The sequence below is a fragment of the Haliotis cracherodii genome, unplaced genomic scaffold (genome assembly GCF_022045235.1).
Source record: "Haliotis cracherodii isolate W230 unplaced genomic scaffold, xgHalCrac1.p SCAF_4, whole genome shotgun sequence".
In the NCBI taxonomy this organism is placed as follows: Eukaryota; Metazoa; Mollusca; class Gastropoda; order Lepetellida; family Haliotidae; genus Haliotis; species Haliotis cracherodii.
In genome coordinates, this window is record NW_027266297.1 from 28,562,861 (window position 1) to 28,851,218 (window position 288,358).

Sequence of the window (288,358 nt, forward strand, 5' to 3'; positions counted from 1 at the left end):
CCACCCGATCCCGTTAGTCGCCTTTTACGACAAGCATGGTCGCCTTTTACGGCAAGTATGGGTTGCTGAAGACCTGTTCTACCCCGGAATCTTCACGGGTCTCCAGTTCCAAGAGTAAACTACAGCGACATTGAATGATCATATAAAGGACCGTATCTTTGAGTCGTTAATGTAACTTTTAAATAGGTAACAATAAGTTCAATGATTTTACAAACGCAAGTACATCACCTTCACGAGTGATGAACACAGACCCCTTCAAGAAAGTTATGGACTGTTTACATAGAAATCATCACATTCTGAAGAAAAGTCAAAGTGTATTTACCGTCACGGTTTCTATAATACAACCACTCTTCCTTCTTATATCCGCCTTGAACCCAAGTATCATTATGCAAACCACACTGTCTTCGTCTATATCTAAACATTGAGCATGCCAATATGGAGCAGATGGAGGCACATTCCGTAGACGATTTCACACTCAAAACAACAAAAGCTCCCACTTTAACACTAGAGATATTCACATACACGTTTGTATAAGAGATTTGATTAAAGGCGCTGACTGATATGCCAGATGCTCCATGTATAATTACTTGAAAAAAAAACAAATGTAAGAACACCTTCATCCTGCTTATTTCTTATCATTTCTTTAATGTCCAATTGTTGAAATGTTATATGCTCTCTAAGGTATTAAATATGTATGTCATGAGTGGATATTGATATCGCAGCTTAGATTTCTGTCTGGCAAATTTAAAAAATGTGTGTGGATATATGAGAGCATGAGCTCAGTTGGTGGAACAAAAGGGAAGCTGTGGCAATACCAATCCATCCATCCTTCGTCTTTAATGAATGGTCAGAATGATTTGTGGGAATATATGTCTAAAATAGCGTGGTTCAGTATCAGGTTTAGTAAGTTATATTTCCGCATCGAAAGCATTATGAACATTTATTACACGTTAATCGCAACCAAAACCCATAACATGAACCACACGTGGAAGCGTCGCCATTAAAACCGCGATAGATTGACATTATTGGAAGGATTTCTAAGTATTGTGGAATTCGCTCTAGAATCTTAGAGAATTTGTCAGTATACCATTGCTTTGGCAGTCCAAATAGATCTCATATGATCAGTTCGGTCTGAATACACAGAATATGTATCCACATTGTGTATGGGACACACATAAGGTCGTCGGAGGACATCCGTTTTCCAGCATGAAATGTCAGGATGAATACATTGTTTCCACATGGGGAATTGGGGGCACGGGTGGCGCCGTCTAAGGCGCCGCGATTCGCTGTGCAGAGTTGCGTCCCTTTGGCACGCCAGAAACCTACGATTGTGGGTTCGAATCCCGATTCGCCCCGATTATGTTTCTAGGTTTGTCAGCACCATACCCGTGCTCGTGGGTTTCATTGAAGTGGTAAACGTCTGAGACCAGGATCACTTCGGGCTTACCTCCCACATTAAGCTGACACGCCGCGATATAACTGGATTACTGTTAAAAGCGGCGTTAAACCCAACTCACTCACTCACTCACTAAGTTGAAAGGCATGTTTAGAAGTAGACGGATGACAAAGTAGACAAAGGTTTATAGTTAAACCTATGTCTTCTTTGTCGTCGGTCAACTTCCACAAAATATCTATCACACAAATAATTAGTGCTTAGGGAATAGACGTTTTATGGACGTCCCTGGTTAATAAGAACATTGCATAAGTTGAAAAGCTCATAAAAAAAACAATTCTTTATTGAACCTTATGTCCTTTAGCTCGCCTACACATAGAAGATGCCTTACCTGTTAAACGCTTTTACGTTTACAGGTTGTTTTCAAGATAAGGAATAACGGCACCCGGGACAAATTGTCATATGGTAATTCATTTGATAAATTAGTATGTATACCCAATCGTATTTTTGTCAAACTTACTTAGACTGACATAGAAAGTCACATCGCTGAAAACAGCCCGTTCCCTTCCATTGGCAATCAAGCAGTGCCCTTTCATTCTAACGATCCCTGGTTAGCTAGGTGCCCAATTGGTGAAATGTATTTTGGTTCTCCACTATGATCCCAAATCCACTCATGTTTTAAATGTCGGTAAAACCCTCCAAGCCATATGCAATTGTCAGCTACACAAGAAGACGGTGTATTACATGTTCATGTATAACATTTGGTTAAAATAGCTAAATACCTTGTGTAAGCAACTTGTTTCAATGAAAATGTTGAACATAAATGTGTTCCTGTTTGTGCTATATTTTAGGGTTACATCGAATTTTAACACAATTAAAACAATACAATTGAAAGGTTTGTTCGTAACTAAAGGAACAGCAACACATTTATAATGATGATGTTTGGCAGTTGAACATTGGTTAATGTTAAGTTTGTGCAGTTGTATAGTAACTTACTTCACTACTATTTAATTTATCATCGGAAAGGGAGGTACATACGAGAGGTAATGAAATCCCCTTTAAAATCGCGCTGTGATTACACATCTTAATTTCATGCAGTCGATTTGTTTACCTTTTCCATATAGAAACGTCGCAAGAAAGGATTGAGTCTTGTTATTCTTTATTTCTCCAAGAAATCCATTTCTTTTTCGGCATCTCCTCTGAAATGAAATTTATACATTTGAAATTGTGAAGCTTTCAATAAATGTACTTGTTCATATTTTTGTTTCTTGTTCAGACGTTGACTCGTTAAGTAATCTTCAATACTAACAGGTCTCACCGAAAAACAATCGTTTTTGAAGAAAATATGTTTATGCATGTTTATTTACTGGCCGTGCAATTTAGGCACTTGCAAGGGTCCATTGTTTAAGAATGATGTCCGGTGTTCCGAACAGTTGACATGCCTTTGCATGTGTTTGTAATGTGTGTCACATATTGGACAGGATACGCTCATCACTATATATATATATATATATATATATACGTGTGTGCGTGTGTGTGTGTGTGTGTGTGTGTGTGTGTGTGTGTGTGTGTGTGTGTGTGTGTGTGTGTGTGTGTGTGTGTGTGTGTGAACACCTTGCATTATCTATGTTTATATGGTAAGCAACTAAAAGACCGAATCACTGTACACAGACAAGAAATTCGAGATCCAAATGTACGTTGTATAAATGTAGCTCAAATATAGGTTAAAGTGTATTTGTGCACTGGCACCATAATGTATTTATACCTCCCACTATTATTACTAACTATGACGCCAAAGGCTTTATGACGTCAAAAACATAACGTTGGCTGTCGCGTGGGACTACTATTTACTTCTCTTTTAGTTTTACTTACTATTGTCACTGTTATATCATAGGCATTATGACGCCACAAATACTACTGTTGTGCGTCACCTAGGACTACAATGTAAGTTAACCCCCTGGATGCCAGAGGGGCATGACCCTCACTTTGAAGTAGAATAAAATTCAACATACATCACGCACACAAATATACTTCACAGTTTTGAATTCTATGAGAAATTCCCCGTCCACAACCATTTTAGGCAAAACAACATTACTGAAAATGACCTCTGAAAGTTAGCTACATCGTAAATGTCGCTATTTTCTACACATTACAAAATCACCATTCACGGCGTTATTTACAACTCAGCTGCGATACATACATCCTTGTATTCCTCATACATTTTAGAATCAAATGACAAATGGTCTTTGAATAGATACATTGCAATGATTTCATATTTTCAACAGAAATTGTCATCCACCCTGTGCGACACCATGACTGACGCAAAAATCACGCACAACGATAACGGAATTTATCGAATTTCTGACTATTTCCGTTGGTTTCAATGAAAAATATGACAACAAATAACAGTATACAGATTTTCAGAATGTTTCTGATGACGTACATGTCACATTTTTGTACATACGATCCCTGAATCAACGAAAGTCCTCTCGTATAGTCCCGCGTACTGTTGACAGTGAACACGCGATTTTGTAAAAGTCGTTCACCGATAGTGATGTCATTCGTCAACATTGTTGTACATATTTGGTAATTTCTTTGAGGTGAAGTTCTTGAATGCAAGTGCATACGATCATGTTGTATCCTGCATTTTACAGTTTCAATTATGATGTAGTTTTTGTATATATTTTACACATTTTTTTCACACAATTAATTTCACTGCGGATATTTATCAATGTTCAATATGGTATAAGTAGAAATAGGTCACAAATATATGAACCTTTGATAATCTACTGTTTGAACATTGTTTACATAGGAATTGATAAGGTTATGATATAAATAGTGTCATATTTGAAATCTGTTTCCTTCAGACAGTTGTTAGAAGATTAAATGTAACTGCAACATGAATTACTTTAACACAATGGATACTATTTTTTGTTAAATATATGCATACATCTTTAGAAGAATTGTCTTGGTGTAGGAATGCTTTTTTATGTCGTTTGATAGACAGAATGGTGATGTTTAACGATTCGCCGGGCACGTGTTGGTCGCAAACGATTTACGATCTATTCATGTCGTTTTGTGTTACATAATCAATGGGTTCACCCAATTTAAATATTCAGATCACAGGATTTTAAACTGTTGACATCATTTCTCCAAGAATTGTGAAAAGTGTAAAATATTATAAACCGTGACATTTACTCCCTTGGTCGGACCTGATACGATTGTCCTGATAATTCAATACCTAAGTAGCTTTAGTTGTATAAAATATTTATTTATTTTATTCTGAGACGAGATAAGAGAAATAACCACATAATAATAATAAAGACATGTCCACTATTGAATACAATTTTGTATGTTTTGAAATATTCTTTTTGGCAAACGGGAGGCCGGGGGTAAATAGCACTGATAGGCGAAAGAATGGACATAGCAACGGGCAAATGGAAACCCGTTTGCCCATTGTCCATTGCCTATTACTTATCTGTGATAACTTAAGTACTGGCTTCCATACTATCAGCACTAATTACTGTAAAGTGTTGGCTTCCACTGCCTATTGCTAATCACCTATCAGCCCCAATAATCTGTTGGCTTCCTTTGTAAGTTTCAACTCTATGTTATTTTCCACCTTTTGTTATCTTATTAATTTTGATGTCCTTACATGGACATATATATGCTCTCTGCCTCATGGCATTCATTCACCTGATGAAGGAGTAAGCATATGTTCCTCATAATAAAGAAGTTGACATCCATAAATTCTCTTCCTTGTGTGTATCACTTCTAGATGCCATTCAAAGACATAGTTATTTACATGGTAAAAGCAGTGTCATGTTATGTTGTTTCGAAAGACTTTCTTTCATGTGTGTGTGTGTGCTCTTATCTAAATATATATGTAAATATCACAGTTGCAACAGGACATGTTGATGGTTTACCTTTGCATAAATATGCCACGATTGCTTATTGTGCAACTTGAAACAGAAGCCGTCTGAATAGCCCTCTCTCTCCGGGCAGAGTGCTGAAAAGTATCGATACTTATATAAGTGTACATAGTCCCAACAGGAAATACCTCAACAGATGAAACAGTGTACCATGGACTTTGTACTTATGGGTGGGGTTGGTGAATTCTAAAAACATAATCAAGCACCATCTCACCTAACTCCACCCCACAGAAAAACCCACCCACACAAGAATGGTTGCTCTCTGTTAACTTAGTCTACGTTAACGGCTTGGGTAACGCTGGGCAATTCTTCGAAATCACAGAGACCAGGCACAGGATATACTCCGAAGACATGGTCACGACTGAGGCAGTTTATTCACATATTTTACTTTACACACCTGCTGTTAATTGTTGTGAACATACGATAAATGATTTCCCTGTATACATAGTGAGATAATATCTGAAGTTTGGGACCGACCATTTAATATTCAGTAGGCGGGTCATGTGAACCTTTTATGTTACTTGTTTAGTAACACCTGAGGAGAATTTAGTTTTCCAGCGTTTTCGGAAAAAGAGTTTGATTTTTTAAACTTCCAAAATCTAAAAAAATCAAAACTCCAAATCACTCACGTTTTGGTGAAGTGGAAGGTAAGGGACTTGTAAGGTTGGCGACACTTCCTGTCGCGGCAAGATTAGTTTCCCCTTTCAATGGTACCCGTTTGTTCACAGGCGATGGTTTCAAGGCAGCAGACGTTGTCGTTACGGGTACTGTAAAAGATGATATTGGCGTTTCCGTTTAATGGTATTACGTGTGTCTCGCCAGACTTGTAGTCATCATCATAGCGTTAGCTGTCAAGACAGGATATCATGCATTGCTCGGATTCAAACTAACTTTGAGTTACTTAAAGATATCAAATAGTCTCACTATTGTGTATAATGGGGGCACGGGGGCATGTTGGGCCCAGTCGTTTTAAGCGCTGCAATTCGTTATGCAGAGTAGCGTCCCATGGGCAGGAAAGAAACCTATGATTGTTGGTTGAAATTCACCCCAATAACAATGTATGTTTCTTGTCTTGTCAACGCCATAGACTGTATTATGCGAGACGTTGTGGTGTTGGGTGGGGTGGGGGTATGAGGGAGGAGAGGTTGAGGGCGAATACAGGATGGTGGAGGATACATTTGATATTGTCCTTGTCTGATCCATATTTGACGACAAAATTCATGCTCCTTGTCTTAAAGTCTGAAATACGACATTTACAATACGAAAAGAGACCACGGTAACAATCCCTTATCATTTGATGTAATGCTTTGAATAATTAAACATAATAATAATAAAAAATAAATTATTTATATTCACAACAGTAAATGTAGAAACCGCGCCGGACAAAAATGCCTGAGTGAAATACCCAAATATATGGTGTCAAAACCTATGGATTTTGCAAGTAAACATCGCGTCAATGTATGGAGTTTACAAAAAGAACTTCTGCTAGGTGACCTAATTTGCATATTCTGTCTTCGATACAACTATCAATTATATGATAAAATTAGTATTCTTAGTTAGAGGATGCCTTGTATGTCTCCATCTGCAAAAAAAATAGTTTCACTGAATAGAAATAATGATGCTCTATCTATACGTCCCATACGAATAGTGCGGTAACATTATCAAAATTCTGCGTGTAAAATTAAAAAAGTCTTCTCTGAATTCTGAGGTAAAAACATAATCATTACCCCCTCAAAAAGTAACTCTCATTTTTCCAAATCTGAAACGAAATAATTCCATAAAATTTCATTATAAACTGGTATCCTTCTCAGCTGAAGAAGTGACGCTTATTTCTTGATGTTTAGATGTAAACATGGTTTATGTAGACTTAATACCACCATAAAATTTCAAAGTGAGAAATATACTTTTTAAGTTTGAATTCGTTTTATTTAAGGATGTGTGTATCACATGTTAAATATTGAGGCATCATTCGAGTGTAAAATTCGATAGAAAAGCTTGAACATAATGAACATTAGTGTATTGATTGATTAAATATTATTGAAATATATTACCTTCGATGAGACCTTTCGCATACATATTCCACGGACTTGGCACCATTGCTTCAGGCAGTTCATGACAGTTGGTTCCAGTGATGCAGCATGATAAGTGCCCATTGTACTTAAAGAAGGAACAGGTTGTCTGTAAGGAGCATAGCACTGCACATCCTCTTTTGGAAATTAGACTTACAATTTGACATTGATCATGGGCGACATTGTCGTTATCACATTGACTGCGTGTAGGTAGACACATTTTAAAGCTGTGTTTTGCTACTTGGTATGCTAAAGTTAGATGAACCAAAAGAATCAAATAGCTAGAAGAAATCATTGTAACGAACGATGAAAGAGTTTTCAACAACACAAGAGCCTGCCGCCTGTTTTTAAGGATTTCGGGCGACGGAATGGTGGATGAATAATTCAAATAATCATCCATTATTGGAATTTCATTTGTCTTCACATCATTAGAACTGTATTAATGTCAAACGATTCCTGTCTTTTATTGGATAATTTTGTCTCGATGGTGATTATATAACACTGATAATAACGACTAAGTGAATATCTTAAGATCCTAACAGCATGTTGCCTTTTCCCTCACCACTATTCTTGCCAATGGAATCTGTTTCGGAAGATCGAGACTAATAACTACTTGGTGTTGACGTTTTATATTTGCAAGTTCTACAATATCACTGACTGGAATTACATCGTTAAATTTCTTTTATTATAAAACCCGAATCAGCAAAATTTTGGCTTACTTTGTTTGGGGTATTTCATCGCGACTGAACAGCCTAAAACCCTGTTGATATCAACCACATGGGATGTGCTGCCTCCATTTAGTATAACCTGTGAGTGGATGCAACTGACGACTCACAGAGGACAGTTTTGCAAAACATGTTGAAGGTAAGGTAAGGTAAGGTAAGGTAAGGTAAGGTAAGGTAAGGTAAGGTAAGGTAAGGTAAGGTAAGGTAAGGTAAGGTAAGGTAAGGTAAGGTAAGGTAAGGTAAGGTAAGGTAAGGTAAGGTAAGGTAAGGTAAGGTAAGGTAAGGTAATCCATTTCTGTGCAAAACATTAAGCTCCTGTAGTTGTTTTATATGACCCAAAACATAAAAAAGACAAACTGATAAAGAGAGATGTACATTGGACCTTTATTCCATAACAGGAAGAGTGCGATCATCAGTTGGCGTTGACGCTGTTAGTTGTTGTTGGAGGAAGACCTGAAGTCACGCAGGTCGTAGGCGTTTACAACTTTGTTGAACAATCGTTTAGTTTTATCACGGAGTATCAGTTTAAGGTTGATGGTGATGAGGTGAAATGAGGTGTAACGTCGCGTTCAAGATGATTGCTCTTATATAACGACGTGCATGCACGTGTGTTTGTGGCTGCTTAAAATAGTAAAACTGACCCCGAGCCGGCAAGTTCTTGTTTTAGCCCCTTAATGCCGAGCGCTAGACAGGGTAACAACAAGTACCATCTTTTAACGTATTTTCGTATGACGCGGCTCCAGGCGGACGCTCTACCACTAGATCAATTACTAGATCTTGACTAGCCTATGAAATGCACTAACTTAAGCGTTCGGTTCAAAATTTAAAAAAGAGGTATCTACTCTACAGTGGGACTACATTAATATTTAAACACAGTTGGTTTATTTCCTAGCTGAACGTCATTTGGTTCACATATGGTTAAAATGTGTGGACAGGGAACCATTGGCTTGAAACGCTTTGTGGGTCATTAAGGTTGGTTGGTTTGTTGTTTAACGCCGCACTCAGCAATATTGCAGCTATATGACGGCGGTCTCTAAATAATCGAGTCTGAACCAGACAATCCAGTGATTAATACCATGAGCATCGATCCACGCAATTGGGATCGATGACATGTATTAACCAAGTCAGCGAGCCTGACCACCCGATCCCGTTAGGCGCTTCCTACGACAAGCATAGTCGCCTTTAATGGCAAGGATGGGTTGCTGAAGACCTATTCTACCCTGGACCGTATTATAAAGGACAGCGGGTAGACCACAGTGAATAAGTATATGTCTGCCATTTCTTATCCAGACATTTTGTTGATCATAACACAAAAATTGCAAAGGAGCAAACCTATAAGGTTGCGATATTTTCGGCGCAAAGTTTTTTCATCCTGATGACAAATTACCTATCTTGTTTTATCATGTGTCATGCATAATTAAAACAGTATCTTAAGAATGCGTCCAAATTAATATCATATTTCCGCCATAGGTTTCCAAAAGGTTGATGTATGTCCGTTGTGTATGCCCTGGAGCGACAGGGTTCATTTAGCTCACCGTATGAGTTCCTTGACATATTTAACTCACCTTATTAAGAATATCTCCATACTCTCTTTACTATAACATTTATTCAAGGCATTTTAGCCTTTCTGTTCAAGATAAATATGAAATACATACAATTTTAAATACAGCAAGCATGCTCTCAAGTACCGAAATTCAACACATCAGCGAAATTTATTAGCAGCAAATTGTCAAGAAGGCGCGTAAGATATTAAATGACAGTAGTCATATTCTTCATTCCGAATATCAGTTTCTACTTTCTGACCATTATAAAAACAAGCAGGGCCTGGAAATCATTCGTACCAATGAAAAGCATATTTTGCTTGTTTGTTTGTTAACGCCGCACTCATCAATATGAGCTAGTTGACGGCCGTCTCTACATAATCGAGTGAATACAAGACAATCCAGTGATTGACAATGAGTATCGATCAACGAAATTGGTATATGATGACATGCATCGGCCAATTCAGTGATTGATATCATGAGCATCGATCCACGTAATTGGGAATACGATGACATGCATTAAGCAAGTCAGTGAGCCTGACCACCCTATTCCGTTAGTCGCCCCTTACGACAAGCATAGTCGCCTCTTACGACAAGTTTGGGTTGCTAAAGACAAAGTCTAACCCGGATCTTCACTGGTGAAAAACATGTGGTTCATTTCTCTACATATTTTGTATGTTGCTACTTGCAGATGATGCCAAAGAACCAGCTAATCTTTCAAATAAAACTACTCGAAAGATAGGAATGTTAACTGCAAAATATTATATATTTTATCCAATTTACAAAAGGGGGTAGAATACCCGTTCAAAACAATGGTTTTATAATGGTAACCCGATTACGATTTGTAAATCAGTTATTTATATCACACAATGAATCGTGTTATAACGGTCGCTGACATAACAATGAAGACAAGGATGGCCCTTGTACAGATATGTTCCTTTATCTATAAAATTTAAAGTAGATCCCCACATCTGTACTGTAAACTGTTTGAACCGCAGAATTCAATTCTCTTACCAATGCTTGCCGTAAAAGGTGACTATGCTTGTCGTAAGAGGCGACTAACGGGATCGGGTGGTCAGGCTCGCTGACTTGCTTAATGCATGTCATCGTATCCCAATTACGTGGATCGATGCTCATGATATCAATCACTGGATTGTCTGGTCCAGACTCGATTATTAACAGACGGCCGTCATATAGCTGGACTATTGCTAAGTGCGGCATTAAACAACAAACAAACGAATAGTAAAACACTACCCTGATTAGATTTGACGAGTCAGTACCAACAAATTTAAGATTACGTCCCTCCGGTATTTGTCATATTGAAGATGAATTTCCATTCGACATGTGTGCGAATCCTGAAATAATTGAAAGAACTTATGTCAGCATAACATCTTCATTGGACGATTCCATTGAACAGTCTGTTGAAGTAACTATTGTGTTATCATGTGTTTTTATTTCACAAAAACTAGACACAAGCGGTCACTTGACGGCCAATTTTCAGAAAAGACTTTCATTTTGCGTGAAGTCATACTCTTCGCGGGCTTTTGTACTTCACCATTTTCCAGTGCTGCGAAGTTCCTTCAAATAACTTAGGAAAATATTAGCCTTGATGAGATTAATACCTCTTCCGTAGTGTTCTCCGTCGAAACTAGACATGCCATCGGTAAGATTAAACGTCCTGAAGATAGGGACTTCTAATTTTGTCAAACAAGGTTCCATTTGGAAATTAAACTTTTCTACAGACGAAGCACTTTGTTTATAATAAAAAGGAGATTTGAACAACCCAGGAGCATGTGCGTCCATCCAGATCACCCGTGGCCACACTGCCCGCATCTTCTTTAATTGCATAACAAGCGGCGACACGTAGTTCCGACAGATCAGATTCACGTTGAAGTCATCGTGCACACCAATACCGAAAAAGACGATCGACTTTCGGCCGGCCAGGGATAGAGATTCTTGTTCTATCTTGATCCCATCGGCAGCGTGTGTGTAGTATTTCATTTCCAAATTCGCTGTTCCGTTACATGCCTTAGTTTTGTATCGGAGATGAAGACGGCAGGTTTTCTCAGAAAACATATGCAGTCCTTTGCAGCTTTGCTTAATGTCTGAAACAAATGTAATTTTATGATACAGCAGTCCTACATATAAGCTGCCATCAGATTAATACCAGTGAAATTGATGTTTATAACACATTGGTCTTTTTCACACGGGTGGTGGGTCAGAATTGGTTGGTTGGTTTGTTGTTTAACGCCGCACTCAGCAATATTCCAGCTATATGACGGCGGTCTACAAAATAATCGAGTCTGGACCAGACATTTCAGTGATTGATATCATGAGCATCAATCCACGCATTTGGGATCGATGACATGCATCAACCAAGTCAGCGAGCCTGACCACCCGATCCCGTTAGTCGCCTTTTACGACAAGCATAGTCACTTTGTACGGCAAGCATGGGTTGCTGAAGACCTATTCTACCTCTGACCTGGTCAGAGGTTTCCATGTATTAATGTAGTGAAAATAATTACCCTCTCCTAATGTTTGTCACATTTGTCACCATGCCCTTGTACAATCTGGACATGAACTTCCCTCCAAATGCAAAAATGACTACATTGTATTATGAAATGACTATTTTAAAATGACCCTCCCCACATATGTGTATTATTTTGTGTGACCCTCCCCTACCTACTGTCATATGTTTTGGCGACAATACCCTGATTTCCCCAGATGACCGTGAAGATCCGGGGTTGAATAGGTCTTCAGCAACCCATGCTTGCCATATAGAGCGACTATGCCTGTCGTAAAAAGGCGACTAACGGGATCGGGTGGTCAGGCTCGCCGACTTGATTGATGTATGTCATCGATCCCAATTGCGTGGATCGATGCTCATGATATTAATCACCGGATTGTCCGGTCCAGACACGATTATTTACAGACCGCCGTCACATGGCTAGAATATTGCAGAGTGCGGCGTTAAAGAACAAACCAGCCAACCTCAGATGACCGCCCCTGATTATCAAAATGGTTATGTTAATTTCGTCGCAACCTGTTGCATAAATATATCACACTGGTGTCACTGCTGGGAAATTCACATGACATCTCCTATTGTGGGAATGACAGGCTGTAGAAATAGTGACACATCATGCTGAACTGATTTTTTTCTGAACAAACAGTTTTTAACGAGATTTTAGATATTTTGAAGTTGAACTTATGTACCAGTTGGTTACAAATTACTCCCCAACAGTCATACGTAATCAGAATGACTATCTCTTCACTCCGTACTTCGACCTGATTGAACTTGACTTACTTCCGTTACTCGTCACTACCCATGGCTGCCAACGTTTGTTTGTTGTTTAACGCCACACTAAGCAATATTCCAGCTATATGTCCACGGTCTGTAACTAATCGAGTCTGGACCAGACAATCCAGTTATTGACATAGCGATCATCTTTCCACTCAATTGAGATACGATGACATGCATCAACCAAGTCAGCGAGTCGGACCACTCGATCCCGTTAGTCGCCTCTTACGACAAGCATAGTCGCCTTTTTACGGCAAGCATGGGTTGCTGAAGACATATTCTACCCTGGATCTTCACGGGTAGGCTGCCAAAGATAGTTGTTCAATGAAAAATGTGTATTCAGCACTCTCTATCAGCTTCCATCAGACAAAAAAGATCATTCAATGAACTTCATAACTTCACAACAACAAGGACGCAAACAATCCTATAGCCGTTCTGACGTGACCCGCAATGGGATGTCCTCAGATCTTTGTTTAGCGGCAGCAAGAACAAAGATCTGATTTGAATGAGATTGACAAAAGCATGGCTTTGTCTCACCTTCTGAGACGCTGTCATTTATCGCACCATAGTCCATATCACCAGCGATGACCAGAAGCAGAGCTGTATAAACATGACGGACGAGGGAGTCTCCAACAAAGTGGTGCGTGCTACCCGTGAGTAGGTCACATGCTTCCTGGGAACTGAAGACTCGGTAGGGGCAAGCTGGGTGGGAGGGGACCCACGTGGAATACTCGGCGTGGGCGTCCTGGCGAATATCGTAACATTCCTCACAGACACACTCGGAAACATTTTTGTTCATACATCTGTTGTAGAAGCAACAGGGCGTATGTCCTTTGGGGTCGCAGAGGGCTCGAAACTTTCTTGCAGATGGGTATACAACGTTACCACAACGGCCATCTTGCCTTTGGTAATTCGCTGGAAAACGAAACCTTGTATTTGAATCTCTTAAAAAATGCATAATCTCAGAGTCCTCTTCCGGTGTCAAAGGTCGAGTTCGCCATGTACCCTGTGTGGTGTGACGTAACACATCCGGGCACTGGTTCGTATGGATCAGTGAAGTGGTACTCGCAGAAGACTTCGGGGACTCAACTGATTTTTCTGTGGCAATAAAGTAGCTGAAAATCAACAGCAATGAAACCAAAAATACCACGCAAAAGCGACACAACGTCAGTGTTAGCGCCTTCATAGCGTTTACCAGAATTCCAAAATTGAGGAAGGGAGGACCAAGATGAATTTCACAAGCAAACGCAAGAGTCAGCAATGGAAGCAGTCGACAGTATGAGAAGAATACCATACCACTCTGTTCACGCAGGAGTCGATCGCTATTGCTCTTAAAGCTGTTCCAAGGTCCGAGTGTGTCATCCGAGGTGTTTGATCAACATCTGAATAAATGATAATGTTTACTACCAGGGATGTAATTTTGTATCAACTGAAAGATATCGACCTGCCAGTATCATTATTTATTCAGTGTAGTAACTATCAGTATTTGGATTAATAGCTTTATACATTGTAGGTATGGTATTTTATACTTGATACCATTAATAATAATAATAATAATAATAAAAATAATAATAATTATTATAAATATAAATATAATAATAATATATAGCTGCAAAGCAGCAATGGCGGGCTCCAAGTAACACTGCACACAAACGTCCACGTTCGAATCCTCAAAGGGTTTCCTTGTGCCAAATCCGTCAAATGTAGGTACCACTTGCAGGGTATCGCCACTACGAAATTGGCGTGTGCCGGTGTGTCCAAGTCTCTTCTAAACCCATTTCCGTTCTCGAACATGTTAGATTCCTCAAAGGGTTTGCTTGTACCAACTCCGTCAAAAAGCCGCTACGAAATTGGCGGGTTCCAGGGGTGTCCCAAATATTTATCAAATATTACCACCAAGCGGTGTTACTTTTAGCATGCAACCAAGGACAAAACATGAGATGCATATGGTACACTAACTTCATGTAAACTTGCAATGGTTTCTGTCAACAACCTTACAAGATATGATCTTTAAAGTAAATATTCGGGAGGGGGGTGGGGGATGGGGGGGAGGATGGCTAAACAAGATATAAAAAACGAGTTTGTTGTGTTATGTGTGGAGACAATTCTCAGAAAGATTGGGACCGCCTCCGTGGTCTAGCGGTAGAGCGTCTAGTGGTAGAGCGGAAGGTCCGGGGTTCGATCCCCGGCCGCATCATACGAAAAGACGTTAAAAGATGGTACTTGTTGTTACCCTGTCTGGCGCTTGGCATTAAGGGACTAAAACAAGGACTGGTCGGCTCGGAGTCAGTATACTGTGTCTGAGTGGGGTATTCATGTTAAACTGCGGCATGATATCTCAGTGAGCTAGCACTATAAATCGGCATTAGTCCGGACTAGCGCACGCAGCCACACAAACACACACATGTAAATACACGTCGCTATATAAGTGCAATGGTTCAAAATGAGTTAGGTTTTCCCCTCTGAACTTTGGTGTCTGATGGTCAGATCATCGGTCAGGTCGGGACTGACCATCATCGGGGACAAGTAGCTTCCTGATGTTTTCAATTTTGCTTGAGAAATACAGGTTGAAATTTTCAGGTGTAGTATATCAATAATTTATTTCACGATACAATCAAATACTTACACCATCAATTTATTAAATGGTATTAGTAAAGAATTAATGCTGTAAATAAAACATCAATGGTATCACCATGAAAAAAATTAATGATAATGAAACATAATCAATAACAAGCTGGTAAGAAATGTGAAAATTGCTTGGCATACAAACGGCATTGCGTCAATATCGGGGTCAATAACGATACAATGGGACTCATGTGCGTCACTGGCCACACGGGTTCCAGGTGAAAATGCCGTTCAATTAACGCTATTGATCTATGTAGCTAAATACACATAAGGTGCAGGGGCAGGTGGTGAGATACTAAATCTGTGCAAAACTCATGTAAAAACTGATCCTGCTATTGTTATTGTGTTAGCAACATGAATTATAGTAAGGTGCTGAACCTTTGATATTATTTTTATTTTTATTTTTATTTTATTTTTGTGGGGGGTGGGAGAGAGATGGGGTTGTATTGATTACAATTTCATTAGGGCATTTATGGGGCAATTCTTTTTATAAAAAAAATGAATTGCGTCACTGCTAAGTTGGCAACTATTTGGTCATTGTTCTTGAAAAGGGGACTTAATGTGGTCGCCAAAGAAGCTCGTGTTAACTGTACCAATCCACACATTGCCATTTTGTTAACCACAACTAGTTAAGTCGGGGTACAGTCCTGATACGCCCGCAAATAACGGTTGCTTAACCACGCCTCTGGTCTGACAAGCATGGGGATCGTGTCAAGGTCTGTCATGCGATGGTACCGATGTGATATTTCAATATAGTTATATTTCAAATTAAGAATTTACCAAGGGTAGACATTATTTATTTTTTAAGTTTAATCACAATCAAACTACACAACTTACATAATAACATGGAAAGAACCCAGTCTAATTTATACAATTGTGTACAGAATATTGGCACTGTATATGTATATTTGTTGTCGTTTTGAATAACATGTACGTTTACATTCCAACATTATTTGACACAGTGCCACATTGCTGGATGGCTGTTTGGTCACTCTGGAGATGGCTTTGGGCGGTCTGCAGGGCGTTATCAAGCGCCCTATAATACTTCTGTTTGGGCAGCAGGCAACCTCTGACATTCCGCCGCATGATCTGAATTTCTGTTGCAGTTTGCTCATCTTTAATCATGTCTATAAATTAGTCATGGTCATCAAAGGCACTGACCTTTGTGTTGTCTGCATCGGCTTCTTTCAAAGCGCAAACCCAAAGGTCCCTGCCATCACAGAGGGAGGACACAGATGCAAAACTATCTGACACATTTTCTTTATTAAATCTTTTAATTTACTATGATGAAATTACTTACTTCCAATTTCTTCTCTTAAAGTCTGTGACACCGGTGTGGAATTATCTCTGATCATCTGCTTCATGGTGGACAGTATATTTTCAACTAAGATCTTGGAATCATCAGTATGGTGATTGTGGACGGAACCAGGTCATCTTTGGTGTTGATGGTTGCGGTACGACCTGAGGTTGAGTGGGCCCTATGATACTGTCTGTGTGCCTGTTCTTGATACGATACCTGAATTCCCCAAAGACTAAGTTACGACCATCGCGTCCGTTCTAAATAAACTGTACGTTCACCACTGCATTATAGTCATAATGACATGACGACGAATTCTACACCCCCAGCTTATATTCCGCAATTGAATGAATATTATTTACGAATTTGAGCGAATATTGACACTTGTCTGAGGGGTACACACTTTTGTGGAAGCCTCGGTTGCTGAGTGGCTTAGATCGCTGACTTTGTGCGCTGGCGATTAGGTGCCGCACTCTGGCAGTGTGGGTTCGAATCCCGGGTGGGACTCAACCCAAAATAGTACGAGAAACTGTACTTTACAAAGAAAGTGTTATCACACTTGACCTTTGACCACTTTCAAAATGGCATTGCGTTTCATAGTTCACTTGTCAGTTAAAACCTAGTTGATATCGAATTTAGTTCACTTGCCTTTGCTCTCTGCATGTTCTATAATGGAGAAACAATGAGTTTGTTAATTCTGCTTTCTGAATCAACAGCTTCAATTGATTTCTCCGACTTAAACAACGTTATGGTTGATATAGAATGTCTCTATAATTTTTCATATTGACATATACAGTAGTTGCGTCATTTTAAATTGCACAAAATGCACGTTCACAATGGCCTGGCTCAGAATCAGAAACAACAACAGCGTAACAATTACAATGGATTACTGGTTTAAGAAGCCACCATGGAGAAGACTGTGGTTGGGAGGCTGGTGCCACAAGGTTCACATTAAGAACACCATGATGTTTTACAGGTCTTTCAACATCCAATCCATTAGTCACAAAATTTCATAACATACTCAATACAATCGTTCAATATATCAAGTCTAGAGCAGATTGGTAACCAATTGCAGTTTTGAGCTTGAAAATAATATCTCATCAAAATTGTCAATGCAAGAGAATTGCCGACCTAGATGTTCTGCCGAAACAGATTCCTCTTGACGTAAAGGGCAAAAAGCTGTGGAAATTATATGAATGGACCACTGAAAGTCAGTGATGACACAAGGCGGAGATAACAGATTATACCAGATAACATGTGACGGCGGAGACATAGGGGGGTCATGGAACATTCAACTTGCAGAGATATATTCAAAATAACAGATCATTACCGAAATGCAAAGAAATATACAGTGATAGTAATGGATGGGTAGAAATGTTGGCGGTGTGTTGTAAGGATGTGTAATAAAAAACGATATGTTTGAGATGACTTGATCAACAGTAGGCCATGTCCCCACGATTTGCCAAACATTCGTCCATACGGTGTGGCATGGTCTGCATCAACCTCCCAATGACAATTTGAGGGAGTCTGACCACTCCTCTTGCAGCGCCTGGCCCAGTGTCGGCTAACGTAGCGGATGCCTTCGACGTCGGCGAACACGTCTCCCGATCATGTCCCAGACATGATCCATGGGGCTAAGGTCAGGACTCATGGTTGGCCATTGGTATGTAAACTTTCAGTTTTTCGTAGGGATGAACCTCTGATAAATACTATATTAACATCATTGATGATTTCTTGTGTATTGTGTGTACCGTGTGTCTGCAAGGTTGCCTAGCCTATATTCCCTGCCTATGATACACTGAAACAATATTTTGATAAAACAAAAACTCATGTCATCCTGTGAGAGTACAAATACCTTCAAAGTTCATCATTGATGATTTCTTGTGTATTGTGTGCACCATGTGTCTGCAAGGTTGCCTGGCCTATATTCACTGACTATGATACACTGAAACAATATTTTGATAAAACAAAAACTCCTGTCATCCTGTGAGAGTACAAATACCTTAAATAATCCGTGTTTACATTTACATCGATATTGCAACAGGTACACCATCATCAACCAGAATATAATCTTACTATTGTTTGTATCAACTGACGAATCATGTGATGTGACTGAACAAAGTGATACTGGTATATAACATATAAAAACTGACATGCAAGAATTAAGTCTCACAGATGATAGGCCACAGCTATTCACTGAGGATTTGTGAAATCACATGATGAAAATATAGCATCTTCATCAAAAGCAGAAGCACAATTAACTTCATCATCACGGCCGCGACATACCAAAGGACGATAAGATTGTGTGTTTGTTGTTGAATGCCGCACGCAGCAATATTCCAGCTATACGACGGCGGTCTGTAAATAATCGAGTCTGAACCAGACAATCCAGTGATTGACATCATGAGCATCCATCTACGCAATTGGGACTCGATGACATGCATCAACCAAGTCAGCGAGCCTGACCACCCGATCCTGTTAGTCGCCTTTTACGACAAGCAAAGTCGCCTTTTACGGCAAGTACGGCTTGCTGAAGATCTATTCTACCCCGGATCTTCATGGGTCAAGATCACATCTTCACTGGCGCTTGTCATTAAGGGGCTGAACCAAGGACTGCTTGGCTCGGAATCAGTATACTGTGTCTGAGTGAATTATTCATGTTAAACTGCGACACGCATGTCATCGCATCCCAAAAGATCGATGCTCTTGATTTCTAACGCCACACTCAGCAATATTCCAGCTATACTAGCGGGGAAAAAGAAACTGTGCTTCACACAAAGTTGTGTAAAAGTTTCGTTATTGAAAATAACACAATATTTAGTCATTGTGATCAAACAATCCAATCTTTGGTAAATAAAAATATATGACGACGTATGTACGATACGCCCAAAAATATCGTTAGGACTGTTGCGGATATGACCTTCAATGGTGTTATGTTTGGAATGACTATAGTTCTGTTTGGAATACAGATTGAAAATAGTGACGTAATATCGGAATCTGTTTGATCAAAGTTGGGATAACAGAATACCATGCCACAAGATACACAAAACACCTAGGTCAGACAAAGACAAATATTAACTACTTTCCGATTATGACATGCAGTCTGTGTTCAATTACATATAGGTGTCGTTCTGGTGGAAATTGGTATAAATACACTGGGTGAATATTTGCATTGCTTCGATCCACCAATGTTCATAGTACCCATTCTATGCCTCTCCCATATGGACCAATGAGATTCCACCTCTCGTATCACATGCATTTGCTTCAAACAAAATGGTGGCGCCCAGTCAAGTGGATCTGATCGACCATCAAGATCTATTTTGTGGTGAAACGGATCTTACTTCGCGAAGTACATCAAATCACGCGAGCACCTTGATTAATAACATGGAAAAGATTGGAAAATATCTGTTGACAACGATTTGGCGATGCACATGTTTTGCCAATCCTGCAAATCTTCATGACAGTTTACGAACCTGATTGCGATTTCGGTGCGCGATTTCGATTGCACTATGCATAGTCTCGTCAGTCCAGCCAAAATATAACTCCATAATCCCAGCCTAGTTCGGCAAGGGTGGGAACTGGACTTTTACAGTCAGTTAACTCTCTTGCCTCGGGAAGATGGGAGCTTGGAGACTGGTCTATATAGACTCCCTGGTGGGAACTAGCATGTTAAGTTTCCAGCTTCATTGGTCCAGTGCTTTCTGAGGAAATGAAGTTTACATACTTTCCCCTTTCACAGACACCTGGTGTCATCACTGACTTTCAATGATCCGTCCATATAATTTTCAGAGCTACTTTGCTTTTTACAGCCAATGGAATCTGTTTCGGCCGAAAATCCAGACTGATTATTCTCCTAGGTTGACTATATTTACAGAGCCAAAACGTATTTTGAAAGAATTTAACAGAACGGTCAACATGGCCAAGTCAAAAAGGGCTAAAAAACACATACATAATGCAAAAAACAGAATATATTGTGGAGTCACACAAGGTTTATGTGAGGTATATCAGGTATGAAGTACCAAGCAACTGTAATGAGCAACTGAGTGGGAGTTAGGATGGCAGCTGTCCATTTTGAGCAAACACATTACAGGGCTTGTCATCATGCCTTGTTTCCAAATAGCAAATTTACCTTCATGACACTGTTTGCAGATGTGTTTTGTGAGTGTAAGGTGTTGTACAAGAATGAATCAGGTATATTTCAGACGACGCACATGCTGTTAAATAACTTATCCTGGTAATCAGATATTTCTTTTACTCTGTGCTCTCCATATGCTAGACAACACAAACACAAACATAATTGCTTAGAATGAAAAAACGTATTTAATGCCATTTTTCAACAGATATTTTACCCACTTTAAGTTAGGAATGTTATTATTCAAAGCACAATGATTCACACAGTTTCAAGCCCGGAAATCTACCCATCATAAAGTAAACACACCTTGTTATACACCATGTCTGCACACAAAATGTCTTTTTATTCAATTCTTACACATGGGTTCAAAACCTTTTTTCAATCTGCTTGGTTGATGGATGTTCTCAACTTTAGACAAGGAAAACCCTTATACATGAAGACTGATCCTCTATCAGTGTACTGAAGGCAAGAATACCCATATTTTTCATGCAAAATTTAACACACCCCTCCCATACAAAGATGTTATATAGATAAGATATATCTAAAGATAAAAAAATAATTCCTGATCCTCAAACAAAACAATCTATATTAAAATGCTCTAATTTCTAATCATGTTATTTTTTCAACTCTAACCCCCTGATATAATGTTTCACACCACAGTACATTTAAACAAGACCAGAAATAAGTAAAATGTCTAATAAAAACAAATTAACTGATTGTCACTATCAAAATAAAAAAAACTTTTTAATAACTGAATGAAAATGTGTTGAATTTACCTTAAAAACTATCAAACACAAATAATAAACAAAAAAAAATATAAATCAGATTTTTTACATTTGTATTCTTATAACTACCAGCCTGAATCTTTTCGCCAAAAACTGTTAACAAAAAAAGGTCAGTCTTGCTTAACCCCTAACCCCCCATCTGGGATCACCCCTCTCCTCAGGTAATATATTCATATCCTGCTGCATCAGTGCATCTTGCCTATCTAATGTACATTATATATACAAACACCATGCACAATATATTATTCCCCGATGAAGATCAATATTAACTTAACAAGCAATGACCAGTGATATACTTATGCGTTCACACTAAACCTAACATGTTAAGGCAAAATCCATAATACATTACCGGTATACATGCAATATTTGTTTCCATCCTTTACCCTGGTGTTACAGCATTGAAGAAAAAACAACAGACAGCAAAAACATTAATGAAAACTGAATGCCTAGATTTGAAGAAATCTCTGAGGAAATTTCATAATATTAATCACTGATTAAGCTGATGTATTTACATTGTGTTGTTGTTGTTTCAAGAGTGAGTGAGTGAGTGAGATGGGTTTAACGTAACTTAGAACAGTATTCCAGTTATATCACAAAGAGCTGGCTTGATCAAAGTCAGAGCATGAACAAAGCGAAAAGAACTTAGCAAGGCTAATGGAGGCAACACACAAATGTGCCATCAGTCCCCTAGTATTTAAATAAGATTTGTTGGTTGTTTAATGCCACAATCAGCAATATTCCAGCTATATGACTGTGGTCTGTACATAATCAAATATGGAAAAGACAATCCAGTGAATGACATCATGAGCATCGATCTACGCTATTGGGATACGATGACATGTATCAACCAAGTTATCGAGTCTGACCACCCAATCCCATTAGTCGTCTCATACAACAAGGATGAAGACCAATTCTAACTCTTAACTCTAATGAGAAAGCTCATTTTTGCTCATCATGACAAATAATACTTACTGCATGCAGACATAATACTTTACAATGCTTTACAGCAGATATTATTTTCAAATTATCAACACAAACAAATCAAACAGATGACGCATGAAAAGAAATGTAATATACAAGGCTTTACATACATACACATATTTATGTATTTTACATTCATGTCATAATCATGTAAACAAGTTCCCTTCAAATAACTATTCAACCCACAAATGTTGCCACGTTGCACATATTTACAAGATTCCAAAGGAATGTCAACTTGGCACTTATGCTCCCAAAATCACAATCTGTGCAGGTATTGATCTGCAAATTGAGAAGAATTATTATGTTGTGCAAACTTGAGATTTTTTCAAAAAATTGCCTTCAACATGTTGACACAATAATGCCTTTTCCTCTTCATTGGTCCTGTGAATGAAATAGAAGTTCTCTTCTAAAGCCATAATCATGACAATATTAGTTATAACTATATTATGAATTCAGAAATTATATATCCCTATTTGGGAATCATTACTGACATTTTGCAGTCTTGGAACTGAATATCAGCCTCTGAATGGGTCTAGATCAATCTCTGCTGTGAAAAAGCTTGCTTAAAATTCTTACATATTTAGAACATATTCCATCATATGCAGAAAATAATACAGATCACAATTGACACAACTATTATCAGCTGATCCAAAGACGAATATAGATCTATATACGTCTTTGGCTGCTCAAAATCTGCAACCAAACATTCAGATGTGCCAAACATGTGAAAAACCTTCTGTCTGTCATGGGTCGTTCAATACTATAGTCTGGAAGGTAATTTAAGGTACCGACGTTTACTACGATATCTGTAAAACTATCGGACCTACTCCAGTCAAAGTTGGTATGAGATTATACGTCACAGGGCCATATGACACAGTTGAACCAATCAACTCAACTTGAAAGGGTGCACGGGAATCACTCACGTTGAGATGCCCAACGCTAACACCGTATTCGTGCGTGCGTGATTCCCGTGCAACCTTACGAGTTGAGTTGATTGGTTCAACTGTGTCATATGGCCCTGTAACAGATGGCTGTTTCAATGAATACTTGTTCCACCCGTGACGAACAGGTCTGGTTGTTGATGAAATATAGTGATAGCTAAAAAGATTTTTTATTTATCCACCGATTGTCTTTAAATATAATATCCAGTTATGTATGACTGTGTAATAATCTCATACGAACTTTGACTGGAGTAGGTCCGATAGTTTTTCAGATATTGTAGTAAACGTCGGTACCATAAAATACCTTCCAGACTATAAGGGTGTGAGCTATTACCGGTATATCGGTAAATTGAGGTTCATTCTTTCCACGATACATATCACAATATCATTTTTTCATGCTCGATATATCAGGTGATTTCCAACTTGGATTTTTATCATGTGTTTGATGTCATATACTTGCAAAATGCCTTCGCTGCCAAGGAGCGAGGATCTGAGGCCCCAAGATGGCTGCGTATTCATTGAATGAGTAAATATTTTGTTGTATCAGCATCTTGTTTTGTTCCATTTATGAACTTCAATTCATACCTCAATGTATCAGATTGCTCCTGAATTAATAATTTAGAATTATACGCTATATCGTGATGTACTTTAAACTTCCAACACCCATCCCTATTGAATACTATGAACACAGTAAGCCACAGTTCTTAGATATGTGGGACATGGTTGTCAAGGGTGCCAGTTACACTGACAAGTGACTGTCTGAAATAGGGACACTTGTTCGCAGGACTGACTGTCAATGGATTGCAGATTTCTAAAACCCACACATGCGCTTCAAACACGACCAAGAAAGCATCCGTCACATATACAAGAGACTGTTAAGCCATCTCACATACATGTTAAGTCTGAGAATAAATAAGCAAATATATACTTTGGCAAGTCAAGAATGATGAAATGAATCCTGTTTAATGCTGCTGTCAGTAATATTCCAGCCTTTTTACAGTGGCCTATCAATATGCAAGCCTTAGTCAGAGCAACCAGTGGTTGACATCATGAGCATGTGCCAGAAGGTATGACAACACACACTCAGCCCAAGCACACATCATAACCAACAAAATTCACAAATGATAGAACAGTTTATCAATGATAACATTAATGCGAAACCTCCATGAGTTCATTCTGCGCCCACAATAAATAGAATACATTCCCAAGAAGCAGCCTGCAGCCACATCCGCAAGTCATCCTGTGATCAGCCAGATTGCACCAGATGTTTTCTTCTCTTCATTCGACTGTCCGGTCCAGGGACATGTTTGCTAGTGTTCTCACTTCCTTTCTCACTCTTATCCACATCTTTGTTTGTTGATCTCTCTTTCTCAAATTGTTTGTCTCTTGTTTTTTGTTGTTGTGGGGCTGGTAAGTTTAATGAAGTCCTCCGTGTACCTGTGCCAGCACCAGCACCAGCACCAGCGTGTGGGGGAACTAGTCCAGGACTAGGCTGCGGTGCTTTACTCGCGTTCAACAGTTTTGTTCCATGTTGTGCTTCTTGTGCCTCCTTAGAATTCATTGGAGTTCTTGAGATATTGGTATTGTTGGCAGCAGGATTGAGGGTAGAGGGAGTGGTTGCGTTGGCAGGAACGTGAAAAAAGTACAACTGAAATGCATAGATTTATCATTTACCTTATAAATTGGCACTTAGATGTCAACAAAGAGAACTTATTAAATTATCACTAAACCAATTCACCTCTACATACATACTGAATTCTTTATCGCCATTGATCAAGATTTGTAGACTGATGTCATTATTAAAATGTTATGAATAAGCAATATTTCATCAGTAATGATGCCTTCAAACCTACGATGACAATCGGGAAGAATTGTGGAGTCTTACTAACAGGAGATCCTGGCTCCACTAATGAACACAGAAATGCAGTGCCTTATACAGGCACTTCAAATAAACAAAGAAGAATTACTTGGACCTGCAGTTAATGAAAACTTTATCAGAACAAAACAGACCCACAATTTGTTAACTGGTCTCGAAGTGACTAGTGTATATGGTGTGACATACCGTTTGTCTGAGCCTATGTACCTATGTATAGACTAAGCCAGCATCACAACATATACCCTGGGGGACCGGTTGACAATTAATTTCTTTTTACTGGCATAAGTATGATAAGTTTCACCTGTTTATCTATATGCCTTTATCAGTATGGTTAATGAAATGTTTCATCAAGCAGACTACGTAAACATCCAGTGTTATTGGCCTTGCCTTAGTGAGTGAGTGAGTGAGTTGGGTTTAACGCTGTTTTTAACAGTATTCCAATTATATCACAGTGTGTCAGCTTAATGAGGGAGGAAAGCCCGAAGTGATGCAGGTCTCGGAAGTTTACCACTTCGGTGAAACCCACGAGCACGGGTATGGTGCTGACAAACCTAGAAACATAATCGGGGCGAACCGGGATTCCAACCCACAATCACAGGTTTCTGGCGTGCCCATGGGACGCAACTCTGCACAGCGATTCGTGGCGCCTTAGACGACTGGGCCACCTGTGCCCCCGGCCCTTGCATTGCATGGATAAGCAAGGTTAGTTTTGCTAAACTGCATTTGCTGGGTGTTCAGTTATGAGATAATATAATCACAGCCTTGTATTCACATTAGTAAGAAGGTTGTCACTGTCCAGAGGGGTATGTGAAATTTGTACCTATCTGACAGCTAGGTACATGGGAAAATGAGTATCTGAATTCAAGGCAAAATCCCAGTTCTATACACTTCAGGAAAGTCCAATCTACCCATGTACATTTCCCGAAGTCAATCTAAGTGAATGAATGATTAATAAGGTGTGCTACTTACGACAAACCCAGCTGCTAGGGCAGCATGAAATATGAGGATCACAGCCATAACTGCAAAGGCAATCTGAAATAGACGAGCAGTTCGAAAATAAAGTTCTGAGAAGTTTGAAAAAGAAGCTTTCAGCAGTTTTCAGATACAAAAAGGTCCATAAAAAAACAAGAACATTGGGAACAGGAAGAGAGAGAGTTACCAGAGCCTGATACATTCCAGTACTTACTCAAGTCAATGATGTAGGCGATCAATCTGACAAACCAATAACCATGGTTACTGAGATGATGGGTTTGATGTTACAGAAATACTCCTGCTGTGTGAGGTGAAATGGGGTTTAAACAAGATCATTGCACTTTTATAGTGTGTGTGTGTGTGTGTGTGTGTGTGTGTGTGTGTGTGTGTGTGTGTGTGTGTGTGTGTGTGTGTGTGTCTGTGTGTCTGTGTGTCTTGGTTGTTTAAAATTGCACTCAGCTATAATCCAGCTTTATATTCCACCTGTAAATAATCAAGTTTGGGTAGACAATCCAGTGATTGATATTCTGAGCAACGATCCACACCATCAACCACCGAACCTGACCACCTAATTCACTAAATAGGCTCTAACAATCAGCGTAGCTGGCTAGAGACCGATTCTAAACTGGAATCACCACCCGTTCCCAAGTAGATCGTCTTTCGCGACCAGCAATGGAGTACTGGGCACACATTCTACATTCCCCTTGAGAGACCACAGAAGTAAATAAGGACGCTATCTTACTCTCTTGTTGTCTTCTCGAACAGCTGGCCAGAATGTGAATACCAGAACACTTCCAGACAGGGCAGCCCCAAGGATGACCAGCGTCCACTGTACCCAGTTGACCTGGATTGTCCATAGAATCTGAAGGAGCAATACGCAATGTCACTGCGAGTATCTTCAATTCTTTGTCATATCTGAAGCTGCTATGACATGCGATACAGCCCCGTTCTATCTTTTGTTTGTTTGTTTGTTCTTAAATGACGCACTTAGCAATATTCCAGCTATATGACGGCGGTCTGTAAATAATCGAGTCTGGACCAGACAATCCAGTGATTGACATCATGAGCATCGATCAATGCAATTGGGATCGATGACATGCATCAACCAAGTCAGCAAACCTGACCGGCCGATCCCGTTAGTTTCCTCTTATGACAAGCATAATTGCCTTTTACGGCAAGCATGGGTTGCGGAAGCTGCTATGACTGGTAATACACTTCCATTCTATCTGAAGCAGCTATAACATGTAAAATAGCTCTGTTCAATCTGAAGTCGCTATGACATGTAATACACTTCCATTCTATCTGAAGCAGCTATAACATGTAAAATAGCTCTGTTCTATCTGAAGCTGCAATGACATGTAATACAGTTCCGTTCTATCTGAAGTAGCTATAACATGTAGAATAGCTCTGTTCTATCTGAAGTAGCTATAACATGTAGAATAGCTCTGTTCTATCTGAAGTAGCTATGACATGTAGAATAGCTCTGTTCTATCTGAAGTAGCTATAACATGTAGAATAGCTCTGTTCTATCTGAAGTAGCTATGACATGTAAAATAGCTCTGTTCTATCTGAAGCCGTTATGACATGTAATACAGTTCCGTTCTATCTGAAGTAGATATGACATGTAAAATAGCTCTGTTCAATCTGAAGTCGCTATGACATGTAATACACTTCCATTCTATCTGAAGCAGCTATAACATGTAAAATAGCTCTGTTCTATCTGAAGCAGCTATAACATGTAAAATAGCTCTGTTCTATCTGAAGCTGCAATGACATGTAATACAGTTCCGTTCTATCTGAAGTAGCTATGACATGTAGAATAGCTCTGTTCTATCTGAAGCTGTTATGACATGTAGAATAGCTCTGTTCTATCTGAAGCAGCTATAACATGTAGAATAGCTCTGTTCTATCTGAAGTAGCTATAACATGTAGAATAGCTCTGTTCTATCTGAAGTAGCTATGACATGTAGAATAGCTCTGTTCTATCTGAAGTAGCTATGACATGTAGAATAGCTCTGTTCTATCTGAAGCAGCTATAACATGTAGAATAGCTCTGTTCTATCTGAAGTAGCTATAACATGTAGAATAGCTCTGTTCTATCTGAAGCTGCAATGACATGTAGAATAGCTCTGTTCTATCTGAAGTAGCTATGACATGTAGAATAGCTCTGTTCTATCTGAAGTAGCTATGACATGTAGAATAGCTCTGTTCAATCTGAAGTCGCTATGACATGTAATACACTTCCATTCTATCTGAAGCAGCTATAACATGTAAAATAGCTCTGTTCTATCTGAAGCAGCTATAACATGTAAAATAGCTCTGTTCTATCTGAAGTAGCTATGACATGTAATACAGTTCCGTTCTATCTGAAGTAGCTATGACATGTAGAATAGCTCTGTTCTATATGAAGTAGCTATGACATGTAGAATAGCTCTGTTCTATCTGAAGTAGCTATGACATGTAATACAGTTCCGTTCTATCTGAAGTAGCTATGACATGTAGGATAGCTCTGTTCTATCTGAAGTAGCTATGACATGTAGAATAGCTCTGTTCTATCTGAAGTAGCTATGACATGTAGAATAGCTCTGTTCTATCTGAAGTAGCTATGACATGTAGAATAGCTCTGTTCTATCTGAAGTAGCTATGACATGTAGAATAGCTCTGTTCTATCTGAAGTAGCTATGACATGTAGAATAGCTCTGTTCTATCTGAAGTAGCTATGACATGTAGAATAGCTCTGTTCTATCTGAAGCCGTTCTGACATGTAAAAGAGCTCTGTTCTATCTGAAGCCGTTATGACATGTAGAATAGCTCTGTTCTATCTGAAGTAGCTATGACATGTAAAATAGCTCTGTTCTATCTGAAGTAGCTATGACATGTAGAATAGCTCTGTTCTATCTGAAGCCGTTATGACATGTAAAATAGCTCTGTTCTATCTGAAGTAGCAATGACATGTAATACAGTTCCGTTCTATCTGAAGTAGCTATGACATGTAGAATAGCTCTGTTCTATCTGAAGTAGCTATGACATGTAGAATAGCTCTGTTCTATCTGAAGTAGCTATGACATGTAGAATAGCTCTGTTCTATCTGAAGCTGCAATGACATGTAATACAGTTCCGTTCTATCTGAAGCCGTTCTGACATGTAAAATAGCTCTGTTCTATCTGAAGCCGTTATGACATGTAAAATAGCTCTGTTCTATCTGAAGTAGCAATGACATGTAATACAGTTCCGTTCTATCTGAAGTAGCTATGACATGTAGAATAGCTCTGTTCTATCTGAAGTAGCTATGACATGTAAAATAGCTCTGTTCTATCTGAAGCTGTTATGACATGTAAAATAGCTCTGTTCTATCTGAAGTAGCAATGACATGTAATACAGTTCCGTTCTATTTGAAGTAGCTATGACATGTAAAATAGCTCTGTTCTATCTGAAGCCGTTCTGACATGTAAAATAGCTCTGTTCTATCTGAAGTAGCTATGACATGTAAAATAGCTCTGTTCTATCTGAAATAGCTATGACATGTAAAATAGCTCTGTTCTATCTGAAGCCGTTCTGACATGTAAAATAGCTCTGTTCTATCTGAAGCCGTTATGACATGTAAAATAGCTCTGTTCTATCTGAAGCTGCAATAACAGGTAATACACTTCCGTTCTATCTGAAGCTACAATGACATGTAGAATAGCTCTGTTCTATCTGAAGCCGTTATGACATGTAAAATAGTTACATTCTCAATATAAAAGGGACATACTGTTTTAAGATCAGGCAACCTAATCCCTTTAACAACTATTTATCAAGTTTATACAATTATAAACTAACAAAATAAATTCAAGGCTATATTGTCTTTTCTAAAACAATTCTTCTGATTTAAAAGCATGCTAGAGATGACGTCTTCAGAAGACAGAACATGCAACAAGAACTGACTGCTAACTGGAGGTTTCTTACATGTGTGTATTACTCAATGTTACACTGGTACCTTGAGTTTAAATTACGAGCATGTGTGTCATACTGATTTTACGAAACGAGTGTCTGAATTCTTGTATTAACCAAGCGATAGCAAAGGTGATACATGAACCGTTAAACTCGTTTTGTAAAACCAGTATGACACACATGTGAGTGTAATTATTTCTTAGTAATTAGTGTCATTCCCATCTTACGTCACAATAAGATTTGAATGAGGCCAACAATGCCTTCCAGTTGATGTTACCAATACACTGGTGTGTATGACATGATATTTGCACTAGTGCTATTTCTAACTCAATGGTTTAAAAAACAAATATATGCAGCAGTTTGTAATTGATATGCTTGAAAAAAATCAGAAGGCAAAGTGCAAGGTCTTTTCAAGGCATATAATGAGGCATCTATGTTGAATAGCTTTTCCAGGCTGTGAACATGTGTAATGAACGTAGCCAGAGAGTAGATATAATCCAACATTCTCAAGAAGGTACATTTAACTGTATTCTCCCTGAGATAAACCCACAAAACATTTATCTTGTTGCCATGTTTATCATTTAGCTCAATTTGAAAACAAACTGTGACTGAACTGTGAAAAGTTTGTAGTAGCCATTTTGCCAGGTGAGCTCCAGTCAAAATCTTTTTGTATAGTCTCTGTGCATCTCACACAATTTAGGTGACAATAAATACATCTTACATGTCACTGTTTCACTGTAAGGAGCAGGTATTCCAGATATTACAGAATTAGGCAAAATGTCTGTTGCCACGACGATGGGTATCTCTTTTTCAGTTGGAAATTTGTCAAAACATCTCTTACCAATAACATTCTGCAATGGTCAGAAAACTGACCTCTATCGCCGCCATGTCAGTCATGAAACACACTCACCGATATAGGAATGTAGATTGCTAGGGAGTAGCCATAGACACTGATGAGTTCCAGGAATGTGTAGCGAGATTGACTACCGCGCCACCACAAGAGGCCGAACAGGCATGCTGGGATCAGCCACCAGTAGCTAAAGATAGCTGTTGCTGCGAAGGTTACTGCAACACAAAGACTTATCTGAAGCTGCTTGTCGAAATAATTTCAAATGACCACAGCATTGTTATGACATATTATTGTTACTATGTTTCAAAAATAATAACAATAACAATATATAAATTATTGTGGGTACTGACACTCTCACCCTCACATGAAGAATCATGTCAGACAATAGATCCCACCACCCTCGCTCTTCCCTCAATTGCTTGTATTTACCAATCATTATTGGAGGGCGTGGTTTGATTAACGTGGAGGCTCTTCATGAAAGAATTGTATTGTGCACTTTTGCACACATTCATTTGTCTGATGATCCTCTTGTGAAGCATGTCAAGACTCATGATGAAAACAAGGCATTCCACAGTTCTCTTAAACGAGCCAGGTATGTGGGGCATAATCTCAATGTCAGTGATGATTTTAATGATGGTTCTGTACTGCTTTACACTGCTGGGTGGGTTTGACTAGGCAGCACTTCCTGGGAGAAGTCCCATTCGCTGTCTAGGCTGTGTGTGAGCTGATGATGAGCCTAACCAGCCTGACTGTGCCAGGATCACCCAAACCCTCTTTACAACAACAACAACAACAACAACAATAATAATAATAATAATTTGTATAACATATACATTGCCCTTGTCCCTATTCAATATTACGCAGATTTCAGTTTTGTTTCCTAAACCACTGAATCATTGTTGCCAGTTGAGTTGCTCACAATGACTCATGCAGAGTTCCTTGAACATGGGGAGTTACTTCCCTTCCCACATTAATCTAAACATTACCTTTTAGTATTGAAATTTGTTAACACACTCAGCAAAAGTTCTGAAAAGTTAAATCTGATTCCATGTTTGTTGAGGTTCCGGCTTGGCAGATCAGTTAACTAATAAAAGATGAAGACTACAGCATTCGCCATAACAAGCAAACTGACAAAGAGGGGTGTTTATAAAAACATACACAACCAGTTACATTTCTTGTCAGAGATCTAGCAAGCGTGGGGGAACAGGTGGCCCAGTTGTCTAATGCTCCGTAATTCAATGTGCAGAGTTGTGTCCCTTAAGAACGCCAGAAACTTACAATCGTAGGTTCGAATCAGAAGTTTGTCAGCACCATACCCGTGCTCATGGGTGTCACAAAAGTGGTAAACGTCTGAGACCTGCATCACTTCCTTAGTTCCTCCCATGTTAATGTGATACAGCTGGAATACTGTTCAATACTGTATAAAGTGGCATTAACCCAACTCACTCACTCACTCACTCACTCACTCACTCAAGCAGTAGTGGAAAAAATTAGTTCAAACGTCAATAAAAACCAAAACTTTTTTATATTAGTTCCAAAACATTTACATTCCCCTTCTACACTGCTGTTTTCTGTAATATACACACAAAAATATAGACTATCAAGTAATTACTCAATCTTATACGGGGACACATAAGAAGACTGGTCCAGAAGTTGGTAAGGGAGCACTTATTGGAACAGGATGCTTAAACTGGCAAGTACATAATTTAACCATGACATCTTCAACAAGGTTGAATATGGAGGAAGTCACCAAAGGCAGATGGCTCAACTAAAACTGTCCATTTCTACATGTTCTAGATATTACTTGATACATAATAAGGGTAACCCACCTTTATGAAAGTCATACTTCCATGTATAGCCTTTGCCAGCAGCTTGAAAGTAGTTGGCCAGGTTGCCTGCGATGGCTGTGGTGAAAACCAGTGTGGTGCAGATCCAGAATGGGCCTGGAATCATTGGGAGGAAAACATGGTCATCATCATCATCATCATCATCATTATCATCATCATCATCATCATCATCATCATCAGTTGAAATCATATTAAACACTCCCACGATTCTTAAAGTTTTGCCATAAATTGAACTATTCACTATCACTAACCTTTGTTTGACTGGTTACATATAGTATGCTCAAACATGTTTCATAAATTGTTTTTAAATATTACTTTGCATAAATTACTCGATTGTGAACAAATTAACTTGGGCTAGTTGCTATATGACCGAAATAATGCCGATGCGACGTTAATTTTAACTCACTCACTCACACATTGTTTAACTGGTTTGACTAATGTGTCAATCAAAATATCTGTCACCATGGTCACATGTTAAGCCACACCACCTGTAAACTTTCCTTCTGTGATAATGTGCATGAACAAAGTTTCCAGCTTCTAAAAGCAAACATATGGGTCACATACTGTAATCCTGTGCATGGCAACTTACATGACGTGATCACATGACTACCCCTGCCACATCATTCTCTGTCTTAGAGCTAACAGGGTCTCCAGTCAATCAATTCTTCGGGATTGGGTGTTGGCTATGATATTGTTGAACTCCAAAATATGCCTTGCTCAGATGTGAATCTTCAGGGAGTTGATCAGCTGGAAGAAGTCAATTGACAGCGACAGAAAGCCCATCTTGGCCATATACTGATAGATTGTCTGACTGGATCATGAGGTCTGATGCACAAAGGAGCTCTTCCTAGTGGGACAACGCCAGAATGCCTAGAAACTGAGGTTGTTGTTGAGGTCACTTTTCTTCTTTGACAGACCAGCACCCTGCCATCTGCGATTCCTGGTGCTCACCCACCAACAGTCAATACGTCAGTAAATAGGTGTTGGGTCGGAATGAACGTCCGCAAAGAGGCTCTGGTGCAAACTTTCACCAGCCACCACTGAAGATGCGGATTCAGAGAGATCGGTACGGAGATCGGGACCTGGCAATTGTCACTCTGGAAGTAGGGCTTCAGGAAGCACTAGATGGGTCGAAGTTAAAGCTGACCTCTCTGGAGTAGCTACTCAATGAGTAGCTGTTGTTGTAGAGTGGCGGTCATCTCGGACTTGTCAATGTTGATGAGCCACCCTCGCTGATGAAGAAGGAGTTGTGTAAACTTAAGATGGCGTACAAGGATGTCTGGATATGTATATCTATGTACTTCTCCTATCTCACGCTGTATTCCCTCCTGACCAACGTCACAGCTCCACTAGCCTGTTATCTCTAAGACAGAGAATGATGTGGCAGGGGTAGTCATGTGATCACGTCCTGTAGCTCGCTATGCATGGAGACTACAGTGTGTGACCCATTTGTTTGGGTGGTGACCATGGTGATGCTGGGATGAATTTGGATGAAATGTTTTAAGCAAGTTGGAAACTTTGTTCAAGCACATTTCGGAAGAAGGATCAAAAGAAGGAAGAAATGCATAGAGTAAGATAGAATAAGTTAAAAAATTTGGCTGTGGTTAATTGTGGTTTCTCTGACCTGTGACAAATCTGAAATGTTACAGATGCTGTTATCATGGTTTTATGTAATTCAAGCATTCCAATTGTCAACTCTGGAGGTCTACAAAGAGGAAAATATGATACAGTGCTTAGACCAATCTCCCCAGACCCATTCCCCCCTCCTATAATAGATGACCAGTCCCTCACAATAACTTCTTGTGACTTTCATACCATTTATTCTCACATATCTCCAAATGGAGAAAGAATATTTAACCCCTGGTTGCAGAACATGAATAAAGCAGGATGGTTTAACTGTGATCAACAGCAGTGCACTCACCATATAGATCCGGCTTTGGACGAATCTGCGTTGTGAGGAAGTTGCGGCCCGGCCGCGGCGTCATTGACCCCAGCACTCTGTACAAGACTTGATGTGTGTCTACATCAAAGAACTGCTGGTAATAGTCAAATGTCCAGAATGATGGTGGCTTCTTCTCATCTTTCAACAGCTGAGGATCAACAAAACAGAAGTCAAGTCATAATATTTACAACAAAGTTTGATGACATGAAGATCAAACATGATAGAGAGTGAGTGTGTGAGTTGGGTTTAACGCTGCTTTGACATTATTCCAGTTACATCACGGCGTGTCAGCTTAATGTGGGAGGAAAGCTCGAAGTGATGCAGATCTCGGACGTTTACCACTTCGGTGAAACCCACATGCATGGGTATGGTGCTGACAAACCTAGAAACATAATCGGGGCGAACCAGGATTTGAACCCACAATCATAGGTTTCTGGCGTGTCCAAGGGACGCAACTCTGCACAGCGAATTGCGGCGCCTTAGTCGACTGGGCCACCTGTGCCCCCAGTTGTTGATAGAATGAGCAATCATCAAACCACATTCACCATTATCACTGGGGCAGTACACAAGACACTGAATTCAAACACAGAATAAAGGATGCAATAATTCCTTACATCATGTCCAAAGATGTAAAAGAAATATTTTCAAAAATCTCTTTTTTTTCTTCTGGAATATTCTCCTTTACAGCAACAAAAAATGGACAAACTCTTAAAACCAACAAGCAAATACAAAAGCCGTTTACATAAATTTCAAACTTAATTCTTTTGAACTTATAGTAATATGTACCATACACTTTGTACTGTACCATGCTATCTATGGAAGGACAGACAGACCATCACCATTCAGGGATGTGAGCAGGTTTTCACGAAAAAAGGGGAAAAGTCTAGGGGGTTCTTCGGGCAAGGCCCCCCAGAATTTTTTTAAACATTTGATCATATTTTTACGCGGAAGATGATTTTTACCGAGGACTACTGTTTTAAAAAACGTGATTTTCCGCGTTTCCGCGGAGATTTCACATCCCTGACCATTGTCATGATTGCCATCAACAGCTGGACAATTTTATGTCCAGGGAACAGAAGCAATGGAGCATTAGATGCAGGATGAATATAGGCATGAACTGCTGGTACTCACAACAGTTCCCATGGTAAAGTTTAGAACAATGCTTCAGCCTACCTCTGATTTATCCCCAGCATCATCATCGGAGTCGGCTGTGTGGGGAAAATTGGTGAAGGTGTGAGTCTGTATCTTCCCTTTGTCTTCCGTGTGGGGAATATCTGCAACAAGACGATTCAATACACTCATACAAATAGAGGGTTAAGTTAGTGAAACGAACATTACCACAATGTAGAAACAGACGATCAGCAGATTCTAGTAGCTAAGTGATACAACACAACTTCATAACGGCATCTGTGATCCCCTCAATCAATAAATGAATAATAAAACAAATGCCACAAGCCCAGAAACCCTTGCCTCAAGTTTCTCTCACTGCTTCTGAAACAATGGAAATTACAGGGTTTTCACCAAAAAAGAGAAAAACACTTGGAGGGTTTGGGGGCATGATTTTGTGCAGTTTGGACAACATTTACACCAAGAAATGTAATTAGTCAACGGCAAAAGTCAATAAGTCAAATAAACAAAGATGGCGGATGCAGTAAAATTTCGAAGTTAAATCAGTACTTTTAAAAAATCGGGCAAAGCTTCCGCGCACCAGGCTACCGGGTCTGTGAGCAGTATTGCCATAAACTTCACCCCCCCTCACCCCATCCCCAAGACACAAGGACAACTGTCACAGGAGTGCAAATGTCTGACCCCTAATTTAATTAACCTGGTGTTGGCATTCCAAATTTGCTGGAGACAATTGGCTGTAGAATATCGAAATGTCTCCGGTCCAAACTCTATCTGCCGTGAAACATTCTTTGTAACAAATCAATCAGGTTTGTAGGCTCCGTTTTTTGTGGCCGTGGCTTTGCTGATCATCTATCCTTGGGGTTAGCATGGTTAGTGAATTGTGGTAATGTAGGTTACCCCGACCTCTATCCTTAGCCCTTGGATCCCCTTTACAATCAATCGCCCCTTTACGAACATTAGGGTAAGGTACCCTTTTAACTGTTTAGTGGCTATTTGATTCTATAGGATGATACTATAAGCTACATTATCATTACAGTGTTCCCTCCCACATTTTCCTGTTACAAAAATTACACAATGAATTAATAAATACCATGTCATTCATCGAAATCCCTTAAAGTGTGAATGTGTGTGAGATATTATTTACCTTGAAACTGTAACCCATCACTCGACTTGTTCTGATCCTGAAAATGTGAAATAACAGTTTTTGGTGAATAATTGTATGATCGAAAACCGAACAATAACAAAGGAAACTTCGAACATGAAGCTCTTATTCATAATGCAGTTAAAGACAATAACAAAAAACTTAGTCGAAGACAGTGTGAAATTGTTTATCAAATCAATGGATAACAAGGAGATCAATCGTAACTAGTAGGCATGCTTTACATTGAATGTGTCGTCTTCCACGTCGATCGCAAAGGACGCCATTTTGTGGAATGATAGTACAGAAGCAAATAGATAATTACTTTTTTGCGCGAAAAGAAATAAAAATATATTTTCATCTATAGTTCCATAATTTCATCTTTAGTTGAAAAATCAGAATTGGAATATCGTTTGAAATCGCTAGCTTTTTATTATCGTGAGTGATGAGCTCCTTGCGGTGTTGTCGCTGAAGTCAGACTGGGCTTCGTCTCTTCGTATTAAACGTTGACATTGCAGAATCAGAACCATTTTATTCAAGTGATGCATGAGAGCTCGAAAGGTTTTTGCTGCGGTATGACATGTTAAACTGACATGGCGTCTGCTTTCAAGAACCATGCTGCTCGCATGGCAGGCGGGGTCAAACACCTCAAACCTTCATTTCCCGAAAAATTGAAAGGCGGAAGAATAGAAAAGATTGGTAAAACATGTTAATAGTCCAGAAATAGATTGAAAAATGAACCGTATTGTTATTTTACTTCATAATGTTACATCATTTAGCACTTTGGAACCAACTGCTAGTCATTCCAATGTATGTCTACATGTCTTGTTTGACCGGGGTATAATAGGTCTCCAGCAACCCATGCTTGCCGTAAAAGACGACTATGTTTGTCGTAAGAGGCGACTAACGTGATCGGGTGGTCAGACTCGCTGACTTGGTTGATGCATGTGTAGCAGGGCGTGGAGTCGTCCCACAGATGACATCCTTACCTTGTCAGCTTGCCGACGGGGTTAACCTCTTTGGTGATGTGGACCAAGGCGTCCGACGTCTGATCAGAATGTCCGTGGTTCGAATCCCATCACGGGACTCGGAAATTTTATGGTCGCTACATTGGCGCCCAACGTGGGGCTCAGCCACGTTCATATTACATTTGAGCAAAATAAGCCTCAGTACCCTACTATGCGGCACGGAACGTCCCTTCGGTTGACTTAGGTTGACGGGGGAGTATGTAGCAGGGCGTGGAGTCGTCCCACAGATTACATCCTTACCTTGTTGACGGGGTTAAACTCTTTGGTCATGTGGACAAGGCGTCCCACCTCTGATCAGAAGGCCTGTGGTTCGAATCCCATCACGAGACGCGGAAATTTTATGGCCGCTACAAGTCTTCGTATACCAATTGCGTGGATAGATGCTCATGATATCAACCACTGGATTCTCTGGTCCAGATTCTATTATTTACAGACCGCCGCATGTAGCTGGAATATTGTTGAGTGTGACGTTAAGCAACATACACAACAAACAAAACATGTCTTAATTAATGATGCATCTTCAGTGAACACAATCTCATAATCAGGTGATTCTACAGAAAATGGCAAAATGTTGTCACTGACTAAAATATGTTATTCTCTTGTTTCTTTATGAAAACAATTTTCACAATTCACATTTGTGTGTCAACTCTATCAATAGGATATTTTCAGAAGTGAAACTGATACTTTCAGTTTAGTCAGTGTTCCTGTTGGCTTTTGAAACTGCCAGTCCACAAGGACTGGCAACTCTAAAAATGACCAGTCCCCCCTAATTTTTACCAGTCCCAACTTTCAAGAAATAAAAATATGTATTGAAAATTATTTGGTTTTAATTCTTTCAACATCATGTTCAGTGCAAAGATGTCATCTCTGAAGGAACTTAGTTAGATCTAGACAAGGGGAAACCTTGATGGTAACAGACAAGCTGACTTTGTTCGAAAAAGGGACTCATATGAATTTCACAAAGATTTATAAGGTACTTTATTTGCTGGTCCACAGGGACTGGTAGTCACATGAATTACCAGTTCATGTCTAATTTTACTGGTAAAAAAACTGGTAATAACCGGCAAAAGGAAACACAGAGTTTAGTTACGTCATTTTTAATCATGTTTTGTCTGCTTTCTCAGACAGATAAAAAGGCTGTTTACTTTGCAAAGGGCCATATCATGTCCAGTCAAATAGAACGCATACCTGCACTCATTGTTTTATTGAATGAACCATCTATTTCAAGAGATTTTTTATATTTCTTCAGTGGTATATAGTCTTTTGTAGTGTCCGTAGCCCATGGGATGTTTATGATGAGTTTCAGACAAAACCGGGTGAAATTATGAAAAACCCTTTTCAGGCATTAAAGTGCTAATATAGACCTTTAATTTGATTGTGACCAGGCTGTAAATATAGTCTGCGGCTGCTCCTTTTATAGCAAGCGCCAGTTTATGAAAGCATTTATTATTTATTTATTTATTATAAACTGGTTTAATCAGGGCCAGAGGGACTGGCAGTGTACATGCTGTACATGTCTCCTCTTTTTATTCATGGCAAACTGAGAGGCCATAGGCTCATATTTCTATGTATTTACAAGGTATGCATGTTTCTTCTAACTAACATAACAATGCATGTTGTATGTACAATGCAATATTTTGTTGTAATTTAATACTGAGTTTGACATGAGTATGCAAAACAAATTGATATTTGGATAAGATGTAAACTTCTTTGGAATATACTTGTTTCTTAATTGAAGATAGTTTGAACACAAGCATGAAATGATACTCATTTTCTACAACATAAGGTTACAAGATGTACAGGTATTGTTAGACTTTTGAAATATACCTTTATAGATCTTTAAATCATAATAACCTGCTCTGAATTGGACTAGCAAGTTTTTTATTGTAACAGATATTAGATATTCTTCAAGTATAAATTGTTGTTTGAAGAGGGAATAGGTATATGTACATTTCCTATTTCTTAGTTTTTCTATCAACATTTGCTGAAAACAATCTTAAGCTCTTTGGAGTAATAATGACATAAACATCTTGACCTTTCCAACACCCTGATCCATCCATGTCTCCTCTGTTACTGTCATTACTTGCTGCCGAAATCCAGAGATATGGTCAACATGGAAGTGTTACCGTATTTGTCGTGATAAGGGCCTTGGACGCTCTCAAAATTAGAATTAGGTGGCTCTTATTAGAATACTATTTTGGTGAAAAGAATTTGAAAGATCGTAAAATTTTGTGGTTTATGCTGACAGCCTGAAATGTTTGTATATGACAGATATGTTTTTCCAGAATTTTATTGCCCATAATTAAGGGTGCATATAACACACGAGTGTGTATTATACACGAATAAATAAGTCTTGTGTACATTGATCAATCGGAAGGAGAGCTAATTGGGTTTGTTCACTAGCCAATATATTAGCAAATATCGTCGTGGGCGCTTATAAAGCGGGGCGCTTATTACGTCGAATACAGTATTACAAGTACAAGTAGCTTTGTAATATTATTTTCACTTTTAAGTAAACTGACTGTTTCTGTTGCAGGTGACTACTTCAACATGATCTTTCAAGATTACAAAACAGTAGTCGTTGAGACTATCCAGGACATTAAGAAGCAGCCAGTGAAATCCTCATTTTACATTTCAACACTCGCTGGACTAGGATGGTTGTACAAGACTAACCCCTCAGAAACAAGTTTCAGAACACAGCTCATTCACAGCTCTCAAGATCTACTTCTTATTGGTGAACCTATTCGAAACCCAACCTCTGATAACCATATCCAGGATCTCAGTCTAACATTGAAGGATGGTAAACTGAGGTTTCTCAGTTTAGGAATTCTAACACTGGTCTGGAGGACACAGCACAGCCACTGGACTGGACTGTATGACGCCCAGTGTAAACAGTTGAAGCCACAGTGGTCGGAGTTTCATAAACACATAGTTGATGTGGGCGTGCTGGGCAGGTGGATATATCTAGACAAAGCTATGATTGACTATGACATTAACACTGAAGAGTGGGATGAGGATGGGAAGAGTAAGCTTGTGTGAATATTGTGACTGAGTGTGTGCATTGATTGTTGCAACCATAAGATTGATATGTTTTGTGGAAATATTTCATAAAAATTCACAGTGTTTGATGTATGATTTGTGGAGGTATGATAGTAATGATTTCATTATTCTAATTATTGGCATTAGCAACTCAAAACATTTTTAGCAGTACTTGTAATCTTTTGTGAAGATTCATTCCCATGAACAAAATGCAATCAGGCTGGCGGCCACTAGCTAATCTGAAGCACATGTCTGGTAAGATTTCTGTTGGTCTGGTAAAGACAGCTGATACTAGTCCATAATCTTCACATAATGGAGTCCAGGATTTTATTTTACCAGACGTGGAGGTACTGCACATGGAATCTATTATTATGAATATGCTTTTGTAGTAAATTGATATTTTTTTGTATGTATTATTTATGGTATTAAACAAGAAAGAAAATCTATTTATCTCTTCTTTTTATTACACTGATCTCTGAAAATAAAAATAAAATCACTGTGGTGGTTAGTGAGTGAGTTGCGGTTTAATGACGCCTTGAACAGTATTCCAGTTATATCACGGTGTGTCAGCTTCATGTGGGAGGAGAGCCTGAGGGGATGCAGGTCTCAGATGTTTACCACTTTGGTGAAACCCACATGTACCGGTGTTGTGCTGACAAACCTATAAACATTCTCGGCTCGAACCCACGATCTGGCATGCCCAAGGGACACAACTCAGTTCAGGGAATTGTGACGCCTTACACGACTGGGGCACCCATGACCCCACTCTGGTAGCAATTAAGCAGTCCCTTGTAAATGGAGATGCGTTAACGTTTTGCTGAATTTGACAGCCATCACTGTCATACTTTGTTTTAAAAAAATGTTACTTGGACATCCAAGGAATATCATCATATCGTGATGTATATCATGTTATATCTCCTTTATAGCCATCTGAAGCTATTTGACACAATGATACGTCCTGCCAAAGTCCTATCCTAAAAAATAGTTCGTTTCCTAATTTTACTGTCGGACTCCAGAAGGAAAGGTTGTGGGTGACCACGAGGTCTTATGCTAAAAAAATGTCCACATTAACTCGCGAAGCATTCACTGTAGTAAGATGAACTTTGGTTTGTCATCCTAAGGGTGGAACATTTAAGTGGGAAGGTTTTTATCTTTTAGGAAGGTCAAGGTCACTGGAATGGTCATTCTTACTGTGGTTATAAATTGTGTATAAATTGTGTACTGAACCACGGACTTTTTATATAGGTCCGTGACTGAACCAAGTGGGCGTATATGGGACATGTACCCATGTTTGGCTGGAATGAGGGTCAAGGTGATTGATATGGAAGTGTGTATGATGTGTTAACCCTGTTAGGGGCAGCTAGCTTTCTGTTTCAAAGTCACACTGCATTGGACATGTATTTACCCCTACATGAAGGGATATTATTCCACCAGAAGTATGTATTACTTTCTTATTATGTAGATGGAGGCATGTGGCTTTTGGTTTTAAAGTTGTCTTGCATCAGACATGTGTTCAATAATATCGTATGGATCACAACCTTAATAGCCATGTGTTAAAAGTGTGTTAATTGGAGTACTGTTGGTAGTAGTCCAGAAGAATGTAAAGAATACAGGGAAAGAGGCACATACTGGGTCTACAGTATTTAGTTATTCCAGTTTCATCCTTCATTGGTTAATTGTGATGAGGATTTAACTTTTGAGGATTATGCAACTTTAAAATGCAGAAATAACTAAGTGCTGAGATACTACAGTATACTATTACTGCAGATTTCTGGAATATGGTAGATTTCCAAACAATGTTTCTGTTAATTGTTTATACCTCAAATGTGTCAACACTATTTAATAGCGCAGGTATCTGCTAATCATGACTATATTACTAGTGACTTTATGACTCCATTTATTCCCACATCCCGATTTATCTTTCATATCACTTATTTTGTATCGATATATTGCGTGTCGTGGGTCGTTTTCACCCAAGGAATCGTGCGTTGCAAACGACTAACAGCACCCGAATACGCTAAGAAGTGTGCGAAGCGAACGTAATATGATGTCTGAAAGCGTCACCGGACCAACACATGTATTCAAGCTATTTTGTTGGCCTCTGGCCGTTTACGCTGAATGCGGAAAATGAGGATGTCACAAATTTACCGTTTAAGTATTATTACCCAAGGAAAAATTACCACATTTATACATGAACACACAATGGTCAACTGTAACAAATGTTAAATTTGGGATAACTCTCTTGGTAAAGTACAGTATTTTTGTCAAAAGGGGCGATTAACGGGATCGGGTGGTCAGACTCGCTCACTTGGATGATGCATGTCATCTTATCCCAATTGCATATATCGTTGCTCATGATGTCAATAATTGGATTGCCTGGTCCAGACTCGATTATTTACTCATACAACTAGAATATTGCTGAGTGCGGCCTAAACAACAAACACACAATCTTGTTAAAACCAACTAACAGGATCCGATGAATAGGTTTTGAGGTATGACTGTGCGTCATAATACATGTGCGTCTCGATTACGCCGTGATAAAGCTTCAACTATGATTACTGGTGCGTTAACATTCTCTGGCTAACATGGTAGCCTCATGTAGTTGTCTTTGATAAGAGGTGAATTGTACTGCTCTAAATGGTGAATTTAATTCTAGAAACAGAACTTACTAACACTTCTTTTCTCTCAATAAGGATTCAAGTGAAATCGCGTGGAGTAACGAAACTCAGAAAGTAGTCCAGTCCTTTTAATTATATGTAAATGTTTCCAAAAGAAATCGTCCGTTAGCGTCAGGGGGATATATCGAACTACTCAAAACAAGTTACAGAACACCCACATGGTTAGCTGTGTGTTGCAATACCCACCAGTCATGTCAGATTAACTATAGTCATATTTTTTAAAAATGGGTGTTCTTCAACTTCTTTTGAGTAGTTCGATATATCCCCCTGACGCTAACGGACGATTTCTTTTGGAAACATTTACATATAATTAAAAGGACATAAACATAAACACTTTTATACAGTTTGTTTGTTGTTTAACGCCGCACCCAGCAATATTCCAGCTATATGACGGCGGGCTGTAAATAATCGAGTCTGGACCAGGCAATCCAGTGATTAATATCATGAGCATCGATCCGCCCAATTGGGACCGATGACATGCATCAATCAAGTCAGCGAGCCTGACCACCAAATCCCGTTAGTCGCCTTTTACGACAAGCACAGTCGCCTTTTACCATGGGTTGCCGAAGACCTATTCCTCCCCGGATCTTCACGGGTCTTTTATACAGTACTGACATTGGTTGTTACCATATATATCGTAGATGCTGATTATTGCCTTACAGACACTGTGATCATGAAAATATTTAACCGAAGTTGTATTTCTTTGTTTGTTTGTTTGCTGTTTAACGCCGCACTCGGCAATATTCCAGCAATGTGACGGCGGTCTGTAAATAATCAAGACTGGATCAGACAATCCAGTGATGGAAATCATGAGCATCGATTTACGCAATTGGGATACGATGTCATGCATCAACCATGTCAGCATGTATGTATCTGCAGATTACTTAAGAACGATCAGCTGTTATTTAAAATCCCCGCGTATATATTATTTCCATAAAACTGATTTTGTAAAAGGAATCTTCTCCTTGGTGTTGATGGTAACAGGAATACTGTGACTGCTCAAAGGTGATATCACATGCTGAGTGATTTGGTTGGGTTAACAACAATTTTGTTTTATCATGGAGGAAATACCTGTGGTACCCAGGTCGGAGACATTAAGCACCTGTTTGGTGCTAACGAACTTAGGTTTATATTCGGGGCGAATCTGAGATTCGAACCCACGACAAGCGGATCCTGACAAGGAACACAACACTGTATGGTGAATTGCGGCGCCTTAGCCAGTGCATGTTGCTAGATATCACATTGACACATGACATCAATGATTATACATACTGGTCCGACCGCCTCCGTGGTCTAGTGGTAGAGCGTCCGCCCGAAGAGCGGAAGTTCCGAGGTTCGATCCCCGGCCGCGTCATACCAAAAGACGTTAAAAGATGGTACTTGTTCCCCTGTCTGGCGCTCGGCTTTTAGGGTCTAAAACAAGGACTGGTCGGCTCGGAGTCAGTATACTGTGTCTGAGTGGGGTACTCATGAAACTCTGCGGCATGGTATCTCAGTGAGCTAGCACTATAAATTGGCATCACACACACACACACACACACATCGCTATATAAGTGCAACTGGATGCGGCGTTAAACCCAATTTCACCTCACCTCACCTCACCTCACCTCACCTCACCATGCTGGTCACGCAATGATATAAGAAACGACTAACATGTGGATCCGTTGGCCTTAATGGAAGGTCCGTGTGGATAGAACTGTGCCCTGAAATCTATCATCTATGGGCGTACCAAAGAAAACTAGCAGAGAGCTCACAAACTATGGAATATGTACACACTTTGAATAAAAATAGCTACACAAATTACAAACGAAGACACAATCCCCATAAAGTTTGCATCGAAATTATAAGAACTCTGCATAATTTGCGTGACTTACTGTGGTTGGTTCCATTAAAAGTGTGTCGTGTTCATAACACATCTTAACAAACTTGATAAGGAGTGTGTCTTTGTAATTTGTGGAGCTGTTTCTATTTAAAGTGTACATATTATTCCAATAGCTCCAAGCACGGATACGTCTTTTTTGTAAAAGACGGATTTTGTGGTCACAAGGTAACAAAAGTCATGTAGTAAGGCAAGCAACCCTCGAAGCAATTTGCCTTATATGACATCGTGTGTCAGTGTAGTGTTGCAAAACGTTCACACACCCGATACCCTATCACGAAAGGAAATTATATCAAATGTTTAGTATTTTTAATCTTCTAAGAGAACGTTTGGGGGTGGGGAGGGGGATGGGGGTGCACATCTACAAGCACCCCAATCTGGATCCGCTTATTCTCAATGACGCATCGTTTACTCCGACGACATTGATTAATGCTTACTCCATCAACCACTCGTTTACTTTCCCAGTGTGATGGATTTGCCGACAGCGTGATACAGCTGTAAAACTGCTGACTGGGATATGAAACACCCCAAGACACTTTCCCGAAATAAGCAGGTCCTTATCAGAGGCAGGAATGTTGTTTCATTAAAAGATGAGAAACTTTATTCCCGCCTGCTGATTTCAATACCAAGATGCACAGAGCGATCTCCGAAGCAAGACGTCGTAACCACGACTTTGTTTGATGAACAGGATCAGCGCCAAGTTCGGGAACAGACCCATGGCGGAGATAAACATGTTTCCGAGTGCAATACCTCGCGCGAGGATTCATGAAGACAGGTGTGTTTGTAAATTGCCTTTAGCCTTGAGCATAACGGTTACATAACGACATAGAATCGTGTGTGTTCTGACAAACACGCTGCCGAGTGGCGGATAATGTCAAACACCGTAATGTTTATACACACGTAGTTAAAATGGTATACGTATAGGGTTGCCTCGAAAGGGCATGTGAACGCCAGATTCCATTGGTCCGGGACTATTTTATCCCCTTAATAAACTGCAAGATTGCTGATGCGGGTTAGGTAATATTCACTCACTCGTTCAACATCTTCCATATATAATATTCCGATACACATTGATTACACTTGCTACTTGAAATTAAAAAAAAAGTCTTTTACTTCACAGCGGCAAATAGTTATACGTTGTTTCAGCATTCTTTTTACCTGTATAGACCCGTAAAGATCCGGATTAGAATATGTCTTCAGCAACCCATGCTTGTCTAAGAAGCAACTGTGTTTGGTGTAAGAGGCGACTACCGGGATCGGGTGGTCAGGCTCGCTGACTTGTTTGACAGGATTTACAAATGCTACTGCTTTTGGTTTAAACCGTCCTTCTAACTTTTCTCTGAAGCTTCGAGATCGCACAGGAAGAATTTTGACATTTTGAATTAGCTATTGATTGACGGGCGTGCTATGTGTCTGCACGTGCAGAGATACACATCTCCACCTGTCACCAGCGCGTGCTGGTCTTGTCAATTGCAAGATGTTACATAATTACTTTACTTAGATGTGTACCACCAACGGGTAACAGTTTTTGTCTTGTATTTCACATATTTCCAGCACCTGAGGGCAGAAACGGTAACTGTCTGCGATTAGAAGGGGGAGTTAAGGGCATTAACTGAGTTAGTGAGTATGTATTTATGCCGCTTACGGCAATATTCCAGCAATATCATGGATGGATTTCACACATTGCACACATGGGATACCGAACCTACGCCTGTGAAGAAATCATTTACCACGAGGATATTCCAACGCCCTTACGGCTTTAAAGAAATGGAGTGTGGGTAGGCAAGAAGACGACATGGAGATTCCGAAGAGAAAAGATACCCAGTACTCCATGTCTGTCTTAAACAATGAGAATCAAATGTGTACAGTGTGTCGCTTTGCTGGTTACTCACTTTCTTGACCCAACTGCTTATTCAGACTGCTGATCACACAACATTCTCCCAGACATCTATACAACTCAAAACAAGTTAAGGACCATCCGATTCTTTCGTATGACTATAGTCAATCTGTTATGTCATGCCAGACTAGCTACAGTAACATAAAAAGAATCAGGTGGTCCTTAACTGGTTTTGAGAAGTATATATCTGGTATAGGGGTCGGGTGGGGTTGGGATGGTGACTCTGTAGAGTTGCGTCCATAGACGTGCGAAATCCCCTGATCATGGGTTCAAATCCCAGATTGGCCCTGATTATGACTTTGGTTGGTCCGCCCATTATGTTATCCGTCCACCATGGTAAACATCGAAGACCCATCATGAAACTGATACCTCATGATAAAATCGAAACACTGTCCAAAGTGGCACCAAACCCAATTCGCACGCATAAAACAAAATATTTAGTTGTGTGAGACCACACCCATCCGTGTTAAAGGGATTTTGCTTCCACTGAAAATAAACATCTTTGAGTGAGTGAGTATGGTTTTACGCCGCTTTTAGCAATATCACGGCGGGGGACACCAGAAATTGGCTTCACACATTGTACCCAATCGGCAATCGAACCCGGGTCTTCGGCGTGACGAGCGAACGCTTTAACCACTAGGCTATCCGACCGCCCCCTAAACTTATTTGAAAACAATACGTATTAGTAGTAGTAAAATGAATTCGATACATTATATATGACATATAAAGCAAGTGCCCTTCATTATATTCGCAGCTATAATTATAGTATATAGTATATAGCATATAGTATGTTGAATGGTCCTGCTGAGATGTGCTTTAAAGCAGAATCCCAAATAGCTTTGAACTTTGTAACTTCCTGCAATTTAATCGCAAGACATAATAAGACGTATGTTACTGTCATTAGAGAACTTTGAAACACGTTAGTTGTTAGTTCTTCAAACCAGAAATAGAAGCGTGTTTATGTCAATGTAGAGAACTGAAGCGTATGGAAGCAAAGTAGCGCTGTTTTCAAGCCCACTTGGATCGTGTGAATCATCATACAAAGAAACGTAGAAATAAACGAGCGTTCTCCTCAGATCCGAAGATTGAGTACTGCCTAGATACATACTGATACCCATACCACTTCACAACTCCTGGATGGACCCGTGAAGATCCGGGTTAGAGTAGGTCTTCAGCAACCAATGCTTGCTGTAACAGGCGACTATGCTTCGCGTAAGAGGCGGCCAACGGGATCGGATGGTCAGGCTCGCTGACTTGCTTGATGCATGTCATCGTATCCCAATTATGTAGTCAATGCTCATGATATCAATCACTGGATTCTTTGGTCCAGACTCAGTTATTTACAGACCGCCGTTATATAGCTGGAATATTATTGAGTTCGGTGTAAAACAACAAACAGACAATTTTATTTTGAAACATTTACACGTTTACGCATACAAGCAAAGTGTATTTTACACAATTGCTTTGTTAGTTTGTGGTTTCACGCCGCACTAAGTACTGTTCCAGGTATATGACGTTGGTCTGTAAATAATCGAGTCTGGACTAGTGGTTGACATTATGAGCAATTTCTCACGCCGTCGGGGTATGATGACACAATCAATCACGAGGTCGTACAAACAAATGAGTGAGTGACTATGGTTGTACGTCACTTTTAGCAATACTTCAGCAATATCACGGCGAGGGACACCAGAAAGAGCGACAAACAATGTACTCATGTGCGGAATCGAACCCGGATCTTCGGCATGACGAGCGAACGCTTTTACTCACTAGACTACCCACCCGCCCCTGTACAAACAAACCAATGACTACAAATTCTGTTCTAACCCTGATCTTCAACTGGATGAATATTTGTCAATAACATGTAAACTAGTAAGCATAACAACCATTACTTCTTTCTTTAATAGGCCTTCAGCATCCCATGCTTGCGTAAAAGGCGACTTAAGGGATCGGGTGGTCGGTGACTTGGTTGATTGTGTGTCAAGCTCTGATTGTGTGGACATGCTCATAATATCAATCACTGGTTTGTCAGGTGATGACCTCAACTCCTAGGTTGATTGTAACTCCTATACTTTAACATAGACTTAATGTCATAAACTGTAATAAACTGTCATTGTGGAACATACCCGTGAAGATCCGGAGTAGAATAGGTCTTCAACCAACGCTTGCCGTAAAAGGCGACTATGCTTGTCGTATGAGGCGACTAACGGGATCGGGTGGTCTTGGTTGATGCATGTCATCGATCCCAATTGCGTGGATCGATGCTCAATATATCAATCACTGGATTTTCTGGTCCAGACTCGATTATCTACAGGCCGCCGTCATATAGCTGGAATAGTGCGGCGTATAACAACAAACCAACTAACCAATCTTTCTTTTTCTTATCTCTCTGAACAAAAATGTTCATGAAGAAGCCAGGGTGTTCATGAACCACTTCCTCGCTGAGTCAACTTCAATATTCTCAACTACTGAATCACAAAGTTCGTAACCTATACAGAGTCAATACATTTAAAAGATAATGACAAGTCCCCGATGTAACGCTGAACAGCACGTTAATCTAGTACCCGCACACACACAATTGACAGGTGACGCGTCTTCCAGATGGGGCCGGCTGCTGTGAAATGGACATTGTGCACGAGCAACCTGGAGAAGCCAATGATCGCCCGTGCTTGGAAATACACACACGTCAGCAGTTATACACACGCTAATAAATTCAAATACAAACTCTTGCTGTGTCTGCAGAAATCATGTGCTGAGACGCTCGTTTGTAAACAAACAACGCGATCATTTTGTTGCATGCCCTCGTACTGGTAGGGAGGGTTCAATTGCGTGCCAAATTGAACACGGTTCAGTATATCTTAGGATGTAAGTGCCAATTTTAGTTAGCATTAGACCTTATTTTTTAGTACATTTTTTTACGTAGTCAAGCGAAAATATATCCATTAAAACTCAATTTATGTACCAATAGTTGACTAAAATGTTGATTGGCTGGTTACAATGTGTTAACGTCCTAATAGTATGTTCATGCTGTCAATAACTAGTTTGCCTGTTGTCCCTGCCGCGATACCGCTGGTATATTGCTAAGAGTGGTGCAAAACTCACTCACTCACTCACTCATGATGCAGTCCTTGATGCAGCTAACAAATTGCGGACTGGGCAGAAAATAATATTCGATCGTTCGCTTTCTCTCGTGTTTTGTGGGATCACCGTTTTACAAATTCTACAACGTGTTGTTCCCGTGTTACGTAACCAGGATCATATTGATCTCTTGGGGATTCTTAGTTAGATTAGTGAGTGAAACCTACGAGCACGGGTATGGTGCTGACAAACCTAGAAACATAATTGGGGCTAACCGGGATTGGAACCCACAATCATAGGTTTCTGGCGTACCCTAGGGACGCAACTCTGCACAGCGAATCGCGGCGCCGTAGACGATTGGGTCTAACACGTAATATTTATATTATAAAGTTTCAAATAAACTGCCAGGTAAAAGAAAGTATAAACCCATGTTTGATGGAGGCTATAAATGAAACAAACAAGAAAACTGGTTATTCGATTGTGAGGTATTTGATACGGGTATTATAGTTGTGTTTTGGACCTTAAGTTTGCAGTGTTTCGGCGACTGTTTTCAGCCTAGTAACGTTTTGATAGTTTGGTCAACTCCAACTTTCGTGTGTATACTTCATTTATGTATTTCACGTATTAAGGGCAATTATGTAATCAAAATATAGTGTCACATGTGACGCCACTATCTCAACCTGATGACTTCGCACAGATGTTCCCTCGCTCATAAACCGCCTCCGTGGTCTTGCGGTAGAGCGTCCGCCCGGAGAGCGGAAGGTCCAGGGTTCGATCCCGGGCCGCGTCATACAAAAAGACGTTAAAAGATTGTACTTGTTGTTACCCTGTCTGGCGCTCGGCATTAAGGGGCTAAAACAAGGACTGGTCGGCTCGGAGTCAGAATACTGTGTCTGAGTGGGGTATTCGTGTTAAACTGCGGCATGGTATCTCAGTGAGCTAGCACTATAAATCGGCATCAGTCCGGACTTGTACAAGCAGCCACACACACACATACACGTGCATGCACGTCGCTATATAAGTGCAATAATCTTGGACGCGACGTTAAACCCAATTTCACCTCACCTCACCTCTCGCTCATAACTGTAATTTGATTGGACGGCTATTTTTAGCGTTGCGTATTTCGAATTAGCCTCCCCCAAAAATAGAAATTAGACATAGTACACTTGATTATGCTAACTCAGTTTGACATATATTTCAGTACAGCTGAGGACAGAGCGTCTGCCCGGTAAGCGAAAAGTCGGCGGTTCGATCCCCGACTGCGTCATACCAAAAGATGGTACTTGTTGTTACCCTGTCTGGCCCTCGGCATTAAGGGATACAACAAGGACCGTTCGGCTCTGAGTCAGTATACTGTATCTGAGTGGGGCATTCATGTATAAACTGTGGCATGGTATCTCAGTGGGATGGCACGAACATTATCCCGGACTAGTACAAGCAGCCATACATACACGCTGCTCTCCTCACCGTTAAAACCCGTAGGGATCCCGGTTGAGAACTGGTCCCTATCAACCTATAATGTCTGTTTAGAGGCCACTTTATGGAGTAGATGGTCAGGCTTGGAGATTTTGTTTTCGGCGACCTCGTGGATCGTTGCTCATTATTTAAATCACTATATTGTCTGGTCCAGATTTACAGACCGCTGTCACCTACCTGGATTATTGCTGAGTGCGGCGTTAAACAACCATCACACAAACACACATACGACGTCAGAACCTGGACTGAAAACAGACCTCGGAGTATTGTCTCCCTTTAAGTATGTCTGTCAGTGGTCCGACGTGGATAACACACTGTACAAGTGGTCACCGTGTTCTGGGAAACATGCTGATACCAATCTCTCACAGTCGTGATGGATGGCAACACTCCAGGATCATATGTGCTCTGTTGTATGTTCTTTAATCACAAACAGCCCGCTCTTGTGTTCCCACAACTCGACCAAGTGTACGGTACTTTATGAGATTTGCTATTACAGAAAGTCAAAGCTCATTTATACTAGCGATTACTGTTGAAGGTGTGTTCCGCGTATTTGCTCCGGAAACGCCGCGTTGTTCACTCAATAGTCTGCTTCCATGACATTTGAGAGTCTTGTTTGCAGAATGTGATCAGTTAGAAATCACATAATAAATCCAACATTTGGCTTTTCTTGTCAAATAGTACACTTTCCTATCTGGTGATATGCGTTACTCTTTAACATAGATCAAATATCTATCTATCAGAAACATATAATTACATATGTGCTTGTCACACATACATTTCCATAGCGCATTGCTGTTGAAAACGCACCATTTGTGAATATCAGAAGATGGTCTGGATTATTTTATCAGCTTTTGAATCTCTATAATCATGTACACATGTTGTCTGTAACTGTTAGATGAGTGAGTGAGTGGATTTAATGCCGCTTTGGGCAATATTCTAGTTTCGTGTCAGCTTGATGTGGGAGAAGAGGTCGGAACGATCAGAAAAGTTTGCATAGGGATCATACATATATACTGTTACTCATAACACGTTTACAAGTTAAAATAGTTAAAGGGTCAAGATGCAGCGAATAATTGATACATACTGATGGTCAAAATCAGAAATAAACCACAGAGATATGTTTCAGTCAATTTATAATGTGAAACAGTGAAATGTATGTCCGTATAACACGTATCCATTTATGTAATCTAGCAAGATATTGACATGATGTGATATAAATGTTCCAATACGTATCTATATCTGTATCAGCAAAGTGAAGCAGGCATTGTCGTGAACAGTTGGTGCACATATTCCAGACTTTCATCCTAGTAACGTGGGGATAACGTTTGTAATTTTTTAGTCAAATCCAATTTTCAAGTGTATACTTTCTTTTGAACGGGAGTATATATTGTACTATGGGACTTGGGTGTCCTACCAACTCAGTTCATCTTTTGAAACTGCTTTGAAATACGTTTTAACCACATAATAACAAGATTGTCGGTTCGGAAATCTGATCTTGATGCCATTTCTGAATTGTAATTCAAAATCAACGAAGGAATAGGCATGACTAGAATGGCTCACTGCTAAACAAGAATGCCCCGTGAGGATTCGGGGTAGAATAAATATAAGCCTTCAATCCGTGCTTGCTGTAAGAGGCGACTAACGGGATCGGATGGTCAGGCTCGCAGAGTTGGTTGATGCAATTGCGTGGATCGATGCTCATGGCATCAGTCACTGGATATTTGGTCCAGACTCGATTATTTACAGACTGCCGTCATATAGCTGGAGTGCGGCGGTAAGCAACAAACAAACACAAGCTTACCAAGTCTATCGCTCTGTACAAGAAACATGTTCACGTGTTCTATGTTATACTTAATGTATCATGCATCCTTTTATTCAATGATGGAAATATCAATGTTGCATCACTTCTGACCGTCAGTATATGACCACATGCAACTTATATATCCTAACTCGAACGATTATCTTTACCAGTGAAAATTATTTTATGGATCTTTGTTAATAAACAATATCCTATGTATACATAAGTCCCTATACATATTATAATTGTCCGTTTGGAATGCGGGGTTAGTGGACTAACAAGATTTCACTTTTGCAAAAATGCCGTGAGGTAACGTCAATTCGACAAAACCTGATTTTAGATTGATTAATCAGATTGGATATTAATCACATATTCCCATTACGTATGCTTACACTCATGTGAATATGTGAAAAAGAACATCTGAAACTGTATGACTGTACGCATTTGAAGAAAAAACAAATTTGATTCTGATAGGGAGCTACCAAGCTACACCGGCGCCATTCCAAATGCTAAGCTATCACATCAAAGAGGGATCGGAACTGCCGTACAACACAATGTGTGTTATGTTCTCACAAGATTCAACATCTCGTGATATTTGACGAGAAACCCGACCCCCCTCACTGCTGTGCGCCGACCGAGCTCCACTGCGGGTTTGCTCTTTGTCGTGGCCTTCGGTGACCTTCACGTTGCCCCCTTCTGGAATCTGTTATAGGAGTTATCTCCCCTGTCGTCTGTGGCATCAGTTTATATATCATACAAATCATAAACAGGGCCATTTATTATGGGTGAATATTTCACGTTGTATCACGGTGGGTAGCCTATAGGGTAAGCGGCCGCTCGTTACGGCGAAGATCGTGGTTCGATAGCCCACATGTGTGCCATCGGGGATCATGATATGGCAAGTTTCCTGCTTAAGTCGTAGTAGGTTTGGTAGACTAACATACAATCCCTCAAATAAGGTAATGTGATAAGGTTAAATCATATATATTTGTACAATGGACCCATCCACTATTACAGAACCCTCAGGTCTCTTGTTTTCAAAGCTAGAGCTAAGAGAGGGCTGAATACATGCTGATAGAGAAGAAGGTGCGGAGTGGAGTCGAATTCAGGGACTGCGTCATTAAATATGTGCTCTTGGGTCTGTAAGAAAGACTACAGGCTGGATTACACAGAGAAAAAACATAATCCACAGCGTAAGAGCATCCATTGTTTTGCTACAGCGGTGTCAAACCTCTTGAGTGAGGGGGCGGTCGGGTAGCCTAGTGGTTAAAGCGTTCGCTCGTCACGCCGAAAACCCGGGTTCGATTCTCGACATGGGTACAATGTGTGAAGCCCATTTCTGGTGTCCCCAGCCATGATATTGCTGGAATATTGCTAAAAGCGGCGTAAAACCATACTCACTCACTCACTCTTGAGTGAGACACAATTTGACCACGCCCCTACGTGGAACCAAAGATATACGTCTTTGGTAGAACAAATGATGAGCGGCTTGGAAGTAAGTGTGAATGGATGCTGATACCGCTCCTGTATCCATTAACCACATCACCGATGCCAGTGTTAGTCATTACCTAAATTCCATGCAAACACATTTCCAACTTCTTTTCTAGTTCACCAATGTCAAATTTGTAAGTAAAGTATGATGATAAATTCCTCACATTTCGGCTCTGTTCGGCGAGTTTCGGAAGGAAACTGAACAGAGGGATGTAATAACGATCATCAAAGTCACCATGGTCAGTTCGGATTGTTTAAACTTATAACACCCGCATGTTGTGTCCAGATGTATGGAACTTGCTTCAGATTCAATACATGTCTGTATCAGCAATACACTTCCTTGGTTTTTCCGTTTGTGGAGGATTAAAGAGAGACAAACTGGTGCCTTTTAAATCCATCATTAGCGGTATAAGGTTTCCAGATCATCTTTGATAATCAATCTTAAACTACTCATTAGCAGCCCAATGTGGAGATCATTTTGTCCATCTATTTCTAAATATCCCGTTACAAGGGCTCCTACAAAATTATCAAAGTATATAACGGTAATTTAATGACTTAAAACATCCTTTGTTGCCGTGTTGACTTTACGGTTATTTGAGAAGTTCATGCTATTACCAAGAAGTAATGTTCTGGGTTATCGTGTTGAATTAAAATCTAATTTAGAAATTAATTGGAATACTGATATAACATGTGCAGTTATAACTGATATAAATAAATCACACCTGGCACCTGGCGATCACACCTTGTCAACACCTCTGTGTAAATATCTACCAATATACCCACTAAAACCAGTGCTCACAGCACGAACATCTACGCCTGTCTATCGTGGGGAAACACAAATAAACAAAGAAATGGATCCAATGGCGAAATCGACACGCCTTAAAGCAGTTACTTCCCCTTCATGTGCAATTACTCGAGTTCCGAGCGTTTTCCTTGTCCCGGTAAACGGGGAGTCGAGTTGTGTATTGCATTGAGAGGTGTATACACGGCCTGTGGAATCCTGCGTGCAGTAGGCCTGAGCTAGATGCACCATGTGTAGGTTGTCGATTTCCAGGTGGGCCGGCATTGTTCAGCATTGCCATTGAGAATATACCTGGATATACTGAAATGTACATGGATTGTCAGTGTCAATTGCAGGTACGTTTCAATGTAGCGCGGTAGGTTGCTGTGAGTTTATACGTTATGCATGTTACGTTTAACAATCAATGAGGTGTCATTTGTGTGAGCCACCAGTAATGTGTCATATGAATGGTTAATGTATGTGATTTCATAAATATTTATTATCACAACAAGAATGGTCAATTTTAGTAAAGTTATTAACGTTTTATCATAAAGTAAGATAGACCAGGTCCTTAAAAATATATTCAACAATTACATCAAGAATAATAGTGGCATTTGTAAGAGCCTTGTTATGAAGGAGGGCGTAGGGATGATATCGACTTAGTGTTGAAGACACTGTATGACGTATATAACAGAACATTGAAAATTAGTGTTCCATAATTAAACGCTGTTTTTTACATAGACTATTCTCATATTCTTTATTTACACACTGACGCTCCAAAAGACAAGCGATCAATCATGATTTATGTGATTAATAACGTTTTGTTAGTTTGCTTTCTACAATAACAAATTTGTTCTAGATTCACATCATACCTCGATCTGGATTCGCTTAATTCATATTTCACATAGATTCGGCTGGGGCCAACTAGATTGAAACTACTTTTCGCTTCAGCACTTAAATAGCATCTCTAACTCATCTTCAGACTCTCTGACACACCTAAAGATCCTTTCATCGCTTGTAGTTTCTCCATCTGAAACGTAATTGGCGCTCTGGCAAGAATAAGTACAGCAAGTGGTTTATATACTAATAAAAAAGGACCGTTCTATTCTTTCGTATTCTATAGTTAATCTGAAAGTAATATGTAACTTTTTAGTAGTACATAATAATTACGCCTACTGTTTACGCCTACACTGATTCTGAGTGACTGGCTAAAGCTTGATGCTCCTTCAGTATTATTTAAGCCGCTCGGTACCATTGCAACGTTGCCTGTAGCACCCGACGTAGTCTACCGCACGATGCTTGTCATAGAGAAGTCATTGTGATACCCTTGTGGTACCCGTGGTGGTACAGTACCATGGTGGTCGCGAGAAACATATTCATACCAGTGGTATTATAGTTCACCAGTCGTCACGATATGGCTGAAATATTGCCGATGTGACGTAAAGCATACACTCACTCACTATAGTACACCAGGCCTGCCGTCAGACACAAACGCCGTGGTATCCCTGATGGCCAAGACTAACATCTAGCCTCTTATATCAGAAAATAAAAAAAAACAGTTGTTTAATTATCTTAATAAAAATATAATAAAAAGGAGCCCACAGACTTCTCGTCACCTAGACTTGCCAAACATTATAGACTTGCATGGGCTAAATTGGATATATTTGTATCCGGGTCTGTATGACAGACTAATTACGGCCGTGCGAGACGATCACCGTGGGTGTCCGTGTGACACCTGAGGCAGCTTAGTACACCAAGCATGTCCGATGGTATAACTAATTTGACAAGGAACCACACGTTACTATGTCCCCCAGACAATATAGAGAATATATTAGAAAACGAATCCAACTCAAGTCTAGAATGATTTCGCAAGTCTAGATTGCCCCAGCTCTACATTAAGCCTTGTTCTTTTCTCCAGTAAGGTTATCTTCAGTTTGTAGATATATTTTTTTTAATAAAATAACTTTATGTCTGGGACTAAAAGCTTGTTAACAGTCATGCCCCGTGGTTGTTCTAGTGTACAGTTCTATGTCCATGGGCCAGGCATATCTGATCCAGGCGTGTTGGCCTGTCCGTTTTGATATGGCTGGGATATTGATGTCTTATACCGACATAAATCCTATTTCCTATTAGTTTTTGTTCACCTCAAACACTTGCAGCATGTACACTGAATTATACATAGAAAACCGCTGTTGAAATATTCTGACGCAAGAGAATTAGTGCACATGTGTTTTCAATAAACAAGAGATTTATCCAAATGCGTTTACTATATTAGCTACATATGGGAAATTATGTGAATGGTTACTTACATAGAAACATGCCTTCATTCGTGAATTGAAAAATATGCAAAGCATGATTACTACGTCCTTTTTTAAATCCTACGCAGATATGACTTCGTTTTAATGGCCATTTACTCATATTCTCCAAATTTCGGATGTAGTTTGTGGCAGCTAATGTTTTGTCATACCGGTACACTAATGTGAATGCTTTTATGAAAACATGTTCCATTAAAAAAGGAGTGTTATGTTTTCCCCCCGAAATGGGATTTTAAAGGTTGAAAAATAACATTCGCTTTCATTGAACATGTGTCAGGTTACGAAAATGGAATAACTTTAGACAGCCGTTTTGGTATATGGACGATAACTGAAATTGGCATTATGAAACAGAAAAAGCAAGATTTTGTAATAACAAGATCTTTGAGACGTAGTGTTATTGGATCTCGTTCTGTAATCTAACATTGATCACACATGTGCTTAGTGTCTTGAATTTATCGCACCATTTAGAAACTATAGATTTGTATGGGTCTCTGTTCCAATCAGACTATCTCAGAATAATGCGCCATATTTCACCCAGTGTATACCCATGGCTCCACATTATTCTTAAAACGTTCTCATTCTCATCTCCTCATCCTGTGGAGGATACAACCCGCGCACCCACACTGCCTGTGAGGCGCTAGATGATTAACAGTCATCCATCTTATCCTACCCGGCACCCATTCACTGCTGGGTGAACGGAAGCATGTTTCGAACAAACACGTGCCTCAGGAGACACCTCACGTGCTACGTCTGCGTAATATCTGCGTCTCTGCTCCATTCAGAAACCCTTTATAGATATCAAGATGAACCTGCTTCAATCGGAAACCGTTTATAGATATCTAGACGTATCTGCTCCAATCAAAAATCGTTTATAAATATCTAGACGTCTCTGCGTCAATCAAAAGCCGTTTACGGATACCTAGACGTCTCTGCGTCAATCAAAAGCCGTTTATGGACATCTAGGCGTCTCTGCGTCAATCAAAAACCGTTTATAAATATCTAGATGCCTCTGTTCCAATCAAAAGCCGTTTATGGACATCTATACGTCTCTGCTCCTATCAAAAACCGTTTATTAATATCTAGATGTCTCTGCTCTTATATGTAACATTTTCTTAGTTGATTTGTATGTTAACATGTGAGGTATTGATAAAATCAAGATTTGTCTAAACAAGAAACTGCATTAACTCAATATTCTGTTTGAGAAGATGCAACGTTATGGTTCCAGAAGCATCCTTCAGTGATCTCCCTTTTTATGCGAACTGTGTGAGTGGCAAGTGCTACTCTTGGGTCAGGGGGGCGGTCGGGTAGCCTAGTGGTTAAAGCGTTCGCTCGTCACGCCGAAGACCCGGGTTCGATTCCCGACATGGGTACAATGTGTGAAACCCATTTCTGGTGTCCCCCGCCGTGATATTGCTGGAATATTGCTAAAAGCGGCGTAAAACCAAACTCACTCACTCACTCACTTGGGTCAGGACATGCTTACCCTTCTCGAGAACACCTGGTTTGATCACTTATTTTCAGTGATCAATTCAGGTAGTTTTCACCTCTGTTTTGCTTTTTGCGCCCAGTGGAATCTGTCTGGGCAGGCAATCGAGTCTGATTATTCTCTATCGTTGACGTTTTATGTTTACGAGGTTTCACTAAAAGTGTATTACCCCATTAAAAGAAATTGGATTATTTTGTGCGTAGCGTATATTCTGTAAATCTAATTTATGAGATGCACGGTTCCCGAAATAATTGCGCCAAACATCCTCGATGACGGGCAGAGGAGGGTTGATATGCTCGTGGCAATACAGTTGTCAGACTAAGTTTAAGCGTAACAGTCGGGTAATGAATTGTCATTTTGTTATCTATAAAATAGCTCTTTATCTGTCTGTCTCGGACTTCTAATCTGTACGTTTAGCTGTAAAATGATCAATTCCTCGCCAAGACTTTGGGGACGAAGGACGGTTGAAGGTTCATTGAGCTGTGAGTAATACATATTTGAAGTGGAACTGCCTTTGTCTTTAGAGAAGTCTACCTGGGCAGTGATAACGTATATGAGCAGGTATGTTTAGTCCACCGGTACGTCGTTATGAGGTGAGGTGAAATGGGGCTTAACGCACTGTGTGCATGAACGTGTGTGTGTGGCTGCTTGCACTAGTCCGGATTGATGCCGATACCATGCCGCAGTTTAACATGACTACCCCAATCCGAGCCAACCAGTCCTTGTTTTTAAATGCCGAGCGCCAGACATGTTAACAACAAGAACCATATTTTAACGTCTTTTGGCATAACGCGGCCGGGGATCGAACCCCGAACCTTCCGCTCTCCAGGCGGACACTCGACCACTAGGCCACGTAGGCGGTCTTCATTCATGCAACGACAAATATATTAAGAAAATTTATAACGATTAGAATGTATCTCTACCTGAAAGCGCTTGAAATATTGGTAAAAGCGGGGTAAAACCAAACTCACTCACACACCTTATTGCACAGACTGATAATATGTATGTTCCGTAAGTTAGGTTATGTCATAGAGAGACAGGTTCATTGAGGATTGTTTTAAATCGAGGACTCAAGTCAACATGTTATGTTCATATGAAGGATTAGATATTGATTGTGTTCGTATACTAAAGGATCAAGATTCTGATTACAAGCGCAAAAACTCACCTGATGACAGTTGTTACGTCATGGCCGCCTTTTCTGAAACAGTACGGCCGACGAAAGTCGATCTTTGTATTAATGATCTAAGTTTTTATCTTTCCGTCTTTCTGACTACCATGACAACCACGCTACAATAATTGAATCTGAATAATTATCAATTAGATTTGCAGATAATGTGATGAATTGGCTGTCGTTTGAAGTTGTGAGATATGGTACAAATCCACCGTCTTTAAAACATTGAACGTAAGTGACCTGAGCTACAGAACTCGCTAGTTGTTTAAAGTGCCTTCATGGGATTTATAGAAAAGTCCTGGGATCAAATACGTTGTACTTTAAATTTCATAAATATCACATGAAAGCCGACAGAAGAGTATGTTGATTAATAGTGTGTGATATCAATGCTAAAATGAAATGGGGCGTAGGAAAGTTTATACTTCTCACACGCACTGGTCAATTACTATTCACATAAAGTAAGATGATACCCCTATTTGACTGTATTTATAACTCTGCCCCATGCACCTGACTGACCCAACATTAAGCTCGCTCCACTTACAGTCACCCTAGACGATTGTCGGTAGTGTACGACTTCTTCAACGAGGGACAAATGGTTACCACTGTGTTCCTGGAACTCTTATGGCAGCCGTTATCAGCAAGCGTCGATTTAGGAACCCCCGCTCCCAGTTCGGATAGTGAGTGTGTCGGACTATCGCAACCAATCTTCATTAAGTTAGAGAGAGTTGCTAATTTGTCTTGCTCAATGTCATACCTGGGCGATCAAATTTAACCTCCCTGCTGATGCAGTGGAAGCAAAGAACGCGTTACTGTGTAGTAGCGTCTTACAGGGATATGTTCTCTGCCCTGTCTTATTGATGGTAATTGTTACAGGACGCAATTGTTGGCTTCTATTTGTGCACGCATGTTTTTGAGGTATCTGTGTGGTCTATTGGCTTGATTGACTTAATGATAACACTTTCGTTACGGGAATTATGCGTATGGTTTTAAGGATGTTTGTTGAAGGTAACCATATATCTTATGAGTGAACAGATAGGCGGATGGAATGTGAACTATGAGTGTTTGTTGTAGCATTCATTTCAGTTGGAGGTTTATGTATATCTTCCTTTGAGCTTGCATTGCGAGCTCTTTACAAGGACAGGTCTATTGTGCGGGAAGGCAGTACGTTCTTTTTAATACACTTGAGCATTATAATGTGTCGCATGATAGAGGATAAGACAGACAACAGGCCTATATGTTTATGCATTTAATCGAAGAAATTGTCAACAGAAGTTTGTACAAAATTATTTATTTTCTTATTACTGAGTGGACACAGGAATGAATGAATGTGCTTATTAGCGTAGGTACTTGTAACATACTTAATTAAACGGCCATCGACAATATTGGAGCATAAGAGCAATACAACATCAGTTTGAAACTTTAACCTTAAATAGACAAACTTGGGGCCACGGGTGGCCCAGTCGCCACATGCACCGCAAATTAAACGTTGTACAGAGATGCTTAAACCAGGCGTGCTAGAAACCTCTTATCATGGGTTCGAATTCGAAATTCACTTCCGTCATCACTTCGGGTTTTCGTCCCACATCAAGCTGACACGCCGTGATGTAACCGAAATACTGTTCAAACCGGCGTAAAGCCAAATGTACTCACTCACTCACATACAAACATATTCATTATTCACAGATTTACAGTGTTATTTCATGTTATTTATGGAATAGGATAAGAAAAGTTTTATTCACACTAAAAGGCCACAGGCCCATAGTACACATCTATTTTCGGGAGTGCATGGTTGCACAAGTTTAACAGTTCATATTCTAATTATTTACTGTGCATGATAAATAGATGAACATTGATAGTTTTCTCTGAGTAGAATTATCCGTTGTTGACATGGTCGATATATATGACTGTGTTGAGTGGGATGTACATAAAGCGGCAGATGTATATATTTACTTCTTATATAGTCGTTATTAGACAAACAAACAGAAAATGAAACTCATCAAATGTTATTTATGCTATAGATCATATTACTAAATCTTCACATATTCTGTGTGAACAGGCCCCGTATTTTGGCTACAAATGTACTTTCCAAATAACATGTGATATACCGATACACATACATATCCCCGTGTCCTGTCTTGATAACGTGTTTTTAGATTTTAATCTGGTTTGCTGGCATAGCTATTATCATATATTTCCGCTGAGTAGTCTGAAAAGAATTATTCGAGCGCTCACTAAACATGCTGGTGGGTAATTTCTGGTGTCTGGTTTAACGTTACCAATGTTCATTACGATCACCTGCCTACAGTTAGGGGCCACATGAGCAATTCCACCTGACGACCAGCTTCTGTTTCACTCGACTGGGTGTTTTACGCAAACATACATACGCGGAATTTTATTGCAACACTTCGTTTATGAACAAGGGCGAGGCAGGCCCTGCTAGGAATCCCTTCACTAGAGAACTACACGGCATTGGCAAGACAGTGGGCTTCATTATCAGCTTAATTGGATTATATCGCAACATACACTCGCGTTCAAACTGTTCATAAAACAAATCATCGTATAGGATACATTTGAGTTAATACCATTGCTAGAATAAATATTAAGTGGAATGCTGCTTCCAAGCGTCAGCAACGTGCGTTCTGGTGACGTGTCATTTTTATGCTGAAATACACAAAGGCTTTTCTCAACGCACGTGCAAGTATCTGCGTTGCACATGGAAAGTTGTTTTAATTAGCCTAATGAGTAAACGGTATTTATCTTGTCCATCGAGGAAGTCGTGTAAACGCGGAGAGTATCTGTTAAAACACACCGCGCAAGAAGATAAGGGCAGAACTGGGTGAGGCGATCTCATGTAGTGCGGCGTCTTTTGATATAACGTCATCTAATTGGCGTCCTCAGACGGTGCACGAAGGGTTGAGGCTGTTGCAATAACGTTGATTAGGCGCGAACGAGTGAAGTTTGTCTTCAGATGTACCGATTTTCGCAGGGTACAGATAAAACAGCAGCACCTGTGTGATATTGCTGATTCGTCACTTTTTGTCATCTTTGTTCTTCAATCACGGTAAGTGATTTCTATGACTCATACTTGTTACTGAAAGACTTGTAGAGAATCTGTGTTATCTAATTGTTAATCACAAAGAATTAGGAGATAAACCTACTGTGTTTTAATATTTGAGGTAGTCTCACTGCATTATAGATGCCTCATATCTTAATTTGGAACGAGCGCTTTAGATCGATGTTTTCGTACGCAAGATTTATGTGCGAAAATGTATGTTGATTTTAATGTATCAAATGGGATTATATACCTGATGTTGACCAATCAGAATCATTGCTGGTGTCATGTAGAATTCTTGTCAACTTTCGAACCAACATCAGATCGCCCGTTGCACGAGCTTCACGTTGGTTTCAGGTACTCATTGTGATAAGATGCTGAGCGACAGCTTCAAACATTTGATGGAGAGGACATCAAGTATTAAACATCAATATGTCGACAGTAATTATAGGGTTGCTTTATAGGGTTGATTTTCTTTTAACTCCTTGCACGGAGAGATTCTTCATTTGGAATTCTAGCATCAGTAATTTTTCAAAGTAGCTATATATCTAATATTTTCTGATCATATGAAAAGACACTTTTCGTCAGGCCTGTCAAAATAGTTGCTGATATTTGTGTTGAATTTAGCAATGAATAAATGAAGGGTTATCGAATTAAATAATAATATGTTCATTAGCGAAATATCAATCAAAAATGGCAATTTTTCACCATTATGTCATTGAACAAGAGAATGATGTCATTGAACAAATGGGTGTTGTTTCACGATGCCACGCGGTTAGCGGAGTGAGCAAGGTTTAGGATAACAAAATTAATAAAGAGGTACGAAATCGCTTTTTTAATGTTTCAGAACAAAGTTTTTAGATTACATTATGCCAGCATGCAATTATATTATTTCGCATTTTTCCCGAACCATAAAGAAAATGTTAAACATCATAACAAAAGAGAATATTATTCATTACATAATTGCCCGCTGAAATATACACCAAAGATGTGTGAGAACAATGTCTATTTCAGCAGTGTTATCTTCAACAAGTCATTTGCGAAAGCCTCGTTAGAAAGTAATATTTCACTTGCAGAACATCAACGTAAACAAACTTTGTTGTAATCATTTTTCCGGTGTAGTATCTTCCCAGATCATAGGTCGCCTTGAAATGTACACCTATTAGTGCCATAAGTCATCTATCATGTCAGTGTCAAAACGAACACGTTCTGCACGTGCTGAAAGTGACAAGGGGTCGCTGTAATTACGGCACTGATGACAGAACTGTGAGGCGGAATGCCTGAGCCGGAAGAGGGAGGGTTTGATCATTTTTACAGAGATTGTATCAAAATTGAGATCTGTCATCATTTGAGGGGGGAACGTGTAAAAAAATGACAGGGTTCAAATTAAAGCTGTGCAAGGATCGGAGAAAGATCGGTCTCGTGAAGTCGGCCCGTGATGACACACGATGCCCTCTTGAACGGTGTAACTGGGATCTCGGCTGGAATGCGCAGCCGTGGACTCGGATTTGAACCAGAGATACATGTAGACAGAACATCGACGAGTGTTGTTGAATGATGTTAGCGAAGTTGGCTCGGGAACAGTTTTAGGTGTTTCTCAAGACCAGTTTTGAATTAGACGGTTATTATGTAATTAAACAGATGAAGACTTCCTGTTTGCTTAGCGTGAAGATCGTGACGCACAAGAACATCGTGTTTTGTTTCCCTCTCCATTGCATCCCATGTGATCGACATGTTTTTCAGACATTTGATTAACCTGCAAACCGTATTTTTATTGTGTTGGAATGTCACTACGACCAGAGTCTATAACCAAACTTTACTTCTTGGTGACTATTAAAACTTTTCAAAATACAAACAGCCCCGATCGTCCTCCAAACACTATTTCGAAAGTCATATTATGATTACCTTACTTCACATTAACTTATAACCTATATGGCTGAAAAGGAGCAGTGGGGTAGTCTAGCGGTTACAGCGTTCGCTCATCTCACTGAAAGCCCGGGTTCGATTCCCCACATGGGTACAATGTGTGAGGCCCATTTCTGGTGTCCCCCGCCGTGATATTGCTAGAATATTGCGTAAAGCTTCGTAATACCATACTCACTCACTCACTCACTCAGTAATACTGTAATGTGCTAAATGTATGAAGCCCATTTCTGGTGTCCCCCGACGTGATATTGCTGGAATATTGCGTAAAGCGGCGTAATACCATACTCACTCACTCACTAACTGTAATGTGCTAAAAGTGGCGTAAAACTATACTCACTTACCATGTATGTATATGTGAACCATATTAGCAACCTACCAAAATAGAACTACCTAGTTCTTTGACATAAAACAGGGTGATACCACGGGGCATGGTTACCCTGTATATCAAATAATAATACATTGGGGAGGAATGATACCGATTTCTTCAGGAGGGAAGTAACACAAAACACAAGAGCATTCTGAGATTCCACGCGGACAAACACAACAGACCGTTCGTGTAACCTTTTCCAGGTGATACCTAACCATAGTGTTGTGCCTCGCTTCATTTCACATTCCTCATATGCTAACATTCTACTCCAGTTGAGATTCCCTTCCCCAAGCCCATCACCTCCCCTGATCCGCTTCTTCATCCAATCCTCTACTTCGGGGCTCTGTGTGGACCATATGGTCAATACTGATGTATCATGTTTTTTATATCAATATTGACATGTCATTTTGCGCTACTGACCAACCCTTTTATGGTCTTACTGATAAAATCATGTCCGTCAAAATGTAAAAATAAATTTGGTATGAAATGAATGATTGTTTGATTGTTGTTTAACGCCGCACTCAGCAATATTCCAGCTATATGACGGTAATCGTGTCTAAACCAGACATTCCAGTGATTGACATCATGTACGCGATATATCTTGGATTCTGTATCATTCATATATTAAAACGCTAACAAACAGAGCCGGTATCTTCAGTCACTTAAACTGTGTGTATCTTCAAGGTGTGCGTCATGACCATGGCTATAGATAAACACAACAGATAAATTATACCCAGTTATCTCTTCAAACAATATTTCAGTTAAAATCACAAATACAGTAGGACGCATACACGGTGGGATACATCTTTTTCGAAGTCCTTCAAATCAACGAAATCAATACCCTTGCCAACATTTTTGGAATAGAGAACCAAGATTTCCTCGAAGGAACCGGCCATTATCGGGTAGGGTTAGAAGGGATGTGGGCTAGGTCCAAACAGTCCTTTAGGACCCGTGACACATTATTTTATTGAACACCCTTGTTCAGGGGACGAGATACTGCAAAACAGGACAATACATTATTTTGTCCATCATTTTCGGGAAAAGAATATTATCAACCAACCCCACCACCCACCGACGAATGTCGAATAGTCAACCCAAAAAATCGTGTGTGATTTCATACAACCATTGCACTCTCTGACATGGCTTGAACTATCAAACAGAAGTAGAACTATCTATCTGGGCGCACGTGTGATTGGCATTGATAAACTAACATGCCTCTTATTTGTTGTTTTAGACGAAATTGACTTCTGCATGTCGGTTTCACTTGACCTACACGTTTTCGTCATTAACATCCACTCGGGCAAATGTTTTGACATATTTCCCACCGAGAGACAGAAGTAAGTAGATTTAGAGAGGTATAGTGTGGATGTATTTTGGTTGTTGAAATAAATATCACAGACTGTGATACCTTAATATTGTTTATACACCTGGGCGAGCAGATCATACTAATTATACCTTTCTGTTTTGTGCGTCGGTTTTAATTTTCCGGAAACAGGAAAATATGTAGTGTGGGTTTTTTTAATGTAAAATTTGGTAAAATTAAATCGCACATTGCTCGAGAAAGTAGATAATCGTGTAATAAAGAACTTGAGTCAAGCGGGACGCTGATATTCGACATGGAATATATATTCCAAAACTGCCATAATTTAAACTGCTGGGAAGTATTGAAGATTGGATTTGACCAAAACACTATCGAAAGGCTGCCGGGCTGAAAACCGGAAGCCGAAACCCTGCAAATGTAAGGTTAAAAAAACAAGTACGATACCCGTATAAAACACATCACCATCGAATAAGCGTGCATTTCTTGTATGTTTCACCTTTTGAGACCATCAAAGATGAGTGTATATATACATTCTTTTGTCCAGCACTGTAGGGGGTAGAAGTATAATGTGTGAATAATGTATTTAAGCAAACACCTCACAAAATTACATTTTAAAAATAACATCAACAAAATATTACTAACGAGCGTTAACATACAAATAGGTACCTTTTTGGCATCACGGTTGACTTAGGGACTTCAACTACTTTATTCTTGCTGTGCTCAATGAAAGGCATTGAGGTGACTTGCTTCGCCTAGGAGGTGATAAATAACTCTATCAATGAATAAGATTATGCTTAATGTGTTCCTTATTTTACATAATGGTAAATGAAGTGCCCTTCGTTCTGATACAAAAATCCCTTATTAAATACCAAAAAATGAACCTGGTCTCAAAATGCCAAGCACTCAGTAAAGTATTTTTGGTTTGTTTTTCGTTTACACTGTGAGTAAAATCGACACTGTGACGCAGTTTGGCTTCAGAAGAAAACATGTTTGCTTTCTTAAGGTGCATCTAAACTGCATCAAGGACGAACACATGCACTCACTGAACAAAGCTATGCATTTCCTTGGCATTATATGCTTTGAAAACAAGGCTGGCTAATTTCAGCTTCTTTTATTCTTGCAATGAGACCTTTCAGTAAAAGTACTCGTACCGTTATGAAGCAAGCGGTATTTTGATGACGTCCGTCAGGTGTTTCTGTAACTGTAAAACGTATAAAAGTATAACGTCACTTTACGGCATCTTACCTTATATAATAATTTTACTGTTAAGCCTTTTTCATGCTATTTAATTCAATGCATTTTCAGTTCATGAATCGTGACACATGCATCATAGATTGGCCATTCTCGCATGAAAGCAATTTAATATATTTAGCAAAATATAGTATCTTTGTTTAACAAATGTGGCTTTGTTCGAGTTATTATTCAATCCTATGGTCGGCCTATAAATAAATGAAGAGCATGACAGGAAACAGGACTACAGTTACATATACAACATGTTGGCTGGCATGCTGTAGACATGTTTCTCCGCATACAGTGTTTATTTCATTTGGTTGTCATATCAACATACTGCCTTCGTTTCTACACTGCTTAATGCACACGCGGTTAACACATTCGCCTTCGAGTTTGCCATCAATACAAAAACGTTTTTTAGACACCTTTTTATATCACAGAGACTTTCTGGTATCGCCACACATGTATGCCGCCGGGAAGAAGACAGTATACACTTGAAAACTGTATTTGCCCACAAAATTACAAACATTAACAAAACGTTACTTGACTGAAGGGAGTTTGGGTAGCCTAGTGGTTAAAGCGTTCGCTCGTCACGCTGAAGACCCGGGTTCGATTCCCGACATGGGTACAATGTGTGAAGCCCATTTCTGGTGTGCCCCGCTGTGATATTGCTGGAATATTGCTAAAAGCGGCGTAAAACCATACTCACACACTCACTCACTTGACTGAAACCAGTCGCCGAGACACTGCAAACTTAATAAGGTCCAAAAACACAACTATGATACCCGTATCAAATACGTCACGATCGAATAACCTTTTCTTGTTGGTTTCATTTTAGCCACCATTAAACATGGGTGTTTCATTTCTTTTGCCCGGCATTTATGTTGAAATATTTTCAATGTACACTGAACCGCCTCCGTGGTCTAGTGGTAGAGCGTCCGCCCGGAGAGCGGAAGGTCCGGGGTTCGATCCCAGGCCGCGTCATATCAAAATACGTTAAAAGATGGTACTTGTTGTTACCCTGTCTGGCGCTCGGCATTAAGGGTTCAAACAAGGACTGGTCGGCTCGGAGTCAGTATACTGAGTCTGAGTGGGGTATTCATGTTAAACTGCGGCATGGTATCGCTAGCACTATAAATCGGCATCAGTCCGGACTGGTACAAGCAGCCACACAAACACATACACGTACATGCACGGCGCTATATAAGTGCAATAAACTTGGACGCGACGTAAAACCCAATTTCACCTCACCTCAGTGTACACTGATCGAAAAGACGGATTGATATCCAGGAGATAACAGTCAGCACGCCAAGTATGTGTGTTCATCATGTGAGGTGAATGCGTCCCCACAGCGAGCTGATGAAGATGGGTGAATAAAAGCGATAACTTCCCTCCATTATCATAACACTCGGACTATATGATAATCATCTGTTTATAATGATGATATCAGATTGTTCGATAAAAGTATCCGGCCATGTGGGTGGCATCCGTCACAAACACATGCAACGGCAAGCCACTTGTTCACCTGAAAAAAACGGGAACATAAGTCAAAATAGGGAATTGCACCAGTCATCATTTTTGTAATACCCCAGCCTCGAACAGTGTCCTCCGTGTGTAGGGTAACTGTAATATACCCGATGACCAGCCTGCAGATGGGTACCAGGTAGTGTCTAATAACAACCCGGGGACGTCTCCTCGGGTTCTCTTCAGAGTTGACCTGAAGTTTGATGGCGATGACGTTTGCTGCACAGACTGCTTACTCCAGGGTATGGTGCCTGTGTTCTGTTCTGCGCGTAAATAACCAAACCACTGGTGGTAAAAATACAAAATTCCGATCTAAATTCTGAGGGAAAAACATATTATTAACCATCTCCACCTCAAATATTTAAACTCATTATTCGAAAACTGGAATCCAAATCCGAAACGAAATAATTCCACAAGCTGTCATTATAAAGACCGATAATTATGGAAATGAATATGCATTTATAAATTCAGTATGTATTTCTACGTCTGTAGATCCTGAGTAAGATATTTGCCTTTGGGGTGGAACGATGGCCGGTGCTTCAGAAGGTTGGCTCGAAAATACTAGTATCCGTACCTCACATATACATGAATGTATATGCATCTCTAAAAAACCGATTTCACAATGGTTGTAAATAAAAGCGACAAAACCCTTTCCATATTCATAAGAAATCTCTGCAAAAGGCAGAGTCGATTGTACGATTCTGACGATAGCATAAGCATGTGTGTATGAATCATTATCAAATAGTAATAACACCCCAGGTGTTCGCGAAAAAGTGAGCTTATCTGCCCCACCGGTGGCACCCGTCACAAACACACGCAAGGGCAAGTCAATACGAGTATGTTTCATGATTGAGATGTGTATGAGTGCTTGTAACATATAACCATTGCACTCAATTGTGATGGAGAGTAAAGCAGTGAATGTATATCGTTCAGTGGATTTAGTTAAAGTTTTTATATGACTAAACATTTGTCACGAAATGCATCAAATATGTGGCTCAATTTGAGTAAGTGAGTGAATGGATAGACATGTGCTCACGACGTTACAGATTTCCGCCATATTTATTGGCAATGATGCGGTCACGTGTCGACAGTAAAGCATATTGACTCAAAGTCAGGTTTAATAATTTACGCCAGTTGCTAAAAATAGAATAGGGATTTTCTGGAAGTGGTATTCCCCAGTTGTTCGAATGTTTTCGGAATTAACGTTATTGTAGCCAATCTTTTGCCATGTAGAATCTGCTTTTGTCTCTTTATTACTTCATAAAAAAAAGACTATAATAGATTTTTTATATGAGGTCAATATGGACCATAAAGTGCACGATGGACCTCGGACTATCAGTCAATATAGCATTTTTCGGGTCCATTAAAACAGATGGGGACCTCATGTGAAGTATATCACTGTATACTATCACGACTAGTACTAAATTGAATATGAACCATTCCCGTGGTCCGGGGTAGAATAGGTCTTCATGTAGCAACACATGCTGGTCGTAAGAGGCGACTAACGGGATCGTGTGGTCAGGCTCGCTGACTTGGTGGATGCATGTCATCGTTTCCCAATTCCGTAGATAGATGCTCATGACATCAATCACTGGATTGTCTGGTAGTGGTTTCGATTATTTACAATCCGCCGTCATATAGCTTAAATATTGCTGAGTGCGGCGTTACAAAAACACACACAAAGTCTATGAACCAGACATTGTGTTCCTACGACATAATGACACAATCAGTCATTAGCCACTCGATCCCGAAAGCAGGGGGGCACGGGTGGCCCAGTCGTCTAAGGCGCCGCGATTTGCTGTGCAGAATTGCGTCCCTTTGGCACGCTAGAAACCTATGATTGTGGGTTCGAATCCCAGTTCGCCCTGATTATGTTTCTAGGTTTGTCAGCACCATACCCGTGCTCGTGGGTTTCACCGAAGTGGTAAACGTCTGAGACCTGCATCACTTCGGGCTTTCCTCCCACATTAAGCTGACACGCCGCGATATTTCTGGAGTACTGTTAAAAGCAGCGTTAAACCCAACTCACTCACCCGAAAGCAGATGACTCACACGAACACCAAGAGTCCTAAGGAACTGCCCCGGAATTCCCACGCTGTTATAGAGCTTGGGTATACGCGCCAAAGTCACGTAACACATACCACAGGAAATACGGTACACGTCTTCCCGATACCTCTGTCCCGACAGTCGGGAATACAGTCGACGAAAGGTGTAAGCAGAGCGGAGAATTAAATTACATGAAGTGAAATTATCTGGAAAACATGCTTCTGTCTCTCGTTCAAGACCAGACCTGGGCTCTTCGCGTGTCAAAACCCGCGCAAGAGAATGTTCCAGATACCATTCCACAATAGCCTAGTCAAGTCGTCATAACAAAAACCTCCCCAAGACAAGGCATGTTTCTTTTATTATTCAAGCATTATTATTTTTTCCGGATTTTTGCCATTTGTGAGGAGTCGAGCTGGCATATTTACCGCGTGCCTAACCCAACCCCCAACACTGTTTTGGAATTCTCGCTTCTGGAATGAAGGAAAAGCGTTAATTAACTCATTGATGTCGATCTGATAATGAAGGTTTTCGGAATTAGGACCAAGTCGTTTTATGTGCAGTTTGACTTAACAATGCCGTAATGTTGTTTACAAAAACGGGGAACATGTGTGAGGTGCATGTGTAATAGCCCACGGAAAGTTCATAGGTTACTAACGGGTTATTAATATACCCGAAAGACTTGGGGACCGACCATGTAATATCCTGCGGTGGTAGGGTGAGAGGCAAGGAGTTTTCTTTTCGACATGCAAGTATTTTTAAAGGGATAACCCATCAATTTTCTTCAGCAAAAACAAATTATTGTTCAGACCATCCAATAATCGGTGTACTATTTTCTTTGCTAAGGACAAATAATTGTTTTCCAGCAGATTACTTTTGCGAAAACATGCAGAGATGGCTTCTTGTTCATGTATGCTTGAATTTACTAGGGACTGGCTAATTGACTCTGGCAGTAGATAATTAAGGAAATTGAGCAAAGCACTTGAATAAGTATCTACTAAGCATCAGTAGATGATAGAGGTAATTCATCATAATAATCTCATCATTAATATTCCGCTTGGATAATAATGATAATCACTGTCATTTGTAATCGCTTTGTGAAAAGCATGTGATGGTTTATAGGCAAGTGAACGAGTAATAATGCTTTCAGTTCGTTTCAACAGCGGCCATATACCGATAATTGGTCTCTGGTCGCAAATAGGTATTGATATCTTTTGGTTGCATTTGAAATATATTAAATGGATCAACAACATGAAGTTTATTTTCAAGACGTCATGAATTCCGGCGTTTATTTTAAACATTTCGCTCCGATAATGCGAGGGATACAATTATAATGATTGCCCTGCGATACCACGCCCGCTATAGCCACATGGCACAGCACATGGGAGCACTTGACAGGTTTTCGCTCGGCGTTTTTAAACACTATTTCTCCATTTGGAATACAAATATTCCATTATCAACATGCAACATTGATTTTGGCACATAGTTGATACCCAGCATCAATATTTCTTTTATCCTTAGATTTTGCCGTTTTCATCATCCGGTTCATCATTATTTTCCTTTTCGCGGGCACCATCAGCAATCTGATCATGAGGAGAAATTCTACATTACAGCTGCTCTCTGGGAATGTTTTTTTAAAAACTATTTTCATTCTAGTCATAATTTATTTTTTACGTTAAAATTGAAATTTATTGGTTGCTTCTCCAAACCGCCTACTGTTTCCATATCCAGTGATATGATAACCACTCCCCGGTCGATGTACATTTCAACTAATGGATATATCTCATATCGCGCATGGGGCCGGGCATGGTCCATCAGGTGACGTCAAGAAGACATTACGTGTGCTTGACAGATAACACAATATTTAATTGCCGAAATACGACCGAGGGGGTAGTTCTCCGGTGGGGATGATTACAGTGTATTAGACATCCTAGACATCGGGCACTGTCGATATACTGCACAGAGTAAGGCTGAATGTTGTTTTGAGATAAACAAGAGATAATTGATATATCATTTATGCTTGTAGACAAACAGGCTAAAGAATTAAAGGTTAAATTTAGAAAAGTGCAAATTGTTTAAATTTGCAAGCTTCAGCAATAAGTCGCCCACACTGTTGTACATTTACAAAGAAGCCTCTTTAGTCTGGACCCTCTTTACTCTGAACCTAAGTTTCCGGTACGTCCATTATATATCCAAAGGAACATCATTCTATTATAATATCATTAATACGTTAATCCTGGAACCCTAGCTTCCAGGCGATCTTGTTTGGAACGTCCGTTATATATATAAAGGAACATTATGCTATATCCTCAATACGTTACTCCGGATGATTTTAATTTGTACCGTGCAGTCCGGATTAACGAGGTTTGATTGTACAATGAAACCTCGTTAAGTCGAACTTCATTTATCCGATGCATAGAGTTTGTGATCCCTGAAGAGTATCCATACTTTTATCTGATATCGATGCTACGTTTGTCTCAAATACGGATTATATTCGCTGGTTCATTTCACAGTGCACGAGACAAAGATGACATCAAGTCCCTACTTTTCAGCTGACGCCTTTGAAGTTGTAAACAGCTGTTCTCATGTACATTTCATAATGCACGTGACAAGACAGCACACAATTGCTTAAAAGGCGTTGCAGTTATTAATGTAACCAACTATTGTCATATACATTACATTTTACAGTAACAATTCGTTCATTCTTGATGCACCGTCACAAACGATGTAACCAGTTTTTGTCGAATGACAGGTATCACACTAAGTAATTGACATGTGTGTATTTCAGATGGCCCGGTGACCGCCAGTGACCCGCCCATCCAGTCAGGATGCACATGTCCGGTTTGTTCGCGTCCTCACTTGTCATGCTGCTAATTGCAGCAGTCGCCTACTTCGTCTCCCTGGCAACGACGTCATGGTCAACGTCGGGCAAGGATCTGGCGTTCGGTATCTGGAACTTCTGCTTCTTTAGTTTGATGGAAGGGGAAAAACGCTTGAAATGTCTGCCGAATAAAGCGGGTAAGAGCGTATACAGTGATGTCTCGTCATGTTTGTTTGATATTTAACGCCGCACTCAGCAATATTCCAGCCATTTGACGGCGGTCTGTAAATAATCGAATCTGGTCGAAACAGTCCAGTGGTTGACATTATGAGCATCGATCTACGTTATGGAGATACAATTACCTGAATCGACTAAGTCAGCGAGACGGCCCGACCGATCCCGTTAGTCGCCTCTTACGACAAGCATCTTCAGGGATTTCTCGTTATGTCGAACTCTTTGATTACGACGTCAGCGGTTAAGACGATGGCACAGGATCGTTATCGTCACAATGCTATACTCACGTCACTCCACTATCGGATGTCTCGAACAGTTCGATGGCCCCAGTGACTTTGATTCCCACCAGTAAAACAAACTAAAACAAAATATAGTGAAATGGCGTTGTACTTCAAGGGATATTTCTTTTTGAGAATCGGGAGGGAACGAGTATGCCAGTCGACAAAGGCGCCGCAATCAGCTGGTCGTGTGTTCGAATCCCAGTTTAGCTCTAGTAGTGTTCCTTTTTTGGTTCCGCACCATCTTCGTGCTCTCGTTGGTTTCACTAAAGGTAACACTATCTACAACCCGTTTCTCAATATACATGTAGCTGCAATACTGTTCATAGCGTTCAAACCCCAAATCACTCACTCTTAGCAATCAGAACCTACCGTACAGACAATACAGAAGGCAGACAATATAATACGTCAATGCCAGTCTCAAGTATCTGCCGAAACAGGCACCAATGGACTAAAAGAGGAAACAGTTGTGAAAATTGTATAATAGGATCACTAAAAGTCAGTTATGACACCAGGTGTTTGCGAAAATTGTACGCATGTCAAGGGCGAATATAATTTAAAATTCATCGCTACTCCTTAAAGAAACACCCTTATAACACTTGTATGTTGTGTGCTGGTGTGACATAACACATTGTCCTCGGTCAATATTTAACAGTTGAGTACGCCTTCCCTTACCCTGCACTCAAACTTTAGAAACGATAACGGAATTATCAAACACGCCATTTATCGGCAAAAAATGATATTTTGACTCTCAACGGCATTTGTCTGTAAGAAATAATCTCATCGTTTAATTTCACGGTCAATAATGTATCACAAACCGTATGATTGAAGATGACATTAAGATATACGATTGTAGCAACCGTATTTAACCCTCAAACAGTCACTATATATACAACGTAGGGGACATGTAGCGTTCAGTGATATATAAGTAGGAGAACTTAGGGTTAATGACCCAGAGTTGTTCTTTAGGGCTACAAAGTTTGTCGTCACTTGAAAACCAATTCCGTAAACAATTTGGATGAAAAACTTAGCATTTACTTTATTTGAACCCCATTAATTTTCCGGAGGCAAAATAAAACCTACTTCGTGAAGGAACTGTTTCTCAAGGAGTGCATATCAGTAACTGTATATTAAGTGCTTTATCGGCCATTTATTGCTTTTCCGTGGGCTAAACATTCATTGATAGTTTAAAAGTCTGACAAGACGCCTACTTGACTGCATGTTTATGACTTTTCAATTTCTCGTATGTGCATAAACCTGGTTGCCCCTTCCTAACATTGTGTCAATTTCGTTTATTTTATGGTGTTTCCATTGCCAATTCCCCGAAGTGGTACATCTCCGCGGGATCTCATCAGTCCGTGTCACGCTTGTGGCAACAGAAGATACGGTTGGGCGAAATGGCGACATCAGAACTCAATTAAAGATGGCGGCATGTGTAACGACGCAGAGGGGCGAACGAAATAATGATTAATAACGGAGGTTAATAGAAAGGCCAATTACTTTAACAGCTAAGGTACAACGTTTGCACAGATAACACTTGTCGGCGAAAACGCGAATTGTGAGGTCCGAATCTATTCAGACGAGAAATCTAATATGACCGTATGGTTTGCAAGTTTCTTTAAACGCATTTTTTCTGGAATGAAAAAAAGGAACGTTTTAAGATAAATGTGTTAATTTTGCAAGCGCAGCTGTTTTGGTAATTAGTGTTGTTAGCACGAATTTAAGACACGACCCCGCTTACTGTGCTGAGAACATGTATAGTTCCATTTGGTTCAGTTAAAGAACTGTTGTTCTCGAATTGGTTAAAGGATAAAAATATATTTTTAATTAACTGTATTTCCCTTTGAACTAGTATTGTATTTCAAAGGTTTTATCATGTCTTTTTAAAGAAACAATGGTCGCCAATGTCATGTAAGCTTAATTCCATTAATATTTATATCAATATTAAGGTGAGGTGGGGTGAAATGCGGTTTAAGCGTCGCGTGACTGACTGCTTGTACTAGTCCGGACTGATGGCGATTTATAGTGTTAGCCCACTGAGATACCATGCCGCAGTTTAACATGAATACCCCACTCAGACGCAGTATACTGACTCCGAGCCGACCGTCCTTGTTTTAGCCCCTTAATGCCGAGCGCCAGTCAGGGTAACAACAAGTACCATCTTTTAATGTCTTTTGGTATGACGGGGCCGGGTGATCGGACCTTCCGCTCTCCGGGCGGACTAGACCACGGAGGCGGTCTACCTTTATTAAGACTACTGCTGCTACTACTACTACTACTACTACTGCTACTTTGTTTTGTAGTAGTAGGGGATCGAATGGCACATCAGGCTCCCTGACTTGCTTGATCATCATCATCATCATCATCATCATCATCATCATCATCATTTTCATTATTATTATTGTTGTTGCTGTTGTTGTTGTTGTTGTTGTTGTTGTTGTTGTTGTTGTTGTTGTTTTTGTTATTATTTTCAGACTTTAGTATGGCGGCTCAGGCCTTCTCTATTCTGGCTGTGATGTGTTACGCCGTCGCATTCCTCCTCTACCTCGCATACATCGTCTTTCCGTCGTTGTCGAAGTCCCGGCCAATCACGATGGGGCTCTGCTTGCTCTCCTTCTGCGTTGGTAGGTGCAGTATATTCCAAAATAAACTTATTACAAATAAAAGTGAAAGTTGAAACAGCACTGACTGACGTTTAATCAAGATGCAGAAACGTTAAGATATATTTAGTCATCAGGTTTATCGTATTTGAGGCTTTTGGGTATTTTTTCAAGGTCATACTCTAACGTTGTATTGTGGTGATGACTGGTTTAGACAGTCACACATATCCATATAAACATATATTTGGTTTATTTTCAACAATTAATAGGGGCGGTCGGGTAGCCTAGTGATTAAAGCGTTCGCTCGTCACGCCAAAGACCCGGGTTCGAATCCCGGGTACAATGTGTGAAGCCCATTTCTGGTGTCCCACGCCGTCATATTGCTGGAATATTGCTAAAAAGCGGCGTAAAACCAAACTCACGCAGTCACTCAACAATTAATATAAGGTTAGAGAAATAGGTTATACTGATGTAAAGGTGAAGGGCGCAACGCGATAGAAATAACACACAATATCATGGATGGCTTGAGGTTAGTTTCATAAAACAACCTCTTGAAATAGAAACAAAAATCCATTTTCACTTTTTTCCTACTTTTGCAGAATTTATTACACCAACTCAACATAAAAATATATTCGTCTTGCTTAAGATGAATGATAGCAAGTTTGAAGGAACCGCTTTGCAACTGCCAGCACGTGTGAATGTTAGCTTCACACCTGCACTATCCTTGGCCCACTTGCACCAAGCGATCTTAGCGCTACAACTACCTTAAGCCTATGTTAAAGCATGGGAGTTACGATAATCTTTGCGCTAAGATCGCTCTGTGCAAGTGCGCCCTGGTATGGAACGTATATACTGTTATAATTAGATCAATTAATGTTATTAAGGGAAAATGAATAACAGCATATATAATTGACAACAGCAGATATGAAATGTACACGCTCCTTTGTTATAAAAACATGTTTCTACATGTGTGAAATGTACATCTGAAATAGACATGTAGCGCTGAAGAAGCTGTATGTCACACCCGTACATTGTTTGAGGGATTACAATCAGTGAGCAAATGCATTAATGCTCTGTTGATCGTATCTGCAGCGAAGAAACGTATGAGAAATTACATGAATGACGTCATATGTAAACTGTTATACCGATGTGTCTTCATCTGTGTGTTTCAAACACACGCATCTCATCAACGTCACCAATTACTTGGGAAAGGGATACAAACATTTTACTATCTACTCCCTTCGTAAACATTACGCTGGTTGTAACTCCCAAGTAATAAGAAAATACTTCAAATTATCATGTCTCATAAGAATTCATTTAACGATGTTGCACGTGCAAATGCAGTGATAAACGAGCTCCCTATAGCGCGGAATGATAACGATTTCTTCTAACCGCCGGACCAATGCCAGCCATGTCACTGCCTCTGTTTAGGCGATCAGTTAACATTCGCTCCTATCAAAAGAATATCTTCAGAAAAGGGGACGTGAATTTCCCAAACCTCTTGAACTTCATACAACAGCAAAGATGATACAAATTAACACAGCAGCTCCGCACACGCCGCGCGAAAAGTGATCCACGATGAGCCAAGGGGAGAAATTACACACACGGGTCGGGGGCCAGACGCGGAGTCTGCAACTCTCAAGCCATTTGCGAGTTTTAACGAGCGCGTTTTTCACCTGATGGTTTTCATTACGGAATGTTTGTTTACTTGCATTCGGAAACCGCTTTGCCAATCAAGTGCTTACAAATTAGTATCCTTTCTGGAAATATATTTTCCACCGATAACGTATTTTTTCTCTTTGAACCCTACTCCTCTGAGTATTCCTGTTCTTGTGGCTGAAGACATACAGTCCAGATAAACAGTTCGTTGTGTAGCTTGAACGCTATATAGTATGAACACTGTAGAGGTACTGATATGATGAAACTGTATGATATAACACTTTAAACATATCTGTGACGTCGTGTGACGATCCATTGTTATTAACAAATGGACAGTTGGTTGTCAATTATTCAATTCATTCCAACATTATCTTAATTTATGCTCACTTGACTGAGCTTTTTGTTGTTCTGAAACTTTGGACTAGGTACATGTATAACCCATTGTAAAATTTTATGTTTTCATACAAAAGAAAATAATGGTAAGCAAATTTATCATACCGGTTCAAATATTTGACAACGTGTCCTTTTTCTTTCTTACTCTTGCAAGTTTTGGACTTTTAACATGATCAAACACACAAGGATGAGAGTGAGTTTAAAAAGCAGGTGTTTCGAACTGTGTCGAGAAAATCTAAGGATAAGCAAGTCTTTGACACAAGTATCTTGTACTGTCAGTTTGTACTGATTTAATCAACATCTTGCAACGAACCCAGCTTGAGTCAAAGATTTGCTCATATTCCACTTTTTCTGAAAACCTAAACCAGGCGCTTGACACACTTTATAATTCAGGTGTAAATATCATTTTATTAATTATGTAGTATTTTGTTAACAATTATGAAATTATAAAAGGACCCTGTGGTGTTAATGGTTTCTTATACATGTATTCTCATTTGATAAATATCTGACAGAATACAATTGGGTCGAAGATTTGTTAGGAGTCAGATTTTCGATTACATCTCTAAAAGGGGGGCTGCCCAGTCGGGCAACAGTTAGCACAGTTGATTCAAGGCGTTGGTTGATTCAAGGTGACTATGCTTGTCGTAAGAGGCGACTAACGGGATCGAGTGGTGCCGCTATTGGTTTACATGGTTACGTACGTCCCTCATGCGTGCCAGAAGCCTATGAGACCCGTGAAGATCCGGGTAGAGAATAGGTCTTCAGAAACCCATGCTTGCCGTAAAAGGCGACTATGCTTGTCGTAAGAGGCGACTAACGGATCGGGTGGTCAGGCTCGCTGATTTTGTTTATGCATGTCATCGTATCCCAATTATGTAGTCAATGCTCATAATATCAATCACTGGATTGTCTGGTCCAGACTCGATTATTTACAGACCGCCATCACATAGCTTGAATATTGCTGAGTGCGGCGTTAAACAACAAACGAACAAACAAATCATACACCACAGAACTTATATTCAGCAAATCATGCTAACGGAATCGGATGGCCATGTGACTTGGTTGAGGCATGTCATCGTATCCCATTTGCCTATATCGATGCTCATATGTGGGGGGGGGGGGGGGGGGGGCAGGATGGTGGCTGGCTAGGATTTTGTATGGTGATTAGATATTTTCAGCTTCAGCAACAAAACCAGATATTTGTTTTGCCTGATTTCTTTTTAGGAAAAACACATTGCAATAACGTACTTTTTGTGGCAGTCAATTTCTTTCTTTTTTCAACAGTCTAAGGCATAATTTTATATTTCAAGCAAGAATTTTCGGGGACAATCTGTGTTTTTCGATAAAATCCATGACAGATCAGTGGTCAATAGTGTGAACATCCGTCCAGAGTCCACGGTCAGGCTCGCTGACTTGGTTGATGCAGGTCATCGATCCCAGTTGCGTGGATCGATGCTCATGATATCAATCACTTGATTGTCTGGTCGAGACTCGATTATTTACAGACAGCCGTCATATAGCTGAAATATTGCTGAGTGCGGCGTAAAACAACCAACCAACCAACCACGGTAATGGCTTAGAGATGGCCTTCCGTGATTGTTGCCATCCATTAACTGTCGATACATATCAGTCATTGTGGCAATCCAGTCTCTGTTTCCACCGCAGGCTAACCACTATAGAACAATGACTGCATGTTCCCACCACAAAGACCTATCACATTTGAATTGCCCAATGAATAGAGAACTCTTACATGCAAGCAATACTCATGTTTGTTCCTGCGAGTCAGTCCACAACAGTATATGTGACTGAAAATTTTTTATTATGATTTTTGAATTTCTATGGTCATGTTTTCGTCTCTTGCAGTGTGCCTTCAGATTATGACAATGATCGTCTACGGGGTCAAGGTCGGAGAGTACTTCCGGAAAGTGGAGCTCCGCCATTTTAACCACCATCTTGATTCACTGTCCATTTCGTGGTCATTTGCCTTCGCCATAGTGTCCACTCTTGTTGGCACGGCAGCGGGAGTGTGCACGTTTATAGAGCTGAGGAACATCACAATCGAGGATCTACTTTAAAACAGAACATCTCAGTTTAAAAAAAACCATTTGTTTCACATCACAAAATAATCCGGGGAGACGGAAAATTAGAGAAACAAACTTTACGTCTGTTGTCGGCGTTCATAGAGATTTCGACTTGGATTTGAAATGTGGCAACAAGGGACGCTTGACATTGAAAGACAAACATCAAATGAGGATATTAAAATGATTGGAAACACCATGAATCCCTCCATACCTCGTTAGTCCATAGAAACATCACCGTGAATAATGACCAGATGACGTAACTTGTTACCATGACGATGTCATCCCGACTCTTTACATGTGCAAAACATTATATATCTAATACATAGCTGTCCGTGATGATTGCATAGAGGATATGGCAAGTCGTGTTGAAGAATGGTGGGAAGGAGAAAGTGCTAACTCCACTTTCCGGACCACCAAAAGCATTCGCAAACTTCGGAGCACAGAATCCTAAACATAATTCCCATTGAGCTGGAAACGTTTCGGACAATTTGTTACACGGGTTGCCATGTACTTCCGTTCTCTCCAAGTGGAAACTAAGCTATTTCTGAGAGCCCTTTGCATCATCAGAGAAGCCTTTGATTGCAAGCTGCCAAACAAATGGCGTGTAACAACAACGTTAAAATGAGTTGACCAACCCGAATGTGTTCAAAGATCCCGATAATGACAGGTTTTCAAAGGAAGTGTCCCACATATTCATAACATGTTATGAATACGATATGCCAGTTTCAAGGATGGATGCCATCTTCTGTGTTGGGAGGGGCCGTGCGTGTTTAAACATTACTCATCCTTGCTCGTTCCATGATGAATCGTAGTTCTAGCGACGCCATAACGCTTATATGCTAAAACGCACAGGCATCATCTGGCATAGCAGCTCGTCTCGAGCAATACCGTTTGAGACTAGATAGCGATTGCCCAACCTTGTACACATGCTTTATTCACACTGACTGACATCCTCGATTGCCGAGGGTATTAATTATATTTCCATTGTATTCTGATACATACACTGGGTCCATTCGCTACCACAGCTTCGGTTTGAGCCCATTTCGAAATATGACAATAAATCAAATCACTACATGTTATTATTAACATTTGAGTGAACTGAGTCAGCCGAGATTAGTTGGCAGCCTGTGTTGACTAGAAAATCTGAATTAAAAGGCGACTTTGGTTGTCGTAAGAGGCGACTAACGGGATCGGGTGGCCAGGCTCGCTGACTTGGTTGATGCATGTCATCGATCCCATATTGCGTTGATCGATGTTCACGATATTAATCACTGGATTGTCTGGTCCAGACTCGATTTTTTACAGACCGCCGTCATATATATAGCTGGAATATTGCTGAGAGCGGCGTTAAACAACAAACCAAAACCAAACGCACTGAGTTAAACACCAGTGTTAATCAAGGATAACTTAGGGCAGTACCCGAAATAGAAGTCACCGCATAAGATGCAGTCTTAGATAGAATACAAAATGGCTGCCAGAAGAGTGTGTTTTTTAAATCGACCGCGAGCACTTTCCTGCGCGAGAGAAATTCTGTGTTAAGTTAAGGATAGAAGCGGTGTAGGTGGTGACGAATCGGTCCAGAGTAACTGTCATTATAAAATATGCTATAATACACCGGATAACCAAGGATGACTGACTTTTGGCTTCGGTACCACGTAGTCCGGAATGCGAGATGATTGTTACATGTTTTCACACATCAACAACCATGTGTCGGGACCATAGTTTACGCCGATGTGTCAATACATAGCGTGCTTGCTATGTGGGCTATGTCTCTACTTATTCATGTATTTATTTCAACAGTGTTATGCACTTTAAACGAGTGATATAGATTAGTAAAATAAGCGCCTTTGATTTGTTTTCTGTGATTTTGTATAAGGTTTGTTTGCTTTCGTTTCATTTTTAACACAGAATTTAGCAGTATTCCAGCTAAATGACGGCATCTTCCCGAGTAGCAAGGGAGTAAACTGACTGTAAAAGCCCAGTTACCACTAAAATTTGACAGTCAGTTACTCCCTTGCTTCGGAAAGATGTAATGACGGCGGCTTGTATGGAACGGAGTCTGGACCAGACAGACCAGGAACGAGTACATTATGAGCCACGATACCGCCGTACAGCCGGGGTACGATCTGACGCAATCGACCAAGTCGCCGATCCTGACCCCCGGATCCATTGAGTCGCTCGTGCGACCAACATGAGTAGCTGGGAACCAATTAAACCCCCGAATCAACACAGGGTCCGGAATAAGGTACTAGAGCTGAACAGGTTGAATGTGGCTTTCAGTTTTAGTTTAAACCCATATATTTCCCGTGATGATTCCCCATGAGTGATGCCGTTTCACGCCCAAATCAGCCATGGAACCGTTACCTTAACAGTCGCTCATATATTGAGCATAAACACGAGCCATCGGGGTAGAAAACATCTGGTCATATCATAGCTGAACGTGGTAATTTGGTAATACTGTGAATATGGCAACTTTTTCAGTCAAATATTTTCTTTGAAAGGATGAGCCAAACGTTTTATCCACAACACAAATTTTTTCACAACATCCAGCTCATTTAGATAACAATTTCTTTTGTGTCTTAAACCTGAGGACAACTTATCTTTTCCGTGCATATTCGGGATCAGATTATCTTTTTTCAATCACGCCATTACGACAAAGACTGCTTATTATATAACAGTTGTTATATTATCTAGCTCAATACTGCACTTATCACCTAACACGTTATATCATCTAGCTCAATCCTGCACTTAGCACCTGACACATATCATATAACCATACAATCTAGCTCAATACTGCACTTATCGCCAAACACTTGTTATATTAACTAGCTCAGTAGACACTTATCTCCTACCGCGTGTCTTACAATCTAGGCCAGTATTATACGTATCCCCCAACGTCCGTTATATTATCTAGCTCAATATTGCAATACACGATTAAACAAATCACACAGAGTTGCCCTGTAGATATTCCAGGCCAGACTTGGTGCCCAGTGAACCACGTTGTCCTTCAAGTAAACTGAAATGGAATGGGGTAGTTAGTCACCGGACTGCATTCGTACACCAACGGCATGGGTCGCTGGTAGAGAACCAGGTATATCTGACCAAGGCTCTGGGATTTATAGACAACCGCGACATAGCTGGGACGTTGCTGACGAAAGTAACACTCATCCTCTCGTTACATCGATACATGTCATCTCAATTCCACACGATGCACTAATTAGAATGACTGAACAAAACATGCAGAAATGCAACGAGAGAGCGAGTTTAATTTAACACTGCTGCTTGGAATAGTACTTCATTAATATCACTGCATGTCTTATGCATTTGCCACTCTGTAAAAGACACGGGTGTGGTGTGGAAAAACCTAGAAACAATCGGGCGAATCTGAGATTCCTGTTAGGATTATACATCTTCCCGAGGCAATAGAGTTAACTGACTATAAAAGTCCAGTTTCCACCCTTGCTGAACTGGTAATTACCACAAGTGGCTATTACCAGTGATGTCTCTTCTAAGCCTCTCCTATGGACCAATCAGATTTCACCTCTCGTATCACTTGCGTTTGCTTCACACAAAATGGTGGCGCCCGGTCAAGACGATCTGATCGATAATCAAGATCTATATTGTGATAAAACGGGTTTTACATCGCGAAATGCATCAACTCACGCGAGCACCTAGATTAAAAACATGAAAAGATTTGGAAAATATCTGCTGACATCGAGTTGGCGTTGCACATGCTCTGCAAATCCTGCAATCGACCGAAATCTGCACGAAAGTTTACGAACCGGATTTCGATTTCGGTGTGCGATTTTGATTGGACTATGCATAGACTCGTTAGTCCAGCCAAAATGTAACTCCATAATACCAGCCTAGTTCGGCAAGTGTGGAAACTGGACTTTTATAGTCAGTTAACTCCCTTGCCTCGGGAAGATGGGATTATAGGGATCAGGAAAGCCTAACGGGAGCAACTGGGCCCAACCAGTGGCAGGTCAGATGAATAGGTTCTGCAATAGTTAAAATCCTCGCATTTCATATATTAGTCAGCATTAATTTGTAAATCATCAGAACTTATATCAACCATTCTGCCGACATGAACATTTTCTCATTGATGTTTAATGGAAGTAAGTTGGACTAACACTACTTTGAACAGTATTCAAGTTAAAACTGGGCATATCAGTGCTGCAGGTATTAGATGTTGACCACTAGGGTGATATTCACGATGTGGTGCTGAGAAGCCAAATAACATTTGAATGAGCGAGATGGTCTAAAACCGTTTTGAATAGTATTTCAGTCATCATGGCCTGTCAGATTGATGCCGGAGGGAAATTATGCAGATCTCAGAGTGAGTGAGATATTGAGTCAGACGAAATGCTGTGTCATATCACGGTGTCAATTTCTTGAAACCCATAATGCATAAGTGCAGTGCAGAGAGGCTAAGCATCATAGTCATGGGGAACCTTGGACGCGAACCAACACACACTTAGTACTGCTGAGCGACGCAATCATGTTATGACCATCTCTCTCACATCATTGAACAAGCACTCTCAGAGAAATGTCAGCAATCAACACCATGCTCAACAACAGAACACTGTACAGTATTGTACAATTTTATTTATTAGACAACCAATGGATGGCAAAATGGCTTCCAACAATAACATGTTCAGGAGGAAACGTAACACAAACATACACTACCACCGAGCCCCTTCTGCTAAAGATGAACCATCTGCTTTTCAAACTTATATGACTTTAGTCGTGTTGAAATCAAGCAACAGAAATGCCCTTTGTATGGCTTTCTAGGAATAGAGCTAGAGATGCAAGAGTTCTTCCCCTTGTTAGGACCACAACATTTGGAAGTTATTCAACATAAGTTGGCATGGCTTATCAGCCTAGCTGTATTCTTATATGAAAAACGTTCTTTTCACGAAAACATGAGATAGGTTTTTACTGCAAAGTAGATCAAGACTGAGATGGAAGATCAGCTAAGAATAAATATATTACAATTATGAACATGCACAATTATGGTTTTACGATTAAGAGAAAAATAATAGATGTCGAGTACAAAAGTAGACAGACATTGAATAGCACTATGAACTATGTAACATAACACACATTAACTGACATATGTACAGAGAAACATGTCATCGGAAACAGTTGCTGCTACTCTGGCAGTGGTACACATGCTTCTGACTTGAAGACACACATCTAAAATACAGTCTTAAACTATCTTAATAAGAAAGTTGTATCCACTCCTGGTTTAATGACCATGACCCTCTATTGCAGCCAAACATATTATTTATTATAGTCGAAAAACATGGTTTCAGTACACAAGTGAGTGAGTATGGTTTTACGCCGCTTTTAGCAATATTCCAGCAATGGGCTTCACACATTGTACCCATGTCGGGAATCGACATCGGGTCTTCATCGTGACGAGCGAAAGCTTTAACCACTAGGCTACCCGACCACCCCTTTCAGTACAAAAAGCTACAGATGTTTCACAGACATACAGCAAATCTTTCTTGAGTTAGGAGGTAAAAGGTGTTTTTCAGACTATGACCTTGACCAGACATGACATCAACAGAATTGGCAATAATGTGATATGCATGGTGTGATATCCCTAAGATGCACCACATAGCTTTCAAAACAAAGTGCAGCTGTGTCGGTCGAATTCATGCAAAACTTTAAAGCATCCCTATTTACATAGATGCTGAATAAATAACAATGGAACTATGTGCATTTTTGAAATCCTTGAAACCCCAACAACAGAGATATGTAGTCTTCTCAACTACCACTTGTTCATTACTGTCATCAATTGACAGTGATAACTCATCAGCTGGTTAAGGTAACAAACAATAATCTTCACGTTAAATTCATGGTCTTACATAGGTTGGGTTGTTGATTTTACACAATGCTTATAAATCATTTAAGATTTTGATTCTGACTTTCCACGGTACATCAAAACAATATATATACAGAATAATGAAACAAGTATGTACAAAATAACCATAAACAGACGATAATATAAACAGAAAATATATTAAAGAAAGAGCCTGATGACAGCTACAGTCAAGACATTTGTTCCTATAATCAACAATGAATAAGAAGCACTATCCTCCATTGGTCATAGATAAATAAGGAAAGAAGGTTATCTTCAGTATACAGCTAACTTGTTCTAAGACACTGGCTTATTTGGTTTAACAATTTGGTTTGTAAGCCTGGTTAAAACAATTCAGGAAAAATACTACTCAACATTTGAGAGTGATACAAGGCTACCGTATTCTACGTAATAAGCACCCGACTCTAATAAGCGCCCATGGCGATATTTGCTAATATATTGGCAAGTGAACAATCCCAATTAGCACCCCTTCCGATTGATCAATGTACACAAGACGTATTTATCCCTGTATCATACGCACTCGTGTGTTATATGAACCCTTAATTTTGGGCAATTACATTCTGGAAAATTATATCTGCCGTACATAAACAGTCAGGCCGTTTGCATAAACCACGAAATTTAACCATCAACTCTGTTTTTTTCCACCAAAATAATATTCAAATAAGAGCCCCCTATTTTTAATTTTGAGAGCGCCCTGGGCTCTTATAACGTCGAATACAGTATTTCATACTGTTACGTACCTAGGGGACAGCACCTGGTGTACTCAAATTGTGTACTTACTTTTATGAACTTTAAATGTTGAACATGCTCGAGTTGCATGGTAATATGGGATACCATTCATATGACACATCTCCATACAACCAATCACACACAACACTCAGAATAACCCAATCAGATGCATAGAAGTGTACGTTTGGTTGGTTTTAAATTATTACGCTGATGTTTGTTTCTTAAACATATCCAGGATAACCCATCTTATCACTTGGATGAACCATTGGGTTGGACTAGCAGTTAACGACAGTTGCTCAAAGTTGACAAATTAATTGTCAATTTCTGAACAAGGACTCAAGAGAACAAAAACAGACATGATTATACTGAGCAATGTGTGGCTGTATCAAGGACCGTTGACATAGTCAGCTTAGACAAAAACACTTCTGATTTCTTTCTAACTGTTGCCAAATTTGCATTAGGAAGATTGTGATCCAACTAAGGAAATATTTGGTGCAAGATATTTTTGTTCAGCGAAGGGAGCGAGTCTAGTCTTACATTACTTTTATCAAAATTCCATCCTTTTCATGGCCAGGGGACACCATGAGGCTGCACACATCATACCAAAGTGGAGAACTGATCCAGTCTTAGACAAGACTGGCAACTGCTTGAACCACTAGGCAACAACAGTTCACCCTTAACAAGGGAAGTTATGAATGTCAAGGTGGTGAAATGATCTTTTGTACAGATATCTGCTGAAAATGCGCAACTTACACCCCAACATAAACATTTTACCGAATGAAAAAAAAAAACACGTTCAAAAAGTACCCAAACCAACCCTACTTCAAACAAACCAATACCAACCTATAAGGTAAATAAGGTATTAACAACAGAGGTAAAACGGCAACAAAAAGATATAAACCATGTCAAGTTGCAGACCATGCTGAACCAGAAGCTTGAGATTTGCTAGCGTGGCCCTGGTGCAGTGTATGTCTGCAGGTTTAAGCTGTGTGATGTTTCTGTAAGTACTGACTGAGTAGTGGGGATGGAGGAAGGAATGTGTTGTGCTTGTTTTCAACCTGTGTTCTTCTTTCACCATTTTCATCATAACCTGCAAATGTACCAAGATTCAATGTTAGGGAAAAAAAATAAATAATTTTTATCATTATCATTTTTATCATTTTATTGCATTTGAGAGACATTCCAAAAGAAGTTGGAATAGAAGATTTCTGTTTGTACTTACTTTGAGATCGCAAGTCAAGAAACTGACATAGAGCATGGATCAGCATTCTTTCGTAACTGGAGGCTAGCCTGGCCACAAACACAGAGCTTGGCCACTCTTTGAAAAATGAGACAATTTCTTCCTCCAGATTCTCAAGCATTCCCTGCACAAAAAACAAGTACTATTTCATTATCATTTAGAGCATGTTTCAACCATCCCTCTCAATATTTGCTAAAGACAATGTGACCACATGAGTGAGTAAGGCTTTATGCTGCTTTTAGCAATATTCTTGCAATCTCATGGCGGAGGACACTAGAAATGGGCTGCACACATTGTTCCCATTAATGAAATCAAATATATTGCCTAACATTTTTTATACCAACACAAACCCCTCCTCATTATTGTAAAAACCATACAATCCAAGAACTTTAGCATCAAGCCCCACCATACTAATCTCAATTCTTCATATAGCCATAATATCCCGCTCCAACACTCTTCATCTGGATAAATACAATAAATACATCATCTGGCTAAATACACACATCAGCAGAGATGCCGACTTATATCAATGATGTTAGGAAGAAAGCATGTTTATAGGTGGAAAATTTCTGTCATCCTAAAAATGGCCAAAAGTCATAAAAGCATGCTGAAATGTGACATTCAAAATGTGACGTTCAACAAACAAATCTGAAAATATATCTTTATAGTTTAGAGTTATTTGGGGCAAAAATCTCGGAATTGGACAGGCAACTCAATAATGGTGGTTAGAAGGAGTACCATAGGCAGTTGCCTCCTCTTGAGCAAGTCCTTCAGCTTCCTGTCCACCTTCCTGTAACACTCCTCTGCTGTGAAGGCTGGGTGAGCTGAAAGGGAAAACACCATCACAGCTTGGATACACTGGGGTATGACTAGCGTGGGCAATTCTTGCAATCAGTACATCCATCTTACACACAATCTCATCAAAATCAGATCTTAGTGCTTGCAACCGCTACCCTAGTGTGGCAGTAGCAGCCACTAAGACTGGTCTTAAAGAGACTGCTCTTACACACAGCATTGTCTGACAGTCAAAAGTCTCTCTTGTCACAGTTTGGAATACAAACAGTAAATAGCGATCACATTCGTGAGATTCATACAAGGGTTCAGCCCAGGGATCCGGAAATATTTTTTTGCCATTGGACATTTGCATTTGGCTACGCCCACCTCATATCTGTTGGATGTTCATGCATGAATAAAAGAATAAACTTAAGTGCCATATATAACATATATACATGATATACATACAATTTATTAACAATGCAATGACACAGATCTAATATATACAATTTCAACCTATCGTGATGTTGGTTTGACTAATTTGGCTATGAAACGGTTTCGTCTAGCCTTCCAACGCCACATCGTCGGTGTTGGGTCGAAATCCGTCAATTTTGATCCAGTGTCTCCGTCGTCAGTCTACATCTCAGTCGCGTCTTAATGAGGTTTTATTTGGAAAACCCTCTCTCACATTCTACGCTGGACACGGGCAGAACAAGATCGATCTGTACTTCAGCCTATCAAGTTATCACTGACATGATGTGCTTTTCACACCTGTTCAAGACTCAGATTAATGTCAAAATGCTTATTCACACTGGTGCAATAGAAGTTATATTTCTGTTCAAATGAAATTAAATGCCATGACAGCAAACATATTTTGCTTCTATTAGCATGATGACAGTGATTAGACCATTAACTTTTTATTTTGATGAAGGAGATACATAATAATTCTCAGTTAATTTCCTCACCTGTAAACACCACAAACACACCCCACACGTCAAGATTTCTTTGTATTTTTCAAACTTTCAACACCACCAAAATGACACTCTATTTGAAAATCACATTTCTCAAACTGAGCAGTTGTAGATGTTGATGCAGATTACGTGCATATCAAATCTAGAGTTCTGTCCCTTGTCCTTGATGCACAGACTTTGTCAAAATTATCCCCCTTACTCTACTGAGAAAAGCTGACATTTCACACACTAATAGAGCCAGAAATCAAAGGTTCCTAGGTTAGGGCTGATGTCATAATGTTTTCTTCATCCAAACTTTAACTTGGGCAACACAGAATCTGTGATCCAACAAAAACATAAACAATGACTTACTTCAATTCATAACCAATGATACTGCTTTATCTGCTACATTCACATCTTCAATAGAGTTCAATGACATTCATATTCTTTTCCACTTACAAACAGTTAATTCTTTTAAAGCAGAGATGCCTACCCTAACTGAAGCTTTGGATAAATCAGTTTGGTAAAAAAAGAGTAATTTGATGTGAAAACAAGTAATGTTAAGAGTACCATGCCATGATGCTGTTTTTTGCTTCAACATTTTCGCCTAGACGCACGTGAAGCATGGGTACACATGCAATGATGCTAGTCATGTTGCTGCACATGCAAGCAACACAATTTTAAAAACAGGGCGACAAATATCCAAATAAGCAGAGAAATTGTCGGTGTACACGCAATTAGCTCCCTGTAGAATGCACCACGTGATTAGTGCATTAACAATTTGCTCTCCATGATATTTTATACATGTAAATAATTCATGAAAAAAATGCCAAAAATCGTAATTTAGGGAGGATAGCATAACAGCATTATTTTAGTCTCAAAAGGTTGGCATCTATGTTAAATGTCAGATAAAACCAAATATGTTTCCCGGTCTTTGTGAACCTGCCCCTTCTTCCTCAACACACAACGACTTGATATGATCAAGTAGCCTTTTCAGTATGTTTCAGATTGAATATTTCTTTTCAGTTCTTTATCATGTTTATTTACTGATCAAATGCAGGTATCACATATTCATGGACTCACTAGTAAAAAATAATGGACAAAAGCGCTTTGACACGCTTTTTCATGTGACGAGAAAACGCTTTAACCACTAGGCTACCCGGCCGCCCCGTTTCAACAATGGACACCATACAACATTAAAGCCATGAAATTAAGACACATGCACACAGAACATACTCCTTGAAGAGTCTAGCAGGAAATACCTGTACATGTGAGTGGCCTTGCACATACCTAGAAGAGTACTGTGCAGTGGTCATCCACCGTCAAGCCCAGTATTTGTGTCATCATGGACACACTAGGCAAGCAGGAGGATTTCACCCAGAGCCACAGTACAGAGACAGCAAACATGGGACACAAAACGCTTGTTTTTATCAAAAGATTTATACATTGTCACATATCCTTTTTCTGTAATACATTCAAAATTGTTGCCACAATGCAACTGATGTCTGGAAAGATAATCAGAACTGCCTGAGTTAAAGATTCCTATATTTCCGTAGTAAACATGTCAAGTTTTGGTAATTCAACTTTTTTAAGAAAAACAAATTTCTCTAACTTATCATGTGCTTATTACAAAACGAAAAACTGTTTTAATTTGGAACTGAGCAAACAAGAAATGAAGGATTTCTACTGTTTAACACTTGTTCACTCAGTGTGAGCATGGCACAATATTCAAAATTCCAGCAGAAGTAGTTGCAAATACATAAACGAACAGAAAATATCAGCACCTAAGTTGAATTATTAACAGTCTGATTGTCAGCAGTTTACTAACAATGTAGCCAATCTGTTTATCCATTCCACTTTATCAGATACAGAGAAAGGATATATGCTTAAGTTGCTTCCTGAGCTGTTCCAGGACACTTCATCCATTAGGATCACGCCTAATTTTAATTTGTTTTCACATGTACCAATCAAGATACATGATACATTGAACTGTCTGCACCCATGCTACTGTCTCTGGCCTACTGTGGTGGTACCACGTACCAGCCCTCTTATCTGGAATCTCCTCCCACGAGTCGTCCAGCTTCTCAACGGTCGATGTAGTTATCCCTGTCTGGCTCCCCACTGGATGCAGGATAGTCTCCTGTTCCTCCTCACTGCGGTTCACAAAGTCGTTCCAGATCTAAAGGGAATACGATGCACTCTCAAATACATGGATGCCAACATTTATTAGAGTGAGTGAATGAGTGGGTATAGTTTTACACCGCTTTTAGCAATAGTCCACCTATATCACGTCAGGGGACACCAGAAATGGGCTTCACAACAATGTACCCATGTTGGGAATTGAACCTGGGTCTTCGGCGTGATGAGCGAACGCTTTAACCACTAGGCTACCTTCCATTTAATAGAAGGAGAACTTAAATTAGTACAGTAAAAAGAATTCTGGAAGGAGATATAATCATAAACTTCTTCATCGATATATTTGATAACATTTTAACATATTGAAATATTGAATATTCAAACTTGGTAGTTAATAAAATATTTGGACATAAGTATTTCAAGTATTTGTGTAATGTAATTTTGGTTTTGTTTCCAAGTGATTCCAATTTTGGTATTGCGATTACCAGAAGAACATCTTATAGTTTCATGCTGTTACTACAGTTCAAAAATCTTGGATAAATTTGTCCGAAAATGACTTAAATCAATAAACAAAACTAGCTTAAGAAATTGTCTGGCTGTGCAACCTAGCTGGGGACTGCATAATACAATGTTCCGGCAACATCTCCACAGTTGGCAATGACAACAGCGCCTTTCGTGGACAAGGTTGCCAAAGTTGTTGATACACACCTTCATCTTCTCTCTCTCCGAGAAGAGTTTTTCAAAGGCAGAGGTGCTGGGCTCGAACATGTTGTCTAGCTGCAGCTCCCCTAATTCATCCTTCTCGGCCAGAGTCAGCAACTGACGAACTGCAAGTCACAGAACATCAATGGTATCAGTTCAGTATCTATCAAAATCACTATTCATCAAAAGGCACCAGTTTACCACCAACATATAGAGATATATTCAACAGTTTTGGAGTTCTGCTCTGGAAATGAGCACCAACCTCTTTTGCAGTATAAGTACAATTTGTCATCATGAAATAAATAATAAAGAAACATATATCCCAAATCATTAAAAGGCACCAGTTCACCACAAGACTGATATGTATACCGGTAGTAAGTTTCATCTAGAAATATTCAACAGTTTTAGAGTTCTTCTCAGGAAACGAGCACTACCCTCATTTTCAGTATAAGTCCAACTTGTCTTGAAAAGAAACAAGGGCCATCATCAGGAGATGACATATACCCCTGATCTGGTGCAATTAGGAAATGGAGTTTGGCTACTTATGGATCACAAGACTTGCATGTGCTAAGCCATCCATAAACAGGATGGTAAAATACCTGGCACACTGATAATTTACAGTTGGGGTGTGAAGTATGGCATAACAAATGAAAATATTAATGTTTTCACTATTAACTTGCACCACTGATTAGTGTTTAATGGAACAGTTATTAAAGCAAATATTTAAGGCCAGAATCAATATTTTTTACTTAGTGTGTGACTGTGACTGTGACTGTGATCGATACTTGTATCGAGAAGTAAAAAATCGCGACCCACCGATGCATCGGTGTATCGTCCCACCACTACTTGTTTGTTTGTTGTTTAACTACCCACTCAGCAATAGTCAAGCTATATATAACGGCTGTCTGTGAATAATCGAATCTGGACCAGAAAATCCAGTGATTGACATCATGAGCATCGACCCATGCAAATGGGATACGATAACATGCATCAACAAAGTTATCGAGTGTGACAACCCGATTCTGTTAGTGGCTCCTTACGGCAAACAGAGTCGACTTTTATGTCAAGCATAGTTGCCTTTTACAGCAAGCATGGGTTGCTGAAGACCTCTTCTACCCCAGATCTTCACGGGTACCCACCACTACTAAATGGGGGGAGGGGGGGGGAGGAGACAACACAAGGTATTTAGGCGCATAGCTTTATTCTAAAACACATATCTGTTTTTGCAGATGTAGACGAAAAATAGCTAGCCTGTAGCCCCCAGGCCCTGCTCACCACACTATGAAATTGCCAATCTCTGAGTAGTTTCAATTTCAAAAACTTAAATTTGATACTACAGTAGGTGTATCTCATTTCTACAATGACAAACAGACAAAGTGAACAAAAAACTCTTTTGTAATACATGTAGCTTGAATGGTCAAATTCAGGTATCAATGACAATCAGTTATATTCACCATAGGTAGAGAAAGATGTGAAAAGGGACAAAAGATTAACCAAACATGCCAAATAATGGGGGAGCAAGGAACCCTGAAGTGTTGGGTAAAACAATATAGACTTTCCCTGCATCATACAACTACATGTCAAAGATGGCCAGCTTTACTGATGGTGGTAATGCTGTTGATCAGACATTGTCAGAATAGACACCCAGAAATATAGATAAGTTTTTGGTTATTTAGGTATTTAACCCAGGCCTGAGGGGTTTAATTTTGATTGTGTATCCATAAATAATAGAGGGTATTAAATTATTTTACCCATCTGTTTCTTGACACATGGGAATTTAACTCGAAACCTGTTTTGTAACAATCCCTGTAAATCATTTAGAACTATGTGAATAGAAGAAAACCTGTCTGCATCTGCTTGTGGCTTCCGCTCTGGGAAGCCATATTTGTTTACAAAACCTAGTATTGTAAGAAAGGCGCTGTTGTTTTAATTAACAATCAGCGACTAATTAAGATACAACATGTACATTGACTAGACAAGATGTGCTTCTCAATTGGCATCTATCAAAATGCCGCATAAGCTTTTCCGAATGTAACTAACGGTAAGTGAATTTGGCGATCAGATAATACACAATCATTTATCTAACAGTTTAAATATACAGTTTTAATTTCAATAGCGTATTTATAGTTTTTGTTGTGTATTTGATACAGTAGGATTTGATTTGTCTGCATATTTCAGTTTATCAACTCATGAATACCGCGAGCTCTGGACACCCATTTTCTCATGTGTGTCATCATGGTGATTGTGGTCATCAAAACAGCTTAAATCTTATACTTTAAGTGTATCCTTTGCCTGGTCCCGATTTGACTATTTACATGCTGTTGTGATATCGGTGGAACATTGCAGCCTAAGCGCTATACAACAATCACTCTCACTTATTGTCAATCAATTCAAATCACTGAATTATCACAAAAATTACACAGAAACAATAATTTCACACACTAATTCCTAATTAAACCTTGATTAAAATAGGGCACGGAGTGCCTTGTCGCAAATTTAACCTGACGCAGCAATTCGACCAATACTTTACAATTTTCTGTTCTTCTGGCCTGTTTGGCCCCCGTCTTCCTCCTGTTCAATCCCTGATTATCGAGAATCTGTCCTGATTTGCCTCTTGTGCGGTTTCGGTTGGCATTCCTCCTGCCTAGCCTCGGTTCATCTACAGATGAATTATCCTCATCTTGTTGTTCCAGTAACCTAAAACAAAGGTCACCGATTGACAATATGTTACCACTACTACTGCAACATAGCATCGATAGATGGTAAATTTGTAAATCTTGGAGGATCAACCTAAATTAGAAATGACGAGAAAAAGGGATACCAACTAACGTAAGGTGGATCATATATTTGTAATTACTTTTTTAACTATAGAACAACATTTTGCACAAGCCATATGATACAATACACTTGCTATTTAATAAATAAGAAAAGACATCTAGCCTTTGTGGTTAAAACATGGCTTCTTTGTTTTGGCCTGTGGTCTAACTAAAGCTTATAAGTTATATTCTTAGTTAGACCTGGACAGAACATTTTTTGCTATCATTGATGATAGAACAATTTGATGAAAAAACATGTGATGCCAGGAGGATTCGAACCCGCACTGTCTGCATTGATGGCTGACAAATGTAGACTCCTGCAGCGACATGGCAGAAATTGTATGAAATTAACAACTAAATACAACTTACAGCAGGACTAATATGGTGAAATATGTGTTTATGCTGTAACTTTTATTTTATTCCATGTATTGTACAAGTTTACATGGTATTTGGTAGCTGTGTGTTCAAATTAAGGAAACAGATAGAAATGAAAATACTCTTTGTTTTGATCAGGGCTATACTTAGGAGATAAACATACTGTGTTTTCAATGTTAAACTAGATAACCTGTATATTTAACCATGCTAAATTGAATTTGGAACCAAATGCGCAGCTTGAAGTTTCAAATGTTAAACTTAGCACAGATAAATCTACAAGTAAGCCAGATCTACATTGAAAACACAGTATGTTTATCTCCATTCTACAATGACTAAATAAACCGCTAACTCTTTGGTGTTTGCAAATATATTGAGTGAAGCGGCATGGGTTCAATCCAGTATTTTGAGTCGGTTGAGACCCGTGAAGATCTGGAGTAGAATAGGTCTTCAGCAACCCATGCTTGCTGTAAAAGGCAACTATGCTTGTCGTAACAGGCGACTAACAGGATCGGGTGGTCAGACTCGCTGACTTGGTTTATTCATGTCATCGATCCCAATTGCTTGGATCGATGCGCATGATATTAATCACTGGAATGTCTGGTCCAGATTCGATTATTTAGAGACTGCCGTCATGTAGCTGGAATATTGCTGACTGCCGCATTAAACAACCAACCAAACCAACCAATTTGAGTAGGATGTCGACCTGAATTACAGAATCATCGACAACAGCCTTTAAACAAAATGTCGCGCTGTATATCATGGTATATTCAAATCAATGTTTCAATTGGGGGGGGGGGGGGGGGGGGGTGTTCAACCACTTCTGAAGTTATATTAAAGTGATTGATCAATGCGTGTGTGTTGGTCCAATATGGATTGTATTCACACATGCAAGGGACATGCATGTCATAGCCTGATTTGGAAAACAGCAAGGTGCACGCGTGAAAGGCTCAGGGAACATATCCCGTGCATCACACATGGCCCACTCACAAAGTGTTCTCACAGTCAACGTGGTCAAGGATAAGAGTTCATGAATGTAAAATATGGTTATCAAAACAATGTTGTTTAAACATTTTATGCGCTATGATTCTTTGAATTTTGGCCATGCCCTTAATCGGTGTGATCTAACCAATACTTAGATCACCTGACCCACTTAATCATCTTATGTGACAAGCATAAAATTCGGGTTCTATTTCACCACAGGATTTCAGCTAAGAGGTTTCAAAAGTGAACAGGTCCGGACGCAAAACCAGATTTAAAAGCACGCGTAAATTTCGGTGCCACAGGGAGTTTGTCATATCGACCACTACTCTCTTGTTTCATTACAATTTGCCATAGGCTTGGAACATAATCCATCATGTAACCCCTTGTATATCTACAAAATACCGCAAAGCTTTGTTTTCAGCAAATTAAGCTTAAAATTCATTGTGATATGACATCAGAGGATCAAGATAAACCAATCAAATCATTATCTTACAAGTGAATCAGGTCACTGGCTGTCGGATTCAAACTTTGAGGTACGATCCATTTTTGAATTAGAGAAGTTTTAAAAGACATTAGATATGAATGTAGAACACTTTTCTGTTTTCATTTCTGCACTTTTTAAGTTTATTGCATTTAACAGAGAAAATGTGTCTGAAAGTTTCCTAGCGGTTGAAATATTGCTGCCATTTTGAAAACATACAATACCTCCCTTGCCTCGTGATTACACAAGCTCCTCACAGCGATATCCCGTAGAGCTCATTATACTATCGCTGCCACCAGTGAAAGCTCACCACAGTGATAGGTGGCTAAAACCAACTGACTGTTATGTTTACAAACAAGTGATGCCTGCCATGACACCTAATACTCTTATGCCTGCTAAATTATTTTCTTTGTTTGTCCATTTGAATTTCTGTTTTATTACAACTATCATAAAATTTGGAATTGTAAGAATGTAAGGGGGAATTTGGTTGATTTTTCCTTTTGTCTGCAATCTCAAACCAATCTGATCGAACAAACAAAAAGGTAAATTTGTCTGGGAAATATGGTCAGTCATAAACCTTTTCAAAATTAACTGTGATGGCATTCCCAAAGACATAAACAATAGTATAAACGTTACTAAATTTAGGGTTAGTGGACAAATTTCAAGATACTTGTAATGGCCATGCCCACCCTGGTGGCAGCGATGTTACCAAGAGTGTAACTCACGGGAAAGAGCTTGGCGATTACAAGGGGGATACAGTGATTTAGGTGTGATAATAACAGAACTTGCAATTTGGCAGGTAGATGCAAAGTCAAGGCAAAGGTACCAATAAAGAATTATGTCCCTTTGAGGAAGATTGACGTTCTTTTCCCGCATGTCAAATAAACCTCTAAACACTCAATAATATAATGTAGAATTGAAATTTTGCACTCGCCTTGAAATCTGGTGTTACATCTGTACCTAGTAAAAGTTTGTTTTTTAATAAATCTACAGGTATGGAAACCTAACCTTGGTTTCCATATTGTCATTATATAATCAGTAGTATAGGTAATGGGGGTTCTGGACCACTTCCACTGGAGCCGGATTTATTACCTATACTGCTACTACAGGTGACATTTTTTATGCCAAAATGATTATGCGATTCCACGATAGTCATGAGTTGTATTAAACGAAACATCAATAATAATTAATAATAAATAAAATTTACTATAGCCCACGAGGATATTGGAAAGGTATAGGAGCAATAAAAAAATTAGCCACCGCGGCTAAGGTATCTAAAGATGTGGCCAAGGACTGGTTAAAGAAACAAGCGTTGTGGCAAATATATTTACCAGCACCGCGTTATATACCTAGGAAGAAGTTTGATATTTTTACAACGAATGAAGTTCATCAGGCTGACCTCTTGTTTCTTCCCCACGATAAGGTAAAACGCAAAACGTATAAATACGCTTTAACAGTAGTGGATGTGGCTAGTCGATACAAAGAGGCAGAGCCATTAACCTCGAAAGATTCAACAGAAGTAGCTAATGCACTGAGCCGCATATATAAACGCGGACCGCTAAAATGGCCTAAGCTATTTCAAGTAGATCCCGGTCGCGAGTTTATGGGATCGATAACTAAACTGTTAACAAAGCACAATGTCAAAATCGTCTGTGGTGAAAAAGAGGCCCACCGCAGTCAAGCTATCGTCGAAAGATTTAACAGGACATTAGCGGAACGTTTGTTTGGCTATCAGTATGGGATCGAAATGAAATCTGAGCGACTGAGATCAACCGAATGGGTGACACGATTATCAGCCGTTGTATCAGCGCTGAATAATGAAGTAACGAGATTAAGAGGGAAGAAACCATCCGATGCGATTAAAATGAAATCCGTGACTTCCGAATTTTTAGCACCGAGGAGAGGCAAAGAACGAAAACTTCCGGATAGAGTAAGGGTAAGATATTTATACCAGCCCAGTGAACTCGAGGGAGGCCTACGTCGCGCAACCGATCCCATATGGTCCCTTAAGACGTATAACATTAGTCGATTGGTTAGGAAAGAAGGAGAGCCTATTCTTTATTATCTTCAAGATGGACCGGGTAGGACATTTGTAAGAGAAGAGTTGTTCATAGTTCCCGACGGTACGGTATTACCACCATAACCATAAGCATAGGTAGTTACACCATCATTATCAATCCATCTCTTTGTATCTAAGGGGGATAATGATGTCTTGTTCATTCTTAATCCATATATCCTATGATCGTAACTTCTTAAAGAGTTCATCTCGTGTTTGAACGTTCTACCGTTGAATAATGATTCTTTATACTGTTTGTGTTTGATATGCTTTTTTACAACATACTTCTTAACACCCTTGGCTTTTCTTATCTCTCCATTATCGGACTTCTTTATAGAATACATCTTAGGTCTTAATCCTACATACTCCGCTATAGGGGTCCCAGCACATTCATCCTTCATCATACCTAACACCTTTTTATTTACTACGCTGTGCAGTGGATTATCTTGTCGGTAATCGCTCGTGTCGTACATATCTATTTTTTCTGCCATATCTTTATACACATTCTCGGTTTGTTTTTCCATCAACAAAGAATCTGTGTCGGTATATAACACCTCGCATCTATCACCGTATTGCTTCTTAAGTTCGTTGTAATAAAAGTCATACATTAAGTGTTTTGACAAGTCGAGAATACTCATACCGACGTACACCAGTCTGTTGAATGTTATATTACTCTTCTGCATATGCAACGCTGCTAAGTCGTCATCGAATATCTTGCTTCTGTTAAAAGCCGGACTGGCTATGAGTTTCCTGAGTCTTTCTTCCTCATTAGATCTGACTAATTTAACATCAACACGCTTCCTTAGATTCTCCATAGTTTTACCAAATACTGAGTTATTCATGAGCTTATATAGATTCTTTTCGAAATTGCTGGTAGCTATCTTTCTTAAATCTGTGTTCAGTCTTATATAGGGCTCCATCCAAGGGCTTTGATCAAACTTTAGAACTCTGTGTATTTTCTTTAGTTTCATACCTAACGATAGATACAACTGGAGATTTCTGTAGTGAACTATATATTTTGTCTTATCCATCAAATTTGGTACAAGTTTTTCTACGTTAGCTAACCTACTATTACCCATCAAGGAGCGTTGATATTCCAACATCCAATCTTTATTAACCATTAATCTTTCAGGAGCTAGTGGATAACTGTTATGATCTTTGTGTAACGAACTTGGATACTCCAAGTCAACTTCTAGTATGTACCCTTTATTCGCATCATTATTATGGATATCATTCTCATCGACCCACTCAAAACCACCCGTGGGTAAAGGTTGACTCATAACCCATACGTACAAATTGTTAGCGTCGAGATATAATATGTGCGTGTCGGGTTTACTCGGATCGTATCCTTCCACTAATTTATTATTAGCCTTAGAATACCTCGATATACCCCCTCTTAATCCTTTCTCAATAAACAAATGCATATCGTAATCTGTGAGTAGTTTTAGTTCTACGTCGGTATTCTTCAACAATGCATCCCACGATAGTCCGGGACTGGAATAGTACCATGCCGGGTCCAAGCCGTATTGTTTTAAACACGTCTTTCTAAATATCTCGAATAAATCGGCGAGTAACAGTACATCGGTTTATAAGTACAGATCGTGATAATCGCCTAAATTCTTACAACCTAATTTATCCCAGACCGTCAGAGCGTGTTCATAATCGGCATCTGTTATTTTAGATTCTGTTAAGTTACTATAGAATGATTAGAGGGGTGGTAATTCAGTTTCTTCGAATCTAGACCAATCATCCATATATTTCGTAAGGATATACACCTTTTCTCAGCAACAAATGACGAGTTATCTTATCTGTATATTGATTTGTTATCGCGAAGTCATCGGGATTGTTCGCATTAGCTAAATTGTCCAGGGAAGATAACAGAAACTGTACGGAGTCTATGAATCTAAGCCCATTACTTTGCTTTATTCTAGAGTTCCCATCCTTGTCCCTATAATGTATAGGTTAAGTCAACGAGAACGATATGTATTTTTCCATATTATTAGGAATGCACGTTAAACCGCCGTTGGTCTTTGAGATAGCTTGCATGATGAGATGTGAATCGTATCCCCTAAGGTTATGAAACACAACGGGGATGGGTATTGTTTGAGAATTCATTTTTAGTTTCAAGTTACACTCGTTATGCGCGGCTCCCCGATAATTACCCGTGACGTGGCAATGATCTCTTACAGAATCCCCATCCAGGGGTTTATTACAAACGTGATAACTCGTTGACTTCTTATGGACCCTCTAATCATCCCTCGTCATACGCATGGGTTTCTTACACGATAATTTTTCCCTGATTATTTTCTCTTCATTTTGTAGATATTCTAGGAACTTTTCCGCTGCATCGGGACCTCTGTAAATCACGGGAGTGTTTGTTTTCCCATCATACCTTACAACTATATATCCAAACCCACAAGGAATATGTTCTTGAGTTTTGTACGTAAAACTACTATCTTGATTATTTTCTATGGGCTTGATAAGCGCTTCGAAGTCGGCGTAAATTACGTTCGGTACTGGCATTTGATTACAATAATGTTCAAATTTTAATATATTTTTTCCCTCTTTAGGCATATCGATCCTGATAGCGGTCTGTCCAACACCTCTGCAGTCTTCTTTATGCTCTTCTAATAGATCTTGTCTGCTGTACCCATGTAGGCATCTTTCGCAGAAATATTTCTTTTCCTTATGTTTTGTTTGATCATATGGCACCCTGTTTAAACTCTTTATCCACGTATAATGATATTTACCATCTTTTTCGATCAAAAATGAATTGATTCTGGGGATATGTTCTGGAGCGGAGCTTATCCTATGTACAACAATTCCTTTAGAATGTCCGAAAACATTTATAGCTAAATTATTTTGCTTTTCCACCTTATCAATTTGTGATATTGGTGTAGGTTCGTCTATACCATTTAAGTTGAGTCCATCGTTTTGGGGATAGCTAGAAGGTCTATCCGGATGCTTGTCTACGGGGAACAATGCAGATCTTATCATCATTCTTAAACAGTCATCTGATTTATTTTTTACGTTAATTATGGCTTTTTTCTTCTTATAATACGGGGGTAAATCTATATAAGAACCACCTTTGAAGGGCATATAATTTGCTATATATCTAAATATAAACTATCGATTCTATCCACACCCCAACCCAAACCTCTATTAGTCCAACGTTCTAAAGTTTCCTGTATCCTCTGAATTGATGTATCTAATGATGCGTTTATAGTATCGGATTCGGTTATAACTTCTTGATTGCTACGGAAATATGGTTTGGTATATACTACGCTATCGTCTGTGTTACTTTTACTCAATAACATTTTAATCGTCAGCTGATATTTTAAACTATGTAAATCATCTAACTCCTCGTTAATTTTGCTGGATATGATGGGCTTAATATCGTTAACATCCATGTTGGAATTAATATCCATCTTCCAACCTCTTAGATATTTACCATCGCCGGCGGATGTGGGTACAAATATTAATTCTTGTTGTTGTTGATTATTATCATTATGTTGAATATCAACAACATCATCTAGTAAAGCGATCAATTCAGCTCTTCTCATTCGAGAATAACCTCTCAGCCAAATGTTCTCGAGCTTTGAGTTCTCTAACAGTCTGGGGTTTGTTGTATTCCAAACCGAGTAAGGTAATCAATTCAGCTTTTCTCATACGAGAATATCCACGTAGACCACGTTGCTGTGCCATAGCTTTTAACTCTCTGACAAAAACCATTGTGGTTGAATGGTATATGCAAAATGAGACAAAGGTCTAATTGGTTGTTTTCATATATCTAAATACGTATTCTCCCCAACCTATTCCTCTCATTGATGTAATCTCTCTTCCTAGCATAAATAATCTGATTCCTGACCCTATCAGCACCGTGTTTCTTACATAAACAATAACGACCTTTGACCCCTATCCCGCATTCAGAACACGTATAGTTTATGTGTCCGCGCCTGATGTAATAATTGTGTATACCGCAGTAAATATCAACACAGCGTCGATTACATAGAGCCGTCTTCCCCATGAGTGTAAATTTGCAATTATTCATGGTTATACATGGTCACCACCGCTGAATGGTAAGTTGCGTTTACCAACATTTTACCGTCTGTAACTGGAGTAGTCATGCTTCTTATAGCATTATATGAGGACTAACCTCTAATTGAACTTCTTGTTGCATCGGGGGTGACGTTTTCTCTTCTCCGGTCTTATAAAAGAACCATACAGCCGCTATACCAGCAACTCCTACTAGTGCCCATGTTTTAATCCGATAAATATTTGAATTATTTATTAATTTCGCTTTCCTCGCCAGTCCTCCCTTTCTTCCTGTGGCTATTTTTGGGGGGTTCTTAGTAACTCTGGGTTGTTTTAGTGTTTGTGGTGCATTCACATGTTGTGGTTCCTCATTCACTAGTTGTTCCGCAATCTGCTGTGGTTCCTCTTTCACAATCTGTTGTGGTGTCACCTGTTGTGATTGTGTTTCCGCAATCTGTTAAGTCTCCATTTATATTATTAAGTGGGCACGTATGTTTAAATTGACAATACCAAGCCGTTATTAAAGCTGTGGTGAGTGGAGCTAAAAACATTCCGAATCTATGATAAAACTCACAGATCACTGCGCTTATAGCGTGTTCGATGAATGGGTCTTTCTCGAGAGATTCGCATAAATACAGGCGATGTTCTGCCGGGATAGGGAGAAACGTACTAGCTACGACTGTGTATAGTTGTAATATAGACGACCCTATAGTTTTAGTCATGGTAGCTCCCAGTCTAGACTCATAACGCGCGTACAGTTTTTTAATCTCTTCGTCGGTCATGTTATCAATTTTTTCGATGGTATAATTTTCTCCCAAATATTGGGAACATTTTCCACCAGCTACCAAAGCCACGAGTCTTTCGCTATGTTTATCTAAAGATTTATCTACATCAGGCTCAGATTCTTTGAGCATTTGTTCGATGAGTTCGTCGCATTCCATAATGTAATACCTAAAGAGATATTTAAGTCTAACATAATGGAATATGACATATCCAATAAAACCCGTAATAATGAACTGTTGCGAAACAATGATGATTTCGAACCACATTTTATGTCATATCAACCGCTAATGTTCAATTTTGTCACATTTTGCTATCTTTTTGCTATATTTGCAACATTTTGCTAAGCAATTGCATAAGCAGCTGGTTGATCGGTTTTTAATACGAGTTTACAGTGCTTCGTTGCCGATAACAGTTATCTGACTTTATCTCGTTCACCCTTGGTATAAATGACGTCATTTTCCTGTAAACATTCCTCGAATGAATCTCGATCTTTGCAATGAAACAGTGCTACCCATTTGGTCTGCTCTCTGAGATCTTTCAGGACAGAGTTGTATTTTTGAGTAAGTACCCAAACACTATGTTTAGTATGCCGTCCGGAGAATGCTAAATACGAAAGCATATCTTTCTTTTTTGTTAATTCTTTACTCGCGCTGCAGTGGTGTATTACGAAAAGGGTTGATTCTCCTTTGTATTTTTCGTGACATACTCGGAGACAGTCTTGTAAACGATCGCCCGGATCGACTCTGTGTACCCCGTCGTCATTCATTACCAAATCTCTCAATAAGTATGTTTTATTAACGCTTATAGTCGGACACAGATTAATAATATGATCGAAAACGTCCCGATAATGACTTTGTAAAATATCTGGAATAAAGGCTATTTTTCCACAGCCCGTTTGCCCGCATATGATAGCGCAGTGCGGATCTTTAGGTAAAAGATTATTAATAGATTGCTTGCACGAATCTCCCATTCTGTATATTAAGTTGCGCATCCATAATCACGTACAAATATATGTTTAATTTACCAGCCGATTCCTGGAGCTTCGTTATCTGTATGGTGGCACCCTCGCTAGCATTTTCTATTCTCCTCCCACTGCCGTGTAGTTGGTCATCGTCCGTTGTTCGCATGTCGAGCCATAGCGCGTATTTCGTGGTGAGGTATTCACCCATCGACACACTCCCAAGAGACAGATCTTTCACGACCGCGTTAACTTCCGAGGATCGTTTTATAGAAGGAAGTTTTTTAATCTCGTCCCACTGGTGATACGCTAGCATTCCTTGGCTATATAGTTGATTAGGAACACCCTCGATAGTCAATTCTACTTTTGTAATCTTGGGATTGTAGAACTTCTCAGTATTTCTTTTCAACGCATCGGAGGGGTCCTCGAACAACATTAAAATACCCTTCAACGACCTCGTGGGGACGTTTAGATTGATATTTCACATCGTATCTTTTCTGTCCCTCGTGATCTTTCGGTGTTGCAGCACGCGATCGTACAAAATGGCTAAACTTCCTTAATAATGGTTACGAATTTGTCTGGCTAATTCGGGATCCGTTATCATATCGTACTCATCATCAGCAGCTCTGATTACTCTGCCGTAGTCATTAAAAGTGAGTTCATATTCTAACCTATCGCCTAGGGATGCTTGATAAAAGGGCATGTTGGAATCTAGTAATTCAAAGTCTAGCGGAACACAGAATCGGTTATCTAATGCGTCGGCAACGGCCTTATCTTTTTCGTTGGTATCAACACCATTTTCAGCGCCCACGCGCAGTCTCAATGTGTTCTTATTACAAATACCTTGGTAGTGTAAGTTTTCCCGCTCTTTATCCGTTCTCCAGAGATCCATGTAACAATAGTATACATCGCTATCGTCGATACTCAAAACCTTTTTTAATTTTAATCGCGATTTTCTTAACGATAGCACGACCTATGTTCTGAACCGTCTCCCTGTTAACGTCGGTAGAAGTCAAACTAATCGTAAATGCTAGTCGGACAGTTCCCGGAACTAACACATCGTGTGCGCCGATAAAATTAAAACATTGTTCAGAGAACAGGGAATAACAATTGCCAGTATTTTAACCGCGTTGGGATTTATTATATCGACTTTGACTCTCTCGTTAACAGGTGGCAGTACAGGTGGTAGTACACCGCCCACACTGCCTAACGATAAAAACGGCATAAAAGAGTGGATAAAAAAACATTTAAAAGCATTAGGTTCAGCACTGGGAAAGCTCGCTGAGAAAGCTCGCTGAGAAAGCCGCGGCTGCACTTCCCGGTATAATAGGGAGTATTGTTTCCTGGCTATTGAATTTATTAGCTAAGACCACCACTTGGCTTAGTCAAAACTTGTGGGGGTTGATCGTAGCAATTGCAGGGCTGTTGTACGTATTCGCTAAGAACTATTTAACCAAATCAGTTCGCTAAGAACTATTTAACCAAATCATGAGTAAACCAACCGTGACTCCACCAACTACAAGCGCTGTTTTTTCATCGATATGTTGTTGATTTTTAGCCACAATATGCGGTGGTACTTGTGCGTCAGTAGATGTTTGTGAAACATGTGGTGTTTGTGGCTTGACTATTCCCTTTTCGCCCGTGATCGTTTGCGTTATTAATTCGACATTCATATCTGAATTTTAACAATTTTATAATTATAACCTATCACTTGACCGATCTTAAGTTCCATATTACTCGGAGACATGTATAGTCCCGGTGCATAAACAAAGTCCACTTTAGATTGAGCGTACTGTAATGCATCTTGAAAACGCTTTATAGACGATGGTATGTCAACTGGTGAATTAATAGCGTCCTCCACGTTTGAGACAAACTGTTTTTGCGCATCGAGCGCCGTCCCAGAACCGATAATGGATGTTCGTGTTTGCGATTGCGCTCCGAGAATTGCCCATACATAAGTTCCGTTCGATTCATTAACTCTTACAAATCCTGGGTAAGTAAAATTATTTTCCGTTTTATCATTAAGAAATTCATTCCAAGCGTTTTCGGTATCGTTCATTTGTATAAATTTTGTAACAATATAAATTAAACCACTCTTAAAACTCATAATATCCCCTCTCCAATCGTTACTATAAAGTTCCCAGCCTTTTTACCAATCACCAGTTTTATGCCAATGATCATATATTCTTGCGTAAAGTTTGCTGGTACTATACAACTTACCAAAATTAACTGGAAGTTTATTAAGTTCTTTATATACATAATCGCTTTCTTCTTTGACGGATATTTTTTCCTCTGTGTAAGGAACACCTAGACCATGGTTTGCTCCTTTAATACGCCAATCTTTACTCGTAGAAACATTAAATTCCTGACAAATACGCTAATACGCGGACCTATCATAATTATTATTTGTGGAATTCCGAGCTCGATCCTGCGGTAATGGAGCACTAATTTCTTTAAGTATACGTCTAATCTGATAGTACACATGAAATGTTATAACAGACTTATTCAGTTCAAATCCTGGGGCAAAAAGAGATACGCCACATCCCGTTGTGGCACACCATACGGCAAAGTTTAACTGATTCTGCCAAAATTGCATCGGATTGTGAAACCAATCGTGCACCATTTTATCGCTAGTTGCCGTGACCCTGTAATTTTCAAAGATATCGGGGAATTTAACGAAAAATTCAGCACCAGAGGCAGTTACTATAATCGATTGATTAGTAATGTAAGTCGATTTCATATTTAAGTTATGATATAGTATCATTGTATATTTAATATGTATGTTACACTCCCGGGAATAACAAATGGTCAGTCTATTGAACTGCTTCATACTATCGATAACTCGGATGGACAACTCGAAGTAGCTATCTGTGATGTAACATATTACCCACGGTTGACCAATATAAGTGCTGCAAAAAGAAATAATAAGATGATTATACCAGGTGAAAACAGGGGTATGGAAAAATACATTATTATACCTGATGGGTATTACAGCGTATGCTCACTCAATGATGAAATTTTTAAGCCTAATGGAATTAGTATCACACAAAATGAGTCGAATGGGACAGTGAAAATATACACTGGCGAAACAAGTATAATTATTGATGAGAACTTAGCAATTACACTTGGATTCGGACAGTCAGTAGTATTACCAGCCAACAAAACAGTAACTGTATATGCATTACCCGATTTAGTTCCCTATAAAGAGTTGTGCATCCATCTTGATCAGATCAGTACGACAGATAATATTCAACAAGAAAGTCCTTCAACTCTACTCAGATGTGTTCCAGTTAAAGATGAAAAATACAATAGTGGTAGAACGGAATCTTTCTCAACATTACAATATAAAAAATTAAAGCGGGGTATTATTTCAGACCTCAAAATTTCTATATTAGATGTAAAACACCAACCTGTACATATAGGATACTTAAGTGTAACACTCCATATTATATATAATGGATGATTCCATATTTAAGTTATGATATAGTATCATTGTATATTTGATATGTATGTTACACTCCTGGGAATAACAAATAGTCAGTCTATTCAACTGCTTCGTACTATCGATAACTCGGATGGACAACTCGAAGTCGCTCTATGTGATGTAACGTATTACGCGAGGTGGATCAATATAAATGCTGCAAAAGATAATAATAGGATAATGATATTATCCGCACGTGGTACTAGAAAATCCATTTCTATACCTGATGGGTATTACAGCGTAAGCTCACTCAATGATGAAATTTTTAAGCCCAATGGATTTAGTCTCACACAAAATGAGGCGACTGGGACAGTGAAATTCGACCATGAAGACCCAAATATAATTTTATTGGACCCATCAGCTACACTTGGATTTACACGCTTAGTTGGCACAATACACAAGTTACCAGATCAGGAGGTTAAATTACCTGATTTAGTTCCCTATTAAGAGTTGATCACCCATCTTGATCAAATAAGCACGACGGATAATATTCAACTAGAAAGTCCTTCAACTCTGCTCAGAAGTGTTCCAGTGAAAAATGAAAAATACAATAGTGGCAGAACGGAATCTTTCTCATTATTACAATATAAAAAAATTAAAGCGGGGTATTATTTCAGACCTCAAAATTTCTGTATTAGATGTAAAACATCAACCTGTACATATAGGATACTTAAGTGTAACACTCCATATTATAAATAATGGTTGATGCATCAGGCCCTGGAACGCTCAGACAATGTAATACAATTGCGCTTTCCGATCTCGGAGACACGGAAGGATTCGGTAAACCCGGTAACAATGGTAAGTTATACGCTTTACACTTACACGATAATGTATACAAGCGTAAAGAAGTTATATTCCCGGAAAATCTAGAAGATTTAAGCGATGTCGACGTTAGTAGACTCCTTAAAACCACTCTGTACAATATTATTCGCAACGCCGAGAATGAATGGACTATGGTCGAAGCAAACATCAAGTGGCTACTGAATATCGTCATTACCCCACCTTATGCGATGATGGGTAAGGGACATAATTTAACTAAGATAATAAATAGTGGTATCGTACTCGCGGCTTATATCCCGTCAAAACTAAAAAGTGTGTTAGTCTATTATGTTATATAGTCGTCCGGCAATCCAAAATGTTAGTTTAAATTTGGTTGCTGAATTCGATAATATTAAAGATAACTTGAGTGCAATACCTAATATTTCTACGCTTATTATTGAAGTCTTGTTCGGAGATGCACCGGAAGATGCCTTCGAAATATTACCAGGTCTATCGATTAAATGGCTCAAGAAACACGAGCGTCAACGTTGCAGTATTATTCATGTCGGAGCATCACCCGTTGCAACCCTCGAGGGGGTTCAAATTATTAAAAGTGGTAGTATTTCTCTTTCTAAGATATTCTTGCCGTATAATATACATTTGATAAGGTTGATGTATACTCTCAAAACATTTAAGCAAGACCAATTAAAGACTATTATATATTCGTAATATACACTATGAGTTTATATCCAGCGCTCGATGAAGCAATTGAAAAGATGGAAACTGTTGATGGATTTCGATTACATCAAATAAGCTACATAAAACATCGAATAGAAAAGGATAGGGAGTTGAGACTTGCATTGTATAAAAAGTATCGCAGAGCCGTGAATGCTCTGGACGGAGTTGACACCGCTCTGGTAGCAGCTGGCATGGGACTCGGTGAAGCCGGTGTCGGTTTACTATCAACTATAATTGCCGCGCCTATCGTACTCGGCATGGAAATAGGCGCTGGAATCTCGGGACTGGCAGGAATAGCGATAAAATTCATTTCTCGTAGGTTGCAAAAGAAAGCATTAAAACATGATAGTATTCGGATACTCGCCGAAGCAAAGTTGAACAGCATTGAGGATCATATTTCGACAGCAATGGCCGATTGTAAGATATCCGAGGATGAGTTTCGTTTAGTGCTGTCGGAACTCACCAAATACAACGAAATGAAGCAGGAGATTCGATCAAAATCTCATAAGACCAATGGTATTAGCGAGGAGGAGAAAAAAAAGTTCATAGAACAGGGAGGCAACAAGCGCGTCAATTATTCCGTGCCAAAACAAAAAAACTGGTTGGAGATTAAAAATAGATTGCTTACTATCGTTTGATCACATTTAGACAAATGCTTACATAAATATATTTAATAATGGAAAAAACTATTAAATGGAGAGTATTACCACAAGGTTTTTATTATATCAGTGATGTCAAACCAACCAAATACGGTTATCAATTGTTTCTTATCAATTTACAAGAAGAGTGTAGTTATATAGTCTGGTCTCCTAGTAAAATGAACGAAGAACTTAATAAAAATGTTGAATGTCGCTTTATCGATAAAAATAATGAAGAATATTTTTATTACCATTTAGGCTCAACTAAAGCAATGATTGGCCCCAGGTATTGGTGAGCTAGAGCCAATTTAACTTAATCTCATGACTATCGTGGAATCGCATAATCATTTTGGCATAAAAAATGTGACCTGTAGTAGCAGTATACGTAATAAATCCGGGGCCAGTGGAAGTGGTCCAGAACTCATATGACAAAATTATCCCAACAGCAATCAATGTTCGGTAACCATTCAATAAATGTGTGCAACCTTTGTGATAAAAATATTGAATAACATTCATTGTATCAGTTGAAATGTGTGTCTGACTTTCTTTACAGAATGCAGAACAAACTTAATTAGATCAATTATTCGACAGTTACAATATTGGTGTTGAAACATCAAATTAATTGTTTGCTATTGAGTTGCTTTTTCATTTGTGTTCCACACCTTTGAGAAACAAAATAATGATATCACGCACATGAAATTAACTATGACCCGGCATCAACATGCATATGGTCCTAGCTTGACACGCACAGCTGTCAAACGTGAGCGACCAGCATCTGCCTTCATTCGTGACCAAGTTCTGATCCAAAACAATCAACTCCTGCAAGGCTATGTTTAGTAACAAACAGAAACCGCCTTGAACCTTGTTGTGCAAGACTTACAACAAACTACCACAGTTGTCATTTACAACGTTATACTCTTTTTGCCCTCTTTTCAAATAAAAAAAACCCTGAAAATTTCACTTTCATTCGTGGATATTTCACATTAACAAATCGGGCGCACTAAAGACATTTGGTCCGAAATTTGACAGTTGGGGTGGCAATATTATTTTTGCTCTGTGCGTTATTGTTACATACACGAGGTCATCTTCAACGAATTCATAGATGAACAGATCTCTGTTTTCTCTTGTAACACCCATGATAGTTCCTGAATATCCTCACGAGCGCCGAATCTCCCTTCTCTTCGACCTTCCTGATGTTGACAGACGTCTTCTTGCCAGCCAATGACGAAATGTACAGCGGTACAAAAGATGGATTATTCAACTAAAACGAAACGAAATATTGTTAACTCCATGGAAATATATATATATAATTGAGAATTAACGCTGAGACATATGTTCTGGTGTGAAGGTGGAAGATGTACATGATATTAATTAACTCAGTCACATGAACAGAATCTAACTTTCTAACGTTTATACGAGGGGGTACGAATATATATTAACCGTCTGCCGAACTGCTTAACCACAACGCTACGCTTAACAATAATACTTGGGACGGGTAACTCGGGTACACGGGTTGGGGGGGAGGAGGAGAGGGACGGAGGGAGGGTACCCCACAGGATATATAGTCACGTGATATATTGTTTAATGACAAAAAATATCTAAAACTCTATGATTACAGTATAAGTCACTAATGTTCCCTTTTCTTTTTGACAATGTACACATTCCTTCTGACTTTTACGTTTGAAAAAAAGATAAAACTTCATGCAGTAAACTTCAGTGTATGCATGACCAGATCGTTTTACACGTGTTTCTAAATACATTTTGCCAGGGCTAAGGTCAAACTTTTCCAAATCGGACAGTTTGTACCCGTCTCTAAATATCTACAGCAGGTACCCGGGGGCGGTCGGGGAATAAGGTGGAGGGTATCCGGGTAGTAAATTTGGACTCGTCCCAGCCGTAGCAGAAATGTATATATATGCATACAAGTTGTGTTTATTCTCTAATAAGTTATTTCAGAGATAACACACAAATGATCCATGTGCAGTATAAAATGGTCTTCCGTGCCGAGCTGAGCGCAACCAAAAGTGATTAGTGCATAACATGTGAAAACGTGTGACATCAACAAAATAAACATTAAGGTAGATGTAATATATTATTGAGATGCTACATGTCCGTTTTGACCACCGCCTGATAGGGAATAATGATACAATATTGACCCACGTACAGCAACACACACGGACTCAGTGGTCATGTGGATGGAGCGTCTGCCTGCAAATCGGTGGTTCGATCTCCTGGCCGCGTCATAATACCAAAATATGTTAAAACCCGTTGTGACCCTGCCCGGCTCCCGGCATTTTAAAGAGGATGAAACAAGATCTGGCCGGTTGAAAGTCACTGAGTCTGAGAGTGAATGGTGCCTCGATCAGTGGGTTAGCACTATAAAACCGATATATGTCCGGATTATAACAGACAGACAGACAGACACACACGTACGCGCAAACACACACACACACACACACACACACACACACACACACACACACACACACACACACACACCATGTAAATTAAACCCCAGTTTACCTCACACGTGAATTGTACAATTGTCGAAGAAAACGACAATCTGTGTCTAGTGTATAGTCTTTGTGTCATAAGCGTTGAAGAAGTCTTCAAGAAAATAATGTATTGTAATTTGCTTACATTTATTTATTATGAGAAAGGAATGTGTAGGATTTGTTAATCTACATTCATCAGAACCTTGAAAAGATAAAACAATCAAACGACATTTGAAACATAATTTTTCGGCTATAATAAAATTGTAAGCGAGCAAACAGATTCGAGTGACGACATCTCCAAAACACTATTGATTAATTATTTGATTGAGTTTTGTAAAGGGAAATGGTTGCCTTCAGTTGAGTGTTATGTTTTATATTCAATTATATAATATAAGCATTTATATGATAATTTTTCACACAATACTTCATATGTTCGCTGCCCTATCGAACTATTTCGCATTCTTATGTCCCTACATTTATGCTGAAGAATAAACATGTACATTAATAAAATGTATTTTTTGTGATCATATTGACCAAAAAAATAATATGTTACTTGTATATATCGATTTTCATTAAATTATTGAAATAACTTCGTTTCGTGTATGGTTCCCACTTTTGTATTTAATCAAATCATTATCCTACCTAAAACGCTTTTCTTTCGCAGTTTTATGTATTTAAAATATATTTTTCGTAGTAATAACTTACAATATGAAACCAAGCGGTGATATACAGGCAGTACAAATGATGAGCAATGAATAATCTCGTACATTTCCATTCGTGACCAACTCGTGTTATTCCGGGGCAAGCCGAATAGCAGGTTACGGAAAGGGGCGAGTGTTGACGAATGCAGCGTACAGGGAACGTAAGCTGGGCCCCGTCTCCAATATCACAATATAGGAGCCGGTACAGGCCAATGATACAATGGCTGTGAGCGCCTTCGAAATATTAAACATACACTATGTTATGTAATTTTTCATTGGTCGCTATTTTTAGACGAAGCGCTACCCTTCTACAAAAGCCTCCACTGACAAACGTCACAAACTACTTTAGTCATTTTGCTAGATGTGCCACCATCTGGTGCAGGAAAGACCTTCAAACTGTAAATTGTAATTAATTGTAGGAAATTAAATTTCCAAAATTATTTTCTTCATATATTGTGCGTACATGATATCAATATGTAAGAGAAATAATAGTGAATATTGTCTAGCGTATTCATTGCATGAACATTTCGCAGGTTTTCGAATACACCCCGAAATTGTGCTATGCGAGAAAAATATTTTTAATACACTTGTCAGAAAACTTTGAGCGAATAAAATATTCTCAGGTATTTGAACGAGATACGCATGTTGGAAATTTATATATGTCGACATATGTAGAGCCACGCATACAATATAAATGTCGCATTGAAAATATTCCTAACTTTGCCTTTCCATTCCATGACGTCAAAAATGTTTATGTTTACGTGGGTTGTTGTTCAATTTAAGGAATAAGGAATAACTCGTAACATATATATGATGTGACTCTTCCGACAAAATAGAAATGTGTTGTACGACTCGTGTGTGGTTGCAATATATTTATTGGATGATTACGTTAAAATGATGAAACTTCTGTTGAAAACATTGAAATTGGAATAGAATAGCAAAAACCATGAAATAAAGGTGTGAAAAGATGTATAAAAGATATGCAAAATCTACATAATAATTACAACTGTAAACAGCATGATACAATGATCGTGTTCACTCTCATTCGACATGTTCAAGGACCTTCACCTCAAGGAAATTACCAAATATGTACAACAATGTTGGCGTATGACATCACTACCTGTGACCGACTTTTTGAAAAATGGCGTGTTCACTGTCAACAGTACGCGGGATTTTAAAATGGGACTTTCGTTGAATCAGGGATCGTATATACATAAATGTGACATGTAAGTAATCAGAAACATTCTGACATTCAGTCTGCTGTTATTTAACCAACAGAAATAGTCAGAAATTCCGATAAATACCGTTGTCGTTGTGCGTGATTTTGCGTCAGTCATGGCGTCACACGTACAGGACGGAAACTTTGACAATATCTGTTGAAAATACCAACCATTGCCAGGTATCTATTTTTAGTTCCCTAATTCTTCATACGATTCTCTTCCCTTGCATATTCTGAAATTATTGAGCCAATTATTCAATGAATAGACGAATGGTTAGTTCAAAAAGGAGAAAATGCTACACTGCGTAAAATCTGAATTTTGCTTTGTTTACATTTCAAACAACTGTAGTTTTTCGAGCACATGTTGACACCTGATTTATTTTGTTTGATTTCATCATTTGATTCTACTCTGTATGAGGAATTCAAGGATGTATGAATGGCACCTGAGTATGAAATTAACGTGATGTTACAGGCATCTCATAACCGGTATATGTGAAACGTGATTTTGTAAACACTATCCAATATTGTTCGGAAAGTTCACTTCGTCGTTTGTGTATTTTCCAAGACATTCTAAACGATTCTAGGGCTATTTATAGGACCTAATTTTCAGAGGTCATCTTCCGTAGTTTTGCTTGGCCCAAAATGCCAGTGGATGATATGACCAAACAGGGAATTTCCCACAGTATTCAAAACTGTGAAGTGTATCTATGTGCGTGGTGCAGTTTGAATATTGTATTCGACTTCAAAGTGAGGGTTGAAGAGGAGGGACATATATGACTGTCTGGCAGGTTCTCTACTTCATAACATTTTTAGGAATTGTGTAAGCCTTCTTTATGGACAAGGTGTAAATGGACCTCGTTGCCGAAAATCTATAAAATCTTCAAAGATCAACCATCAATAATGAATCAAACGATTGCAGTATACTATTTATATAATATTTACGTTAACTGTTCTTAGGAATTAAGTTGCCCTTTACATTCCAAGCAAATACAAAATTAAACATATGGGTACCAATAGTTTGGCAACTATCATGAAACGTGATAGCTTTATATATTATGTCAATGGAACATAGATTATTTCAGAGTTGACTTCGATAATTTAGTTTATAGAGGTATTTGCAAACGAAAAAGTTGGGGAGTGCACACTTTGTGTAAATCCGCAAAAAAATATAGACGTGAATTCTTGTAAATAAATATGTCAACAATAATAACATTGCAGCTCTTTTAACCATTTATAGGGCATGATCTAATTGTTTTAGGTTTATGGGAATATAGAAACGCAAACAAAATTATCGAATATCAGAAATGCATTTTTTTATATATTTTCTGTCTTCACTTTAAATTCAACCCATGAACCAATTTTTGTCCGCCGTAGCGCTCCAAAAGATTGGCGATACTGTCAGTTGATTTTGTTTGTCCAGTTTCCACCCTATAAAATTGCCCGCCATCAGATTTTGGCTAACTACAGCAAACGCAAGATGACACGCTTCTCACAGGTGTGTCCCTCCCTTGTATATGGCATTAGTGTAGCCATTTTTGAAAATCACCGGATGTGACGTCAAATAAACACGCTGAGTGTTTTTTATTTTGGCCTGTACCGGCTCCTAGCTTGGCGCAAGTTGACGACGCGCATAGGGAGCCGGGAACCAGCTTAACAGGGAACGCTGCATTTCGAGAGCCAAAGCGTCATTCTCCTACCCAGAGTTCCTTGCGGTCGGCAGTCAGCATATATACACTGCACCGGAGTCCCCGAACGCGCTGCGTGGAGCTTGCGCAGGAGTGAAAATGGCTGCCCTCACGTGTGTAATTGGATTGTTGGTGCTCGTGCTCATGATCTTTCTCTTAAAATATAAACTATTTTCAAATGAAAAGTTTGAGATCACGTTTGAGAACAAACCATCGTTCCAAAGGATACTGCTCAGGAGTTTTTTTATGATTGTCACTAGAAAACAAGGACGTTTATACATCAAGACGAACCGGGCAAGGGAGTCGTCTGCTCGAGACCCGCCCACTCAACTCGAAACAGGTGGAAAAGTGTCTGTGTTGAACGAAAGTAATATCATACCAGGTGATCCATGGCTTAAATTGTCAATTACTAATTTCAGGTATGTATCTTATGGTGCAATTTCTCTTGTTATATATATTTATTCAGACTTATGGACAATGAAATCGGGAGAGCTACTGCCAGAGCTCGGAAGTTGTAATCGTTCCCACTCCCAGAACTCTTAATCCCAATCATCAATGGCATGTGTCGTGCTACATTTTGACCTTTTGTGTGCACATTTATTGTTAGGAATAAGATAGAAAAAACTAGTGCTTTATTCTTGTTTCTGGATATTTATGTTTTGGGTATAAGAGTTTCCCAGGCCTGGACTATGGAAAATTGAAAATATTATAAAGTCATGGAAATATCATCGAAAAATAATATTTTTGAAGCATTATTTATTTTCTTTTGTCGTATATCAGTGACCTTCGCCCTTTACTGTAATATATTGCTAACTTTGGCATAAGAACACTTGTTGATTAACATAATCATCAATCTTTCTTGTAGACTAGATGCAGAGTCCTTAGAAGCATACAAGAAGCTATCTTGTGTAAAGACAAATGATGCTGTTCCGATCTGCTATCCTGAAACTATATTTATGCGAATGTCTGCATTTCTTGCAAGCTCTCCAAGAAGTTACATAAGTCCCCTAGGTGAGAATTTGTTTTTCAACTTACTTATGACAAACTAATAGCCTATTTAGCCGCAGTAGAAATTCGCACTATTCTGTAGTCCTTGCCAAGCTGCCTCATAGTTATGGTATCACAAGGACGAGTAGAAACTTGCCATTTTTAAGGATTTTGATATATTTTATCATCATAAGGACTATTTGACTAAAAACATTTGTTTCTATCGCTGATTAGTAGTCTACCAGGAACTTTTGTCTGTTAATATGATGTTCTGAACTAAATTTTCAACGTTAAGTCAAAGGTCAAGATTCTGTGATTCTGTCGATGATATGTTACTTCATATGTACCAGTAATGTGTTTTTCAATGTTGTGATCAAAGTGAAAAGGTATCTGTGTTCAGTGTTCATTTCAAAGTTGAATTATAAAATTAAAATAAAAAACACCATTTGATGTATTTTCTGTTCATCTTGCATTGAGATATCAGTAATGAAGTAATGAAACCTTCAGGAAATAATGTGAAGAAATACTAGTAGGTATAGTTATATGAAAATTTCATATAACTATACTTATTAGTATTTCAATCGGACTAGCAGAGAGCCCTCTAAAGTGAGTGTTTCACAAAATATACATACTTCATGAAGTAAGCAAACAACGCTCTCAAATTATTTTCATAATGATGAAAGGTTGGCTCGTGTTAACTATGACAAAATAAATAGCCATCACATCATGCACATACCACGAATGAACATGTAAAAACACAAAAAGTAATATAATTGATTTGTTTTAATGTTCAAATTTCATTTGTAATCACAGATGTTTCTTGAATGAAAGTCGAAAATGTGTAGATATATTACTAATAAAAAATTATGATAAATAAATTTCCAATATTTGTTTCAAATAAAATCTTATATAAACTGTCCTAAATGCAGGAAATAACGTTTAAGAGCTAATTAAAAAACATTTCTGTCGGGCGCTTCACGCACTCATAACATTGCTTTGCTAATGCTTAAAATCAGCCTAGTTGCGCCCCTGACAGAAGAATATTGACTCCTGCTGTAGTCAGCGGGCAACAAAAGTATACCAACATTAGCATGGTGTTTAACTTACACACAACATAATATGGATGACCAAATGCATCAATCCTTTTTCTCATCAATACAAGTAGATGAGTAGATGAAGTTCTTTATTATTGTTGCACATACAAATGTACATGAATGTGTAAGAGAGTTACAATTTATGAAAATGATAATTGCTGCCAACTTTATCAGATTTCCATGTTTGTCCTTAGAGCTAAAGTGTCGAAAGAATGTAACCATTGTAATAGACATTGCTATGACTATGATTGCCATATTATTTTGCATTGTGAAATGTTTATGCCTGACAGAAATAATTTCTTCTCATGCCTGATTGATAAACTTGATGTAGATGTACACGTGAAAATAGATATGCTTGACGATGATGATATGCTTTCATTCTTTCTCGGTGAAGATGTCCATGACTTGACTAACGAACTTGATTACGATACTTGGCAAAGCATCATAATGTCTTTCTGCCACTTCATATGGAATTTAAAGAAACACCTTATGTATATCTACTAGATACCTTACTGCTCTCAAAATGTACATTGTAAATTATTTATTCATAGCAGTGAATAACATGATTTCATTGTATATAGTCAAGTAATTTCATTGATGTATTGTAAATAATGTATTTGCCCATGTAAAATCTTCGGATTCAACTCCGGAGGAAATAAAGAAATTCATTCATTCATTCATTCATTCACATCCGATCGCATTCCTGCTTGTTGCCATCTTCCCGAGGCAAGTGAGTTAACTGACTATAAAAGTCCAGTTTCCACCCTTGCGGAACTAGGCTGGTAATATGGAGTTACATTTTGGCTGGACTAACGAGTCTATGCATAGTCCAATCAAAATCGCGCACCGAAATCGAAATCCGGTTCGAAAACTGTCGTACAGATTTTGGTCGATTGCAGGATTTGCAAAGCATGTGCACCGCCAACTCGATGTCAGCAGATATTTTCCAAATCTTTTCATGTTTTAGATCAAGGTGCTCACGTGATTTGATGCATTTCGTGATGTAAGACCCGTTTTATCACAATATAGATCTTGATTATCGATCAGATCGCCCTGACTGGGTGCCACCATTTTGGGTGAAGCAAACGCAAGTGATACAAGGGTGGAGTCTCATTGGTCCATAGGAGAGGCTTAGAGGGGACGTAACTGGTAATAGCCACTGGTGGCGCTACGATCGAGCCCAGTAATTCCAGCCAAGTTCGGCAAGGGTGGAAACTGGACTTTTAAAGTCAGTTAACTCTCTTGCTTCAGGAAGATGGCTTGTTGCCCAGCAGCATATTGTGCTTTGTTTTGGGCCTTCAAGTTTATGCTTAATTTGTGGTTTGCATTCTGCTACCATGTAAAATTTCATCTTTGGCAGATGGGTAAAGTATGCCTTATCATATTGTGTTTGCTTTTTGAGTAATAATATGTATGTAGTCCACATGAAAAGTCTTTGTCTTTTCCTCCTATGTGGCTCCTTGTTTTCCCGCCATTTTGGTATTACGTCACATGTTTGTCTCCTAAAATGTAAATCTTGAAATTAACACTAGCGTGAATTAAATGGGAAAAATGAAAGTGGTCCTTGTTCACATTAATGAAACTTGTAACAAGTATATAACAATGTCATTCAAAGAAAAGGAATTACACAATAGGCATCTGATGAGTTATCACTGCTGTGGTCAAGAGTTCTACCCACTTGTGTCAAACTAGCCATCACTGACCACTCCAGTGACACTTTGTCAGAGGCTGACACGACCCAATGTGCACCGATAGGCTTCATCATACTCCTCAGATCTACAGCCTTTGTCTTGTTATCTGCCTTCAAGTTTGTTGAGGAGTGGTCGGGTAGCCTAGTGGTTAAAGCGTTAGCTCGTCACGCCGAAGACCCGGGTTCAATTCCCGACATGGGTACAATGTGTGAAGGCCATTTCTGGTGTCCCCCGCCATGATATTGCTTGAATATTGCTAAAAGTGGCGTAAAACCATACTCACTCACTCACTCAAGTTTGTTGACACCTTCTCAGCATACCAATCAGAGAACTGTTGTTGGTTCAGTTATTTTATTGCCTTTGAAGTTCGTTATGCCAGTCAACAGAATAAACATATAAACTGTGGTGTTTTTTGGAAAACACTGTTTATTGTTTTTGCGGAAGTGCTCTACTGGGGAGTTGCATTGATATTGAGTCGCATTGATATTGAGTCGCATTTTTGGCTAGGGGTCAGCAGTCTTATTAATTTGGAGACACATTAATTTCAAGATTTACAGTATTTGAAGTTTAAATACCTTTAGCCTTTTCTGGCATTATCTATAGTTTCGCGTTTGTATTTTGATACATTTTAAACTCGTAAATTTGCAGATTTAAACTCTGGTTTTATTATTGGTGTGTACAAGTATACTTCCACTACAACTTCAAGTTTAGCATAACTTATGCACTAATTGTCTGGATTGCACTCAGGTATGCACTCCAATTTAAGGTGTGATTTATTTTTTGTTTACCTCTCTCCCCATCAAGTTTCTCAATTTATAGACAGGTCACACACAAACATATTCTACAGCAGTCACATTGTTTTGCGGGGTAGCAGGCTATCAGACACCCTTCCCCATTATCACCTCTTAACCTTTGTCGCCAGGTGGTGTGCTATCCATGGTTTCGGTTTCTTGGACTTTCACTTGCCTCCGCGTTCTGCTGCGCCAGACTCTTTTGTGAGTATAGCACCTATCTATAATTTTCAGGTGTCCCTGGCCTCCATGTCAGACAGCGCCTCTAACGGGCTGATGCCAGTGCACGCCTCAATCCTCTATACTCCTGTGAGCGTTTCATCACAAGGACTTGCGCCGAGCGCAGCGCCAATCTATGCCCTCCCGAGCTCATCAACTATGACTGCATCTTCAGAGCTTCCAGCCACTCCTGTGATGTCATCGACGCTGGGTCAGCCTAAAGCTGTACCGCCTGCTTAACTGGTAGGGAACCCCATGTACGCGCAGCCTTCAGCGCCATACTTTGATACTTCCTGGATGCAGAACTTCATGCAGTCCATGTGGCAGCAGTCCATTGCTCAAATGTACAAGGTGCCTGCACCTGTGTTCCAGCCTCTATCGTCAGCTGCAATTCCAACAGCTCAGACAACCCAAGCGCTTGCGCTTGCGTCAACGCCTGCTTACACCAGACACCAGCAACTCTTGATGAGCTCTCTACATCGACCAGTACACCAACCTTCCAGCGTCAACCCGCTGCCCATACGTCGGTCTGATTGCATTGCTCGACATCACTGCGCACTCTAAACACTCTTTGAGAGTGAGATGTACACAACGCAGCAGAAGCCGCCCACGTTTGAGGAGAGATCGTCTCCACGATTCCGATTCGTTGGAAGCTTCAGCAGAAAAAGATTGGGATTCTTCCACAGAATGGAACATAACACCACAGCCTGGCGCAGATGCCATGGTGGATGGCAGACGCCTCACTACAGTAGCGCCTACCCCCAGAGCCGGGGTCAACAAGAAAGATACCATCTTCTCTCAACTTACGTCTATACAACTGGATCCGATGCTTTAGGATGTGATCGAGGCGCTGAATGAAGACTTCTCCAAGCTGACTCAGAAAAGATTACTTCCATATCCATGCATTTGCAGTAGTGGACCAGGCTCATATCTTGGATGAAGATCTGCATCTGGATGAAGATGACTGGCTCATCTAAGTCAACCACATTGAAGATCCTGGACGTCAGATTTGCTTTTATTGAGACAGAGATCAGGGTATTGCTCAAACCATTGTCAGCACTGGTGTCTTTGACCCGTGCTATGGAGCAGGACTGTCAGAACTGAATCGGACTGGCGGACGCTTGTAAAAGTATTTAACATACTGCGCTACGCTTACTGTCTGAACATAGCGTTGGAACCACTGTTGTCCACAGCTCCTCCTCCTTAGGCTTACCCAAGGAAACCAACTCCTTCTACTGAAGTCCAACAGAGACATCTTGCTGGAGGAAAGAGCTGTAGAGATTGTATATGACCCAGCGCTAACACCGGGCTTCTACTCTCTGATCTTTCTAGTACCCAAAAAGGACTGATGATCCACAATCACACTGTTTTGAACCAGCACAACCTGGACCATCCACCTTATTTCCACCTCACAACCTTGAGACTGCTCAGGACAAGCATCAAGTTTTCAACTCTATGGTCAGTCTCAATTTGCATGTTGCATCCCTGCATGTACCTATTCATCCCTCCGACAGGAGGTTTCTCAGGTTCCTATTCAATGGGGTCCACTACAAATGGGCATTCCTGCCCTTTGGCATGTTGGTCGTTTCGTGGCTATTTACACAAATAACCAAGCCAGTTGCTGCCTTTCTACATCTGAGGAACATCCTGTTAGAGTCGCACATAGACAACTTATTTCCTGGGTCATCGGGACACAACTACCCTGGTGCGCCATCAGGACTTCACCAAGCGTCTACTATATCAACTGGGTTGGACGGTCATCGAGGCAAAGTCAGAGTTAACTCCCTCTTACCAACTCCAGTTCATAGGAGGCCTGTTCCACACATACCAGGACCCTCTATCAAATCAGAGGGACAGGTGGCTCAAGATCTTACACCACCTGTCACCTGCCCTGCGACAATCTCACACACTTTAACAATGGCAAGTGTTGTTGCTGTTACTCACTTCAGCCCAGGATCTGACAAACAGAGGCTGACTACATCATCAGGCGTCAAGACCCATGTGCAGCCATCACTCTATCATCCCACCTAACGACACATCTCAGCTGGCGGATGGTAGTGTCGAACATCTTGGAGGCGTATCCTTATTCGGGCTAACCCCAAAACTTCACCTGTTCGTAGATGCCTCCCTTTAAGGGTGGGGTGCACAGGACCAGACAGCTGCAGGGCGGTGGTCTGGCACACGATGTACTTTGCACATCAACGACCTCAAGTTGGAGGTGCTAATTCTGGCCATCTCACATTTGCAGGAGCAGCTACGGTTCACCCAATTTGCAATCTCCACAAACAACAGCACAGTGGTTTGGTGCCTGCGCATTCAGGGCACGACACACTATCACTCCCTACTTCAGCAGACGTTCCAGTTCTTTCATCTAGTGGATCATATAGGACAATTCCTAGTCCAGCACATCCCTTGATGTCGGAACATTCTGGCAGATCCCAACCAGACAAGTTGGCTCTCACGGAGTGGAAACTCCACCCAGATACTATGTCCTCCAGTGGTCAGAATGTGCTCAGATCTGAACAGAGATTTTGGAGTTTCAAGTTACAAAATGACATTCCATTAACAGGCTCAGTGCTGGTCCATATGCAGAGGGGCCTTGGGATGGTGGATCTTCAAGACAGATAACAGCGATCATATTGCCAACCAAAACCACTGTGTAACAAAGTACCAGAGGCGTTTCAACCGGTGATTCAGCGCTTTGGTCATGTCAACATCAACCTGTTCGAAACACATCAGAAGCACCAACTTGGGTGGAAGATGCATTCAGCATCCCCTGGGAAGGGCTAAAAGCGTACGCTTTTCCACTTCCTGTACTGCTTCCCAGGCTGATACACAAAATCAAAGCTACCAAGAGTCTCACTCTGACTTGGTGGTTCGTCGACCCCAGAAGTCGATCAAAAGACGATCCACTAACCCTCAAAGAGTGTCCGAACTTACTCATCCACCCTCACAGCAAACTACCTCACCCAACGCCAGGCAGATATCATCTGCACACTTGGTTTGTCTTAAAGGGGCACTAAGCGCCAAAAGACTATTTGGCAAGGGCAGCTAAGGCGATTGCCTTGGCAGATCGCCCTTCTACCAATGGGTATAGGATGACAAGTGGCCATTGTTTGAAACCTTTTGAAAGGCCAAGAATCAAGATCCCACTACAGTGTCACCTCAATTCTTTCCTGAGTACCTCCAACACTTGCATACCAAATGACACTCAATCTCATTAAAATCAGATCTTAGTTCTCGCTACCGCCAAACAAAGATCTGAGGACATCCCATTAGGGGTCACGTCAGAACGACCTTTCATCCGACCAATCAGAGCGTCGCTTACCAGATCATGAAAGTGACATTCAGAATGTGAATTCTGATAATGCAACCTCGAAAGCTTTAACACGAGAAATTCCGAACGATAGTAAAGGGTTTAACGACTGAATCCATACAATGTGTAGACCATCTATTAGCCATTCCAAAATGTTCTTTTGTTCAGGTTTCAAATTTGTAATCGAGAATTTGTCAAAATATGCTTCGAAGCGTAGTCGCCAATTTGAAATTAGTGCCGTAAAGCATGAGAAAGCTGCCTCCTGATTGGCTAATGTCGACTTCTTGTCAGGCCTTATATTGGTCGGTCCAAGTTCGCGCAAGGTCGGTGTGATGTGACCCCTAATGGGATGTCCTCAGATCTTTGTTTAGCGGTAGCGAGAACTAAGATCTGATTTTAATGAGATTGAATGACACTTGAAAGGTAGCACCATTACGATATATTTGGTTGCACTTAATTGAGTGTTGATTGTTCCGGAAAATCGCAAAATGACCAAAGTTCCGGTACTACAGGATCATCCTTTTTCAACCTCACCAAGAAGACAATTTTTCACTTGGCTCTAGCCACTGCGGCATGCGTTAGCGAGTTACATGTACTCGAAATCACTCGTGTCCACTTTGAGCATGGTACACAGGGAGCAGTTCATCTAGGACTGTGCTGGGATTTCATAGCAAAGAATCAGCTACAAGGCCAACCTGACCCATCCTTCACCATTCAACCAATCACTACGATTGTGGGGGTCAAAGATGAAGGTGAACTCTTCTTGTCAGGCCTGCTGACTTGTTTGATGCATGTCATCAATCCCAATTGCGTGGATCGATGCTCATGATATTATTCACTGGATTGTGTGGTTCAGACTCGATTATTTACAGACCGCCATCATATAGCTGGAATATTGCTGAGTGCGGCGTTAATCAATCAACCAATCAACCAATTGTGAGACAAGCAGTATTGTGATCAGATGTGACGTCACCAAGGACGGTCACATGACAACGGTGATGGAACCTTGAAAAAGTAGACTGAAGACAGAAACAATCTTTTTTCTTCACCTAGGATGATCGCTGAGCGCTGTTTTTTTTGTCGTAAGGTTAGCACTAGATGCTTTAAGGAGTAATGCAGGATAAGTATACAAATGTAAAAGATATTCAGATTTTACTAAGATTATAACTCATAAACCTTTTATGAGTGCAATTTGAAAAAGGTTTATACTTTGTTACAAGTTATTACCCTCCCCCCCAACCCCCAACCCCCACCCCCCTGTTGCTTATGCTTCGGTCCAGGTTCCCTGTTCTGTGTTAATCTGCACAGGACCCCGTTCCCCAGTGCGATCTAAGCGGTTAGGTGATCATAACTCCCCTACTTTAACACAGGCTTAAGGTAGTAAGGTAAGATTGCTTTGTGGAACAGGGCCCAGTACACTTACACTGTATTTTTGAAACATTGTTCCAGGCCTGATTCACATTAGGCAGACAATAACACAGCACCGCCCCTTAGATGATCTACTGGATGGTGGGTTCGACATTCATGCAAGAGCATTACACTGTGTGAAAGTAGAGAGAGGGATTGAAGTAAATGCTGAGTACAAGGTTACAGACCGTCACAACTTGTGTGTGTGGGAAGGCATAATCACAGTGTTATCCAGAAGTCCGAAACAACAGAAAAGTGGAACATCAAGGAATGCTAAGAAAACAGATGCAAGCAAAACTGTTGGTATGTGTTCTGAAGTTTGGGTCTTTAAATTTTCGATAAAATGGTTGGAAATCCATTTCCTGTGCATCAATCTCCATGCTCCATAAGTTTTGACATCTTCCCAGAATGTGACTGAAAACATGATTGTTGAACACCAAAATATGAGTCAGATTTAAGCTTGGCACATACCGTTGTCAATACTTCTCGGATTTGTACACAAAATGTTTTTCCATAATTTTAATCAAGACTTGATTATTTACAGATTTCAATAATTTCCATCTGAACCTGAATGTACCTGAATGAATGATGATGAATGAGCATCTTAATTTTATAGTGATGAGAAATATTTACCTAAAGTACCATGTGGGAAGATTTGTTGTTTGTTTTCTGTTTCACACAGATACTAACCTGCTCGGTGAGTGCCTGCTTCATGTCCGCCAAGACACAGGTGTGCGATATGCCAAGGCTACAGGGGACTGGAACCCTCACCACCTATTTCCCTGGACAGCCAAACTGATGGGTTTCAGGGCACCAATAGCCCATGGGATGTGGACACTAGCTAGAACACTGGATGAAGTTTTTGGGAATGGTAATAAATCACAATGCCTTCATGCTTAGAAATTATCTGTTAGTCCTGTACAAAATGTCTTCTGTTCAATGTGGTACTTTTTTATTATTCTAGGGTTGGATAAGTTCTTTTTCTTATTTCAAGCATAAATCTGCCTTTAAGTTTACATAGTAAAATATGAATAAATCAAAATGTTCTTCATTTGAAATATTCTTATTTGTGCATCTTTATGTATATTTCAATCAAGATGTCTTTTCAAGAAATTTACATCAAATGAACCTGCCATCATAACATATTGGCCAAGGATATCTGTTAGACAAATTCTGGACAACCAGTCCAAATGAAAAAGATACTTTTAAAAAGTTTTTATCAGCTGGATTCAGTCATACAGGAAACCCAGGGATGTAAATTTACATTGCAGGTTATTACATATGTTCCCAGAAAACTGCCAGTATATTACTGATGAAGTGTCTCTAAATAGGCTGTCATCAAATATTATATTATATTATATTTACCAACCACTCCTATCCTTCTGTGGTATTCTTCGAGATTTTTACTGGTCTGATATTAACTCTTCAATCACAACATTTTACCTTGATGTCATATTTATTACACTTTGTAAGATAATAGTTCATACCTTCCTAAGTGACTTCCCAGGTTGTGGATGGATCCATATGCAGTTGGTCTTGCCCAGTTCTGTTTGGACTATTATCCTACAACTGTAGGGTTTCAGAACGGTTCAGTTTCTTGGACACTGACTGAATGTAATACAAAATCTCCTTTAGATGGTTTTCAAATTTGGTAGAGATTTAGGAGAATATCTTTTCAAAAGTTGGTAAAACTATGAAAATGTCCCAATATAATTTGTCTCCAGAAAATGTCTGCTTCTTTGGCCCCCAGTCCCCTTATCTATCTACCTCAAAGAATCCTACTGTATGCTTCCCTCCCCGAAATCTGACCATGCAGACTTATGGAATATGTTCCCTTTGTCAGGCAAAGGCAAGGAAGGAGATTTTATTACGCTTCATTTGGTTAGAATACAGTGCAAAATTATTAGTAGGGGCTATCTCCCATGAATGAAAGACTAATATGGAATTATTATTTGTTTGGCAAACAGATTTGCCCATGTCTAATGTGCAAGATATAGGTCTGGATTTTTAGGATTGGTTTGATATACCTTAAACTGAGCCTCTCTCTTATCTTCTAGACAAAGTGAAGAGAACCTATCCTATTCATGTTGAATCCACCTTTAAACGCCCTCTTTTCATGCCTGGAGAAGCTAGGATACAGTATGGTAAAGACAGCAGGGATATGTCACAAATGTGGTTCAAGTGCTGTGAGGAATCTACAGGAGCACCCCATGTTACAGGAACTGTCAAGATGGGGAAGTAGCCATGTTTGTATGGCTGCAACATTCACCAATGTATGCATCATAATGCTTTGTGTCATGATGCCAGATTTTAATAGTGAGGTCATGTATCACATGTATACAGATTTAGGAGTATTGTATGGTTAAATATGAATTGTAAGTAATATTACTTGAAACATTAGGGAGCCAGTGTCAGCCAGGGAGTTTAACTGGCTTTAAAGGATTGCTAAATATATTAAGGTTGCATTTCTAGTCATTCCTTTGATGATGTATTTATTTAAATCTTGAAGTTTATATGTGTTGTATATCATTATTTATAAGTATTGCCATCATACCTTTTTATCAAGATACTTGCTGACCAAATTGTCTTCTGTGTTTTACAGCCCATCTTTGTTTGATGTGCAAAAGTATACTAAAGTGATACCTGTAAGAAGCTTGAAATCACAAAGAGTTGAATGTGTTAATGAATATTGTAGCTAAAATGGATAGAATTATCATTAAACCGCTCGTATGTTATCAGAAATGAGCCGTCAACTGTAACTTGATAATGCCCTCATATTGCTTGATGACGGGCCATTATCATGCCCGTTGTTAGTTGACGTCATTGGGATGGGGATGGGGATGGGGAACGTCACGTTCAATAGTGACGTCATCTGGTTTGTTCTATGACGTTTCCATTTTTGTAAAAGTGGGTCAGTGAAATCCGTGTTGATTGCTGTTTCAAAACCGACATTGTCATTTGTTTGTTTTTTATAACAAATTCCATCCATTTTAGCTATATATTATATGTCGGGCAGTTAATGGAAGACCTAGGGCTTCTGCAAATGGTAATGCCCTGAAAATTAGCGTTACCCTTATAATAGATATGTTTTTATGTGTTACATTGTGTCATGGGCTGTCGGTCAATCATAATCTTTTTCCCTTTTCAACATCTCTGAAATCTCAAGGCATGTGATGTTGAATTTTTCTGTACATTATCTGAAAAATGGTGTCTTTAAAATTATTCACAGAAATCTGATACTGTTTTAAACATGGTTGCTGTGGGAGCCATATTGAAAATGTTATTTTGCCAACTTAACCATTTCTGCTGTGTGTCATTATGCAGAATTATTTATAACGCATGTTTTGGCATTTGTATATTTTGAACCCTTCTACGGCCAATCATTATGAAATATTATATGCAGGTTTGTTGTTTTGAAATGTTTGTTAATTTGAATATTCTTGTTTGCCCTTTTATTGTGACTTTTAAACTATTGCAAATATACCACACTATTTCAGGTACACTACATTGACTTGTTCCTCAGTTTTTATAGTTTTTGGCATGGTTTATATGTTGTTCATTGCATATACAGATATTACCAGTAGATGTGCTCATGTATTTGGTGTTATATAATTTATTATAATATGGGTCCTTTATTGAATTTCACTTTTGGATTAAGTCAAGATTGAGGACAAAAGATATATTATACACATATTTTTAACACCAGTATATACATATATAAACATGCTGGTTTGTTATTTTGAAATGTTTGTTAATTTGAATATTCATGTTTGCCCTTTTAAACTATTGCAAATATTCCACAATAATTCAGCTATACTCAGATTTTATGATTGTTAGATGTTTTCGGCAGGGTCTATATGTTGTGTATTAATACAGTGTATTGCATTTACAGATGTTACATGTTATTAAATACTAGTATGTCATAAAATGTTTCCTCAACCGCCCTTCACTTTTGGATTTAGTCAAGATTGAGCGCAAATCAATATCATAAACATTTTTGTAACACCAGTATATATATTAAACTTTTGGAATTAGAATTAAGTGGTGACCTAGGGCCTTGAGATTAACAGCTGTCTTTTGACAAGACCTCCTTGCTTTTCATGTTTAGTTTCCAGCACTGGAATCAAAAGGTGCCACAAAAATTGGCACTAGTCCTGTAGTCCTTGCCAAAGTGCCCAGTAGTTAAGGTGTCATAAGGACTCATAGAAATTTGCCATATTTAAGGGTTTTGCTATATGTTATCATTATAAGGACTAGTGGACTAAAATTGTTAGTTTCTACCACTGTGCCTTAGTGGGAACATTGTTTTTGAGTTTGGTACATAGATGATTTTTATTATACATTTTCTGTCGTTCAAAATGTTTATGAATATACTCATTTTCATCAGATCTCATGAACCTGTTTTGATTCTATATCTCTTGATTCTATATCTCCTGTTTCTGATTGTGTGAAATATGAGGAGTGTTACTAAGGTTGCAATTTTGCGACTTCGTACCCAGACTACAACTACCAGCAGTCTCCCATCATCGGACGGGAATGGAATATTGAACAAGACAGAAAGCAGTGAGATTTAGATGTTTATTTGAGCAACCGCAGCTCACGTTTTAACTCTCACAACACGAATGCCATGCATGGTGAACTGTAAAGACCCCGACCCCAAGAACAACATTGATTTGGTAGCGAAAAAGACGTAACAAGTTTACATTCCGGGGCTGATTGTCATCATTATCTGACACTAAACGTCAGTGGCGGATGCAGAGATGTGTTTGTGTGAGTGCGTGCGTGCGTGCGTGCGTGTTCTGACATGAGAAGTGGAATCTGATTGGTCAGTACTAGGGCCATATAAGGGACATAACTAGTAATAGGCACTGGTGGCGCTTCGATCGAGCCCAGAAATTCCATCCTAATTCGGCAAGGGTGAAGACTGGACTTTTACAGACAGTTAACTCCTATGCCTCGGGAAGATGTTAGATCATGTGCGATTTCAGTGGTCGCGTTGGACTCATCCGGAACATCCTTACATATTTAAACATGTTTTGTACAGTGTTGTGTATATATATATACATAATTCCCATTGCCACCGTTATAATGATGGCTAAATAAGCACCCAGGGTTCGAAATATGGCTTCTCTGACATCTTTCCATTTTGAAGTTCACCATCTCGAAATACGCCTTCTCAATCTCTCCATCATAACTAGAAGTCGTGGCTGGCCCAGTCTTCAAAACACCGTGGCCCCGACATAAACCTATGACCGTGAGGTTTGAATCTCGGTTCACCTTGGTTATGTTGCCACCAAAGTGGCTTGCACCAACACCTGAGACCTACATCACTTCGGGCTATCCCTCCACATCAAACTGATACGCCGTGATATATAACTGTTTGTTTGTTTGTTTGTTTGTTTGTTGTTTAACGCCGCACTAAGCAATGTTCCAACTATATGACGGCGAAATGTACGTAATCGAGTCTGTACCAGACAATCCAGTGATTGATGCCATGAGCATCGATCCACACAATTGGGATACGATGACATGCATCAAACCAAGTCAGCGAGCCTGACCACCCGATCCCGTTCGTCGCCTCTTACGACAAGTGTAGTCGGCTTTTACAGCAAGCATGGGTTGCTGCGTGAAGACCTATAAACACCAAGGATCATCATCAGTGCAAATCGGAACTCGAACCCATGACCATACGCACGCCTTGGGGACGCATGTCTGCCCCGTGTCCCTTATTATATAAGAAGTTAGAAACATGTCCGGTTGTAACCATGTTTATTTGTTCTCTTCGCCTGCCCAAAATCACATACATTGTCGTATCTGCATGACTTTACTAAAAGCTGTCAAATACCAACGTCAATGGTAAACTAACATCAACGACAGCCAGTACAAATCATAAAGTCATTCGAGCAACGAAACTATTCATTGCTATTATGCGCGTTATCTATATAACCTCAATTTCTATTCATATGAATGACAGCTTATACCTAAATTGTATTGCGGTATAGGACGTGCGCATGCGTTTCATCTGTCCTTTGTGGTACATGTGTGTGGAGACGCAGCCCAGTTTGTTGGCTGTCAACAAAGTACCTATCTTTCAATATGGCTATTCATACCCTCTCATTATTGCAAGAAGCGTGCACGACGTTAAACCCCATTTCACCCGACGCTATATACAAGAAGTGAGTACTTACAAATCACCGGCTGTATACATTCAGTTGTGAGAAAGAGTTTAAACAACAAGATGACACGTCTGTCGCGGCATGGCTGACTATTACTAGAATACACACAGCAGACGGACAAGTTTATTTCATGAACCCTTGTTGCAAAATGGACACAATGTGGACAAATCTAGGAAATAACACTCCAATATCGGACGAGACTCAAGCTAGAGACAGGTAAGATTGATATAGTATTACATTTTGCTCGCTGAATCTAATAAACATTCAGTTTCTGGTATATTTTATTACCATCGCTAATTTCAGCAAAGCAGCGACTGTTGTATGTTGAAATACTCTACTGAGCGCTAATAAGCGGATGAAGGTAAGGTTGAATTTAGGTAAGGTTATGTATCATTCCAAAGGGGATGTAGTGGGGTGGGGGTCGCATTCATATTGAGTCGCATTTTTGGCTAGGGATCAGCAGTGGTATGAATGAATATGGAAACGCATTAATTCATTAATTTCAAGATTGACAGTACATAATATTCAACTAGTTCTTACTGAGGTCACAGGCACGTTTATTCAGAGTAAATGGCCCCGTCACAAGGGTACGTTGAAAGATAACAACATATATTCACTTGCATAAACAATTGTACAGGTAACACAATCCTTCAAGATTGATACATTTACTTTAGATTTAGTGTACAAGGCAATAGGTACTAGGAATACATCTGTTTTTACTTTCTGTATAATGACACAATAGAAAGTGATATTCATCTATTTTATATTTACAGTGAAACGTTTCACATCAGTGTTTGGATTATACTGCATTTTTAACCTATGTGATCGACAACAAAATTTACATTATACTTAAGGTGCATCTTCGTTACTTGTGAAAAGGTGCAAGCACGGTTACAAGAACTATTAAATTGGCAGACATCTAAAACCAAGATGTTTAAATTAAGTTCTTGGCGAACGTAGCAAAGGTATACTACCAAATCCCCTTTTCTGTATTTAATGCAAATAAAGAGAATTGAAAACTACATATGTGGCGAAGATAAACTATTTATGAATAAATGAGCTGCAGTATCTTGCGATATGGAATCATAAATGATGGAAGTATGATCATTCATCATCATTAATGAATTGTGATATATAGTCATAGAAGTATAATTACCCACCAGGCATTTGTACTATTGATATTTAGGATGTAAGATGTCTTGTTTGAATCAATAAAAAATATATTTATTTCTCATAATATATATCACCTTTCGTCAAGGATTTCATCGTTCAGTTCACGAATTATACGAGCAGTCTTGTGCAATCCATTCATCAGTTTAAAATAGAAGTAAACGATTATGAAACACCCTTTTTGTTTTACCCATCTGATAAACGTTCGCAGCAGAAAGTGACACTTTTTTGGATAATGAAAAAAATCTGTACCGATATTTAATACGACAATAATACTTTATACAAAGACGATGTCTACCTTGGTCTACACTGAACAGTGTAAAAGAGTCAGTCCTTCAATCAGGCAACAGTGAGGTAGAATTATTCAACATGCCTACAATGAACAACGCTATAGCCAGTTCTACACTGGACGCATACACTACTGTGTTGATGTTTGGAATGCGTTTACTTAACCCTTTAAACTCTTTCGTGCACCTAATGAAAATACCACCCTCAGATTTAATTAATGATGCGGTTTACATATACAGTAAACTACGTTTATAACCAACACGCTTATAACGAACGACGGATATAACGAACATATTTTTTGACCTAGCCATTTGCTGTATATATATGCTGGTATATAATTATGATTATAAAATACAACGGTTATATCGAACTAATATCAGTGGTCCCTCTGAGTTCCTTATATTCCTAGTTTACTGTATGCGAATAATTACATACATAAAACTTAAGGTAATCCTGTTGCAGGTTCTCTTGAGGAGCGGAGCACGGTATGACAGCATCTTGTATTTCAAAACAAGTTTCAGCTTAAAATGCTACACTGAGTACAGGCAGATTGCAGTATGGCCCACAGGCGGACAACGAGCGTGTCAGAGGACGAGCCCGTGTACAGAGTGGTGCGTCCAAAACTCCACACACCATACCTGTTAAGAACTGACCCATTCAACTCCAAAGTAAGTAAAACAACTGGCCTCTTATTCTTTGTCTCTGACGAACGCGCAATTTAGCTCTGAAAGATTGTATTCTTTGTTGATTGAACAGCTACTTAAGAAGTCTTATCTTGTTTACTGATTTGTTGTTGAATGCATCCGATTGCAACGATATGCTGATACGTATCGGTATGCTTGAAAAACATAATTTAGTATGAAATCTATGTAATTTGGATGATGCCCAGTTAATTTATCCGGATCAACAAATTTTCGAATTTACGTAATCGACTGTGTGAACACGTAAACAGTAACTGTCCGTATGGCTGAATATCCGGTCTTACGAGGTTTCACTGTATCTCATAAATCTTGAGCGTAGATGTAGTGACATACACTAATAATATACAATACAGGGACCCGTTCCACAAAGCGATCTTAGCGCTACGACTGTCGGAAATCTATGTTAAAGTATGGGAGTTACGATCGTCTGAAGTATGAAAACTGTATCATTTTAGTCAATGCAGTCATGATTTTAAAGAATATTTATCCGGGTTTCCTGTATACTGCAAATAATGAAAAACAAAATTATAATTATCACATTATAAAATATTAAAAACAGTTATTTTATTTTTCTTATTGATTGGTATTTACCTTTGTAACCTATTGCTATACTGATATTGGCAAGAAAAGCATTGGCCGTGTGTTACGTGTATTTCATAGATTACTCCTAATGATCTACACTGGGCTGCAGAAAAGGGAAACATCAACCTGCTGGCGCATCTCCTCCTGGAGAACCACACAACTAATATCACCGACGCCGTGAGTAGTCGTCCATATATGTTACTAGCACCACCGACGCCGAGAGTAGCCGTCCAGACATGTCATTAGCACCACCGACGCCGTGAATAACTGTCCATTAACGTTACTAGCACCACCGACGCCGTGAGTAGCCGTCCATTTATGTTACTAGCACCACCGACGCCGTGAATAGCTGTCCATATACGTTACTAGCACGACCGACGCCGTGAGTAGCCGTCCATTTATGTTACTAGCACCACCGACGCCGTGAATAACTGTCCGTTTATGTTACTAGCACCACCGACACCGTGAATAACTGTCCATATACTTTACTAGCACCACCGACGCCGCGAGTAGCCGTCCATATATGTCACTAGCATCACCGACTCCGTGAATAACTGTCCATATACGTTACTAGCACCAGCGACGCAGCGACTAGCCGTCCATATATGTCACTAGCACCACTAACTCCGTGAATAACTGTCCATATACGTTACTAGCACCACCTACGCAGCGACTAGCCGTCCATATGTGTCACTAGCGCCACCGACTCCGTGAATAACTGTCCATATACGTTACTAGCACCACCAACGCAGCGACTAGCCGTCCATATATGTCACTAGCACCACCGGGGCGGTCGGGTAGCCTAGTGGTTAAAGCGTTCGCTCGTCACGCCGAAGACCCGGGTTCGATTCCCGACATGGGTACAATGTGTGAAGCCCATTTGTGGTGTCCCCCGCCGTGATATTGCTGGAATATTGCCAAAAGCGGCGTAAACCCATACTCACTCACTCACTCACTAGCACCACCGACTCCGTGATATAACTGTCCATACACGTTACTAGCACCACCGACGCCGAGAGTAGCCATCCATATATGTCACTAGCATCACCGACGCCGTGAATAACTGTCCATATACGTTACTAGCACCACCGACGCCGTGAGTAGCCGTCCATTTATGTTACTAGCACCACCGACGCCGTGAATAACTGTCCATATACGTTACTAGCACCACCGACGCCGCGAGTAGCCGTCCGTTCAATTAGTTTTGCAACTTCAATATGAGACCCAAGTCGCAGAATATCTTTTGTACTAAACTTTCATTTTTCAATTTTAATCTCCATTCACCTATCCTGTACTCAATTTCATTTGGTTTACACTGACAGCTATTCAGCAACCAGCTGTATCGCGGAATAAAATAGTTCGAAAGTTTGGGCTAATTCTGGGCTGTAGGGTGGGTGATTTAACTGTTTATCCCAGACTTAGCTCCCAGTGACTATTTCCTGTTCCGGCAAATGAAATCTGCCCTACGTGGAAGATACTTCCAGGATGACGAGGACATAAAGGCTGCCACAGAGGGGTAGTTAGGGGGCCAATCTGCGGATTTCTATAAAAGTGGTATTAAAAGCTTGAAGGACAAATGGAATAAGTGTATTGATGTGAATGGATATTATATTGAAAAATAAAAGAGCAAGAGATATTTTGCGACTTGGTCTTGTATTGAAGTTGCAAAACTTTTTGAACGCCCCTCGTATGTCACTAAAACCACCGACGTCATCCATATATATGTCACTAACAGCCCCGACTTCGTCCATATATGCTACTAACACCACTGACGCCGTGGGTACCCGTCTATATATGCTACTAACACCACCGACGCCGTAGGTACCCGTCCATATATGCTACTAACACGACCAACGCCGTGGGTACCCGTCTATATATGCTACTAACACCACCGACGCCGTAGGTACCCGTCCATATATGCTACTAACATCACCGACGCCGTGGGTACCCGTCTATATATGCTACTAACACCACCGACGCCGTGAGTTGTTGAGAAAACGCTTTTCACGTTTGGTTAGTTTTGAAAAGGTATGATATGCAAAATCCAGAGGCCATATGAAAATATCTTGCCCAAACGCCGTTAACATATGTCAACCTGTTCTAGTTTGGCCGTACACCCCTCCACGAGGCAGCGGCGAACAACCAACTGCAGGCCGCTGATTGGCTAATGTTCCATGGTGCAGATCCACACATTAAGGACTATGTGAGTACATGAATGAGTGAATGAGTGAGTGAGTGAGTCAGTGAGTGAGTGAGTGATTTGTTTCGGTTTAACGCCGTTTTGAAAAGTATTACAGTTATATCACGGCTTTTCAGGTTAATGTGGGCGGTCGGGTAGCCTAGGGGTTAAAGCGTTAGCTCGTCACGCCGAAGACCCGGGTTCGATTCCCGACATGAGTAAAATGTGTGAACCCCATTTCTGGTGTTCCCCGCCGTGATATTGCTGGAATATTGCTAAAAGCGGCGTAAAACCATACTCACTCACCCAGGTTAATGTGGGAGGAAAGACATAAGTGATGCATATCTCCGACGTTATCACTTTGGTGAAACCCACGGGCACGATAATGTTGTTAACAACTCTAAAAACATAATCAGGCCGATCATAGGTTTCTGGCGTGCCCAAGGGAAACAACTCTGCACAGCGAATTGCGGCGCCTGAGACGACTGGCCTCCTGTTCCCCCAGTACATAAGCACACCACTGAAAGATCGTTGATGCATATATAATATTATAACCGAAAAACTAGCAAATCACAAATATTAATGATAAGTCTTCACAGTGTTCTAATATTACATGTAATTATATTTTAAAAATTTGATATGGATAAAACAAAGTGAGTGATTATTGTATTACGCCGCTTTACAAGAACTATATATTCATATCTCTGAGGAGGTTTTCATTTTTATATGCAGAATCGAAACCTGGTCTTCGGCATAACGATAAACACCAGGCCACCCCGTTAACAAACAAGTGACACGCCTGTACCAATCAGCATTTTCTACCTGTATCGCGGAAATCGAAAAGTGTCGAGGCAAACGACTACTGTAAATCCATGAAAAGGCGCATATTTTTGAGACAGGCGTTTATTTATTTTTTGAAGGAGACGTTTGCTTAAGATGTTTATGTCTGTTGTCAATGCTTCACAATTTTAAATGAAAAGATAATATTAATGACAGTTTTTTTTCAATGATTTACGGTATATACAAATAGTACAGTTTATTTATTATTGCTATGTAGAAGGCCCTGTACGAACAAATGTGTAACATCATGCCTCCGTGATCCCGAATGTTTTAGTATTAATTTCAGGAAAGTCACACTGCCATGTCGATGAGCAAAAGCGAGAAGATGACACAAATACTGTCTCAGAACCCGCCGAGCAAGAGGTAAATGTGTGTGTGTGTGTGTGTGTGTGTGTTTGTGTGTGTGTGTGTGAGTGCACTTTTGTTTCACTTAACAGTGTATGTGTACGAGACAACACGACATGTAAATAAACAAAACATGAAGCAGGTAGGGTTAATGGATACGACACACCTAGCGAGGATTCCGAAGCAGAATTGGAGGTAAGTGTGAACTTGTGATTATAGTATGTGATCCCATGCTGTCGACCTCATGTTTCTCAAACTACTTCTTAATCCTCTCTATTGTATAAACACTGCCTCCTACCTGTATAGATACTTGTCAACCATACTCTGTACATCACTGGCTTGATAACGGCGTTAGAACCTAGACCGAAAAGTCGCTCCTATACTATACTATACTATACTATACTATACAGACTAAACTATACTATACTATACTATACTATGCAGACCAGAAACAATCATCCTGATTAAGGACACAACCCACGACGTGTATGCCCTGGACGTGTTGGTGTTCACTGGGAACCAGTTCGGCCCTGAACCATCCTACATGACCTGCAGAAGACGGTCGCCATCGAAGAGCTCCCTCAGGTTTGTGGTATTCACATTGCCACTCTGCCTCCTATAGCTGTAATGTGTATTTCTACAGTGAAATATCTTATATCTGGATATTCCTTACCTGTCACAATGTACAAAGCCTCTGAGTTCCCAGATTTGATATATGTATAATTGTGCTGATAAATTTGAATAAATATTTTCCAAGGCAAAATCACGAAGTGTAGTATCGATTGCGTAAATGTGAACATAAGCATTCCTCAGTCAGCTTATGTTCACATTTACGCAATCGATTCTTAACTTTGTGACTTGACCTTGGAGAATATTTCATAAGCATAAAACATTGTTATTCTTTACGAAAACCATTATCATTCTTTATTCTTAATCGCGTCACGATATGGCTGGAAGATTGCCCTCTGTGACGTTAAATATTAACTCACTCACTTATTCACTGTATTCTTAATCGGTACACCCCGATTTTGTCTAGGTTTGTCAGCGCCATACCCGTGTTCGAGGGTTTCACAAAAGTGCTAAACGTCTGAGACCTGCATCACGTCTGAGACCTGCATTGTGCTTTTCCCACATTAAGATATAACTGGAATAATGTTCAAAGCCACGTTAAACCCAACTCACTCACTCGCTAACAATTCGGAAATGAACGATATACCACAAAACTCTTACGTACATCTTCCATGTAAATACTCCTTTTTAAGTGCTCTTGGGACTGGGACTCTCTTTCTTTCTGCTTTCTCTGGCGTCTTGGTCTTTGGTCCGCTGGTCAAATAAACAAACTTCTCCGATTGTGATGCTTGGTCAGTCAGAACCATGCTTTTAGTCGTGAAGGGGATGCTTTGTTTGTCACTCATATAAAGCTGCCAACCTGGATCGTATTGAACCCATACTCACTCACTCTTGATAACACCCGTGAAAATCCGGGTTAGAATAGGTCTTCAGGAACCAATACGTTCAGTAAAAGGCGACTATGCTTGACGTGAGAGGCGACTGGGTGGTTGATGCATGTCATCGTATCCCAATTGCGTAGATCGATGTTCATGATGCAAATGTCTGGTCCAGACTGGATTAATTACAGACCGCCGTCATATAACTGGAATATTGCTGAGTGTGGCGTTACAGAACATACAAACAAAACACTCTTGATAACAAGCTCTCATACTGGTTACTTCAGGCACAAACTTGCAAAAGGGGAACACTTCTGGCGGGATGTAATTGAGTACAAGATGTCGCAGGTCAACTCGTCCAGTGTGGTGACAGTTAATCTGTTGGTTGCCGACCTTCCCCCTTCTACCAATGAACTCATCCTGAAGATAGAAGGAGTGGGTGGCCATGTCAAGGACGTCAAGCCAGGAATGGATAAATTCTTTATAACGGTAACGTATTCAATTAAAGACGTACTCCCTTAATTGATGACCCGTGAAGATTCCGGGGTAGAATAGGTCTTCAGCAACCCATGCTTGCTGTAAAAGGGGACTATGCTTGTCGTAAAAGGCGACTAACGGGATCGGGTGGTCAGGCTCGCTGACTTGGTTGATGCATGTCAGTGATCCCAATTGCGTGGATCGATGCTCATGATATTAATCTCTGGATTGTCTGGTCCAGACTAGATTATTTACGGACCGCCGTCATATAGCTGGGATATTGCTGAGACCAACTAACCAACCAACCAACCAACCCTTAATGGATAGACCTTTCGCTGAGTGTTCATAGCATTGTTTGCCTCATTTTTGTCTGTTTCTTCCGAAAATGACACATGCATGTGTCTACATTTGATTGAAAGCTACACCCATTAGATGATACCCTGTTCAAGATTTTGGCACAAACAATTTTCCTAGAGCATACTTTCGGAGGGTTCAGTATTTTGTTCCAACCGATTTTGTTATTATGTCTTCTATGTACAGGACAATGAAGTCTGGGTATGCCAAGTTCTTGTCCATCTGAACAAATCTGGGTCAATTGGTTTGTGTTCTCGACCAAAGTCAGAGGTAATGTCGATACCACAGGACGGTGGTCAAGTGAAGTCCAGGACCAACAGTGGCGTGAAGCTCAGTGTTCCTCCTCATGCATTCAAGCGACCGGGCAATGTGTTGCTGACAGTAAGATGTTATGTATCTTATCACCTCCTTGCAGTGACAATGGTTTAACATTATGGTTAAATGACAGGCGAACTACAATTCAAAGCCAATCTATTAATCTTAGATGTGCTTCCAGACACTTTATATTGTTGCATCACAACAACATCTACCCTAATTTCTATTCATCCCCACAGCTATTGGGCAATCATAACATTGCTTCCTAATCATGTTTACAGATTGAAGAGGTTCCAGAAATGGAGAAAGAAGACACCATCATATCCCTTTCCCATTTCTACAACATGGAACATAGCTCTTGTTCCAGAGCCTCAGAGGATATCGAGATGACTCTCCCCATCCCGAGCGGGTACACGGGCGACGGGGAGGTGGTGGTCCTGTCCAGGCCAGGGTCGGCGATCTCATCTGAAGGGGAAGAAGAACAAGAAGCGGAGGAGGCTGAGAGATGGGAGGTAATGGAGGCAAAGGTGGAACCTGATGAAGGCAGAGTCAGATTCAAGACAAACAACATGGGCATGTACGTGAACTTTTATTCTTTCAATAAATGAATGAATGAGTGTACAGAAAGTATTCTCCTGCGATGTTTGTTGCCGCTGCTTCTGCAGAAAACATGATATCACTGCGTGGAACTGCCTTCACACATGGGACAGACAGACAGATAATTTATTTGAGTCTCACCTCGTTACATATATAATACATTGGGAAAGCATGTCCTTCACACATTAATTTATTTGAGTCTCACCTCGTTACATATATAATACATTGGGAAAGCATGGCCTTCACACATGGGACAGACAGACAGACAGACAGACAGACAGACAGACAGACAGACAGATAATTTATTTGAGTCTCACCACGTTACATATATAATACATTGGGAAAGCATGGCCTTCACACATTAATTTATTTGAGTCTCACCTCGTTACATATATAATACATTGGGAAAGCATGGCCTTCACACATGGGACAGACAGACAGACAGACAGACAGATAATTTATTTGAGTCTCACCTCGTTACATATATAATACATTGGGAAAAACTTTTTCAAATATCTTTGTTAAAAACCATATGAAGTAACGAGCCACTCCCTACAGAGTAATGAGAGACTATAGAACATTGTAAAAACATGTATACAGTTTCACATATATTACACATGATAAAAAATGACTGTACCCGACTATTCACAAAAGAGAATAATTTATAGTACAACATGGTGTAGAGCATCCGATCTGGTTGTTAAAATATTCTTGCAGATCTTGGCAGTTGTAAAAACAATTCTGGGCTGGATAGTATAACTACGTTAATCACTAAAACTTCCAAAATCAGAACATGCGTAACGACGTTTGGAAGAAATGGTAAAATCTAAGACCTCCATAGTGTGAACAATATAATATAACATGCCTTTCATCATCTATTTCATCCGTACAAAACGGGGAGGTTCTCTCTGCAAGAGGTGTATTGGTATAGCGTCCGGTCTCAACTCTTAGCGGTGATACACCATGTCTAAACCTTGACAGGGCGCTTCTTAGAGTTCTAGGGGGGGGGGGGGGGAGAGGGGGGCTTTTGTGTACATATGCTTCAAGACTAATTATCCTTAAAAGTGCAGAAAGTTCTTAATTTATTGCCACCTGTCCCACGTTTGCTGTTCGGTAATTCCACGGCTGTCCTCCACTCTTCTTTAAATTCTTTCAACATTCTGCATTGCACTTGACACATATTTACTACCGTATCTGTTGTCAATGGTACATGTGTGTGGAATAGAATCTCGTCTTTAACATCACCAGCGAGCGCTTTAATCCACCAAGCTACATCCGCCCTTATTATTCTCTTTGGTTTTATCATGAGGCGATTATACCAAACAAGTTTGTTTGTTTTTTGTTTAACGGCACACTCAGCAACATTTCAGCGATATGGCGGTGGTTTGTAAATAATCGAGTCTGAACCAGAGAAGCCAATGATTGACATCATGAGCATCTATCTACGTAATTGGGATAAGCATATAGTGCTGAAGACCAATTCTAACCCGGATCTTCACGGGGCGGTATGGTAGTTGGAGTACAACGTAGGTGTGTAACGAATGGCGATTGTTGTGTAGCTTTTAGAACAACGGATTAAGTATTAAGGTTATTCTAAAAAAAGAATATTGTGTGTAGAGGTACATGTGCAAGGATTACGTTCCATTGTATAGAGCTTCACAAACTTGGTGCCTTAAACTACTTTCAGTTTTAGAGACGAGATTTGTCACTCTTCCATCATGTGTATACGTAATATATTTTAATCTACAGTAACGCACCAGTTGAAGTTGAGAAAGGTGCAAACAGAGAAGACATCCGAACACAGACTGCAAACATATATTCGAAGAGAAAAGACTGCCATGTGAAATTTCTGGTTGTTGGGAAAGTCCTTGGTTTTAACCAATTTGACATTGTGGTAGAGTGCCTGAAACCAGATCAGATATATCTCCGTCTTGATGAGTGGAAGAAGGAATCGTACACACGACTAAGAGTCAGTGGAGACTTTCCCTCTAAAATGAACCAAAAATATCGCCTAGAGCTCCAGGGAAATTTGAAGTGTTTATACAGACTCAGTGATCTTCATCTCGAACTCCTGCCTGGGCAAATGAGTCACCAGAGCCTTCTTGTGGAAATCCAAAATGTAAGCGATGCCCCAAATGGAAGTATTGCGGTTCACATGGTGGGGCACCATGGAGTGAGCGTTGTTACACAGCTGCCTCTTCTGTTAGGAGAACAACTGGAAGAATCTTCACAAGCAGCTCGAGAGGACAATGAGAATACTACACGTAAAGTTTCTGGAACAAATCGACCTCGAGTTCCTGACAAAGGAAATGTTAGGTCCAGAATACCAAGAAGAATTAAGTCATACCCAGGTGAGAATGGAACGACGGTAATGGATGATAACATGGAAAGACCATTTGAAATATATGAAACCACTGATGACCTACTTCCTCATGATGGTAAGCCTCATCAACCTCTAAACCAACAACGCATGGGTTTGCATTCTGGTTTGGATGTTCCAGATGCAATGCCAGGACTGTCAAGTAATGAAGGCACAGCCCCCATCAGGCAAAACAAAGTCAATTCCAATACCCGTTACGCACAGAGAACGGGAAGGTTTGACCACCATGTAGTGTATGATAGGGATCAGTCAAGAAGACCTACGGACTCGAGGCGATCTAGTTTCCAGTCCAATGCAAATGGCAGACGTTTATCGAACGCCTCAGGAGTGAGTCTGCCTGCTGGGGTTGGTGTTACCCTTGGTGGTGCTGCAGCCAGTGAGGACGGAGACGTACAAAGTGTTAATGAAGGCTATAGTGGGAGTGAAGGTGTACATGGGCGCATCACTGAGTCGAGGACGTCGTCCCTAGCTCAGCATATGCTCAGCACAGCTCCCGCATCTGAGGACCCTGAGTCGCTGCCCATAGAGGAAGGTAATTGTCGAAAAAATGGATTAGAGTCACCCAATTATCTTCAGGGAGACGTTTAGGTTTAGATTGAAGACGGTGTACTTTGTTTCGTTAAAAGTATCAATTTGAAGTTAGAAGTACCCGTTAGTCGCCTCTTCATCAAAAACGAAAACGTGTGGTGGTGTTTGATTCTACTGAAGATCGACATCATGAACTTGAAGTGCTGGTAAATGGAATATTTGTTTTCATTGTCCATTAGTGATTTAATGTATATACCGAAAAGACAATTCGAGGGGAGACTTTCCTTTTTACCTATATATTATTTCATTAATTACGGCACAAAACTTCCCCGTGGTGTCTTCAATTTCAGTTAACAAACTGACAGACCTGTGAAACCATATATTTTAATACTTCACACCTATTAGTAGTTTGCAGCTATCAAAAAATCTATATCATCACATTTACGTTTACTTGTGATAAGAGCTTAAAACATTTGTAGCTGTACACAGCTTTCTTTTGAGTAGGGGTATACCATAGTGTACTGTAAAATGTGTTCATCTTTAAGGGTCGGTGGGATAACCTAGTGGATAAAGCATTCGCCCATCGTGAAGAAGACCCGGGTTCCATTCCAGACATGGGTACAATATGTGGAGCCCATTTCTGGGGCACCCACCGTGATATTTCTGGAATACTGCAGATTCCACTGACCACCAATTCACAAACCCTTTTATTACAGGTATCAGCGCTCCTGTATCCAACAGTTTCCTTGCCAGCTTAGTAAAGGTCATGTCACCGGATTTGTTGCTGTTTGTTCAACTTGGATTACATGATCGTGAGATCCAGAAAATAAGGAAAGACACAGCCACCACAGACATTGAATATACCATGTTTGTGGTAAGTTATTGCAATATAATGCAGATGTGTATAGGCTCGTCATATTGAATATACCATGTTCGTGGTAAGTTATTGCAATACAACGCAGTTGTGTATTGGCTCGTCAAATTGAATATACCATGTGTGTGGTAAGTTATTGCAATACAGCGCAGTTGTGTAAAGGCGCGTTACATTAAACATACCATGTTTGGTGAAGGTTATAATACTACAATATAGTTGCGTATAGACTTGTTACATTGAATATATCATGATTGTGGAAGGTTAGGATAATACAATGCAGTTGCGTATAGGCTCGTTACATTGAAAATACCATGTTGTGGTAGGTTATAATAGGACAATGCAGTTGCGTATAGGCTTGTTACATTGAATATACCATGTTTGTGGAAGGTTAGGATAATACAATGCAGTTGCGTATAGGCTCGTACATTGAAAATACCATGTTGTGGTAGGTTATAATTATACAATGTAGTACTTATAGGCTCGTTACATTGAATATACCATGTTGTAGTAGGTTATAATTATTCAATGTAGTTACGTATAGGCTCTTTACTTTTAATATACCATGTTGTGGTAGGTTAAAATTATACAATGTACTTAAATATAGGCTCGTTACATTCAGTATACCATGGTGTGGTAGGTTAAAATTATACAATGTAGTTACGTTTAGGCTCGTTACATGGAATATACCATGTTGTGGTAGGTTATAATAATACAATATAGTTGCGTATAGGCTCGTTACGTGGAATATACCATATTTGTGGTAGGTTATAATAATACAATGCAGTTGCGTATGGGCTCGTTACATTGAATATACCATATTTGTGGTAGGTTATAATTATACAATGTAATTACGTATAGGCTCGTTACATTCAATATACCATGGTGTGGTAGGTTATAATTATACAATGCAGTTGCGTATAGGATCGTTACATTGAAAATACCATGTTGTGGTAGGTTATAATTATACAATGTATTTGCGTATAGGCTCGTTACATTGAATATACCACGTTTGTGGAAGGTTATAATAATACAATGCGGTTGCGTATAGGCTCGTTACATTCAATATACCATGGTGTGGTAGGTTATAATTATACAATGTAGTACTTATAGGCTCGTTACATACAATATACCATGGTGTGGTAGGTTATAATAATACAATGCAGTTGCGTATAGGCTCGTTACATTCAATATACCATGTTGTGGTAGGTTATAATTATACAATGTAGTACTTATAGGCTCGTTACATTCAATATACCATGGTGTGGTAGGTTATAATAATACAATGTAGTACTTATAGGCTCGTTACATACAATATACCATGGTGTGGTAGGTTATAATAATACAATGCAGTTGCGTATAGGCTCGTTACATTCAATATACCATGTTGTGGTAGGTTATAATTATACAATGTAGTACTTATAGGCTCGTTACATTCAATATACCATGGTGTGGTAGGTTATAATTATACAATGTAGTTGCGTATAGGCTCGTTACATTGAATATACCACGTTTGTGGAAGGTTATAATAATACAATGCAGTTGCGTATAGGCTCGTTACATTCAATATACCATGTTGTGGTAGGTTATAATTATACAATGTAGTTGCGTATAGGCTCGTTACATTGAATATACCACGTTTGTGGAAGGTTATAATAATACAATGCAGTTGCGTATAGGCTCGTTACATTCAATATACCATGTTTGTGGAAGGTTATAATAATACAATGCAGTTGCGTATAGGCTCGTTACATTGAATATACCACGTTTGTGGAAGGTTATAATAATACAATGCAGTTGCGTATAGGCTCGTTACATTCAATATACCATGTTTGTGGAAGGTTATGATGCAATACAGTTGCGTATAGGCTCATCACGTTGAACATACCCCGTTTGCGTAAGGTTATGATACTACAATGTAGTTGTGTATGGGCGTATCGTTAACGTCAGATAATCGTTTGTGGCCATAAGTAATAAGTTGTTAACCATGAAGTTGTAGGTTGTATATTAACTCACTCATCTGTCCCCTGGGGATTCACAGGACGTAGTGGTCCCTTTAAACCCCGAGGGTACTAACGCGGCCTCTAACTCATACGCTAGAAAATAAATTGCATCACATGTTAAAATGTTGAATTATCCTATTCATACTTGAATACACTGGGTAGAAGAATCCCTCAGTGAAAACCAATAGGTGTAGAATAAGGAATATAGTTAACATTCTGCTACTTTATCGATTATGTTTTCAGATGCTGGACAAGTGTCGTGAGAAGCGAGGAGACAATGCTGCATTCCTACATATGCTGCTTTTAGCCCTCGAAGACTTCCAACAGAATGATACCAAACAGTGGGTCGTGAACCGTATCAATCGATGGTAATTGTGGAATTTCTTGTCTGTATTTACTTCAGCGGAGGTGGTGCAATTTAAAAGGATCTGTCACATTTGATTTCTTTCCATCGTTTATTTGTAGGTGACAAATACCAATATCCAAAAGATAATAGCTGTCTTTAGCAGATATTTGTGCAAGATATTTTTCGCTTTTATTAATGATTATGGAAATGGTTTTGTGTCTTTTATCGTATACGAGAATTTCATATTGACCTATAGACCGATCATCAATTATACATGTTATAAAAAAACATTATATATTTCAGGCTAGACACGTGTCCCTCTGGAGATCAAGGCTTTGTTCGAAAGGTTCACTCCATTGCCCGTCGCTTTCGAGAAGCCTAACATTGTAGGAATCACTTTGAACTCTGAATCGCATTGAGCATCACAAGTACTGAAGCCGCAATCTTTACGAAACCAACTGCAATCTGCATATTAATACTGAGATATGGTTAACTGGGACAATGATTGAAGTTACTTCACGCAACCAACTGCAATCTGCATATTAATACTGAGATATGGTTAATTGGGACAATGAATGAAGATACTTCACGCAACCAACTGCAATCTGCATATTAATACTGAGATGCGGTTAACTGTGACAATGAATGAAGATATTTCACGCAACCAACTGCAATCTGCATATCAATACTGATATACGGTTAACTGTGACAATGAAGGAAGTTACTTCACGCAACCAACTGCAATCTGCACATTAATACTGAGACTAGTTTAACTGTGACAATGAAGGAAGATATTTCACGCAACCAACTGCAATCTGCATATCAAAACTGATATACGGTTAACTGTGACAATGAAGGAAGTTACTTCACGCAACCAACTGCAATCTGCATATTAATACTGAGACTAGTTTAACTGGGAGAATGAATGAAGACACTTCACACAACCAACTGCAATCTGCATATTAATACTGAGATGCGGTTAATTGGGACAATGATTGAAGATACTTCACTCAACCATCTGCAATCTGCATATTAATACTGAGATACGGTTAACTGGGACAATGATTGAAGATATTTATTTACCTCGCATTTATGCATAAGAGTTTTCTTAGAAAATACAACATATTCTACATAATAGTAATACTGATGATGATTACAATAAAAAGTCCATTTATAATGCCCCAAATTCCATTCACCAAGTGACCCGTGAAGATCGGGGTAGAATAGGTCTTCAGCAACCCGTGCTTGCCGTAAAATGCGAATATGCTTGTCGTAAGATGCGACTAACGGGATCGGGTGGCCGGCTCGATTACTTGGTTGATGCATGTCATCGTATCCCAATTGCGTGGATCGATGCCCATGATGTCAATCACTGGATTGTCTGGTCCAGACTCGATTATTTACACACCGCCGTCATATAGCTGGAATATTGCTGAGTGCGGCGTTAAACAAACACACAAACAAACTTATAGCAATTTTGGGGGGTATTGCCTCATTTATTGTCACTTGCTCTCTACATATGCGGGGCGGTGGGGTAGCCTAGTGGTTAAAGCGTTTGCTCATCATGAAGAAAACGCGAGTTCGATTTCCCAAATGGATACAATGTGTGAAGCCCTTTTCCGGTATCCCCCGCAGTGATCTTGCTGGAATATTTCTTTAAGCAACGTAAATTACATATGCCGACGCTGATAAGAAGATATATGTTAAACGATAATGTGTTTGTAAATGAACCTAGATCTTTTCTTACATCATTTATTATATATGTAAACATATTACAACCCAATAAATATATTTATTTTGTAATTTAAGGAATGTCATGTGTGATAAATAGATCAAACATTGCCATGTCTGGAGACAAAAAGTATTTATATTTTATATAGTCATTAATTGTGGGATATATTGAACAATTTCACATTCGTGTGATGGATGATCAGCAAAACTATCGACTGCAATATGGTGTTTTACACCCCGCGGATTAATTTTGGATAATGTGGAAGGAACTACAGATCAGAATTTTGAGAGCTTTTCATTCGAATTTTATTCATTTTCAAATCGATATTTGCGAAAGGTCGCGAATTCTTTCGAAAAGCGATCGTAACCATCCATTTCGCCATCGATACTCACTTTTATACCACATTCGTAAACGCAGAAAAACGAATACGTGAACCTCGTCATTTCTTCTCAGCGATGGTCAAATCGATCATCGCGACGACCTTTAAAACATCATGTTCGAACTGATTTAAGATTATGACCAGTTAGATCAATGTGTAAAACCATACTCACTCACTCACTCACACGCCACACTGTCATATGTATCCTGTTAACTTCTCGGAACATTTCTCTCTATATCATACACTACCTCTTCGACAGCTGATTATTGAGTATGGATAATAAAGAGGGTTACTGTGTTGGTTTTTGCGTCATTCTTTCCTGTCAGAGTTCCAGCATTTTCCTTTTTTCGAAAAAATGATGTGACACCCTGTAATCCCTATATATTGCGATAAACAGCAACACGTCGTCGGACAGTGTCCCACAGTGTTCTACTATAATTTTGGGCAATGTGTTATCTGCTGGCATGTTAGATTTACATCTTCTACTTTTTATCCAACTGACTGCCCCAAAGAAATCCCTGTACGTATTATAAGTAACCATTTTGTGATATACCCGCAAGTAACAAAAGATGAGTGTTCGAAACTAATTCATGTGTAATTAACCTGAAGATAATTAAAGATGTGTGCGGGGTGGACTTACCAAGTACCGTATTCGACCTAATAAGCGCCCAGGGCGCTCTCAAAATTAGAAATAGGGGGCTCATATTAGAATAAAGTTTTGGTGAAAAAAAAAACAGAGTTGAAAGATCGTAAATTACATTAATCAATCATTAGTCTTGTGTACATTAATCAATCGGAAGGGGTGCTAATTGGGATTGTTCACTAGCCATGCAAGATATTAGCAAATATCGCCGTCGGCGCTTATTAGAGCGGGACGCTTATTACGTCGAATACGGTAAGTACATTTTGCGTGTTGTGTTGATATTGGAAGCAGCGGTCCACACCGTCGGGTGACAATGACACACAATCAGTCAATCCACCGAGTCAAACCACCTGATCGACGAACTCGCCTCATAAGAACAACAGGTTACAGGGGTCAGTTCTAGCCCGGAATCTCACTGTTGCGGCCTGTACGCTGTGAGTAAGCTCGAGTTTCTCTACTTATTCACACAACCATAAATGTATAACCTATAACCTGACGTTAGGAGTTGGCAAACAGCATGCTAATAGTCTTGGCTGAGATAACCACCCCACGTCTATCACATACCATTTATACCTCATGCTGAGATTTGTATTGCTTCAGTTAACATAAGAAATATAGTTGTAAGCGCATAACACAAAGGAACGTTCAAACCCATCTGACAAGATCTAAAATCAACTGTATTTGATATCACGATTACCAACTCGTTGTCTGTTTATAACAACCCATTCCTGTCGATCATGCTGTGTACCTCAGTGGGTTGACGGTCATTTTAACAGGTAGGAGTTATATAAATTTTGCAGCTAACTAGTCATTTTGAAACACATTTATTCTGTAAAAAGTGCATAATATGTTACGATAATTGCTGAACCTACACCTCATTTTTGAAATAATGAGTTCTTCGTTTTGAAAATTTTAGTTTTAAGTACCTGGCATTGATTTGCATCGCACACCTGACTGAAGGTGAAGTGAGCTTAGGTCATGGCCTGTTTGTTCAGCGTCGTGCATAAACTGCATCTCCTCAGACCACGTGACCAATGAAGCTTAGCTTGACATTCTTGTCCCATCAAACATACCAAACTGTATACGGATAGAATACGGCAGCCATATCGAACGCCCTACTTACAGCTATTACTCAGCCGTTTGTGATCTAACTGGAATGACATTTCGGACATGTCTGGTTAGTAGTGGGACTCAACCTATCTGTTCCGTTTTTAGCGATATTTTAAATTTTGACTTTTATTTGAACTTTTTATTTCGACCATACTGAAAACTGAAACGTTTTGTTTTGTTCAATATGTAATGATATTTGGTATGTGTCGTGGAACTCAACATAAGTGTTCTGTTTTTCAAAATATGTTTAAGCACTTGGACTTTTGCACATTTACCATGACATTAAATCACTTAAAATGCATTGTCTGGTACCTTGAATGTCGTATCCCATGAATCCACTAGACCAATGACGTTGTGCCTCCATGCTCATGATGATACATAGAGAATCTCATCCGAGTGTCTTTTGATATCAAATATATCAACACGAGTTGATAAAAGTGGAAAAATTCCGAGGCTTGCCGAGGATTTTTGCCACTTTTATCAACGAGTGCTGATATATTTGATATCAAAAGACACGAGGATGAGATTTTATTTATCATCCAACATCATTTTTCAACTTTTTCAATTTGTAGACAGTAATTAGCAGTGTTTTCAGTGTAAAAAGTACTGCAAACAGCTTCAGTAGCAGAGCCATTAGTGATGTAATTTGATTGTGACGTAATGGTAACCCGTGACGTCACAATGGTCTGTAAAGCATTGTGATGTAATTTCATTGCAGCGGTATCTATAGTGTAGATATCACTTGATCTCATCCAAGCGATATCTCCTGTGGGAGCCAGTTTTGTATGATAAATGAATTTGTTCAAGAAGTTCACAAGGCCTCGGCAGCCACATTATCAAAAAAGATATTTATGGCCATCACTGCCATGTTTGTTTGTTTTATCGAGTTTTATTATCTAATTGAAATATGAAAGAGCTGTTTAAAATTTGATTTTGTCTATATAACCAACACTCTTTCCTGCAACAGTTTGTAATAAATCATCTGTGGCTAGGTCAGTTTGTGTAAAAATAAATTCGTTCAATGGAGAATGGAGTAAGAAATGAATTTGCAACCACATGACCCCTACAATGTTTGAAATGTTGTAAATTTGTGCCGCAAAAAATAAATTTGTTGATTTTCAAAGATGACATGTCTAAACTAGCCACTAGCATATGTGTATAATGCGCAGTTGTTCATAAATATTTTTTCAAACTTTTAAATCAAATTATATTATAATAAAACAAACCATGTAGAACTATTCTTTGAGTGCTAGTTAAGAGCCAGTACAGTTAAAAGTTTGGATGTAATATCGCTGAATTAGATATTTTCAATTGAAATTCAAACACATGATAAAATCCAGTGAAATGTATAGTTCCTTTTACTCCTTTTGCTGCTAAATTCTCGTAAGGTGCATTTCGTCGCACTGTAAACATAATCTTCTCAGAAACTACAAAAGTTCACATGCTTGTTTTTACCAGAGAAGGCAGCTGAATTTGTTCAATAGATTAGAAACTAATTATTAACATGGCGGCCACGACGACAAAAGTAGTAGGACAAAACACAATGTCATATGATCCGTTTTGTTTTGCATTTAGTGAGTGAGCGAGTTGGGTTTAACGCCGCTTTTGACAGTATTCCAGTTATATCACGGCGTGTCAGCTTAATGTGGGAGGAAAGCCCGAAGTGATGCAGGTCTCAGACTTTTACCACTTCGGTGAAACCCACGAGCACGGGTATGGCGCTGACAAACCTAGAAACATAATCGGGGCGAACCGGGATTCGAACCCACAATCATAGGTTTCTGGCGGGTCCATGGACGCAACTCTGCACAGCGAATGGCGGCGCCTTAGACGGCCTTGTTGTGGCAGTGCTCTTAAATTTTCTCCAAAGACACATTTGGCAGAGTAAAATTATCCTCCCTTGACTGAGGGAAAGGATAGATACACTCTCTTTTAATTTTCTCTTTAAGCATTCAGAATAGTGACATTGGAACTGCTAGTGAATGGTATCAATACATGAGGTAATACTGTTGTCAAAAATAGGACGCTTTGAGCTTCAGCTAGATTTAAGCATATAACAGCAGCTAACACCAAATGGGACATTGAATCGTGTTACGAGTGTCAGCCTGCCCAATACCACCTTGCAGGATAAACTGAACGTTTCCTGGTTCAGATTGTATTCAATAATACAATAATACATTATCTTTCAGTTATGCACAAGCAAAGCCGAAGAAAAGACGATGAACTCATGTCAACAAAAATGAAGAACTGTTTTGTGAAGTTCTTTGTTGTTGGGAAGGTAACTGGGCCCAATCGGTGGGAAGTTATCGTAGGATGCCTAGAACCAAATGAAATTTATCTTTGTCTAGACGATTGGAAAAGTAAATCATTCATCACTCTGGCTGTGAGTGGGCAGTTTGCTTCGCAGGAGAGGCAAAGCTATCGTTTTCAGGTAAAGGGACTGTTAAAGTTTCCTGAAGAATATAATGACCATCTTGAACTGTTGCCAGGAGAAACAAGTTATCAGAGCATTCTTGTTGAAGTATCACAATCCATCGATGCAGCACCATTAGGGCGCATTAACATTTATAAAGAAGGCGATCAGATGTCGCGTCTTGTGACGGAGCTGCCTCTTCCGTTGAAAGCAGACATGGAGGCGTCTCTCAGAATTGAAGCTGCTTCGCATCAAGAGAGTAAGATAAGTGTGCATATGACACACACACACATATATATATATATATATATATATATATATACACACATATACAGTATTCCAGTTATATCGCGGTGTGTTAGCTTAATGTGGGAGGAAAGCCCAAGTGATGCAGGTCTCAGACGTTTACCGCTTCGGTGAAACCCACAAGCACGGGTATGGAGCTGATAAGCCTAGAAACATAATTGGGGCGAACCGGGATTCGAACCCACAATCATTGGGTTCTGGCGTGCCCAAGGGCCGCAGCTCTGCGCCTTAGACGACTGGACCCCCGTGCCCCCGAAGTTTCTGAAAGTTTCCTCAATTATGTAGTATTGGATGAAATGGTCTGATACTTTTTGTGGACGATTTTAACCCTTGTAAAGTTCTTACAGGGATATGTACTTCCTGCTATTCAAATAAAAACGAAATTTAAAACCTCCCCGGGATACATAAATAATGTCCCGTGAAAGATATTTAACTGCCTTGTGTATTGCAACAATGTCGTACGTTATTAAATGTAACATCCAGCTCCAGTACGTGACACAATTGTTATGTAGGTGTAATAGTAATGCTTGTTTTTTGGTGTATTACGCTGCACCCATCAACATTCTAGATACTAATATATGACGGTGTTGTGATGTTATGGAAATGACGAACCTTGAAAGTAAAAGGACACATGCACATAAACTGCATTGTGTGTCGAACTATCCCTGACAGAAAGTGAATTACTTATCTCCTAGAGTGAGTATGGTTTTACGCCGCTTTTAGCAATACTCCATCAATATCACGGCGTATGACACCAGAAATGGGCTTCACACATTGTACCCATGTCGGGAATTGAACCCGGGTCTTCGGCGTGACGAGCGAACGCTTTAACCACTAGGCTACCCGGCCGCCCCACCACCTAGAATAATTCTAAATGCTGATTGCGTTAGGGTACATGGCATTCTTTTGATGTATTGAATTCTACATAGAATTGATAGCAGTATACAACCAACATGTGTCAAGAATGAAACAACCTTAATTATATGGTTCCTGTGACGATATACGTTCTTGCAATTGCAGATAACACTGAGCAAGTTGTCAGCAGCTTCTTTGGCGGCGTGGTTAAGGAAATGTCACTTGACAACTCGTTATTTAAACAACTTGGTTTAAGTGACGCAGAGATGAAACGCATAAGGGATGACACAGCTGCTACTGATCCAGAATACACAATGTTTGTGGTGAGTACTTTCGCACACTTGGCCAATGATCAATGTGCATCCGTTTTGTCGAAGATTGTTTTACCATTTTATTGCGATGGTTTTAAAAATAATGTTCACCTATTATTGAAACACTTGTCTCTACTGACTGTAACGTCAGATAAAGAATCATGATCCTTACAAAGTTTCTGCGCAGTAAGTATTTCTTAAACACGGACGCATCTGTTCACGTCCAAGTCCCAACAGTAACACCTATAGTTGGTAACTGTAGCGGAAACTATTCTTTAGTCCAGGTGTAGGCAGACTTGTGATGATCGATCAGTGGTCTCCGGCGCCGTGTTGTTCGTTGTGTTGGGGTACTGAAGTAAATATACCAACTGTTAGTTCGTATTGCGATTTTGAGTTAATACCATGTGAAGACGTTTAGAATATTGATACCATGTTCTTTCCGGAGCTCTCAGTGCACGTCTTACTCGTCGGCCATCTTGCGCGTCACCCAGATGATGAATACGTGACACTATAAATAACACCATAAATAACAACCACTTTATTCTTTACATCGATTTTGCCTTTATTAGATGACCCGTATTGAGTTTACATACATATATATATATATATATATATATATATATGATTATATGTTTACATAAGGTTTGATTAACGTACAAAAATGACAATATTATGACCACCCTGGATACGATATCAGCTGGCAACAAACCACCATAGCTAATGGTAATAAACATTTCTTAGAACACAGGGGGTGCAGATCAATAATGAACTGTAAAAATGATACATAATTATATAACCAAAATGAAAAGTTATCGTGTGAAGGAGCAAATCTGTGTCTCAGGGAGAAACTGGTGTGACTGTGTAATTCCCACTTTTGTTTTGTTTTTATAAGAATTTTGTGGGGGATATCTTTTCAGAATGCGTTTTTCTAACATATAATACTAATTATAACAGGATATTTGAAATGAATACAGACTGCCATGACATACTGAGTGTTGGTGCCAGGGGATACCAAAGTTAACAGTTTATTATTAGAGGAAATTGACAGTGAATAATTGTGAACAACATTGAGATGGGATATGTCTTCAAGATTTTTAAACCTTTCTTTCTCTGTGGGACGTCACCAGACCAGTTCATGCATGCTATGTCAAAGACGACCAGACTTGGCTAGAATCCGTGTTTATCTGTGACAAGTTCCAGCTGGTGACATTTTAGTGAACTTCTCCAGTGACGATGGGCATTTATATTCATAGTATTAAAGTGAGTGAGTGAGTTAATATTTAACGTCACATCGGCAGTATTGCAGCCATATCGTGACGAGACAAAATTTGATATATGTAAACTGTATAAAATTCTGTCGACGAAGGACAGTAAAACAACTAGATTATCACAGGTATATGTTTAAAACTAGTACATAAACATAAAATATGACAATTCATAACATTACAACAGATAAAATTGGGCCATATATCACCAGCAACTAAAGTGAGGTCACCATACTGGGGACCATGGGGACTTACAGTACCTTTGCTACCTGCATGGCCCCAGCAGGATTTACACCATCCCTTTAGTCACTGGTGACCATTGGCAGGGTTTATCCGGAGATTTAAAACAAACAAATATTCTACGATTATAACACTGGCAGATATAAAATTACTTTGATTTATGTGGGCTTACATATCCTCTCAGGGGGACAATAATTTTACGCTACTTCAACCCCCTTCGAGGATATAGCCACTTAAATCTCAGTTAATAATCATATACTACCAAATTATAAAACATATATCTTTGTACATCAAAAATTATTAATTAATTCTATTTCTTTTTAAAAAAACGATGATTAAAGGCGCATTTATTTGATTAAAAAGATCCGTTATTGATAACACTTTGAAATATTTATCCCTTGTGATGGAAAAATCAACACAGTCAAGCAAGACATGCTTGACAGTGAATCTTTCATCACAAGGGATACAGAATGGGGGATCCTCACCTTTCAGTATAAATTCATGAGTATATCTTGAATGGCCAATTCGACATCGTCTCAAAATGACCTCATCAAATCTGGACTGACAACCGATATTGGTTTTATTGCATGTAATTTATTTATACCCACTTGGGTGTCCCTCTTCTTCTGCATAAGATCTCTGAAGTAAGAACGGATAACAGGTTTATAGTCACTGTAGGGAAGAAGAAGTGGTGTCACAGATTTGTTGAGAGCTGCTTTTGCAGCAGCATCAGCCATTGTGTTACCAGTGATACCAACATGGCTGGGTAACCAACAAAAGACGATGTCGTACTGGCCAGTTGAAAGATCATTGTATAGTTCTAAAATACTTAAAATAAATGGATGACTTGAAGAGCTCGATTTTATTGCCTGTAGACAAGAAAATGAATCAGAAAAGATGATGAACCCTGGAGATGGACTGTTTTCTAATATATTTCAAAACTGTTAATATTGCTTTGGCCTCTGCAGTGAAAATTGAGCTATGGTCTGATAATCGGGATGATATGGTTTTTGATCCAATTACAGTAGCACTTGCGACTGTTCATAGTATTATAGTTTGACAAATTGTAAACAAAATTGTAAAATGAATATATTATGTATTCAATGTGGGGGAAGGTCCGTGTAGGGAAATGTATAAGAAAGAATGAATTATGGTTTTACGTCAACATGGTGGTTACATCCTTACTTAAACTGAAAGTGATGACGAACATGTTGATTTTTTGTTTCCTTTTGTGATGGGAGGTGCCTGCAAACTGCTCAGACAACATCATTAGTTGAATACCTTGTTACTTTCTTTATTCATTATATTTATTTAGTAGTAGTGGCATGGAAGTAGCTGTGTACTAGACCATTTTGTTGTTTGAAGCTGTAATTTTACCAGGCAAACAAACATATAGTTTATTTAAATCTAACCTTAGGTACAGCTATAATATAAACTAGTTAAACAATTGCAAATGTACACAGCCAGGGACAGTATATATAGTGTGAAGCAATACATTTTTTCACATGAAAGTGTTTCATTCGATTTTATAAATCCGTATTACTATTCATTTGTTTAGAAACAATATTTGCAAAACAAGCTAAATATTCAAGATAAGAAGATGGTATGAAGATAACAATGCTTCAATCAACACCCTTGTCTGTGCTGTTCCATCAGTGAAAACAGGCAATTGTTGCAAGCACCTGAAGCGTGTACGCACTGGAAGTTATAATCGTCTAAAAATCTACCGCTATGCGCATGCGAATCAAGGGCAGATAAGTATGTTTCTAATAGACCTTATAGAAGTCTTCTTCTTCGTACCACTATAGGCCTTGACAGGTCCAATTACCTCGTCGTTACAGGCAAAAGCTCTACCACCACGCAGGTGGGATGATTATGTTAAACTTGTTTTTTCAGATGTTGTACCAATGTTGTGAAAGACAAAGAGATAAGGCAGCCTTTCTAAGGAAGTTTATCGTCGCCCTCGCTAATGTCCAACAGAATAACGCCAAACGCTGCCTTGTTGAGAGCATCAAGTGCTGGTAAGTGTAAATGTGTGAAAATGGTGCAACAACTTTTGAGCAAGAGACTCTTTGAAATCGTCGAAGAAAAGCATGTTCGATTTTAACTCAAAAGTTGTGAAATATAGACACCAAAAGCAGCAGCTACAGGAATATTGCTCGACATATTGACTATTCGAAAGTTGAAGTCATCCCCCTTGACTATCCCGTGGATAGTATTTTTGTAGCTCTTAATCTCTATACATAGATCTAATAATGAAACAAATGAGTCGATTTCATTAGGTTTTATTTTGTTTCTTGTTCAGGGAAAGTCAGTGAAAGGGAAATAGATGTCTGACAGTTTTCGAACTATATCAGATCATCGATATACATGTATCTGAAGTTAAAGATTTTGCCAGTCTGAGCAGAAATTCAGATTTATGTTTCAAACAAAACAGCTCAGCAAGACGGAGAGCACAGCTGGTACCAACGGTGATGCCTACTATTTGTCCTGATTGTATTATAAATTTTCATATTGATCTTATCAATGACTAAGTCCAGCATTTTACAAATTTTTATCATCAAACTTCAGATGACATTTGCTTTCATTTTTGACAAATTGTCCCGAACCTCTGAAAGGTGACATAGGTATATAACTATTTGTATGGTAACCAAGTTTAGTAACAAATGCTCCATGGATCAGGGAATAAAGTTTTCTCGTTTGTTATCGAGTGAGAAAGTGGTGTATCAAGTTGAAAAATCAAATGAACAATGTTCTTTACTGAGATCGGAATCATTCAGGCAAATCCTCGGCTTGGCATTAATTCCACTTGTCTCAAATACACTCTGTGGCTGTAAAGAAAATCCCTCATTGGTTGTATTAAGCATTATGGTTAATCTTTGAGACATGGATTTGATGGTACATTTGCTGGATCCAACAATGTATATCTCTTTGTAAGGATTCTATGGAACTTTGGAATCCAGTACAAAAGGAGAATGGACAAGTCTTCAGGTTTGAGAGCAGGTGACTCACCGTATAAGAAATTACGAACCTTACATTTTATTAGCCAGACAATCTCTATGATATTTCTCTGTTTTATAGTCAGGAACACATTTGCTGGATAATATATATTTCAGGTTAGCTGTTTCTACACCTGATGAAGATGATGAAATATTTGCACAGGAGCTCTTCACTATTGTAAACGATTTCGCAGAACAGGGAATGATCACCCTACCTGATGATTACAGGTATATTGATAGCATACATCCAACGATATTGAATGGTAAGCATGTCAGAAATAGTAAAGGTGCTTAACTTCATGCCACGAGATGCCATGTGTCCTATCAAACGGAATACAAGGTAACTAGCTTCAAGTTTTTGTTCCACCCCATAAATCAAATTATTCGAGTTAAGGGAAGCGTTTTATGTCCGCTATGTTTTCCTATTCATCGCCACTGAGTGTTAACACAAGTTTACACCAACATCTACTAGTATTTGCTGGAGTGAAAAGACACGTCCCTTTGGCACGCCAGAAACCCACCATATCCATGCTCGTGGTAAACGTCTGAGACCTGCAATAGTGCACATGGCCGTATGAAGTGTTCCAGTTCAGTTTAGAACTACAGCTGTTAATGTACAAGATATGTGCTTAAAATAAGATATACAATTGGTGTTCCTTTCACGACGATTGGCAATGATGTCTTTTACAGGAACACAACATATGTTGAGACAAGGAACTGTAAAGAGAAGGTTCTCAGAAACATGGAAGTAAGTTTAGACATTACAACAAGAGTAGGAGCTCCCAAGACCTTCTTACGACTATCTTACTCTGAGCCAGAAGATAATCCCCACGGACTAGTTGCAAAGATGAATGAAGCATTTTGGGGAGACCTCGTCGAATGGTGCATATCCACTACCACTATTGGTTTAACAATAGTCTTCCATTTACAAGATGGACCTGGTCGGTATGCTGAGCTTGTTTTAAAATATGCAACATTCGGACATACACAGGAGGAGGCGCTGGTTGAAACATTGTTCATACCAGAGGAGGTAAATGTAAAAATCAACAGTTTACAGCGTACAATAATGAACATATCACATTTTCAGTTGATATAAAAACGTACTTTTCCCGCATATTTGTTATTCCTCTAAACATTATCACAGCATATTAGACAGTTAACATTATAATTCCAGTACCCCGAGAAGACACGGTTTAGAACTGATCTTCAGCAACCCATGCACGCTGACTTGGTTGATGCATATTATCGAATCCGAGTTCCGTAGATCGATGTTCATAATGTCAATCACTGAACTATCTGATCAAGATTCCATTTCTTACAGCCTTTTCTAAAGATGGAATATTGCTGAGTGTGGCCATAAACAAAAACCAAACAAACGAATCAATCCCCGTGATGAGCTGTCTACTGGAAATGTTTCTCATTGTATCTTCCAAACATGATTCTTGATTCGGTCGCTGTATTTCAGCAACGCTGGGAAGCAACATCTCAGATCAGTGTCGGATCACGTGGATGGTTTGTATTGTGCACCAGGCCGAAGGAAACACGGATAGAAGTACCAGTTGATGGGTGCACGCTTGTGTACGCACTAGATGAAAGGGTAAAAATAGACATTCCGAAGAACTCATTCGAATGTCCAGGAAGCATGTGCCTTAAGGTAACCTACTAGGTCCAATCCAGGTGTAATAATATGGTACCAAAAGTTGTGTTGGGAGCAAATAATTTTCATTTGCATGGTCAAACATCAATCCATATTTGGCATCTGTTACATACATCACTAGTGCTTACCTTGCCAATCTGTTTCTTTAAGCATATGAATCGAAATTGTTGCTCGCCATACGGCCAGGAAGTTTAATTTAAGCTTCGGGTATATCGATGATCTGATATCGTTATATAATGGTCAGACCAGTGACGATCCGGGTTGGTCTTCAGCAACCTATGCTAGTCTTTGGAGGCGACTAAAGGGATCGGATGGTCAGGCTCGCTGATTTGGCTGATGCATGTCATCGTATCCATATTCCGTAGATATATGTTTGTCATGTGAATCACATGATTGCCTTGACCAAACACGATTATTTAAAGATCGCCGTCATATAGCTGGAATATTGTTGTGTGCGGCGTTAAACAACAAACAAACAATAATGGTCAAATAGCCAATTATTACCTTCCAGTGGTATTCCCACCACTAGAAATAAAAAGAGACCAGTGAAACCGCCTCATCTGTTTCATATTTAGATATTTGCATAGAGATTCAGAGTGGCAAAACAAGCTTTCCACAAGACTGTATGACAGGGAGGATGATTTCAACTTCCCAATGGCTAACTTTCCCTTGCCGTAAAAGGCGACTATGCTTGTCGTAAAAGGCAACTAACGGGATCAGGTGGTCAGGCTCGCTGACTTGGTTGATGGATGTCATCGATCCCAAATACGTGGATCGATGCTCATGATATCAATAACTGGATTGTCTGGTCCAGACTCGATTATTTACAGACCGCCGTCATATAGCTGGAATATTGCTGAGTGCGGCGTTAAACAACAAACCAACCAACCAACCAACCCTTTAAGTTCCAGCCTTTGGTGTCTACAATTAACAACTTTTGAGGTAACATTGAACATATGTTTCTTACGAAGATTTTAAAGACTTGTTCAAAGGTTGTTTGATCAAAAACATGAAAGGCCTTGGTAAAGCTTTCAAAACGTTTTATTGGAGACACGTGGAGGACATTTCCAAATTTGACGCATCAGTAAAAAATGATGTCAAAGGCCAATCCCTATTTTGTTCTACATTTTTAGGTGACCAATTGACTTTCCTTTGCATGTGCTTTGTGACAGGTGCCATCAGTGTGGCGGGATACGCTTACTTTCTGCGAACACCTGGCATCATCACTATTTAATAATAATTAATAAACCCATGCTTTAAGTCGGAATCGTAAATGTACACATATCATGGTCTCATTCTTATGATTAGAGAAATGTTTTTGTCGCATTTATTTATTTTGACAAATATTTGTCTATCAATGAAGGCTGTGGACATGGAATATGACGGAAACGACCTTGAGGCCATAATATCGCTGTCAACATTTTATGACATTAGCCACACATCGGGACATCAGCCACAAGAAGACATCACCGTGACTCTACCTCTTCCGGAAAAGTATACTGGTGAAGGGCAATTACTCGTTTTGTCCAGACCTGGACAAGATGAAAGTGAAGATGAAAGTGAAGATGAAAGTGAAGATGAAAGTGAAGAAGTTTGTGAGGAAGAAGAAGCAACACGTTGGACAATCCTTGATACAGTGATATCAGTCAATGACAACGTTGCAACATTCTCCACACGCCATTTTTCCCGGTGATGACAATAACTCTTATTCTGTCTTTTATAATTTAAACATACAAGGAGATAATGTGATGGTTATGGCCGAAATTTGATCCTGTTTTACAAAGGAGAGATATTTGGTTAATTTCGTATTATTGATGTATTCGAACCATATTAATGAAAGCTATTTTAAGCATATTGTAAAGGCTATGTAAGCAGGGTGTTTACAACAAATTATTATAGTAAATTGCTTGAAGGTTTCTTTAATGTAGTCTTTGTTTGTAGGAATGTACTTGGTGAATACATAAAGAATGCGCCAAGACAAAGTGTGAAGAAGCAAACTAGACTACATCGCAGAAGGGGAGTTAAATATCCTGTATTATTTGCTGCATGGGGCAAGAGGCTTGAATCATCAGCTCATGATGTAGTCGTTGCATGCTGCCACAGAAAACACTTCAAGAAAAGATCGGAAACCTGACTGAATAAGGGTTACTCCTGTCTCAGAGTCAGTAGTGAGTTCCGTGCCACGGCGAACAGTACATACCATATCGGTATCTGTGGCAAGGCACAGTCATTATATGACCTTTAAGAGCTAAAACTCATCTATCACCGTGGCAAGACTCCTTTTCAATCAATGCATCTTAAAATCTTGAATGAAAAAGACCCCCCCCCCCCCCCCCCCCCCTGCAGCTCTAGCCATCATGGACGGAACGGCAAATATGAAAACGTACCTTCCTTTTGAACTCGATGAGGAGGTCTGTTCTGAGAATAGCAGGACTGTTGTACAGAAAACTCCTTTGGATGCAGTCGTTTTAAGCATATTGTAAAGGCTATGTAAGCAGGGTGTTTAAAACAAATTATTATAGTAAATTGCTTGAAGGTTTCTTTAATGTAGTCTTTGTTTGTAGGAATGTACTTGGTGAATACATAAAGAATGCGCCAAGACAAAGTGTGAAGAAGCAAACTAGACTACATCGCAGAAGGGGAGTTAAATATCCTGTATTATTTGCTGCATGGGGCAAGAGGCTTGAATCATCAGCTCATGATGTAGTCGTTGAATGCTGCGACAAAAAAGACTTCAAGAAAAGATCGGAAACCTGGCTGAATAAGGGTTACTCCTGTCTCAGAGTCAGTAGTGAGTTCCCTGCCACGGCGAACAGTACATACCGTATCGGTATCTGTGGCAATGCACAGTCATTATATGACATTTCAGAGCTCAATCTCATCTATCTACCTGGCAAGACTCCTTTTCAATCAATGCATCTTGAAATCTTGAATAAAGAGTACTCCCCCCTTGCAGCTATAGCCATCATGGACGAAAAGGGAAATGTGAAAACGTATCTTCCTTTTGAACTCGATCAGGAGGTCTATTCTGAGAATAGCAGGACTGTTGTACAGAAAACTGCTTTGGATACGACTGCATCCAACGGACATGGCTATGAGGATGTGGAAGGCAAGTACATTTGAACAGTCTGGGTAGTTTGTAATTCTAACCCTTGACTAAAGACTTAAAAGTTTTGTGCATGACGTTTCTCGTATGAGATATGGTGAAAGGGTTAAACGTGCATCCAGTCCGATACTTAAGGAAGGGCCATTTGATAATATTAGGTGGAAGAGGGGACTCTGCGATTTAAAACAGTAATTTTCTCCAAATAATTTCGCCTTAAGTTTTACAAATATAACGACTAGCATCATGTCCTTAGAAATGCGTTGTTATCACAGTCACATTTTGTCATATCTGGACCTTACTTTGAAACGCATCAACTCGCGGCTGATACTTTGAAATCATCGTGCTCTAAATCCACGTTGAAAACGTATTCGAGTTGGGTGATATATTAGCTGGCTGGAAAGCATTCTATTACTTTATGTAAGTATAATTTAATTATTGATCATGAAATGATCAATTAACAGATTTTATCAGAGATACGCTGATGGACACTCTACCGAATGAAGTATTTGAGTCGTGGTGGAAGGTGTGGATATACGCTGGTGTCCCGCTTGCAAAGCTGATCGATTTTGTAGCCAATCCACAGTTTAGTTCTCTCTCCAGAAGCAAACAGGTTTGCATTCCTTTTTGTACTGAAGGCTTCCAACTTACAATAGCCCGTCGTGTCATTTTAGTGATTGATACTGGACTAAGTCAAGCGACTCCATGACTGTGCTGGTGTACTATCTTCACATTTTGTCTGTTTGCCACTCTTATCATTAAATCATTGTTGGTTGAACTCAGACCAAACTCTTTTCTTAAACATACGTGTCATAATTTTTACTTTCTCGTCAGATGTGGACAGTTCCTAAAGAAACCATTATTGTTGAAATATAAAATAGAATCATGGGTATTTGTAACACCCTGTTGATTTAAAAAAGTACCATGTTATCTTTTTTTGCTCTCAGATGTTCCACGACTGGCTCTTAGGTCACGCTGGGAAAAATGACTATGGACTGACAGATCTTATCAAGGCACTGATAAGGGCTGAATGCAAATCTGCGGCCCAGTTCGTCGTGAATCATCTGCAGAAATGGTGACTCATTTTACATTTCAACATGCACACTAAGTTACAATGAAATTTCTCATCTAATCAGGGTGATAAATCATCCTGTTTTAGTTTTTAATAACAATACGTGTATTCTTATCAAATGAGAAAAAGCCGAGGTTTTTGTCATTTCTTGCAAAGTATATTGCAAAGTATTAAATTCCCCATGGAACTGCTTGATCATTGTAGTTTTACGTTTACCTCTTACCAGTGTCTGGGATACCATAGAAACATGAAAAGGGAAATTGCCGTAATGTGTCATCTTTACGATGTATTGAGATGGGGTGTTCAGTATTTTTCTTCACAAATCATGGCGGACAATGGTGTGTTAATGCCAAAATATACTCTTAACAAAAGCAGGGGATCATGAACTATAATGGTAATACCAAGTATAAGAAGATGAGTGTTGGGTGCGTGAACAACCCACACTTGTCGTAAGAGGCGACGAACGGGATCGGGTGGTCAGATTCGCTGACTTGGTTGATGCATGTCATCGATCCCAATTGCGTAGATCGATGCTCATGACGTCAATCACTTTATGATACAATATGTGAAGCCCATTTCTGGTGTCCCCCGCCGTGATATTGCTGGAATATTGCTAAAAGCGGCGTAAAACCGTACTCACTTACTCACTCACAAACCCCGATGCGGTAGCACCACACACTTGCGTAGGGTGGATTAATCTCTGTGGACCATAATGCTTGCTTGTCATACAGTTGTGATTTACTTCATTCCATTCGTTGATTGTGTATGAAATGGGCAATTGCGGAAATCAGCTTGAGTGGCCAATACGTTCAATGTTTCACACTCTGGTATTAGAAGACTATGGAACAGGGACTAAGGAACCCAAATTGTTGACGATCGAGGTTCCAGGTCGACGACAAGAGTACAGGAACGATTAATCCGAAACCAGGCTCTACGAAATAAAGCTCAAACGGCGAATCAAATTGCTGCAAACTGTCATCAGGCTACTGAGTACGAGTAACGGATCAGACATTCAGAAACCATATACAAACAGCCCATCTCCATGCTCGACGGCCACGTGCTATGCCTCCCCTTACAATTGTCATATTGCCAACACACGACAATACTGTACGACAGTGTATTTGATCGAAACTTTGCAAAGCTATCAGGCACATACTGAAGTGGTGCCTTTTGATATTTTGGGATTTAAAAAAAAAAAAAAATAATTTTTTTTATGGAATGAAGTTGGACATAGACTCAATTGGGGATGCGGTTCGCAGAATTCGAAAACCAATCAGTGTATTTGATCGAAACTTGGCAAAGCTATCAGGCACATACTGAAGTGGTGCCTTTTTATATTTTTTCTTTTACGAATTTTTATTTTTTACAATTTTTATTGAAAGAAGTTGGACCTAGACATTGGGGAACGGGTTCGTTTCCGGGCCAGAATTCGAAAACCATTCAGTGGGTAAACAATGTATGCAGAGCTCCAGATAAGCTTTTGGTGTTGTGGGTATTTTACTCATGCATTTTAAAATCATTGGGTATCAGTAATTCTATCTGGGTATTCAAATTTCTGTTACCCACTAGTTTTTACACATGTGGGTATTTAAGTTAAATATTTAAAAACACTATACACTTCATCTTGTCCCTGCAAACTGTTGTCGTGTGGGTTCGAGAGCTTTATAGGACTAAAAAATACCGCGATACTTCCACAAGAGAGTGTGTGGCAAATGATCATGATGTAACTGTCATCGTGTAGTTTGGCAAGGTTGACGGAATGTCCGTATATAATTTCACAATAAGTTTGATTTGCTAATCGAATACGCAGGGTTACTTCACAATATTTTGTTGATACGCACAAGTTTTATTTCAGTAGCGTATCTGTAATGTTCATTGCGTATTTGATACGCTTGGATTTTGTCTCACTGCGTATTTCTGCATTTCTGATGCGTATTTTACGCAGATACGCAGCTTATCTGGAGCTCTGTGTATGCTTCTTAAAGAACATTCAACTGTTCTTGTAATGCCACCTCACACCATTACATAGAGAATTGCACATTTACTAGTGGTTACTTTACAGACAGCTGCCGGGGGGATATGTCATCTTTCTGATGACTCTTGTTTATCCTACTTTTGTTTTAAGAGTGTATATATGTGTGTGTTTCATGTTGGAAAAAGATTAATGTAATTAATGCATCTGTTGCTTTTGGGGTAAAAATACCCAAATATTAAATGCTCGATTTTTCTTAAATTTTGATGGTTCTTGACATGCATAAAAAAAAGAAATGATCAAGAAAATAATAAAAATTAGTATACGTGTAAATTATAGATATTGAGTTACTTGTGATATTATGTTGATACGTAATCATATAAAATGCCGGGCATGAGAAAGTATACTACCATGTTTAATGGTGGCTAAAATGAAACAAACAAGAAATGAGTATTTGACGGTGGTGTATTTGGCTCGGGAATCACAGTTATGTTTGGACCTTACCTTATTATAAATAAGTTTGCAGTGTGTATGCGGCTGTTTTCAGCCAAGTAACGTTCTGTTAACGTTTGTGGTTAACTCCAATATTAAAATGTATGCTATTTTTACCCGGGACCTGACCGGCGACTCTCTGCTCCCTGCCCGGTGACTCTCTGCTCCCTGTCCGGTGACTCTCTGCTCCCTGTCCGGCGACTCTCTGCTCCCTGTCCGGTGACCCTCTGCTCCCTGTCCGGCGACTCTCTGCTTCCTGTCCGGTGACCCTCTGCTTCCTGACCGGCGACTCTCTGCTCCCTGCCCGGTGACTCTTTGCTCCCTGACCGGCGACTCTCTTTTCCCGGACCGGCGACTCTCTTTTCCCGGACCGGCGACTCTCTGCTTCCTGTCCGGCGACTCTCTGCTCCCTGACTGGCGACTCTCTTTTCCCGGACCGGCGACTCTCTGCTCCCTGACCGGTGACCCTCTGCTCCCTGACCGGAGACTCTCTGCTCCCTGACCGGCGACTCTCTGCTCCCTGACTCTCTGCTCCCTGACCGGCAACTCTCTGCTCCCTGTCCGGCGAATCTCTGCTCCCTGTCCGGTGACCCTCTGCTCCCTGTCCGGTGACTCTCTGCTCCCTGACCGGCGACTCTCTGCTCCCTGTCCGGTGACTCTCTGCTCCCTGTCCGGTGACTCTCTGCTCCCTGACCGGCGACTCTCTGCTCCCTGACCGGCGACTCTCTGCTCCCTGTCCGGCGAATCTCTGCTCCCTGTCCGGTGACCCTCTGCTCCCTGACCGGCGACTCTCTGCTCCCTGTCCGGTGACTCTCTGCTCCCTGTCCGGCGACTCTCTGCTTCCTGTCCGGCGACTCTCTGCTTCCTGACCGGCGACTCTCTGCTTCCTGTCCGACGACTCTCTGCTTCCTGACCGGCGACTCTCTGCTCCCTGTCCGGTGACTCTCTGCTCCCTGTCCGGCGACTCTCTGCTTCCTGTCCGGCGACTCTCTGCTCCCTGTCCGGCGACTCTCTGCTCCCTGTCCGGTCGGCGACCCTCTGCTCCCTGACCGGCGACTCTCTGCTTCCTGACCGGCGACTCTCTGCTCCCTGTCCGGTGACTCTCTGCTCCCTGTCCGGCGACTCTCTGCTTCCTGACCAGCGACTCTCTGCTCCCTGTCCGGTGACTCTCTGCTCCCTGACCGGCGACTCTCTTTTCCCTGACCGGCGACTCTCTGCTCCCTGTCCGGCGACTCTCTGCTCCCTGACCGGCGACTCTCTGCTCCCTGTCCGGCGACTCTCTGCTCCCTGTCCGTTGACTCTCTGCTCCCTGACCGGCGACTCTCTGCTCCCTGACCGGCGAAACTTTGCTCCCTGACCGGCGACTCTCTTTTCCCGGACCGGCGACTCTCTTTTCCCGGACCGGCGACTCTCTGCTTCCTGTCCGGCGACTCTCTGCTCCCTAACCGGCGACTCTCTTTTCCCGGACCGGCGACTCTCTGCTTCCTGTCCGGCGACTCTCTGCTCCCTGTCCGGCGACTCTCTGCTCCCTGACCGGCGACTCTTTGCTCCCTGTCCGGCGACTCTCTGCTTCCTGTCCGGCGACTCTCTGCTCCCTGTCCGGCGAATCTCTGCTCCCTGTCCGGCGACTCTCTGCTCCATGTCCGGTCGGTGACCCTTTGCTCCCTGACCGGCGACTCTCTGCTCCCTAACCGGCGACTCTCTTTTCCCGGACCGGCGACTCTCTGCTTCCTGTCCGGCGACTCTCTGCTCCCTGTCCGGCGACTCTCTGCTCCCTGACCGGCGACTCTCTGCTCCCTGTCCGGCGACTCTCTGCTCCCTGACCGGCGACTCTTTGCTCCCTGTCCGGCGACTCTCTGCTTCCTGTCCGGCGACTCTCTGCTCCCTGTCCGGCGAATCTCTGCTCCCTGTCCGGCGACTCTCTGCTCCATGTCCGGTCGGTGACCCTTTGCTCCCGGACCGGCGACTATCTGCTTCCTGTCCGGCGACTCTCTGTTCCCTGTCCGTTGACCCTCTGCTCCCTGACGGCGACTCTCTGCTTCCAGTCCGGTGACTCTCTGCTCCCTGACCGGCGACTCTCTTTTCCCGGACCGGCGACTCTCTGCTTCCTGTCCGGCGAGACTCTGCTCCCTGTCCGGCGACTCTCTGCTCCCTGACCGGTGACTCTCTGCTCCCTGTCCGGTGACTCTCTGCTCCCTGTCCGGTGACTCTCTGCTCCCTGTCCGGTCGGCGACCCTCTGCTCCCTGACCGGCGACTCTCTGCTTCCTGACTGGCGACTCTCTGCTCCCTGTCCGGTGACTCTCTGCTCCCTGTCCGGCGACTCTCTGCTTCCTGACCGGCGACTCTCTGCTCCCTGTCCGGTGACTCTCTGCTCCCTGACCGGCGACTCTCTTTTCCCTGACCGGCGGCTCTCTGCTTCCTGTCCGGCGACTCTCTGCTCCCTGTCCGGCGACTCTCTGCTCCCTGACCGGCGACTCTCTGCTCCCTGTCCGGCGACTCTCTGCTCCCTGTCCGGCGACTCTCTGCTCCCTGTCCGGCGACTCTCTGCTCCCTGACTGGCGACTCTCTGCTCCCTGACCGGCGACTCTTTGCTCCCTGACCGGCGACTCTCTTTTCCCGGACCGGCGACTCTCTTTTCCCGGACCGGCGACTCTCTGCTTCCTGTCCGGCGACTCTCTGCTCCCTAACCGGCGACTCTCTTTTCCCGGACCGGCGACTCTCTGCTTCCTGTCCGGCGACTCTCTGCTCCCTGTCCGGCGACTCTCTGCTCCCTGACCGGCGACTCTTTGCTCCCTGTCCGGCGACTCTCTGCTTCCTGTCCGGCGACTCTCTGCTCCCTGTCCGGCGAATCTCTGCTTCCTGTCCGGCGACTCTCTGCTCCATGTCCGGTCGGTGACCCTTTGCTCCCTGACCGGCGACTCTCTGCTCCCTGACCGGCGACAGTCTTTTCCCGGACCGGCGACTATCTGCTTCCTGTCCGGCGACTCTCTGCTCCCTGTCCGTTGACCCTCTGCTCCCTGACGGCGACTCTCTGCTTCCAGTCCGGTGACTCTCTGCTCCCTGACCGGCGACTCTCTTTTCCCGGACCGGCGACTCTCTGCTTCCTGTCCGGCGAGACTCTGCTCCCTGTCCGGCGACTCTCTGCTCCCTGACCGGTGACTCTCTGCTCCCTGTCCGGTGACTCTCTGCTCCCTGTCCGGTGACTCTCTGCTCCCTGTCCGGTGACTCTCTGCTCCCTGTCCGGTGACTCTCTGCTCCCTGTCCGGCGACTCTCTGCTCCCTGTCCGGCGACTCTCTGCTCCCTGACCGGCGACAGTCTTTTCCCGGACCGGCGACTCTCTGCTCCCTGTCCGGCGACTCTCTGCTCCCTGACCGGCGACTCTCTGCTCCCTGTCCGGCGACTCTCTGCTCCCTGTCCGGCGACTCTCTGCTCCCTGTCCGGCGACTCTCTGCTCCCTGACTGGCGACTCTCTGCTCCCTGACCGGCGACTCTTTGCTCCCTGACCGGCGACTCTCTTTTCCCGGACCGGCGACTCTCTTTTCCCGGACCGGCGACTCTCTGCTTCCTGTCCGGCGACTCTCTGCTCCCTAACCGGCGACTCTCTTTTCCCGGACCGGCGACTCTCTGCTTCCTGTCCGGCGACTCTCTGCTCCCTGTCCGGCGACTCTCTGCTCCCTGACCGGCGACTCTTTGCTCCCTGTCCGGCGACTCTCTGCTTCCTGTCCGGCGACTCTCTGCTCCCTGTCCGGCGAATCTCTGCTTCCTGTCCGGCGACTCTCTGCTCCATGTCCGGTCGGTGACCCTTTGCTCCCTGACCGGCGACTCTCTGCTCCCTGACCGGCGACAGTCTTTTCCCGGACCGGCGACTATCTGCTTCCTGTCCGGCGACTCTCTGCTCCCTGTCCGTTGACCCTCTGCTCCCTGACGGCGACTCTCTGCTTCCAGTCCGGTGACTCTCTGCTCCCTGACCGGCGACTCTCTTTTCCCGGACCGGCGACTCTCTGCTTCCTGTCCGGCGAGACTCTGCTCCCTGTCCGGCGACTCTCTGCTCCCTGACCGGTGACTCTCTGCTCCCTGTCCGGTGACTCTCTGCTCCCTGTCCGGTGACTCTCTGCTCCCTGTCCGGTGACTCTCTGCTCCCTGTCCGGTGACTCTCTGCTCCCTGTCCGGCGACTCTCTGCTCCCTGTCCGGTGACTCTCTGCTCCCTGTCCGGTGACTCTCTGCTCCCTGTCCGGCGACTCTCTGCTCCCTGTCCGGTGACTCTCTGCTCCCTGTCCGTTGACCCTCTGCTCCCTGACGGCGACTCTCTGCTTCCAGTCCGGTGACTCTCTGCTCCCTGACCGGCGACTCTCTTTTCCCGGACCGGCGACTCTCTGCTTCCTGTCCGGCGAGACTCTGCTCCCTGTCCGGCGACTCTCTGCTCCCTGACCGGTGACTCTCTGCTCCCTGTCCGGTGACTCTCTGCTCCCTGTCCGGTGACTCTCTGCTCCCTGTCCGGTGACTCTCTGCTCCCTGTCCGGCGACTCTCTGCTCCCTGTCCGGTGACTCTCTGCTCCCTGTCCGGTGACTCTCTGCTCCCTGTCCGGCGACTCTCAGCTTCCTGACCGGCGACTCTCTGCTCCCTGTCCGGTGACTCTCTGCTCCCTGACCGGCGACTCTCTTTTCCCTGACCGGCGGCTCTCTGCTTCCTGTCCGGCGACTCTCTGCTCCCTGTCCGGCGACTCTCTGCTCCCTGACCGGCGACTCTCTGCTCCCTGTCCGGCGACTCTCTGCTCCCTGTCCGGCGACTCTCTGCTCCCTGCTTAGTCTAGTGGTTAAAGCGGTCGTTCGTCAAGCCGAAGACCCGGGTTCGATTCCCGACATGGGTACAATGTGTGAAGCCCATTTCTGGTGTCCCCCGCCGTGATATTGCTAGAATATTGCTAAAAGCGGCGTAAAACCATACTCACTCACTCACTCAAAGGAAGGGGCGAGCTCACCACACCCCTTTCCAAACTTGCGGAAGGTATCCGGTATACTGCAATCTAGACTGGATCTCTGCTTTGCTCATAACATCAAAATTTGATTTTTTAATTGTTCCACGTGACAGACATATTTCACTGAATTTAACCGTATTTGCACCATCCCTGCAAATAGTATGGTGACGTGGCTTGTGACTAGTGAACAGTGATCGTGTCTATATTATTTCTTCTTGTCACCGCCGCACATTATCCATAATTTCATGTTTCTTGTCCCGTGTAAAGCATGGTGCTTGGGCCCTGTGTTGCTGAACATGTATTATTAGCAGATGAAGTCCTGGAACATAAACGTGGAATGCTGTGGCAGTTCACCGGCCTAATGAACAATAAATACTTACATATATACATGACTCCATGTTCAAGCTGGGACCCCGGGGTAGCGTGGTCCCCAGTGACCAATGCCTGCTGTAAGAGCCGACTAGCATGGATCTGGTAGTCAGGCCCGGTGACATGGTCGATAGTGTGTCATCGTGCTCCATTCACGTGGAACCGCCTCCGTGGTCTAGTGGTAGAGCGTCCGCCCGGAGGGCATAATGTCCGGGGTTCGATCCTCGGCCGCGTCATACCAAAAGACGTTAAACGATGTACTCGTTGCTACCCTGTCTGGCGCTCGGCATTAAGGGGCTAAAACAAGGACTGGTCGGCTCGGAGTCAGTACACTGTGTCTGAGTGGGGTATTCATGTTAAACTGCGGCAATGAGCTAGCACTATAAATGGGCATCAGTCCGGACTAGTACAAGCAGCCACACACACACACGTGCATGCACGTCGCTATATAAGTGCAATAATCTTGGACGCGACGTTAAACCCCATTTCACCTCACCTCACCATTCACGTTGTGCATAATAGCAACCACTGATTTGGCTGGCCCAGATGAGTGACGTGCCACAAGCGAGTGCACAGTTTTTACGGGCTGAATGAGCATGCACACTACGAGACCAATGGTTGAGGAATGTACACAAACGTGCTGGTCGTGAAATCTCCTACACCCTGATCGTGACACGTATGATGAATTTATCCTTACGCGGTCACACTTACACGGCTTAGTATTGGTGAAATATTTAATCTTATATCTTATGACCGCCATTCGATTAATAGCATACAAACTCGAAGCGAGATGGGCGGTGAGGTAGCCTAGTGGTTAAAGCGTTCGCTCGTCACGCCGAAGACCTTGGTTCGATTCCCGACATGGGTACAATGTGTGAAGCCCATTGCTGGTGTGCCCCGCCGTGATATTGTTGGAATATTGCTAAAAGCGGCGCAAAACTATACTCTCTCGAAGTGAGAACAGGGTCAACTGTCACGTGTCACTTAACACACGATTACGTCTTTGTATTCTTTCTGACCGGCAAACAAAAATACAATGATAATTATATTCCTGAGCTGCCGTAAAATAGCTGGACTTTTTCTGAGTGGGTGTAAATTAGCAACATCTCCACATGCTTAATTTCATCATCTTAGCCGCAGGGGGACATATGTTCTATTTCACAGTACGAACAACTAAAGTCTAACAATGCAGGGACTGCAGTAACTGATGAGACGTAGATCGAGTGCGAAATGAAAGAAGCTCTCATAAAATATACAAAACACACAGTACAAAAGCGTTCCGTTGACAAACAGCATTGTTAAGCACAGCAAGACGTTAATGAATTATTGAGTGATGTAAGACGTTTTGAACAGTACATTAGTAATACCACGGCTTGTCAGCTGGACGGTTTCTTTGCTTGTTTGTTGTTTAACGCCGCACTCAGCAATATTCCAGTTATAAGACAGCGGTCTCTAAATAATCGAGTCTGATCCAGACGATTCAGTGATTCACAGAATGAGCATCGATCCACGCAATCGGAATACGCTGACATGCATCAACCAAGTCAGCGAGCCTGACTACCCGATCCCGTCAGTCGCCTCTTACGACAAGCATAGTCACCGTTTACGGCAAGCATGGGTTGCTGTTCTAACCCGCATCTTCACGGGTCGTCAGCTGGTATCGACAGGGAAGCTCGAGGTGATGCAGGTCTTGGACAATGATGCAGGTCTTGGACAATGATGCAGGTCTTAGACGTTTACCAATTTGGTGAATCTCACGAGCCCGGATATCTCCCAACAATCATAATCACTTGAAGGCTGGAACCATACATGTCTGACACGCGTCTCTGCACAGTGAATTTCGGCGACTTCAACGCGCGTTTACCATCATCCGGAAAATGTCGACACGATAGGCGTTGTTGTTATATGTTGTTGTTTTTATTTTAAAGAGACTTGAGACATTGACTTTATACATTTCTCTGGGGTTTTTTTCCTCAGGATGTGTGGGTAATCAATAATGACTGAACATCCCTACACTTATAGTTGAAAGGGATGTTTATTGATAATGATATGTAATACTAAAAATAACTTTTCTTTACCATAAATCACGACAATAAGTAACTCAATGTTAATTGGCACTTTTTCGTATCTTTCCTCGATGGATATTATTGTGATATTATCTGTTGTCTTTAGAGGTGAGTAAACGCCCCTGTCTGAGTCCTAATCAACAGGGGGGGGGGGCGGTCGGGTAGCCTAGTGGTTAAAGCGTTCGCTCGTCACGACGAAGACCCGGGTTCGATTCCCGACATGGGTTCAATGTGTGAAGCCCATTTCTGGTGTCCCCCGCCGTGAAATTGCTGGAATATTGCTAAAAGCGGCGTAAAACCAAACTCACTCACTCACTCACTCACTAATCAACAGGCTGCCTGACTGTGGTTGTGTTGCAGAATTTACCATCACGAGGATTACAAAAGACGGTTATCGTTTTCATCACTGACATATCGAATGGCGGATTTTGTGAAAGGACCTGTGAAATATAGCACACATTATTGATATATCGTATTACATACTAGTATATACAAGCCTTTTGTCAGGGTAAATACTATTTGTAGTAATATAATTCAGTCATATATTTGTTATTGTTTACCAACTCATTCTTTTGTATACATATCTGTGCATGGTACAACGTAAATAATATATATAAATAAATAAATTACATATCTTGTTTTTAAGAGAAACCTTTTATCACGTAATGGATTCGTTCTGTTTTTTTCTTAATAGACTAATATTATCTGACAGTGTCAGCTTAACAACTGAATTAAATATTTATTTGGAATAGCCAACTTCATCGTGGTCCAAGGAAGGCAATAAACGGAAGAAGCTCTTTTGACGAGAGCATGTATCTATCGAGCACCTGCTTGTGTAGTAAAAACGGTCACACCTATCTTTGACATATATCCATATCGCGCATGCAGTCTGAACTACGAGCTTACCATTTTAAAAATATGCCAACGGCATGATCAGAGGAAGCATGGGAGACTGGTAATAAAATCCATGTTTAACACACGAGTGGGCTTCAATCATCCGTAGCAGGTTGAATGGTAATTGTATTCATCAATGCTATAATTGCTTCCAATATCCATATGCAGAGCCGATCCTACCGCGGAATGTAATACATGGTGCTAGTTTCCTGCGTGATATTGAAATCAACTGTGATCGATCACTGTCCAAAGGGTCGGATATTGTCTGGTTTGGGCAGTTAACAGCATTTTGCTGTTATAAACTCCTTTCCGTTCGCAAAACGAATAACTTCATGACTTGCCACAAGAAAACATACCTTTAAAGCGCCGGGGAATATTTATGAGCGCCGAAACCGGTTCATGGCAAGGGCAGCACTAAAACGTACAATATGTTCATTTTGTCGTTATTATTTCAACAGAGCTATACACGCATAGCTTAATGGGAAATCATTTCTCGCTGATGAATAGTCGTTGCCTTGTGGCTACTGTTGGAAGGCATTGTACTTCCTCAGACGCATGGTTTGGTAATAAAATGTTTTGTTATGGTATTAGAACTTCAAAGAGGTGTGATGGTATTGGATGTATGTGGTCAGTGGCAATGATATATTCCCTGGCATATTCCGCATTCCTGCCTATTTCACGTCTAATTGACATCGAGAAACAGTGTGCGCATGCCTGTACATGTATGTTGTTATTGCTCCGGAGGCAACTGAAGGGTATCGTTGCCCAGTCGTCTGAGGTCCCGCAATTCGCTGTGTAGAGTTGCGTCCCTTAGGAGTGCAAGGAACCTATGTTCATGGGATCGATTCCGGGTTTCCCTGATTCTGTTTGTCAGCTATATCCTTGCTCGTGGCTTGTCTCACGATCTGCATGACTTTGGGCTTTTCTCCCACATCACGTCAACAAGCTGTGATAAAAATAAATACTGTTCAAAGTCGCGTTAAACCCAACTCGTTCAATCTCTCACACCCGGGCGACTGCACTGGATTTAGTTTACCATGTTGTTTTTTTAAATTATTTTTGTCCTAATTGCTTTCGGTAAAGAACAACTATTTGACCATAATGCACAAAGCTGTAAAATATGCTACACTGCTTGATAAAAAGAAGTATACAATTACGGCTAAAAATGAAACAAACAAAGAAATGAGTTTTGATACTTAACAGGAAACATAGTTGTGTTTCGGCGACTGTTTTCAGCCTAGTACCGTTTTGATAACGTTTGTAATTTTTTGGTCAGATCGAAGTTTCAGGTGTATACTTTCTTTTGTCCGGCAATGTACGTTACATAACCGTTGTGAATTCCAGGTTAGACACACACCGCTGTATGTACGTCGTTATAGGTGTGAAATCATCCTGAACGCTACGTTAAGCCCCACGTCACCTCGCCCATCTCCCCCCTCGAATGAGATCAGGTCGTGTGGTCAGGCTCGAAGACATGGGTGAGGTCGTTGAACGTTGTTCATTATATCAATCACAGGTCAATTATACAGGCCGCCTTTCTTTAGTTGGAATATTGAGTGCATTGTCACCCCCCAAAAAAAACCAAAACCAAAACCAAAACAAACAAAAAAAACAAAAAAAACAACAACAAACAAACAGACAACGCATTACCGACATTTGCATTATGTTATCAGCGTCACAAGACACATCTGGTCATTCTCAAGCAAGGAATGTGACTTTTTGCCGTTTATCACACTTCACCATCAGTATCCGCTCAAAGGTGATTTCACTGTCATCAGAAATGCAGTGCGTACATTCAACCTAACATCTGTGTATTCAACACAGGTCGTAGTTGTCTACTGCAAGTGATAAACTGCTTGTTTGATAAATGACCAAAGCAATCGTTTTACGCCAAACCCGGCTGCATTTATTCAGAGCAAATCAGAGTGCGCGATTAATGTAGAATGCACAGGGAAGAACAAGATCTCAAACAAGACGTTGAGTAACGCAAGCGTCGCCAGCAGACCCTTGCACGGACGTCAGAGATGTCCAGATGAACCCTAGACTCATCTCTGAACAGTAGACAGTCCCAGTCACAGATACGGGGTCGGATGTTGTGCTCCCTCAACCGGCTGCGTGCGGTTCTGCCACAAAATTTATCTCAACCCAGGAATTGTCCGAGCTGTAAATGTGGCAGTTTGGTATCGATTCCGCAGTTTGCTATTGATTCGATGCACCAACCGAATATAGTTGTCTTCTTAATATGACGTAACACGTGGACGACAGGCCCATGGCAAGTCACGAGTGTTACCCTGCTGTAAATAACGTCTCAAAAAGAGATGATATTGTAAGGATGAGAATTTACGGATGAACAACTTCTTTATTACAATTAAAAGCGACGTTTCGGTGTAGGTTCTAACACCGTTATCAAGCAAGTGTTCATCCATAAAATCTCATCCTTACTTAGTACTCCAACTTCTAAATGCCTATCAAAGAAGATGATATTGTGTTTCGATGAACATTTAAATGGCTGTTTTTCAACATATTCACGGCACGTGACGTTGATTTTCAGCAAGCCATGGTATTTTTGCCTTAAGTGTTATCTAAGGTTAAACAAAAGTGTTTATATGAACACCTGATAGAATCATAATTTTCACATTCATAAGCAACGTGTGTGGTCATCATGCTCTCGGGGCGGTCGGGTAGCCTAGTGGTTAAAGCGTTCGCTCGTCACACCGAAGACCCGGGTTCGATTCCCGACATGGGTACAATGTGTGAAGCCCATTTCTGGTGATCTCGAAGTGATATCGCTGGAATATTGCTAAAAGCGGCGTAAAACCATACTCACTCACTCATCATGCTCCCAACAAGCACGCAAACAGTGTGTGTGCATTAACATGCCCGTGCAAGTTGTGAATCTTCATGAATATGTATGTATTATTTAATTTCAGAGTAAATTTTATTATTGAACTTTATGTAAAGGACAGATACGTTTTTGTCGTTAGTACATATGCCAGACCGTAACACCACATCAAGCATTAGTGCTTGAATAACAAAATTGCCTGAGGCAGTGATCCAGTTCTATATTCACAGAGGTTCCCAGCAGACGAGTCAGAACCACAGTTCCATTAAACAACCCAACCGTTCCATCATCTGTAATATCGTGACTTTGAATCATTTCCGACCCTGAAAATATTCAAGGCTACATGTAATGAAGTGGGCGTTAGGGCCAACATTGAACTTTAAAAGATGTACAATATATTTTAACGCACTTTTCCTTCAAAAAGCTCGGTAAGTGCTCGGCAGAAAATAACTCATAAATGTGTGTGATCCAAAAATACGTTGTAAAAATGTCCATATTGACTCATAAAAAACTTTCGTTATTCATATTTCACCATGTAATATCGCAATACGATCCGACGGCGCGTGTCTTGGAAAATACATTAAAACTCCCGTAAGATGTCAGTATTGTTACCCTGTGATTAACTTCTGATGTCTTGCATCGAAAGACTGCTTGATTTATGCTATGATATACGTCTGTCTGGGTCGGTGTGCTCTTGATAAAACAGGTTGTTACCTTTGCCATTTTCTCAGACGTTGATATGCACATGATTTGTTTTAGTTAAAACTTCAGACGCCATCCGTGTACAATAAGTGATATGGGTACACAAATTCAGATGTGCTCCTGTTTAAGGGCAGCGTATGATATTTTAAATAACACATGTCGGAACTGTGATTTGAGTGGGATGATATCAAATAGAGCCGCTGACGAGACTCCAGCACTCATCCTTGAAACATTGTCTGGAAAATCTTTTGAGAGCTATTGGCTTATAGAGATCATCTCATTGGAAGTTTTAGAGTAGGAAGTAACTTTCACGAAGGCAGAAACTGAGAAGACGAAAGTTGGAAAAAATGAATCGGCGAATGACCTAATATATAGTATGAACTGCGTGTTTATGTCTAACAACCCAGTCGTTACGTTTGTGCAGTCACGTGAATGATTAGAGCTGTAACCAGCTTGATCGTTGTGGCACCACGTGTAGAATACGAGTTGTGTCCCTTGTGATGAAAACGCGATATCCAATCAGATCGCTGTCCCTATTTCGAATGGCCTCACAAAAATGACTACCACAGCAGCAGACGACCTGGTCGATCAGATAACGGAAAGATTTGAGATGTCATCCCTGACAGACAAACAAAATGACAGAATACCACAGACATACAAACAAGTGAGACGACACAAAATCAAGTAACACTGCCCATCGCGGCAACATGAAACACTCAGCTGGGGGTCATCTAAAAATAGCAAGGCATCTCAGTCACGAAGATCAGCATTTAGTCGTTTGAGTTTAAAAGAGTTGGCACTAGAATATATAAAGGTACTTTCATTTTAGGCAGGCTATGGCTGTAGCCATAGCAGCGACCCATTTTTCGGAAGACGGATGTTGGTTTTGAAAAACGTTCTCTGATTGGACAATCGCCATGTGCGATACTCATATTTTAGCCTAGAAAGGTATGTCTAACAACCCAATCGTTACGTTTGTGCAGTCACGTGAATGATTAGAGCTGTAACCAGCATTGATACCAGCATTGATACAATATATAGCTATACAAGCGACCCCGTACTGTATATGAGCGGTTTTGTACTAACAGGTCTCCCGAATGTAGATTCCCAATCTCTGCCTACTCTCTAAATCTCCATTTCCGTTTAGCGGTCTATGCAACACCTGCCGCAATATCTGACGTCGCCTTTTCTGGCCGAACAGTTTTTATTAGAAATAGTTGACCTGATCACGCGTTTAAATTTTGAAAACAATTTGAAGCTCCTAACACAAAGCAAATACAAAAATTGCTCTTTCTCGTTTTCGTTTAAAGTTGTCATGACCTGGAAATTGAGCATGGACGGCGCTTCAATATACAACAGTTCGTTGTATCCGTTTGTTCGATATGTCCATGTTCGTTATATCCGTGTTCTATTGTATCTAGAAATTTTAGAAAATGTAACCTGAACTGCGTTGAATATGAAGACCTTAGTCCATTTTCTTTTAGTGTGTCCAGCGTACATACAGTTAAGACAACTTCTTTAACACCAAGTTTTATCTTCATCCAAACATCCATAAATTTAACATTTTGATGTCCTCGCCAAACTCAAACATCATTACAAATCTAGCACAATATCTGTACTTTGCACATATGGAAATAAATGTACGGTTAACTGCAATTCAGCCTGTACCACAATGTGTGTACACAAAGGCCTGAGGCCTAAAAGTACTGGACTCAATTGATTGATTGATCACACGTTTTGGTGTCAGTATTGTGACTTTTTACACAGAGAAAAAGAAATAGAAACATGAAAATAGTGCGGCGAAATTTAATTATATTTCCATGAAGAATGTCATAATTACATATACTGCATACGTATTGTGCGGGATTAACATTGAGTCATGTGGAGAGTTACGTGATTTGCAATCACTTCTATTGAAATACTTGATGCCATCCAATAACAAATGTAGGTCCTATAAAAAGTTCATGTATAACGGGTAATAACATGATAATACAACAATTAAGTGGAACTACCATTCGATTATACAAGACATATAATATGCATTGTACTGTATGCATAATCCATGAAGCGGTAAATACAAAAAGACAACACCAGGGAATGACCTGTCTTGATTATCCGACGGAACAGATTCCATTAGGCGTAAAAGGTAAAGAATATATGAATGGATCACTGGAAATCAAAGATGACACGAGGCGTTTGCAAAATGGGTAAGCATGTCCTTCCGACATGTAGCATCCGTCTCCCATAGTTGTATACTAGTATTATGTTCCTACCAGAGACGTCCGTATTCCTCATCCTATCCTTTTCCCAAGGCAAGTGTGCCCGTAAGCCTGTAGCAAAGACAAGTTTTCTTGACCTAATATATAGTATGAACTGCGTGTTTATGTCTAACAACCAAATCGTTACGTTTGTGCAGTCACGTGAATGATTAGAGCTGTAACCAGCTTGATCGTTGTGGCACCACGTGTAGAATACGAGTTGTGTCCCTTGTGATGAAATCGCGATATCCAATCAGATCGCTGTCCCTATTTCGAATGGCTTCACAAAAATGACTACCACAGCAGCAGACGACCTGGTCGATCAGATAACGAAAAGATTTGAGATGTCATCCCTGACAGACAAACAAAATGACAGAATACCACAGACATACAAACAAGTGAGACGACACAAAATCAAGTAACACTGCCCATCGCGGCAAAATGAAACACTCAGCTGGGGGTCATCTAAAAATAGCAAGGCTTCTCATCTTTAGTCGTTTGAGTTTAAAAGAGTTGGCACTAGAATATATAAAGGTACTTTCATTTTAGGCAGGCTATGGCTGTAGCCATAGCAGCGACCCATTTTTCGGAAGACGGATGTTGGTTTTGAAAAACGTTCTCTGATTGGACAATCGCCATGTGCGATACTCATATTTTAGCCTAGAAAGGTAGGCTTGATATGGCAAAGGAGGGAACTAGACTTGATATAGGTTAACATGCTTGCCTGGGAAAAATGCCATATGATGATGTGTTCACACAATCACCCATACGCCATGACAATACTGAAATACTGCTAGTTCCGCCTCAATCACTTATACACATATGTATTCCACCAAGACGTTGTCGACAAATTCATTCTGAATACCTAAATACCTCACAATAAAATGATCTTTAAAATTTACAATTTATGTACCAAATGCATGTAAGAAAGTTCTAAATGGAGAACCCACTGTCAGTCTCTTTGATTTCTCCAAACCAGAAAAGGCGACTTTTAAAATACTTAAAGTCGCTTCAGATTTGATCATAATTAATGCTTCGTTTCGAAAACATAACATCTGATTGGCACAAGAAACGTCGCATCCGCCATTCCAAAGTTCGCTGAGGTTCACCTGACACGGCCTCCTTCTGAGTTGTCCTCAGGTCTCCACGCAGAGAGATATCGTCACGGGGTAAATGATCTGATTCTAAATGGATTGACGTCGGCCTGTAAATAATGGAGTCCGGACCACACAAAACAGTGATTGATATCAGCTGGCGAGGTACCATGACACACAATAGACCAAGTCACGGATCCTGACCACCTGTCCATTAAGTCGCCTCTTACAGCAAGCACCGGTTATTCGGAACCTTTGATCCAGTCCTCCTACACACGTAACAGCTGCATGTTTTTGTATAATTACGACATAGACACTCCCCAGAGTTTTGCATGAATTACTTAAATTATACAAGTGCAGATAATTCCTCCCCTGTTCATCTTGATTGTGTCAGCGACGTCCGTGCATTCCATTTAGATACGCTGTTTTTCTCAGACGTAGGTAAGAATGGCACCATACGTTCCAATTTGGAACATTTGCTTGAAGACGTGAAAAAGAGCTCGCATTGTACTACTGGCATTGACCGATTTACTAGTCCCCACGGACACATACCGAACAGTAGTGCCAATTTTTCCCTCCTTAAACTTATTCTCATTTTGGAATAAACGTGTTGAATGTCAAAAGGTAATATACAGTATGGTTGGAAATGTATTGTAACACCAAAATCGGAAGTTAAATCAATCTGAATTAAGTATCCACTGAAGGCTTTCAAAACGTTTTATGATGGACATTTTAAAATTTCCAAATTTGACCCATCGGGACAAAATTGATGTCCGATGCAATTCCCTATTTTGATTTTCTTTAGCATGTGTTTCTGACGGGTGCCCCCTGTGGGACGGGGTACGCTTACCTTTTCTCGAACGCCTGGTATCATCAGTATTTGATATTGATTCATAAACACATACTCATGATATAGTACCATGTACAATCGTATAATGGACTCTGTGGTTTTGTCGCTTTTATTTCATAGTTTCACTTCTGAAGGTTTGTGTACTGAAGTCTTTAATCTCATACAAAGATGTTATTCCAGCGTATTTTACCAGTGTAGATGATTGTAACATTATACTGACGATTGGCTTTTCTTTCGATAATCTTCGTAATCCTTTAAGCATATGTGGGAACACATGGACCAGAACTGTCAACCAGGGCCTATTGTACAATGCGTATTTACATGTAGGTGACGTGGTTGTTAACTTACTATTTCTTTCTGTTTCTATGTGACATCGCGTGGTAAACATATGTTGACATGTTACATAACATAGTATCATTAGATGAAGTTAAAAGATCTACAAACTTATGGACATTCGGGTGTACAGAGTAGAAAGAAATATTTATCACGTAAATGTTTGTAAGCTTGACATACCAGGAGAAAGTAAAACTCATCTTCAATTGAATTTGTGTTACACAATGTACATATTCTGTCTCTTCTATCAGTGTGATTATATCTACCAGTCTCTATTTACAGGTTGTGAGAGGAACATCTAAATCGTGCTAGTGCAATTCTAATTGTTTTAAACTCAAGTTTACAGAGGTACGCCTCAATGTCAATATTCCTTTTCATGATTCAATAATATAAACATTTATTTGATTGGGTCATTGATAAAAGAACTGTCATTGTTTTACTGCTATGTTGACCTAAAAGTGATTTTCATGTGTCTGGATCCCTGTTGTTGTTGTTGTTTGTTGTCTAACGCCGCACTCAGCAGGTCTGTGAATAATCGAGTCTGGACCCACAACCCAATGATTGATATCATGAGCATCGATCGACGCAATTGGGATACGATGAAATGCATCAACCAAGTCAGCGAGCCTGACAACCCGGTCCCGTTAGTTCCTCTTAGCCCATAGCTGACGACGGACATTCTGTTATTATTGCTGTCTATAAGTTCTTTGAAACAAAACAGATTAACTGGAGAAAAGGCATTTAAATCTTTATTTTACACACGGGAAAGGCATAACCGAATTACTTCCGACAGCCAGCGGTAATAATTCCTGAAAAGCCCTAGTGGCTGGTGGGTAACTCAAGATTAAATATTCCTAATCTTGAAATGATTATTGACAAAGGAGAGGAACTTATCAATTTCCTATACTTACTTCCATCGTTGGTCTCTCATGTCGCATATATCAGTGTTACTCTGTAGTCTTTCACGACACATCATCGATTATGGCCTAGATGGCCCTTCGCCGCTCTCTGTTCACTGCCCGAGATATCGCAGAAAGGGATAGTTTCAAAACTGCAACTGCCTTTATATTGCTTTTTGCTACTTGGTAATTGTTGTTCGTTGAGTATGACGACTTTGGATGGTGGTAATTCATCCAGATTCCACCGAGACTGGGGCGTTAACTGATTATAAAAGTCCAGCTTCCACGTTTGACGAACTTGGCTGGAAATTCCAGGCGCGATCGTAGAGCCACCAGTGGTTATTGCGAGTTATGTCCCATCTGTGTCCCTCCTGACCAATAAGATTCCACCTCTCATATCACTTGCATTTGCTTCAAACAAAATGGCGGCATCCAGTGAAAATGATCCGATCGATAATCAAGATATATACTGTAAAAAAACAGGTCTTACATCGCGAAGTGCATCACAGCACTTGCGCACCTTGATTAAAAACATGAAAAGATTTGGAAAATATCTGTCGACGCCCAGTTGGCGGTACACATGCTTTGCAAATCCTGCAGTCGACCGACATCTGCACCTTGATTACGAACCGGATGTCGATTTCGTCACGCGAGTTGATTGCACTGTGCATAGACTCGTTTGTCCAGCTAAAATGTAACTCTGGATTCCAGCCTTGTTCGTCAAGTGTGGACTCTCGTCTTATATAATCAGTTAACGCCCTTGCCTCGGGAAGATGTCCAGATTCGAAATGTGACACACTGTTGCTAACATCCCTGTATATTGTCACATGATATATTTCATTACCCAAGGGTGTTTCATAAGTTCAGATCCAAAGTGAATCTCAGTTATGTCACGACTGATCAATTTATTTGGATTCAAGATTAGTGTAGGTCCCTTACACGTTGTGATACTTTTCTTATATTAATAATCACTGGTGTGTTTGTGTGTGTGTATGTGTGTATGTGCGTGGAAGCGTGCGCGTGTGTGTGAATTGGTATTATAAACTAGTTTGTTGCTAATATAAATGGCTACAAGAGGACAAAGTCATCAACAATATATATAAAAAATTTCGCTTAAAAAATTCCAAACTTTCAAAAGGAACCAGTTTATGTGCCAAGTCTCCTGAAGAAATAGTGTATGATTTTCCAGATCAGCTCCAGAAACGATCACTGCCCCCATTTTCAGTCGAAGTCAAAGTTGTTCAACTCGAACAGTATATTGTAAGAAAATCCCAAACTATCAAAAGGCACAAGTTCACCCTTAGACCTATCAACGAACCACGTTTGGTGAAAAGAAATTGTACGTTTTTCAAGATCTGCTTCGCAAATGACATCTTGCACTGGCTGACGGACAGACGGTGTCCATTTTAAAACCCCAGCAAACACGGATAATACAACGTTATTGTTTGCATGATTATTAAGACGGAATTCACATATTGTGCTTATCGAATCCCGCCAACGGCGTGACGAGTTGCGGCAGAAGGTTTTACCATGAATGTGCCCCATTTCACTTCTCCGTGTTGATATTTACTGTGAAAGTACGCGCTCTTCAACTCGATGGATGCTACTATATATTGATTTCTGTGATCTTGAACAACGATTGATATCAAAATACAATACAATATCAGCGAAAGTATTCATAAATCATAAAATGAATGTGGTGAATAGAAACCCAAGGGCATGCATCAGTTTCTGTCTGTCTTCATTATAAGCCTCATAATGCTACCTTCAGTTCATTTAAGCTTCCTGTATAGCTTCCTGGCCAATTGCTTTCCTCAATTGCTGAAGGAATACGACCTTTTTTACCATAATTGATTTCTTCAGCATTTCTTCATTTTTTAAGTTCAGCTAAATCAAGATGGACTGTCGAAATCCATACAAAAACATTTGCTCGCTTGATGTAAAACAGATCCTCGTAACACAGTACAACGGACTGCTGAAATACAACTTGTATAACTTGGTATAACTTGGTGTCTCACAAGTGTGAGCAGACGAGGGCGTACGTCGAAGTAATTATTTTCATATTATTGCAATTTCATTGCAATTATGTCTAGTTTATTTGTTGTTAAAAGCTGCACTTAGCAATATTACAGCTATGTAATCGAATCTGGACCAGACAATACAGTGATTGACATCACACCCATCGATCTGCGCAAATGGGATACGATGTCATGCATCAACCAAGTCAGCGAGCCTGACCACTCGATCCTGTTAGTCGCCTCTTACGACAAGCATCGCCATTTCCAACCGCCGATCTACATGGAAAAATTCTGATGTATTCCAAATTCAACGATCGATGACCTATAAAATAGCTAAGTGTTAACGACAGTGTTATCCATTATTCTAACCAACACCCACTCTCACTGATTTGATGAATCAGCTTTCAGTAAGATTAATGTTGTTATCCGTCTTTATTGTCCGAGACGCGTCTGCCGAGACTGTATTCTCCCCTCGGTTTCGGAACTGCACAGAATAAGAGATTACAAGAGATTGGATCATGTTTTATTCGAAAAACAGTTTCGTGAACCACATTGTACGTTTTTTGCCAATCGTTTGAATAATAGACTCGTGGCATTTGTGGAAGTATCAAAACAATATCTCGACTCGGATTATTATGCATCACTATTTATTAATATTCCTAATATGTCAAAGAATCAAAGACAAGTTTTCAAAGAGTTACACATTCTGATGAGGGCTACTTTCAGAAGAACTTCAGAACTTGAAATTATTCAGTTATTTTTACGGCTCATACATTGAATAATACACGCCGGCAATGGTAATCATGATATGTTGTAAATCAACATTAGCAAACATCACTCGTGTGAGGAGCAACCCTTAGTCGTACGCGAAACCAGTGATCCAGGGGTTGAATCCCGGTTAGTCGTGATTATGAATATCTGGTCCAGAATATATTCGGGCTTCCCTCCCACATCAAGCTGTCCATATCAAACCTAGCTTTCTCAATCAAACTCATTCACTTACAAGGGGCACGGGTGGCCCACTACTTGTCTAGGGCGCCGCGATTCGTTGTGCAGAGTTGCGTCCCTTGGGCACGCCAGAAACCTATGATTGTGGGTTCGAATCCCGGTTCGCCCTGATTACGTTTCTTGGTTTGTCAGAAACATACCCGTGCTTGTTGGTTTCTCCGAAGGGGTAAACGTCTGAGACTTGCATCATTTTGGGCTTTCCTCCAACATATAGGCTGACACGCCGCGATATAACTGGAATACTGTTAAAAGCGGCGTTAAACCCAATTCACACACTCAATCATTCACTCACTTGCTTCCCATAGAGAACTTAACAAACAATGAGAGACGACCATCTGCAACTATACAGCTACAGTTTGGTCGAGCCCGTGCTACAGTCTTCAGGAAATTAACTTCCCATGCTTTTATTTGTTTGTTTGTTGTTTATTGCCGCTATCAGCAATATTCCATCTAAAGGACAATGAGTTACTGACCAGTGATTGATTTAATGAGCAACGTTCAACCTTAACCATGTCACCGAGTCTGACCACTCAACCTATTCTCACCCGAGGGGTGGGTGGGGTGGCTTTGGGTTTCATCTACCCACACAAATGGGATACGATGTCATTTTCGGTTTGGAACAAGATATTATTTCGGACACTGCCTCCAAACAAACCGCCATTCCGAATATCCGGGTTCGATTCCCCACATAGGCACAATTGGAAGCCCTTTTCGGGTGTCCCCTATCATGATATTGCTGGAATATTGCTGAAAGGGGCGTTAATTTCATATCCAATTTGTGACAACTACAAAATCATTACCTGGGTTCATTAATTGATACCATCCTGACAACCTCACGATCATTATTCCGACTTGAGGAGTCATCTTGTGCCAATTTGTAATTCTGAGGAAACGGTAGATGACAAATACATCCCACCCGACTACGCTCACCTGCACACACTAAAATAATTTGAAGTTTTCTTACGACACAAGCACAAGTATTTGTTCTGCACTAAAGATCCAATGGCACTATCATAAGACATGTCTTAAATGATGAAATATTATGTATCATCCTTATAAATATATCTTAGAAAAGGTCTTACTTGTATTTTCTATTGTAAAGATTAGTATACTATCATTTTAATTTTAATTCCTGTTTTCTTTCAAATTTATCATCTATTGCTACTGTTGTAAAAACCTATATTTTATGAACATTGATTTTTTGGCAGAAGCTTCAAAGTCTTAAGTCTTAATAACAAATCCCCGATATGTCTAACATTGATGAACGTGATGTCACAAATCTTTACATAGTACCGTTTGATGATGTACGAGTTGGCAAAGAAATTCCAAACCCCGAGGCTCATTTCTTTTAAGTCAACTTCAAAGTTCGGAAGTAACTTTACTTAGTCTGAACCATAGATGGATAACGTCCACGTGGTGTCCTTTCACATGCGATGATTCACCTCCCAAGACGGTATATTTCGGTAATTTTACATCAATCGTCGACCGTCTTGAAACTTTGTGTGTCGTCTTCGACTTCCCCTAAATGATCATCTAGCCCTTATTCCAGAATAGCTGTCATTCTAGACATCATTGGCCACGATGAAGAAACATCATATTTGTTTCTTTGTTTGTTTGTTGTTTAACGCCGCACTCAGCAATATTCCAGCTATATGTCGGCGGTCTGTAAGTAGTCGACACTGGACTAGACATTTCGGTGATTGACATCATGAGCATAGATCGTCGCAATTGGGATTCGATGACATGCATCAACAAGGTCAGCGAGCCTGACCACCCGATCCCTTTAGTCGCCTTTTACGTCAAGCATAGTCGCCTTTTACGGCAAGCATGGGTGGCTGAAGATCTATTCTACCCCGGATCTTCACGGGTCTGAAGAAATTGTATAGCAGCATTCGCAGTTGAGCATTGTTACCTGTTTTATATCATGTTTTATGTCAAGAATAACTGTCAATGTGTAAGTGTTTGTTGCACAAAGCAGTACTACGCCAGACGACGGCGGCTTGTAAACTGTCTTGTCTTGGCCAGACAATTCATTGATCGGCCAGACAAGCCAGTGATACGATAGCGCGTTTACTGATTTTGTTGAAACTAAAAACGGTTTGCCAATTTTGAATTACGCCAAGTGCAGAGAAACCCTTTAAGAAACATGTTTTGTGCAACACATTACAATAAAAATACATCAACCTGGAAACAGATGCCACGAGGCGTGAACGGGAAAATACTGGTTACAATTACAGCAAATATGAAACGGGACAATTCTTATCTGGAAGTGACCAATAATAACATTATCATCATTTGGTATTTATGTATAACAAAAACAGTTAAAGAACATAAAGACATATTAACTATAGTAGCCTGAAAGAATAAGTAGTCTACTAGTACACACTTTCGTGAGAATGGAAATGTAACATTGATATACACACGAAACATTCATTGATAAGATAGGACACGCACTCATTTTATCGAAACTAATAAAAACATATGTAAATTTTGAATTACGTTTGCTCTCTATAAGTGCAAAGATTCTGTTGCTTATAAGGTACAGAAAAATGTTTAAGAAATATTTTCCTTTGGCAACACAGATCTAAGTCTATATTCTGACACAGAGAGTGTCCTGAAGGTACACGTACCAGCGTTTCATCTAATTGGACAGTCTACATGTATGAGTCCTACCTTTTGCCTTGTACCGATCTGTAGTTATATACCACTAATTTGCACATAGCTATTGAACTGTCCTGACCAAATGCACGTAACACCATTCGTCGAGATGCATGAATTTCGTGCACTAAACAAAGGTATCAAAATTATTTGTAAAAAAGTTCAATAATTAACACGAAAAAGTCTTTTATTTCACACGTCACTTCCAGTAAAGGTCCTTGTCCCGTAAACCGTTATCCTTGACGTAATACGTCTCAAGGTAACACAATAGACAACCGTACTATTAACGTATTGATTTCACTTTGAAAACTATTATGAATTATTACTGCGGCTCCTATTATCGCTTTATCGAATTAACTCCAACTATACTTGCATTAGCAGGACAAATGTCATCTTTAATGGAAGCAAACTTTACTTTACGAACACAATCACAAGATTAATACGATTTGGATTTTTATTTCACTGGCGTATAAGTTTTCAAAACAAATCATCCAGGGTTTACACATTTCTAATTTGTACGAAGTATGTGGATTTGTCGAGAAAGATATATTTTGGGAGGTGTATCTCATTTCTTTCAACTTTGTTATTTCATCTGTGACTAAAAGCGCCACTGTATTACTAAATTTCCTTTGATGATCAGGTTATACAATTACTTTGGTAAATGTTAAGAACTATTCGATAATGATTTAAAATTGTGAGGTTTTTACCTTAAGATTATTTTAAAATACACGGTTGCTGATGTATTTGATCACATGTTTTTCAGAAGAATCATATTTGTGTGATAGCGTGGGCACAAAACATGAGCAAGTGGGAGCAACATATTTTTTAGCCTCATGTCCTTTTTGAGGAGCACATTAAAAAACGGACATAGAACTAATGCATCTACCTTGTTTATTTTCATGTATGTTTTAGAAGTTCTTATATACATATCATTGGTCTCTTTTTGATAAACGTCTAAGATGTCACCGATACCTGCCTTTAAGGTGATACAAGTACGCACTCGCTTAAGGATTTGGATTGTCTCTATGAGATTGCAATGGACGTTTTCGGACAGCAAGGGTCATTTATATCCTACCATACAACTTTGTAGACCCATAGTTCCCATTCTGACTCAATTACAGTATTATCAGTACTATGGAAGTTGTAGTTATTCGCGAATTAAAATGCTGAACACCATTATCTGGGATTTCGTTCTTCAAGAGTTTCATCTTCCAGATGGCATTTATTTCCCCATCATATTTCAGACTAGGCGGAAATAAATGCTATCTGGAAGATGAAGCTCTTGACGAACGAAATCCCAGATGATGGTGTTGTAAGACATGTATGGTTGGATAAAACAGGGGGTGCTTAATTAATTTCCAGGTGTATACAGATTTATGAAAACATGTCCATAATCACAAGAATCTAGTCTAAAAGCAGAGTCCTTTGTATGTCTTCGACTATACCCTAAGCATGTGTTTATGAACCACAAATAGAGAGATGATACCACCTGTTCCACATAGAACCTGTAAAGATCATCCCCTAAATGTGGTCCAATAGAGGTTACATACGCAAATACCGATCATCCCACGAAAAACGACAGCAGGAGCACAATTGATATCGCACATGAAACGATATCGCATCTGAGATGATGCTCATAATGTGATTCAGAAGCAGACATTTCCAGCTGTAACTCTTACGGCGCCGTGAAGTTGAAGGAACATACCTGTTCCATAGGTGCATTCAAGGTAACGGCGTCCTTCACGTACCACTGTAGGGGGATATGTGTTTTTGTTCGTGAACATTTACAAATAAAAGCGACAAAACTCTTTCCATATTTATCATAATAAATTGTTCCATTCCAATTGTATCATGAACATCTATTTATGAATCACTATCAAATGTTAATGATACCTAGTTTTCGCGAAAAGGTGAACGTATATAGTCCCATCGGTAGCACCCGTCATGAACACATGCAAAGGCAAGTCAATTGTTCACATGACAAAACATGGGAGGAATAGGGAATTGCATTGGACATTATTTTGTCACTGTCCTCAACATGTATGCCATAAATATTTTGAAAGCTTTTGAGGCCTCAGATGTTGTAACCCTGAACAAGCAGCTTTTGAGCAAGAGCCATATGGCACGCTTCAAAATCATCGAAAAAAGAGTATACGCGATTGTACCTCAGAAGTTGTGAAATGTAAACACTGAAGGGTGGAACTGCTGGGATATTTCTCGACATAATGGGAAAATTGAATTCTGGAAAGTTGAAGTTATCCATCTTGTCATTGGAGTCCTGGAGAGTTATTTTGTCACTTCACTCATATTCCCAGTTCAGGTCTGTAAATCAGTGGATGGACGGGAGTTGACTATTTGAGCGTCATTAAACACAGATCATCGCTATACCTGAAGCTTAAGTTATACTGTTTGCAAATATCTCCGGTTTTGATTTTGCCAATCCGCGCAGAAATTTGATTCCTGGACAAAGAAACAGATCAGAAAAAATGGGATTATAATTGGTGCTTGTGGGAATGCCTACTTCCCGTCCAAATGTTTTATTCCCATATTTCACATAGTGTTTTTCAGTAAATCTCACCTTTACTTTCATTAACGACATCTTAACCTGAATCTTTGAAGATGGAGTTGTAACTATGTCAATGACTTTGTGGTTTGGTTGATAGCGTGTCATCTTATACCCCGTACATATATATGTACAACATATACTCACGTAAGTCATTTTGCACGTGCGTAACAATACATACGTGTGTATATGTATGTTTACTTTGCGTTCACATGGAAATTAACTAAGGTATGTAAATAATGAATGTAAATGGCGTTATGTACACAAATTCATCATTCTGTTCACGACCTTCAACATCGAAAAGGTTGTTTTCACATCAAAGTCGAATGAGAAGAAATCTTACAGGAATCTTCGCATGAAGCAGCATGTGTTTGATTTAATATGTACACAAATCTTTTACGCCTTGAAACCCAAAGTAAACACCGTCCGCCCAGCTCTGGATGACCGCGTAAAAGTTGGTATTGCTCTTTGAGCTGTTGACAATTCCTTTGGTGTTGGCAAATCAACAGATATATTAATTAGATCATCCCCTGACGTTGGCATAAACGTTCACATTACAACATATACATACAGTGCAAATTTACATTTACTTTTGCACCTACTCCAGACATGATGCAATTTTGCTTCTTGTGTAAATATACGCACATGAGTAAACGCGTTCACATGACAAGTATACTCACGTATATGTATGTATAAATACCGGTAACTCTCATGTAGCTGGAATATTGCTTGGTGCAATCTTTCTTTTGGTTATCATAAGAAAGTGGCCATGTGGAAGAGTTGTGTGGAAACGTTACGAATGCTAGCAGATTTGTTCCTATAAATGGGAATTAGAACTAGGCACGATGTGGTCTGGCATTGTCATTTCGCTGTTCAAGATTTCTGTCGATAACTCTCATGGAACAACGACAGGGCGCAAAGATTCGTTAACATATCGATGGCTTTTCAAATGTCAATTCACAATAACCAAATCAGTTCGTCTCTCATGTGTGATTCCGCCCTACACCTTGACACTACCGCCCCCATACCGATCATGGTCAAGAATAATTACCCTGACATACTGCACGCCCCTACGTCGCCAACAAAGTTTTCTGTCATCTGTGAATAGATTCGTCTGTACACTTTGTGTTGCGCCATTGGCGTACATCCCTTCCCTGTTATTGCCAAACCCACCTCAAATCTTTGACGCCTATGGTAAGTTGTTAGGGTGACATCCTTCACAGGACGCCCTGCTTTCAAGGGGAGCCGGTATTTAACGGCATATGTTGAAATTCACTTTTCTGTTATGGAAAGGAATTCTCTATTGATAACAAGAGCAGGTTTGAATCTATTGAGTAGTGCGATTAATATAATCAGATGAGACAATCTTACCCAGGTGTCGTTTTTTAGGCATGCCACGTTCAGGTCACACAGCAAGCCCACCTGTTTGACGGTTCTTGTCCCACAGTCGAGAAATTACACTTTATGATTTGTCAGATATTAGAGCAGTTTGGGATATTGATGTCACCTTTCCCTCCATCGTACCCACAATTCACCATTGTGTCTGTTCATTGAGATGCTGTCTTCGGAGCATTTTTAAGCGTGTGCTTATCTCAATTGCATTGGGGATTGTGAGTGCCTCTGTCGGCGCTCGCACTTTGCTTCTGTGTGCATGTGCATCACGTGCTGTTCATGCCTGATGCCAAATTGCATAGTGGTTAGATGTTGACATGCAACAAGTATTCCTTATTTTCTGTTGGTAGTATCTATAATAAATTCCTCTGAATGTCTATCATAAAATCTTTGGAATGACTTGAGAAGATCTTTGGTGGCGAAACATTGATTGAAAAGCTTAGATGTAATCTAACGTATCTGAATTTATCAACCTTAGGATCTGTATTCCGAGTTAAAGGAGTCTAGTCTCTGAGCAATCGTGATTGATCCCACGATGAATTTGATGAAACGATATATGACAAAAACGTTAAAAGGCACTACCTTTACATTAAACACGAAAATTGTTTGAAGTTTTTCTGGGATGTAAGCACACGGGTTTTTTCTCCACTCTAGAAGCAACTGACGTTACTTTTATTTATCCAACCTGATCAAGAGATCACAAGTGTACGTCGGACACTACAAGTGTGGTATTCATGTCGTAAATGTTAATCATGACATTATAAGAAGGAACCTCATAAAATATCATGATGGAAACTTTCTTTCACGTGTTTACTTCTGTTGAATATTACAATATTTCTTTCATCAGTTATGATTCTTTTTATCGATCAAAATACATATATCCCATTTTTGTCATGAAGTGAAAAAAAGTAGTTGACGAATATATCTTTAAAGAGGCTTCAAAGCGTCAAGTTTAGATCTTTAGAAAAACTCGACAGGTCTTGATGTTATGAAGGCTATGGAACAAACCGCTACACAGTACTCTCTCGTGATGTCTGAACTGTTTAAATACACGTCTCTGCATACACAATACACAAGTCTCTGTCTTATGTCAAAATATGAAATTATCATCAAATGTCGTCCGCATTGTCGGGTTTCACTTCAGAAGAATTACGTATTAAAACAGGTTATTTCAGTAATGTTCCATCCATCGTCGACCGTGTCAGTCTCATGAATCTTACATATTAACATCGTCTTGTTGGTCGATGACATATTTGCATGATCATCCTGTCCTGATAATTGAATAGTTGTGTTTGGCTCTGATCAAAACATTTCAAGGCAGCATTTCGATTTGGCATCGTTTCCTTTTTCAAGACGTATATAGATCTACGTCTTTGTGCCAACTGAAGGTGTCGACTGACGAATTTGGTGAAATCGAACCGCACAATAACCACCTGGCATCCAGACCGTTATCACCCGGCAAATTCCAAACGGACAGTTATCATCTGGCAATTTCAAACTGGAAAAAATCATGTGACAATTTCCAACCGGACAGTTGTCTTCTGGCAATTTTCAAACCAGACAACTATGATCTGGCTATTTCCAACCGGACAATGACGATATGGCAAATTCCAATCGGACAACCATGATCTGGCTATTTCCAGCCAGACAGCTGTCATCTGGCAATTTCCAACCGGACAATGATGATATGGCGAATTCCAATCGGACAATTATGATCTGGCAATGTCCAACCGACCATTGTCATCTGGCAATTTCCAACCGGACAATGACGATATGGCAAATCCAATCAGATAACCATGATCTGGTTATTTCCAGCCGGACAATTCTCAACTGGCACTTTCCAACCGGAAAATGATGATATGACAAATTCCAGCTAGACAACCATCACCCGACAATTTCTAAACGGACAATTATAATTTGGCAATTTTAAATTGGAAAGTTATCATCCGGCAATTTACACCCGGACAATTATCATCCCTCAATTTACAACCGGACACCTATCAATTTCCTAGTTGAGAATATCATTCGGCAATTCCCAACCAGAAAATATGGCCACCATGGGCAATGACTCCAGCTAACAAGAAACATTCGGTCATCCCTTCTTCTTCTTGGTAATTGTTTTCCAATACCAAACTTGTATCTTTAGGAAACCTTGTCTTGAATCAAGAATGTTAAACGATCACTTGACAATTGTTCCGGAAGGGGGACAAATGACACAGTTTAGTAAGATTAGTACACGTTATTCACTAAACTATAAAGAAGCATTAGTTATGTAAAGAGTCAAATATTTAACTAACACAATTGCCTATTTGAAGCCAGCTTTAATTCCATACAAATAGTGTACCACTTGTAGCCACAACATTCCAACACCTTTGTGAATCAGGTAAGAATTGGTCCCCAGCAACCTATGCTTGTCGTAAGAGGGGACTGAATAGATCGGGTGGTCAGACTTGGTGATTTAGCTGATTTTGTGCCATTCGTACCCCGATGACGTGCGACGTTAAACATAATACCTATCACTGGTTTGTGTGTTCCAGACGTGATTATTTAGAGGCTGTCGTTATAGAGCTGGAATATTAAGTGTAGCATTAAACAACGAACAATTACTACACAACTGGTATACATGTACTGTCAACGCATTGTCTCCTCTAATACAATTGTGATGTTGGTGTACCTTCGTCCTTGATTTTGGGACAGGGGTGGCTCAGTCGTCTAATTTGCTGAGTAGGATTGCATCCCTTAGGCACACCAGAACCTTTGGTCGTGGTTTCAAATCCCGGTTAACTTTGACTATACTTGTAAGTCTGTCAGCACGAGTCCGTGCTCGTGGGTTTCACCAAAGTGGTAACCTTATAAGACCTGCTTTCTTCCCAAATCAAGCTGACTAATCGTGACAAGCTGAAATACTGTTCAATACTCGCTGCTCAAAGCGGCGTAAAACCAAAATTGCTGATTCACCTTCAACCCAACCCAATTATGCAAACCTGATACTAAGTTATTGATTTCACTTAGATCAAGATTTATTAATAATTTTGATTCAGGTATCACTTCATCGAAAAAAGTAAATCTTGACTGGCATAACACGTGCAAAGACAGGCGTTAAAGTTAATAGGAGTACATTTTACCAACACAAGATGATACATGCGTTTTCCTTTTACGGCACTGGCGTTTTAGTTTTGAAGATAAGTCATCCAATTTCTTCACCTTTCTATTTTTATGAGGTATTCCGATTTGCAAATTAAATTCGAACATATATATCTCATAATTCCTCTTTCTTATGTGCGTTGTGACTAAAAGTGTCAGTGCAACTTTATTGTGATGATCAGATTATACAGTTACTTTAGTTATGGTTTAATTTACACAACTGATTAATGATCTTTTGACGCTATAAACAAAGGCCGCCAATAAGAGAGGCTCTTAAGAACACGATTTTTTCATTTCGGCAGTGACTTATGTAAGGGGGGCAAACGGACACTGTGTAAAGAAAGTATCAAAAGAGACAAAATAATAAACGCTTTCTCAGAAGAACCATATTTCTTAAATATGATGACGTGAGCACTAAACGAAAGCGACCATTAAGCCAACGTGGGCAACAGAATGTTTTAAACAGTTTCTGATTCTTAACTTGATACGAATGTTAAAGAACACTGAGTGAGTGAGTCGGGTTTAACGCCGCTTTTAACAGTATTCCAGTCATATCACGACGTGTCAGCTTAATGTGAGACAAAAGCCCCAAGTGATGCAGGTCTCAGACGTTTACCACTTCGGTGAAACCCACGAGCATGGGTGTGGTGCTGACAAACCTAGAAACATAATCAGGGCGAACCGGGATTCGAACCCACAATCATAGGTTTCTGGCGCCCCCGCGAATCGCGGCGCCTTAGACGACTTGGCCACCCGTGTCCCCTTAAAGAACACTGAAAAAACACAACCAACACATGAGGTTCTCTTGCCCACAAATATCTATTGCATATGCTTACGTACACAAATATCATAGTATAATATTGTATGTGAAATTATGTCATCACACGTTACTTTTTTATTATCTAAGTGGTAGCCAAGTGGAAGATAAAAATAAGATACTAATCTGATCGAACCTGGGATTCACACTTCTTAGATCTCGACACGACTACAAAACTAATTCCGGGACCAGAACCCGCCGGTAACGCCAGCTCAGTTGTGTCAATCTTTGGTTGACATTTGGAACAATATCCCCAAGGCTGTTTTCAATCAACTGGTGACATCAACGCGCCTCCTCTTCCTCGCCGGTATCAACACAAATGGTGGTCACCCCGAGTATTGACATTGTTAATTGACAACCCTCCTTTTAGGGCGGGTCTCTCTGTCTATAATTACGAGGTATTTGTTTTGTCAATACATTTGTTAGGATAAAACATTGATCAGATTCTTGTACTAAGGAGCATGCAGCGTATTGGAACCATATAGTACCGAAGATTTGGTTGAAAACTGATTTACCAATATAATTGATGTGATCAAATTTCAAATACTCATAATAATCGAAGGTTTAGATTAATTGGGTTATTTTCATTGTCAAATCAAACGATGTTGTGTATTATTTAAGTAATAGATATGCATGATTCACTGATTAGTGCAATTACATCAGTATTACGCTGAGGCTAATACATATGGTTCTTACTTACAACCAGTTTGTGGCTACTGGAGTGTTTACTTTCCTAATTACCGATGATTGGTCAGCCGTCCGAACGTGGTCAAATGTCATGCAATTGGAAAGATTTACGACGGGCAATCAGAGAACGATGACCAAAGGTGATAACCGATGCAGGTCAGGGTGTGAACTTGTGTCCAAGCCTTGGCCGATGGTCAGTCTGACCTTCACCCTCCCCATGTTTCCGGTGCTGGCTATGGTAAGGGATTACTCCAGGAATCTCTCACAGTTTAGACAGAATACTTGCGATGGTCTGGGATCGATTTGTACGTTAATGTGTGCATGTGCTCTCAGTTGCCAATTTAGGGATGAGGGTATGTTGTTAGAATCACGCACCTTTGTTTTGCTCTCAATATGTTTGAAGTGTGCAATTACTGGAGAACTTATTACATTATGCACGCATAAACATTAGGTTGATTACTGGTTATGCATTCAACATTATCCTCAGTAGAGTGAGTGAGTGAGTGGGTTGGGTTTAACACCGCTTTTAACAGTATTCCAGTTATATCACGGCGTGTCAGCTTAATGTGAGAGGAAAACCCGAAGTGATGCAGGTCTCAAACGGGTATGGTGCTGACAAACCTAGAAACAAATCGGGGCGAACCGGGATTCGAACCCACAGTCATAGGTTTCTGGCGCGCCAAAGGGACGCAACTCTGCACAGCGAATCGTGGCGCCTCAGACGACTGGGCCACCCGTGCCCCCTATCCTCAGTTGATGTGTATATGCATACAATATGTTAAACTTGGACCAAACTCCCGCTCTGACTCATGATTTGTACATGGTCGATGAACGTTTATTCAAGTCGTTTGAAATGACGATGGTATATGTAAGCGAAAAGATAATCTCATGATTATTTATATGACGTGTTAAGTTATAAGAAAAAGGCGTTGGAAAGTGTACACAACTGAATTTGTTTCAAATAATTTTGCAACATACGAATCAATATTAGAACATTTTGAGGGGTGGAAAAATGCGCACTTCAAAGTTAGCGCTTGTAATAATTCCTGTCATAACGTTACATCAAACGCATCAATAAAAGGCTTCATCTTGATTATCTGATCAACAATTTATGTCGAATCCTGTTCACATTACATTTTTGATGTATTATTATCGATATCTAACAACATCTCAGAAGCTGCATCACTCCCCAATCAACGCTTGACGTCAAACAATCTTCGATTTGCACGTTGCTACCACAAAATGAAATAGGTTTCACAGTACATATTCAGCTTATTATGAAACACCACATCAGATTAAACCTAATATTGCAAACCTGTAATGGTGGATGTTGAACATGGAGTTAATATTTTATTTGCAATGCCAGCGCCCTCTATCTCAACGTCAAACTAAGACGTTTTGTATCGACACGGGTTCAAATTGATTGGCTACATGTTTGTATCCTGCTCCACCCACGTGCAGCGACTGTTCGATTAGCTGGTCCTGCAAACGTTTAAGTTCGCCACTGCACAGGAGATGGTTTGAACGAAATTTAAAACATCCAATTTTCCAAAGTACGCCTGTCTAATAAATTGAATTGGAAGTCAATTATCTGACAAAATGCATGTCGAAGCGTGATGTAAAATGCACAAAATCGATGCGCACATGTCAACAGACCCCTGCGTTTTATCAAGAGGATTATGACAAACACGATGTGAGGCATATCGTTGTGGGTACAATTAATTAAAAGGCTTAAAGTTCAATGATAAATATAACACGTATCAGAATAGTAATGCTTATGAAATACATCAGAAAAACAGATTTTGTTAACATACAAGAAAGGTATAAACAAGTGCCTCATGTTTGATTATTAATAGAACTCGATATACAGTAGGACCACAGTTAAAGGAAAAGGATGCATCAAATTCAGATGTATATCCCACCCATCAGGGTTGAAGATTAATGTCACATTACAGGTATTCCGCGACCAAAGTCAAGGAAAAAGAGGATGACGGCATACGTTCAACCCATGACGGCAACAGTTTGTTTGTTTGCTGTAAATGAAAAACGCACCACTCTGGAATATCTAAGCTATTTGTTAGCGTCCTGTAAATAATCGGTCTGAACCAGAAAAACCAGTGATTGATATCAAGAGCATCGTCCTACTCAATCATAATAGTCAACGAGGCAGACAGCCCGATCCGTTTTCGGCGGACTCTCCTAAGGCCTACAGTGTTAAACAAACACAGTTATGCACAAGTGGATTTCTTAATTACTTCTTTAAACCTTGAAATAAGATGGTATAGTCCTGCCTCTTCTCGTGGACAAATGCCTACGTTAATAATATTACACTCTAACTGTTAGGGATGCTTTTTCATAGTTATGTTTTGATATACCCTGGTTAATCTCACTGTACGTCATCTTGCGGTGAGGTGGGCGGGCACCATGGGTCATCTGGCCTAACTTGTTTCTCTTGGTCGTCTCTGGGCATCGCAGCAACTTGACAAGATCAATTATGTTAGGATGTGGCCTCTGCACCACATTGTTGAGATGAGAGTGCAATCCACTCTTCCTGGAATGGTCGAAAGTGACGGCGGCAGCCACATGGTGTCCACTTGGGCAATTTCCTCGTCATAGATAATCGGAGTTGTCTCGGACAAGCCCACCTGTAAGCATCTTCCCGAGGCAAAGGAGTTAACTGACTTTAAAAGTCCAGTTTCTACCTTTGTCGAACTGGGCTGGAATTATTTGGCTCGACCGTAGAGGCACCAGTGGCTATTACTAGTTATGTCCCTTCTATGTCCCTCCTATTGACCAATCAGATTCTTCCTCTCATATCACATGCATTTGCTTCAAATAAAATGGCGCCCCCCAGTGCAAACGATCTGATCGATATTCAAGATCTATATTGTAATAAAGTGCATCAAATTACGTGAGCACCTTGACTAAAAGCATGAACGGATTTGGAAAATATCTCTTGACGCTAAGTTGTCGGTAAACATGCTTTCCAAATCCTGCAGTCGACCGAAATCAGCACGGCAGTTCACGAACCGGATGTCGCTACGTGATTTTGATTTGGCAAGGGTTGAAAGAGATCTGTTATAGTCAGTTAATTCCCTTGCCTCTGGAAGATGATATATAATAGCACGGTTACTGCACCAAACTCTGCAGCTAGTATTCCATGTTCCGACTTTATCACGAGCATGTGCTTATGAATCACAATCAAATATTTAACAGATTTGTCAATACAAAGAACCCGTCCCAGCGTTTGAGGTAGGTTGTGGCTTCTGCAATAATTCTTGTCACAGATCTGACAATGTTCATATTAACCATAAAGAAATTAAAATCCTATCATAAGTGTCATAAAGTTGTCCTCTTGATCACGTAATACTCTCACCAACACGTGTGACATGATCAGATTCTTCAGTCAGCTTAAAATTATCTTACTCTTACGTTCATTAGTAATTAAAATTAACGCAAAATATCGAATACATTCAAACAGCTTTAACGTATAACCGTGACAGATAACAGATGACCTACATGTACAATGTATGCCATTGTTGATATGACAAGTGGTGTAAACGAATATTACCACGTGCTATATGACAAGCTATTTCGTACATTGCTGGTACTCGTATCCTATTGATAAAACTATTGTTTTCCTATTTATATTGTCTTACATGGATGTTTTGCACCTGACAGGGATGACTGTGGATGTAATTTACACATAAATATTCAAATCACACAAATCATGGGAATCCATATATGTTTTGCTTATATTTGATGGCGTTACGTTTCTTTTGAAACCAAATGGGATAAGTCGACGTCATACTACGTTTATGCCCATTCTACCGTAAAGTCTGTTGAGACCCTTTGATGTCCGAGGTTTTAGTGTGATCAGCCGAGACTGCATCGATGTTCCCATGCCAGAGTGTATCCATGGAATAAGGTGTTGCTAGGCAACGGATCCGGAAACTGCAGATACAGGAAAATACGGTGAATATCGGTCGAAATTATTGTGTTGTTTGCCTGTTTTCTCCTCACAGATGCTTAATCCCAGCCATGAAAGGTGTGAGTTACACACTACGCGCAGGCAGATATGCAGGTGCCCGTCATGTCAGGAACAGGTTATAGCTCGGTAACACATTCAGGATTTTTACTGCCGTCCTTGATAGGACCATTCCCGATTAAAATTTGTCAAAAGTCTGATCAAGATCCTGTGATTCGAGGCAGGAAATTCACAAACAGATATTGTTCAGGAAGCGTCCCATTTCAGCCGTTTCCAGCCGAATTCGTCCCGATTCTCCCGTTCTCAATCCGAATCTGATTTGTATTTTCCGCATGGTAAAAAACGACCGAGTCTGTCCCGACAGAAATGGGCTTCACACATTGTACCCATGTCGGGAATCGAACCCGGATCTTCGGCGTGACGAGCGAACGCTTTAACCACTAGACTACCCGACAGCCCCTCATTCATCCAAATATCACAGATATACTTAAACAACTCATCCGTGTGAGTCATCTGTGGGCTACCCAACTAAAACTTGACAACAAGTGAACACACAATCAACGTAATATTTCTTTAATAGTGTAATATTTCATTCGAATCGTTACGTATATCCACAACAAGGATATAGACCCTTGGCCAACAACACAAATATTACTGAATCAATACTTACACATCATTGAATATTTAACACAAAATTCGCCAGCAAAAAACATTTTTGTCTTGTCGTTTAAAAAATCATACAGGTACATGCATATAAAACATAGAAAAAGCATACATATACATGACACAATAGGAATTATTAGCACTTTTAGGTATAGTATACCCTATTCACGTTTAATTCGTGTTTTCACAACAATGACATATTGAAAATAGCTAAAGGTAAACAATTCTGACATTGCACAAGCGTTGAAAAACAAAACATATTCTGTATTTAGGAAATACCACAGAGAAAATCCACGTCATCAATTTAACTAATAACACCAAAAGCTGACACACGCGGTAACAACACCCAAAACAGTATTCCTGAAATGTCAAGAAACGATTAACAACAAATTACACGTGTATAAAAAATCCGATAGTTTCATTTAAATCGATATAAGTTAAGGGCCATGACATATATTTAGAATAGCAATCTAGTGTCTTTTTGAAGCCCATTTCTGGTGTCCCCCGCCGTGATATTGCTGGAATATAGCTAAACGCGGCGTAAAACCATACTCACCCCCCCCCCCCCCCCCCCGCCCCCCTCCACCCCCCAACACACACACACACACTGTTACTTCACGCATGTAGGTTGGGAAGAGCTCCACATTGAAACACACATTCTTCCTTCTGAGAGAAGCTCGTTCAGGAGAGTATCTGAAGCAAATGTATTCAATACAAATGCCACGACAACAGTAACACTCTCCTGGTTCACAATTGTACGAGGAGGTTGTAGAATGTCGACCTTGTAACAGCACATGTGACCAGAAACTTGTTCTTTGAGATATTTTCGTGAACACGTTAATGAAAATGAGGTAGGATAAATGCGATAAATAAATATTACTGTAATGATATATTATAATGGTACATTTAGAAATGCTCTATTAGATAGTTGAACTTAATGGACGCACAAGGCAACGTAATAAACCATATGCTTTAAATGAAACTGCATGTGTGGGAAGGGGCGATTCGGGTTTGATCTACGATTTAGGTAAAATGTATGTGGAGCCTATTCTTGGTATCCCCTCTGATTCCAAAAGCAATTCTACGCTATGCTCACTCACTCCCAGACACGCCAAGTGTACATTGTAATTTGAAGTGAGAAATTATCTGCCTGAATAATTAACCGAGTATGGCTTACACAGTGTCATTGTATCCCATGTCAACAGAGAAATAGTTTCATATCTTTTATATGGCAATGGCATAAATATGGTTTCACCACGGTAAATCGTTCTTGTTGAAGAAAAAACACAGGGTCACCTGTGTCAATGCAGGGTTTTTACCAAGGCTGTAAAGGTCCATGACGTGCAATATTTCCATATTAATCAACCATGTGACACTAATATTGTTTAAAGTAGAATGAAACCCAATTCAGTCACTGATATAAACTGCGGAGCCAAAGAACGGAAACACTTAATACAGTAAACTACGGTTATAACGAACACGCTTATACCGAACTGACGGATATAACGAACTTACTTTTTTCGGTCCCGACTATTTGCCGTAGTTATGCTGTATAAAGGTATATAATGAACTACGGTTATAACGAACTAAAATGAGTAGTCCCTTTGAGTTCGTTATAACCGTAGTTTCCTGTAATTGGATTTCGCCAAAAAACTTACAAACTTTATGCAAACGTCAGTACAATCGCCGAGACAATGCAAGCCTAAGGTCCTTAACACAACCAGGATACCTTTATCAAATACTTCCCCGTCGAATAAACATTTCTTGTTAGTTTCATTTGCAGCAATCATCAAACATGGATGTATACTTTCTTTTGTGCCCAGCAGCCCTCTCTCCTCTGATCCATGTGTGACTGTGACGTTCTTCGCGTCTGCATATCTGATTGTGTAACTCCAATGCCTGTCAGAGCGATTTCTCCCATTGATTATGATGAACATACAAAGGGTAAAGGGACAATGCAGACAATGCAGACAATATAATGACCGCGAACTGACAATGTTGTATCTTATCTTTGATGTATCCTTTCACTGAATGAAATCATTTCCGTATCTACGAAAAATAACCTGAACAACTATTTTGACTTGAATATCCTTGATAGGGCTCTAACGGTGTTTTGATATCGTCTTACAAATACCGACGTCTGAAAAAACAATGAAGTCATTAAATGCTTCTTGGGTTAAAAAAAGGCGAATTAAGTTTTGTTCAAATGTATGCAGTTCTGTTGGCTGATATGACCTTGTTCTGAAACACGTGTATGCTGTTATACCACGTTACATTATCAGCAGATCCTGACACAAAAGGGTCATAACTGCGCACATCCAGGTGCTGAGTCTTAAACCATCAGCTAGGTAACCCATGTTTTGGGGTTGATCAATTTCGACACTGGAAAATATATTGCGTCGCTTTTGGTAATAACACGTAGATAGTAATCAATGAATTGGGTATTTAGCGTCGCTTTAAACAATAAATCTGTTATCTTTGGCTATGTCAGCCTCTGTTGAATGAAATCCAAGTGAGACACGCTTGACACGTTGAACGTGAGGTGAAACCCTCGAGCCTCGTTCTGGTAAACCAAGGATGATAATCAGTACGTATCTGACACTCGAACCCCCGTCAACTAGATGCAACTGAGCCACCAGTTAGTCCGAAAGTAAAATTTCCTTATTCATGATTTGATCAGACTGAAGAGCTCGAACACAGATATATTTACTCACTCAATCTCATAAGTGTGAGTGAGTCTGCTTTAACGCAGCTTTGAGCGGTGTTTCAGTTGATTCACGGCGAGTCGGCTTGATGTGGGAAGAGAGCCCGAAGTGATTACCTCTTTGGGGAAACCTATGAGCATAGATATGGTGCTGACAAACCAAGAAACATCAGAACGAATCTGGGATTCCAGTCAACATTCACATTGGTTTCTGGCCCTCTATGGGACATCCATCGACCCACTCCTACACACAGACGCACACACACACATAGACAGTGGCAAGACCAGATATCACATTAAGGTATACATACATGAAACTAAGCACATTTAAATGTTAATGTACATGGACCGGGAGCAAAGAATGTGATATTCAGCATACAATATTTGAATATCTGAGAGATGGGATATCATGCATTGTGTCTTTATAATTTATAGTGTTTACAAAAAAAGTTTAACGTAAACCAGTTACTGAAAAGCGCTGCTGAAATGCACTATATTCGACAGAGAATAATTAAACAAACTATATTATGGGGTTCAGATAGCTGTGTCTTAGAGACCATTTATGGCATGATATGCGGAAAATGGGAAGAATTGTTACATATAATCCTATGGCCAGTAAGATTGGCGTTACAACACAACCGTAAGTTGCTAAGTTGACAAGGATGGTAGTCAACTGAAAGCCAAAAGCTATTGAGAAACACATCTAAACACCTGCGCCACGCACCCACTTCCATAACGCACACCGATATTTCTGAAATGAAATGACATTTGCTAAAATCTATTTCCAAACGCTTTTTGTTGCATGCTGGTACAGTTATTTTCTTATAAAGATCGTTTGAAGAGAAGCGTTTCTGTTAACAATACGCCAAACAAAACAGACAAATGATACAAAACATGTTATTTCAGCCATTTTACAAAAGGGTCAAGTTAACGACCATTTCATTTCACGATTCGTTTAGAACTTGTGATGAGCTGTCTAATCATAAATGTAGTAAAGAAGAAGGAACTAAAAAATATTTTTCTGCAAAACCCTTGCCATATATGCCAACAAGAATAATTATCTCAAGCCTGGTCGAAACAACATTGCACATTTAATATCTCACGACGTGACCGAATCTCCAAAGCAAACACATCCAGTCAATATTGAGCTTAAACAGCCCAAGAGCAAGCCCACATTGTATGCGACCTGCCTGTCTACGTCCCGACCTTGATCCCAGGTCCAGACAAGTGATGGTCAGCGTTATCCGATTACTGTCCATCTTCCTTCTTAGACCACACCTTGATTAGACGATCGCAGCATCTCCCTTCTCAGCATCGGGGATAACGCTGAATTTCTATCGCGATTTCTGTCACTAGCACTGAACCCACGTGAGATGCTTATCTGAAATGGACAAGTATGGCTTGAAACATCCTTCTACCTTAAGCCACTGCATTGCAGCTTCGGTTTGATCGAATTAGCAACGGAATATAAATTTATATCAACGTCGATTTTAGTACAGAACACAGTATTTTCATCTTGGTCCCAACCTTTGGCTTTCGCGCAAGGAATGGTTGTAATGTATGACGTCTTAACGCTCTTAGTTGAGTTATATATTGCAATTGGCGTGAGACAGAAGTTTCATAGGGTAAAGGTTATGTATGGTCTCATGTGTCTTTCGGGCGATGTCAGTGCAAACATATTAATACCTCCATATGGAATAAAATAGCTCTATCATGCTTTCCATATCAATTTAAAACGGTACACTTCGCCTACACATCGCGTCCAAGATCATATTGCTGCTTGTGTGGCTAAACAAGAGCCCAGTTTGCTCATGGGGATCATATGCCGGTCCATGGCGAACAATTTATTCCCTTGATGTGAGCTTTAAAACGAACATTAGAGCTTTAGTTATCCTTATCATATTACATTCGCGAAGTCCTAGATGTACAATTGTACTGAGCATACGCGGTTCCAGCAGGGTGTTGGGTGTTTGTTTGGGGTGGGGTTGGGTTTTGTTGGGGGTGGGGAACGTTTGTCGTTTTGAAGCATAATCAATACCAAAGACAGCCATCGAGCAGCCACATATATGATGCATGGATGTAGGTTTAGGATGCAGGATGTAGGATGTAGGATGTAGGATGCAGGATGCAGGATGTAGGATGTAGGATGCAGGATGTAGGATGCAGGATGCAGGATGCAGGATGTAGGATGTAGATTTAGGATGTAGGATGCAGGTTGTAGGATGCAGGATGTAAAGAAAATGTTAAACGTCAACGCCGGAGAATAACCGGTCTCTATCATCCACCGTAACAGATTCCAATGGGCGTAAAGGGCAAACTGGTAGTGAAAATAAAATGAATGGATCACTGAAAATCAGTGATGACACTAGGCGTTCGCAAAAATGATAAGCATGTCCTGTCCTACCCGTCACTCCACACCCCTGTAATACATTCGGAAGTATTATACACTCAAGGACACAAAATGTATTCCGAGTTTGTTTTTTATGTATTTGAATATTGAAAGAACTCTTGTTAAATTTGATTATGTCCATCTAATCAACACTCATTCCTGCAACAGTTTGTAATAAGTTATCTGTGGCTAGGTAATTTTGAATAAAAAATAAATTGGTTCAGTGAAGACTGAAGTAAGGTAAGAAATGAATTTGCAACCACATGTTTGAAATGTAAATTTGTGCAGAAAAAAGCAAAGTTGACATTTAAAGATGAGATGTCTAAGAAACCGGTTTGTAGTTGTGTATCATGCGAATTGTTTTCAGCTTCAGAAGTTTTAGATCAAATTATATTCTAAAAAAACTAAATGCTGACAAAGCGCCAGTATAGTTCATTTTTTGGGATATAACTTAAGATATTTTGAATTGAAAATCAAACATGATAAAATCAAATGAGATGTACAGTTTCTTGTGCTCCTTAGTTTAGGTGATATTATATACGTATTGCAATATGTGTTATTGGGGGATTTGTCTTCAACACAAAGAATACGACTATTAAACTCATATTACTTCCCGGAGTGTTTACACTCGTCTTGCACCGTATGTTAACTTGTGACTACACAATACCACCATCTTATTCCAAAAGGCCGTATCTGTTCCTTCATGTAGCGAGACCCACAGATGTCTGGTGTATTCGGACAACTCATATACAGATAACTGCCTCCTGACATACGACTCAACAGCTGAAATTGACAGCGGTGTTAGCATACAAACGACTCCATTATTGACGAAATATGTACGTGCAAAGAAAGTCGAGCTTTTCATCGCATGACTGTGACGCTTTGGGCAGCTCGATAGTATTGTATTGAGAGGAAATGCGCCTTACATTTACATAACTGAAGAGGATGGAAGACACACATGTCGAAATCTGTATGGTTGCTCTATAGATAAATTTCGATAGAATGATACGCGATCGTGATAAGCCATCCACGTGTAGACAGAGTATGATGGCAACAATTATCATATAAAGCTTGTATGTAATGTTAGAACGATGTGATTCCCCATCTATATACACATATATTACCATATTCAGTTTTACGAAGTCCTTTTCATTGTAGTTAGAGAAGATGATTATTACTAGACAATCCCATCCACACGGGGCAGTGATGACTTAGCATAACACTAATGCCACAGAATATTGTGCATATCACGTGACTGGACTTTTCTCTTGTTTGTCAACAAACGCGCTTATTCTTAAATCAGAACAAACTGGCCTAATGCAAGCCTTTCTGTGCGCTTTACATTATTGTTTTGCATGATTATACATATATGCTACTACAACTGCGACTGTGAGGTGCATGACAATGTATCGTTATACGTCGAAGTGACCGTATAGCTAACTATTCATAGGGCCTATATGATATTACGTGGAGCCGTACAACCAATGTAAACGCAGGATAACTACGCAAAATGAAAATAGTTTTTCACGTTTTAGGATATTTTCTCAATGATTGGTTGGTTTGGTTTGTTGTTTAACGCCGCACTAAGCAATATCCCAGCCATATGACGGCGGTCTGTAAATAATCGAGTCTGGATCAGACAATCCAGTGATTGACATCATGAGCATCCATCTACGCAATTGGGACCATCAACCAAGTCAGCGAGCCTGACCACCCGATCCCGATAGTCACCTCTTACAACAAGCATAGTCACCTTTTACGGCAAGCATGGGTTGCTGAAGACATATTTTACCCCGGAATCTTCACGGGTCTTTTCTCAATGACAGTTAACCATTCTATGACAAATGTGTTTGTAAATTGAAGCGGGATTCTGCACCGCGAATTAGACGAAATTCTAACGCCGGGCTCATCAATATTCCAGCTATACGACGGCGGGTTGTAAATAATCGAGTCTGGACCAGACAATCCATTGAGATGGAACAAATGAGATGGAACATACCTCAAAATTTAAACTTTGTTATTTGATAATCTTTCAACATACGACTTTTATTTCATGTAAGGGATTTACTCACAATCGCGCGCAGATCTACATTTGTATATCCTTCATCTATTTCAACATATCAAAATGTCATATAAAAATCAGGTTTCTATTTGGACAACGTACCTGTTTTTCGTATCGTATCCTGCTGCATTGGCACTTGATAATCCTTAGAATACAAGTCTTAAATCCCTTATGCATAAAGCAGTACAAAATAGGGTTTTGTGCACTGTTCGTATGACCCAACAAGAGGGTAAAAGGGTATAGTGTTATAAGATTATACTGCATAGACTGGTCAAAGTCCATGCAGATACTGAAGATGTAGTACGGCAACCAACACACTGCAAACAACACGGAAATGATGATCATCATGAGCGCCAGGCGACGTCGACTCAACATGACCTTTGCCTCGTTGTTCATACAAGAATTCTGACGTCGAAGACTTGCGTCCCGCCGCCACAGTTTGCATCCCATCAGAGCATACAACAGCACTATCATGCTCCCAGGGATAATGTAGATGAAAAATAATAAGAAGATGTCGTATATCTGTCGATCTTGTTGTCTGGGCCATTGTTCCGTGCAATATTTTAGACTGAAAGCTTCAATCGTATGGACGCGTAGTTGACGTACAATGGCTAACGGGACCATCACGCCCGCGGCAAGCAGCCACGTAAGTCCGACGAGGATTTTGACCTTTCCAACAGTAAAGATGCGCCTGTGTATCATAGGATGTCTAATGGCAAAGTACCGGTCGATCCCCATGCACACGATCGTCAACACGCTTGCTCCGATGTATATTCCTGCAAGGTAATTCAACATTTAAGGTTTGTTGTTTGTTGATTGTTTAACGCCGCACTCAACAATATTCCAACTTTATGACGGCGGTCTGTAAATAATCGATTCTGGATCAGACAATCCAGTGATTTATATCATGAGCATCAATCTACGCAATTGGGATACAATGACATGCATCAACCAAGACAGCGAGCCTGATCACCCAATCCCGTTAATCGCCTCTTACGACAAGCGTAGACGCCTTTTACGGCAAGCATGGGTTGCTGAAGACCTATTCTAACACGGATCTTCACGGGTCCAACGTTTAAGTCACATATGCAGACCCATCTAATAATAAACATCTCTTACGACACATGTTTCTTGTACAAATTATCGGTTTGTAAGTCAGTCGAGGGGCGGTTGGGTAGCCTATTGCTTAAAGCGTTCGCTCGTCACGCTGAAGGCCTGTGTTGCATTCCCCACGTAGAGGGAAAGTTTGAAGACCATTTCTGGTGCTCCCCCGCCGTGATACTGTGTGAATATTCTAAAAACCATATCCACTCACTCACCCATCGTATGGCATCAACACATTATTGACTTTAATTCCTTACGACGAAAACGGACTTCAGCAGGGTAGTAGGTACAAATGGATCCTCTATTCAGCATCAACTTCGAAAACTTTTCGTTCAAAGCAATGTGATTTTATAATTCCCAAAAGACATTTTAAGCTGAAGGTAAGTGTAGTAAGTGAGTGAGTGATTTCGGCTTTACGTCGCATTCAGTGATTTTTCGCCAATATCACTGTGGAGGGACAACACTGTCTACTACCCATGTGGGGAATTGAATTCTGCGATACGATGAACGCTTTAACCAACTCCAGTGTTACGTCCGTAAACTATTTATGTTATTTATCTCAATAGTTCCAGTAGACGTGTTGGTTTCTTTATCATAAGAAGAGGAACAGAGACAAACCATAATGAAAGCAATCGATTTCTTTGATCTAATCTTATCCGGTGTTACCTTGTAAGTAGCCAGTCAGTTTGCACAGCGTCTCGCCAAATATCCATACTTGGTAAACAATGTCCGCCACCGTCAATGGGATGCAGCAAACAGCAACTGTAATGATACGACATAATAGATACATAGTACGAAGAAAGATAATACCTGCAGAATATACTATGAGTGAGTGAGTGAGTGAGTGAGTTGGGTTTAACGCCGCTTTTAACAATATTCCAGTTATATCACGGCGTGCCAGCTTAATGTGGGAGGAAAGCCCGAAGTGATGCAGGTCTTAGACGTTTACCACTTTGATGAAACCAACGAGAACGGGTATGGTGCTGACAAACCTAGAAACATAATTCGAACCCACAATCATAGGTTTCTGGCGTGGCCAAGGGACGCAACTCTCCACAGCGAATCGCGACACCCAAGACGACTGGGCCACCTGTGCCCCCGAATGTACTATGGCTATCGATGAGAGAAATTCATGCATTTCCAGGATAGTCCAACCACATATGCCAGAACATAGACATTACAACGCGAGTCTCTGTCAGATGGCATTAATCTTAGAACAAATTGTCAAATATATTTTATCTGACAGGCACAAGTGAGGTAATCCATTTCCAACACACCCTCAAATTGCACCACTTAAGTATCGAAACAAAACATTTTTTTATCTATTCTCATGATCGCATTAATACATTACACAATGTCACCCCGGAGCTTACCATCCACAATTTTTTTTTTTTCATATATACAATAATGGCGACTTTGTTAATAACAAAATGAACCATGAACCTAAATAATAACTCAAACGATGACGCGTTGGTAACAGTTTACACAAACATAAAACATCAACGCCAGAGAGTATCCAGTCTCGATTTTCCACCGAAACAGATTCAATTATTACATGGATATCTTCTTTATCAAGTAAAGCATTCAAGGGTTTTCGTGGTTGGACTGTACATACACTCAGTGAAATTGGTGAATTGCCAATTATTGTTCTGGGTAAACAGTAAATCGTAAACGTCAACAGCAAAGAACAACCAGCCTTGATCATCTGACGAAACAGGTTCCTTTGTGCTCAAAAGGCAAGACAGCAGTGAAAACTACATGAATGGAACAACGAGAACCCAGGCGCAAAGAGCAAGCATGTCCTGCCCTACCGGCAGCACTGTGAAGGTCCGGGGTAGAATAGGTCTCCAGCAACCCATGCTTGCAGTAAAAGTCGACTATGCTTGTGGTAAAAAGCGACTAACGGGATCGGGTGGTCAGGCTCGCTGACTTGGTTGATGCATGTCATCGAACCCAAATGCGTGGATTGATGCTCATGATAACAATAACTGGATTGTCTGGTCCAGACTCGATTATTTACGGACCGCCGTCATAAAGTTGGAATATTGTTGAGTGCGGCGTTAAACAACAAACAAACCAAACCACTGCCACCCACACCCACAAAAAAGCAATGCGCGTGTGACTTCCTCATGATCATTAGAAATGCCTATCGTACTTGTACACTGAAAGAAATATTTTCCTGAAATGGCAATCATACAGGATGGACTTCTAAAATAAAACTTTTCTGATTGGCTTTTAATAGAATTGTTGACAGAAAATGAATAAGCGACAAAAATAATCCCATAACCATAAGAAATATCTGTTATAAGCAGCCAATTGTACGACTGGGACTTCAACACGTCAATTTTTTAGTCCGCCATTATACAGTTAATTCCAAAGCCCAAGCCGGTTGCAGGTGACTGAACCACCCAAAGGGAGTAATGGATTTCCAAGAGTGTTATATACTCAAATACATTTGGTCAGAATATATCCCCTCCTCCTGTTTCTATAGAACGAACAGAGCTAGAGCCCAGACATTACTTAGACACATGACTTAACATCGTGGTATGGTGATCCACTGCCTCCGGAACCAAATCTCAATCAAGTATACATGCTGCTCACGGACACTTTCCCGTAAGAGGAAAGAGAAGACTTTGGTAATCTGTTGTAGACAAACACTTATTTGACGAATGGTTTGGTGTTCTCGGACGACCGGGAGTAAGAACCTTAGAACAAATTGGTTTACCTGGTGGATGTCAATATCTTAATTCTGTCTAAGTAAATGACGCCTATCTTTAGTTCATTGTGCCATTATTGGGTACGGTTTTATTGACCTTTGTCGGCTCGATAACCATTGCTAGGTTACCGATTGACACTTAAATCAAGGAGTATAAAAGAACAAATAAAGTTTTTCGACTGGCTAAAGAAATGGTGAAACGTTATCCCAGCATATTTTTGGAGTCGTTTCATGTAGAACATTGTCTGTTGACGCCATTATCGCTGTCTTAACAATGATGAGATTATTGGAGCTCTCTATGCTGTGAACTGATTGACAATGAATAACAAATAATCACTCGAATGTTATTAATTATGAAACAGCTTGATATCAGTATTTTAATGACGGGGACGCTTCCAATGCCAACACGGGCGCCTGAATACATTGTTGATGACAACTACAACATGAACAACGCCGAGCTCAGGACACGTCTCCGTAGGACCCCATTATTGTCCCTATATATATCACTTATCTTGCTTACATTATGACGAAGAGACTGCTTATTAGCCTCAAAGACAATTCGTTACCCCTGCAGTATCCACACTCACGTAATTTGCTGTAGATAAGCTTCAAGTCTCAATCTACTGTAGCTCAGTGTCTCTGGTGTGTGCTTAATTTAGTCTCAACTGCCCGAGACAATCACCTCATACCACCTGAGACCAATACTTATTACGACGTACATGATCAATACTTGCGTGGCTGGCGACAGTAATGTGAAAATAGTTAATAGGACAATAGTCATTGGGAATGGTTACTGTCCTCGCGTCGAGCATGAATCGTGACACTGGTATGTCTGAAAGGCCTGTATGTTTATGAAGGATGCGTGTCTCACGCAAGATGAAGATAACAACTGAGCCGAGGTAAATGTTGACCTCCGGTTGGCACGACAAGAACACGACATCAGATTCTGTGTCTGACACATACTATCAATCACAGGGACACTTTATGCTCAAGCAGTCTACAAACGAACTTCCTAAATTCACGCCCTAATACAATCTGTCAGTGATTGAAGGAGTGAGTGAGTGAGTATGGTTTTACGCCGTTTTTAGCAATATTCCAGCAATATCACGGCGGGGGACACCAGAAATGGGCTTCACACATTGTACCCATGTCGGGAATCGAACCCGGGTCTTCGGCGTGACGAGCAAACGCTTTAACCAGTGATTGAAGGAAGTTTTTCATAAAGCAGTGCGATGGTCGCACCACAGTACAATACATATCATCAAGGTTACTCTAAAGCAGGACACTGAATATAATTTAGAATTTGGAGTACTGGTTCATGTTGACTTCTGGAGTGTTTCTCGGTGAGTCGGGGCGGTCGGGTAGCCTAGTGGTTAAAGCGTTCGCTCCTCACGCCGAAGACCCAGGTTCTATTCCCGACATAGTACAATGTGTGAATCCCATTTCTGGTGTCCCCCGCCGTGATATTGCTGGAATATGGCTAACAGCGGCGTAAAACCATACTCACTCATTCGCTTGGTGAGTCTTCATTTACACGAGACTATCTTTTCCTTAAAAGAGGTAGTACTGCAATTTCTCACAGAGGTAAGTTGCTCACTGTTATAATATAGATCAGTGGAGGGTATTCCTCTTGTTTCGTATTATTTTATTATCATTTACATTCTATTGAAACAAAACACTTAATGTCGGACCTACTTTCGGTTTGTTTCAACGTTTGTACGGAACTGCATTATTTTACGTATTTTTTGTGTGCAAATGAATAACATGTTGATATGACCTGAAAATGTTGATGTTCCAACTTAGGTAACGCAATGATACAAACATATTATTTTGAAACGAAAAGCCATATGTCATCGATATATTTATAATCCGTTATTTCCAACATGGAGGTTACTAGGTTGTTACTGTCTACAATCTCCATAAGTAACATCCGCGAAAACATATTTTGTTATAAAATGTATCCGACTTTTTATCCATACGTAAACAGAGATGAAATACTTTACTATAACACCTGCCACTGATCGCTTCTGAAATGATCAGAGCTCTGAATCCTAAAGACAATTTTAAAGAGTGAGTGAGTATGGATTTATGCCGCTTTTAGCAATATTCCATCAATAGCACGGCGGGGGATACCAGAAATGGGCTTCACACATTGTACCATGTGGGGAATCGAATCTGGACCTTCAGCGTTACGAGCGAACGCTTTAACCACTAGGCTACCCCACCGCCCCCATATTTGAAGAGCACAGACCAGTAGTTGAGATAAAATAGTGAGTGTCAGTGTAATGTGGGAGGAGAGCCCCAAGTGATGCATGTCTTAGATGTTTACTACTTCTGTGAAACCCACGAGCACTGGTATGGCACCGACAAACAACATAATCAAGGTAAATCAGGTATTCGAATCCACATCACAGGAATCTGGGAAGCCTAAGGGATGTTACTCTGCACAGCGAATTGCTGGAACTTTCACGACTGGGCCACCCATGTCCCCGAAGGACATGGAGAAAATATCTCGGAATATTGTATGTTGATATAGGCGATTTCTCTAAACATATCATACTTGTAGTAAGACGCTCGAAGCCACTTTTGACATGTGATATGTTGATGAACACGGATGCTTAACATTCATAGCACATTCCTCATTAGCGTTTGTGGAAATGGAACAGACCTTATCAGCTTACCGATCTGGGGACCTTCCTGTAACGATTGTTCGCCTACTTTATTACTAGAATTATCACTGATGATGTTCCGTTGAACGAGAGCATATGCCTTCCAATACATTCGTAAATGTGGAAGTGTAACTTGGAACACTTTATGCTAATGCGTTTTTCTAGATTTCTTCGTTTGAAATTTTATTGGAGGTAATTCTGAAGAAATGACTTGGAGACACACATATTATGTCAGATTGTGTTACATGTTGGGAAAATCAAATTGTTTTATTGTGACACTACTTAAACATTACACTTTCATCAAGTGATCACCCATCATTTGGTTGCCTCATGGGACAAGCATGGACTGATTGGGCCTAGAAGTGTAACTCGGAATTCACTGAATATTACTTATTATGCTTGTTACTATTAGACCAGTATAGATTTTAAAGTGAAAGTTTGTAATCCAATTTGATATTAACGCATAGGCCTGTTCTTCATAGTAAACAAGAGATAGTGCATACAGTGTTGAAAGTATGGATGATGACACGTCAGTATTTCGTTACGACCAGAGCTTCTGCCTGTTACAGAGATACACATAAAACCTCACGATTTTGTTGCCGTTTGAACCTGCTTCTGACCGTAGCTCCTTACATTAACAATTGTTCCAGAATATCTTGTTTCAATGTAGTTTGTTTCCCCACGGGGCATAATACAATAGAGTGAGCGAGTGAGTTGGGTTTAACGCTGCTTTTAACAGTATTCCAGTCATATCGCGGCGTGTCAGCTTAATGTGGGAGGAAAGCCCGAAGTGATGCAGGTCTTAGACGTTTACCACTTCGGTGAAACCCACGAGCACGGGAATGGTGCTGACAAACCTAGAAACATAATCGAGGCGAACCGGGATTCGAAACCACAAACATAGGTTTCGGCGTGCCCAAGGGACACAATTCTGCACAGCGAAGAGCGGCGTCTTAGACGACTGGGCCAATAGATCCAATGCAATAGATCCGTGAGAGGATGATGATATATGTGTGATGAAGATATAATTTATGATTTATTTCATAATTTATGATGGCATTGAGTTTTGCCCTTAACAGTCTAAAAACACGGCAAACTGTCTGTTTATCTGTGTCGTGACTGATACAAATATATATAATTTATCTAGTTTCAGTTATAAATTGCGTAAATTGTCCCAATTATATCTTACCATCAATCTCAGCCATTAATTACTTTTGAAAAAACTAGCCAATTGAGAGTCGGGTCATATCCTTCACTTCATTTCTGAATAAAATAATTCAATACAGTTATATCACACTTGTCAGCTTGAAATTTCCTGTTGAAGTGTGCAACAGCAGGCGTCCTAGTAACCTATGTCTTGTGCTTCCCGAACACTCAACAGTGTCCCCGAGAGTTGCTGCAACAATAACAAGCAATTTCCCCCGCTCGCCTAAAGGCAAATATGGTATCATAAGGCCAATTATCACCTCCCTGTTCCCAAATCCTCACACTTCATTTGTCCCCGTAAGAAATTCACAATAATGTTATCATAGGTTCCAATCCTCGGGGACTATACAAATGTCATGCTCCATTAGTTCATGTGTATGTGCTTCCTGGAGGCGTGATGGTAATTGTCTGATGGAGCTGTTGGTTTGCGAGAACGTTTCTGCTGAGGAAAGATCAAATATGATAACGCCCCATGTGGCGTGACTGATTATCAGCATTTGGTCACTGGTCAGTAGATAGACAGGACGTTAATGAGTTAATACCGGCCTCTGGGATGGATTGTTAATGATATTTCTTTACGAAGACGATGGATAAGGCATGCGTATGACAGTGAGGTGAACAACAATCAACGGAAATTACCGTTTTACATAGATATTTGGATATTAACACATATTCAAATATTTATTTTGTAAGCCCCCAAAGGACACATTTATGCATGCTTCTTAACAGAAAGGAAAACCTTTGATGGAGTTCTTAAATATGAAAGTGACACATGCATGTCTAGGTGCAAGTATAGTCCAAGGCGAGAACAGTCGTATTTCTTCCACTAATAAACAGGATGTGTTTATAAATCACTATCAAATAGTGATGATACCAGGTGTTCGCGAAAAGGTGACCGTCTCCTGCCCCACCGATGGCAGCAGTCACAAACACATACAAGGGCAAGTCAACTGGGAACATATGGTAAAGTCGAAATAGGGAATTGCATCGGACTTGCTTTTTGTCACATGTGGAAATGTGTTCGACATGTCTACCATAAAATATTTTGAAAGCTTTACTTAGGACTTGAATGTTTTAACCCTAGTCCTGTTCAACAATGATGACCCATGATCAAACACGAAATACTGTCTCAAGGCTTTCAAGAGAAGCATGAACGTTCTCGAACATGGAATAACTCAGGACAACACGTATCAACTCGCGCTTAATCATACATCTAAAACAATCACCCAAGACTGGAAAGAATTATCCTATACCAATGGTCAAAACCATGCATCTGGTATGTCTCTTTCCTTGTGAAGTGCACCCGGACGCGAGCGTCATGACGTTCTGAGTGAAAACGTTCATGGTTATTGCAGACAATATGTTGAATTTGTCACAACACGCGAGAATGGCAAAATGGTTGTTTCCATCGTCAGAAATGTTCCATCTATGTCATGACGGCCTGCAGTTAAGGTGTGACAAACCAATGGTTGAAATGATAAACAAACGATCACGCCTGTTTAAAATGCAAATAACCGGCCAGGTTGTAACAGCGGACACCGATTTAGACGGCTATAACAAAAAGCATTGAGCGTGGTGGCCTTTTCTGACCCGCTCGGATTTTTTTAGATAGAGAATCTCACCCGAGTGTCTTTTGATTTCAAATATATCAACGAGTGATGATATATGTGCTATCAAAAGACACGAGGTTGAGATTTTATTTATCATCCAACATCATTCTTCCAACTTTTTCAGTTTGTAGACAGTAATAAGCAGTTTCTGAAGTGTAAAAAGTATTGCTTATGGCTTCAGGAGCAGAGCCATAAGTGATGTCATTTGATTGTGACGTCATGGTAACAATCACGTCACAATGGTCTGCAAAGCAATTTCATTGCAGCGATATCTACAATGTAGATATCGCTTGACCTCACCAAAGCGATATCTCCTGTGGGAGCCAGGTTTGGATGATAAATATACCTTCACTACACTATCCTCATCCTCGATGTTAAAGTCCACATGCATCTTATCAACATGACGTACCACGAGGTGTATAGTTTACGTTAACACCGCTTCAAGTAAAACATAACATACCACGATGGATAAGCAATAGTGACAGCCGCCATGATCATGAAACAGATAGATATGAATCAAATCATGCTCGGCTATTTGAATACTTGAAAGACTTTCCTCTTGTGCCTCCTGGGTTTCAAGATCTGCAACGCTTCTATCCGAAGGGCACAATTGGCATTCAGAAAGCGTTATTCAATGGGCGTAGACTGCAATAAGGCTTGTACAAAGGACGAAAGGTGAAATGTTCATAAGCCGTTTTATGTTGATAGTAATGTTCAAAGGGGATGGAATTTACGTAATTATTAGGCCAGAAGCAAAGGAATGCATGAGAAGATTTAATGTGCAGAAATCTACATCCAATTCAGAGAGATGCTGAAATCAGTATGCTATTACCAATTATCTCTACCATTGTGAGGCATACACGAGTGTGGTTAAAAATGGCAATATAATTTTTTTCAGTTCCCCTGCATGTGATATTGGCATCTTGAAAGGCAGGTCGGTAATTGTCCTGTTTCATTGATTCCACTGAATATGCATTAATCTCTCCGACTGAGGAAGGCCGAGGGAATAAAACTGGCCTTGGCGGAGTCCATCTGTCTCATGGGGACATGAAACGTAGATGCTGTGGGGGAATGATTAAGAACTGATTACAAACTGGAAGACTTCCCCTTACAGTCCTACGTATTTTTCTTTTATGTGTATTTCAAACTAATGAACTGAATATTTGATTCAGTATTGTTTTTTGCAGTGTTATACGCAGATCCAGACGCTATTCGTAGCATACTGATAATGTTCACATATCACAAACATTTGCAAAATCATTTTCAACACAAAGAACAATAATGGACTAATGTTTGACCAACAACCGTTAATTATTCTCGTTCATTTTTGTATTTTAGTGCACCCGTCTTAACTACAACGTTATGTCCATGCTAAAGTTGTTCCAAAGTTTCATTAAAATCCCTTTTCCCAAATATATCCACTTGATTAAAGAATTACATGACATTCCTATACTTTAAATGCAACATACCGATTCCAGTGGTTTGTGGAATTCATGTCAGGTTGAATGTTCCTATTCTAATACCTACATTGTTCTGTTTGCCATCTCGTGGGAAATCAGAGATAGAGTTGATGGCGCAACCTAACATGTCTTGATTGCGGAGGCTATAACAGGGAACAGCTTTTTGTACGCAACAAGGTGCACGTATTCTACTGCGCTGTGACTTGCTTGATGTATGGGTAGTATGTACTAGCTTCTTGGATCCACTGTGGGTTTAAATTCAAGATTACCGAAGTTTTCACACCGACTTTGATTGCTAAACCGGCCCCATCAGTGCAACATCGTGTCCCGAACCATACGACATGTCCTTAGTGAGTAAATTAAGTGTGGGCCAGGAAATCGAATGTATCACATGTACAAGTGTTCTTCAAGGTGAACACTTGATTTGCCTGTACATGTGTTTGTGACGAGCGCCACTGGCGGGACAGGAGAGGCTCAGCTTTTCGGGAAAACCTGGCAGCATCACCATGTCATAGTGAATGATAAACACATGCTTATTATTATTTTCGGAATCGTACAGCGGACAATGGACTCCGTTGTCAGCCGACATTTCTTATGATTATCGAATGGTTTTGTCTTTTGTGAGCATATTGATACACCGTTGGTGTTGGTAGACACAAAATACATAAGCTCCCACATTTGTACAACCCGATCCTCATCATGTGAACAACAATCATTTGGTGCTGTGTGTCTATTCTAACAGGGATGTCAAAACCAATGGATTTGTCTTTTGTGAGCATGTTGATACATCGTTGGTGTTGGTAGACACAAAATACATAAGCTCCCACATTTGTACAACCCGATCCTCATCGTGTGTACAACAATCATTTGGTGCTGTGTGTCCAACAGGGATGCCAAAACCAGTGGTTTGTCCTTTTGTGAACATGGCCCGCCATAGTTTTGAAATGATTTCCATTACCACTGACCTCATACTCAATGGCAAAGACTGCTCACCATAAATGCAATAACATTGATGAACCCATTGACATCTGTGTCTCTGTAACTGGGCATAGGTTATGTTATTGACACGGAGGCTATTTTCTCCTTGGTTAATACATGAGCGACACGAAATCATTCATGATTTACATGGAATAACTTCGTAATTCTTCAAAGATGTGCGTGTGGTTTGGGTAGTCATTACGTGCTGAAGGGATCACTGGTCTTTTTCAAAGCTATTAGTTACACACGCTGGCGTAATAACATCACTAATTGCACCATACGTTAAGTTATTGATTTGAAAGAGTTTCTGTCACACAGTACAGGTTAGAAATAGTTCATATTTTATTCGATTATGCCACTCATTTTGTCGTTTCTGTCAGTTGTCGATATTGTGCAATTAATTTTCTATGAGAGTATGATGAATAAAAACAGGTATTAACATGCAATTTGTGGAGCCTTATTAACATTTCTGATACGTGTATCAGTTAATAATTAAATTGATAATCTAATAATACAATTTAAAGTTCTCATAGTTTTGGTAAACGAATAGTATTATTTACAAAAATATTTTCAGTGTATCCAACTAATCACACATGTCCAAAAAACTCTGATATTGGCTGGAAAATCAATAATAATATTTTTATAACCATTATTCATACAGCAGCAATCAGTAAGATCGTGCAGCGAGTGGTTGTATGCCACTTCAATCAATGTAACTTTGTAATAGAAATTCCCGCCTTTCACGTGTCAATTTCCTTCACAGTTGAAAGTGACATCTTAAAAGCGAGACGAAAGTATGGTAAGGCTGCACAAGGAAATGGCGATGTAAAGTCATGGATGCAATATCCTGAGTCGACATGACCAAATGTCTGAGATAATGAAACACAATTGAAGAAGTACCTTGTTCATGCCAACACTAATCTGTGTTAAGAAGACTTCAACCTGAAACAAGGAAGCATGGATGAAGAAAGCCACGAGACATGGGGATGGCGCAGTTATCTTGTACTTGTAGGTGTGTAAGGTTGTCAATGTTTCTTTTACTTTCCTTCTAGGTTGATCTAATTATTGTCATTTCTTGCATCCGAAATTTAATTTAACAGTACAATATTCTATAAGTGTTCTCTGTGAGATATTCTGTCTTTTGTATTCACAGCTGTTTCTGAAGCATCAGTGAGGAACCGTATAAGTAGGACGTACTCACATCAATGTTGTTGCTGTATCAGATGACGTGCGGGTAGTCAACAAGTGATGGGAAGAGAAGAAATCGTTGTGTTTGTTCTGATGAAAACTCGCAGTTTCTCTCCACGAAAACGCGAATGCTGTGATGTGCATATCATATCTACTTTCAAATTTGAAAACGCATTTTGTTTCATCATTGTCATAGATGACGCCAATGAAGAAGAATGAGGTCATCTACTCAATATGTAATTTCGGGTCACATTTCTGAATGTAATATATCAACCATAGGGTACCATTATAAAGTCTTTGAATCATGGCATTTAGAAGTGAATTCACCAAAGAGAGAGAATATATGGATGTCAACAGCTTTATTAATAAAGAATTTGAACTCCATATCATCTCTCTCTTAGGTATCATTGTCACAAAGTAGACAAAAAAAATAAAGATAACAACTTCTTTATTACACTGTAATAACGCCTTTTCGGTATAGATCCTTATACCGTTGTCGACATACCATGACTGACAACGATACAAGAATCTTTACTGTTACAGTATAAAAAACAATGTGTTGTTCATATGTTTTTGTCTTTTGTGTCATCCGTCAGCCCCAAAGGAATACCTATCACACAAGGTTTCATTATTGTTCACATATAATATTTGTACATTGAAGTGTCCTTAAGCTTCTTTAAAGTTCGTTGCATCCGGAGTTACAGATACCTCCATGAGGTCAAGGCAACTGGCCACTCTATTGAATGCAGTGAAATCGAACCAGAATATAACCAATGGCTCATATTGTACAGTATAATGGTTGTCAATTTAGAGTCGTATTGAGCACATGTACATGTACCAATATACGAGCAATATATCCACTGATTAACTATAAACCATCATCCTGTCACCAGATCCACTCTGACGGAGATCTATTGATCATACAGAAATAACCATCCCCTAATGAGTTTACTACCAGCAGTACCGGAACCACCAATAATGAAGCTGACATCGGCATAACGATGCACTTGCATTATCACACAATCTGAGGTCATAACTAATCCTGACATGTTCATTTTGATGTGGACACTTCACGGTTACCGATTCCACCATAATATTAACTTAGTAAACAAAGACACTCACTGACATGGAACAAAACACAATTGTCACACGTTGTACGGATAGAGCGGATTATACACGTGGGTGGTCATTGACATTTATTTTAGTATTCCTTCTGTTTATCATCAACAGTTTATTGTAATTCGTGACTGTGGTACTCTACGGAAGCGTAGCAGGACCACGGTGAATTTGTTTTGGTCTAAGTATCTCCTACGTAGGACTTGTTATCTTCTACGAAGGACTTAGTATCTCCTACGTAGGACTTACTTTCTCCTACGTAGGACTTACTATCTCCTACGTAGGACTTACTATCTCATACGTAGGACTTACTATCTCCTACGCAGGACTTAGTATGGACTAGAATAACTATCTCCCACGCAGGACTTAGCATCTCCTACGTAGGAGATACTAAGTCCTACGTAGGAGATACTTAGACAAAAAAGGTTCAACGTGGCCCTACTATGCTACCGTAGTACTCTGTCTGTGTCGCTCTTATTAGTCTTTACTTCTTGTCAAGTGACAGAGATTCGAATTTGTATATTTCTTTGGCTTCAGCGATTTTGGTTTGTATAAGTACTGATTCCAGTCGAACATATTTTTACAAGGTATAGTGAACAATACGGGTTTAGTTGGAGCGTAGCATTGATGGTCGATACAATTGGACAGGGGTGATTTGTTTATGATAGAAATTTAAACCTCAACACTTTACAAAATATTATACTTTCTGTTTTTAATGCATATATGTGACAGCCGAGGACGACAGTCTAGGAACCATCAAAGTCAAGAGGACACACGTTGAACAAAAATGTTTTCAAAGACTTCAAAGAAACTATCTTTGCATTTGTGATGGTCACAAACAAGCTGTATACGTGTAGTTGTGTCTCTAGGTCTGTCACGGTGTCGCGTGACTAGTTCCTAACACCTACGTATATATTCCGATTGGCAAAATGCCACAATATTCGCATGAGAAAAAGAATACAATGGCTGACCTAAATTTACAATCTTGTTTGGGTGCCAAACTTATCACCACAATGGTAGGTCAGAGGGGAACGAACCAATGCCTTAGCGTACACCATAATGGCTCTGATTTCCACGTGCACTAATTTGTATCGACTTTATTACTTTCTACTTACTTTTCATTTTTTCACTCTTAAGAGTACGAGAGACACAGCAGAAAAGTGAAAAGAACTGTATAAGGGACATAAATATTGATAGGAATGTCATAAACAAGAAGAATTGATAAACAGTTATTGTATATATTCATAAACTGGTTCCATCTGTACAGTTTTATGACAACTCATGAAACATACATGAGGATTGCTGGCTGAGAGTGTCAAGTTATGTAGCTTATTAATCGGTACTTCTAACGATTATGGTGTTAATGTTTACGATGAGAAATACATAGACCCCAATTTAGTACTAGATTGAACACTCCGTTGTTTTGATTGCACCAATGGAACATCTAACGGTCCTTCTATCAACTTCACGGCGCCTTGGAGTTGACGAAGAAAGAATTACGGCTGGAAGGGTCTACTTCTAAACGACTTAATGAGCATCTTCTCAGATACGATGTCGTTTCATATGTGATGTTAATTGTGCTCCTATAGTCGTATTTCGTGGGATGATTGGTAGTTTCCACAGTTGGCTATGGTATGGTGACCTACACTTTGACCACATTTTGGTTATGCACATTTAGGAGAAATGGTCATAAGAAATGGGGTTAACTGCCCTCTCATTGGGTTTCTTCGTGGTCAGTAACACGTACAATTACCTTGTAACTTTTGTATGGCATGTTTACTATTTCAAGAGATGATCAATAGCAGTTTCTATATGGAACAGGTGTGTTCATCATCTTCACCATTGCCATCTCTATCATGACCATCATCATAAACATCATCATCATCATCATCATCATCATCATCATAAGATGCACTAACTGTGAAACTGTTAAGGCCAACCACCATTCACTCTCTTCTCCATACAACCGTCGTCTGGATATTTTCTCTAATCAAATCGCCATTATCGTTATGTCTTGATCATAATTTGTTCTTCATATCTGACCGCCGTCGTGGTCTAGTTGATATAATGTCTGCCTGGATAGCGGATGGTCGGTGGTTCGATTCCCGGCCCATCATACCAAAAGACGCTAAAAGGTGGTACTTGCTGTAACCCCGCCTGGCGCTTGGCATTAAAGGGGTTAAAACAAAGACTCGTCTTCTCGGAATCAGTGTATTGTTGAAACTGCAGCATGGTATGTAAGTACACTTGCACCATAAAACCGGCATTAATCCAGACTAGTACAAGCAGACACACGCACGCACGCTCGCGCACACCCATGTCGCAATACTAGTAGTAATCTTGAACCCGACATTAAACCCCATTTCATCTCACCTCTTCTGATCTGTCCTGGTTGGATATAGAGGGGCGACAATATAGCGGTGTTTCACAAGATCAACGTACAAAAATCCTGATTCAGCATCTGATTCTGTTATCGCACTGGTCCGTATTGTTTAAATTGCCTCCGCTGTGTACCTTCATCGGATGTTAGATCAAGTTATTAGACACCACTGTCCTATACGTTGGTAACGCCAATAACCTTCACATTTTGATAACTTAAATGATCTGATAATTTCAATTCAGAAATGGTATCTGTGACTGAAGAGAAACGATTTGGTATTCTTCCACTTGTATAACTGATATGCTGTAAACACGTAAGTGTTTACCACTGGTGTGTCAACTCAAGTCATTCAATAGTTTGGATGCAGTAATGTGACAAATCTCTGACATATATGCCTTATTTTAAAATCATGCTAGCATTTACAGGTTAGGGCCTCTTATTTAGAGCGTATGGCCTTCAATAGCAAAGTTTTATGTTTAGAATCAGTATAATAATTTAAATACATGGCAGCAATTACATGGTTCAGTTTAAAAACAAATACATTTGCGGCAAAGGATCTTACGAACAGAACACGTTTCACACGCGAACGTTAATTACCGCTAATATCGAAATAATCTGGAAAATATTATCTGGCTCGAATAATCCATTGTGTTTATGAGGACGAACAAAGATGGTTTCTTTCCCACTATATACCCCTTTTCATAAATCACATATCAGGCAAAAACCACCACGTGTTAAAGAGTCAACAGCATATAAAGACATTACATTTTGCTTTAAGCCAAGATCCACATGTCGAATACATTCGGTAACCATAGATTAATCGACACCTCTCAATTGGGACTACTTGGTTACCAATAGCTACAATTTCTATACACAGTTCCGTACGAAATGAATAAAAAGTACATGAAAAACGAATCTGTCAGTAACAATTCCATTGCAACCGTCCATCACTGATGATGTACAGGAGCATCTCACCCCGGGGACTGTGTAATCGTTGAATTTTAGGTACACTGGCACCCAGGAGATTGCAAAGACTCAGAGTTCTACTTCAGAGACTTGAGCATCATTTAACTGAGCTGTAGCAATGAAGGTGACATCTTTGTTTTGAGAAGTTAGTCACTAAACCTTAACTGCGTTTGATAGTGTACGACACTGAATCTTACCTCCCAATCACCACTAGTAAGATAAGTGTAAGGCTGGGATATTTAGGTGCATTTAGTTTTAACGTTGAGTGAAAGAATTCTATTTAAAATGCCTGTGATGAAGTGGGGGAAAAAATCAAAATAAACGAATGTGGATAGTCTGTCCATGTTGGTGCAAACGATGTTCTCACAAACACAAAATAATACATCAGCCTTCCTTGACAACATATTTAATATGATTTTTAATCAAAGAACTGTATATTTTTGGCATTGACTTTTTGTTTCAGCTACCATGGTTCAATTCACTTCAGTGGAGTGTTTACGTTGCTGTGTAAATACTCGGACTACGTTGTCGCAGTACGTCTGTGGCTAATATTGATTTCGGTTCTGTATCATGCGTGTTCCCGATTTGTAATGAAATGCAATTTTAAAAGCAACCTGGTTCATTACAAGCATTATGTCAAAACAATACGCACTGCAGACATTTCACTTTCAATGTGCATATTGAATACGTTCCCTTGCCAACGGATCTTGTCGTTGAAAATGAAAGCCCTATCTGCACCTAGTCCAAACGGTGTATGACCTTCGTGCGTGTAGAGTACCTATTTGGACAATTCCCATTGCACTTCGCTCAGTAGGTCAGAAATTACTACCATGTAGCCAAACACCCATAACAGTAATCTAATCCTCACTCAACGGGAGCCTCATCAACTTGAAAAACATCACCGATGCTTTCTGTAATTGCGGTAACAAAGGTTTGCGACTGCGTGAGAAGCGCCTTGTACCCACTCAGTGGGTTGTTAGTCCCACAAATACAGTCTGTAGGAGATTTGTTTCCATCGGCCGATGTGTTCTCCCTATAGGGAACCCCACAGCTTGGAACGTAATCTATTTACAAACGCCATCAAGTAAGGGTCTATATATGATTAAAGCGCAGCAAAAACCTATTGATTCGCTGTTATACGGACAAGTGACCACAAATCGAATCTCCAAGACCTTTAATTTGATGTGGGTGTTTCAGTAAAATGGTCTCAGGCCTGTTTTTTCAGGACATCTTGTCGATTTATTCCATGTTAGGCTGAAGGTACCATTTGACAAGGATCAGCACAAAGGGCAGCTTCCGTCTATTCATTAGCTGCTTGTATGTGTTCTTACTTAGTAATCAGTAACGCAGCATTACACAGTTCTGTACTAATATAGTTCACAGGCCAAGACCAAGATGGATGGGAAAGGAACAAAGCCGCTGATGTAAAGTCTTCGAAAATGGCCATCATTTGGTGTCTACAGCGGACATTATATCATTGGTAATACTTTTTTGCGTATGGTTAAACATGTACCCACCTCACACAAAGAACCCCTGAGTGTTTTCAAATCGGACTAATGCCGAATTTATAGTGCAAGCCCACTGAGATACCATGCCGCAGTTTAACATGAATACCCCACTCAGACTCTGTATAGCCGACCGGTCCTTATTTCAGCCCCTAGTGCCGAGCGCCAGGCAGGGTAACAAGTATCACATTTTAACGTCTTTTGGTATGACGCGGCCGGGAATCGAACCAACGACCTCTTCGAGTGGACGCTCTACCTCTAGACCACAGAGGCGGTGATTGTTGCGGGAGGAAAGCCCGGAGTGATGCCGGTCTTACACGTTTACCATGTCCAAGGGTATGGTGCTGACAAATCTAGAAACATAATGAAGGCGAACTGGGACTCGACACCGCGAACATAGGTTTCTGCCACGCACAATGAATTCCGACAGGCACTACCATGTTCCATGATGCATGGGTTGGTACACATTACCCTAGGACATTTACGACTACTTAGATCCCAAACTATAGCGAGTCAGTGAGTTTCAGGTAGACAAACATGTTTTTGATAATGTCGTCAAGCCATTGTGGGTCCTCTGACACAAAATCAGCCAGGTCACAAACTGTTACAATCCTCGTGTTTTAACAAACAACACTGCAGGCTGCCTATTGTAACGGGGATAAAATGGCAACATCAACGGTCACAAGTGTATCCTTTGTGAACACGGTTTGACCATCATTACGCTGTCCCCATTAACACATGCCATTCGGGAGGCCCCTTGGGATTACATTACCATCTACTAGATTCACATCTTCGATGGTCAACACAAGGGAAAACAGGAAATCAGTGGCCTAACTTTGTGTTTGTACCTTCACAATATCGTTCACGGTTGCACTTGTGTGATGTGCTGCAAGCAGAGCTTAAGTACATGACCTACAAAACTGATCTACAGGTGACCTACAAACCAATTCTAGTTCTCTCTCAAGTCTCTCTAGTAAGGTTAATCGTCAGGCGGATCCTTGGACATTTCTGCCATTCACATTGCCTCCCAAACACAGACATCATTCTAGGTAATATTTCATGGGTGTACTTAACCTTCTTCACTTCAATTGGCATAAGATTGGAAACAGCATTTCTCAATGTCAGCGATCAATCAGCGTTGTCCAGAACTGTGTCAGCTGTTTTTCAGCTGCTTATGTTGATATTCTGCCAAACACGTAATTGACAAATGTTCCGTTTTCGGTGTATAGCAACACAAACCATTATCAGACATGTGTATCTTCTCCCGACTTCTAACATCCCCTTTCCCACCTGCGTCTGTCGTGTAGCAATGAACATAGTTCGTCTCATAAATACGAAAAGCGTATGCTTGCGCTCGGGGTTGTGAGACATGGTTTTATGGGAACATTCGGCGACCAAATGAGTCTTTTCGACATGTTTTGCAGAGCAGGGTATACACACAGGGTATCAAGATATGACTGAAAGAAATTGATGTGAGCCAAAGACAAAGAATGAAATTGAAATATTTTCATTTGTTTCACGAAGCGCCATTTGATATCAAAATATGTTAAATATTTATCTGAGTATTATCAACTGTACATCATGACCTCTGATAACAACACGTGGAAACGATGCGGGGATTCATTGTGTAGGTGTCACAAATGCACATTGGATGATGATGTTATGCTTCTCACGGGGGACATTCCATGTGTTGGAACTGTCAGGATCCACATTTACACACAGTCATAGGTCCACTGAGAATTTAGATTTCGGATTCAGAATTATATTCTTTATTTCAGTCTATTTGGCCAAATGACCTACAATACATATTTGGAGGTGGACAGCCATTATTTCCTGGCATACCGATGATCTGATGTCCTTCGTCAATGGTCAAATAGTCAATTCCATTCCACTCATTTACCCACTTGAACTAAAACAATTCAATTTAGATATATGCACTAAGATCCTGAGTGACAAAAACTAGACGGTATGGCAAGAAAATTCATGTGGAGGACATTTTTGAAGCATCAGTGACCACAAGTAAGTCCGATGCAAGTCCCTATTTTGAAAAGTCCTATAAATTTCTGTAACTTTTCAGGTGAACACTTTACTTGCCTTCGAATGTGTATACGGATACCTCTGGTGGGGCAGGATACGACCACCTTTTCGCCTGGCATCATCACTGTTTTATAATGATTCATAAACACATGCTTCCTGATATAGGCGTAATCGTGCAGTGTGCTTTGTTGTGAATTTGGAAATGGTTACGCCTTTGTTTCTATGCATTATGGCGTCCATGGTATAAAAGACTAACCGGGTCTATGATATCTGATGTCAGGGGAGGGGGAGGGGGAGGGGGAGGACATAATGAAATATACCTCTTTCGAATTAACTGTTGTTAAGGATGTGTTAAGAAGATTGTGTATGCCTGTCGAGAGGCCAACTTAAAAGGGCATTGCGCCCAGATTCTACGCAAATCAAAGAAAGCAAGATCTCAGATGCTAAGTCCAACATGGAAGCAGCCCTTTCTAAGCGCCTTATCAGGAAACCATACTCCCCCACACCAACATTAATTCCTGGAAGGGGGAAATTACAAGTCTTAGAAGCCAATCAACAGAGGGCTTTCTATCTATCTATACGATGTTCATCAGTTATTAATCATATTACTGTGTCAGTTCTACGCATTCAACCTAGCGATGTACACAACTCAAAGTCTACCTAACTCCTCGTTAATACTAGTCGTTGTTCCAATTACATTTTGCAGGAATTTATGGGATGTTATATCTGAACTGAGATTATGCTAAATACATATTACCATCGCATGTTGACACCGGGATTAGAACTCCCGATCGGCAGATCCTTCGATCGTTAGTGTAACCCATCACACCGATTTGGACAACATGGTCACCTCTGTACTGTGAACATGTGATATGGTGGATAGTGAAGAACTCCAACGTTTATCGAATCCCAGAGGCACGTGTGTCTTCATCCCCTGGCGTCATAAACTAGTATTCAAGTGACCTGTAGTCATACCTACCACTGGAGCAAGTAATCTTTCACAAACACACCTCTCACCGAAAGGTTCAGATAGTTAAGTCGTATTTCCGCTCCGACTATCACATCTATTAGTTTATAAGCGAGCTACAGTTATGGAAATGACACTAAGGCCCAAGAAGGTTTATTATTTGTCTGAATCCCTTGGATGCATTGCTGGCACTACCATCAAGAGGACTGTATCGAAATTCAGCAGCTTGGACTCTCTTCTCCATCATTTCCCCTTCAGAAATGGATTAAATTCTAATGAGGAAGATAATACAGCTTCGACAGCTGACATTTCCCATCCAATAACGATAATGTATCATGCCACAATCAAAACCTGTATCACATAACAAATAATAAGATAGACCCGGGACCACCAGGTCAGAATGATAATATCCCCACTTCAGTAAACGAGGAAAGTGTTGATGTATAGGGCTGAATATAATATATGAATACAAACGAAGCCACATCGCATCTAAGGCATCACCCTCAATAACAGTGCACTGGTACTAGGTGTATGTAAGTGCAACGATTACCCTTTGCCTTTCTTTTCACAATATTAGGTTTCAGTTTTTAACTATGTATATGATTTATACCTCCAGGCATCATCGGCGAGAAATGGCGTAATGTCGTCACGAGAACTTCTTTTTCCGTTCCTTAAAGCCATTTTGGTCGAGTTGACGAGGATCAAATTACGAAATTGTTCTTCAATGGTGTTCCCTTTGGGAAATACGCCCACCTTCATGCGGCAAGGTGCTAAAAAGCCCACAAGCCACATGTATTGTATGTATCTACCAATTGATAAGACGCTCACATTTCCTGGGTGGAATCCTGTTTTTTGACAAACAATCATATTGTGTTAGGATAATACTTATTTCAGTCGTCTTGTCCTTACTTTTGTTATAAGTTCCGAGTAACAATTTACCAATAACGTGCATACAAGCTACACGGACAGAATCGTACTGTAGAATGTCAATGTACTTACCTTCACTAAATACTTACACTCATCCTTAACCTAACCCTCATCCCCACCCTTATACCCATATGCATGCTCACCCTCATACCTTACCATCACCCGTGAAGATCCGGGTTAGAATTGGTCTTCAGCAACCCATGCTTGTTGTAGGAGGACTAACAGAATCGGGTGGTCAGGCTCGCTGACTTGGTTGATGCATGTCATCGTATCCCTATTACGTGGACCCGTGGAGATCCGGGGTAGAATAGGTCTTCAGTAACCCATGCCTGCCGTAAAAGTCGACTATGCCAGTCGTAAAAGGCGACTGACGGGATCGGGTTGTCAGGCTCGCTGACTTGGTTGGTGTATGTCATTGTATCCCAATTACGTAGATCGATGCTCATGATGTCAATCACTAGATTGTCTGGTCCAGACTAGATTATTTACAGACCTCCATCATATAGCTGGAATATTGTTGAGAGCGGCGTTAAACAACTAACAAACACACCTATTGCCTGGATCGATGATCATGACGTCAATCACTGGATTGTCCACAGACCGCCGTCAAATAGCTGTTAGTTTGCTGAATGCAGCGTTAAACAACAAAGAAACAAACAAAACGAAAGGGTGTTTACACCGGTGTCAGCGAACCATTAGGAAACAGTAAGATTATTATGAGCTTCCTGCATTGTACCCATGTCTGGAATTAAACCTCATTGACAAGTGACTTCACTTACTGGATCACCTTCTTCGGGCAGGTGGGCGTAGATATAACAATATAATTTCTGAATCCCAGCCGCTTGGCGCAGTGGTTTAAATGAGCATTTGTACTTCTCTTAACCGTAGCAGGATCCGAAAGGACAAGCACCCGTTTTAGCCCATGGAATATGCATAATTAAATAAATATATATATTTACAAATCATGATGAAAGTAATGAGGTGGTTGACTTTGTGGATTGCTAAATGAATACGCATGTATTTTATTACAGAAGTCATAATTTGGAAGCGTACTAAGAAAGACAAAAGTTGTCAGTAATTTGAACGACTATGGTAATTTGCGATTCCAATATTTCAACCTTTAACTTAAATTTAAACTTTGATATTTCCAGTGCCAAACAGGTCCATTACCATACCTCGTCCTTTGTCCAAATTATGATCCTTGGCCTGTCAGCAATATCCCCATGCTCACTGGTTTCACCAAAGTCGTAAACATCCAAGACCTGCGCCACTTTGGGCTACATCAAACTGACACGCCGTGCTATAACTAAAACACTGTTCAAAGCGGCGTTAAACCCGACTCACTCACTAAATCCATCAATTGATTCAATAGAGTGCACTGGTCGTGTAACGGCGGGTTTTATAAGGGCAATGGGACACTTGACTTCACACAATGTACGTAATTAGTCTGATTTACTGCCCTGGGTATCAAATCTAGGTGACCTTGTCCGTAAAGCAGTGCATGTTTTTGCCAGATACTCCTTCGTATGACAATTGAGGGCCATGAACATACATGGTTAGAGGGGTTTATTTGGGCACACGGAAGTGAAGTAGACGAGATAATTTGCGATTTGGAATAAATCGATCAAAATATCAGTCAGTCGGAAAGGTCCTTGCAGTTTCCTGTGTTCCTACGACTGTCCTTGGACGAGTTATAGCCTTCTCGTATAGACTTTCAGTGCATGTGAAAAGGGCAGCCTCACACCGTCATTTCGGGCATGTGTTCAAGAATATTGTTTAATGACGCTAAATGTTAGCTGATTAGTAGCTGGTATGGGGTGCCTGTTCTGAGTTGTAATCCACACGGACAGCCAGACAGGAATGGGTCGGGATGATTCACTCGATACTCATAGTAGCGGTATGTACCCTGAATGAGTGAGTGAGTGAGTGAGTGAGTATGGTTTTACGTCACTTTTAGCACTATTCCAGCAATATCACGGCGGGCGGATGCTAGACATGGGCTTCACATATTGTACCTATGTTGGGAATCCTCCCCGGGCCTTCGGCGTGACGAGCGAACGCTTTAACCACTAGGCTACCCGACCACCTAATCCAAAAATGTATGAAAATCAATCCTAAAATAAGCGAACACTTATTTCTGTAAGTTAATTTTATTGTACTTTTCCCTTTAATTTGTTTGATATCCGCCCCCCCCCCCCCCCATACGTGAAATGTCATTGACATGTGATATGTTATTGTCGAAGATTTCCAATAACTGTCTCTTAAAAGAAACATTTTGCATTTGGATACTTTTCTTGTTTTGTAGTAAGATCCTTCTTGCCACAAACTCAGAGCCTATCACTGTACCACGAAATACCAGAGGGTCGTTCAAAACAAGGACAATATTGCTGTTCATAAACAGTTCAACTGCGTGATTGCCTATAGCACGGATTTAGGAAAATCCCGGTCGAAGTATGAAATTGTAAGCCTTTCTGGCCCTAAAATCATATACATGAATGAGGACTTTGTTTGCAGCACGATACGTGAACGGCACTGTCAGATGTGACGATGGAAAATTGTTTTGAGATTGAATCAAGATCTATTTGACTTTTCGGCTGATTGGCTCATCATAGTGATCCTTCAACCAAAGTCTGCCACGACGAGCGCTGGAGCTGACTACAGGCATCTCACATTCCTCGAGACCAATAACTACTTCATCGGGATAATAATTTAGAGATTTTCAGCCAGAGCTACCAGTTTTGCGATCATCTCTTCACGTCGTGGTACGTGGCTTTTGATCTTTGATTTTTTGCGCTGCAAATTGTCTTTGATATAAGACGTAAACTCACAACGTCAACGCCTCAAATATCGACGTAAAAAGCATAATAGTGATGAAAAATATGAATGAATGGTTTACTGAAAATCATTGATGACACCGGGTGTTCGAGAGAATGGTAAGCATTCCATGGCCTAAAAACATCAACACCGTTGATGTGCGGGTTGTGCAAATAATCCAGATATCGCCTTAAGGATAATTTGAATATCGGCATTGAAGCTAACAGTAGTATGATGTGAAACGTTACATATTGAAGGTTCACCTTGTGTAGTTCAAATTGTTTGATTTATTGATAAATACGAAATGTACAATCGTCATATATAGATATATATATATATATATATACTGCACTTCACAACTTTAACCAGCTGCACGTGTGGCAGGATGCTAAAGTAAACTATGTCAATAGCATTCCAACATGGATGAATATATTTTTTTCATATTATTTTAAAATCATAATCCTTTTATTATTACATTACCTATAGGATTTCAAGGACTCCATATTTCAATAGTTTAGAAATGCATTATGTTATGTAATTACAAGTTGTTCCAATTGCTATGGTCGCGAACTTATTTCAATAATATGTAAGAATTAATGGGTTGAATCTGTTTACATATTCATATTTATTTTGATATTCCAAACGAGATTTACTTTTGGTACTTTTGCAACGATGGCAGTAGATGTTCGCAGAATGGACAAGCAGTCCTGTACAAGTGGCAACATATGTGTTGGAAGATCGAGAACAGGATACAGTCGAATAAAATGTACGATCAGTAAGCCGACTATACCGTTCTCCTTCAAATTCAATGAAAATGAATTTCCAATATCTGCATCAAATGTATCATGTCACAATAATCGTCCATCTCCGAGTCATTCCTCATATACAAGACTAATAAAACACTCTCGACCGTAAACTGTATACATGTTGACGTGATGCAGCGTACGATAACACAGGATGTGTATTTATACAACTTCTAACCATTTAATACACCCTTGCATCTATACTGCCGATAAGCACTGACCTCGTATTCACAACACTTTTGTGTTATCTTTTTACCACCTGTGCACGATCATATATTTAGTAATATTCCACATCTTTGCAGTTAAATGGGTCCCGCTAGCCACTATTAGTTGTTGGTATCCCGGAATATCAGCACATGGCATTAATCTCATATTGGTGACTTATACTCCAGCAATACTCATACAAACACATACAAACACTGACATTTGGTGGCAATAATGTTCATAACTGGTACAGGGCATGCTTACCCTCTTCGCGAACACCTGGTGTCATCACTGGATTTTAGTGATCCACTCGTACAGTTTTCACAGCTATTCTACCTTTTACGTCCAATGGACACTGGTCATTCTTTGGCGTTGGCGATATATATTATGATGCAGAGAAGACAGGAAGCAGTTGAAGGGAAAGTCAAATACCCACTGCCGTGGAACAAATTCAAAACACGTTATTAGATATTCGATTTCGTTGTCTGTGTTTTCGATATGAGTGTGTGACTTTGTAAACAGAAAAGTAACGTGTTTAGTTAGTAAATGGTTACAGTGTACGATGTTTATACAAAATGGCATTTTATTTGATGATATATAGTAATCAGTGCTTAACATTTTTCGAGCCGTATGATATCAAAAAGCAGCATTCACAACAGAATACTGGTCACGACAAATGTAACTAGCAAAAGTGAAGTCTCAAATTTAAGTACATTTGTACATGTGCACTCATTAACAGCTGACTTGATTGTTGCCAGCCAAACACATTCATGACCACTGGCACTATCACAGAAGATACGGCTAAGCAGTATTGTCGTATTTCTTTGACTTAGGTCCGGGGTGACGTTGTACGAAACGAACCGAGCGCTAAGGTGATAGTTACCCCATTCCTCACCACCGACTTACGACAGTCGTAGCGCTGAGGTTCTTTTGTACAAAAACACCCTGGACCTTGCGTGTGTTTGTGGCGGTTACCGAACACTTGGTATCATCACTATTTGATAGTGATTTATAAACATATGCGTATGATACAGTCGGAATCGTACAAGGGCTCTGATTTTAGTATTCCTATGATTTTGGACATGTTTTTGTCTCTTGAATCAAACTCCTGTACGCGAGGTCTTTCTAGTAGATATACAGCATATCAGTACGAATATACTGTATTTGGAATGTCTGATATCGATGTGTACCGTCAGTTGCCCCTTCAGAAACATTGCGTTCAAACTCGTTTACGAAATAAATCATAACTAACCTCTGCTATTTAAGTTTAATGATGAGGTGAGGTGAAATGGGGTTCAACGTCGCGTTCGAGATTTACTGTTCAAATGTAGCGAAGTGCAGGCTTATGTGTGTGTGGCCGCTTGTACTAGACCAGACTGATTTTATAGAGCTATCCAAATGAGATACCATGCCCCAGTTTAACATGAAAATCCAACTCAAACACTGTATACTAACTCCGAGCCGACCAGTCCTTCTTTTACCCTCTCAATGCCGGGCGACAGGCAGGGAAAGAACATGTACCATCTTTTAACGTCTTTCGGTATGGCGCGGCAAACGTTCTGTCCATTAGATCACGGATGGGGAGGTATTTGTAGAGACGAGTCGCGTACAACACACATATTACATGAATGAATACCTATGCTCAATTAATAACTGTCACCAATATGCTGATACGATGAATCCGACTACCCTTCAAGTGCAAGCACACTACACGGTGCTTCAGACTCATGGTTCACGTGGAGTTCACGGATGCACCAGGCCAATAACTCTGAATTAATTCCGGAACGCATTGGTATTTAATGAAACATGTGTCCCGCTATAACATCATTTATCAGATTTACTACTTGCTAATGTCAGTGCAATTGCAGGGCAAGATGCCTTTCAGTGACAATGACAAGGATAACGGCGATGAAAATGATATTATAATGCAGGGCTAAATCATCGTGAGAATAGCCTATTTGCAGAGGTCTGTGATAGCATTGTAATTGTTCATTTTAGTGATAGCAGTAATGGTCTTAATAACGTATGTAAGCTCTAAATAAACAAAAGAGTATTTGATGTTGAATGGGCATATTAGCAACTTATGTTGTACATGCATTTAGACGAACGTTACTACGTACGAAGGATTCTTTAATCAGGACGATTCCACTTGAACGGTACTGTCCGGACAAACAGCTGTTCACCTCCCAGGCTTTCCTGTCATGACAATGGATGCAAATATGCCAGTTCCTGCTTCGCCCTTGGTTCTTGTTACTGGTTGATTTAATTGTTACTGATCAGGGAAAACCATCAACTTAGTGAATGAATATGCGGGGAATATCACCAGAGTCTTTGACATCTAATATGTAACACTAGCTTTCTTTCTTTACAGGGGGGCACGGGTGGCCCTGTCGTCTAAGGCGCCTCGATTCGCTGTGCAGAGTTGCCCACTCACATACTTTCTTTATTCAAATTGTGTGGTGGGTGCTACCGGTTGAGTAGAACATGCTTACCTTTTTCGGGAACACCTGGTATCTCACCAACTTTTAGTGTTTTATTCATATAATTATCACCACTAATTTGCCCTTTACGACCTTTGTAATCTATTTCGCCGTATTATCGAGACTTATCATTCTTAGTGGTAACGTTTTATATTCATTGTCAGAGGGTTGGTCTTACAGATGACATTCGATTATCCGATCTCATTTTGCTTAGTCATTCCAGCACTTGTTTCATATATTATTGAAAGAAAATATGGAGGCTGATTAATTTTTTCCAGGTGTAACTTATTGTGATGACAGTAGTGCGAGTAGTTATACTAGTAGTCGTAGTAGTGGGTGAGGTTTGAGGGTGGGGTATGGTGGGATGGGGTGGTGGTAGTGCATTTTGTTGGAGAAGAAATAAATGGCGCCACCAGCAGCCTCGTTGTTCGCGTCGTTTTCGCGTCGTTTTGGGGTGTTTATCAAAGAGGTAAACTCAAAGCGCCAGAAGAAATCTAGACCAGAAGCTCCAGCTGTGTGTGTAGTTTACGAGGTCAGGTGAAATGGGGTTAAACGTCGCGTCCAAGATTATTGCGCTTATATAGCGACGTGCATGCACGTGTGTGTGGCTGATTGTACTAGTCCGGACTGATGCCGATTTATAGTGCTAGCAAACTGAGATAACATGCCGCAGTTTAAAAATGAATACCCCACTCATACACACACAACTTACGCCGAGCCGACAAGTCCTTGTTTTAGCCCCTTAATTCCGGTGCCAGCCAGGAGGGTAACGACAAGTACCATCTTTTAACGTCCACTAAACCACAAAGGCGGTCCTGTAGTTTACAAAGCCATTTAATATAGGAAAGAACAAATTTGTCTGATTTTCCTAAATCAATTCAATAATAGTCAGTCTGCTGATATAAAGACACGTTCAGTTACTGCACAGATACCTCAAGAGTACTGCCTGTTGGCGCATGCTCACATCACCTTATTCGGCGCCCTCAAATATCCCAGGAGAAATGTGCCATTGAAATGCATCTGGTTGGGCTATGAAACAGCCTCACTGAAACTGTGACACCAACTGTGGGACCAGGGTGTAGGTGAGGGGCCAATCGTCAGATTAGATGAACCTGGCTTAATGGTTTCTCTGTTCTGTAATGATATCTAATTTCAAACATGTTGCTTCTTACACACGTTGGCTTTTTGAAAAGGTGGCGGTGTGTTTCCTGCAGTTAGGTCGACTAAATAATGGATGCGTGTATGTGCGTGTGCGTGTGTCTGCGCCTGTATATGGATACACGTGATACAGGTCATGCATTTTGTACATATACTTAAAGAGGAAACAATTTCAGTAAATAAAAAGTGTTCAATCAAAATTTTCCTTCTCGAGAACAAAACCTAACCGGGTGACAACATGTCCATATTATGTTTTTGCAAACCTGTTTCAAGCACTTGCTTATTAAAACCATTTTACTTACATTTATATGTCAAAAGGTATGTGAACATTTTAAACTATCTAACTCATATCACTGAGCATTACTATATGTGCACTAGACTATCACTTAGTCAATGAAAACATGTCTTCAATTTTCTTGGACAGAACCTTTCCATTTGTGCTGTTTATCAAGCAAACTATACTTGGTTAGTTTGAACTAGACTTGCCTAGGCTTTCAGTAAAAAAAAGGCCAAAAAATATAAATTTCACAGTCATGGTGCAGGGCTGCATGTGAACTTGCGAAATGAAATATACAATATACACAAGGAGAGCTCAAAATGGGCCTTCTTTCATTGCAGACTTATTTGTAACCATTAATATAATCAATCAAATAACGTTAGCCGCATCGATAGTTCTAATTACGCTAAGCCTCTAAAGAACGGTTTATGTTTTCTATTGTTCTCGCAGATTGACCCTTCAGAAATGTAAAGATGCAAATCCGATGTATCTCTCCAAAGAAACATAACTTCGCAAGAATAACATATTAGTGATTGCCATAAACACATTTAACTGGTTTACGTTTGGGGATCTCAAGGAAATATGTCATCATAGTGTACTAGCCATACCGGCTTGTACTCGGAATAAACAATATAAGCTAACATATTGGCACCGCTGGTAACCATTTGTTATTATTTTCAAATGCTGCTAATAACTGGACTAAGCGTAGCAATTATTGTATGACCCTGAATAAGTACGTTTGCAATCGATAAAACAGATTCCACGTCAGGCTAGATGTGTTTACGAGAAACATGCTCGGTGGCCACACAGTCAAGTGATGGAGAGCGCATGCTAGCAATAAAGGCTTCAATTAATTACAAATCGCAGTGTATATGCAGTTTCCTTTGGCCCCTGTTAGATAAAGTTGCACATGAACATGGTAACATCAAATAAAAGGTTGTATATCCTGAATGGTCGTGGTTCGTTGTACACGTACGACCAAGAGCATCAAAGGGCATGTACATGTTTCCTTTCAAGAGGAATTTAATTTCATAATGTAATTGCACTGGTCAGTTGAGCAGAAGAACCATTTTTATGACCCCCTGTATGAACTAAGAGTAATTGCATACTTGTTAAAGTCAGAGCAACTCTGGTCTCTATTATACAGAAGAGAGGTAAAATTGTTCGATTTGACAGAGGATTCATGGTTGTTGATGGATCTCACCCTCTCGGCATGTTGCGTCACTTTGAAAGGATATATGTTCCACACGTGTGAATTCTGTTCGTGTTTGTATGCAGTGATTACGCATCTGTCTGTGTTTCTTGGTTTTGTTTATATGAACTAGGTACCAACACGCAAAAAGTGACTAAAACTGTAAAAAGCCAAGGTGTGTATGTGAAAATCGATGTTTGGATATAAAATAAACGGCAAGGAAAAAGAAAGTATACACTTGAAAATTGGATTTGACAAACAAAAAATTACAAAAGTTATCCGAACGTTCCTGAATGGAAACAATCTGCAAACGTAAGGTCCAAAGCACAACTATGGTACCCATATCAAATACGTCACCATCAAATAACAATTTCTGGTTTGTTTCATTCTGAGCCACCATTAAACATCTACAAATTTTGTACAAAGGCATTTACAACAGCATATCGATTATCACAATGTAAAAGTGTTTCCTATTCCATGAAAATATCTACTTTTCTGTCAGTCAGGCTCGCCAAATACAGTACGTACATTGTAGTCTAAGGCTATTCTACAATGTCATGTGAATTGAATTGGGGATATACTGTATAGAGAGCTATTATTGTGACATATTAAACCTTGTCATATCAATTTATTTGATTAATGTGGACTAAGAGGCGGCTTGTAATATAAACACCCGAGAAAACGTTCATGAGAGTATTTCCTTCGCGAAACTTTTTTAATCATCAGCACCAGCTCTATTACTGACTTTGAAACAACAACCAAAACGTTAGAAAAATATATTATCTTACGAAGAGTTGTAGAGTTGTTTCTTTTCATAAAGTTACACAAAGTAATCATACACGTATCGATTTTTTAGCGAATCATACACGTGGACAAGTCCCTGATGCGCTCTCATACATATTATTTAGGTGTCCAAATGTATTATTATACAAAACACAGAATGTCATTACGAACTGTCTGCACTGTACAATCAATTCATCTCCCCTACCCTTTCCATCAATAAAAGCAGGTTCGGATTTCATGGCTGCTGTGAGACCAGTTAACGATGTTATCAATCGGCTTTTCATGCACTACGAATATTGCTTACAGATAAGAGTCCTTGGTATATTGTTGTCACGTTAAAGTCATATTTGCCATGTACACTTTCTCTGTTATGGAACTATTTCGCACTTTATACACCCTATTGAATTCTACGAAGAGCTATTGTTATTCTAAGCTTGAACTCAACAAAATACACATGACAGACACTGAAAGTTCTCTTCACTATTAGTGAGTAAGCCTTTTACTACATTCAGGCAATATCACGGCGGGAAACTCGTTACTATTAACTATTAACTTATCGGTTATGTGATATATTCAAAGAACATATGCAGTATGAAGCATTCTTCTGGTACGTTTCTGTATGTATATATACATGGTAGGGAAATCCAGGTTAGAATCCCAATTATGTTTAGAATGTGTTCGTGTGTGTGTGTGTGTGGGGGGGGGGGGGGGCAATCTTGATACATGAATGTTACACTTTAAGTGGTGTAAACCTAAACTGACCCACTCAAAGAAGAGGAATAACAATAGCCTTGATAAACCTAATTCGTCGATATTATGAATGAAAAGCTCAAATACCATGACGTGAAGCATCGTCATTTCTGCTTAACGCCACATGCAGAAATATTCAAGCTATATGGCGGCGGTCTGTAAACAATCGAGTCTGGTCCGGACAATCCAGAGATTGACATCATAAGCATCGATCCCAGCAAATTGGGAAACGATAACAGGCATCAACTAAATCAACGAGCCTGACCACCCGATCGCGTTAGTCGCCTCTTACGACAAGCATAGTCGCATTTTACGGCAAGACCTATTCTACCCCGGAATTAATCCTGTGCCTATAGTATTCACCTTTGAACAAAACGCAAAAGCAAGAATCCCCAAACCGGGACTCATGGACTTACAAGAAGTGAAGCAGCCGGCCAATTTACATAGGCCTTTAACGAATAAAAGGCATTGAATCTTGTAACCTCGATCAGACAACTTTTAAGTCGAATGTCGCTCTTTGTATTAAGGGCATGCTCGATCGTACTTCAGAAATGTAGACACAAAGGTTTGAGTTCATGGAACATTGCTCGACATAAAATTGACTATTGGAAAGTTCAAGTCATCCCTACTTGTCGCACAGTCTTGTGGAGAGTGTTTGTCGCTCTGAATCTTTTGCATACATCGGTCTCACTGGTCTTCTTTATTTCTAGTTCAGGTGGGTAAATCATCGAACGGAAATTGGCGAGATTTGAAAAAGAAACCACGACCGTAAGGATATTCGCAAACCACGAAGTGTTACCATATTCCTGTTAGCCATGTTCTAGTTTCGTAGGAAAGCTAGGTTCTTTCTCAGTAAAACCTTCTAACGATGTAATAGAGATGGAGATTGAATAACAGACAAAAACAGACATAATAACAAGTCACACATATGACAGGTAAAATAATCACCAACGTGTCACAGTTTCCCTTTGAAAGAACCTACTGACACAGTGGGAGATGAATAGGACCTCATCGAGTCTGACAGAACTACTTAATCTCTTTCAGCCATTGACTAGAGCAAATAAACATCCTCTGGGCAAGTGGAAGACTGAATATTAGGATCTGAGAGTATCTCAGAGGGACTTCATGGATCGAGTTTCGTGTTATGTATTTCAGGTAATGGCTTAAAAATGTACGATTTGTATCAAGTGACAGTTGTTTTTCACTGGAAACGATGCAGGGCCATATTTACTCCTGACATTCCTTGTCGCTTATGTTGAAAACAGATCTTCTACCACTCTAGATTGGGTTGACCTTGACCTCATGTTGAAAATGAGAGTAACCTCTACAATGTCATGTGAATGGTTCGGTCTGTGTAAGGAGAACGGATGGACTTGTTGTGTAAAAATCTCCAATTTCGTTCTCCTTAACGGTCGGGATCCGCAGATCACTGATTTGAATAATGGTGCCTGGCGCTCGACGTTAAGGGAATACTGTGTCTGCGTGGCGTATCCATGTTAAACTGCTTCATGGTATCTTGTGCTAGCACTTTAAAACCGGCTTTAGTCCGGGTTAGTAAAAGCTGACACAACCAGAAATATACACACATGTGCATGCACTTCGCTATATAGGTACAACAATTTTATACTTGAAGTTGAACCCCACCTCACTTCACCTCACCTCACACTGGTTCAAAGTTAAATCCCATTGTTGTTTTGATGTTTCCTAATCACCACTACAATATTTAACAATCAACCAGCATTCATTAAGCACATGTGTTAGCGGACACGATGTTGCCACCCCTCGCCAATTAGACAGTTAGCGAAGACGCACTCGTCTCAAATAATATCGTGAATATGTTGTTCTTCAGCGATATTGCCCATTATGAATCACGTGTCCCCGTAGTGTGCTTGCATAGACTGTTATAGGTATAAAAGACAGGCAATGAACACTGATCCCAATGAAACCCTTAAAGGGCAAGTTCAAACGGAAATGAACCTATTTTTCTTGTACTTTTTCCACATTAAAAGTGTTAACCTAGAAGTGTCGTAGACAAAAATATAAAAATATAACATTTAACTAACATATTTTTTGCATTAAAACGACATATATTTTTCACATTTACCAGGTGTTCTATTTCCATAACAAAAACACCATGGCTTATGCCCCTTGCAATATGACGTCATTGGTGCCAATTGATAAACATTATGACGTCATCATGCTTTGTTAGAGCCGCTTCACGTGATGTAGGTACAGGTGTGTGATTCTAGCGTCTCAGATGCCAGCCAGCATAGTGTTATGCTGAGTCACCACTGCGCCGGAGTGTGTCGTAGGCCATGTTGTTTTACCGCAAACTGGTACTTGATATCTTTTGCGTTGAGAATAGACAGGGACCCAGTTGAATTGGCACCAATTACGTCATAATCTAAGGGGGATAACTCAGGCCTGTTTAGTTCGAAAAACGAAGTCCTCATAACGGCATATCATTTTCACACTATTGTGAGCTTCCTACTTTCACTGTGAAAAAAATGAGTGTATCTTTTCAAACACAGACACTAACTAATTCTAAAATTGCGCTTTGTTTAGAAAAAGAAAGAGAGCGATTTTTGCGTGTACACTTCCCCTTTAAGCCCAATATAAGAACAACTTGTCTGAAATAAATTGTACATGCCTTATCTCCACCTCAAGCATGCACTGATCTTCACTACATATTATGTTTATGCCAGTCGGATGCCGTTGTGTCTTACCTGCTGCTTGGTGTTGTCTGAAACGTCAACGTCAAAGTAACCTTTACTGGACTTACACGTAAGTGATTGTATCACGTATCTCCGCAAATATCACTCGTCAGTTTCTGATGTGGATAGTCACTTCTCAGAGGTATCTGTCTGGTTTATGAGGGCGGTGGGTTACCAGGTGGTTAAACAATCGCTCGTCACGCCGAAGACCCGGGTTCGATTGTTCACATGGTAACCATGTTTGGAGCTCATTACTCATTACCGCGCCGTGCAATAATTGTTTAAAACTGCGTAAAAGTCAACTCATTCACTCTGACGTTTAGATTCGTTTCATCTGTTTCTTTGTTGTTTCGTGCATTCATATTTCAGCAATATGACGGCGGCCCGTAAGAAATAGAGGTAAGCAAGGACATGCCAGACTGACATATTTGTGATTTAAACTACGATCCACGCCGTCTGAGTATGATGACTTGCCATCAACCAAATCACCGAGTCTGACCACTCGATGCATTTGATCGTCTCGTACGACAATCATAGGTTGCGGGGGAACTAATTGTATCAAGGACCCAAAGATACGTTTCAAACTTCACACGTTGTAATAAATGGTATCCAACTGGGACCCTTCAGTAAATAAATCAAAGCAAGCAGTCAAACCTATTCTGGGTAACGTGAATCATTTAACTGTGATTTCTTAAGTTACAAGTAACGTATTTTGTTGCTTCAAGTTAGTGCCATTCTCTCATTGCATTCACAAAGAGCTCAATATGCCTTTCAATATTCATGTCTATAATCTGACACAATGAATGACCATTAGTATAAATACCCTGAATATGTATGAACTTCAATGTAAGTCCTAAAGTCATTGTATTGACAAAAGGCAACTATATGCAATAGGTCTCTGGCATTTTATTTATTATGTGGTTCAATCGTGCATGATAACACTAATACTATTTCAATTCTTGTCTCATAATGTTAACTAAGACAATGGAAATGTAAAGGTCATCTTGATAAGACTACTTTAGTCTTAACTATTGCTGGTGTGGTGGAACAGCCTACTAGGGAAAGAGTTCCCTTATCACACCGAAGTACTGGGTTCGATTCCCAACACCGATACTATGTGTAAAGCCCATTTTTTGTGACCCCCGTTGCTGAAATATTTTGAAAAAACGGCGTCAAACCGAACTCATATCAACACTTGAATAATGGTCACATGGTTAAAACACGTATGCCTGAACAGAGTGCTGAAAGCTGCCATATACGTTAACAATATGATCAGGAGCTGGAGGGAACTGCATGGAGTATAACCAAATAGATCACACTCATTACGTTTGCTCCTGGGGGCAACTGCATGTACTATAACAAAGGATATCACACTTATTACTTTAGCTCCTGTAGGCAACTGCATGTACTATAACCGAGGATATCACATTCATTACGTTAGCTCCTGGTGGCAACTGCATATACTATAACCAAGGATATCACATTCATTACGTTAGCTCCTGGTGGCAACTGCATGTACTATAACCAAGGATATCACACTCATTACGTGAGCTCCTGGAGGCAACTGCATGTACTATAACCAAGGATATCACACTCATTACGTTTGCTCCTGGAGGCAACTGCATGTACTATAACCAAGGATATCACACCCATTACGTTTGCTCCTGGGGGCAACTGCATGTACTATAACCAAGGATATCACACTCATTGCGTGAGCTCCTGGAGGCAACTGCGTGTACTATAACCGAGGATATCACACTCATTACGTTTGCCACTGAAGGCAACTGCATGTACTATAACCAAGGATATCACACTCATTACGTTTGCTCCTGGAGGCATCTTCATGTAGTGAAATCTAGGATCCCATTCACGTTAGCTCCTAGCTACATGGTTGTTAGCCACAAATGTGTTTGTTTAGCAAAGTGTAACCGCTACGTTATCATACTTTAATTGTCCAAATGACATATTCATAATTTTTACACACTTATTTTAAGGCCATTGGCAATTACTTAATTTCCATATGCATTTGTGACCTGCATATAATAACATTATATATATCACACATATAAATTATCAAATTACTAAAATTCATATTTCAAATAATAAATTAGTGCCTATTTTATGACATTTGTTTCTAAAAGGGTCAAATGTTTCAATGTCGTTGCTGTATTTTGTGTGTTTGCTATTAACGCCGCACGCAGCAATACTCCAATTACATGACGGCTCGCTGGAATATATCCTAGGTCTATAGAAGTATAGTATTGCAAGTTATAGATAACACTGTCTACGTTCATTCGAAATAACATCGTGTGTTACGGAAATAATCTAACTGGTACACATAGATCAAGATTCAGAATTAATGATATACTGAGGTTAAAATTACATTTAATGCCTCATTGACAGCCAACGTAAAATGCATAACTCATGACTGGGGGCCGTCGAAATACCCTGATGACATATTACTGCTGTAATTTGATCAAAACGTCTGATCAATGCGGACCTGGTCAGAGGACGGTGATGACCAACCAGCTCAAGTTTGAAATAGATAAGTCGTTTAGTGTTTTCAAATGTCAGCACAATTGGACCGTGGGATGCAATCGCTATTAAAAAAACATGAAAGTAAATATTGTACGTGTGTCTACGTGTGTATTCTAGATGGATTCCATAGCTTCATAGCTTTATGTAGGATATTCATTCTATAGATAAGCGTACAAGTTGCTTAATATATAACCCTAAAGCCAGAGAAAAAATGCAAATTGCAATTTGTTGGTGTTCGAATGCAAACAGGGAAACCACGGAATAACATACTATGACCTTTAGGGTATCTGTCAAGTTGGATTATTTTTTCCACCGCTAACCCTAATGGCTTACTGATTAACGTTAGCAAAAAGGACAACATGCATGTTTTTGCTTGTCGCCTGCATGGAGCCTAAAACAACTCACGTTATTTTAAAACACGTTGATGTATCAGGATTAAAAGCTACATGTATATCCTGTTTTTCGTAAAGTTTCTCCACACCATTATTCAGTTGAAATCACACATGCCTTTGCGATATTCATTATCGTTTCTGCGTTACAGGGAAAGAAGTCCCACATGAACACGAGGATTTCAAGAAATTACTGACATGAATCACTGTTAGGTATAATGTGTTCGCGACATATTCTGTCCGAGGGGTAGCACCCGTCATGAGTGAAGGTCACTATACAGTTGACCCAAAACAATTCTACGTCAGTGAACGTCAAATAGATAGTTATCTGAGGAAATAGGGCTTTTTGGTAGCCTTGTGGTTAAAGCGCTCGTTCGTCACGCCAAAGGCGTGTTCTAATTCCAAAATGGCTATATAAAGTGAAACCCATTTGCGGTGTCCCAGGCCGTGTTATTGGTGGAATATTGCTTAAAGGAGGTGTAAAATCATACCCACTCACTCACCACTCACCACTTTCAAAGTGTGGCAAGTCATCAGCTATAATTGACAAAGTATCCTTCGAAAATCGGTTCTCATAATTGAAGCTATATTTTTATTTGCGTCATCAATGTTTAATTCATACAACTGGTTAATCAGTGTTAAAGTAGTTCTTAGAACAGAAAGTGACAAGAAAAGCCAGTTACGCTATCGTTTAAACTAAGGACACCAACGGTGTACAAATACAAATCTTCTGGTACATACATTATAAACGCATGCATCCCACGAACTATCAAAAGGTCTTTCATGTAAAAAATAATAAGCTTTACTTGGACGTTTGAAAAGCCTCTGCGGTAATTGATATTTTTAATATGATCTTCGCGTGTCTTGTCAGTCCATTAATATGGTTAAAGAACTCACCCCGAGCAATACCAAACCAATTTTAGTCGCTTCAGTGCGATACTATAACGCCGCGAATACTTTTGGTCAAGGTCGTGCTGAGTCGTTTGTTGTGACAGACTTGCAGTGATGGCGCACCACAAGGGGGCCTTTGTAATACTGTTTCAGTCACCCGAACGTCCAAGGGGCATATCTGGAGCCGGGCAGGGTCATTATGTGTCATTTGTTGCTTCAAATTGCTTTGGCAGATGGCGGCCAAACAACATCCTTAAACCAGGCTTTAGAAGTCTCCAGCAGTGGCGCTTTGGGAACAGTGCAGTGAGCATGTTGACATGGTCACAGCGTCACTAGAGATTACGAGTGAGATTATGAAAATTTAAAAATGTCAATTCTTCCATCTAACTTTTCCGTGACATATTCAAATATAGTAAGACCAGATTGCACATAGTTGGGACGATTGTTTCAACACAGTGTGAGTGTAGTTATTTATATCTTATTGGCGATATTACCATTTTCTTGACTTAGATTTTAAATCTGGCTGTACAGACCTGCGAAATGTCATAATATGGAAATATCGCAGCACGAACGGGCATGTCTGCGATATGTCCAAGTGGTTGGGCCGATTGAATGAGAACGTGCGCTCTGTATGACGAATGTTCCTATTAGTTTCTGGACTAGCAGGGTCTTCTTCAATACCGTTTTATTGCACTCATGTTGCGAAACTTTTACGTGATTTTCAATGAAGTTATTTGTAAGGGGGTAATGAGCTTGCAATTTACTGACTCTCGTAAATATGACTCTATTCATAGTATAATCACCTCGAGTAGGCAGGGGCGGCTTACTATGCAAAGTCGATTAAGCGTTACAGAAACCTATGATTCTAACTTCGAATTTCGGTTTGCCCTTATTGTTTCTAGGTTTGTTAGCATCATACCCGTGCTCGTGGATTTCACCAATACTGTAAATGTCTGTCACTTCGGGTTATCCTTCCACATCCAGCTGACACGTCATGACATAACTGAGGTACTGGTCAAAGCGGCGTTAAACCCAACTCACTCACTTACTAACTCACCCATCAGTAACACAACGGCTATTCAGGCTATGCAGTATGTTTACATGATCTGAACATTCCAATATATGTCACCTGAAGTTAATTAGCTGCAATTTTGTTTGTTTGTTTGTTTAACGCCGCACTCAGCAATATTCCAGCTATGTGACGGCGGTCTGTAAGTAATCAAGTCTGGAAGACGATCCAGTGATTGACAACATGAGCATCTATCCACGCAACTGGGATTGGTGACAAGCATAGTTGCCTTTTACTGCAAGCACGGGTTGCTGAAGACCTATTCTACCCCGGATCGTCAAGCTGCTACTATCGGGTTGTGTAGCTGTATGTGTTCAAACTGAAAGCGGTAGGCTAGCTACGTCCATGTAACCAATGGATTCTCTTGATTTCATACGTCACCAGTCAAACGTTCGACCCTACGCAACTTACCCTGTAGCCCACATTTAGATGCCTCACTAAGTAACCTTCAAATATACTCTGGTTGAAATCAAAACTGAGATAAGCACAGGAATAGAAGGGCAGATGTGTTTAGACCATTGTAAGTGATCTCTGGCACAAGCAGCAGGTGCTGTGGCGTGATGATGGTAATGCACACTGTGGTCAGAGGTATAAAAGCATCGTATCGTAGATGCTGGGTACCGTGTTGCTACCGGTACTCAAAGTACATTAGCGGCCTGGGAACGGGATACCACAACATAGTCGTACATACGTGTAACCGACCTTGATCAGGTCAGCGCTCGTTTAGCCTACTTCTGCTTGGAACATATGCTGACTTGGGCACTTCATCAAATCTTCTCACACCCACAAATGAAGCGTTAACACGTTTTACACCTAACACAAATGGGTTATTTTCATGGTAAATATGTTGATGTGGTATGACTCCTTTTCCCTGATAAAGTAGAGTTGTGCAATCAATTATACCTATCAATCACAATTATGCAAAAATGTATAAACATAACTCTTATTTTAAAAATCTTTCATTTCTAATCTCGACATCGTTTTATTATGATGGATGTGATGGGATTTGTAATGGATGGCATAAGATGTGTCCATTTCTTATTGATGACGTTACATCTCGTTACGTGAACATCGCTTTTAATTGTAAAAGCATTTCTTTGTTATTTTTATTCAAGGATATAATTGGTCTTGTCAAAAAATCGCTATGACCCAGGTGAAACGATCGACGCTCCCCTCGTGACAACAAACATATGACGGTATTGCGAGGTAAGCTGAGCAAGTAATAGGCGGAAGCTGAAGGAAATATCTGATCTCCATGCAAAAGTACACACGTATGTCCAATAGCGATATTTATGCTGGTCAAAGATGACCGGAGCTAATGACCAATCAGACGCGCGACTACCTCACATTATATCTAAGGCAAAATAAGTAAGGATAAGAATTTATGGACGAACACCTTCTTTATTGTAATAAAGAAGTTGTTCATCCATAAATTCGTATCCTTACTTAGTACTCCAACTTCTAAATGCCTATCAAAGAAGTTAAGGCAAAATAGTTTGTATGTACCACTGCATTGCATGATCCTCATCAAGTGGCTATTAGAATTAAAATAATTCTATCCTTTGATTGTATGGTCACGTATTATCCTTACAATATTTTCAATTAATGATGCACTGAATATGAAATAGCATAATGGTATACGATGACATAGACCTAAAAACTAATGAATCATTAACCACGTTCACAGATGTGCCTTCTCCATACACACACATAGACAAATGATGCCACTTACTACAAGTAGGTTAAGAATGTCAATCACTCAAGCTGTAGCAGGGAATCAATGCTTGAACATATTACATCCGGAAAAACTTCATCTGTTCAAAAGAGAGCAAACGAAAACGTCTAGATGTGTGGGCGTCGTCTCTGACGTTTCATCGACTACAGAACTTTAGTTTCTTAAGTTATGATATCTATTCAGCATCCAAATAGCTACAGGGAAATCATAGATGATACTAATGCGAGATGATGAGTCGGACTTGCAGACTACGCAGCCACCTCATCTTATTTCCCGTAACGACCTTTGAAATCAGGAGCTGATGCTATCTGTTTATTACCGTGTGCAACAATTAATTACTTGATGGACCTTTGTCAACACATTTGATGGTTTGGGGATTTCTCGGATAAGGTGTTTCTTGACGTATGGTCATCGGATACCGTCTAAGTGTCATTATGCTGATGTGCGTCAAACTGAGTGAGAGTCATTAGGGGGTATTTTCATAGTTACTGCAGTTTCAGTATTTTTGTTCATGACACAGTGACAGTGACAGACAGAGTCAGTTTTAATAAGGGGATGATTTCTTGAAGTTTCGTTAAATCAGTATGACACACATGTGAGTGTTATATCTTTGTTACCCATTATTTTTCAATCGTTTTGAGCTCCCCTTTTAAAAAAAAGAATGCACTGATCACCATCGCTGTCCTAGAAACCAATAATTTGTCGAATGACGTCAACAATCTTCAGCTTTGACCCCATTTCTTGTGTGACGTCATTCCGAGCTTACGTCACAATGATTCGAACGACGTCAACAATGCCGTCCGGATGAGGGAAACATAACACTGATGTGCGAGAAGCGATATTTGCACTAGTGCACAAGATTTTTATTAAATCGGTTATTTCTAACCCTGTTGGTGGTAAATTGGAGTATGATCGAGTAATGACTGAAAGATGATGGTCCTCTTCATTTGTGCACCATGGCACTCCTACGAAGGACCCGTGAAGATTCGGGTCTTCAGCAACACACGCTTGTCGTAAAATGCGGCTAACGGAATCAGGTGGTCAGACTCGCTGACTTGGCTGAAGCATGTCATCGTATCCCATTTGAGCAGATCGATGCTCATGATGTCCAGACTTGATTATTTACAGTCTCCCGTCATATAGCTGGAACATTGCTGAGTTTGGCGTTAAACAACAAACAAACTCCAACCAAGTCATAATAGATTGTCCATATGCTGAATTTGTATCGTGGGTGTTGTGATGAGAAAGTGTTTTATTGTAAGTCAGACCGCCTCCTTGGTCTAGTGGTAGAGCGTCCGCCTGGAGAGCGGAAGGTCCGGGTTTCGATCCCCGACCGCGTCATACCAAAAGACGTTAAAAGATGGAACATGTTGTTACCCTGTCTGGCCCTCGGCATTAAGGGGCTTAAACAAGGACTGGTCGGCTCGGAGTCAGTATACTGTGTCTGAGTGGGGTATTCATGTTAAATTGCGGCATGGTACCTTAGTGAGCTAGCACTATAAGTCGGCATCAGTCTGGACTAGTACAAGCAGCCACACAAACACACACAGGTACATGCACGTCGCTATATGAGTGCAATAATCATGGACGCGACGTTAAACCCCATTTCACCTCACCACACCTCATTGTAAGTCATATGCTTCAGACAAGCTCAAGGAAATCTTTAAAGACTTAAATGTTGCGTCGTCACAACATTCATACGTCCAATGCTTATGTGCTATCATTATCACGACACACAGCATATTTAGACATGAGACGGGTGCGAACTGAGAATCAGGCGTCAGATTGTGTTATCTCCGTAGAGCCGTCCTATGAAAGATCAATGCTGGGGACTACAGCAGTGTACAAAGGACACTTATTGGCTAGGGATATGCATCTGCATATACGAGATGGACAGTGTATCAAGCGCTGAATTAATCTCCCGAGTCAAGCAAATCAAGATATGAATGAATAAGTCACTCTGAATTACCATACAGGGAGCAGTCGTTAGACACTGGAACCCCAGAGGGTTTTGTGATGCCCCGAGATCATCTAAACATTTTTCTGTATCAGCTCATCTATTTAATGGTTCTGGCGTAAGAATCTGCTCGAGTGTGTTCGCGTGCTTGTTTTTGTTCCAAATCTTCGATATGTTTACATTTGCTCTCGGTTGGAAAAAACATTGTTCCCATCTCATTACTCTTTACAATCATTGATGATATTTTTTTGGTCATTCAATAAGATATTGTCGTTAAAAGCAAAATTTAAAAACGCGCCCCCTTGCAGAAGAAAAAACGAAAAAGGAATGACTCCATAGAAGGCTGCATTTTTTTTAGTTGTTGCTACAGTTCTTGTGTCTTGCCTTCATAACAGAAATATATTTCTTCTCCCATTACACACTTCAAGCGATGCCCGCAGGACCCGTTCGTTTCCGACAACCATTCGTAATACTGTGAGACGTCTTCAATAAACGTATCCCTTACAGCAATGCCGGAGCCTCGATACACCGAAATGACATTAAGACGCGCGAAAAGTGCAATTCACAGCTTCAATATTTGTTAATCTGCCATGGGTTTGAGCACAAATGTCGGGTAAAGCTGGAAAACTTCAGGAAAAGTTTTTGAGCGATCGATTGTCCATTTTGTGTTGTCGTTGAGGGAAAATAACTGCAACCGAGACTCTAATGACTTGCCTTCCTCCTGTCAAATAAAAATAAGGGCGCGTCCTTGGTGCAGTCAAAATTCCTAGTTTTGAAACAGAACTAAACGGGGTTTTTTACAATACGGTATTTGGGTATGTTTTGACATTGTTTTTCAGTGTTTCCTCAAGTTGGACACAATATATATTCCTCATAATACATTACCGAATTCTCATTGAATATATTTGTGTATATTTCCTGGAGAAACAAGAATAAGATATTGGTAACTTTTGAAAAAGAAATAGAACATTTATGACTCCTGTATCTCTCGTTAACAATACACTAATACTTTTATAACGTTCCACCCGGTGGGGATTCCCAGTAACCTACACTGGGAATCAGATGCCACTTAAGGAATTTGGGTGTTCTGGTTCGGCGACTTGGTTGATTGCGTGTCATCATACACAACCACGTGGATCGTTTCTCATGATATCAATCGCTGGATTGTCTGATCCAGACTTTCAGGCCGCCTCCATTGAGCTGGAATATTTCTGAGAAATCATAACGTTAAACAATTATGGTATACACGGGTATGGTGCTGACAAATCTACAAACATAACCGGGACGAACCGGGATTCGAACCCACAATCATAGATTCTGACGTGCCCAAGGGACGCAACTCTGCAGGGCGAAATGCGGCGCCTTAGACCACTGGGGCCACCCGTGATCCCTAAAATAAAAACAAAGAAGTATCCTAGCGTTTCGAAATATTTCATAAGCATATCACATTTACCATTACATACATGTATACTCAAACTACTGAGTCTCAGTTATAATCTCAGTCAGTTTATTGCGTTGATTCCTGGTGCGCGTTCCTCAAAGACGTTAATCATTCCGGTAAACCATATAATCAGGAAAGGCGGCGCTTACAAAGATTTTTTTACATTTAAAGCTCACAATCGGTGTGCATCAGTAGTTGTTCTTTCAGCTGAAGACACACAAGAACCTATAACTGTCATTTCAAGGCAATATATGTAAATATAACGTCAACGTCAGAAAACCACGTTAATAAGAAGTATTCCATTTTTTCCACGATTCGTACGCTTCCTATTTTCAGTAGGGCACTGGCGTTATACAAATGGTCTGACAGTATAAATGTGAACATCTTTCATAACCCTTGTGTGCCTTGAGACACATTAACATTTCTCCGGTTACAACCTATTTTTTTATTGATGATGTTTAGATCCTGTGACGAATGCAAGGGCGAGATAAAATGCAAAGGAAATCAATTTTAGCGTACCAGCTCATCACCTGAACCACCCGATACCATCACGTTTGATGCGAGGTCAGTGCGTTTCAACATATATTGATGAGCTTGCCAATGAGTGATATTGGCCTGATATGGCTCATCAAACACAATCCTGATAAATGGTACATATAATAATTATTTTTGTGAATCCAATCACTCGACATTTTTATTGTTTTTACAGTTTCATTACAAGACGATGGTAGCCTGGTGGTTAAAGCGTTCGCTCGTTATGCTGAATACCCGGGTTCGACTTCCGGACATGGTTACAATGTGCGAAGCCCATTCCAGTTGTTCATTGCTGGAATAGTGCTAAAAGATGTGTACAACCATACTCAACCATTAGGAGATTGGACAGGAATACAATTTAGCTTAAACCGTGAGAAAAATATAAGTGTTCAATAAAGTACTTTTACTGGTATACATCGTGTTTTAAGGACAGACGTAACACAACATATGTAATACAATGACGTAATAACAAATAATAACATAATAATGCCGCTTTCAATGCATTTGCATTGTTAATCTTTGTTTTTTATGTACCCTTGATCTATCTCTAAAAATAAACCTTGGGGCAGGATACGCTCATCTTCTGGAGAACATTATTTCCATATTCGATGCATCAGTCACAAATAGTATGTTCGAGGCAATTCCCTTTTTGTACATGTATGTTCCTCATGTTTATTCAGGTCAATAATTGACTTGCCGTTGCATGTGTTTGTAAAGGGTGCCGCCGGTGGGACAGGATACGCTCATCTTTTTGCGAAAACCTGGCATCATCACTTTTTGATAGTGATTCATAAACAAATACTGTTGTTTGAGTCGGAATCGTAAATCTCAGTAAATCTTAACATCATTTAATCAAACACTGACTTGTCGGATATTACTCATTGCGGTGTAAAACAACATTCAGTCACCCAATCACCCATAGGAGTATTTATCATATGGTGAGTGAGTGAGTGAGTGGGTGTTATTGCAATGATGGGGGTGACCAACATGGCAAAAACTTGCATTCACTAACGCCCGTCACACGACACAAGAAACTAGAAGACTTCAATGTCTTTGGAGAATTCAAGGCATGGTGACTTTTCCTCATGTCGTCTATTCTAGCTCATTTATGAATTCTACATACGAATCAACTGACTTAGAAATCATGGAAATCGCAAAAGTTGTATTTGACGAATATACTTGGTTTTCGTTCTTATAAATAAAAAAACGATAAAATATCGTTTTATTAATATTTGCTCTCGAGTCATATGTTATGATGGCGTCAGTAAATGGACGTCATTATTGCCATCTGATCCATCAAAGCTAGATGAAACATTAACTTCAATGGAAATGTCAAATTCTTTGATTCATATCACTAAGTGCCCTGGCAACAAACAAAGCATTAACTGTCACATAGAACATTTTAAAACATGGCATCTTCTTTCATTATGATGGAGATGACAACTTTATACGGGACAGTTTTGACATAAACGGGCGATCAAAGCACATGGAGCCATGATGGATTGTCAGCCATACGGCCCGTCGTGTGCCAGGTCAAGAATCAATCGCATATAATACATGCATGAAATTCACGAAGTATTAAAGGACTACGCTCATGATAAAGACAACACAGAAAGCCAGTCTCTCCTCACTCTACTTGTAAGACCCTCAGACAAACTGCTTCTTGGAGACTTTCAAGTGTGGTACAACTAGATAGTATCAAGAGCACAGGGAGCCGTTTGAATTTCCATCATCTCTTATCAAACAATAATTCATGATTATTCAAATTAAAGGTCGCCGTTTGAAGGAGAGGCCGCGATAGATAGGTGATTAGCCTACATATTACAAGTTTACCCTACAAGTTGTGATACTGAAGGACGTCCGGGAATTTGGTTCCCTTGAATTACATGGCAAACAACGAATTGAGACAGTCGCCTGAAATGCATGTATGATCAAAATGGGAAAACAAATGCAATACACGATTACATTTTATTGTCCTTGAGCACTTATGTTAATTTAACTTATTAGTAAAATCTAATAGCAAAAAAATATATATATAAATGTATTATATGTGTGAACAAGAGAAAGAAAGTTCCCGTAATTTGAAAATTCAAGATTGATAACCCAATTGTACTTAAAGGTTTGCCTCAGCAAAACACTTCAATGTAGTTTTTGGAATTCATCATGACTCAAATGATTTGTGGTTGCTACTGGTGATCAATTAAGAGACAACTGCTCACAAACAGCTTTTCAACATAAGAAGCAGTAGCTTCCGATGGTTTGCATTAAGTGGCATCTTTTGAATTTTCTTAAAAGATTAATCACGAAACTGAATAAGAAGGCCCCAAGAAGAAACCGATAAAACATAAGAATAGACATGTTGATGTTCCGTACGGAAAAGAGAAGTAATTTCGATTGATCAACAGAGACCTTGCTTTGATGTTTTCAGTAAACACATTGGGCATATTGTAAAAGTGTGAAGGGACAATATTTAGAGACATAAAAAAGCGTTCACCTGTGTATGTATAGCTAGTGTCGGGCCTTCTTCAGTCATGCGCTCTACAAGTTATTCATCTCTTGTCCGTGTGATAATACCACACATCGTGCTTTCAATTAGGATTTGATCAAAATCTGTTTTCATACTTGTGGGTGGTATTGGAGGTTGATAAGGTATTTTGTTAGAAGTCGTGTCTACGTGTACTCAAACAACAGTAAATATGAATGATGTTGGTTTGAAAGCAGTGACGTCATCAAACAATTGAGTTAGCTTTTGTTGAATGATAATCTAACCCAAGAATAGTAAATACTTTATTTATTTGCATGTGTCGAAAACTCATAATTCACATTTTATTCAAGTCATCTTCTCTGGCAGTCATATTTTCATACAAGGTTAAAAAGGCTCCATGCTTCATTTTCCATTTGACCACATTTGTGAAGCAATAAGGACAATGTGCACACAGATTGTTTCAGAATCGCAAGTGCAACGATTGTTCACACAAATGAAATTTAAACGTTCAGAGAGACAAAATGATCAAGTGAAGCAAATTATATTAAAATATCTTTCTGTTGCAAAGATATGATTTAGCAATCCGGCGATCATATACAATTCTCTAAGATAAGAATGATGAAAAATCACCCACTGTTATATTAACAATACGTGTTGTCTCACATCTTGGAATGTTAACATGCCGGACAATAGAAGGTATATACCCATATGTGATGGTGGCTAACATAAAAAATACAGGCAGGTCATTCGATGGTCATATTTTTTGTATTTTTGGACCCGTGGGTTCATAGTGTCTCGGCGACTGATTTCATCCTTGTAACGTGATGATAACCTTTGTATTTTTTGTCAAATCTAATTTTCCAGTGTAGACTTTCTTTTTCCCGGCAGTATTTTTTTTATGAGAAGATATCATTGATTATGTCGTTTGGATTGTAGCTTAATTGTCCTTGTTGCATAAAATTGCTGATAATGCCTAAATATTAATGCTGTCAAAAAATCAACAAAGAAACTACGACATTATGAACAGTTCGTCAATTATTCCTTTCAAGTCTCTGAAGTAAGTCTAATTGTATTGGGACCGCCTCCGTGGTCTAGTGATAGAGCGTCCGCGTCATACCAAAAGACGTTAAAAGATGGTACTTGTTGTTACCCTGTCAGGCGCTCGGCATTAAGGGGCTAAAACAAGGACTGGTCGGCTTGGAGTCAGTATACTGTGTCTGAGTGGGGTATTCATGTTAAACTGCGGCATGGTATCTCAGTGTGCTAGCACTATAAATCGGCATCAGTCCGGACTAATAGAAGCAGCCACACACACACACACACACACACACACACACACACACACACACACACACAAACAGACGTGCATGCACGTCGCTATATAAGTGAAATAATCTTGGACGCGACGTTAAACCCCATTTCACCTCACCTCAAATCACCTCTAATTGTATTGTATGGTAAGTATGGTATATCGTTCACGGGTTCGTGTCTAACGACAGATTGCAAAATACATGACTTGTTGAATTCGACAGTTCATCAGTTTACTCAAGTGGCTCATTGTCTCCAGATTTCATCAACGTGGCTTGAAGAAGATGACATATATGGAAGCGACACTATCACATTCAACAAAAGTAATAGTGGTAACGCCTTTTCGTGACTGAGCGCATAGAATGCGATGCTATTCCGCCGACAAATCTAGGTCTAAAAGATGTCAATTTCCTATATAGCTAATCAGTAGACGCACTGGAAGTCATCGCATTGTCTTCAAAAGTGGGACACCATCTGGTGCTTCCTGCTCTTCAATGTAAGCTAAAGGAATTCGTTGGGTTGAGAAAATCTGTTACTTTGGTATGAGTGTGAATTCTCACAGCATACCAATGCACGCATTTATCTATAATTACTGAAAGCCATCACACAACATCAACGTGAGTAAATAAAGCAGCATTGTGCACTGTGAATTTAGTATGGTGAGTGAGTGAGTATGGTGTTATACGCCGTGTTTAGCAATATTCCAGCAATATTACGGCGGGAAACAACAGAAATTGACTCCACTAATTATACCCATGTGGGGAATCGAACCCAGCCTTCGGCGTGACGAGCGGACGCTTTGACCACTAGGCTACCCAACCGCCCAATACTTGCTATGATTCAATGACATTTGACAAATAAAGTAATGATATATACTTACGTAGGAGTAACTAAATAAGAAAACGTACAACTGTATGGATAGCAGCGTCTGGTGTATTGCATATAGCGACGTCCCGGTGTAGACTCTTACACTTTGTCAAGCTGGAGTTTTAAAGATGTACGTCTTCTTATTTACGTCTAGAATGCCAACCAAACAGTAGGAGAAAGTACTTGTGGAAGATTCCTTTGTATACCTACAGATAGAGCACTTACACATCCATGTTTTTATGCTCGAAACAGGTAAGTGGGCTTCACACCTCAACACATTGCCTTTCGTCACCTCCCAAGGGAAGAAAATAACACATGATAAGGTCTAAATGTCGTGCGCTGAGTTATACGCAGTTGATGGTCGTAAACGACTATTGCTTGTCGACTATTTTAATGTCGAATGTGAAATAATTATATACCACAGAGAATCAATGGAAATATTACCTGAACCATTCTGTACTACTTCAATATCCTTTTTGGGTAATCTAAGATTGGATCTAAGCAAAAGATAACACAAAACGTTAATGCCAGTAAATAATCACTCTCGATTATCTGCGGAAACAGATTCTGTGCGGCGTAAAAGATTCTATCAGCAGGTCTTTCTGCGGTAAAATTACTGAGGATCCGCGATAAAAACAACCATTTCCCCTAAAAATTATGACCAAACTCAATTTCTTTTTACAAATTTTTATCTCTTGCATTTGACATTTTAGATTTGGTATAACATCATGACGTCAACCCTTACTTTGTCATAATACCACAATAACGTTTACAAGTGAGAAATATCTATTTTCAATTTCAATAATGATCACATGGTATCCATTATTGATGTGGTTCATAGAATAATGATAACAGCAAAACATCAGTTTAATTTTGAACGTAATTGCAATATTTATACGGAATATCAACAATATGTACAGGGGATTACACGATGGATCTAGTCTTTACAATAACCATTTCAATGTCGTTGTTAGTTCAGACATTGTAATAAACAATGTCATTAGTAAGAGATTTGGTAGTTTCGAGAAGTCCTGTAAGCAGTGTTCGACACTAACACTGGTTCGCTGGTCCGCGTCTAGCAAATTTTCATAAGGGCCAGTGAAATTAGATAGTGGTCCGGTGGTCTCTTGTTATTTTGGGGATGAACAAAGTAACTAAAGTTTGCACGGTGTTTGAAATCATTGATTGATCTACTCAATACAGTAAACTACTTATAACGAACACGCTTATAACGAACTGACCGATAAAACGAACTTATTTTTTAGTCCTGGCCATGTGTTGTATATATGCTGTATACATGCTTATAACGAACTACGGTTATAACGAACTAAATTTAGTGGTCCCTTTGAGTTCGTTATAACCGTAGTTTACTGTACTCTGAACGAAACCAGCAACCTAAACAACCTTGGGTGGTACAGTGGTTACCTCCTTGGCTGGTTTCTCTTTCAAATTGCGCAATGAAGTGATACCTTATAAAACCCCTTTTAGTCAGAGCCATTGTATCCAGTAGAGATCCAGCAGGACCACTTGTGGACCTCTGACATTTTTATCAGTGACAAACAATGGTGCGTATTAAAACTCACTTTAAGTGAGTGATTGTGGTTTTACGCCGCTTGTAGCAATATTCCCACAATATCACGTCGGGGGGCACCAGAAATGGGCTTCACACATTGTACCCATGTCGGGAATCGAACCCGGGTCTTCAGCGTGACGAGTGAACGCTTTAACCACTAGGCTACCCCGCCGCCACAACTCACTGTTGCTCCTCTGCACAGATAACTCGTTGGTGAAATACGTTTTCGAAATACACGTGTGATCAAAAATTCTAGTAGATACAATATACATATAGTAACTAAAAAAGAACATACCTGATACCCACTATCTTTAAATATTATTTCAAAGGATTAAATATTCTTAAATTGCAATTTAACTGAAATAGACATTCAAATACACATGCTGCCATGCCATTTTGGTGCTCATACACACACACTGGAATATTGCTCGACATGAAGGGAAAGCTGAAGTCATCCCTCTTGGCATACAATCTTGTGGATAATTTTTTGTCACTCTGAATTTCTATGCATAGATCGAAACATAGAACAGATGAGGCGGGCTTTTTTTATTTTTAGCTCATGTGGGTATATCAATTGTTTGATAGGCATTACTTCGAAGATGACGGATGACCAAGTAGACACAATTTATGGATAACGACGTTTCGGTGTTGATCCTTATACCGTTGTCAAGCAATGGGTAAATCAGTGGAAGGGAATTAATGGCTGTTTGCCATTATTGAACCATACAAGATCAATGATATAACTGCGGTCTAAGTTTAACTTTTTGGCCACATTCAGTTGTTTTGATTAAAAACTAATCCAGAAGTTCAGATTACGCGGGTACAATAACAGCACGGCAGAGATATATCCGATTATAAGTCCACAATGACAGGAAAGGATGCAGCTCCCTATTCAGACGTATATCAGTCTGAATTAACACCAGACACTGCAAAACGAATCAAGTAAGTGTCAAGTTATAAAACTGTTTTGCGTGTAGATCTATCTCACTCGTTGGGAGTCTGTTAAGAGTTATGTCAACAGAAGATGCTTTTACCAGACAGTGACTCAGACGTATCTGTCAAATACATCATGAAGTGATTTTCTCACCAATAGAGGCGTGCTTTGTGTACCCGACATGCGGGATGAGCACGCACTCAACACTGTCTTAGAACACACCTGTGACGTGCTGTTTAACAATCCAATATTGTTCACAAGTGTACTGTTGGTTGTGGATTGCGAATGATGGGTGCTGCTCGGTGGGCGGTGGGCGGTGGGCGGTGGACGGTGGACGGTGGACAGTGGGTTGAACTAATGGAACTTTTATATATTTTGACTCTCACGTTAACGATTTTAATTGTTGTCGGAAAACATGTGTTTCCAACGGGGTTCGAACCCGCATGCTATAAGATGGTACAGTAATCACTATGACCTTATGGGGTCCCAAACGACTATTTTCTTAATCTCTAAAATATTTTACGGATATTTTGCAGAAAAGAATGTTTGTCAAAGTCTAAAAGTGGGGATGTATTTTGAGTAAGAAAAACTACGAATGCTTTTTCAGTTAGATATATTCTGCTTAACAGAAATGTATTTACCCCAAACACATTTGGTTAAAATACTTTCACCCAAAAATGTCAAACATTCGACGCTGTGAAAATGTTGTATGTTGGTTGAACGATAAATGTTTCAATGTTCAAATTACTCGTATGTGAAATGGAAACAAATACATGAATGTACCAATTGTATTCGATACGTGTTAAAGGAGTGTAGTCACAAGCAGAAAATGTCTTTGAATTTATTTGGTTCATTTAAAGGGCTTTTGTTGCTACAGTAACCATCGCTAACCAAATAAAGTCGACGGGAACACACGATATTACTCATTGCATTGTTTGATCTGCCTAAATATGTGATGTAAAGACCAGAGAATAACCAGTCTCGGTTATCAAACTAAAAAGGTGAGGTGGGGTGAAATGGGGTTGAACGTCGCGTTCAAGATTATTGCACTTATAAGCGACGTGTGTGTGTATGGCTTCTTGTACTGGACCGGACTGATGACTGATGCCGATTTATAGTGCTGACCCACTGATTTACCATGCCACAGTTTATGAATGAATACCCCACTCAGACACAGCTGTATACTGACTCCGAGCCGACCAGTCCTTGGTTTAGACCCTTAATGCCGAGCGCCAGACAGGGTAACAACAAGTACCATCGTTTAACGTATGTTTCTCTGACGCGGCCGGGGATCGAACTGCAGACCTTCCGCTCTCCTGGCCGACGCTCTACCACTAGACCACGGGAGCGGTCCGACTGAACATGTTCTTCTGGGTCCAAGAGGCAAAATAGCGGTGACAATTGCAGTTATATAAATGGATCACTGAAAATCAATGATGACACCGGGTGTTCACGAGTAAGGAATTATAAAGGGAAGAAAAGGTAACGAAACACAAAGAATTGTAAAGGGTGCATATAATAAGTGAACTTGACATTTACAACGGAATATAATTCTGAACATTTTTGTTCAAAGGTCCTGTCAGACTTTCATCATATTGGCAGACATTAGCTGCAGTCTGATGGCTGAGTAGACAGAGAAACGAAGTAAATGAGAAGTTCTTCACAAGACAGATCAGAGGATTGAAATCATTCTAACAAGATTGGATCTTCACATGGTGAAAGAATGAGAGAGAATCGATGTCCAGGGACATCCTTAATACATGCCGTGACTACTGTAAAACCCGATCAGTCTTCTCCAGATTGAATAGTCGTTTTGGCAAAAACATCGCAATCCTTCACAGTGTGTGACGCATCGTGGGACGATTGTAGAAATTGCGAAATATATCACTTTAGTTTTGACAGAAAACGATACTGTAAAAAAACCTTCCATATCTGTAATTGATACGTCTCCCGCATGTCTAATGCGTATAGATGAATCGGGAAAAGAATTCTACAGCTAGTGTCTTGCGGCAGAAAAGCAAATTCAGACATGTTTGAGGGTTTTTTCATTTCATGGAAATAGGTCCTTCTTATCATGGAACGTATTAACATGATAACAAAAGCAGCCCACATAGCGGAATTACCCTTAAGCAAATTCAACCAAACCTCCTCCGAAACTAAATCTGCTTTTATATCATCTTTATGTTTTAACTGATCCTGTAAAATTAAAAAAGACGGTTTTGAACACGAGTGTATGAGTAATTGCGTCATTAAATATCGACGTTACTAAAAATCTTCATGTTTATTTGACAGTGACGTTATCCTCGAGTAATCTAACAAGACTGGTTGAAACGCGTCAATGCTAATTGGAAGATGAAGACCTAAAAACGTAACACTAAGCAATTTGCTCTTAATCAAATCAGGTTCAAATATAAACAAGAATTGGGGAGTGGGTGAGTTGGGTTTAACACTGCTTTAAAACGTATTTCAGTTATATCAGCTTTGTCGATAAACGGGGGAGGACATCCACGTCGTACACGCTGACCACTATAGTGAAACCCATGAGCACGGACACAGTGCTGACAAACTTTAAAACATGGTTATCGTGCCATCCTGATCTTAGGCTCCTGGTGAGCTCAAGGGATGTAACTCTGTAATAACAGTGACGAATATTAAATCTCAAACGAAGAAGAACTGATCCTGATAAGCACAACGATTCCAGACATCATTGAGCAATCACAACCAATCAGAACTTGGCCGTCTGGTTCATTTAATCAAACTCTTGCGAAACGCACGTCTTTGGGTTACAGGGTCCTCTTCATCATTTGAATTCCAAGGGAATGTTGAGTTATCAGTTTACTTCTACTGTTAGACACAGATATGTTGAAAATATACAGAGACGCATTTGTGAAAGGGGCGTCACACATATTTCACACAGGTAGCTTGCCTGCATAGGTACAAATGGCAGCTACCTGCAAAACACTGTTACAACAACAATCACACCTGCAATTATTTAGACAGTGCTACTCGTATATATATTGTTTGGTGACAACGCAGGTCATCGTCCTTGTGTTTACAAGCATTAATACACCCTTTTCGAGGAGTCAAAAGTTTGAGATATACCATCATATACATTAAAACTATACCTCTCAGTTTATTTTATCGTGTTCTATTTTCACTTGGTGATATCCTAAGTTTGGGGTATTATATCCAAAATATGAACTGTACTCGCGCTTAGTGAGCACTCAAGGAATACTTTGTTAACTTGATGTTATTTTTTCAAAAAAATTAAAATTAATCCGCTTAATAGACAGCTGCTGATGGGTACCTTAGGAATTTTATCTTCTAAGCACACTCAATGTGCTCTTTTCAGCACTTTTGTACACAATTGCAAATATAATATCGGTTATGCAGTTGCAAATTCAATATCTTACCCCAGTCTTCATTAAACTAATTTATTTTGACACAATATTACACAGCTACAGATTCCGTTATACAAACTGTTGCAGAATGAGTGATGGTTAAGTAGACATAATCTAACTTAACAACAGTTTTTTTCGAGTTTCAATTACTTAAGAAACAAACTCTATTATCTTTTGCCCCTCAGTAAATGTATGTGGTATTCTAAAAAAACATAAATAGAATTTCCATAATCATAGTCCATTGTACGGTTCAGATTATATCATTATCATGTATTTATGAATCGCTATCAAATAGTGATGAAACCAGGTGTTCGTGAATAGGTGAGCGTTTTCTGCCCCACCGGTGGCACCCGTCACAAACACATGCAAAGACAAGTCAATTATCCACCTGAAAAACACTTGTTTCCATTGTTGTCAGAACAAGACTTTATTTAGGTGAATGGCCAAAGGCATTACCATGCAGACCGAAAGCTCACTTGACTAACTGTTATTGACTAACTGTAACGCGTGACTAACTGTAATTGTACAAATCTTCTTTCCCCACCCACACACACGTTTTCTTATTTCCAAAACCCACGTTCACTCGCCCTCCAGCTAACAAGCAATCGTTAAATTGTTTTTTCTGTGGTGATCACCTAACACCTAAATTCTACATAAGAGCAGCCCGTGAAGAAACCAATTTTCTTTTTAGACTCACAGTCTCTGCTTATGGATATTACGTGTGTGGCCTAAAGGCGTATGCGCCAGTGAGCTTTCCACAAAAATAATCGACAGAGCAAAAAAATACATTTTGGACAAAACACTTACAGTTGGGCGGCAGCGCTTCCTTCCGCCCCTGGAGACCAAAACAGCTCCAGCTAACAATACAGATGTTAGAAATAAATCCTTCTTAAGAAACGAAGAGTCTTCGTCATTATTACAATATGTGAGGATAGTATAAGGTTTTTTCAACTTGAATTAAGAAAAAGCATGATCATGAGATTTAATATTCGGAAATATATATCGCGAAATGGTGAGCGTTTTCTGCCCGACCGGTGGCGCCCATCACAAACACATGCAAAGACAAGTCAATTGTCCACCTGAAAAACACTTTTTTCCATTGTTGCCAGAACAAGCTAGAGTTTCTTAGTGTTACATAACATAAATCCTTGTTCCTAATAGCATCGACAGGTTTGGCGGGAATACTGTTGAGAACGTCTTAAAATGAGTATAGAGACAATACATACGAAACCCACCCCCTATATCTATATAACACCCCTTGCAGATCAGGGTTAGAATCATCTTCCTGAGGCAAGAGAGTTAACTGTCTTTAAAAGTCCAGTTTCCACATTTATAGTCAGTTAACTCTCTTGCCTTTGAGAGATGGATTCGAATTGGTCTCCTTCTCCATGTTTCTGGTCTGAGATGACTGGCAAACTCAGGTGGTCAGGCTCGCTGACTTGGTTTATACATGTCATTGTATCCCAGGTGCGTAGATCGATGCTCATGATTTCAATCACTGGATTGTCTGGTCCAGACTCGATTATACACGCTCCGCCGAAACATAAGAAACATATGTACCAATGTTTCGGTATTCCGGAAATATGTTTAATGCAAAGTTTACACGATATACGGCTTATCCGTTGGACGAGAGGTTGGTCACGTGATCGCGAAATTGACGTTTATAAGTGTATGAACGATACAGTTTGACGTTCATACTATTTTCACGAGACTGTATTCTTACACATTCCTTGGGAGAAACCCATGGGAATTTCCTATCACGAATACATACAGAAGCGTTGTTTCTGATCATTTAATTAGGCCAATTAATCTCGAACTCAACGTTTTATTATACATTGAGAAACGTCATAGAGTTTGACTGCATTATAGTTTACGAATATTCTCGCTGCGACCCATCCTGGTAAACAAAACGAAGAAATAAACATCGAAACTATCGTTGTATCGACTCGATTCGAATCTGTACCGACAGCGACAGTCTGCAGCAATCAATGAATTTCCCTTAGTATCTATTTGTATCATCTGTATAAATCATCTATCAACCATCGGCCAATTGATAAATGATGACTAACATAATTATGTATTCGCCACAGATTCATGAACAACATCGGAAAACTCTCCCGTCGTGCTTGTCGTGTCGGCCATTTTGACATCTTGTACTTTATGTACATGTATTACGACGCGCTGTTATTGTGACTGACTTACTGAGGTAGTTCCTAACAGACCTTTTTCCTCCACTGATGACATTATAGGAATACATTTGTTGTAAACAAACTACATCAGACGTTCCTGTAAAGCTAGTTAAGTATGCATACGCTCATGTCACCTTTCTGTTTGAGCTCCAATGTTCATACATTTTGACCCTCACTCTATGAAGGTTCATGCTCCAATGAACTCACACAAAGTGAAAGTCAATTCTTAAAAATGTATTCATCCAGTTAATTTCAGTTGGAACGGTACCTCTCAGTTAACGTGATTTCAATTGGACTGAATAGTCTTTCATTGTCTAATGGAAATCGCAGTTACAAATCTTTCCATATTTGAAACTTAGCCATTCCTAGTTATAAATATAACTGAAGAATCAATCCGTCCTACAACGCAAACAATTCCATTTAAAAAACTTCTGTATGTATGGGAATCGTAAGTACGCTTCTATTAAATGTATTGGATATTTTCGAGTCAACAAGACAATAAATCATATTGCATTGTGGTGTATATTGCAGCTATACATAATTACCTGACCTTAGGCTTCGATAACCAAGCCGACGTGAACGCTACAATCAGCGGGAATTGCATACCTAGTCTACAGTACCACCGTTCAATCTCTGCTATGTAACTACTGTAAAACCCCGTAAATCCGTAATCCTGGTCTTCCGGACGTGTACTGTTGCGAACGTTGGGAACAATTGGAAAGGGACATTAGTCCGACCATTTGTTAATACGGAAACTTGTAAACCCGAATGTACTTGGAACTGTACCATCCGGAATAATGATACGTTATGTGTTAAATTCAGTTGAGTTAGCGTTATTTAGTGAATACGTGAGTGAGTGAGTTGGGTTTAACGCCGCTGATAAATTCCAGTTAAATGACGGTGTGTCAGCTACGTTAGGGAGGAAACCCCGAAGTAATGAAGACTCAGACGTTTACCACCCATGAGAACGGGTATAGAGCTGACAAATCTAGAAACATAATCGCGATAAAACGGGGTTCGAACGCGCGATCAAATGTTTCTGGCGTGAATAAGGGACGCAACTCTGCACAGCGAATTGCGCGCCTCAGATGACTGGGCCACCCGTGCCCCCACTAGTATATAACTAATTTCTTTAGTGTACAGTGTTAAAAGACAAATGTTATCATTAATTTGCAAATATCATCCAGATGTGTGTATGTCTCTATACATACAAATAATCATTACACACGACACGGAACAACATTTTCACCATATTTACCAAACGAATTACCAATTCGTGGTTTCAATGAATAAATGTATATTTCAAATTATTTTCGAATAATAGGTGACCTCAGGGATTGCCTTTAATGTAGTCTCCCAGGCAGTGTCTCTGCCCCCTACTGTGGAGCCAGACGACGAAGTGTTTCTCTGTACTTGTAAGCAATACAACCTCCGCACTTGTACAGGGCAGACGTAATTCGAAATTAACCTATCGGATAAAGTTTAAACAAAATCAGTAAAAACGGCCCATCGTGTTACTGGATTTTTTGGTCCATCACGTGCACTGGATTGGCTGCTGGGACTCGATAGTTAACAGGCCACCTGATGGCAGGAGTACTGCTGGGTGTTCGGCAAGAGGTAAGCACTTACAAAGGTTAGAAACCAACAGCTTTTTCCACTAATCCGTATAATGATAACATATAGCAAAACCCTTAAAATGGGCCAATTTCTACTAGTCCCTAGGATACCTTTACTATTGGGCAGTTTAGTAAGGACTACAGGACTAGTGCCAATTTCTAACGCTGCTTACTTTGTAATGCAAACTGTGTGAGAGGCAGGTGCTACCGGTAGAGCAGGACTGTGTGACCCTCTCCGCGAACACCTGGTGTCATCACTGATTTTCAGTGGTCCATTTGTGTGGCCATTGCTTTGCCTTCTGCGCCTCAGAGGCTTGTTGTCCTCTGTGGGTGGCGTTTTATACATACTTTAATCCTATTTAATCACAGTATGACATACACTCTTCAAAAAAAAGAAACGCACACGTAGTATGCAGTTCATTGAACCTGACTACACAAAAAATCCGTTATAGAAATTTGATATATGTTATTGGAAAATGTCTTAAACGGCATTGTTTTCACACTTGTTTAAAAATGTCATGGAGAAAAACAGTAAATCAAAACGCACGTGCAAGATATTGCAATCGTAACTCTTGGTAGTGGCTATAAAATGGCAAGCATAAGCCAATAATTTGTCGTTCAATTGTCAACATTTTTCAGATTCGAAAATGCCATAGGGACGTATCCAGAGAGGGGAATCGCAGTCTTTTGTTGTAAGCCACTTCAACGTCCACTACAGCACCGCTGTATTTTTGCCGCTTTTCTAACCGATACACACAGTTCAATTCCCATGCAGACCGTCCAAGAACCGGCCGACCAAGGGTTACCACCCCTGCACAGGATCGCTACATTCGACTGTTCCACTAACGTCATCGCAATGCCACACATACGGAGACTGCAGGACGCATCCCTGGTTTGTGCAGGATACCGGACCAGACTGTCAGGAACCATCTTCGCGAAGCGGCAATCCGACCCAGAAGACCAGTTATCGTCCCTGTTTGCAGAAGATCCATCGACAGCGACGCTTGTGTTGGTGCCATACCTTACAGCCTTGGAAATTGAGAAACTGGAGACGAGTGTGGTTTAGCGATGAATCACGATTTCTTCTTCACCGGCGACTTGGAAGACAACGTGTTTATCTTCGTCGAAATGAGCGTTTTGTCCCAAATTGTGTACGTGAATTCGACAAATTCGGTGGCGACTGTGTCATCGTGTGAGGGACTATATCCTTCACAACGAAGTCTGACTTTTTGTGGTTCAGGGAAATTTGACATTAAATCACTACATGAATCAAATTCTCCAACCTCACCTTCTTCCAATCATTGACCGCCAGAGGGAGCTATGTCAACAGGACAACGCTCCACCCACACAGCTCGTGTCACGGCAGACTACCTTCATAATGCCAGATCAACGTCATGCCCTGTCCGTCGAGTTCTCAGGATCTCAACCCAATCGAACCCCTCTGGGATGAACTCGATCCACATGTACGTCAACGTCAGAAGACGCCACAGACACTCCCACAACTGTCCAACGCGTTAACAAGCAGAATGGCCCAGAATTCCGCAGGGCAGAATCGTACACTTATCCAGTCAGGAGATTTCTGTCCGGGTCAGTCGCACGAGATACTGAGTTCAGCGCAACCTTGTGGCCTTATGTGACATGACAATGAACAGTTTTCAAGGTCTTTGTACAACGACAACATGTGACTATCGAGTTCCAAAATGTCGTATTTGTATCTATGATATTAAATTAAATCTATCGACTTTATTAGGTAGACTAAATTTACTAAAAATCTACCCGTACGTTTCTTTTTTTTGAAGAGCGTATATATGTTTCAACGAGTCACGTTTCTGAGAAAAATAATATACTTGTCATACAATAGCCTTGACTGAGTCTTTTTTACGTCAATTAACCAAAATCTAACTTCGATGCATCTCATCTAGTTACGTCGTATTTATACACCAAGGGTCTTACTAAGGTTAACATGTTTATCGTATTAAACCACAATCTGACTCAAAACGTCTCATCGTGTCTGACATTTCATCCGTGGGGTGTAATGGGACCCAGCAACCTATACTGATCGTAAGAGGCGACTAAATGAATCGGGGCTGGCAGGCTCCGTTGCTAGCGTGTCCTCCCAGACCGACGGCGTGGTTCGAGGCTCACAATATCAATCACTTTATTGTCTGTTTCAGATTCGATTATTTATAGGTCACTGTCTTAAAGCTGGAATATTGCTGAGTGCAGCGTCAAACAACTAACAAACAAACAGATTTACACGTTCATATGGTCGGTAACGCTTGGCTTTTGTCCTTCACATACAAGCCAAGCTCCAGCGAACAATGTTGATTGATGAATTTAGCAATACTGAATAGCTCTTCAGATCTATCCAAGCTTTCTCTGGATTATAAGTATATTCGACAGCTTGAATGAATATTCAATACGTCTTATTAAAATCATAACACGGAAGGCCATGTGCAGCCTTGTACATTATGAGATTGAACCGAAAGCTGGCATAACCAATTTTCCAGCAGAGTGTATATCATTAGAAACACGACACTACAAATCACCCTACTTGTGTCATGGGCTGACCACAGTTAAATCTCATATTAACTCGAAGTTCCAGGAAACAGAGTTCAGTCGGTATACGGAGACATGCCTCATCGCTAATAGAGTGGATAGAGACGTTTCACCATTTCCTGCATGGATTTCCTTCTTTCATCGATTGCTGTTTGTTTCGTGTGTGTTAGATTTGTTGGTATACACTACAAGCAACGGCATTAACTTATATCCGCGTGTGTACTCTTTGAACTATTGGCAAATTCAATGTATATCAATGTTATTTTATTTTTTCATTTGATTAACTTCGTTTCAATGACATAGCAACGTATAGTCCTTCTTCGAATGCTCTGTAGAACTCACTCTCACATTCAGATGATTTCATGTGAGCTGTGGGACGCTGTGAAGTTTTATTGATAGTTCTTTAAAATATCAGATGTTAAATTAGTTGTTAACGCCAACCAATCTTTCCATCAAACAAACATCAAATATCCGGTCTATGTCAGATGGAAAGCAATGGAAAGTTACTGTGACGAGTACGTTCCGCATTAATTTGATTAATGTATTAAGTGTTATACTTAAGGAGAACAGGAAGTAGTATATTTTACAGACACCACACATTCACGAATCGTCAGGTTGATGATGACACCAGGTGTTTGAGAGACGGGTGAGCAAGCCTGCCTTAGTGATAGTGAGGTAAGCCTCGGATCACTCCACTCTTGGCCCTTGGAATAGTGTACAGCCACTCAAGAGAATGTTTTCTTTTAAAACCGACAAAGCGAGGGATTGATTGTTAGTCCAGTATCCCATCTAGATCATCTGAGGCCTGTAAATGATATTCTGGCCAGGCAACCCGGTGGCTGAAGGTATGTGTAACGATAAACGCCATCGGCGGCGCGAGAGGATCCAACACCTAGCACCCGATCCGCTTTCGTCGGGGCTTACAAGCATGATGCACCGATGACATAGTCATGTAGAGTCATGTAGAGTCATGTAGAGTCATGTGGAGTCATGTAGAGTCATGTGGAGTTATGTATTTGATGAAATTGATACAATACTACTATTATTATCACATACATTTTGTACGATATGCCTTCATAATCAGTGCTAGATTTGCACGTCTCTACGGCCATAATTATTAGTTTTAATCATAATTTCTAGATTATAGAAATAATAAGAACAAGTTGTCCCTGTACAAGACTGGCGTCCTTAGAGTGTACTGTCCGCTTATCCAGACTTGCCTATTATTAAAAGGATAATTATTCTTAGTACATCCGTGGAAATTACATTCAGCACATCCATAATCAATGACTGTCCTCTGATTAACCATCTTGTACAAAAATACACAGACACATAGAAACGCGCGCGCACGCACACACACACACACACACACACACACACACACACACACACACACACACACACACTCTAAACACACACACTAAACACACACACACACACAAACCACTCACACCAAACCACTCACAACGAACACACACGTTAACCCCAAATCACTGATTCACTTCTCTGCAGCTTCCTCCACGCTACTTTGTGTCTCGTATATTTACAACATTAACGTCGACTCCATTTTGGCAGAAGCTACTGAGGAACACATTTGTATGTCAAGTCAAAGTACGATGGGACTGCTAATTGCGACTTGATCAGATGTGAAGGATGTACATCTCGCGATGTTCTCTTAAGTCCTCCGTGAAACCAGGCGTGTTACCGTCAGTATGATTGGCTGTGGAATCAAAGTACCTTTGAACGTCAAAGGATCGTTAGAATATGTGACCCGTTGATAAACGAGGTCATTGCACGGTTATCGGAGGTCATGGTCAGTGCAAGCATTTAGATTATGTCATCGGATAGATACTTAGAACTTTAATAGTCCGATTACCATTATAACGATCGCCTCACATTCCATTCGGTCCTAGATGGATGTACACAACTATTATAAGCACCCATGTGGGACGGTATGTGTCTTGGTATGTTACGTGGCGATAATATTAGTCGATATTTCATGAAGAACTGGGTTATGTTCACCTTCATATCATGTTGAATTATACATAATTACACATTTCAGAAAACTGTCGTTTAAGTTCGAGTGAAGACAGACATCTAATCACTGAAATGAACATATTTTACAGAAAAACAGTTGTTAAATTATAGTTGTAAAATATATTAAAAAGGAGTTTTAGAGACTTTCTTCATTTCCAGATACTGCAGTAATCTAGGCTTGCAAAACATTATAGACTTGCATGGGCTGTATTCGATATATCTGTTTCAGGGTCTGTATGACAGACTAGTTCGAGTTGTGCATATCGTGTACAAATGCAGTTGTTATTATACTGTTACGTTGGTCTAGCTGCACATTGATTCAAGTCACGGGTAAGTGGAATGGACATGAAAGAGGCAAAGCTCAACACCAGTATCATAACATAGGAGAATATAACACTATACTTCTAAATAAAGCGACAAAAGCCCTTTCCATATCCAACAGAAATCTCTGCATGAAGCAGTCGATTGTACGATTCCGACTATATCATGAGCATGCATTTACGAATCACTATCAATTAATTTGATACCAGGTGTTCGCGAAAAGGTGAGCATATCCTGCCCCACCGGTGGCACCCTTTACAAACACATGCAAAGGCAAGTCAATTGTTCACCTGAAATGACACGGGAACATATGGTACAATTCAAAATCAGTATAGTATATTTACGCCGCTTTTAGCAATAGTCCAGCAATATCACGACGAGCAACAGAAATGATCTTCACACATTGTATCCGTGTGGGGAATTCGGCGCGGCGAGCTAACTCTTTAGTCACTAGGCCACCGCCCCCGTGCCTCTTTGAAAGTAAATACATACCATAGCTTCCAAATGTTAACAAAAGGTACAATTAGGTCTCGTTTATTTCGTTGACCTTTGGGAAAAGACATATAACATATATGCTTCTAAGATATGTTCATCTAATTGAATAATTGGATGGTGGATTTTTGATGTCACAAAACATTTGTAATTTTCAATTTTCTTTTTTCTGAGAGCCCCAAAAAAGCGTATATAACCCATAATTGGTACATGTTCCACGCATACCCGTCCTTATGCGTAACTCAATGCGTACCAAAAAACACATGTAGTTTTTTAAAGGAAAATTGGTTCTCCTCCATTCGTCTTGCTTCATCTGCACTATGAGCGTTTGTTAATAGATCTATAACCCAAAGATGTAATCACCTTTCACTCACTCACACACACACTAGCAATATAAAGTGAATGCTATCGACAACTTCACTGCTCACATGTGTTTTCAAAGCCGCCGTTGTTTATTTTACATTAGAGTCAGAAGTGTCCTGTAGATTACAAGGGCCATACAATTACCTGAATGCCATTCAAATTGTTTTTCGTCTCATGTGGGTGTACTTCTATCAGTCAATCAATAACAGGTTATTCTTTCACACAGTAAAGCAGGTGAGTTATTAACTTTCTTTTCTGTTTTTGTGCAGACATTACGTCGTTGGATGTCTCAAGTCGACGAGACAAAAAGGGATTTTCTTCGTGTCAAGGTGACCTGGTTCGGTATTAACTGGTAATTGAGAGTGGTTGCGCCATTTTCTGTAAAGCCATCTGTGCGCTACGACGGTTGAAGCACAATCGATTTGTGCAGGTTGGCCCCGGGTGCCGTTGTTCAAAGCGATCTTAACGCTAAGGTAAACATAAATCCCATTCCTTAACATAGACTTACGACAGTCGTAGCGCTAAGGTTGCTTTGTACAACGACACCCTTGTGATTGCGACTGCTATTACTTCCACTGCTACAACTGCCACTACAACTACTACTTCTGTCCTGCTGTACAATGAAGTCATCATCTAACGTTGCGCCAACAAAACATCATCACATGCAAAGATCTCAAATGCTAGGTTCGGATTTCAAGGGACAAGACAACTCGTGTCGTCACTGATTTTCAGTGATCCGTTTATATAATTGTCACCGTTATTTTGCCCTGTGCGCGCAATGAAATCTGTTTCGGAGGCCGGTTTTCTGGCATTGATGCCTTGTATTGTGTAAAGTGATCCCTACTTTGGATGTTTCACAATAGATGATTCATCATTAAAACATCTCTGAGGTTTAATATTGTCGTGTGGATATCCACTTCAACAGGAAGGTTTGCCATTGCTGCGGCAATCACGAAATTGATACGGAGAAAGAAAAACAGTACGGTAAGACGAGAGGTAATCTGTCAAACTGACAAATGCTCTTCTCTAGATATCTCAACAGGAACTCAGTCTGCCCGCCATAGCTTTCTTTCTCTTTGCAAGCAGAATTATTCGCGCACTTCGAAAATATATTGAAAATATATAATCGTTGGTCAACGTCCTTGACATGATATCTTATTTTGCTCACTTTATAAAATGCGTTTAGAATATATATACATACAAGTCATGTTTAGATCTAAACATTTAAAAAAACATTAAGAGTGTTTACATCCGGAATTCACATTTGGTTTGTTCTATCTAAACACGTTTAGAGTCTAAACACATGAAATGAGCTATCGTCTCTCAGTCTGAACACCACCTGAACGAAATATCTCATTAATCTAAACATGTTTAGAACTTAAATAGATGACTATTGTTTAAGAATGTGCATATCATTTGACATTTAGTCAAATATAGATACGATGTATAATATATATTGAAATTAGATGTGCAAATCGGATTCACAGGCACTTAATACAAACACCACCAAATCTTACAGCAAACTCGGTATACAGTTTCAATAATAATGTACAAATGAACCAAGATTGGTGTAATGGTGGCTAGACAAATTGACATTCGCGAGGTCAACAATCTCCGTGACACAGATGGTAGCGTGAAGGGCTACAAATCAAGAGGTTGTAGGTTCGTATCCCCGTCGAGGTTTTAAAAGTGTTGTGTTTATAAATGTGTTGTAGATGTAAGAATGACAGTATTTCTATCAACAAGAAACAGAACCTGACAATGAAAATATATCTGATTACTACTGTCGATCCCATACTTCTATATCCCCATTAAACGCTAAAAATAAAATCATTTTGAAAGTGTCCCATTTTAAATTACCTGCAATTAATTTCAATGGGATAATACGGGCCTTTCTCACATTTAGACCCTAAACACGTTCAGCTGTTAAACACAATCCTATAATGTTTAGACCCTAAACGCGTTAAAAGTAGGGGACAGGAAGCAGGAGGTTTGTGTTAAGACTCATATTTTTTAAAGTGTTGTTTATTTCATTTTTCAGGTAGCCATGCTATCATTCTTTACGAACATTTTCAAAACGTTTTCTTGTAGATATATTCAGGAATTTACAAATTTGACATATCAGTGACAAAAATGATGCCCGATGCAATTCCCGATTTTGATTTGTACCATAGGTTTCCATGTCGTTGTTTTCGGGTGAACAATTGACTTGCCTTTGCGTGTGTTTGTGACGGGGAAGATACGCTCACCTTTTCGGGAACACCTTGTATCATCACTATTTGATGTTGATTCATCAGCACGTGCTTTTGGTGAAGTCGGGATTGTAGAGTGGGCGTTGCTTTTAGTAGAGGTTTCTCAAGCTTATTGAAATATGTCTCATACAGTCACAGTCTCACTTTGCATTTATGTTTACCAACGTCATCACCTTCCAATAGAGCTAGCTATATCTCTCATTTTACAATGTTCATTGCATCTCTTTTTTATGTAACATCATTAAATTTTAGGGGGCACGGGTGACCCAGTCGTCTAAGGCGCCGCGATTCGCTGTGCAGAGTTGCGTCCCTTTGGCACGCCAGAAACCTATGATTGTGGGTTCGAATGCCTGTTCGCCCCGTTTATGTTTCTAGGTTTGTCAACACTATAGCCGTGCTCGTGGGTTTCACCGAAGTGGTAAACGTCTGAGACCTGCATCACTTCGGGCTTTCCTCCACATTAAGCTGAACGCCGTGATATAACTGTAATAATGTTAAAAGCAACGTTAAACCCAACTCACTCACTCACTCATTAACTTTTACATTTACAGCAGATGCATGGTTATTTCAATACGTATATAAATATCAGATTCTTCGGCACCCTGTTTCCGTATTGTTCATTTTCTGTAACATCCTCCCTTATCCAGTGTATCATACCTCCATTTCATCATGATTCATTCCATTCGCGTGTGTCTGTGTCTGTGTGCTTGTACTAGTCCGGACTGAAGCCGACTTATAGTGCTAGTCCACCGAGATGCCATGCCGCAGTTTAACATGAATACCCCACTCAGACACAGTATACTGACTCCGAGCCGACCAGTCCTTGTCTTAGCCCCTTAATGCCGAGCGCCAGACAGGGTAACGACAAGTACCATCTTTTAACGTCTTTTGGTATGACGCATGAGACAATTAAAGCACCACGTGTAATGAGAGAAGTTTAGTGAGTATGGTTTTACGCCGCAAGATTTGTAGGCAAAATACTGATTGCAACCACCACTTAGATGACAGGGACGCATTTAAAGAGAAACTTTTGACAGATATACCTACATATTGAACGACGCAATGGAAACTATAGTGATATGCCAATGTAATTTGTAATATTACCGTGAAACATAGGCACCCAGTGAGATTCACATGAGAGAAAGGCAGAGACAGCTTACGAAGCATCTGAGATACATTTTCAGCAAACGAGACACAGTGAGATACAGTGTGAGACTGTGTGAGAGACACTATAAGACAGAAAGAGATAATGAGATACTTGTTCTCGAGCTCCTTCAAACGAGTCAGAGATACCGACGGAGCTAAAGAACAGATATATAGAGTTTAGAGTAACGGGTTTCGACAATGCATCCATGGGGACATCGACAACAGTTGGTACCTACAATCTGAAATGATGTTCACTGGTTGTATACGCTGTTCATTACTGTTCATTGATACTACCACTTCAATATTATAATGCTTCAACATTCAGACGTGATCAATCACATTTCGGATACGGTGTGTGTATTCCACACGTCCTTTGCAAATAGCTACAAAGGAATATTAACAACTCATTAATGAACAACTCATTATGACAATATCATACAAATATAATACGATATTATTACTTGACACTTGACATTTTGCACACACATAAAATGGTTATTGTAATATTATATTTGAAATGTTCACATGAGTAAACAACTGTCCGAATATTTTGTTCAGAGCTGTAAACATTATAATTTCATTTCATGTCACAGGGAGGATAAATGAACAGGTAAGTGGATGCATAGGTTGTCACCCCCTTGAATCATAGACGAAACGAAGTCTGCAATTCTGGAATCCGCATTTAACTTAATATAAATACTTCTGACTATTAACTCAAATACTTACCCAAAATGTCTGCAATGGCGAGGTTGACGAGAAAATAGTTGGCAGCGCTGGACCTCATTCTTGAGTTTAAAAGAATTACCAACATCACAAAAATATTCCCCACAATCGCCAGCAAGAACACAGGCACGTAAACACATATCAAGACGATAGTCTCAGTTGAGCTCGTTGATAGAAAATCTAAGTTTGTGTTGATACTATTGGGATCAAAAGTAAAATTGGATGAGTTCGAGGCATTCATTTTTGCAGTTGTCTGTCACATCAAGTTTAAGTTAGTCGAATAATCTGTCTCAGCAAGAAATAGTGTGTCTCTGTTAACGCTACTTCCGGATCAGATACTTTTAGTTTCATTACTGATCACTCCGAAAGTAGCAAGCACTTTAGGGGAAGCGCTAATGATTCTGCCTAATGCCTCTCATGTTTTGATTTCGGCCCATATGCTGACCAAAGTAGATGAGGACGTTACAGTTCTAATCCCTCGCAGCTTCTTCTTCAAAGTTTGTACATCAGGACAAATAAACGTTTGGGGTCACTTTTCGCAATATCACTCAAGCGTACAGATACGATGACCAAATTATGCCAGGTCAATTACACACATATTTGTATGACACAGTTCTGATAACACCATCGCTGACACGAATTGAGAATACGTGATTAAACTTCACGGTTCTCTACACAAAATATCCTTGTAACTCGTCCCAGGAAACCACAACGATGTCTTCAACAAGAGGATTACCTGTGGCACTGTCGGAGAAACTCGCAGCACGTGTGCGCTCTCGTCGTCGGCTCAAAAGCTACTGGCATGTATTCACACCGACAGATCCAATAATTGCTCTGATAATGCTCTTGTCGATCGTTTTACTCATAGTATTGAGCCAGTAAACGTATTCGGCCAAACGTCACATCGACGCGTGGTAGATGCATCAGCGGAAAATCCTCGGCTGCGATCGTCACTTTCCCGCGCGAATCGATCGGAGCAGACGACAAGGGTTTTCCGATTTCAAACTTCAGGCGAGGTTTTGGGACAGCTCCAGTAGATGAAATAGTACCTCCCGAAAGACACGGGCTTCGGGCGCTAGTGGTTTAGGTGGTAGAGGTAATGGCTTACAGTTAGCCAAGTCCGAGTGCGTCAGGTGAAGATAGGGGCAGCTCGTCGGGTGTTAGCTGCCAGCCTCTGACTGAAGAATTATATCGGACAAGAGAGTTGCTTTGGGTTGCTGCATGTAATTTTCTCGTATCGTATCCGTTGTTATAGATACTAAAGCCTTGTAATACTCTGTCTTATTATATTACCCACTGGGCTTATGGTGTCAGTCCCTGTGCACATTTAGGACGAAAGGTCTAAGAAATAGGATTTTGAATTGGATGATAATAAGTTCCTCATTTCATCATTTCTTTCCAACCGAACATAGACGACGCCTTGGGTAATGTGAGGGACCCACTCTTCCATTTAAATGAACATTATTACAGGTCCGGACATAATTAAAGTATAATTAATGGGTGAAGTATATCCATGTGCGCAAAGCCTTCCTTCATGACCTGATCCCTTTGGCAAAGCACATCCCCAGTAGACCATGGTGTTCGTTAGAGCCGAGTAAAGGGGAGATTGTGGTGATTAAATGTGGGCAGTTGGTTGATTGTGTGTCATCGTTCACCGAGGTCGTGGGGCGGTCGGGTAGCCTAGTGGTTAAAGCCTTCGATTGTCACGACGAAGACCCGGGCTCGATTCCCGACATGGGTGCAATGTGTGAAGCCCATTTCTGGTGTTCCCCGCCGTGATATTGCTGGAATACTGCTAAAAGCGGCATAAAACCATACTCACTCACTCACCGAGGTCGTGGATCTCGACTCCTGCTGTCAGCCGGTGTGCTTGGCTCAGACTCGGTTCGTTATTAACATACTGCTGTGATTTAGTTGGAAATTTGCTGACTACACAAAACATTAACTGTGTGTCCTCCACACTGCATTCATACACGTGAGGTGAGGTGAGGTGAGGTGAGGTGAGGTGAGGTGAGGTGAGGTGAAATGGGGTTTAACGTCGCGTCCAAGATTATTGCACTTATATAGCGACGTGCATGTACGTGTGTGTGTTTGTGTGGCTGCTTGTACTAGTCCGGACTGATGCCGATTTATAGTGCTAGCTCACTGAGATACCATGCCGCAGGTTAACATGAATAACCCACTCAGAATCAGTATACTGATTCCGAGCCGACCAGTCCTTGTTTTAGCCCCTTGACGCCGAGCGCCAGACAGGGTAACAACAAGTACCATCTTTTAACATGTATTAATATAACGCGGCCGGGGATCGAACCCCGGACCTTCCGCTCTCCGGGTGGACGCTCTACCACTAGACCACGGAGGCGGTCTCATACAAATGACTCTGCCTGGGTATGCAGTGTCTAGTAGAGCATAAAGACTATATGAATAGTACTTCTTAAAAGTATCAGTAGTAAAATACAATATCAAATTTTCTGAGTTTCTGAAATTGACATTGGCACGCATTTATTCAGATTGAGTGAGTATGGTTTTACGCCGCTTATGCAATATTCCTGCGATATCAAGAGGGACATTAGAAATGTGCATCACGTATTGTACCCATGTGGGGAATAGAACCCGGGTCTTCGGCGTGACGAGTGAACACTTTAACCACTTGGCTACCCCACCGCCACCCATTTATTCAGACTCATTGGCAACTCCGACAGAGCTGATATTGTATTCACGTTTGTAGACGCTTATTGGAAGACAAAACAGATAAGTAATATTATCAGTGATGGCATTTATTATATTTAAAAGCCGTCATTAAAATTCGAGTTGTCAAAGCCTAAGTCAATTAT

At 40.1% G+C, this 288,358-nt stretch overlaps 9 protein-coding genes across 10 annotated transcripts; 6 read left to right on the forward strand and 3 right to left on the reverse strand.

Moving 5' to 3' along the window:
- Nucleotides 1-11,154: 11,154 nt before the first annotated feature.
- Nucleotides 11,155-14,208, reverse strand: LOC139480271 (uncharacterized). The gene is made up of 2 exons (XM_071263323.1): nt 13,496-14,208; nt 11,155-11,765 (listed from the first exon to the last, which is right to left on the reverse strand). Exons 1-2 carry the CDS (start codon nt 14,142-14,144, stop codon nt 11,212-11,214), a joined length of 1,203 nt encoding a protein of 400 aa, XP_071119424.1. The 5' UTR covers nt 14,145-14,208; the 3' UTR covers nt 11,155-11,211.
- A 6,973-nt stretch (nt 14,209-21,181) lies between these two features.
- Nucleotides 21,182-37,694, reverse strand: LOC139479160 (protein YIPF1-like). The gene is made up of 9 exons (XM_071261943.1): nt 37,648-37,694; nt 37,409-37,445; nt 36,310-36,410; nt 35,116-35,284; nt 33,177-33,290; nt 31,408-31,562; nt 27,310-27,429; nt 26,565-26,627; nt 21,182-25,367 (listed from the first exon to the last, which is right to left on the reverse strand). Exons 1-9 carry the CDS (start codon nt 37,687-37,689, stop codon nt 24,966-24,968), a joined length of 1,203 nt encoding a protein of 400 aa, XP_071118044.1. The 5' UTR covers nt 37,690-37,694; the 3' UTR covers nt 21,182-24,965.
- Nucleotides 37,695-37,989: 295 nt separating this feature from the next.
- LOC139479870 (mitochondrial import inner membrane translocase subunit Tim29-like) lies at nt 37,990-41,894 on the forward strand. Its single transcript, XM_071262771.1, has 2 exons — nt 37,990-38,101; nt 40,967-41,894. The coding sequence occupies exons 1-2, from the start codon at nt 37,996-37,998 to the stop codon at nt 41,467-41,469; spliced, it is 609 nt and encodes a 202-aa protein (XP_071118872.1). The 5' UTR covers nt 37,990-37,995; the 3' UTR covers nt 41,470-41,894.
- A 14,814-nt stretch (nt 41,895-56,708) lies between these two features.
- LOC139479706 (uncharacterized) lies at nt 56,709-84,885 on the forward strand. Of its 2 annotated transcripts, none has more exons than XM_071262550.1 (4): nt 56,709-56,900; nt 75,768-75,997; nt 78,787-78,936; nt 82,828-84,885. In XM_071262550.1, exons 2-4 carry the CDS (start codon nt 75,808-75,810, stop codon nt 83,037-83,039), a joined length of 552 nt encoding a protein of 183 aa, XP_071118651.1. In that variant the 5' UTR covers nt 56,709-56,900; nt 75,768-75,807; the 3' UTR covers nt 83,040-84,885. The 2 variants fall into 2 exon arrangements, with proteins under 2 accessions (XP_071118651.1, XP_071118652.1); XM_071262551.1 differs by lacking the exon at nt 56,709-56,900 and adding an exon at nt 60,860-60,906.
- A 2,758-nt stretch (nt 84,886-87,643) lies between these two features.
- Nucleotides 87,644-114,791, reverse strand: LOC139478353 (R3H domain-containing protein 4-like). Its single transcript, XM_071260790.1, has 7 exons — nt 114,643-114,791; nt 97,997-98,163; nt 95,473-95,591; nt 94,669-94,807; nt 91,643-91,728; nt 90,887-91,028; nt 87,644-90,754 (listed from the first exon to the last, which is right to left on the reverse strand). The coding sequence occupies exons 1-7, from the start codon at nt 114,702-114,704 to the stop codon at nt 90,645-90,647; spliced, it is 825 nt and encodes a 274-aa protein (XP_071116891.1). The 5' UTR covers nt 114,705-114,791; the 3' UTR covers nt 87,644-90,644.
- Nucleotides 114,792-119,766: 4,975 nt separating this feature from the next.
- On the forward strand, nt 119,767-133,514 carry LOC139479028 (3-hydroxyacyl-thioester dehydratase X-like). Its single transcript, XM_071261765.1, has 5 exons — nt 119,767-120,086; nt 120,533-120,678; nt 129,215-129,475; nt 129,855-130,043; nt 131,230-133,514. Exons 1-5 carry the CDS (start codon nt 119,767-119,769, stop codon nt 131,412-131,414), a joined length of 1,101 nt encoding a protein of 366 aa, XP_071117866.1. The 3' UTR covers nt 131,415-133,514.
- A 1,884-nt stretch (nt 133,515-135,398) lies between these two features.
- LOC139479252 (uncharacterized) lies at nt 135,399-152,764 on the forward strand. Its single transcript, XM_071262113.1, has 13 exons — nt 135,399-135,564; nt 137,269-137,474; nt 138,168-138,266; nt 140,194-140,292; nt 141,395-141,471; nt 141,898-142,038; nt 143,189-143,390; nt 143,919-144,113; nt 144,329-144,624; nt 146,394-147,556; nt 148,269-148,426; nt 150,670-150,794; nt 151,076-152,764. The coding sequence occupies exons 2-13, from the start codon at nt 137,364-137,366 to the stop codon at nt 151,152-151,154; spliced, it is 2,745 nt and encodes a 914-aa protein (XP_071118214.1). The 5' UTR covers nt 135,399-135,564; nt 137,269-137,363; the 3' UTR covers nt 151,155-152,764.
- Nucleotides 152,765-156,827: 4,063 nt separating this feature from the next.
- On the forward strand, nt 156,828-164,691 carry LOC139479358 (uncharacterized). The gene is made up of 6 exons (XM_071262216.1): nt 156,828-157,308; nt 158,376-158,533; nt 161,923-162,047; nt 163,143-163,253; nt 163,716-164,055; nt 164,491-164,691. Exons 1-6 carry the CDS (start codon nt 156,828-156,830, stop codon nt 164,689-164,691), a joined length of 1,416 nt encoding a protein of 471 aa, XP_071118317.1.
- Nucleotides 164,692-166,039: 1,348 nt separating this feature from the next.
- Nucleotides 166,040-168,864, forward strand: LOC139479359 (uncharacterized). Its single transcript, XM_071262217.1, has 4 exons — nt 166,040-166,298; nt 167,552-167,791; nt 168,250-168,398; nt 168,733-168,864. The coding sequence occupies exons 1-4, from the start codon at nt 166,040-166,042 to the stop codon at nt 168,862-168,864; spliced, it is 780 nt and encodes a 259-aa protein (XP_071118318.1).
- The last annotated feature ends 119,494 nt before the right edge of the window (nt 168,865-288,358 follow it).

Excerpts from the sequence above, each read along its gene's own strand:
- LOC139479359 (XM_071262217.1), top strand. The coding sequence starts at position 166,040 with ATGAAGGCTGTGGACATGGAATATGACGGAAACGACCTTGAGGCCATA. Across the intron at positions 167,792-168,249 it reads TGGCTATGAGGATGTGGAAG|ATTTTATCAGAGATACGCTG; the intron begins GCAAGTACATTT and ends ATCAATTAACAG. Across the intron at positions 168,399-168,732 it reads CTCTCTCCAGAAGCAAACAG|ATGTTCCACGACTGGCTCTT; the intron begins GTTTGCATTCCT and ends TTTTGCTCTCAG.
- LOC139479160 (XM_071261943.1), bottom strand. The coding sequence starts at position 37,689 with ATGGCGTCCTTTGCGATCGACGTGGAAGACGACACATTCAAT. Across the intron at positions 33,291-35,115 it reads TCCAAAGCCGGATCTATATG|GCCCATTCTGGATCTGCACC; the intron begins GTGAGTGCACTG and ends CAATGATTCCAG. Across the intron at positions 25,368-26,564 it reads CCCTAGCAGCTGGGTTTGTC|TTGTACTTTTTTCACGTTCC; the intron begins GTAAGTAGCACA and ends TATGCATTTCAG.
- LOC139479028 (XM_071261765.1), top strand. The coding sequence starts at position 119,767 with ATGGCTGCCCTCACGTGTGTAATTGGATTGTTGGTGCTCGTGCTCATG. Across the intron at positions 120,679-129,214 it reads AAGTTACATAAGTCCCCTAG|GCCTGATTCACATTAGGCAG; the intron begins GTGAGAATTTGT and ends ACATTGTTCCAG. Across the intron at positions 130,044-131,229 it reads GGATGAAGTTTTTGGGAATG|ACAAAGTGAAGAGAACCTAT; the intron begins GTAATAAATCAC and ends CTTATCTTCTAG.
- LOC139480271 (XM_071263323.1), bottom strand. The coding sequence starts at position 14,144 with ATGAAGGCGCTAACACTGACGTTGTGTCGCTTTTGCGTGGTATTTTTG. Across the intron at positions 11,766-13,495 it reads AAATGACAGCGTCTCAGAAG|ACATTAAGCAAAGCTGCAAA; the intron begins GTGAGACAAAGC and ends CATTTGTTTCAG.
- LOC139479870 (XM_071262771.1), top strand. The coding sequence starts at position 37,996 with ATGGCGTCTGCTTTCAAGAACCATGCTGCTCGCATGGCAGGCGGGGTC. Across the intron at positions 38,102-40,966 it reads CGGAAGAATAGAAAAGATTG|GTGACTACTTCAACATGATC; the intron begins GTAAAACATGTT and ends TTTCTGTTGCAG.
- LOC139478353 (XM_071260790.1), bottom strand. The coding sequence starts at position 114,704 with ATGGGTGTTACAAGAGAAAACAGAGATCTGTTCATCTATGAATTCGTT. Across the intron at positions 98,164-114,642 it reads TTCGTTGAAGATGACCTCGT|GTTACTGGAACAACAAGATG; the intron begins GTATGTAACAAT and ends CCTTTGTTTTAG. Across the intron at positions 91,029-91,642 it reads AGAGGAGGCAACTGCCTATG|GGAATGCTTGAGAATCTGGA; the intron begins GTACTCCTTCTA and ends TTTTTTGTGCAG.
- LOC139479358 (XM_071262216.1), top strand. The coding sequence starts at position 156,828 with ATGCACAAGCAAAGCCGAAGAAAAGACGATGAACTCATGTCAACAAAA. Across the intron at positions 158,534-161,922 it reads CAGAATACACAATGTTTGTG|ATGTTGTACCAATGTTGTGA; the intron begins GTGAGTACTTTC and ends TTGTTTTTTCAG. Across the intron at positions 163,254-163,715 it reads ACCCTACCTGATGATTACAG|GAACACAACATATGTTGAGA; the intron begins GTATATTGATAG and ends TGTCTTTTACAG.
- LOC139479706 (XM_071262550.1), top strand. The coding sequence starts at position 75,808 with ATGCACATGTCCGGTTTGTTCGCGTCCTCACTTGTCATGCTGCTAATT. Across the intron at positions 75,998-78,786 it reads ATGTCTGCCGAATAAAGCGG|ACTTTAGTATGGCGGCTCAG; the intron begins GTAAGAGCGTAT and ends TATTATTTTCAG. Across the intron at positions 78,937-82,827 it reads CTTGCTCTCCTTCTGCGTTG|TGTGCCTTCAGATTATGACA; the intron begins GTAGGTGCAGTA and ends CGTCTCTTGCAG.
- LOC139479252 (XM_071262113.1), top strand. The coding sequence starts at position 137,364 with ATGGCCCACAGGCGGACAACGAGCGTGTCAGAGGACGAGCCCGTGTAC. Across the intron at positions 141,472-141,897 it reads CAGAACCCGCCGAGCAAGAG|ACCAGAAACAATCATCCTGA; the intron begins GTAAATGTGTGT and ends TATACTATGCAG. Across the intron at positions 150,795-151,075 it reads GTGAACCGTATCAATCGATG|GCTAGACACGTGTCCCTCTG; the intron begins GTAATTGTGGAA and ends TATATATTTCAG.